The following is a 288,358-nucleotide window of genomic DNA, read 5'->3' on the forward strand; positions in this document are numbered from 1 at the left end:
AAATCTGTAAAAAGTGAATGTTATATCCGAGATGTCCTCTGTTTGCATATGAAAGCCTGTGATTTTTAGAATAGTTGTGATATCTATTTCAGATTTTTCTTGTCAGTCATCTGTTTGGTCACATTTGATTGTTCTGTCGATTTAGGAACGAAGAGTTATATTTTTATCTGTGTTTCTGTCAATCAAATGCCAAAGTCATGTACATAAAAGTTGTCCACGTATGTGTCATGAGTAGCTTTGTTAAATATCAGAAATTTCCATGGCTGTTTTTTATTTGTTTAGCATTTTATATTAAATTAAGTCGATTTTTCCTTCATCAAGACCAAATCCCTGTTACCGAACTCACCATGGCTCAAATTCCAAGGCTGTAAAAACCAAAAATGTTCCATTTCGGGTCCTTTAGCAGTCTGCAAAATATCAGAAGTTTTTATGGTGTAAATCTTGCATTATCATATTAAGCTTTGGATTTGGTTCGGGTCCATAGGCAAAATCCACCCTTTTAAGGACTTTCTTTAAATTTTAGCATTTAAATCATATTATTTCATGATTTTTAGCATTTTAGTATGTTTATCAAAGTAGGTAGATGCTTCATACCGAATTTGGTGTAATTTGGAATTCACATGAGGTTCGGTTTAGCCATATCATCAAAACAGGGCCCCGCGGGACCCGGATCCAAGCGAAAAACAAGCGAAATTCGTTACTTTGGATAAATTGCAAAATGTCAAATTCCTATTTTACAGTCCTAAGGTGTTAAGCAGCATGTCATCATGCCTCATCATGAATTTCATCATCATTTGATTCAATTTGAATTTCAAAATCTCAATTTTACCAAGTTTTCCTTCAAACAAACCCTAATTTTAAAGGTGTAACTTTATAATTAGGGGTATTTTGGTCATTTTGTCCATAATTTCGAATTTCAAACTATTTTCTACTAAGTTTCCTGCATTTACATCATTTCAATTATCAAGTAAGCATGAGAATAGGGTTTATATCCAATTAAATCCAATAATTTCATAATAATATTGGAAAATCTTGGAAAAACCCACATATTTGAGCTAACCTCATTTCAAGCTTGGCAGAGACATTCAAAAGACGGAGCTGAAGTCTGCAATTTCTATTTATTTCATTTATTTAGTGATGTAATAATGTAAATTTTGGAATAAGAGATTTAATTTTCTGCTTAGACTAGGATGCATATCATATAGTTTGAATTTATGCAATATCCTGTTTATGTGATTCATGCACATTATTTCAAAAGCACTATGGATGTACACGAATGGCACGTGCACCAACTCTTAGGGAGTTGATGAACTCGGTGGAGTCCATATTTACGGCCCTAGTCGGAATATGGACGAGACCCAGATCCATCATCTTTCTACTAGTCACATTGAACCTACACTCTTAGGCTATCTTAAAATGCACATCATATTTCCAATTTTGCAAAGTATTGTGCATTAAATCAATTAAGTTTTGAACATATTTATGGCCACAGTCAGAATATGTGAAGGATTTATTTTGACTTAATGCACATTTTTCCAACAAATTTCTTAGAAAATCTTTCAAAGCGCATTCATTCACTCATATCATTTGCATCATGAAATCGTTGGTTTTTTCGTGATTTTCTTAAGAAAGTTTCATTCTCAAGAAATCAATTTCTCAAGAAACTCTGAGGATTTTCCAAAATCGGTTTTCCCAAGTCAAGTTTTCACAGTCTTCCATGGAAACGAGTCTCTCAAGAAACTTCTAAGTTGGATTTCCAAAATCAAAGTTTCCCTCGATTTTCCCTCGAAAATATTATTTCCTTAAGATCTTCAAAAGGAGTTTTTCAATCTTTCTCAAGAATCAAAAATCAATTTTCAAGGGTTTTAAGGCTAAGACTCCAAGGATTTCAATTTCCCAAGTTCAGTTTTTCTTCTCCAAAGAGTTTTCCTATAAATTTTCCATCATTTTCCTAAGAAAATTCTCAAAGTCTGAGTTTTTCTGAGAAGTGTTTTCATTTTCAAATGTTCACCTTTTTCTCAAGAATCACTTCTATTTTCCCAAGATTTTCAACTATTTCTGATTTTCCCACATCTTTATGAACTTTCCCGTGATTTCAAAAACCCTTTTTCATCTGAGTTTCCTGAGAAATTGACCTTTTTCCTGAGAAATGTTTTCAACTCCAAAGTTTTCCAAGCAGACATCATAGTTTTCCAACTTATATTTTACCAAGTCTCATAGCACATGCCTGAATTCTCTGTGCATTTAGGATAGAACATGATTTTGATAATTTTACTAAGTCAAGCACAATTTTGGTCCTTGGTTCGATTACCCCTGTTAAAGGAGGCAGGAACGGTCGAACCTCGTACCGATAGGTCGAGCCCCATCCCATGGATTTTCCCACAATTTTCAAAACGGAGGCGAGTATTTCAAAACAATTTCCAAAATCCGGTTAAGTTTGAAGCGCGAAAGCATTTCCCTCTCTCTCTTCCGCAAGGAAGGGAAGACGGGGAAAAATTTCGCGACGATAACAGATGTGTAGACAAGCCATATTTCCTAGTAATCTCAATAAGCCTATCTGATCAGACCGGATGGTGATTTGCTTAAGTGCACATCTTAGGACCATTGCAAAGTTGTACTTCTGATGCAAATCTAAATTGATCTTTTATACTTATTGCCCAACATAAGCTCAGTATCATACCAGATCAATATTACAGTTGTGACAATGCATCTTCCAATAAGGTCGAAAAACAAAATTTCTACCTTCTTTCCTTAAAAAAAAACAAGCAAAATGGGTTTCTATCATTCAGAGTTTGGTCTAGTTAATATGGATTTGCATGGTAAGCCATATAAAAAAAACCCAACTGACTTTAAGGAAAACATAGAAAATAAAGCTCTTTAAATAAAATCAACTCTACGTAACAAAATGAAGAAAAGTCACTGACAACACAAAGTTTGCAAGTGCCCCCAACTTATCCAGTGTTGTAGCCATTTGTCCCATATAGTCCGCAACATTTGATGCACTTAGAGAAGTAGATACCAATGTCTCAGCCAGAGTTTGCTGCAGTTTTTCCATCCCTTGAGACAGAGCATCTTCAGCATGCTGAGATGATTGCTTTTAATATCTGCAACAAATGCTTTTCCTCACAACATTTCAGATTAGAAGTTAGAACATGAGCCAACATGATCCCTTTTCCTTGTCCATTAACAACGTAAAATTTGTCCCGACCCTCTCAGGCTCTTAACATTTCTTCCTTATATCATGCCCTGCCTGCAAAAAGCACTGATATGTAAAGATTTCCAATAACAGCTGCTGATGAGCGTAAAGTACGTTTCACTGGAGAATAATGACACCGATTATCCAATCTATTTATGGAAAAGCAATGAATATTGACGAAATTCAGTAATAATTGGATTACTACAAAATAATCACTGAAAAATTCTGCAACTGGAATGGTTCCAGCCTCTAATTAATGCTGGAATGTGATTATGCCTTTAATAGAAAGCTTTGAAGCGTTGCCGGATATCAGTTTATTGATCCCAATTATCAATTTCAATGTTAGTAACACTCAGTAATTGCTGAAATCTGCAGTGTCATTCAATAATTTCACCTGATTTCAATGATCAACAAACATTTAGCAGAAATGAATAAAGCTATTCAGATATCATGCACATTAGATTCTTAATTTAAAATTTCTCAAACATTCAGAAATTAAAAAACTAAGTTTACAGACATACCAAAATTCAGAGGTGATCATTGAAACCTTTAATCACTAGTCCTTCAGTAGTTCAACAAGTAAACTTTCAGGTACTCAGCAAGAATCCAACGTACTTTACAAATTTGGATTGGACTGGAAGGTCTAATCCCGATTTCTGGTTAGACTCATATGTTCATTCGATCTGACTTTTCTTTGTTTTGTTTCTTTTCTTTTTTAGACCGACATGTTGGGGTCGATCTCTTGAAATGCTATGGCTAGCAGAAGGCTTCTTCCCAGGGTACCCTTGCTTGCTGGCGCTAGACATAACATGTTTTCACTTGTTCATGGATGGGATCTGACGCTTCACGGTAAGGGACAAAGAAACATTACCCAGTAACACAGTAGTATAGGCCAAAACACTGGAATATCAAATACTAAAAAAAATGTCACAGCAAAAGCAATGCAGAGGGCCTTTGTAATGGAATATGGAAACTTGAACTCAGGGATCAATACAGGGCATCTCCATTACGTAGTATACTGAGGAACAACAACTACTGATATTGATCCCAACCTTATACGATAGACCAGAGTCTCATCCCATTTCCTAAGATTTGGCACCTCAGATGTAACACTCTCAGATTAATTCTGAGATAGGAGATGTGGGCATGTATCGTCATAAGCATCAATCGCTACAACTCCAAAAGTAACATATGCCGAAGCTAGAGCGATTTGCACGATAGTCATTTGCAATAGCAAAGACTGAATCAGAGAAAGATCGTAACCATTTTTACCATCTGACCTTGGATCATCAAATATTTTTTTCTTCCTGTGAAGAATATCAACTTATGTCGCCTTCATACTCTTTCGATAATGATGGACAAAACCCAATCGTGCCCGATGTGTCTCAGATTCAAAGAACGATTGCATAGTACTGTAACAGAATATCAGAAACGGAATGCAAAACTGGAAAAAAAAAAGAAAGAGAAAAGAAAAAATTTCTAAAGGGAACGACACGATTGTTGGAGCCAGAGCTTCCATTGCTGTAGCAATAGATGGGTCAATCCTGCTATAGGCAGGCCGATCCCATCCTCAATGCCACTTGACGAAATGAAAATGAGAAAAATCGAAATCGAAATGATAAGGTAAGATTTCTACAGAAAATACAAAAAAAAGGGGAAAAAGAGTTTATGGGAAATCAGAGAAAGATGCGATGAAGCAGTGAAAAAAAAGATAAACAAAATGAGAGATAAGAGGAGAAAACGATGGTTACTTACTGTGAATTTCACAGGAATTCTGAAGGAAGGGGAAGACTTACCATGTTTTGAAGAAATTCTGAAAGGGAGGGGAGAGCCTTCCTTTTCAGAAGCTTCATGAGGGGTTTTACTACTATAGTTCTACTAATGTTCGACCGATCTTCAGCCGATTGAAGAGGAAATATCAGAGAGGAGGAGAAGGATCGTGGAAGAGGAAACGTGAAGAAAGGTGGTGTGGTGACACGTGATTTCATGAAAGAGAAGAAGATGTAATGCAGAGGTGAAGAAGCAATAGATCAGGTCTTCCCTTTTGTGCCCCTTTTAAAGAGGGAAAATAAGGATCAGGAAATGGGGAGGCCGTTAGGCATCAAGGGTTGAAGATGAACGGGAGAGGAAGAAGGCATGTGCGATGGTTGGAGATCTGTGGATGAGGTAGAGAGGAATACTGACGGTTGGCGATGGAGGCTTCTAGAGGGAGGGCGAGAGAGAGAGAGAGAGAGAGAGAGAGAGAGAGAGAGAGATGAACGAGCTCGTGAAGGAGGTGAGCGACTGTTGCCGGTTTTCCAACTCTTAAAAAACAGGGTTCTAAAAAAAAGTTTTTATTGAAAAGGGTTTTAAAACCATTTTTTATTTTCAATTAGATTTTTTTGTTATTTTTCTTCATATTTTTTGCATTTTTTTGTATTTTTGAAATAAAACTCTAAAATCTAGGCCAAAATAAGGGTTTTAAAACTATTTTTATATTTTTGAGAAATATTTACAAAAGCGGAATTTTTTGAGGATTCAGGTTTTAACTTTTGAAATTTCCTCAGAAAATGGGTTTGGATCTAGAATTCGAGGAGATATTTGAGTTTTGGACTTCTAAATTGAGATATACAGAGCAGTGGATCCAAACAGATATCGGATCACTTGTCTGAGCCTTTCAAAAATTATTTTTGGTATTTTTGTGAATTTAATTTTGAAAATTGGATAACGAGGCTCATATTTGGGTTTTGACACTGGATCCGGATCCAAAATTGAGTCAGATATATAAAATGGATTTGATTCTAGTAAAATTCGAGAAATAACTGAAATTTAGATTGAAGATGACTCAATTTACTCAGAAAATGGGGGTCAGGGGCAAAAAGGGAATATTTACAAAATTTTAAAAAAATTAGGGTGTTCACAATGACTCGCACAGATATTGCTATCGCTATAAGTTTATGCACGAGGAGTGGATATGACCGTATAAGGTCCAAGACTGCCAATATTATGGCGAAGATGGGCATTCCGCCAACGAATGCCAAAGGAGGCATACCACCGATATGGGTCGGCAGGCATCGAAGGGTCTTAAGGATGAGACTTTGCGTGTCAGTGGACCGCATCACTTAAGTATTGGGAGTAACAATACCCTAACAACTTCTGATGGATCACCAAGATTGAGAGACTTTGATTTGAACTTTCTTGGAGAAGTCAATCGCTCACCAAGCTACCACCCGGCTTCACACACGCCGAGCTTGAATAATCCGAATGAAAGAGGGGATTCCTTTTATTCGCCAATCATAATTTCAGACTCCCCGAGTCTTGATACTGCTATTTGGGAGAGTGGACCGGCATCCCTCATCTATCCCAAGGATTCGCTTGAGAGTGCGAAAGTGCTGCCCAAGCCAACTCTAGTTGTGCCTAAACCAAGGCGATGTGGCAACCAATGGACTTTTATGAGCTCACACACATCGAGGAAATCTAGTTCTTAAAGAACTGGTTGTATTTTGGAGTCAATAGACTCATGTATATAGTTTCTTGTCGCCTACGTCTGCCAGTGTGGCATGACGCTTATATATAAAGCGATGTTTGTGTAATGAAATATATATAAGTAAATAAAGTTTTACTTCCCTATATACATCAAGAAACTAAAAACAAGTGCTTGTGTGTGAATAGATAAATGACAACAACGACGAGGAGAACCATGCCGAGCGAGGAGTCCCATACATAAGGATTCCTACTGGAAACGCTCAACAACTTGATTATAGCCATCCGTGAGATGAAGCCAGAACCAGTCATACCTCGTAACGAGAACCTGGGAGGAATAATGTATGAAAAATTCCTTAAACTTGACCCACCAGTTTTTGTCAGTAGAATCGATCCAGAGCTTGCAGAAAGCTGGATCGAGGAGACAAAACGTGCCTTCCTGGTATTGGGAGTACCATAAGAAAAAAAGACAAACTTTGGCACGTATAGACTGAAGGACAATACACGAAAGTGGTGGGATACCACTAAGTTGATCCAGTTCTCACAACTCAAAGTCGTTTATTGAGAGAACTTTCAGATTTTTTTTTTGGATAACTACTTTCCATTGCATTTAAGAAGCAAGAAAAAGATGAAGTTTCTGGAGTTAGAGCAGGGTGGTATGAGTATGATCGACTATACCACCAAATTCAAAAATCTAGAGCGATATTGCTCCCAGTTGTTTAAGACAGACCAGGAGAGAGCCGAAAAGTATATCAACGGTCTATGTGAAGGGTTGCGGTCTCGAGTTATAACAAGTATGCCCTCAACCTTTCAAGCTGCAATGGCGGCAACTTTAAAAATTCACGTGGATTGGGAGCGATCCAAAGGGGTCATAGCAAAAAGGCCTGTAATCAATGCTGGGAACCATAAGAGAACGTTCCCAAGTGGCCAAGGTTCATGACAACCCTTTCAAAAGAGGAAGTTCCAAGGTGGGAACGTTGCTCAGCAAGTCGTGAAGCCCAGATAGAATGTGGCTCCCAACAGTCAGCAGTCCAACTTCAACTACCCGAAGTGCCATGTGAACCACCCTGGGAGACCGTGTCCTCGTGACACGGGTGGTTGCTTCTATTGTGGCAAAATGGGCCACATTGCGAGACAGTGTGGTAAAAAGCTTGCGGATGAGAAAAGAAGGAATACCGGATCTGTCGGACCCCCTCGACAAGTGCCACAACGCCCTGTGATCATCGCAAATTTTTTTCTCTTGTGGGTTTTCTCTCTCTTCCTTCTATTTTTCCTTTTTGACCTCTATTTCTCCTTTTTGAGGGGAGAAATGAAAAGACAGAAAAGAAGAGAGAAGAGAAAAGAAAAGAAGAGAAAAGAGGAACTCTTTTGCGGGGTCTCACTTGACCTTGATTTAAAAATATTTAGAAAATTACTCGCCTCCGTTTTGAAAATATTTTGCGAGAAAATGAAGTGAGGGGATTCGCTCGTCGGTACGAGGTTCGACCGTTCCTGGCACCTTTACCAGGGGTAATCGAACCAAGGATCGAATTTATGCCTTTTGCTTTGCCTAAATATTATCTAAGAATTTATCCTAAGTCTAAATGCACAAAGAATCATGCTTGTGCAATGCAAGAATGTATGCTCTCTTTAAAAAATGATTTTGGAAATTTCCAAGCTTTTTTTAGATGAACTTGATAATAGAATGAAGAAATGGTTGAGTCTAACTTAGAACTTGAGATAGATCAAAAAGGAAATTTGAAGTTCTAAGTCTTTGAAATAATCAGAGTTGGGAAAATAAGTCTTGATTTGAAAAAGAATGATTTTGAAGTTGAGAGAAAGAGAAAGAAAAAGAAAGGAAATTTCAAAGTCAGAAATGGACTTTGAATTTGAATTTCAAGCTTGGATTTAGGAGAGAAGATGAAATTTGAAGTGGAATGGAATTTCAGATTAGGGTGAGATTTGAGAAATCCAAATTGAGTTTGAATAGAATTGGATTTAAGAAATCTAAATGGGATGTGAAAAATGGAATTGATTTTTGGAACTTGGGACTCAAGATAAACTTTGGATTTTGAAATTTGAAATGGAATTTGGATCTGAGGTCTGGGATCCAAAGTGAAGTTGAATTCTGGATCCTAAATGGGATTGAATCTGAAGTCTAAGATCCAAAAAATGAAGTTGATTTCTAGGAATCCTAAATGGAATTGGATCTGAAGTTTGAGATCCAAAATGAGGTTGAATTCTGGATCCTAAAATGGGTTTTGGATCTGAAGTCTGAGATCCAAAGTGGAATTGGATTCTGGATCCTAAAATAGAATTGGATCTGAAGTCTGAGATTCAAAGTGGAATTGGTTTCTGGATCCTAAATAGAGTTGGATTCTAATTTTAGAATTGGATTTCTGAAGTTTTTAAATTTAGAAGATCAAAGTTTAAATTGAACTTTGAAATTGAATTTGAGATATTGAGTTGAATTTTGAATTTGAATCTTGAAAATGAATTTAGAATTCCAAAGTTGAATGGAACTTTGACATTTGATTTGAAATTTATAAATTGAATTTTGAATATACAAATGAATTTCAAAGTCAATTTGGACTTCGAATTTGAATTTTGAATCAGAAAATGGATCAAAAATCTCAAAAGTTTAAATTTGAAATTTGAAATTGGACTTTAATTTGGAAATGGAATTTTGAATATAAAAATTGAATTTGAAATTTCAAAGTCAAATTGGACTTTGAAATTGAAATTGTAAATCTTTGAAATAAGATAGAAGAATGAATTGAAATAGAGATTGAAGAAAGATATTTGAGATCACTTGGAGTTTTGGAAAAGGAATTCTGAAAATATGATGCAATTCTATCCTAAATGATGAAATGAATTTAAAGAATTTGAAATTGACTTTGAAAATCATATTTCATTCTTTAAGTGAATTAAAATAAGATTGAAAATATAATACATCCCTGACTATGGTCATTGAATGTATTAAATGATAATCACATTTAAATTCAGGTGAAGAATAAAATATATTTTGGTGTTTTTATAGATTTTAAAATGAAATTAACTCTCAATATATCCTGACTATGGCCATTGATATATGTAATGAGTTAATTTTAAGTTAAATCCTAATAAAAGAAGAAAATGTTTGAAAAATATGATGATTTTTGAAGAGGATCCAGTGTGGATCCAATGTTATTCCATAGAAGATGAAAATCCTAAGTTTTGTTCACATCCTGACTATGGCCATTGATACAAATCATCAACTTAGGATTAATCACCTCCTATTAGAATGGTGCACGTGCCATTCGTGTTTCACCATTTGTGAAATTTTGAGAATTAAAGGCGGAATGAGATAATACAAATAATTTATGAAATTTGCATGCTCATACATTCTAATCTAGTGCTAGAAATGTAGAATTCTCATTATAGCCTAGCTATTACATCATGGAATTGATATTAAAATTTTCAAACCAAGAAAATAACATTTTCCATACACTTCCTGCAAAATCCAAATTAGCTCAAAATGAAAGGTATGTGTACAGAAAGACATCATGTTGTATGCCCATGATGGAGTGGATATCCAATGTGTCCATGTGATATGTTATGCTAATGTGAAAACAAAATTCAAAGTGTTCATGAGATGATGGAACACTCATATATCTAAATGAAGAATGTATGTGAAATGCATAGGACTAAGTATATGCCTATAAGGACATATCTACCTATGTATAAGCCTAAGTACACATGGAAATGCAATCCTAATATGCATATGTGATATTTATATACAATAGGTATGCACAACAATCTGATCATCGCAAAATTTTTCCTCTCTTGTAGTTTCTCTCTCTTCCACCTCTCTTCCTTTCTAACCTCTATTTCCTCCTTTTTGAAGGGAGAAGATAAAAGACATAAAAGAAGAGAGAAGAGAAAAGAAAAGAAAAGAAGAGAAAGAGGAACTCTTTTGCGGGGTCTCATTTGACCTTAAATTTGAAAATATTAAAAATAACTCGCCTCTGTTTTGAAATATTTGCGGGAAAATTGGGAGACGGGATTCGCTCGTCGGTACGAGGTTCGACCGTTCCTGGCGCCTTTAGCAGGGGTAATCGAACCAAGGGTCGAATTCATGCCTTTTGCTTTGCCTTAATATTACCCAAGAATTTATCCTAAGTCTAAATGCATAAAGAATCATTCTTGTGCAATGCAAGGATGTATGATCTTTTTGAAAATGTTTTGAAAATTCCCAAGTGTTTCTGAGATGAATCTGATAATAGAATGAAGAAATGGTTTTTAACTTAGAACTTTAAGATTTAAAGTTCTAAGTTTTTGGAATAATCAGAGCTTGGGAAAATAAATTTGGACTTTGAGAAGGAATGTCTGAGATAAAAGGAGAAGAAAGGAAATTTCAAAGCCATAAATGGACTTTGAATCTTAGAATTTTGAACCTGGTGTGAACACCCCAATTTTTTCAAAATTTTATAAAAATGACCCTTTTACCCCTAACCCCGTTTTCTGAGAAAATCAAAGCAATTTCAAAGCTAAATTTCAGTCATTCTTCAGATTTTCTGAATTAAATTCCATATTGATATATTCAAAATTAATTCCGGATCCGAATCGAGTACTTTAAATCCGTATTTCCTCAAAATCCGGATCCAAACCCATTTCTGAAAAGTTCTAAAGAGATAGATTTAAATGAAAAAAAGCATACACTTGCATACATTGTTTGCATTCAATCCCTAAAATTGAGGAGAGTTGTATTTCAAACCTAAATCTAATGTGAACATGGAATAATCTCCCCAATATGGTCCTACCAAACCATACTTAGATCCTATATGCAATGATGTCAGCTTAGGACAGAGTCTAGGCTCCTAAGGTTTGCATGGAAATGAAGCTGGCATTTGTAGAATAAAGACTTAGATAATATCAAAGCAAAGCAAAAGGGCATAATTCGACCAGATGAAGACGTGGTACCATCTCAGTCGCCAAAACTGTGATCATCGAAAAAAAATTTCCTCGCTTGTGGTTTTTTTCTCTCTCTTCCTTCTCTTTTTCCTTTCTAACCTCTATTTTCCTCCTTTTTGAAGGGAGAAAAATAAAAGACAGAAAAAGAAAGAGAGAAAAGAAAAGAAAAGAAGAGAAAAGAGAGAGGAATTCTTTTGCGGGGTCTCACTTGACCTTTATTTGAAAAATATTTAAGAAAATTACTCGCCTCCGTTTTGAAATATATTGCGAGAAAATGGAGAGACGGGATTTGCTCATCGGTACGAGGTTTGACCGTTCCTGTCGCCTTTACTAGGGGTAATTGAACCAAGGATTGAATCTATGCCTTTTTGCTTTGCCTAAATATTATCTAAGGATTTATCCTAACTCTAAATGCACAAAGAATCATGCTTGTGTAATGCAAGGGTGTATGCTCTTTTAAAAGATGTTTTTTTGAAAATTCTCAAGGGTTTTGAGATGAACTTGATAATGGAGTGAAGAGATGGTTTTTAAATGGTAGAATTTAACTTTAGAACTTGAGATAGATCAGAGAAGTTCTAAGTCTTTGAAGTGATCAGAGTTGAAATCTTGATTTCTGAGAGAGAATGATTTGAAACTGAGATAAAAGGAAAAAGGAAGGAAATCTCAAAGTCAGAAGATGGGCTTTGAACTTAAATCTATGAGAAGAGATAAAAAATGGAATTGAATTTTAAAATTTGGGATCCAGATGGATTTGAGAAATCCAAATGGCATTTAAAAATAGAAATGGATTTGGATGAGATCTGAAAATGGAATTGGATTTGAAATCTTGAATTGGGAATGAAATTGGATTTTGGATCCTAAAACAGAATTTGGATCTGAGATCCAAAGTGAAGTTGGATTCTGGATCCTAAAAGGGATTTGGATCTGAAGTCTGAGATCCAAGGTGAAGTTGAATTCTGGATCCTAAATGGATTATGGATCTGAAGCCTAAGATCCAAAGTGGAATTGGATTCTGGATCCCAAAAATGGATTTGGATCTGAAGTCTGAGATCCAAAGTAGAATTGGGTTCTGGATCCTAAAATGAATTTGGATCTGAAATCTGAGATCCAAGATGGAATTGAATTCTAGATCCTAAATGGAATTTGGATCTGAAGTTTGAGATCCAAAGGGGAGATTGCATTTGAAAATCTGGATCCAAGTTGGGATTGGGATCTAACTTTGGATTTGGATTTTGAAAGCCCAAATGGGACTTTTGAAGATGGATCTGGGTTTTGAAAACCCAGATTGAATTTAAAATTTAAGAAGAGTCAAAAATCAATCTCAAACTGTGATTTTTGAATTTAAAGATAAGAAGATAAACTTGATTTTGAGAATGAATCAGAAACTTCAAAGTTAAATTGAACTTTGAGATTGAATTGGAATTTTGGAATTTGAATATAGAATGATTTTGAAATTCCAATGTTAAATTGGGCTTTGAAATTGAGATAGAATTGAAATTTGAAATAGAATTTGAATCTTGAAAATGAGATAGAATTGAATTTGAATCCATAAATAAGATTTGATCTGAGAAATGAAGAAAAGAATCACTTTAGAATTTTGAAAATATGGTGCAATTTTATCCTAAATGATGAATGAATTTAAATAATTTTGAAATTGGATTTGAAAATCATATCTCATTCTTTAAATGAATCTAAAATAAGATTGAAAATATAATACATCCTTGACTATGATCATTGAATGTATTATATAATAATCATATCTAAATTCAAATGAAGAATAAAATACATTATGGTGCTTTTATAGAGTTTAAAATGAAATTAATTCTCAAGATATCCTGACTATGGTCATTTGATATATGCATTGAATCAATTTTGAGCTAAACTCTAATAAAAGAGGAAAATATTTAAAGAAAATATGATGAATTTTGAAAAGGATCCAGTGTTATTTCGTAATAGATAAAAATCCTAAGTTTTGTTTACATCCTGACTATGGCCATTGATGCAAATCATCGACTTAGGATTAATTACCTCTTATGAAATGATGCACGTGCCATTCGTATTTCACCATTCGTGAAATTTTGAAACATAAAGGAGAAAATATGAGAACAGGTAATTCATGATATTTACGATGCTCATTCATTCTATCTAAAATAGGAAATGTAAATTCTCATTAAGATCTAACTATTACAATACATGAATTTTTTACAACTCCAGGTAATGATATCTTCCACATATTCCCTGCAAAACACTTGATTAATATGGAAAATAGAAAGAAATTGCATATATCACATGGAGATCAATGGTGAAATGCTCACATGTCAAGATATATATGATGAAAAAGATGGAGAATTGACATACATACCTATATATATACGTATATATATACATGAGAGTCTATACATGTACTTACATGTATATGAGTACGTACGTATACATATATACATATATATGTATATATTCATATATATGTATATATGCATATATATATATATATATATATATATATATATATATATATATATATATATATATATAGCACTTAGTGTAGATAGATGAGAATGAAAGCTAATGAAGGGATTATTATGCATGTGTGTGCTGAAGCAAAATAAAACAAATAATGAATGAGTGAAAGTGAAGGAAATGGCCAAAGGTCATGGCAGAACTACCTACAGACAAACCTGGGCCAACCTTTACTCAGAATTTTGACAGACCTGGTGGTATGCATAAGGGCTGGCGCAGCGAGGTACGGCTGTATGATTTGCAATCATGGTTGTGATGGGATGATGACAAGATTGTGTAGAGTAGATATAGCCACTACATGCTGTGGATACTGAGGTGACAGGTGCAACAATACTTTACATGCCTGTTTGTTGTAAGAAGGAGCCCCAGTTTTAGTATTTTGCATAGCTGTTAGTTGAAGTGGGAATACAACAATGACTAACATAAGTGATTGTGGATGTAAAGTGTAGTTGTATTGATAGTGGGCTGCTTATGACAATGAGGTTTGTGCTGATGATATTGCTGCAAGATAGTAAAGAGGGTGTGGTAGGTGATTGGGCGAATGCACACATGTTAGAGCTATATACAGTTGGTGTACAAACATTATTAGTGATTAGGATCTATCACAAAAAAATAAGTCATACAAATTAAGCTAGCTTGCCTCAAATAATTTCCTGCTAAACACAGGTACAACATGGGTATAGCAAAGGTGAAGTGCCACAAACAGTGCATATAATAGGCAGCTGGACAGTATGCTGGACAATATGCAGGATATATGAAACATGGCATATGCTTGGAAATGATATAAGTCAAGTATGTAAATGGCACGCCTGGACTGAAGCTTTGGTAACAGATGCATAACTTTATGGCATAAAAAAAACAAATGCATAATTTATGGCATGGAAACAAAAGCATGACTTCTGGCATAGAACAAATGCATAACTTCTGGCATAGAACAAATGCATAACTCAAGACACTCCAATGTGCAGTGGGTAATGTTACTGCACAGATGAAGATGAGTGGTGAACGACTAAGAGTGAAGGCAAGAGAGGGGGATGTGCTAGAGAACATGGTGACGACAGGTAGTGGGATTGGCGCAGGTAGCAAGTTGGTGATATATACACGCTATGCTGTGCATAACATATGAAGGGATGGTGGTATGTGCATCGCTCTAGCCAAATAAGTGTGGAATTGAAATTTACGGTGAGTAGCATCATTGCAGGTAGCACGATAAGTAGAATGTATTGTGATAGGATGTAATGTAACAATATCATTGTTAAGATGGTAAAATAATAATAATAATAAAAAAATGCAGAATACCTGATTTCTTTAAAATGCTTCTAGTTGACAATGAACATAGTACTAAAACCCACATCATTCATTCTGCTGTAGACAACACTGTCAATAGTTATGAGCTTTAAATAAATAATTATATTGGCTAGATCCACCACCATATCTTTCAAGATATGTATACCACATTGAGCAAGAGATTGACCATCATAATGCTCTCTAATCCTGATTGAGCCAAACCATAGAAAACACAACAAATGCACATATAAAACTCCATATAATGGAATCACTATCTTCTTTCTCAAATGCTTTTGCCAGAATAACCTTGTAATGCATTATCTTCCTTAAGGACATCTCCCTTTTCAGCCTCCCCATGTGTATGGGTGGAATTGAGGCCTTCATAGTTCCTAGTATGGCTACTAACCAGTCTTCCTTGTTTTGAGAAGGCTATTGCTGCGGCACCCTCTTGGTATGGCGGCTAGAGCATACCTGTTAACAATGACAAAAGAAAAACAATGCATGGTCTGGGACTACTAGAATTGATATTGTGAAAGACCAGAAGATTAGGAATGTGTTGATTTTTACAAAATTATTGAGTTTGAATATACAACTTCCCCATATCAATGTTAGACTGGAAATATCATTTTTTTTTAGTTTGCTGCTAGGGCAAGCCGAAGCAGGGGGATAAAACTCGATGGAGAGAAGGGTGCCAGGGGGGTGTAACAGTAATAAATATGTTGCATAATCATTCCAGATGGCCAAAGTCTCCATATTGCATTCATTTCGATGAATGTTCATGCTAATCAGGTATTGTTTATGCTATTGGGATAACTAACGTCAGGGCTTCTGCTGTAAGAACAAAGAGTCTGCTGCAAAAAGCGAAAGAAACGTGGGTCCTGCTGAAACATTCAATATATCTGCCATTTCAGGTGTGCAGCAGAGTCACCGTAGGTTAGGCCTTGCATTCCGACCAACCTAACAAACCCACAACAAACCAATGTGCTGGGACGTAAACTCAAGAAGATCTATGTGAAATGGTTCATGGTAGATGATGAGAGGGGAATGAAAATGCTTCTGTAATTGCACAAGAGTAAGGGAAAGTAATTGAGCATTAAAGATGTTGAGGTTCACCCCTCTCAATAGAAAGTCCATCTGTATCCGATATTTACACAGAAATTCTAAGAAAAGAAAGAAAAAAAAAAACATAAATAACAAGTCAGGTGATGCTATACAAAAGGAAACAGTGAAATGTGAATCGTAAGAGAGGATGCATATGGGGAAATCAGAAAGGCAAATATACAATAGATGATTGAAAAAGCAAACAGGAGATCAAAGGTAAGCATATATTCAAAGACCTACAAAATTCTTCTAGCCATGAGAGTATAATAAAGAATGAAATAAAAAGAAAATGCAGAAGACTTAAACAGATTGAAGAAGATGAAAAATGGCAACTAAGGGAAGATGGTGTTGGAATCTGAGGATTCCCTTGATATTACACGCAGGTAATCTTTGTTTTCTCACAAACTTTAGGATTTTATTCTAAAAATACAAAAAAATTAAAAAACAAACACAAAAACCAAAAAAATTGGAAAAATTTCGAGAAAAATGAATGAGTTTAAACTTTCAAAAATCAATTTTTTGCTAAAAACCTCGGGAGCCCTTTTTTGTAAAAACTTGAAAATCAAAAGGGGGTCTTTTGCAAAATTCTCTTTTAGGGTTTTAAAAAAACCTTTTGTAAAGCAAAAAAGGGGAAAGGGAACTGCCCCCTCCATTCTCTTTGGACTCTCTCTCTCTCCCGATTCTCTCCATGGGAAACCCTCCATCCCCACGGCCATCGGCCTCCACCCTCAATCCTCTCCATTCTCATCGCCCAGCCACCTTCGAAACCATCCATCTCCAAACACCTTTCCATGGCCCTTCATCTTCAACTGTCTTCCCTTTCACAAACCTTCTTCATCCTCTTTAAAAGGGCACTCAGGAGAACCCTAAAGGGATCCGTTATCACCCTTCCCCATCGCATCTCTGATCTGATCCTCATCCCTCTTTCTCTGATTCTCATCTACCTTAACTGAAGGAGTTCAATCGGCTTCAGCCTTCCTGAGTTGAATCCCAACAATAAAGGTGTGATCCGATCCCCATTGGCTTCCTCTCTCGTCAAGCTTTGAAGTTCCACAACAACAAGCAAGATCTATTGAGGAAAGCCTACCCCATCAGAACTGTGGTAAGTGCCTTTCCCCTTTCTCCTCTCATTTTCTCTAATTTATTTTTGATTTTTCTGATTTCAGTCCCCATTAACGCATCCTTGAGGGAGCGGGATTGCTTATAGCAATACCGATCCCTCTCCTGTGCAATAATAAACGGAATGATATCGTTCCCACACCTTATATTCTTTTTCTTTTTTTTTTTACTTTTGAATTCTTTTCATCCTTTCAATTTTCGGCTTGTACCAAAGTTCTGTTTATATGATTTATTATCTTCATGCTACAACACCAATTGATATCTGCAACATTGCTACTTTTTTTTTCTTCTCTTTTATTCTCTGATTTAACCCTATGTTATTTTATCGGATTTGCTGGATTTCTTTTGTTTGTTATAGCCTCAATAGGCTGGTAAAGATTTGTCATCAAAAGCATGTCTATCATTTGATTTGATATTTTTGTCAATTTCATCTTTGTTAACCCCTTTTACTAATCGACATGCAATAGAGTTGCCATTTTTATTAGATATGGTTGTTGATAAGAAGCATTCAGAATCGAGTCGATTGTTTCCCTCTATATTCTGGTTCCTGTGATTCCACTTACTCTCACAACCGTTGCCAAAGCAACAGTTTGATGTAACATAACAACTTGCTTCAGCCGAACATACCCTTTTGGAGGAGTGAATACAGAGTTCTCAGGTTTGTTTGTTGGTCATGAGCTAGATCATTCTAAAAAAAAAATCTCTAATGCTCAAAGTAGGACATCTATTTGAACTTCAGCTTCAACAAATGGGAACTGTAACAACCACAACATTGATGTCCACTTGCTACCACTTCATTCACTGTAGTTGCAGCATCATTTTCCCAACCTGTTAAGATCGACCACCTTGTTTGCATAATCGGGTTTACATATTCTATGTTCATTGTTTCTGAGCACAGCAGGATCTCTAGAAGGCCAGATAAAATGAAGGGTTAGTACTGTGGCGACATCCATATTCCAGTTTGCAGAGAACTTTTATATTTTCCAAACACCAGGTATTTTATACACGGTGGTTGTTCACTTATTTGTCATTTAGTTTATTTGACTGATTATTCCATAGACCGATTTACATTATTAGTTGTAATTCAGTCAATGTAGACTAATGTTTTTCACAGTTTGTGGGCCAAGTGTTTGATCCTCTTAGCTCATCAACACCTCTGTTGATCACCTACTAGATACATCAGGCACCCCTTTCGTTATTCTGAAATCAAAATACAATTACAAATTCCCTGTTATTTGGAAAGCAAGGATATGTGGCATATAAATCATCTCAACGCAGATGCATGCTTCATCTTAAACTCTGAACATCAGCTAGTCATTGTGATAAAGCCTTCCAGTCGTGGGATTGGGTAAGTACCCCTCTTATTAAAAGCCAACGGATGGCTCTGTGATTTTGAAATACAACAAGTTGAACAATTCTAATATTACAGCTACTTTGGAGCATTAGCTACATTTCTGATGTGATGAATATATGTGTTATCTCTAGTATCTTGCTGTTCCACCATTACCTTTTGTATCTTCTTGCATATACTGTCCTATTGATTGTTTTGTCATTCTCAAATATATATATATATATATATATATATATATATATATATATATATATATGCACGTGGATATGTCCTGTTGAACCTCGATGATGCATGTTAAATCAACATGCTGATCCCTGTTCATAGTTTGAATATATATCAGATTCCTGTGTAAGAGTTATCTGTGGGATTTAAAAGAGTAAATTGCTATCACAGGTGGTTAGCAATGCAATTGGTTTTGCTAAGCAATGTGAACCCCTTGGAGGAGCATATTATCCATCCATCTTGTTAAACACCCACTGCACTTCCCTTTCAGCATGGGCAAATCACTGCACACATATTCACTATTGTACATTTGTAACAGCAGAATTCCATAGGTGAAACAGTACACATATTAGAACATTTCAGTAGGTTTTCTGTTTTACATCAGAGTCTCCGATGTTAGCCATCCCACTTGCCTCAACAACATTTGATTAGTATAAGTTTTCACTTGGTGGATGCCGCAGAAAGGTTTAGTCCTTTGGGACTGTTGTGCATTATTGGAAGTTTATCCACATCTATTAGAATCACTTTGAAACATTAGCTGAAATACTGATTTTCTCATGATCTACTGAACATCAGGGTTTGATCTGCTGCATTTTGAATTTTGGTCATAAGCAAGCAGTGTGAAAACATTGCTTGTATATTGATTTGTTCCATCCATATTCAACATATTTCACTTATATACTTGTCCACTTCATCAACATCACTCTCATCTACCTATGTTGCTTGTATATCATATGTAATGTATATATGTGTATATATATATATATATATATATATATATATATATATATATATATATATATATATATATATATATATATATATATATATATATATATATATGTATATTCATACACATATATACATATATATATATATATATACATATATATATATATATATATATATATATATATATATATATATATATATATATATATATGTATATATAGGTATGCATGCATATATATATGTATGTAAGTATGTATATATCATTTCTCACATCTCGAATCATAAAAATCATGGCATATGAGCATCTTATTTTGCATCTTTGAAATCAAGGTGATATTCTCTTCTACTTTCATACTAATCAAGTGTTTTTATAAGAATCTCTAGAAAATGTTGATTTCTCTCTTAGATTAGGATTTTGTCATGTCAATTCTCATTGTAATAAGCTAGCTATTAATGAGAATTCTCTATATTTCTAGTTCTAGATAGAATGAATGAGCATTGTAAATATCATAACTTGCTTATTTTTCATGCATCTTTTGTCTTTATTTCTCAAATTCTTACAAATGGCAACACGAATGGCACATGAACCATTTCGTAAGAGGTAATTAATTCTAAGTTGATGATTTACATCAATGTCCATAGTCAGGATGTAAACAAAACTTAGAATTTTTATCTTTTATAAAATAATACTAGATCCACACTGGATCCCTTTTCAAAATCATCATATTTTCTTTAAATATTTTTTTCTTTTATCAAAATTTAATTTAAAATTAATTAAATATATATACTAATGGCCATAGTCAGGGTATATTGAGAGTTAATTTCATTTCGAATTCTATAAAAGCACCAAAAATATATTTTATTCTTCACTTGAATTTAAATGTGGTTATTATATAATATATTCAATGACCATAGTCAGGGATATACTATATCTTCAACCTTATTTTTTAATTCATTTAAAGAATAGAATAGCTTTTCAAAATTCAATTTCAGATCTTTTAAATTCATTCATCATTTAGGATAGAGTGGCATCATATTTTCGAATTTCTTTTTTTTTTTAAATCCAAGTGATTGTGAATATCTCTTCTTCAATTTCTATTTCAAATTCCAAATCTATCTCAATTTCAAAGTCCAATTTGACTTTGGAATCTCAAAAAGAAAATCATCTTACATTCAAATTCAAAATTCAAATTTCATTCAATTCCATTTTTCAAAAGTTCAATTTAACTTTGAAACTTCTGAGTTATCTTCTGATTTCACATTCGAAATCAAGTTCATCTTAAAAAAAAATCAAAATCAAAAGTTGAGATTGATTTTGAATCTCAAGAATTTTAAATTCAATCTGGGGTTTCAAAACCCAGATCCATCTTCAATAGCCCCATTTGGATTTTCAGAATCTAAATCCAAAAGTCAGATCTTAATCCCAACTTGGATCCAGATTTCAAGGTGCAAATCTCCACTTGTTAGATCTCATATTTCAAATCTGAAATCCATCTTAGGATCCAGAATCCAACTTCACTTTGGATCTCAAAATTCAGATCCAATTCCACTTTAGGATCTAGAATCCAACTTCACTTTGGATCTCAGACTTCAGATCCAAAATCCATCTTAGGGTCCAGAGTCCAACTCTATTTTTAGATCTCAGACTTCAGATCCAAATTTCATCTTGGATTCTAAATCTTGGATCTGATTCCATTCCAAATTTTGAATCCGATTCCATTCAAAATTCAAAAATCCAATTTCCTCTTGGATCTTAGATTTCAGATCCAATTCCCATTTCGGATTCTAAACCCATAATTCAATTTTAAATCTCAACTCTAGAATTCAGACTTTGGATTCAAATTCCATCTTGAAATCCAACTTTCAAATCAATTCCATTTCTCAATTCTATTTAGACTTCCCAAAAGTTTCCTTCTAAATTCAAACTTCAAAGCCAGAGTTCAAACTCCATTTCAAACATTCATTCTGATTTAAAATTCTAAATTCAAAGTCCACTTATGACTTTTAAATTTCCCTTCTTCTCCTCAAAATCATTTCTCTCAAAGATCCAGATTTATTTTTTTCCAAGCTCTGATTATTCCAAAAACTTAGAACTTTAAATGTTAAGTTCTAAGTTAGAAACCATTTCTTCACTCCCTTATCAGATTCATCTCAGAAACACTTGGGAAATTTCAAAACATTTTCAAAAGAGAGCATACATCTTTGCATTGCACAAGCATGATTCTTTGTGCATTTAGACTTAGGATAAATTCTTAGATAATTTCTTAGCAAAGCAAAAGGCATGAATTTGACCCTTGGTTCGATTACCCCTGGTAAAGGCGCCAGGAACGGTCGAACCTCATACCGACGAGCAAATCCCGTCTCCCAGTTTTGCCGCAAATATTTCAAAACGGAGGCGAGTTATTTTCTTAAATATTTTCAAAATTAAGGTCAAGTGAGACCTCGCAAAAGAGTTCCTCTCTCTCTTCTTTTCTCTTCTCTCTTTCTTTCTGTCTTTTATTTTTCTCCCTTCAAAAAGGAGGAAATAGAGGAAAGAAAGGAAAAGAGAAGGAAGAGAGAGAATATTACGAAAGGAAAATTTTTGCGATGATCACAGTTTTGGCGACAGTGATGTGTCTTTGTCTTCGTTCGGTCGAATTTAATGCCTTTTTCTTTTGCTTTGATATTATCTAAGTCTTTATTCTTCAAATGTCAACTTCATTTCCATGCAAACCTTAGGAGCCTAGACTCTGTTCTAAGCTAACATCATTTCATATAGGATCTAAGTATGGTTTGGTAGGACCATATTGAGGAGATTATTTCATGTTCACATTAGACTTAGGTCTGAAATACAACTCTCCTTAATTTTAGGGATTGCATGAAAACAATGTATGCAAGTGTGTGCTTCTCTTCATTTTAATCTATCTCTTTAGGATTTGCATTAGAGCCATCTGATTTCTTGCATGTTGAGCATATTTTTGAAAACCTCCCTACCTATATTGTCCCGGTTTTCACGTTGCTGGGCTGTCTCACTGAACCATAGTTCGGGAGAGAGCCTCACAACTGGACCACTTATTTGGGTTTGCGCCCCCTACCACATACCTAAGGTCCATAGTCCGAGGTATATCGGTAGGTGCTCAAGGATGTTGGGAAACCATTACCTTAGAACCAAAGGAATATTTCTATGCCACGTACTTCGAGCTTCGGCTTATGTATATCGGTGTATCTTGATTAAAATCAGATGATCTGAACCTTAGAGTTAGGTTTAAGGTCCTACGAGTCATTTCAAATTATTGCATTTTAGAGTCAGCTTTTAGGGAGTGCTATTTTGTGCACCATTGCTTGTATAAATTGATTCTTTTGTAGATATTATCTTAAAAATTTCTTATTTTTCAAAACCCTGGATATGTATTTCATAAAAATTCTTTTATTTTCTCAAGCCCGGGATTACATATTTCTCATTTCTTTATTCTTTCATTTCTTAAAAACCTGGACATGTCTTTTCAGTCTTCCTATCTTTCAAAAAGTCAAGGCGTATTTCTTTCTTTTTCTTCTGCTTTATTTAAATCTTTTGATCCTGTCTGCAATTTTTCAAAATAGTCAAGGTCTTGTCATTCATCTTCAAAATACTCTTCTTCGTACATTCTATCTTCCCCATATAAAATCCTTGTCATCGAGAGATCTTTTAAAAATTCTCTTTCACTATCCCTCTTCCTTTCAAAAAAAATTCTTTGTCCTGAACCCTTCATTTATTTCTTCAGAAAACGTCAAACATTTTATCATGGTTCAAACAAAAGCGGGAAGAAGGGCAGTTCAGCGGCACAATGACAACAACGTGGAAGAAATAAACTCTTCCAGATTGTCCCAAAAGCATAATTCAGAGAAAGATGATGTTAACCCGACAATGTATAAGATCTTTCAAAAGATGATGGCAAAAATGATGTCCGAGCAAGCTGGGGCAAGTTCAAAGAGGACATCCTCTAAAAGCAAGACCAAAAGAAAGCCAGTAAAGAAGCATGTCAGGATCAACAAAAAGAGGGTCCAGCAGGACAACACATCTGAGGGCACAGAATCAACAGAAGAGGATTCCGACGAAGAACAGTTTGTGTTCATCCCAAAACATCTGCGACAGCCCAAGAAAGTGGCAGAAGAACCTGAATCAGTCAACAAACCTAAAGATGGAGTCCCGTCAGAAGATTCAGTTCAAGTATTGACTAAGATGGTCAAAGATCTGCAGATTTGAGATAAGGGAAAGAGGATATATACCAGACAGGACTTCTACCTTGGTTTAGATGGGGACAATAGCCTGGAAGATCTACCCCGAAAGTTTATTAAATTCGATGGGTCCGGCAATCCAAAGGCCCATCTCGCGATGTTCTTCGCCAAATGTGCCAGATTTAGTGAAGACAATCGGGCCCTCTTCTTGTGCTTTCCTCGTAGTTTAGAGGGCATAGCAGCTAAGTGGTATGCGAAGCACATCAACCCTGTCGAGCTGCGTGATTTTGATAAAGTTGTCAACCTGTTTGTAGAGAGATTTATGTTCAATACTGAGGCACCGCAAACCCTCAATCACTTATGCAATTTGAGGCAGGATGACAAGGAAAAGGCCATAGATTTCATCTGTAGGTGGAGAGATACCTGCAATAAGATGAGAACCCCCATCTCAGAGGAACATGCCCTTCAACTCATTCTCAATAACTTCTCTCAACCCTTGAAAAGCCTCATTTTCCCATACCCTTCTAAGTCATTTATTGAGTTGACTGAGCGAGCTGAATGGCTTGAGATGGGAATAGATAATGGAGTCTATGACGGTACCACCCTGGCAAGGGGCAATCAAGATGCAAAAAAGAAAGCCCATTTCACTCTTTCTGCTAGTCCCTCATCCGACAACAAGGGTAATAAGGATGATCGTGTCAGCAATTCAGAAGGATTCAGAGGTAAAAAAGGAAGGTCTTCCAACAACAATAAGCCTTCCCAACCTAATTCTCAACAGCGGGAAAAGAATCAGGAAAAACCAAAGCGCAAAGATTGGAGTCCTGACAGCGAATTCACCCCTTTGAAACAGACACTCGATGAGGTTCTGGAATATATGCTCACAAAGAATATGATTCGTCTGCCAAAAGCTACCGATCCTTCAGTATTCTTGGGCAACTTCAAGAAACAATTCTGCAAGCATCACTGAGCAGTGGGGCACAACACAGAGCACTGCTTCGTACTGAAAAATATCGTCCAGGACTGCATCGATAAACACCTTCTGATAGAAGAGAAAACTGAAGAGCAGCCCGCCGTCCTGACATAGCCTTTTTCAGATCGTTTAAAAAGCTGATGACACTAGAGTCTTTTTCTGTTATCCTCTATTTTCTTTACCAAACCATCCTGTAAGGGCAAGTCAGCCCGAGTCTTTTTACGACCTTCTGGTCAAAGATGCTTGTAAATATTTCAGTCTTTTCTATCAGTTTTGCTTATAAATGAAATGTCAATTTCCTTCCTATCTTTGAGGTTCAATTCTTATTTCTTTTCGCAATATTGGGGCATATTTTATTGTTTAAATTTTCATTTACACTCCAAAATACTCTTTTGCCATCAGATTCCTATTCTTTTAAAAAATGCGGGACAATTCTGACATCATTCATAAGAGAAATGATATTACCTATGAGGGTCTTTCAAAAATCATGAAAATTTTTCATATTTTAGTCCAACCTTTTTCAAAGATCAACCCTCGTGTTGATCAGCTTTTCCAAAAATTGGTTTTCAACCATTATATTCAAAGATCAACCCTTGTGTTGATCATATTTTCCAAAATTGGTTTTTCAAGCCATCACATTCAAAAGATCAACCCTCGTGTTGATCATATTTTCTAAAAATTGATTTCGAATCATTGCATTCAAAGATCAACCCTTGTTTTTATCATATTTTCTAAAAAAAATTGATTTCGAATCATTGCATTGAAAGATCAAACCTCATGTTGATCGTCTTTTCTAAAAGAATGGATTTCAAACCATTGCATTCAAAAATCAACCGTTGTGTTGACATATTTTCTAAAAATTAATTTTGAATCATTGTATTCAAAGATCAACCCTCGTGTTGACCATATTTTCTAAAAATTGGTTTTTAAATCATTGCTTCAAAAAACAAAAATTTAACCCTCATGATGATCTCTCGTGAATGATCCTTTTTCAGAGATCAGTTCTCGCAGTTAATCTTTCTTTCCAAAAATGATTTTCTCATATTCTTCTCTCATTTTAAAGATCCCACATGCAAGCAGGATCAAACTCTTTTTTTAACTTTTATCAACTTTTTGTTTATCAATCTTTATCAGTTTTATCAATTTTTATTCATTTTTATTGATTGTTCATCCATTTTATTAATTCTTCTTGATTCTTATTTCAAAAATACCCTTTCAGGTTAAGGGATAAACCTGATGCCTCTTTCCCATGAGGTATTTCTTTTTCCTTCTTCTTCCCCCCCCCCTTTCAGGTTAAGGGATAAACCTGAAACCTCATCCTACGAGGTCCTTCTTTCTTCAGGATAAGGTATAGTCCTAAATGTCTTTTTCTTTTAATACTTCATTAATCTCTGCCAAATCTTTTTCTTTATCCAAATTTTATCAATTTTCTCTCCTTCCCATTCAGGATAAGGGATAATCCTGAAACCCCTCATAGGAGCGACAATGCTACCTGTGAGAATTCTTTTACAAAGATGATTTCCATAAAATCTTCTTGATTCTTCTCTTTCGTCAAATCTCCCATCAATTTCTATCTCTTCTCATTAGTTCTTCTCAAATTTTATTTTCTCCCCATTCAGGATAAGGGGTTAATCCTGAAAATCAGGCCACATACAGCTTAACTCTGATGGTCTATTTTAATCCACAAGTTGAATCCTTTTTTCTTAAATTGAGATCTTTTAGGTTGAATTCCTATAGAATCAAAAGCCCGTAGGTTGAACCCCTATCAAACCAATTTGACTCATAGGTTAAATCCCTTCTTAAACCAAAATTCCTTCTTAACCCGATCGATCTTTAGGCTGAACTCCTACTGATCAGCGAACTTTAGGTTGAAATCCTACTGATTCTCAGCCCTGAGGTTGAAATCCTTTAGGACCCTTTCTTCCATCGATCTTTAGGTTGAACTCCTACTGATCAGCGAACTTTAGGTTGAAATCTTACTGATTCGCAGCCCTGAGGTTGAAATCCTTTAGGACCCTTTCTTCCATCGATCTTTAGGCTGAACTCCTACTGATGAGCGAAGCTTTAGGTTGAAATCCTACTGATTCGCAACCCTGAGGTTGAAATCCTTTAGGACCCTTTCTTCCATCGATCTTTAGGCTGAACTCCTACTGATTAGCGAAGCTTTAGGTTGAAATCCTACTGATTCGCAGCCCTGAGGTTGAAATCCTTTAGAACAATTTCTTCCATCGATCATTAGGCTGAACTCCTACTGATTAGCGAACTTTAGGTTAAAATCCTACTGATTCGCAGTCCTTAGGTTGAAATCCTTTAGGAAAATTCCTTCCATCGATCTTTAGGCTGAACTCCTACTGATCAAAGAACTTTAGGTTGAAATCCTACTGATTCACAGTCCTTAGGTTGAAATCCTTTAGGACAATTTCTTTCATCGATCTTTAGGCTAAACTCCTACTGATCAGCGAGCCTTAGGTTGAAATCCTACTGATTTGCAGTCCTTAGGTTGAAATCCTTTAGGACCATTCCTTCTTTCGATCTTTAGGTTGAAATCCTACTGATCAACGAACTTTAGGTTGAAATCCTACTGATTCGCAGTCCTTAGGTTGAAATCCTTAGGACCATTCCTTCCATCGATCTTTAGGTTGAAATCCTACTGATCAACGAGCCTTAGGCTGAACTCCTATTGATTCACAGTCCTTAGGTTGAAATCCTTTAGAACCTTGTCTTCCCTCGATCTTTAGGCTAAACTCCTACTGATCAGCGAGCTTTAGGTTGAAGTCCTACTGATTCGCAGTCCTTAGGTTGAAATCCTTTAAGACCATTTCAGTCGATCTTTAGGTTGAACTCCTACTGATCAACAAACTTTAGGTTGAAATCCTACTGATTCGCAGTCCTTAGGTTGAAATCCTTTAGGACCATTCCTTACATCGATCTTTAGGTTGAACTTCTACTGATCAAAGAACTTTAGGTTGAAATCTTACTGATTCACAGTCCTTAGGTTGAAATCCATTAGGACCCTTTCTTCCATCGATCTTTAGGCTGAACTCCTACTGATCAACAAAGCTTTAGGTTGAAATCCTACTAATTCGCAGCCCTCCTGTTGAAATCCTTTAGGACCCTTTCTTTCATCGATCTTTAGGTTGAACTCCTACTGATCAGCGAACTTTAGGTTGAAATCCTACTAAGTCACAGTCCTTAGGTTGAAATCCTTTAGGACCATTCCTTCCATCGATCTTTAGGCTGAACTCCTACTGATCAAAGAACTTTAGGTTGAAATCTTACGGATTCGCAGTTCTTAGGTTGAAATTCTTTAGAACCATTTCTTCCATCGATCTTTAGGCTAAACTCCTACTGATCAGCGAGCCTTAGGTTGAAATCCTACTGATTCGCAGTCCTTAGGTTGAAATCCTTTAGGACCATTCCTTCTTTCGATCTTTAGGTTGAAATCCTACTGATCAACGAACTTTAGGTTGAAATCCTACTGATTTGCAGTCCTTAGGTTGAAATCCTTAGAACCATTCCTTCAATCGATCTTTAGGTTGAAATCCTACTGATCAGCGAACTTTAGGTTGAAATCCTACTGATTCGCAGTCCTTAGGTTGAAATCCTTTAGGACCATTCATTCCCTCGATCTTTAGGTTGAACTCCTACTGATCAAAGAACCTTAGGTTGAAATCCTACTGATTCGCAGTCCTTAGGTTGAAATCCTTTAGGACCATTCCTTCCATCGATCTTTAGGCTGAACTCCTACTGATCAAAGAACTTTAGGTTGAAATCCTACTGATTCGCAGTCCTTAGGTTGAAATCCTTTAGGACCATTCCTTCCATCGATCTTTAGGCTGAACTCCTACTGATCAAAGAACTTTAGGTTGAAATCCTACTTATTCGCAGTCCTTAGGTTGAAATGCTTTAGGACCATTTCTTCCATCGATCTTTAGGCTAAACTCCTATTGATCAGCGAGCCTTAGGTTGAAATCCTACTGATTCGCAGTCCTTAGTTTGAAATCCTTTAGGACTATTTTTTCCATCGATCTTTAGGCTGAACTCCTACTGACCAACGAGCTTTAGGTTGAAATCCTATTGATTCGTAGTCCTTAGGTTGAAATCCTTTAGGACCTTTTCTTTCGATCTTTTAGTTGAACTCCTATTGATCAGTGAGCCTTAGGTTGAAATCCTATTGATTCGCAGTCCTTAAGTTGAAATCCTTTAGGACCATTTCTTTCGTCGATTTTTAGGCTGAACTCCTACTGATCAACGAGCTTTATGTTGAAATCCTACTAATTCAGAGTCCTTAGGTTGAAATCTTTTTAGGACCCTTTCCTTCAGTTGATCTTTAGGTTGAACTCCTACTAATTCGCAATTCTCATTTTTGAATCCCCTTCAGACCATTCATAAGTCAATCTATAGGTTGAATTCCTACTAATCTATATTCTTCTACGGTTCTTAGGTTGAATTCCTATCGAACCGAATTCATCTTTCAAAAAGTAAATATGTAGGTTGAAATCCTACTGATCTATATTCTGTTTACGGTTCTTAGGTCGAATTCCTACTAAACCAAAATTCATTTCTTTCCAAAATTTCAGTCTGTAGGTTGAATTCCTACCGATCTATATTCTTTTGCGGTTCTTAGATTGAACCCCTATTAAACCAAAATTCATTTTTTTTCAAATTTTAATCTGTAGGTTGAATTCCTACTAATCCATATTCTTTTATGGTTCTTAGGTTGGATTCCTATCGAACCACATTCATTTTTCAAAAAGTAAATCTGTAGTTTGAATTCCTACTAATGTGTATTCTTTGGCGGTTCTTAGGTTGAATTGCTATTGAATCAAAATTCAAAAGAATCAATCTGAAGAATGAAGTCCTACTGACCTATATTCCTTTGCAATTCTTAGGTTGAATTCCTATCAAACAAAATTCATTTTTTGTAGGCTAAGTTCCTACTGATCTATATTGTTTTGTTGAATTCCTATTAAACCAAAATTCATTTTTCAAAAATCCAATTGGTAGGTTGAATTCCTAACTGATCCATATTTCTTTTTGCTGTTCTTGGGTTGAAATCCTATTGAACCAAATTCATTCTTCTAAAATTCAGTCTAAATAAATTCTTACTAGTCAAAAATTCTTTTACGAATTCCTAGGTTGAATTCCTATTAAATTAACTTCATTTTTTCAAAAATTCAATCTGTAGAATGAATCCCTATGGATCCAATATTCTTTACGACTCTTAGATTAAGTCCCTATTGAGCCAATGTTGTGTGATAAAACCCAATATCTTCATGTTATTTCTTCCAAAATTTCAACCAAAGGATGTATCAAAATCTATATTGAGTGATTATTTCACAAAAGAAATCTGGAACATTATGCCAATTTGCTAAAAACAGTTATTAACCCCAATATTCTTACTACACGAAAGAATTACCTCAGATTACCTCTAGTATTTCTTTCCAAAAGGGTGAAATTCTTTGCAGAAAAGAGGTAAAATTCAAATCTTTTCCTGTTGATCAACCAAAAGGATATAAGAAATGTCCTCGATATGATCAATGAAAGAAATCTTCAATGATGTTGAAAAGCCAGAAGCGAATCGATATTGATCATGGCTATGGCGCATGCTTAAAAACGGCTATCTGGCAATCAGGCAGTGGAAATATCTCGAGCTATAAAAGAATCCACTCAACCCATATCTTCTCATTCGTTTAAAGTAGCAATCAAATATCTACAAAAGGGATATCTCAACTATCGTCAAGATGAAGACAAATATGTGAGCTAGACCCCCGGGGCCAAAGAAGATTTGGATCATCTTCGAGATGAAGGAGTTTGTGAAGGATCCTTCCAGGGAAAGTTCAGATCACCGTCCAGATGATGGCGAGTGTGATGAACCTACCGACAAACCCTAAAAGATATTTGATTTCTACTATCATCTAAAGACCTTTTGAGCCAATGTCATCAATAGAATCCCTGAGATAAAAGAAGGATCGGAACATCTCCAAGATGAAGGAGTTTGTGATGTACCCTTCCCTGAAAAAGAGAGAAAAGTCAAGACACATCCAAATGATAGATGATGTGAAAACCCGAGAAAGTTCCATGACTGAAAAAGAGTGCAAAAAGATCATCATGGGAAAATACCCGGATATCAAACTGCCAAAGTTGCTAGGAGTCATTTTTCCTCATGCGAAATTCCTTTATCAATATCTTTTCACTACTTGCTTTTATGAAATTAAGAATATTTCTTTTCTTCTCATATCAAGGAAATGGATAGCTTCCTTGAAGAAAATCATCAGCGCTAAAATTTTGAATTTGACTCTTAGAACTAAGGAGTTAACCTCATTGGAGGAAATACTCTAGGTAAAAGAGGGAATATCTTTGCACATACGTGCACATTTCCAAGCGTTTGAATCAGCTATAATTTTATCTTATTGGCAAAATTTTCTAGCTATTCCAAGAATGAAATAAACATTCAATATCCATTTTGATGAAACCTAGTGTTGTTTATATCTTCCAGAAGAGTTGCCTCATTTAGTTGAAGTATCTCTTCCCATCCCATCACGATTTTTCTCATTGAGAAATCCGTATGGTAGATTCCCCCACTCAGGTTAACGGTCAAACCTGAACCCCCTGCGAGAGGTCATAGATTTCAAAAGCTATTTCATCCTCAGCAATGAGACGCCCAATTTCTTCCCCTTTTCAAAGATTTAGGGAACCCTATATTTCCCCTTTCGCAAAAACCCCTTTCGGATTTGTTCATCCAAATTCTGAAGGTCCCATCGTGTTTTCTCCACTTGAGAAATCCGTATGGTAGATTTCCCACTCAGGTTAGGATCAAACCTGAACCTTCTGCGAAAGATCATTTGATTTCAAAAGCTATCAGTCTCAGCAATGAGACGCCCAATTTCTTCTCCTTTTCAAAGCTTTAGGGAACCCTATATTTCTCCTTTCGCAAAAACCCCTTTCGGATTTGTTCGTCCAAATTCCGAAGGTCCCATTATGGTTTCTCCATTTGAGAAATCCGTATGGTAGATTTTCCCCACTCAGGTTAAAGGTCAAACCTGAACCCCCTGCGAGAGGTCATAGATTTCAAAAGCTATTTCAGTCTCAGCAATGAGACGCCCAATTTCTTTCCCTTTTCAAAGCTTTAGGGAACCCTATATTTTCCTCCTTTCGCAAAACCCCTTTCGGATTTTTTCGTACATATTCCGAAGGTCCCATCATGGTTTCTCCATTTGAGAAATCCATATGGTAGATTTCCTATTCAGATTAAGAGTTAATCCAGAACCTCGCTTCGCGAGGTATCTTCCTTTTAGGTTTGGGTTAAACCTGAGTCTTGTTCCAACGAGACTCCTTGTTCTAACGAGATGTTTCCTTCCAATCCCATCATATTTTTTCCCATCAAGGAACCCATGCTTTGTATATCCATCCAGGATAGGATCCTACTTGAGCTTCATCTCACGAGACATTTTCCAAAAATGTCCCATCAAGGTCCTCATGTATTTCTTTCCTCATTCAATACATTTTTGATATATCTTCGTCCCATCCAGGTTAAGGGCTAAACCTGAATCATTCCAAAAAGAGTATCTTGTCTCACCCATGAGACTTGATCAAAATTTTTATTTCCACCATTTCGGGATTTTCACCCAAAGTCCCATCACGATTTCCTCATTTTCTACTCAATCATATCATTTTCGAGGATTTTGTCTCCCCGAAACCATTCAGGATAAGGTTTTAAGCCTGAGAAGCCATGTTTCTAAAATAATTCTTCCACACCGAGTTCGGATCTGCTGATTGGGGCATTTTTAAAATTTGGAGTGTTATCTTTGCCACTAAGCTCGACTTTCAACCGGCTTAGTAGCAAAGAGGGGCATCTATGAACACCCCAAATTTTTCAAAATTTTGTAAAAATGACCCATTTACCCCTAACCCCATTTTCTGAGAAAATCAAAGCAATTTCAAAGCTAAATTTCAGTCATTCTTTAGATTTTCTGAATTAAATCCCATATTGATATATTGAAAATTAAGTCCGGATCCGAATCCAGTACTTTAAATCCGTATTTCCTCAAAATCAGGATCCAAACCCATTTCTGAAGAAATTTTCTCAAAATAGCTTTTAAATTCTCAGAAAAATTCCGTTTTGTAAATATTTTTGCAAAAACAAAAAAAAAGTTAGTTTTAATCTTTGTTTTCTCACAAACTTTAGGATTTTGTTCTAAAAATACAAAAAAATTGAAAAATAAACACAAAAACCAAAAAATTTAGAAAAATTTTGAGAAAAATGAATGAGTTTAAACTTTCAAAAATCAAATTTTTGCTAAAAACCTCAGGAGCCCTTTTTTGTAAAAACTTGAAAATCGAAGGGGGGTCTTTTGCAAAATTCTCTTTTAGGGTTTTAAAAAAACCTTTCGTAAAGCAAAAAAGGGGAAATGGAACCGACCCCTCCATTCTCTGTAGACTCTCTCTCTCTCTCCCGATTCTCTCCATGGGAAACCCTCCATCCCCACGGCCATCGGCCTCCACCCTCAATCCTCTCCATTCTCATCGCCCAGCCACCTTCGAAACCATCCATCTCCAAACCCCCTTCAATCGCCCTTCATCTTCAACCGTCTTCCCTTTCATGAACTTTCTTCATCCTCCTTAAAAGGGCACTCAAGAGAACCCTAAAGGGATCCGTTATCACCCTTCCCCATCGCATCTCTGATCTGATCCTCATCCCTCTTTCTCTGATTCTCATCTACCTTAACTGAAGGAGTTCAATCGGCTTCAACCTTCTTGAGTTGAATCCCAGCAATAAAGGTGTGATCTGATCCCCATTGGCTTCCTCTCTCGTCAAGCTTTGAAGTTCCACAACAACAAGCAAGATCTATTGAGGAAAGCCTACCCCATCAGAACTGTGGTAAGTGCCTTTCCCCTTTCTCTTCTCATTTTCTCTAATTTATTTTTGATTTTTTTGATTTCAGTCCCCATTAACGCATCCTTGAGGGAGCGAGATTGCTTATAGCAATACCGATCTCTCCTGTGCAATAATAAATGGAATGATATCGTTCCCACACCTTATATTCTTTTTTTTTTTTTACTTTTGAATTCTTTTCATCCTTTCAATTTTCGACTTGTACCAAAGTTCTGTTTATATGATTTATTATCTTCATGCTACAACACCAATTGATATCTGCAACATTGCTACTCTTTTTTTTTTTCTCTTTTATTCTTTGATTTAACCCTATGTTATTTTATCGGATTTGCTAGCTTCCTTCTGTTTGTTATAGCCTGAATCGGTTGGTAAAGATTTGTCATCAAAAGCATGTCTATCATTGGTTCGATATTTGTGTCAATTTCATCTCTGTTAACCCCTTTTACTAATCGACATGCAGTAGAGTTGCCATTTTTATTAGATATGGTTGTTGATAAGAAGCATTCAGAATCGAGTCGATTGTTGCCCTCTATATTCTGGTCCCTGTGATTCCACTTACTTTCACAACCGTTGCCGAAGCAACATTTTGATGTAACATAACAACTTGCTTCAGCCGAACATACCCTTTTGGAGGAGTGAATACAGAGTTCTCAGGTTCGTTTGTTGGTCATGAGCTAGATCATTCTAAAAAAAAAATCTCTAATGCTTAAAGTAGGACATCTATTTGAACTTCAGCTTCAACAAATGGGAACTCTAACAACCACAGCATTGATGTCCACTTGCTACCACTTCATTCATTGTAGTTGCAACGTCATTTGCCCAACCTGTTAAGATCGACCACCTTGTTTGCATAATCGGGTTTACATATTCTATGTTCATTGTTTCTTAGCACAACAGGGTCTCCAAAAGGCCAGATAAAATGAAGGGTTAGTACTGTGGCGGCATCCATATTCTAGTTTGCAGAGAACTTTTATATTTTCCAAACACCAGGTATTTTATACACGGTGGTTGTCCACTTATTTGTCATTTAGTTTATTTGACTGTTTATTCCATAGACCAATTTACATTATTAGTTGTAATTCAGTCAATGTAGACTAATGTTTTTCACAGTTTGTGGGCCAAGTGTTTGATCCTCTCAGCTCATCAGCACCTTTGTTGATCACCTACTAGATATATCAGGCATCCCTTTCGTTATCCTGAAATCAAAATACAATTACAGATTCCCTGTTATTTGGAAAGCAAGGATCTGTGGCATATAAATCATCTCAACGCAGATGCATGCTTCATCTTAAACTCTGAACATCAGCTAGTCGTTGTGATAAAGCCTTCCAGTCGTGGGATTGGGTAAGTACCCCTCTTATTAAAAGCCAATGGATGGCTGTGTGATTTTAAAATACAACAAGTTGAACAATTCTAATATTACAACTACTTTAGAGCATTAGTTACATTTCTAATGTGATGAATATATGTGTTATCTCTAGTATCTTGTTGTTCCACCATTGCCTTTTGTATCTTCTTGCATATACTGTCCTATTGATTGTTTTGTCATTCTCAATATATATATATATATATATATATATATATATATATATATATATATATATATATGCACGTGGATATGTCCTGTTGAACCTCGATGATGCATGTTAAATCAACATATTGATCCCTGTTCATAGTTTGAATATATATCAGATTCCTCTGTAAGAGTCATCTGTGGGATTTAAAAGAGTAAATTGCTATCACAGGTGGTTAGCAATGCAATTGGTTTTGCTAAGCAATGCGAACCCCTTGGAGGAGCATATTATCCATTCATCTTGTTAAACACCCACTGCACTTCCCTTTCAGCATGCGCACATCACTGCACACATATTCACTATTGTACATTTGTAACAGAAGAATTCCATAGGTGAAACAGTACACATATTAGAACATTTCAGTAGGTTTTCTGTTTTACATCAGAGTCTCCGATGTTAGCCATCCCACTTGCCTCAACAACATTTGATTAGTATAAGTTTTCACTTGGTGGATGCCGCTGAAAGGTTTAGTCCTTTGAGACTGTTCTTCATTATTGGAAGTTTATCCACATCCATTAGAATCACTTTGAAACATTAGCTGAAATACCGATTTTCTCATGATCTACTGAACATCAGGGTTTGATCTGCTGCATTTTGAATTTTGGTCATAAGCAAGCAGTGTGAAAACATTGCTTGTATATTGATTTGTTCCATCCATATTCAACATATTTCACTTATATACTTGTCCACTTCATCAACATCACTCTCATCTACCTATGTTGCTTGTATATCATATGTAATGTACATATGTGTGTATATATATATATATATATATATATATATATATATATATGTATGTAAGTATGTATATATCATTTCTCACATCTCGAATCATAAAAATTATGGCATATGAGCATCTTCTTTTGCGTCTTTGAAATCAAGGTGATATTCTCTTCTACTTTCATACTAATCAAGTGTTTTTGTAGGAATCTCTGGAAAAATATTGATTTCTCTCTTAGATTAGGATTCTTTTATGTCAATTCTCATTGTAATAAGCTAGCTATTAATGAGAATTCTTTACATTTTCAGTTCTAGATAGAATGAATGAGCATTGTAAATATCATAACTTGCTTATTTTTCATGCATCTTTTGTCTTTATTTCTCAAATTCTCACAAATGGCAACACGAATGGCACATGCATCATTTCGTAAGAGGTAATTAATTCTAAGTTGATGATTTACATCAATGGCCATAGTCAGGATGTAAACAAAACTTAGAATTTTTATCTTTTATAAAATAATATTGGATCCACACTAGATCCCTTTTCAAAATCATCATATTTTCTTTAAATATTTTTTTCTTTTATCAGAATTTAATTTAAAATTAATTCAATATATATACCAATGGCCATAGTCAGGGTATATTGAGAGTTAATTTCATTTCGAATTCTATAAAAGCACCAAAAATATATTTTATTCTTCACTTGAATTTAAATGTAGTTATTATATAATATATTCAATGACCATAGTCAGGGATATATTATATCTTCAACCTCATTTTTTAATTCATTTAAAGAATGGAATAGCTTTTCAAAATCCAATTTCAGATCTTTTAAATTCATTCATCATTTAGGATAGAGTGGCATCATATTTTCGAATTTCTTTCTTTTTTTAAATCCAAGTGATTGTGAATATCTCTTCTTCAATTTCTATTTCAAATTCCAATTCTATCTCAATTTCAAAGTCCAATTTCACTTTGGAATCTCAAAAAGAAAATCATCTTACATTCAAATTCAAAATTCAAATTTCATTCATATCCATTTTTCAAAAGTTCAATTTAACTTTGAAACTTCTGAGTTATCTTCTGATTTCACATTCAAAATCAAGTTCATCTTAAAAAAAATCAAAATCAAAAGTTGAGATTGATTTTGAATCTCAAGAATTTAAAATTCAATCTGGGATTTCGAAACCCAGATCCATCTTCAATAGCCCCATTTGGATTTTCAGAATCTAAATCCAAAAGTCAGATCTTAATCCCAACTTGGATCCAGATTTCAAAGTGCAAATCTCCATTTATTAGATCTCAGATTTCAAATCCGAAATCCATCTTAGGATCCAGAATCCAACTTCACTTTGGATCTCAGACTTCAGATCCAATTCCACTTTAGGATCCAGAATCCAACTTCACTTTGGATCTCAGACTTCAGATCCAAAATCCATCTTAGGGTCCAGAGTCCAACTCTATTTTTAGATCTCAGACTTCAGATCCAAATTCCATCTTGGATTCTAAATCTTGGATCTGATTCCATTTAAAATTTCAGATCCGAATTCCATTCCAAATTTCGGATCCGATTCCATTTAAAATTCAAAAATCCAATTTCCTCTTGGATCTTAGATTTCAGATCCAATTCCCATTTCGGATTCTAAATCCATAATTCAATTTTAAATCTCAACTCTAGAATTCAGACTTTGGATTCAAATTCCTTCTTGAAATCCAACTTTCAAATCAATTCCATTTCTCAATTCTATTTAGACTTCCCAAAATCTCTTTCTAAATTCAAACTTCAAAGCCAGAGTTCAAACTTCATTTCAAACATTCATTCAGATTCAAAATTCTAAATTCAAAGTCCACTTATGACTTTTAAATTTCCCTTCTTCTCCTCAAAATCATTTCTCTCAAAGATCCAGATTTATTTTTTTCCAAGCTCTGATTATTCCAAAAACTTAGAACTTTAAATCTTAAGTTCTAAGTTAGAAACCATTTCTTCACTCCCTTATCAGATTCATTTCAGAAACACTTGAGAAATTTCAAAACATTTTCAAAAGAGAGTATACATCTTTGCATTGCACAAGCATGATTCTTTGTGCATTTAGACTTAGGATAAATTCTTAGATAATTTCTTAGCAAAGCAAAAGGCATGAATTCAACCCTTGGTTCGATTACCCCTGGTAAAGGCGCCTGGAATGGTCGAACCTCGTACCGACGAGCGAATCCCGTCTCCCAGTTTTGCCGCAAATATTTCAAAACGAAGGCGAGTTATTTTCTTAAATAATTTCAAAATTAAGGTCAAGTGAGACCCCGCAAAAGAGTTCCTCTCTCTCTTCTTTTCTCTTCTCTCTTTCTTTCTGTCTTTTATTTTTCTTCCTTCAAAAAGGAAGAAATAGAGGAAAGAAAGGAAAAGAGAAGGAAGAGAGAGAATATTACGAAAGGAAAATTTTTGCGATGATCACACCTGGATGAGTGTTTGAACTGGAATTGAATTCTAATTTTGAAGTTTGAAATCAGAATGAGTTCTAAGAGATCCTAAATAAAATTGAGAAATGGAATTGGTTTTTGGAATTTTGGGAATCAAGATAAACTTGGATTTTGAAATCTAAAATGAAATGGAATTGAATTTGAAAAATTGGAATTGGGAATAGAAGTTGATTTGAAATCTGGAATTCAAGATGGAATTTGAATCCAAAGTTTGGATCCTAAATAGAGTTAAAATCCAAGATGAAATTGAATTCTGGATTTAGAATCCTAAATGGGAGTTGAATATGAAATCTGAGATCCAATGATGAAGTTGAATTCTGAATTTTAAATGGAATTATATCCAAGATTTGGAATCCAAGATGAAATTTGGATCTGAAGTCTAAGATCCAAGGTGGAATTGGATCCAAAATTTGGAATGGAATTTGGATCCAAAATCTGAAATCCAAGATGGAAGATTCTGGATCCTAGAATGAATTTTGGATCTGAAGTTTGAGATCCAAGATGGAATTGGATTCTGGATCCTAGAATGGATTTTGGATCTAAAGTCTGAGATCCAAGATGAAATTGGATTCTGGATCCTAAATTGATTTTAAATCTGAAGTCTGAGATCCAAGGTGAAATTGGATTATGGATCCTAAATGGATTTTGGATCTGAGGTCTGAGATCCAAAATGAAGTTGGATTCTGGATCCTAAAAATGGATTTTGGATCTGAAGTCTGAGATCAAAGGTGAAGTTGGATTCTGGATCCTAAAGGGAATTTGGATCTGGAATCTGAAATCCAAAAGTGATGGTACTTGGAAATCTGGATCCAAGTTGAGATTAGGGTCTAACTTTGAATTTGAGTTTTGAAAGTCCAAGTGAGACTTTTGAAGATGGATCTGGGTTTTGAAAACCCAGATTGAATTTAAAATTCAAGAAGGGTAAAGTTTTGAGATTTAGAATCGATCTCAAACCTTGATTTTGAGCTTTAAGATAAGAAGAAAAAAAAATAAACTTGATTTTGAATCAGAAGATGAATCAGAAACTTCAAAGTTGAAATTGAACTTTGAAGTTTGAATTTTGAATTAAATTGGGAGTTTGAAATTTGAATATAAAATGATTTTGAATTTTCAAATTCAAATTGGACTTTGAAATTGAATTTTTGAATCTTGAAATGAGGTAGAATTGAATTTGGATCCATAAATAAGATTTGATTTGAGAAATGAAGAAAAAGAATCACTTGGAATTTTGAAAAGGGAGTTTTGAAAATATGATGCAATTCTATCCTAAATGATGAATGAATTTAAGTATTTTTGAAATTGGAGTTGAAAATCATATTTCATTCTTTAAATGAATGTAAATAAGATTAATGATATAATACACTCCTAACTATGGTCATTGAATGTATTATATAATAATCATATCTAAATTCAACTGAAGAATAAAATACATTTTTGGTGCTTTTATAGAGTTTAAAATGAAATTAATTCTCAGTATATTCTGACTATGGCCATTGATATATGTATTGAATCAATTTTAGACTAAACTCTGATAAAAGAGGAAAATATTTAAAGAAAATATGATGAATTTTGAAAAGGATCCAGTGTGGATCCAATGTTATTTTGTAAAAGATAAAAATACTAAGTTTTGTTTACATCCTGACTATGGCCATTGATGTAAATCATCAACTTAGGATTAATTACCTCTTACGAAATGGTGCATGTGCCATTCGTATTTTACCATTGTGAGATTTTGGAAAATAAAAGTAAAAAGCAAGAAAACAAGCAATTTATGGCATTTACAATGCTCATTCATTCTAATCTAGAACAGGAAATGTAAATTCTCATTAAGATCTAACTATTACAACACATAAAATTGAATTTACAACTCCAAGTAATGACCCTTTCCACATATTCCCTGCAAAACACTTGGTGAGTATGAAAAATAGAAGAGATTTGCACCTGTCAAATGGAAAAATTGCTCATATGTCAAGGTATATATGATGATAAGATGAAAAAGGATATATATACCTATATACATATATATACATGCATATATGTATATTCATATATATATAAGTATATATGTATATATATATAGGGTATATATAACTTGTGAGATGAGAGATGTGGTAAGGGATTGTAGCAAATGTGCTGAAATGTGGGTGGTTTGTATTGACACCTAATATTAACATAAAAAAAAAATTGACATTAAGATACACAGGGTGTAAGTATGGTGCAGAGGAGAATAGCAAGTAATGCCTAACAGGGAAGGTGCTGGTACTGATCAGAGGAAAACAGGGTTTGTAGGAAGGAAAAATTGATTGGTTCAAAGTTGGATTGGCTGACCTTTGCTTAGGATAACCAACTCAAAAGATACAGGGTGATGATGGGCTGTAACAGTGGTTGAGGCAGATAGGTGCCAAACACATTGGCAGGACAACCAAATCGATGTTGTGAAAGGATATGTGCACAACTGAAAACAGCAAGGACACTGCTGCTTGGTAAGGGCTGAACACATATTTTGGATGTAAATGGAAAGGCTATTATAGTAACCACAATAAGTGAATGTGCACGATAGGTTAACGTGTCGTGTAGTAGTGAAGGTATGACTATGGCAGCAATAGATGGAAATGTAGTGTTTGACAACAATGGAGATATGCAATGTTGATGGACATGCACTGGATGATGGTGAAGCATGATGGGATTTGTGCATGTGCTGAAAAAGTGGTGACAGGGTGAAGGCCATTTGAGAGATTGTGTGGAAGGTAAAGTGTAGCAAGACTGCCACTGTATAGCAGATATATGATGGCTGTGAAGTGAAGTGCAGCATAGTGTTAGTAAGGAAGGTTGTGCTATGAAGAGGTGGGGAGCAAGTGATGCTGCAAAAGGTGAGCATAGGTATAGTAGGGGTACAACGTGTCCCCTTTCCAACCAAAAGGAAGTGGATTTTCAAAGAATTTCTGAGACACATTGGCTTCAAAACTTGATGAAGCCATTTCGGGTGAAGTACCATTAACCTTTTTACCGAAATCTATAATTACCTGTTTCCTTGGATAAAAATATCAGGAGACGTCTTCCTCTAATTCCAACATATAAAGAAGCCTGTAGAGAGAAAAAAAAAAGACTATGTTGGCATACAGTGAACTTACTGTATAGCCCACATTTCCAAAACTCAAACCACGACATTGTGACCATTTATTTGTTTTATAACAGTCCAGCATTATGACTGGTTATTATGAAACAAAAATTTTGAAAATTTCTGCTGTAATAATACACTTAGTAAACTCAGGCAACTGAAAGATGGGTCCTAAATGAGAAGAAGCCATAATGGTGGGACTTACTGATATGGATAACACACGGATTACCCAAATATATTAAATCTTGAGGGTTCTGATGCATCAGCGTGAATCCCCCCAGAGGAACGAGAAGAGGTGTTTGACCATCCATACTTGCTTTTACCGAATATAGCTTACAAGTCTTCAAGATTTTCCATTGAAACTCTCACTTTAACAGGTCATTCACATTTCCATAATAAAGCATCTTTCAGATGGGATAATCATATATATAACCAACAAACTGAGCTTATGCAAACATGAATATATTCAAAACAGACTATGTTACTTCAATATGCACGTCAAATTATCCAACCTTCATATTAGAAGAGCAACTCAAATAACAAAATTGACTTAAGCTAATACAGTGGATAAAAAAAAACATATCTAAACAGTAATGTTAAAAAAAAAATGACAGGAAGCAAGGCAATCAGGTGGATTTGGTGGAGATGCTAAACTTTAAAACAAAACAAATAAGCTGTAAATGCTGGACTCGGGCCTGATTTGATTATTTCTCTGAGCATCGAGAAATGAAGGAGGTATTAAGACCATTTATCAACCCAAGAAATTGAGTGGGGATGGTGATTTCTGCAGATCGATCCTCCATGGCAAATAAGACCCATAGAGCTGAGATGTTACGCTACAGAGCATTTTATAATGATATCTCCCTATTGGTATGCACTGTAGACATTACCTGTGCCATTTCCAGCAGAATCACTAACTTCTAGGGCCATAACATGATGGTTCAAAGTGATAGGATAGCAGAGCTGAGATGTTACGATGGTTCAAAGTGTTGGTATGGATAGGATCAGATGATCACATGGTTCAGGCAACAAACAGAATAAAATGGAACCAGCGAATGAATCAAATTTTAAACAAACAATCAATGACTAAATGCGAACAAATGGATCTGGGTTATGTATGCAATCAATGAACCGAGAATGAAAGATAATGAAAAGGAACAGAAAAAGTTAAGTAATGCGATGGGCAAGCCAAGTGAATCAACTACCAGCAAACAGGAATGAGCCGATGGAAACAACATAACTTTAAATTAATTTCATGCAATAGACAACCAAATCTACCTTTCTAATGGTTATTTTTTTAATAGATTAAGGCTATCAAGGTAACTAATGCTGTGATCTGGACTTTTTGTAACAGATATTACGCTGAAACCTGTTATGCTTGCTGTTGTTTGAAGCCGTAGATTCATAAACCTCTGTGTGCGTGATGGATATTTGGGGAAAAACCCAGAGGAAAATACATGATTATAGAAATAAAATGTCAGAATCTGGAAGGATTTCATTCATTATCGCACGTTATATGGTCTGATCTTGTTGTAAGCAACATCAGGGTCACAAGAGTGCTTTGTTTAAGGAAGATAATAAAGAAAGGGCCAAGGCAAATGAGGAGCTCGAAATTACAAAGGGGAATGAAAGGAGTTCTTACCAAATTATTGGAAACTCTTGCAGCGAGATATACTCTCTTCCGTCGGTTGGGGAAAAGACCAGGGAAGAGATCAATACGCACATGACAAGGAGTGTACTCCTTCAGAAGCCGATTGTTGCAGGGGTTTAATAGACCTCCTTCGGTGTGAGTGTGGCTTTTGCTTGATGATCGCAGGGATGAAGGATGATCAAGATGATGGGTTCTTCCAAGAAAAAACCGATAATGGGTGATAGATTGTAATCGACTCTAGAGAGGAAAAGATGGATGCTAGAGGAGAGAAATGGATGAAAGTTGATGGTAAAATGGATCAGAAGGAGAGAAACTCGATGCCTTGAAGAAGATGGGGTGGCTCTTCTTAAAGAGAGCCTGGATGATTCGAGAATGGATTTGTTGAGGATGAAAGGTGAAAAAGGGAGAGGTTTGTTTGAGATCAACGATGGTGAGGAGAGAAGGGAGGCGCAGGAAGGAGTCCGTTATACCTTTACAATATTTCCCAAAGGAGGATTTTTTTTAAAGAAGCTTTTTTGTAAAACGTTTTTCAAGTGAGGTTTTTAGCAAAAATAGCTTTAAAAAGCTTAAAACCGTTTGTTTTTCTTGTAGTTTTTTTTCCAATTTTTTTAGTTTTTGTGTTATTTTTCCATTTTTTTGTATTTTTGGAATAAAAATCTAAGAACATAGGTAATTCAACACAGCTAGAGACAACACAGCTGGTTTACAACACAGCCGGTGCACAGAACATAGTATCATCATATGCAGTGTGAAACTGGTAATTCAAATGTGATATTTCTAAAAAACTTCACTAAGTTCAGTGTGAGCTAAAACAGGATTCACAATATAAACAGGGTATCGTTCATGCTGTAAAGGGAAAATGTTAGAGGGAATCATTGCACTTGCCCAACTGGTTTCAATAAGCTAAAAAAAATAATATCCAGGATAATCAATGATGAATAGAGCAAAGCAACAGGGGGTTTTAGTTTAAACTTAGCTCTAGCATGAAGAAATTTCAGCGAAATATCAATTGATACTAACTTCTTGACAAGAGAAAATATATCCAAAAAAGAAAAAAAGAAGAAGAGATGAGATAAAACTTAACTCGTGAAGGAAGGTCCTAGGTATGCAATCCTATGAACAGATTCCAGCAGTCAGATATACATGGTAATTCATAAGTAATGAAGAGAAAGAAGAGAAAAAGGAAAAGGAAAAAGAAAAAAAGAAAAAAAATGTACACAATGCAAGGTGGACATAGCCAGGGAATGGCATAATATCCTGATTAGATATAGAGCCAGCAGGGTTAATCTAATAATAAATGTAAACATAATTTGAACATGGCTAAAGCCGGGACAGTGGGCATTGGTTATCTTGAAAAAAAAAAAATCTGAGCACAATAAACAACACATCCTATATAAAAATGCCCCAATGAATTCAACGTGGATGGGCAGAAACGATTTTGCCAGAGACAGAATGTTTGTTCGTTGAGTTCTGCTCTCAATACCTGGATCTGTCATCAGTCCTGCGCATATTCTGGATTGACCTTTGAGCAAAAAAAAAAAAAGGATAAAACTGATTCATGGCCTAGAGTAAAAAAAAAAAATGTACCCATGTATACACCTCAGATTAGCCATATCTACTTTCTTACGGGTATATGATCATCCTCAGCAGCCACAGAAATATTAGAGCAACTTCAGCTCTTCATAAGACCTTCTTAATATGTCATTACCCACATGGCAAGAGGTTTCACCATAACTAAGGCCAAATTCTTTGAGGTTCACTTACAGGAGACCCCCATCCTGGGCTAAGATTTTTTTCCAAGACAAATCTACTAGCATGAAAGAAAGAGAAAAGAAGTGGTAAATGAAACTCTGCCAATGGCCATATTCACAGAGACGTCAGTAGAGGGAATCATTCGGTGGAAACAACAATTGATGAAGTGTGGCAATAGTAAACAAAGTTTGAACATACTTAAACAATGTTGTATCCTAGATGGGTGGTATGAGTGATGAAATGCGCAACACCTTGATTAACATGAGAAGCAAAGAGATAAACCTGCGGAACTGAAAGACCTAAAGCGTAACACAATAAGCAAAAATGGGTAATACAATTAATACAAAACCTTATAAATACAGTAAGCCATGACTGTAAATAAATGACAGATGTAATAAGATGGATGATGTACTGAATTTAAAGATATGAAACAAGTTAACAGGTGCTACATAAAGTCACCGATGATGCAGGGGCATGTAGATCTTGCGAAGTGCAACAAGTGCGTATGAAAGGTTTACAGAAAAAGTGCGCAGGTGATGGGATGAGAATGACATGTATGATCAACAGGATCGAGCTGGTTCTGCGTTGCTCCTTAGGCTCTGAAAATGACTGAAGGCTTTTCTTTTTGCAGAAAATGTAATTTGATGACGCCTGTGCTTAATTCTTTCCAGCAGATACAAATGGAGTGTTCTAAAATCAAATATCTCCTGAAGCAAGGATGGATCCATCTATCGCAGACCAGCAAGGAGAGTTGTGATCATCGCAAAATTTTTCCTCTCTTGTGGTTTCTCTCTCTTCATTCTCTTTCCCTTTTCTAACCTCTATTTTCCTCCTTTTTGAAGGGAGAGAAATAAAAGAAAGAAAAGAAAGAGAGAAGAGAAAAGAAAGAAAGAAAGAGAGAAGATGAACTATTTTGCGCGGTCTCACTTGACCTTGATTTGAAAATATTTAGAAATTTAACTCGCCTCCGTTTTGAAAATATTTGCGGGAAAATGGAGAGACGGGATTCGCTCGTCGGTACGAGGTTCGACCGTTCCTGGCGCCTTTACCAGGGGTAATCGAACCAAGGATCGAATCTATGCCTTTTGCTTTGCCTAAATATAATCTAAGAATTTATTCTAACTCTAAATGCACAAAGAATCATGCTTGTGCAATGCAAAGATGTATGCTATTTTGAAAAACATGTTTTGAAGATCTCCAAGTATCCTGAGATGAACTTGATAAGGAAGTGAAGAAATGATTGAATCTAACTTTAGAACTTGAGATAGATCAGAGAAGTTCTAAGTTTTTGAAGTAAATCAAAGTTGGAAAAATAAATTTTGATTTTGAGAAAGAATGATTTGAAGCTTTGAAATAAAAGGAAATGAAGTTTCAAAGTCAGAAATGGATTTTGAATTTAATCATGGATATAGGAGAAGAAGAAGATGAAATTTCTTTGAAGTGATATTGGATTTGAATCTTAGAATGAACCTGGGAAAATCAAATGGTATTTAAGAATAGAAATGGATTTAGGGAGTTCAGATGAGATGTGAAAATGGAATTGGATTTGAAATCTAGAATTGGGAATGGAATTTGGATCTCAAAAATGGATTTAAGATCCGATGTAGAATTTGGGTTTTGGGATTCTAAGATGGATTTGGATCAGAAGTCTGAGATCCAAGGTGAAATTGGATTCTGGATCCTATAAGGAAATTGGATCTGAAGTCAGAGATCCAAAAGTAGAATTGGGTTATGGATCCTAGAGTGGATTTTGGATCTGTAATCTGAGATCCAAGGTAGAATTGGGTTCTGGATCCTAGGATGGATTTTGGATCTGTATTCTGAGATCCAATGTAGAGTTGGACTCTGGATCCTAAGATGGATTTGGATCTGAAGTCTGAGATCCAAGGTGAAATTGGATCCCGAATCCTAAAATAGATTTGGATCTGAAGTCTGGAATCCATGATGCAATTTGGATCTGAAGTCTAAGACCCAAAAGTAGAATTTGTATTTAGAAAACTGGATCCAAGTTGATCTAACTTTGGATTTGGGTCTTCAAAGTCCAAATGGGACTTTTGAAGATGGATCTGGGATTTGAAAAACCCAGATTGAATTTAAAATTTAAGAAGAGTCAAAATCAACCTCAAACTTGTGATTTTTGAATTTGAAGATAAGCTTGATTTTTGAATTTGAAGATGAATCAGAAACTTCAAAGTTAAATTGAACTTTGAAATTGAATTTTGAATATAAAATGATTTTGGAATTTCAAAGTCAAATTGGACTTTGAAATTGAATTTTTGAATCTTGAAATGAGATAGAATTAGATAAGATTTGATCTGAGAAATGAAGAAGAAGAATCACTTGGAATTTTGAAAATGAAATTTTGAAAATATAATGCAATTCTATCCTATATGATGAATGAATTTAAATAAGTTGAAATTGGATTTGAAAACTATATTTCATTCTTCAAATGAATTTACATAAGACTAATGATATAATACACTCCTGACTATGGTCATTGAATGTATTATATAATAGTCATATCTAAATTCAAATAAAGAATAAAATACCTTTTTGGTACTTTTATAGAATTTAAAATGAAATTAACCCTCAATATACCCTGACTATGGCTATTGGTATATATTTTGGGTTAATTTTAAGTTAAATTCTGATAAAAGAAGAAAATATTTTAGGAAAATATGATGAATTTTGAAAATGGATCCAGTGTGGATCCAGTGTTATTTTGTAGAAGATAAAAATGCTAAGTTTTGTCCACACCCTGACTATGGCCATTGATGTGGATCATCAACTTAGTATTTATTATCTCTTACGAAATGGTGCATGTGTCATTCTTGTTTCACCATTGTGAGAATTTTGAGAAATAAAGGCAAAAATGCATGAAAACAAGCAATTCATGATATTTACAATGCTCATTCATTCTACCTAAGACAGGAAATGTAAATTCTTATTCAAATCTAGCTATTACAACTTGAATCTGATTAAAAATTGAAAGAATCTCCAAGAAGATAGCTATTTTCATGTATTTCCTGCAAAATACTTGGTTAGCATAAACAAACAGAGGAGAATTTGCATATATCATGTTGATTTCAAAGATACGAATTATGAAACATTTATATACTTACCTTGTGTTTAATACTCCAACAAAATAATGTAAGTGTTTCAAGGCATGGAAGGGTAGCCAAATGTATTTACATATACATATATATATATAGATAACATGGAGGTAGAGGAATGTTTGATGTAAACAAGGTGTAGTGATATATACAAAATGCAGGGGATATACTAAGTGGGGTGCCGTGAAGGCACACAGGTGTTATGCAACTCGGGAGGTGATGAAAAGGATAGTTAGCAGGTGTAAAGTAGCTATAGATGTGACTGTAAGTACAGGAAAGTGCTGATGCACAGATGATAGGAGGATCGCGGCATGCTGTGAGAAGATGGAGTTGAAGATGTTTTTGTCCATGGTGAAGATGGAATGAATGATGTATATGCAGGAGGCAAACTGAAGGTGCTGGGCAACAGATGTCGCAAAAGTGTAATATGGAAGCAATGTGCTGTGAAGACATAGTGGCTGGAAGCGAAAGTGCACTGTAACTTGTGATGATGATGCTGTTAAATCGCAGAAATGATTGATGCACTAATACTGCATGTAAGTGAATACTGAAAAGTATGCGTCCGACACATTCAAGTATATGGGTGCATTATGTAGTAATGGTGCTGAGTGATGTAGGGAGATGATATGTTGGATATACAGATGTAATAATATTATGGTGTGAATGGCTATTGGTGATTGCAGGAAATACACATGGTGGGGATGATGAGTGTATTTACTAATATCAAATGACAGGAAAACATAAGTGTGAAGTGTTGTGCAGCATAACAATGGAAAGAGAGGGTTACAGGTGGATATATGATGCCGGCAGCAAGTATGACAGATGAGATGCTAATGGTGCACTTTGTAGGAGATGCAAAGTGGGTATTGGGATGTTTGTAGATAACCATGAGGCAATACAAGAATCACGTCTCTTCCTGCAGGTGAGAGATGGGTCCTAGATTCTCTCTTACTAGCATAAACTTTAATGTATGCCAAGACCAAATGTATGAGGTCAAATCTGGTTTGACATTCGTGAAAAGGGTCTCTGATGCTCAACACTCTTGGAGAAGAAAAATATTTTATACATGCATATACAGGAATAATAGCAAGATTACTTTATTTAATCTACAGATTCTAGCCCAAGCAGATTTTGTAAGAAGAAATGAAACATTCCAAAATTAATTAATATCTGCAAAAGGAATTTTACAGGAACAGAAGATGTTTTGCAGGAAAGTAAAGAAACGTTGTACCTTTTCCTAAGATAGAAAAGGCTATCATAAACCTGATGCTACATCATGGAATGACTAAAGATAAAATCAGAGAGATATTGCAATTGGGAAGCTAACAACTTGCACTTACCGCCACCCAAGTGAAACTCACCAAATCAAAGCCCGTTGATCGAATCTAACATGAATCATCGCAATGGAAACCAGGTAATACAAGAGTTTATTTTGAACTAAACAGTAGATGGTGATTCATAACTGAACCAGATTCTAAAGGAAAGCTCAGATGAAGACATGTTAATTTAAAAGTATGGATAAAACGATAAGATCAGAAATACTGAAAAACAGTTGTAAAAAAAAAACTAAGGGTGTAAATTAATAAAAAAAAATGTTGAATGAAGAAAGAATGATGATACTGTAAAAAAAAAATATCCAGATACAAGCATTCAGCAGATCTGGGAAAAGAGTCTGATGCTGATTAAATACCAACAGTATAATGAACATGAAACAGGTAATGAAAGATAAATCAGAAATTGAGATAAACATAGGAAATCGATAAGGCCAAATGGGAATTTACAAGCGACAAGTAATTAGGCTAAAAACGGGTAATATTAAAGAGAACAACAGAGAATAAGATGGATTATCAAAATAGTACAGATGATTGACTATAAGCAAGAAATCAGAATAAAAAAAATGAAAAAAAGAAAGAGGAAAAAAAAAAGTGAATGAACGAAATGATGAAAAATAGATGGTGTCGTGAGACATAGCAGAACTACTAGCTAATATGCAAGGGAGTAACAAACAATCTAACAGAATGATGCAAGACACCTATATACAATGAGCCTTCCTTTAAAATCGGGTTTGAACCCCCTTACAGGGTAGCAGGTAGATACAGGAGCTATGAACCCATTCTTGAATACCCCGATGTTCAGAAATAAAAGGAAATGGAAGCTGAACCAGTAAAAGAACAAGGCCAAAACAATGATAATAACATGAACGAGAGTAGATTAAACAGAATTTAGAAATGAACTATAAAAGGAAAAGCAGAATTGTTGGAATATATATATTCCATTGATGTAGCAAGGGGTGGGTCGATCCTGCTACTGGCAGGTCGATCTCGACCATTATGCCTTGAAGAAGAATAAAATTTAAAATAAATCAAGAAACGCGATAACACAAAATTTCTATAACAAATCCAATGAAGAAAAAAAAAGGAAATTTATGAGGGGGAAGGCAGTCTGATGGGGAAGGGAGTGAGACACTTACCTCCGTGGTTTTGCAGGGATTCCAAGAGAAGGAGAGGTGGATGATCAGATCGTCAAGGATTGAAAAGGAAAGGATCGATAATCGATCTCTTCAGTAGAGCTGTAGAAATTTTGAAGGAGGAAATTCTCCTGGATATTGCTTATTCCTGTCTTCACTTATGTCTCTCCTGAGTGATGATTTGCTCTTTCGTCGTTGGTGGGGAAGACCGGGAAATAAGGAGCTGAAGAAGAAGTAAAGAAAGACGAATCAAGAAGAATGTTGTGGAGGGGTGGAACGCGGTGCCCTGCTCCCCCTGCGTGATCTTCTTTTTAAGAGTGAAGAAGAGCCTTCGAGAGAGGGTTTGTTGGAGATGGAGGGAGGCAGCTGAGGTGAAGGCGATGGAGGGCACACGGGAGGATGGTCGTTGGCCATTTTCCCAAATTTACAAAGAGGGGGCTCCTTTTCTAAAGGTTTTTTGTAAAATGGTTCAAGGTGAGTTTTTCGGCAAAATCTTTAAAAACCACTTATTTTTCTCGTAGTTTTTCCTAATTTTTTTGGTTTTTTTTGCATGATTTTTCATTTTTTTTGTATTTTTGGAACAAAAACTAAGTTTTTACACAAAATCAAAGATTAAACAATAATAATTTTTTTGTATTTTTCTGAGAAATATTTACAAAAGTATTTCTCTGAGAATTTCAGACCATTTCGGGAAATTTCTTCAGAAGACAGGGTTTGGACCCGAGTTTTTAGAAAATGTTTGAGTTTTTGAAGCTCGAATCGAGAAATACACGTGATGGATCCAAACAGATGTCGGATGGATTGTCCGAGCTATTTAAAAACTATTTTTGGTATTTTCTGTAATTTTAATTTAAGATTTGGATAATGAGATTTGGATTTGGACAATGGATCCAGATCCGAAATCAATTTAAACATATGAAATGAATTTAATTTAAAAAAAACTAGAGAAATGAACTAGAATTTAGATTTGAAATGACCCATTTGCTCAGAAAATGAATTTAGGGGCAGAAAGGGAATATTTAAAAGATTTTGAAAAATTTGGGGTGTTCACAGATGCCCCTCTTTGCTACTAAGCCGGTTGAAAGCCGAGCTTAGTGGCAAAGAAAAACGCTCCAAATTTTGAAAAATGCCCCAGTCAGCAGATCTGAACTGGGTGTGGAAGAATTTATTTGAAAGACATGGTTTTTCAGGTTTAAAACTTTATCCTTGAATGGCTTGGGGAAGACAAAATCCTTGGAAATGGTATGACTGAATAATAGAGATGAGGAAATCGTGATGGGACTTTGGGTGAAGATCCCAAAATGATAAAAGATAAGCATTTTGATCAAGTCTCGTGGGCGAGGCGAGATCAGCCTTTCAGAATGACTCAGGTTTAGCCCTTAAGCTGGATGGGACAGAGATATAGCAAGATAATCTGAATGGGGAAAGGGATATGTGAGGACCTTGATGGGACATTTTGGCAAATGTTTCACGAGATGAAGCTCGAGTAAGATCCTGTCCTGGATGAATATACAAAGCACGGATTCCTCGATGGGAAGAACCATGATGGGACTGGAGGAAAACACCTCGTCGAAAACAAGGGAAACTCGTTGGAATGAGATTCAGGTTTAATCCAAACCTGAAAAAGGAAGATACCTCGATGCACGAGGTTCAGGCTTAACCCTTAACCTGAAAGGGACAACCAAATGGAATCCTCGAACGAAGAAACCATGATGGGACCTTCAGAGTTTGGACGAACAAATTCGAGAGGGGTTTGCGAAAGGAGGAAGGAAATGGGGTTCCCTAAAGCTTTGAAAAGGGAAGGATCTTGGGCGTCTTATTGCTGAGACTAAAAATAGCTTTTGAATTTAAGGACTTCTCGCAGAGAAATACAGGTTTTGACCCTTAACCTGAGTGGGAACAACCATGCGGATTTCTCAAAACCGTGATGGGACAGGAGAGATACTTCAGCTGAATGAGGCAACTCTTCTGGAATGTGAGAAATGAAAAAAAAATGAGGAGATGTGAGACAAAATGAATGATGAATTAAGGTAACAGGAGGTGAATCTTTTGATGGAGTGAAAGATGAATAAGGCGAACCCTTTATCAAGGAGACGAATCTCTTGACAAGGCGAAAGATGGAAGAGGGCAAATCCTTTGGACAGTTGAAGGTGAAAGCGAAATATGAAGATGGCAATGAAGACGGCAATCCTTTTAGCAAGGAGAAGGCGAAATGTGGAATATGAAGAAGGCAATCTTTTTGGTAAGGAGAGGGCAAGATGTAAAAATATGAAGAAGGCAATCCTTTTAATAAGGAGAAGGCAATATGTAAGATATGAAGAAGATGATCCTTTTAACAAGGAGAAGGCAAGTCTCTTGACAAAGCGAAAGACGAGGAGGGCAATCATTTAATCAAGGAGAAAGGCCAAATCTTTTGACAACGCAAAAGGCGGGGAAGGCAATCCTTTTATCAAGGAGAAGGTGAGTCTTTCAACAAAGCGAAAGACGGAAAAGGCAATCCTTTCATCAAGGAGAAGGCGAGTCTTTCGACAGAGTGAAAGACGAAGAAGGCAATTCTTTTATTAAGGAGAAGGCGAGTCTCTCGACAGAGCGAAAGACGGAGAAGACAATCCTTTAATTAAGGAGAAGGCGAGTCTCTCGATCAAAGCGAAAGACGAAGAAGGCAATCCTTTTATCAAGGAGAAGGCGAGTCTCTCGATCAAAGCGAAAGACAAAGAAGGCAATCCTTTTATCAAGGAGAAGGCGAGTCTCTTGACAAAGCGAAAGACGAGGAAGGCAATCCTTTTATCAAGGAGAAGGCGAGTCTCTCGACAAAGCGAAAGACAAGGAAGGCAATCCTTTTATCAAGGAGAAGGCGAGTCTTTCGACAAAGCGAAAGATGAGGAGGGCAATCCTTTTATCAAGGAGAAGGTGAGTCTCTCGACAAAGCGAAAGACGAGGAAGGCAATCCTTTTATCAAAGAGAAGGCGAGTCTTTCGACAAAGCGAAAGACGAGGAAGGCAACTCTTATGAAAGAAGGAAAGGCAACTCTTTTGACTATGCGAAAGAAGGAAAAGGCAATACCAAGATGTATCAAAACAGATGTTAAGTTATTTATTTTTTATCAGGAAAGCTGGAAAAATATTGCCAAAGTGATAAAATTGCAGTTATTTCAAGGTAATCGTAGGTAAGCACTTTCGAAAGATGTTCCTTCTTCCACCTAGAATATTACCCCCAACTAGGTTAACTCTACAGAATTCAGAATCAAAGCCAAATTTTTGTTGTTGGTTTTTCTTCAAGGATGCTATCAATTTCCTTTATATGAAAGGAGAGGAGATATTCTTAGCTTCATAAAAGCAATTAAATGAGCAGATATTGATAGAAGAATTTCACATAGATAAAGAAGATTCTTTGTAGTTTGGGCAGTTCGATATCCTGGGCATTTTCCCAGGATGATCTTTTTGCACTCTTTTGAGTCATAGGGCTTTCTTGGGCTTTTTCACATCATCCTTCATTCCGAAGATGTCCTGACTTTTCTCTCTTTTTTGGGGAAGGGTACGTCACAAACTCCTTCATCTTGGAGATGTTCCGATCCTTCATTTATCTCAAGGATTCTATTGATGATATTGGCTCAAAAGGTCTTTAGGTGATAGCTGGAATCAAATATCTTTTAGGGTTTGTCGGTAGGTCCATCACATCCGCCTTCATCTTGAAGGTGATCCGAACTTTCCCTGGAAGGATCCGTCACAAACTCCGTCATCTTGGAGATGTTTCAAATCTTCTTTGGCCCCGGGGGTCTACTCGCTTAATTCGCCTTTATCTTAACGACAATTGAGAGATCCCTTTTGCGGATATTTGATTTACAGCTTAGCTAACTTAAGGAGACATGAATTGGGTAGGTTCTTTTTCAGACTGCCCAGGATATCTCCACTGTCTTACTGCCAAAGAATAATCTTTAAGAATGTGCCATAGCTATGATCAATATCAGCTCATTTATGACTCTTCAGCATCATTGAATATTTCCTTTACTGGTCATGTCGAAGATTTTTCTTCATCCTCTTGGTTGACCAAAAGAAAATTTGGAGTTTGAGCCTTTCTTCACAGAAGCTTCACCCTTTTGGAAGGAATACTAAGGAGATTTGAGGAAATTCTTTATGTAATAAAAGTTTGAGATCAACAACTATTTTATGGCAAGTTGGCAATATATTCCTGAAATCCTTGATGACAAAACCTTTGCTTAACATCAAATTTTGACATATCAGTGGGATTCTGGGGAAGAATCCAACATGAGGCTGAATTCTGAAGGTAAATGTGAATTTAAAGTTCTGAAGGTAAGCTTGACATAAAACTGGATTTTGAAGGTAAGCCTAACTCGGAAGTTGGTTTTGAAAAACCAACCGAATTAGGACTCAGGTTTTTTTACAAGGAAAATAGGAAAATTCGAGTCGAAACTCGAGTCTTCAAATGGGAAACTGGAAGGTTCGAGTCGGGGCTCGAATCTCAAAGGAAAACTTGAAAATTCATTTATTGAAGGAAAGAAAACTCGAGATAAAACTCAAATCTTCGAAGGCAAGCAGGAAAGTTCAAGTCAGGGCTCAAATCAAAACTTTGAGGGTTCATTTATTGAAGGCAAGAAAACTTGAGATAAAACCCAAATTTTTGAAGGAAAGTAGGAAAAATTTGAGTCAGGGCTCGAATTTGGAAGGAAAACTTGACAGTTCATTTATTGAAGGCAAGAGACAAAACTCAAATTTTTGAAGGAAAGTAGAAAAAATTCGAGTCAGGGCTCGAATTTGGAAGGAAAACTTGGAAGTTTAGTTTTTTGAAGGAAAGAATACTTGAGTTAAGACCCAAATCTTCAAGGAAAGCTGGAAAATTTGAGTCAAAGCTTGAATCTTAGGGAAAGAGTTGGAAGTTTGAGTCGAAACTCGAATCTCAAAGGAGAATTGATGAGAAGGGGTAGGAGAAGATTGGCAGAATTTAAGAAAAATTGAGGAAAGATTGTGACCTGAGGGCTAACTGATCGGTCAGCCAGACACTAGCACGAGTGCTAGGTTTACCTGTATGAGTACTGGATTTTTCAAAAAAAATGCCCCAGTGTGGGTACTGGGTTTTCTGGTGGATATTTAAAGAAAAGGGGGACACCGACATTCTTTAAGATACTTGAGATTTGAGCAAGAATGATTGTCGGCGTTTTCAAGATTTTCCCTTATCCTGAAGGGGAAATGGAATAGACATTTGATGAGAATTTGGAAAGGAATGATTCAGGTTTACCCCTTAACCTGAAAGGGGAAAAAAAAGAAAATTTATAAAAATGGAGAAGAAGAAAAGAAATTTGTTTAAGAATTTATTTTGGAAAAGAATTCTCACAAGTAGCATTGTTGCTCCTATGAGGGGTTCCAGGATTATCCCTTATCCTGAATGAAAAAAAGGATAGAATTTAAGAAAATTTAATAAAGGGAAATTGATATAAATCTAGAAAATCAATGAAGATTGACAAAACTTGTATTTACAAAAGAATCCTCATAGGTAGCGTTATTGCTCCTACGAGGGGTCTCAGGATTATCCCTTATCCTGAATGGGAACACCTCGGACAACGAGGGTCAGGTTTATCCCTTAACCTGAGCGGGAAAATAAGAATAAAGGAAATACCTCATGGGAAAGAGGTATCAGGTTTATCCCTTAACATGAAAGGGTAGAAAGATTGATAAAATTTAATGGAATTGAGGAAATATTGATAAACTTGATAAAATTGATATAAACTTGAATAAAATGAATGAAACTGATAAAAATATCAAACTTAACTGAAAATTTATAAGATTTAAGAGAAAAAGGAGTTTTTTTCTGATCCTGTCTGCATATGGGATCTTGAAAGGAAAATGTTTATTTAAAAGATAGGTGAAAAATCATTTTTGGGAAGAAAATCTACCGTAAGAAGAATGATCAGTGCGAGAATTGATCCTTCAAATCAAACATGAGAGATCATCATGAGGGTCAAATTTTGAAGGCAATGGTTTGAAAATCTAATTTTTGGAAAAGAAAATCAACAACAGAATTGATTTCTAAAAATAACAGTTTGAAACTGATAACAAGATCAATACAAGGGTTGTTCTTTGAAGATAATGTTTAAAAATCAACCTTGGAAGATAAGATCAATCACGGGGTTGATTTTTGAATATAATGATTTATAACCCATTTTGGGAAGATAAGATCAATGCAAGGATTGATCCTTGAATATGACGGTTTGAAAAACCAAACTTGGAAGACAAGACCAATACAGGGGTTGATCTTTGACTATAATGATTTAAAATCAATTTTTGGAAGATAAGACCAATGCCAGGATTGATCTCTGAATATAATGTTTTGAAAAACCACTTTTGGAAAATATGATCAACACAAGATTTGAGACCTATTTTGGAAGATAAGACCAACACAAGGGTTGATCCTTCAATGCAATGGTTCAAAAAACCTATTTTGGAAAACATGATCAACACGAGGGTTGATTTTTGAACGAAGCTTGGACCGAAGAATATTTGAACTCTTTGGTCATAACGAAGACTTTTTGAAATTTCATGATTTTTGAAAAAGGCCCTCATAGGTAATATCATTTCTCTCATGAATGATGTCAGGATTAGTCCCGCATTCTGAAAAGAACAGGAATTTAAATGCGGTTTTAAATAGAAGGCGATGAAGAGATTTTTGAAATATAGATTTTCAAAAGCAAATGCCCCTATGTGGCAGAGGAAGAAAGTATTGTGATATTAGAGATATAAAGGAAAATTGACATTTTATTGACGAGCAAAACTGATAACAAAGAACTGAAATATTTACAAGTATTTTGACCAAATGGTCACAAAAGGATTGGGCTGACTAGCCTCTATTAGGCGACTGGCAAAAGGGAAAAAAAAAGTGGGAGAATTCTGGCATCTTCAGTCTTCGGAGTAGCCGGGGAGAGACTTGGTCATGACGGCTAGGTCATCTTCCTCTTCGTCTTCAACAAAGAGACTCTTGTCGACGCAGTCTTGAACAATATTTTTGAAGACGAAGCAGTGATCGGTGTCATGCCCCACTGCTTGATGTAACTTGTAGAATTGATTTGTGAATCTTCCCATGACTGTGGGAGGATCTGCGACTTTTGGGAGTTTAACCAATCCCTTGGCCAGCATGAATTCAAGGGCTTCTTCGAGCGTTTGCTTCAGATGAGTGAACTCACGATCATTACTCCAACCTTCGCGCTTTATCTTTTCCTTTTGCGGAAAGTTAGACTGAGACGGCTTGTTGTTCTGCTTGGAAGACTTCTCCCTTTGAGCTGCGTCGTGGTTCTGACCATTCTTGCTGTCATTTCTGTTTCTTCTGCTGTTATCAAGATTATTGCTAGTGGTATCAGCTGCATGAGTGAACTGCGCTTTCTTTTTCTGATCTTGGATATTTTTGGTCAGAGGCATGCCCTCGTAAAGCCCACTTTTTATTCCTGCCTCGAGTCATTCGGCTCGTTCAATCAACTTGATAAAGGATTTTGCCGGAGCAGTGGCAATGAGGCTTCTCAGGGGTTGAGAGAAATTGTTGAGGATTATTTGTAATGCATGCTCATCTGAAATGGGTACTTTCATCCTATTACAGGTGCTTCTCCACCTGTGGATGAATTCTCCTGCTCTTTCAGTCTCATTTTGTTTTAGGTTGTAAAGGTGATTGAACGTAGTGGAAACCTCAGTATTGAATAGGAAGCGCTCAATAAACAGATTTACCACTTTATCGAACTCTCGTAGTTCGATAGGATTGATGTGGTCGGCATACCACCTGGCTGCTATACCCTCCAGACTGCGGGGAAAGCAAATAAACAACGCTCGGTTGTCTTTTCTGAAATGGCTGCACTCTGCATAAAAGGTGGCTAAGTGGGCTTTAGGGTTGCCAGTTCCGTCAAATTTGAGAAACTTGCGAGGAAGATTCTCCATGTTATCATCCCCATCTAGACCATCGTAAAAATCTTCGCTGGTGTAAGTCTGCTTGCCCTTACCCTTGGCTTGAATGTCCTTGATTGCTCGACTCATCTCCTTCATCTGCTTGCTCATCAGGTCCTCTGCTGGAGCCCCAGACTTGGGCTTGTTGACGGATTCGGGTTCTTTTGCGGCTATTTTTATGGACTGTCTCGGAGGATTCTGTTTGTAGACAATCTGCTGTTCTTCTTCCAATTCTTCCTCGACTGACTCTGATTCCTCAGAAGTAGTGTCTGGTTGTACCTTCTTCCTGATGATTCGGATTTGCTTTTTCACAGGCTTCTTTCTCAGCTTGCTTTTAGGAACTGCCTCTTTCAGCTTGGCCTCGGCTTGTTCCGACATCATCCTCGCCATCATCTTTTGGAACATATCATACATAGCGGGGTCGATGTCATCTTTCTTGTTCTGACCCTGTCCCCTGACTGATTTAGGAGAGCTCATCCCTTCTGCCTCACTGTCGCTGAGTTGAGGAACTGTTTCTTTTCCCCCTCTTGTCGCGACCATTTTTGAAATATCAGTGCTCCCTCTGTGGAGGAAAAGTGGAGGTTTTTAGACCAAAGAAACTTTTTTGGAGAAGTTTTGAAAAGAGGAAGGATTTAGTTTAAAATCTAAAAATTGTATCCCATTACTAGGGATCGAGTCATCACAAAATTTATGACAATTGCGTTGTTTACTCTACGAGGGACAGTAACCAACTAAAAATATGAAGAAGAAAATATTATTTTGAAAAGGATATCTCTTGACAGAAAGAGATTTTTATGAAAATATAAACAAGAATATAAAATCAGAAGAAAATAAGAGGAAAAATGGAATTTGAGGATAAATGGTAAAGATTTAAATTTTAAAGAACTTGCAGGCAGGATCAGAAGAATTTTTGAAGAATTTTTAGAAGAAGAAGAAAAGGATAAAGAAAAATACACCTGGGTTTTAAAAATAAAGAGGACATTTTGAAACATATACCCAGGGTTTTGGAAAATATAAGGAAGATATAAAATATCACACAATCACAGATATACAAGCAAGGATACACAAACAACATTTCCTAAAGCTGACTCTATATGCAATATTTGAAATGGCTGATAGGACCTTAATCCTAACTCTAAGATTTATATCATCTGATTCCAATCAAGGTACGCCGATATACTCAAGCCGAAGCTCAAAGTACGTGGCATATAAAATATCTCTTCGGTTCTAAGGTAATGGCTTCCCAACATCCTTGAGCTCCTACCGATATACCTCGGACTATGGCCCTTAGGTACGTGGTAGGGGGGCGCGAACCCAAATAAGTGGTCTAGTTGTGAGGCTCTCTCCCGAACTATGGTTCAGTGAGACAGCCCAACAACGTGAAGACCGGGACAATATAGGTAGGGATGTTTTCAAAAACATGATCAACATGCAAATAAAACCAGAAGGCTCTAATGCAAGTCCTAAAGAGATAGATTTAAATGAAAAGAAGCATACACTTGCATACATTTTTTACATTCAATCCCTAGAATTGAGGAGAGTTGTATTTAAGACCTAAGTCTAATGTGAACATGGAATAATCTCCTCAATATGGTCCTACCAAACCATACTTAGATCCTATATGCAATGATGTCAGCTTAGGACAGAGTCTGGGCTCTGTTATTGTCGCGAAATTTTTCCCCCGTCTTCCCTTCCTTGCGGAAGAGAGAGAGGGGAAACGCTTTCGCGCTTCAAACTTTGACCGGATTTTGGAAATTGTTTTGAAATACTCGCCTCCGTTTTTGAAAATTGCGGGAAAATCCATGGGATGGGGCTCGACCTGTCGGTACGAAGTTCGACCGTTCCTGCCGCCTTTAACAGGGGTAATCGAACCAAGGACCAAAACTATGCTTGACTTAGCGAAATTATCAAAGTTATGTTCTATCCTAAATGCACAGAGAATTCAGGCATGTGCTATGAGATTTTGGAAAATGCCAGTTGGAAAACATGATGTATGCTTAGAAAAACATTTGGAGTTGGAAAGAATCTCTCAGGAAAAAGGTCAATTTCTCAGGAAACTCAGATAAAAAGGGTTTTGAAAACATGAGAAAGCTTATAAAGATGTGAGAAAATCAGGAATAGTTGAAAATCCTGGATAAATGGAAGTGATTCTTGAGAAAAGATGAACCTTTTGAAAAGGGAAACACTTCTTAGGAAAACTTGGACTTTGAGAGTTTTCTTAGGAAAATGATGGAAATTCATAGGAAAGCTCATTGGAGAAGGAAATTCAAAACCTGGGAAGTTGAAATCCTGGGAATTTTACCCTTTTGAAATACTTGGAAATCGATTTTGGATCTTGGAGAAAGATTGGAAAACTCTTTTGAATCTCTTAAGAAAATATCATTTTCCTGGGAAAACTGTGGAAAAACTTGTCTTTGGAAAACCGATTTTGAAAAATCCTTAGAATTTCTTGAGAAATCGATTTCTTGAGAATGAAGTTTTCTTGAGAAAATCTTGAGAAAATCAATGATTTTATGATGCAAATGACATAAGTGAATGAATGCACTTTGAAAAGATTTTCTAAGAGATTTGTTGGAAAAATATGCATTAAGTCAAGATAAATCCTTCACATATCCTGACTGTGGCCATGAATATGTTCAGAATTTAGTTGATTTGATGCACATGATTTTGAAAACTTTGGAAATATGATGTGCATTTTAAGATAGCCTAAGAGTGTAGGCTCAATGTGACTAGTAGAAAGATGATGGATCTGGGTCTCGTCCATATTCCGACTAGGGCCGTAAATATGGATCCCACCGAGTCCATCAACTCCCTAAGAGTTGGTGCACGTGCCATTCGTAAACATCCATAGTGCTTTTGAAATAAAATGCATGAATCATATAAGCAGGATATTGCATAAATTCAAACTATATGATATGCATCCTAGTCTAAGCAGGAAATTAACTCTCTTATTCCAAAATTTACATTATTACATCACTAAATAAAGGAAATAAAAGAAATTTGCAGACTTCAGCTCCTTCTTTTGAATGTCCCTGCCAAACTTGAAATAAGGTTAGCTCAAATATGTGGGTTTCTCCAAAATTTTCCAATAATATTATGAAATTATTGGATTTAATTGGATATAAACCCTATGATCATGCTTCCTTGATGTTTTGAAATGATGTAAATGCGGGGAATTCAGTGGAAAACAGTTTGAAATTCGGAATTGGTGGTCAAAATGACCAAAATACCCCTAATTATAAAGTTATACCTTTAAAATCAGGGTTTTTTGAAGGAAAACTTGGTAAAATTGAGATTTTGAAGTTCAAATTGAATCAAATGATGATGAAATGCAGTAAGAGATATGATGACATGCTGCTAGACACATTAAGACTGTAAAATCAGAATTTGGTATTTTGCAATTTATCAAAAATAACGATTTTCGCTTGTTTTTCGCTTGGATCCGGGTCCTGCGGGACCCTGTTTTGGTATTATGGATGATCCGAACTTCAAATGGATTCCAAATTGCACCAAATTCGGTATGAAGCATCTAAACACTCTGATAAACAACCTAGAATGCTAAAAATCACGAAATGATATGATTTAAATGCTAAAATTCAAGGAAAGTCCTAAAAATGATGGATTTTGCCCATGGATCCGAACCAAATGCAATGCCTAATATGATAATGCAAGATTTACACCATGGAAACTTCTGATATTTTGCAGACTGCTAAAAGACCTGAAATGGAACATTTTTGGTTTTTATAGCCTCGGGATTTGAGCCATGGTGAGTTCAATAACAGAGATTTAGTACTGACAGAGGTAAAAATCACACTAATCTGATGATAAATGTTAAAGAAATACAAAACGGCCATGGAAATTTATGAAATTAATCAGAGTTATGCATGACACCTACATGAACAACTTTCATGTTTATGACTTTGGCATTTGATCAACGTAAACACAGATAAAAATATAACGATTTCTGCCTAAACTAACAGAACAGACAAATGTAGCAAAACAGGGGGCTGACAAGAAAAATCTGAAGCAGGGGTCAACACTGTTCTAAAAATTACAGGCTTTCAGATTAAAACATAGGACATCTCGGGCACCACTTTCACTTTTTACAGTTTCGGATTTGGAGCAACACACAAAGAGAAACCATAGCCCTAAGTCGATCCAAGATCTCAGAGGCCCAAATTAGGCTCTTACACGTGTCCCGAACTCTCGGATTTTTGTCAGACATAAAAAAAATCAGAAAAATATGAAAAAATAATATTAAAACTAGACATTCTCCTGAGTTCATAACATCTTTCGGATCGAAAATCGTATCTTCCATGAGGGATATCTCGATTTTACAAGTCGGCAAATGATTTTCAAAACGTATCCCGGGTAACAAAACCCGACTTGCCATTTTGAATGTTTACCACAGTAAACAAATTCAAATGGCTTCGAATTTTTGGCAAAATTTTAGGGACACCTAAGGGCGCATTCCGTGATTTTTTTGGGATTTTTAATAAAAAACAAATGCATGAAATGACGTGTGGACTGACTGACAAAAACAGAGACCTACTGAAAATAAGCAGAATTGAAATAAAGGCTAAATTAATCCTAATTAATTCATGAAATATGCTAAATGAATGAAATAAAATGCAAATTAAACCTAGCTAACTATATGAATGTTAAAAATCATCAAGAAAGCATAACAAAACATTTTTATATATGTCGTTTTATGAGAATAGCTCAATCCATCCCTCGGATGAGCTCTTTCTTCAAACGACTCCCGATTCGGATTATAGAATCACATCAAGGGGAAAAGAAGTGCACCTTGCTTCGTTACGTAGCGTAGGAGCTCTTGAAAGGGGCAGCTATCACGAGCTTCCTTCGTCCTTCGCTTCGAGCTTCGGATGGTCCACCAAAATCGAGCTCTGTTGGAATCGGATTGGCCACAGCACGAGCTCTACTCCACCTTCTTCAATGCGCCAAAGGGGGCACGATTTCCACAGTTCAAAATCTGATTTTAGGAAGGCTAGGTCGGATTTTCCAAGTTCACAAGAGCTAAAAAAAAAAATGATCTCTTTAGGCTGGGCGTGAACCCTTGTTTTTATAACTTTTCTGAAAAATTTTGAAATTCAAACAGGCTGGATCTGAGCCCTCCATGTGGCGCCATCTCAGGGGGTGTCATCTGAGGGGTTTGAAATTTGAATTTGTCTTTTGCAGGGAATCCTCAGGTGCCGCCACCTCAAAAGGTGTTTTGATTTTAAGAAAAATAAAAGAAAATGGAAATTTTGTGGGTGAGACACCTCAGCAGGGGGATTTGGAATTTTTTAAAAGTTTGTTTGATTCTCTCTGCAGGGAACTCCCAGAAGGCGCCACCTCAGAGGGTGCTCTCTTGGAGTTTGAATTTCAAATTCACTTTTTGTAGGGAGTCCTCAGGTGGCGCCACCTCATGGTGGGCTACCTTTATTAAAAATAAAATAAAAAATAAAAAAAATGGAGCCAAGTGGACTCCTGGAATGGTGCCACCTCAAAAGGTGTTTGACACATGTCAGAAGGACAGAGCAGTGGGCTCAGAAGGCGCCACCTCAGAGGAATTTGAATTTTGCTTTTTCTGGTGAAAGGAGATGTGGACATGTGGCAGTCCAGGACGGTTCCAAGTGTTAGCCTGCTGGAGAGGTTCTTCAGATGGCGCCACCTCAGAGGAGAATTCGAATTTCAAATGGAGGTTGGCCCTCGAGGAATGGGGGATGGACATGTGGCGCCACCTCAAGGTGGCTTCTACAATGCCATGTGGCAAGAGGGAGGAAAAGGAGGGAAAGGACATGTGGCGCCGTCTCAGGCCATCTGGAAAAATCAGAGCTCAGGATTTTCGCCACCTAGTGCCTTGTTTGAATTTTGAATGGTTTGCTTTTTCTGAAGAAAGCCAGGAGTGACATGTGTCTCCTACTTTTCTGAAAGAAGTAGGGAGAAGACATGTGTCCTCTACTTTTTCTGAAAGAAGCAGAGAATGACACGTGGCAGAGGGAAGAGAAGGTGGGCCAGGCCATGTGGCGCCATCTCAGACAACCTGGAAAAGGTAGAAGTTCAGGATTTTCGCCACCTATGAGGAGTTTTGAACTTTTGAATTCTAGTTTTTCTGAAGAAAGCAGAAAACGACATGTGGCATCTACTTTTTCTGAGAAACTGAGAGATTGCCATGTGTCCTCTGCAGGAGACACTCCAGATGGCGCCACCTCAGAGGAGACAAGCCTACCTTTTCTGTAGGAATTTAGGATTGACACATGTCTCCTACTTTTTTGAGAAAAGTAGGGAGAGACATGTGTCAGGCTACTTTTTCTGAAGGAGGGAGAGGTTGACACGTGTCCTCTGCAGGAGACACACTTCAAGTGGCGCCACCTCAGAGGAGACAAACTCCACTTTTTCTAGACAGGACAACCTATGACACTTGGCATCTCCTGGTAGTCTTTGAAATGACACATGGCGCAGGATGGATAGGGTAACATATGGCAGATAATTGGGATGACATGTGGCGACTTCTGAAGGTAGCCCCACACTGACACATGGCAGAAGAGGGAAGGTGACATGTGGCACCAACTCTAGGTGAACCCTATGCTGACACATGGCATGTAAATGGGAGGAGAGAGAAAGGACAAGTGGCACCAATCCAGGGGACAAGGCTCCTATATTTTTGGGTTTTTCAAAATTCAAATTTTCAAAAGAAAAGCTTGTGTGACACTACCTCAGTGTGGGTCCCACATTGCTTCTTTATTAAAATAAGGATAAAACAACAACTTTTTTTTGGAATTTTCATAAAATCTGGACTAATGGGCAAAACAGAAATTTTGGAAAGAGTTGGCTCTTGTAGGGCGATTTTGTAAAAGAAAGATATTTGAAATTGTCAAAAAGGGCAAAATCTGAGGTGAAGTGACTGAAATCCATATTAAAAACTATCCAGATCGTTTTTCTGAGAAAATATTTTGACATTCAGAGTCCTGGGGGTAAAATGGGAAGAATTGATAATTTTGAAGACCCAGGGTTTTGAAATCAATTTTGAAAAGGATTGAAATTCTAATCTGGATTGAAATTTTTGAAATCAAGAGTTCTGGACCTCGAAATGACATGCTGTGCAGTGCAGTGATTCGAAATGCTCTTGCAATGATATGTAATGTCATTTCTTATGCAATAGAATCTTGAACCAAGACTTGAGGATTCCTGTCTTCTGTCAGGAGTAAGATTTTGACTATCTGAGACAAAATAGAGAAATTTTGAGAGTTGCAGATGAAAATTATACTTTTGCAAGGTCCGAGCTCAGAAAATGACCATTTTGCCCTTCGGCAATTTCAAAAAGGCTGGATGATGATGCTTGGTGAAAATGTCGGGGAGGTGAGTGAAAATTTGGGGTGTTTACAGATGCCCCTCTTTGCTACTAAGCCGGCTCGTGGCCGAGCTTAGTGGCAAAGAAAAACACACCAAATTTGGGCTATATAAAAAAAATGCCCCAGTTAGAAGGATCTGACTGGGTGTGAAGGAATTAGCCCGAGGAAGATGGTAGATATGAAGCGAAGAATGAAGAGGAAAGATTTGCTCTATGAGAGCGAAGTTCAAGTTTATGCCCTTGACCTGGATGGGACAAAAATACCTCTCATGGAACGAAGCTCAGGTTTGAACCCTTGACCTGATTGGGGAATGGAATATCTCATCGAAATGAGACTCAGGTTTGTACCCTTAACCTGATTGGGCGGAAGATGAAATACCTCTTTGAATGAGGCTCAGGTTTATACCCTTATCCTGATTGGGCGGACAATGGAATACCTCTTTGATTGAGGCTCAGGTTTATACCCTTATCCTGATCGGGTGGAAAATGAAGTACCTCTTTGAATGAGGCTCAGGTTTATACCCTTATCCTGATCGGGCGGACAATGGAATACCTTTTTAAATGAGGCTCAGGTTTATACCCTTATCCTGATCGGGTGGACAATGGAATGGAATCCTCGAAGGAAGAGACCATGATGGAACCTTCAGATTTTGCACAGTAAATCCGACAGGGGTTTTGCAAAAGGAAGGAAAATGGGGTCCCTAAAGCTTGAAAAGGGATTGGTTTTGGGCGTCTCATTGCTGAGACTAAAATCAGCTTTTGAAATTGCCTTTTGCGAGAAAATGATTGGTGGTTCGACCTCGAACCGAAATGGGACTGTCTATGGTGGGAGAGTGGGGACACAGGGAAGTGTGCAATCTGAGAGTTCATGCTCTCAAAGAAGGGAAGGAATCAAGTCCTTAGGAGGGATTTAAAATTGGTGTCAGGATGCATCGAAGACGGATATAGAGCTCTCACTTCACGTCAGGATAGCTAGAAAATATTATCAAAATATTGAGAATTTTGTTGTTGATTCCAAGTTTTTGAAAATGTTGCACATTGTTGCAAAGATATTCCTTCTTTTCTACCTAAAGCATTACCTCCACACGAGGTTCACTTCGTAGAATCAAGACTTGAAATCCAAATTGCTTGCAATTGACCATCTTCAAGGAAGTTATCAATTTCTTTGATATGAGCAAGAAAGAAAATTTGATATTATGAAAGCAGTTGATGAAAGAGTATTGATAATAGAATTTCACAAGATTAAAGAGGATTCTTGATAGATCTGGCAGTTTGATATCCTGAGAGCTTCTCTCATGATAGTCTTTCTGCACTCTTTTGGCTCTCTGTGAGTTTTTTGGCTATATTCTCCTTCATTTTGGAGATGCTCTTACTTTTTCTCTCTTTCTTTTTCCTCTCTTTATCTCTTTTGGGAAAAGGGTACGTCACAAACTCCTTCAACTTGGAGATGTTTCGATCCTTCTTGGATGATGGGTTTGGAGATCTTTGGGCGATAGCTGAAATTAAATATCTTTTAGGGATTGTCGAGAGGTTCATCGCATCTGCCTTCATCTCGACAGTGCTTTGGACTTTCCCTGGAAGGACCCGTCACAAACTCCGTCATCTTGGAGATGTTTCGAATCTTCTTTGGCCCCGGGGGTCTACTCGCCTAATTCGCCTTCATCTTGACGACAGGTGAGAGATCCCTTTTGCGGATACTTAATTGCAGCTTAGGTGATTCTGAGGAAACGGGGCTTGGGTAAACGCTCTCTTTTCTAGCGCTCAGGATATTTCCACTGCCTCATTTTACAAGAATAGCCTTTAAAAATGTGCCATTGACTGCGATCACTATCAATCATCTATGGCTTTGCAAAACATTGAATTTTCTTTGTTGACCATATCGAGGATTTATCCTTCATCCTTTTGGTTGGCCAAATAGAAAGAATTTGAAGATTGAATCTCTTTTCGCAAAAGCTTCACTCTTTTGGAAGTAATGCTGAAGGTAAACTGATTAGTGCAATAAAGATTCTGAAATCAACAAATAATTTGACAAATTGAGTAAATTTTCTTGAAATCCTTGGTGAAAATGAGTATTTGAATTCCGGCTCAACACATCCACGACGAAAATTCTCCTCTCTTTTTCCCCAAAAAGAGAGACTCAGGCTTAGCCCTTACCTGAATGGGAATTGGGAAATACTCCTCTCTTCCCTGAAGAGGAGGTGTTTGCAAAACGAACTTTCGAAGAGAAATTGAGCTTTCGTCAAAGCTCCCTAATATTAGGCTTCTCTTATGGAAAGGGGGCCGATAATAGTGAGGTCTGAAAATTGGGTCATGAAAGGAACGAGTCCATCACACTCTCCCTGCAAAGAGGGTCCTTCATTACGAAAATGGCCTAGTATGAAATTGGGGGGTCACAAGAAAAGCGAGTCTCCGTCGAGCCTCTCCCTTAAAAAGGGTTTCTTGTGTGAAATTGGAAATTGTTTTGCAAACGGTTCACAAAGACGCGAGTCCCTTCAAACTCTCCCTGAAAAGGGGCTAAGTGAACGAATTGGATAGCATGCGAAAAGAACGAGCTCCCTCGAACTCTCCCTAAAAGGGTCTCTCGCAAGAGAAAATGATTGAAATTGGATATTGAGATTGATTGATCCAAAGGTCGAAATGGGAAATTGGAAAATTGGTTGTTGAGAATTGAATGACCCGAAGGTCGAAATTGGATGACCTGACGGTCGAAATTGAGAATTGATTTGACCAAAAAGGTCAAAATTGAGAATTGGTTGACCTAAAGGTCGAAATTGTGTGACCCGAAGGTCGAATTTGAGAATTGAGTGACCTAAAGGTCGAAATTGGGAAATTGATTGACCCGAAGGTCGAAATTGGAAATTGGAAATTGGAAATTGGAATTGAGAATTGGAATTGAGAATTGGAAATTGATTGACCCGAAGGTCGAGAATTGAAAATTGATTGACCCGAAGGTCGAAAATTTGGCAATTGATCGAAAATTGGAAATTGAAATTGAGAATTGGAAAATGGGTGACCCGAAGGTCGAAATTGGAGAATTGCCTGATTTGAAGATTTAAATTGAAATTTGGAGAGCAAAATATCAAATTTGAGCAATTGACAGACCCTGAGGATCGAAATGGCTTGAAACAATCAAAGGAGAATGGTGAGTTCGAGTCAGAGCTCGAAAAAAAAAAAAAACAGAGATCATGAGTCGGAACCCGGATCAACAAAAGAAAACGAAGAGCTCGTATCTGAGCTCCAATGAATAGAGAGATCACGAGTCGGAACCCGAATCAACAAAAGAGAATGAAGAGCTCGCATCTGAGCTCAAATAAATAGAGAGATCTCGAGTCGGAACCCGAATCAACAAAAGACAATGGAGAGCTCGCATCTGAGCTCAAAGTAAAGAGATCCCGAGTCGGAACCAAGATCAACAAAAGACAATGGAGAGCTTGAGTCTGAGCTCGAGTAAGGTAGAGAGATCACGAGTCGGAACCCGGATCAACAAAGGAAAATGAAGAGTTCGAGTCAAAGCTCGAGTAAAGTAGAGAGATCACGAGTCGAAACCCGGATCAACAAAGGAAAATGAAGAGTTTGAGTCAAGGCTCGAATAAAGTAGAGAGATCACGAGTCGGAACCCGGATCAACAAAGGAAAATGAAGCGCTTGCATCTGAGCTCGAAATGAGATCACGAGTCGGAACTCGGATCTACAGAGAAAAAAAATGAAGAGCTCAAATCAGAGCTCAAGTGAATAGAGAGATCACGAGTCGGAACCCGGATCAACAAATGAGAATGAAGATCTCGCATCTGAGCTCAAATAAATAGAGAGATCTCGAGTCGGAACCCGGATCAACAAATGAAAAATGAAGAGCTCGAGTCAGGGCTCGAGTAAGGTAATGAGATCACGAGTCGGAACCCGGATCAACAAAAGAACATGATTTGAATCAAAAACCCGAGTCGGAACTCGGTTTTCTGAAAATTGGGATTCTGAAAATGTGCCAGTTTGAGTACTGGATTTTGAAATAATACCAGTCCGAGCGCTGGGTTTTGGTTCAGTATGGATGATGACCTTTCAATTTTAAATCTTTAGGAATTGTGATGGGACTGTTTGTTGAAATCCCAATACTGACCAGGTTGCAATTGAATGCAAATAAATATGAATTGATGCATTATGAATGCACATGTGCATGAAATGAGGAATTTGTTTATCCTGCCTGCATATAGAACAAAATTTTTAAATGCCTCAGTGTAACTGGGAAAGAAAGTTGGATCATTATTTGAAAGAAACAGGAAGGATTACAAGAGAAGGATAAATGTTTCAAGTATAAAACTTTTTCAAGTGTCGCGCATTAATAGGATCTGGTAATTCTACCCCATCGGCATTGATGAGCCGATATGAGTTGCAGGGTAATGCTTCTTTGACGACGTAGGGACCTTCCCAATTTGGCAACCATTTGCCGCCGGGACGATGCTTGAGATAGGTTGTGGATCGAAGTACTAAATCATTGACTTTGAATCTTCTTTCGATGATAGATTTCGCATATTGCCTGGCTACTCTCTGGCGATAGGATTGAGCATGCTCTGCTGCTTTTAGCCTTCTCTCGTCAAGTAAGTCTAGCTGCACTAGTCGCTGCTGCTAGTATTCATCAAGAGGTAATTGCAGAAGTGAAGCAAATTTCAAAGCGGGCTTCTGAACATGTAGCGGCAATACTACTTCTGTTCCATAGACCAGTTCTGATGGGGTAACATTCGTTGGTGTACGAATAGTGGTCCGATAGGCCCACAATGCATCGTGGATCTTCTCATGCCAGTCACGGCCGGTTTCCACAGTTCGCTCCAAGATACGAATTAAAATCTTGTTGGTGGCCTCTGCCTGACCATTCCCTTGAGGATAATATGGAGCGGAAAAATGGTGATAGATCTTGAATTTTGAGCAAAATGTCTTCATCCTTTCATTCTTGAAATGACTGTCGTTGTCTGACACAATGTCATGCGGGATGCCGAAACGGCAAAGGATGTTCTTGCGAATAAAAGAGACCACATGTCGGCCTTCTACTGTGCGAAGAGTGATGACTTCTACCCACTTGGTGAAATATTCTATTGCGGCAAGGAAGTATTTGTGGCCATTTGAAGCTGAAGGAGTGATGGGACCTACGACATCGAAGGCCCACATGGAGAACGGCCATGGAGACACAACAGACTGTAAATAAGTTGCCGGTGCATGGATAGAAGGTGCGTGTATCTGACATTGCACACACTTCTTCACATAATGATAACAGTCTTGTTGCATAGTCTTCCAGTAGTAACCTGCTCTTATGATTTGCTTGACAAGGGTTTGGTAGCCAACGTGACCACCACAGATGCCTTCGTGTGCTTCTCGCACGACTTCTTTGGCTTCGTCTTCATCTAAACATCTGGAATACTCGGAACTGAATCCACGACGATAGAGGACATTGGCCAAAATGAAGTATCGAGTAGACATACGCTGGATTGCTCGTTGCTCTTTCTTCGAGAGTTCTGGAGAAAACTCGCCAGTTTCTATGAAAGTTTTGATGTTGTAATACCAAGGCTTCTTCTTTTGTTTAGCCTGGTTTACCTGTTCCGCTGGAATGAAGGCAGGTTGGTCAAGTCTGCCAATTTCAAAAGGGCGACAAGATTCTCCATTCTTGAATGCCATAATGGAGCCTAAACTGACTAGGCTATCGGCCATTTGATTAAAATCTCTCTTGATATGGAAGAGCTGGAATTCTTCAAACTTGCTGATAAGAGCTGAAACAATTTTCTGATAGGGAAATAACTTCTGATCTTTGACCTGCCATTCGGCTCGAACTTGATTAACAATGAGTAATGAGTCACCGTAGGCATGTACTCTCTTGACATTGAAGTCTAGCAGAATCTTTAGACCTTGAATCAGGGCTTCATATTCAGCCATATTGTGAGTGCATTAAAAGTCTAGCTTGAGAGAAAATGGAATCATCTCCTTCTCAGGAGTGATTAATAAAATTTCGATGCCTATTCCGGCCATGTTCTTAGAACCATCGAAAAATAAATTCCAGACTGGAGATTGCAGGATATTGCAAATTTGCTCATCAGGGAAGTCATCTTCGGCTTTCACTTCTTCGGCCAGGGGAAAATCCGCCAATTGATCTGCAATTGCTTGGCCTTTGATTGATTGCTGCGAGACATATTCTAAGTCATACTGCATCAGCAAGACTTGCCATTTTGCGACTCGTCCGCTTAGGAAAGGTTGCTCTAAAATGTATTTGAGGGGATTGAGTTTAGACAGGATTTTGACTTCTGATGCTAGCAGGTAGTGTCTTAGCTTCTGACACATCCACACCAGAGCTAGGCAGGTCTTTTCTATTTGAGAGTATCTCTTTTCATAATCTATGAAAGTCTTACTCACGTAATAAATGGCGTGCTCTATCAAGCTGCCTTCTTTGTATTGTGCCAAGAATCCACCGCATGCGACTTGATTAACTGAGATGTATAATAAAAGAGGTTTTCCCAATTCTGGCGGCTTCAGGATGGGAGGATTAAGAAGATACTTCTTGATTCGATCGAACGATTGCTGGCATTCTGGCCCCCATTTGAACTTCACTCCTTTTCTGAGTAAGTGGTTGAAGGGCTCACATCTCATCGCCAAATTGGAAATGAATCGCCGGATTGACTGCATACGTCCTTGAAGGCTACGTAATTCTTTGAGATTCTTCGGGGGAGGCATATCAATGATAGCCTTTGCTTTGGCTGGGTCAACTTCAATTCCCTTTTTGCTTACCATAAAACCCAACAGTTTGCCTGATTCGACTCCAAAGACACACTTTTGCGGGTTAAGCCTTAACTTGTAAAGAATAAGTCTTTTAAAGACTTGATCAAGTGCTTCGAGGTGATCTTCTTCCTCTTTAGATTTCACGAGAATATCATCAACATACGCATCCATGATTTTGCGCATTTGATCGTGAAAGATAACAGCCATTGCTCTTTGATATGTTGCTCCAGCATTCTTGAGCCCAAAAGGCATAACCGTATAGCAGAAAGTGCCCCAAGGCGTAGTGAAGGAAGTTTTTGATTGATCGCGGGCAGCCAACTTAATCTGATTGTAGCCGGAATATCCGTCCATGAAAGAGAACATGGCATGTCCTGCCGTGCTATCGACTAGAAGATCGATGCTTGGAAGTGGATAGTCATCCTTCGGAGTTGCCTTATTGAGGTTTCTGAAGTCTATGCAAATCCTTACTTTACTGCTTTTCTTTGGGACAACGACGATATTGGCTAACCAATCCGGGTAGTCAATAGCTCGGATAAATCCTGCTTTGAGCAAATCTTCAAGTCCTTCTTTGACTTGTTGTTCTATTCTGGGATCCATTTTTCTCAGCTTCTGCTTGACTGGCTTAGCATCCGGCTTTAAGACAAGACGGTGTTCGACTAATTTGGGGTCTAAGCCCGGCATGTCTTCATATGTCCATGCGAACACTTCTTCATGCCGCTTGAGAAAATCTATAAGCCTTTTCTTTTCTTCTGAACTCAGACTGGTTCCGATCTGGAGAATTTTTGGATCTTCCTCTGAACCGATATTGACACCTTCAGTTGGATTTTGTACTAGAGGAGATGGTTCGTCCTGCTTCTGAACTGCGGCGAACTCTGGTAATTCCTGAAGAGACTGATCATATTCTGCACAATCATCCGACTGCTTTGCACTCTTGTCATTTCCGGTGCTTGCTTTGATTCTGTGAATTGCTGTCGACTTCTGAAAGGCCTTGGGATTGAGAACGAGCTTCTTGATTGTCCGAGAAGTCATTCTGAAATTTTGGAGAAGAAATCTGGTTCAGATAAATCGACCTATAGTAAGACAAGCAATCATTTGAAGAGAATCATGCATAAAATGGCATTGGATTATAAAATGATGAGATAGACAGAAAGGGAGTAGATGGCATCCGGATAGACAAAGAAACTTGGAATTTTATTGATTGAATTGATCAATGACATTGGCAAAATGAGACATTTATTTGAAAAGGAATAGAAAGAAAATAACAAATGGTCTTCATTGTGCCCCTTTGACAAAAACAATCTTCCTTGATGAGCTTCCTCCGGAGAACCCTAGTCCTGCCCTGTGGGGACGATGTTTCTGGATCATTGGCTCGATGCGGCCATCTTCATTCTTGCCGAGTCCCTTGAAGGGTTGATAGCCATGCTTCAGGAGTAAATCAAATCCCTTTCTTGACTTCATGAATTGAGGAAACAAGGGATGATCCTTAATGGTGCTGTAGTCGATTCGACCTCCAACCTTGAAGAATTGAGGACCTTTCCATCGTGTCGTGGCTACTGTGTGCAGAGATGGCTCTGATGGTGCCTGAAGTATTTCTCGATTCTCTCCGAGATTGATCTCTTCGCTTTCCCTGATGCTGGAAATATCTGCATTGAATGATGGCCGGGGAATCATGGGCTGCGGGAGCCTTTCTTCTGGGTCTTCTCCCAGTATTGTGGTAATCATTCCACCTTTTGACCACTTCACACATTGATGGAGGGTAGAAGGCACTGTATTAGCGTTGTGAATCCATGTCCTTCCGAGCAGCAAGTTGTAGGTTGGTGGTACGTTAACCACATGGAAAAGCACTGAATGCACTGAATAATCAATGAACACCTCCAGGAATATCTTGCCCTTGGCCGTTTGACCATGATTGTCAAACCCATAGATGGTGATGGGATCCGAAATATATTCTTCATCCTTGATCCCTAATGCCTTTGCGGTCATTTCGGGACATATGTTGAGGCTACTACCTCCATCGACCAGCACATGGGGAACCGTCATTCCTCTGACTCGAACGACAATGTAAAGAGCATTATTGTGAAAGGAATGAGGCTTTGGAAGGTCCTCATCTGAAAAGGTGATTGGTGCATTGGTCATGGCAGAGTTCACAATCTGTGCCAAGTCTTTAGGAGTGGTACTGGGCTTAACTTTGATTTTCCTGAGTAAATCATCCAGTACTTGCTGGTGCTTGCTAGAATTCTTGGCCAAGTCAAGGATGGAGACATTGGATAAAGCAGTCAGAGGCTTCTGACTTGAATTCTCTGGCCTTGGTCTAACGATTTGCTTGAAGAAGTCAGGAGTTCCTTTTGACTTGGGAACTGACTTTACAGGTGCTTCCGCAACTTTCATTTTACCGAATGCTGAAATTAAGTCCATTTTCTTAGAATCTGGAGCTGCTTGTCGTAGCACCGTCACCTGATGCTGAACTTGGAGATCTTGCGCAGAACACGGCTTGATATGTTCATGCGGTAGAAAGGGTTGTGCAGACACTACTGCTGTGGTGTGTGAAGGGAAGGGGTGGTTGAGAATGTCCATTTTCTCTTCTTCTTCTCCTTCTACCAATAGATTCTTTTCAATGAGATCTTGCACGATATTTTTGAGAACAAAGCAGTTCTCGGTGTTGTGTCCCACTGTCCTGTGGAACTTGCAGAACTGATCTTTTCATTTCCCCATGGGCACAGGGGGATCGGCCAATCTGGGCAACTTAACCATTTCTTTTGATAGCATGTACTCGAGCACATCTTCGAGTGATTGGTCAAGAGGAGTAAACTTTCTGTCGTAACTCCATCCTTCATGTTTGGTCTTCTCACGCAGTTTTGGCCCTTGATCCTGCTGAGGAGGCTTGCTGTACTGAGGAGCAGGTTTTGCTTTTTGGTCCTTGTTGTTTGAACTGCCTGTGCCGTAGCAGTAATCTTTCTTCTGCCCTTTATGCTGATTTCGGCCTTTGCTGTTGTTGCTGGCAGAATAAGTGAAGTGAGCTTTCTTTTTCTGCTCACCATGGGAGTTGTTCTTGGAGAATGTGAAGCCTTCATAGACTCCATTTTCCACACTTAGCTCGAGCCATTCGGCTCATTCAGTCAACTCAATGAAGGTCCTGGATGGTGCTGTGGAGATCAATCCTCTTAACGGCTGCGAAAAATTGTTGAGGATCAAGGACAATGCATGCCTTTCCGAGATAGGATCTCTCATCTTGTTACAGGATGATCTCCATCTGTGAATGAAGTCCTGTGCTTTTTCATTCTCGTTCTGTCTCAAATTGCAGAGATGACTCAGTGTAGGTAGCGCTTCTGTGTTGAACAAGAAGCGTTCAATAAAGAGATTCACAACTTTGTCGAACTCCTTGAGCTCGATGGGGTTGATATGCTCAGCATACCACTTGGCTGCAACTCCTTCCAAGCTGCGGGGGAAACATAGAAACAATGCTCGGTTATCCCTTCTGAACCTCGAGCATTCTGCGAAGAATGTGGCGAGATGAGCTTTTGGGTCGCCAGAACCATCGAACTTGATGAATTTACGAGGGAGATTCTCCAGATCGTCATCCCCTTCTAAGCCGTCATAGAAGTCCTCACTGGTGAAGACTTTCTTGCCCTTGTCGCGGGCTTGGAGATCCTTGACAACTCGGGCCATTTCTTTAAACTGCGCTTGCAAAGGCTCTTCTTTATCTCTGCTTTTTGATCTGCGGCTTTTACTTTGGCCACGCTTCTGAAATGCCGGAGGCACCTCATATTCTTCATCTGTGTTTTCAGTGGAATCTTATTCATCTGAAATCTCTTATGGTTGGATCTGTTTCTTGGGAGCCTTCTTACCCCTGCGACCATGGAACCTTTCTTTGAATGGATTTCTTTCTGAGCTGGTCCCGGACTGCTCATTCATCATTTTGTTCATCATTTTTGTGAACATGGCATACATTTGAGGGTCTATGCCATCGTCTTCTTGCTGCTGCTCTCGACTCTTCTCAGATCGAGGGGAACCCATCTCTTCTTCCGAGGCTGACGAGTACTGGGATGCCGTGGTTCTTTTGCCTGATCTTGTCTCAACCATCAAATGGTATGGATGCTCTCTGCAGGGCAAAGACCTGATTAGATTATGAAGGAATTAGCTTTTGGAAGAAATATTTGCTGAAAATATGGTAGACAATTTGGAAAAGATGTCCCATTACTAGGGACTGAGTCATCGTGGGAATCACGACAATTGTGTTGTCATTCCTTCTGCAAAAGAAATAAACAATGAAAATATGCCTTGTTACCTAGGCGAGGTCGTCAAACCACAATGGAAAGAGAAAGAAAATTTTATTGAAATGGGGAAAACATGACTTTATTGATCTTGACAAAGAGGTGGGGGACAAACAATTTGCCACCATTCACGATAGTCGGCAGACACTCTAGGACCTAGAAAGATTTTGAGAGAGACAAAGGAATCCCAGCCGTAGCGGGCAGAATGATATGCCCCGGACCATTGTGCGGAAGTGAGATCAAACTCTGCCATAACTCCTGATAACAGTCGGACTTCGACATACTGCTGCCTCTGGGAGAACTGCCGAACACATCTCTCTAGTTGGTAGTAAGTGCAGAAGAATGGTCCCAGCAACTTGAACCGCTTGCCATAAGCGTACGTATATCTGGGAGGAGATATTTGTCGATCAAAATAGTCCCAAACAACGTCATCCTCTTGAATGTTGTCGATCATAGACCGGTACTGCGCCACTGGAAGGAGTTCTTGACCATTGTATCTGAAAGAGCTTGCTCGGGCTGGAACGTGTTGGAAAAACCAGGACTGAAGTGCATAGATGCATCCTTCAACTAAAATGGACTCTCCAAGTGAGAATCGAGTCAGACCTCGATATAGGAAGGCGAGCGCTGCCATGGCTATGGAGAGGCGATTGGTTTGCCGACTTCCCCATCTTTTCATAAGTTGGATTATCCTGATGTCCATGTAGTTCTGTCCATCTGGGAAAAGGGACAGTCCTACAGTGCATAGAACCATTGCATTCTGAATCTTTTCTTTGGTTGTTCTTGAAAGCGAGCTGACTTCGACGAAGGTCCCGTACTGGCGGTACAACTCAAGTAGGTCAACATATTCATTTCCTTCCAACTGGATCAGGGGCCAAGATCGGCGGCCTGTCATACGAGCTAAGGAGTCTCGGGGGTCCAAACCCTTGACATTGATAAGGAATTGATGCTCTAAGGGGTCTCCTGGTTGACCGGCTGGTTCTGGCAACCCCATGATTTCTGAAAATTCATCCATTAAAACGGTCATCTCTCCCCACGGGAACCAGAAGGTACACGTTCGAGGATTTCATCGCTCCGCCATTGCATGGATCAGGTTGCCATTGATGGTCTGCTTTCCGACTGCCGACGCTAGTTCTAATCCGCACTCGCTCAAATGGTCCAGGAACATTCGGGAAAAGCTCTTTAGCCAAGAATAGTACCACCGGGGAATGAAAGTTCCAGTGCTAAGGGCTCGATGTTCAGGACGACCTTGTCGCACCTCGTAGGAGATGTGACCTTCAGGAAAGATAGGATGGACTTGACTGGATGCCATCGAACTGAAAACAGAGAAAGACTCAGAATGAGACTTAGGAAAATGTGAGAAATTTTGAAAAATTTTGCAGGCAGGATAAAAATGCAGCTAGAAATTCGAGATCCAGTAGAAAGGTAGAATGTAAAATCGCCTGGAGTTTTGGGAGAAATGGGATTTTTGAAAAAAATCATCCAGGGTTTGAGAAAAAGATCTTGTGGAAAATAAGGATATTTTGAAAAAGACCTAACGAGTTAAAAAAAAAAAACATTGGGAAATATAAAGAATGGAGAAAATCGTACATACAATTACATCCTGCACAAACATTTATGCATATTCAGCACTCCCTAAAAGGCTGACTCTAGATGCATCAATTTGAAAACAGCTGTAGGACCTTAATCCTAACTCTAAGTTCAGATCATCTTTGTCCAATCCAGTTATGCCGATATACCCGAATCGAAATCCGAGGTACGTGGCATAGAATTTCAACTCCGGTTCTAAGGTAAGTTTTTCCAACATCCTTGAGCGCCTACCGATATACTTCGGACTGTGGCCCACGGTACGTGGTAGGGGGGTGTTAACCCAAATAGTTGGCCCAGTTGTGAGGCTCTGTCCCGAACTATGGTTCTGGAAGAGAGCCCAGCAACGTGAAGACCGGGTAATGATAGGTAATGGAGATTTGAAAAAATGATCACATGCAAGAAATAGAGGGCTCTAAGTCCTAGAGAGATAGATTTTGAAAATTTTGAAGAAGCATACATTGTTTGCATTCAGATCCTAAATCGAGGAGGATTGCATTTAGACCTAAGTCTATGTGAGCATGAAAATATCTCCTCAATATGGTCCTACCAAACCATGCCTAAGCTATATGCATTCAATGTCAGCTGGGTCAGAATCTAGGCTCCTAGGCTCACATGATATTGAAAAAAAGCTGACATTTTATGAACATAATTTTGATAATTGAACTAAGTCAAGCATAATTTAGGTCAGACAAGGACAAGTCCCATCTCGGTCGCCAAACCTGTTATTGTCGCAAAATTTTTCCCCCGTCTTCCCTTCCTTGCGGAAGAGAGAGAGGGGAAACGCTTTCGTGCTTCAAACTTTGACCGGATTTTGGAAATTGTTTTGAAATACTCGCCTCCGTTTTTGAAAATTGCAGGAAAATCCATGGGATGGGGCTCGACCTGTCGGTACGAGGTTTGACCGTTCCTGTCGCCTTTAATAGGGGTAATCGAACCAAGGACCAAAACTATGCTTGACTTAGCGAAATTATCAAAGTTATGTTCTATCCTAAATGCACAGAGAATTCAGGCATGTGCTATGAGATTTTGGAAAATGCCAGTTGGAAAACATGATGTATGCTTAGAAAAACATTTGGAGTTGGAAAGAATCTCTCATGAAAAAGGTCAATTTCTCAGAAAACTCAGATAAAAAGGGTTTTGAAAACATGAGAAAGCTTATAAAGATGTGAGAAAATCAGGAATAGTTGAAAATCCTGGGAAAATGGAAGTGATTCTTGAGAAAAGATGAACCTTTTGAAAAGGGAAACACTTCTTAGGAAAACTTGGACTTTGAGAGTTTTCTTAGGAAAATGATGGAAATTCATAGGAAAGCTCATTGGAGAAGGAAATTCAAAACCTGGGAAGTTGAAATCCTGGGAATTTTACCCTTTTGAAATACTTGGAAATCGATTTTGGATCTTGGAGAAAGATTGGAAAACTCTTTTGAATCTCTTAAGAAAATATCATTTTCTTGGGAAAACTGTGGAAAACTTGTCTTTGGAAAACCGATTTTGAAAAATCCTTAGAATTTCTTGAGAAATCGATTTCTTGAGAATGAAGTTTTCTTGAGAAAATCTTGAGAAAATCAATGATTTTATGATGCAAATGACATAAGTGAATGAATGCACTTTGAAAAGATTTTCTAAGAGATTTGTTGGAAAAATATGCATTAAGTCAAGATAAATCCTTCACATATCCTGACTGTGGCCATGAATATGTTCAGAATTTAGTTGATTTGATGCACATGATTTTGAAAACTTTGGAAATATGATGTGCATTTTAAGATAGCCTAAGAGTGTAGGCTCAATGTGACTAGTAGAAAGATGATGGATCTGGGTCTCGTCCATATTCCGACTAGGGCCGTAAATATGGATCCCACCGAGTCCATCAACTCCCTAAGAGTTGGTGCACGTGCCATTCGTGAACATCCATAGTGCTTTTGAAATAAAATGCATGAATCATATAAGCAGGATATTGCATAAATTCAAACTATATGATATGCATCCTAGTCTAAGCAGGAAATTAACTCTCTTATTCCAAAATTTACATTATTACATCACTAAATAAAGGAAATAAAAGAAATTTTCAGACTTCAGCTCCTTTTGAATGTCCCTGCCAAACTTGAAATAAGGTTAGCTCAAATATGTGGGTTTCTCCAAAATTTTCCAATAATATTATGAAATTATTGGATTTAATTGGATATAAACCCTATGATCATGCTTCCTTGATGTTTTGAAATGATGTAAATGCGGGTAATTCAGTGGAAAACAGTTTGAAATTCGGAATTGGTGGTCAAAATGACCAAAATACCCCTAATTATAAAGTTATACCTTTAAAATCAGGGTTTTTTGAAGGAAAACTTGTAAAATTGAGATTTTGAAGTTCAAATTGAATCAAATGATGATGAAATGCAGTAAGAGATATGATGACATGCTGCTAGACACATTAAGACTGTAAAATCAGAATTTGGTATTTTGCAATTTATCAAAAATAACGATTTTCGCTTGTTTTTCGCTTGGATCCGGGTCCTGCGGGACCCTGTTTTGGTATTATGGATGATCCGAACTTCAAATGGATTCCAAATTGCACCAAATTCGGTATGAAGCATCTAAACACTCTGATAAACAACCTAGAATGCTAAAAATCGCGAAATGATATGATTTAAATGCTAAAATTCAATGAAAGTCCTAAAAATGATGGATTTTGCCCATGGATCCGAACCAAATGCAATGCCTAATATGATAATGCAAGATTTACACCATGGAAACTTCTGATATTTTCATACTGCTAAAAGACCTGAAATGGAACATTTTTGGTTTTTATAGCCTCGGGATTTGAGCCATGGTGAGTTCAATAACAGAGATTTAATTCTGACAGAGGTAAAAATCACACTAATCTGATGATAAATGCTAAAGAAATAAAAACGGCCATGGAAATTTATGAAATTAATCAGAGTTATGCACGACACCTACATGAACAACTTTCATGTTTATGACTTCGGCATTTGATCAACGTAAACACAGATAAAAATATAACGATTTCTGCCTAAACTAACAGAACAGACAAATGTAGCAAAACAGGGGGCTGACAAGAAAAATCCGAAGCAGGGGTTAACACTGTTCTAAAAATTACAGGCTTTCAGATTAAAATATAGGACATCTCTGACACCACTTTCACTTTTTACAGTTTCAGATTTGGAGCAACACACAAAGAGAAACCATAGCCCTAAGTCATTCCAAGATCTCAGAGGCCCAAATTAGGCTCTGACACGTGTCCTAAACTCTCGGATTTTTTTCAGCCATAAAAAAAATCATAAAAATATGAAAAAATCACATTAAAAACTATACATTCTCCCGAGTTCAGAACATCTTTCGGATCGAAAATTGGATCTTTCATGAGGGATATCTCGATTTTACAAGTCGGCAAATGATTTTCAAAACGTATCCCGGGTAACAAAACCCGACTTGCCATTTTGAATGTTTACCATTATAAACAAATTCAAATGGCTCCGAATTTTTGGCAAAATTTTACGGACACCTGCGGGCGCATTCCGTGATTTTTTTGAGATTTTTAATAAAAAACAAAATGCATAAAATGACGTGTTGACTGACTGACAAAAACAGAGACCTACTGAAAATAAGCAGAATTGAAATAAAGGCTAAATTAATCCTAATTAATTCATGAAATATGCTAAATGAATGAAATAAAATGCAAATTAAACCTAGCTAACTATATTAATGTTAAAAATCATCATGGAAGCATAACAAAACATTTTTATATATGTCGTTTTATGAGAATAGCTCAATCCATCCCTCGGATGAGCTCTTTCTTCAAACGACTCCCGATTCGGATTATAGAATCACATCAAGGGGAAAAGAAGTGCACCTTGCTTCGTTACGCAGCGTAGGAGCTCTTGAAAGGGGCAGCTATCACGAGCTTCCTTCGTCCTTCGCTCCGAGCTTCGGATGGTCCACCAAAATCGAGCTCTGTTGGAATCGGATTGGCCACAGCACGAGTTCTACTCCACCTTCTTCAATGCGCCAAAGGGGGCACGATTTCCACAGTTCAAAATCTGATTTTAGGAAGGCTAGGTCGGATTTTTCAAGTTCACAAGAGCTAAAAAAAAAATGATCTCTTTAGGCTGGGCGTGAACCCTTGTTTTTATAACTTTTCTGAAAAATTTTGAAATTCAAACAGGCTGGATCTGAGCCCTCCATGTGGCGCCATCTCAGGGGGTGTCATCTAAGGGGTTTGAAATTCGAATTTGTCTTTTGCAGGGAATCCTCATATGGTGCCACCTCAAAAGGTGTTTTGATTTTGAGAAAAATAAAAGAAAATGGAAATTTTGTGGGTGAGACACCTTAGCAGGGGGATTTGGAATTTTTTAAAAGTTTGTTTGATTCTCTCTGCAGGGAACTCCCAGAAGGCGCCACCTCAGAGGGTGCTCTCTTGGAGTTTGAATTTCAAATTCACTTTTTGTAGGGAGTCCTCAGGTGGCGCCACCTCATGGTGGGCTACCTTTATTAAAAATAAAATAAAAAATAAAAAAAATGGAGCCAAGTGGAGTCCTGGAATGGTGCCACCTCAAAAGGTGTTTGACACATGTCAGAAGGACAAAACAGTGGGCTCAGAAGGCGCCACCTCAGAGGAATTTGAATTTTGCTTTTTCTGGTGAAAGGAGATCTGGACATGTGGCAGTCCAGGACGGTTCCAAGTGTCAGCCTGCTGGAGAGGTTCTTCAGATGGCGCCACCTCAGAGGAGAATTCGAATTTCAAATGGAGGTTGGCTCTAGAGGAATGGGGGATGGACATGTGGCGCCACCTCAGGGTGGCTCCTACAATGCCATGTGGCAAGAGGGAGGGAAAGGATATGTGGCGCCGTCTCAGGCCATCTGGAAAAATCAAAGCTCAGGATTTTCGCCACCTAGTGCCTTGTTTGAATTTTGAATGGTTTGCTTTTTCTGAAGAAAGCCAGGAGTGACATGTGTCTCCTACTTTTCTGAAAGAAGTAGGGAGAAGACATGTGTCCTCTACTTTTTCTGAAAGAAGCAGAGAATGACACGCGGCAGAGGGAAGAGAAGGTGGGCCAGGCCATGTGGCGCCATCTCAGACAACCTGGAAAAGGTAGAAGTTCAGGATTTTCGCCACCTATGAAGAGTTTTGAACTTTTGAATTCTAGTTTTTCTGAAGAAAGCAGAAAACGACACGTGGCGTCTACTTTTTCTGAGAAACTGAGAGATTGCCATGTGTCCTCTGCAGGAGACACTCCAGATGGCGCCACCTCAGAGGAGACAAGCCTACCTTTTCTATAGGAATTTAGGAGTGACACATGTCTCCTACTTTTTTGAGAAAAGTAGGGAGAGACATGTGTCAGGCTACTTTTTCTGAAGGAGGGAGAGGTTGACACGTGTCCTCTGCAGGAGACACACTTCAAGTGGTGCCACCTCAGAGGAGACAAACTCCACTTTTTCTAGACAGGACAACCTATGACACTTGGCATCTCCTGGTAGTCTTTGAAATGACACATGGCGCAGGATGGATAGGGTGACATATGGCAGATAATTGGGATGACATGTGGTGGCTTCTGAAGGTAGCCCCACACTGACACGTGGCAGAAGAGGGAAGGTGACATGTGGCACCAACTCTAAGTGAACCCTATGCTGACACATGGCATGTAAATGGGAGGAGAGAGAAAGGACAGGTGGCACCAATCCAGGGGACAAGGCTCCTATATTTTTGGGTTTTTCAAAATTCAAATTTTCAAAAGAAAAGCTTGTGTGACACCACCTCAGTGTGGGTCCCACATTGCTTCTTTATTGAAATAAGGATAAAACAACTTCTTTTTGGAATTTTCATAAAATCTGGACTAATGGGCAAAACAGGAATTTTGGAAAGAGTTGGCTCTTCTAGGGCGATTTTGTAAAAGAAAGATATTTGAAATTGTCAAAAAGGGCAAAATCTGAGGTGAAGTGACTGAAATCCATATTAAAAACTATCCAGATCGTTTTCCTGAGAAAATATTTTGACATTCAGAGTCCTGGGGGTAAAATGGGAAGAATTGATAATTTTGAAGACCCAGGGTTTTGAAATCAATTTTGAAAAGGATTGAAATTCTAATCTGGATTGAAAATTTTGAAATCAAGAGTTTTGGACCTCGAAATGACATGCTGTGCAGTGCAGTGATTCGAAATGCTCATGCAATGATATGTAATGTCATTTCTTATGCAATAGAATCTTGAACCAAGACTTGAGGATTCCTATCTTCTGTCAGGAGTAAGATTTTGACTATCTGAGACAAAATAGAGAAATTTTGAGAGTTGCAGATGAAAATTATACTTTTGCAAGGTCCGAGCTCAGAAAATGACCATTTTGCCCTTCGGCGATTTCAAAAAGGCTGGATGATGATGCTTGGTGAAAATGCCGGGGAGGTGAGTGAAAATTTGGGGTGTTTACAGGCTCCTAAGGTTTGCATGAAAATATAGCTGACATATGTTAGAATAAAGACTTAGATCATATAAAAGTAAAGCAAAGGCACAAATTTGACCGGACGAAGACGGGTCCCATCACGATCGCCAAAATTGTGATCATCGCAAAATTTTTCCTCTCTTGTGGTTTCTCTCTCTTCATTCTCTTTCCCTTTTCTAACCTCTATTTTCCTCCTTTTTGAAGGGAGAGAAATAAAAGAAAGAAAAGAAAGAGAGAAGAGAAAAGAAAGAAAGAAAGAGAGAAGAGGAACTATTTTGCGCGGTCTCACTTGACCTTGATTTGAAAATATTTAGAAATTTAACTCGCCTCCGTTTTGAAAATATTTGCGGGAAAATGGAGAGACGAGATTCGCTCGTCGGTACGAGGTTCGACCGTTCCTGACGCCTTTACCAGGGGTAATCGAACCAAGGATTGAATCTATGCCTTTTGCTTTGCCTAAATATAATCTAAGAATTTATTCTAACTCTAAATGCACAAAGAATCATGCTTGTGCAATGCAAAGATGTATGCTATTTTGAAAAACATGTTTTGAAGATCTCCAAGTATCCTGAGATGAACTTGATAAGGGAGTGAAGAAATGATTGAATCTAACTTTAGAACTTGAGATAGATCAGAGAAGTTCTAAGTTTTTGAAGTAAATCAAAGTTGGAAAAATAAATTTTGATTTTGAGAAAGAATGATTTGAAGCTTTGAAATAAAAGAAAATGAAGTTTCAAAGTCAGAAATGGATTTTGAATTTAATCATGGATATAGGAGAAGAAGAAGATGAAATTTCTTTGAAGTGATATTGGATTTGAATCTTAGAATGAACCTGGGAAAATCAAATGGTATTTAAGAATAGAAATGGATTTAGGGAGTTCAGATGAGATGTGAAAATGGAATTGGATTTGAAATCTAGAATTGGGAATGGAATTTGGATCTCAAAAATGGATTTAAGATCCGATGTAGAATTTGGGTTTTGGGATTCTAAGATGGATTTGGATCAGAAGTCTGAGATCCAAGGTGAAATTGGATTCTGGATCCTATAAGGAAATTGGATCTGAAGTCAGAGATCCAAAAGTAGAATTGAGTTATGGATCCTAGAGTGGATTTTGGATCTGTAATCTGAGATCCAAGGTAGAATTGGGTTCTGGATCCTAGGATGGATTTTGGATCTGTATTCTGAGATCCAATGTAGAGTTGGACTCTGGATCCTAAGATGGATTTGGATCTGAAGTCTGAGATCCAAGGTGAAATTGGATCCCGGATCCTAAAATAGATTTGGATCTGAAGTCTGGAATCCATGATGCAATTTGGATCTGAAGTCTAAGACCCAAAAGTAGAATTTGTATTTAGAAAACTGGATCCAAGTTGATCTAACTTTGGATTTGGGTCTTGAAAGTCCAAATGGGACTTTTGAAGATGGATCTGGGATTTGAAAAACCCAGATTGAATTTAAAATTTAAGAAGAGTCAAAATCAACCTCAAACTTGTGATTTTTGAATTTGAAGATAAGCTTGATTTTTGAATTTGAAGATGAATCAGAAACTTCAAAGTTAAATTGAACTTTGAAATTGAATTTTGAATATAAAATGATTTTGGAATTTCAAAGTCAAATTGAACTTTGAAATTGAATTTTTGAATTTTGAAATGAGATAGAATTAGATAAGATTTGATCTGAGAAATGAAGAAGAAGAATCACTTGGAATTTTGAAAAGGAAATTTTGAAAATATAATGCAATTCTATCCTATATGATGAATGAATTTAAATAAGTTGAAATTGGATTTGAAAACTATATTTCATTCTTCAAATGAATTTATATAAGACTAATGATATAATACACTCCTGACTATGGTCATTGAATGTATTATATAATAGTCATATCTAAATTCAAATGAAGGATAAAATACATTTTTGGTGCTTTTATAGAATTTAAAATGAAATTAACCCTCAATATACCCTGACTATGGCCATTGGTATATATTTTGGGTTAATTTTAAGTTAAATTCTGATAAAAGAAGAAAATATTTTATGAAAATATGATGAATTTTGAAAATGGATCCAGTGTTATTTTGTAGAAGATAAAAATGCTAAGTTTTGTCCACACCCTGACTATGGCCATTGATGTGGATCATCAACTTAGTATTTATTATCTCTTACGAAATGGTGCATGTGTCATTCGTGTTTCACCATTGTGAGAATTTTGAAAAATAAAGGCAAAAATGCATGAAAACAAGCAATTCATGATATTTACAATGCTCATTCATTCTACCTAAGACAGGAAATGTAAATTCTTATTCAAATCTAGCTATTACAACTTGAATCTGATTAAAAATTGAAAGAATCTCCAAGAAGATAGCTATTTTCATGTATTTCCTGCAAAATACTTGGTTAGCATAAACAAACAGAGGAGAATTTGCATATATCATGTTGATTTCAAAGATACGAATTATGAAACATTTATATACTTACCTTGTGTTTAATACTCCAACAAAATAATGTAAGTGTTTCAAGGCATGGAAGGGTAGCTATATATATATATATATATATATATATATATATATATATATATATATATATATATATATATATATATATATATATATATATATATATATATATATATATATATATAACATGGAGGTAGAGGAATGTTTGATGTAAACAAGTTGTAGTGATATATACAAAATGCAGGGGATATACTAAGTGGGGTGCCGTGAAGGCACACAGGTGTTATGCAACTCGGGAGGTGCTGAAAAGGATAGTTAGCAGGTGTAAAGTAGCTATAGATGTGACTGTAAGTACAGGAAAGTGCTGATGCACAGATGATAGGAGGATCGCGGCATGCTGTGAGAAGATGGAGTTGAAGATGTTTTTGTCCATGGTGAAGATGGAATGAATGATGTATATGCAAGAGGCAAACTGAAGGTGCTGGGCAACATATGTCGCAAAGGTGAAATATGGAAGCAATGTGTTGTGAAGACATAGTGACTGGAAGCGAAAGTGCACTGTAACTTGTGATGATGATGTTGTTAAATCGCAGAAATGATTGATGCACTAATACTGCAGGTAAGTGAATACTGAAAAGTATGCGTCAGACACATTCAAGTATATGGGTGCATTATGTAGTAATGGTGCTGAGTGATGTAGGGAGATGATATGTTGGATATACAGATGTAATAATATTATGGTGTGAATGGCTATTGGTGATTGCAGGAAATACACATGGTGGGGATTATGAGTGTATTTACTAATATCAAATGACAGGTAAACATAAGTGTGAAGTGTTGTGCAGCATAACAATGGAAAGAGAGGGTTACAGGTGGATATATGATGTCGGCAGCAAGTATGACAGATGAGATGCTAATGGTGCACTTTGTAGGAGATGCAAAGTGGGTATTGGGATGTTTGTAGATAACCATGAGGCAATACAAGAATCACGTCTCTTCCTGCAGGTGAGAGATGGGTCCTAGATTCTCTCTTACTAGCATAAACTTTAATGTATGCCAAGACCAAATGTATGAGGTCAAATCTGGTTTGACATTCGTGAAAAGGGTCTCTGATGCTCAACACTCTTGGAGAAGAAAAGTATTTTATACATGCATATACAGGAATAATAGCAAGATTACTTTATTTAATCTACAGATTCTAGCCCAAGCAGATTTTGTAAGAAGAAATGAAACATTCCAAAATTAATTAATATCTGCAAAAGGAATTTTACAGGAACAGAAGATGTTCTGCAGGAAAGTAAAGAAACGTTGTACCTTTTCCTAAGATAGAAAAGGCTATCATAAACCTGATGCTACATCATGGAATGACTAAAGATAAAATTAGAGAGATATTGCAATTGGGAAGCTAACAACTTGCACTTACCGCCACCCAAGTGAAACTCACCAAATCAAAGCCCGTTGATCGAATCTAACATGAATAATCGCAATGGAAACCAGGTAATACAAGAGTTTATTTCGAACTAAACAGTAGATGGTGATTCATAACTGAACCAGATTCTAAAGGAAAGCTCAGATGAAGACATGTTAATTTAAAAGTATGGATAAAACGATGAGATCAGAAATACTGAAAAACAGTTGTAAAAAAAAAAAACTAAGGGTGTAAATTAATAAAAAAAAATGTTGAATGAAGAGAGAATGATGATACTGTAAAAAAAAAAATATCCAGATACTAGCATTCAGCAGATCTGGGAAAAGAGTCTGATGCTGATTAAATACCAACAGTATAATGAACATGAAACAGGTAATGAAAGATAAATCAAAAATTGAGATAAACATAGGAAAACGATAAGGCCAAATGGGAATTTACAAGCGATAAGTAATTAGGCTAAAAATGGGTAATATTAAAGAGAACAACAGAGAATAAGATGGATTATCAAAATAGTACAAATGATTGACTATAAGCAAGAAATCAGAATAAAAAAAAATGAAAAAAAGAAAGAGGAAAAAAAAAAGTGAATGAATGAAATGATGAAAAATAGATGGTGTTGTGAGACATAGCAGAACTACTAGCTAATATGCACGGGAGTAACAAACAATCTAACAGAATAATGCAAGACACCTATATACAATGAGCCTTCCATTAAAATCGGGTTTGAACCCTTTACAAGGTAGCAGGTAGATACAGGGGCTATGAACCCATCCTTGAATACCCCGATGTTCAGAAAGAAAAGGAAATGGAAGCTGAACCAGTAAAAGAACAAGGCCAAAACAATGATAATAACATGAACGAGAATAGATTAAACAGAATTTAGAAATGAACTATAAAAGGAAAAGCAGAATTGTTGGAATATAGATATTCCATTGATGTAGCAAGGGGTGGGTCGATCCTGCTACTGGCAGATCGATCTCATCCATTATGCCTTAAAGAAGAATAAAATTTAAAATAAATCAAGAAACGCGATAACACAAAATTTCTATAACAAATCCAATGAAGAAAAAAAAAGGAAATTTATGAGGGGGAAGGCAGTCTGATGGGGAAGGGAGTGAGACACTTACCTCCATGGTTTTGCAGGGATTCCAAAAGAAGGAGAGGTGGATGATCAGATCGTCAAGGATTGAAAAGGAAAGGATCGATAATCGATTTCTTCAGTAGAGCTGTAGAAATTTTGAAGGAGGAAATTCTCCTGGATATTGCTTATTCCTGTCTTCACTTATGTCTCTCCTGAGTGATGATTTGCTATTTCGTCATTGGTGGGGAAGACCGGGAAATAAGGAGCTGAAGAAGAAGTAAAGAAAGACGAATCGAGAAGAATGTTGTGGAGGGGTGGAACGCAGTGCCCTGCTCCCCCTGCGTGATCTTCTTTTTAAGAGTGAAGAAGAGCCTTCGAGAGAGGGTTTGTTGGAGATGGAGGGAGGCGGCTGAGGTGAAGGCGATGGAGGGCACACGGGAGGATGGTCGTTGGCCATTTTCCCAAATTTACAAAGAGGGGGCTCCTTTTCTAATGGTTTTTTGTAAAATGGTTCAAGGTGAGTTTTTCGGCAAAATCTTCAAAAACCACTTATTTTTCTCGTAGTTTTTCCTAATTTTTTTGGTTTTTTTTGCATGATTTTTCATTTTTTTTGTATTTTTGGAACAAAAACTAAGTTTTTACACGAAATCAAAGATTAAACAATAATATTTTTTTTGTATTTTTCTGAGAAATATTTACAAAATATTTCTCTGAGAATTTCAGACCATTTCGGGAAATTTCTTCAGAAGACTGGGTTTGGACCCGAGTTTTTAGAAAATGTTTGAGTTTTTGAAGCTCGAATCGAGAAATACACGTGATGGATCCAAACGGATGTCGGATGGATTGTCCAAGCTATTTAAAAACTATTTTTGGTTTTTTCTGTAATTTTAATTTAAGATTTGGACAATGAGATTTGGATTTGGATCTGGACAATGGATCCAGATCCGAAATCAATTTAAACATATGAAATGAATTTAATTTTAATAAAACTAGAGAAATGAACTGGAATTTAGATTTGAAATGACCCATTTGCTCAGAAAATGAATTTAGGGGCAGAAAGGGAATATTTAAAAGATTTTGAAAAAATTGGGGTGTTCACAAGAGCATATCACTTTCCCCTCTTGACCCTTGATTCTTTTCAGCAGGCACAGCCAAAGTGATGCCGTTTGGTGATAAAGAATGTATATAGGAAGAATATGCTGATAAATGATGTGTAGGAGTAAAGTGCAAAACAAAAGATCAAACTTACCAAACCAGATTACAGGAAATGCTAACATATAACAGGAAGTCACAGGAATAAAGATGAGGACCACTTGACGATTTAGAGTTCTATCAGAATTTGTTTAGCAATTCAAATTTTGAACACCTGATCTCCCGTGGAAAGACATTCAGAAACATGTACGACAACAACAAACTTGTCTTTATAGCCAGAGGTAGTTATCGTTGATCCATCAACATCAGAGCACATGTCTCCTCAATGACTTGGCCCACATTGACTCTTTTGGCTTAATTCTCGGGTGATTGATATTCCATCTGGAGCGTGCCTTTGCCATAATACATGCCCACAAATGGCTTTCTTACCTGAATCAGCAACACACCATTACACCTGGGCAAACCTTGAGAAATAATATGCCGATTGTATCATTTCCTCTCCCAGTTGGGCATTCAAGTCAATGGTCCATTAGCAAATCTGATGTTTTATCAAGTCTGCCATAATATACCCATACAGAAAAATTGTTTTAACATTCTTACATCACTTTGCTATGCCATACACCTCTTTCTTCAACCGATGGTCTCTCTTTCAATGGAGATACAGGGCATATGACGTTTTGAGGAAAAATATAACAGGCATCGATGTAAATGAATACAAAGGTGAATCCTCGCTATTACCAAACGAGGCTAGAGGGTTAGAATCAAAACACCATGTTATTGAAAAACAGGGGGGGGGAATCAAATAATGCATGTTAGATAGAAGAGAAAATCACAACGCCAAAGACAAATGTAACAGAAAACAGACAACGATATGAAATAGAATCAATGCATCAGAACAAAGAATAAACCATGTAACACATTGTAGAGATTAGGGGGGGTACACATTAATACAAATAAGCAAAAACATGTCAATAGATGAACAAGTGAATTAATTAATGTACTAAAATGCATGATGCAGGTTGTCATATGACGAATCTAATCATGAAATACCATGGGATGCAACAAATAAAATTAGAGATGCGGATCGAGGAGCATCAGGGTATGAAATCAGATAGTATAAAAAGAAAAATCGAGCATAACAGATAATTGTAGCCAAAAAGAAAAATAAAGGATCAAAAAACATATCAAAAAGATGGGTCCAGAAACCTGATACCAACTAGAAAATGACAAGAGAAAGTCAAACTAACGCCAGCTACAGATTATCATGGCACATAAGCTTGAAATTATAACGGTGCTGCTAATGACGGATGTATCAACTTGGTTTGAACATAAACCAGAAAGACTCGACTACAACATAAAAAGAGAAGATGTTGGAGTAGCCACTCCATTGATGTTGCAACGTGCAGGTTGGTGATGCCATAGGTAGACCAACACCAACACATGTGCGTTAATGGGGAAAAAATGGAAAATTCCAAAGCAAGGAAGAAGAAAAAGAAAAAGAAAAAGAAAAAGAAAAAATAATAAAATAAAATAAAATAAAATAGAAGGGAGAGGGAATTTTTACCTCGTTATTGTTGGGGATCAGATCTTCTTTGGAGTGACTGTAAAGAAATCACCTCAGGAGACCGCTCTTCAGCTTTTTTTTGCAAAGGGGAGCTTTAGAGAGAAAATGACACAAATGGATGGGTTTCATCGATGATCCTGCTCCCTTTCGCTTGCCTTGTTTATATAGAAAGGGAGGAAGAATCGAGAAACAAGCGGTTGGGGAATGGAAGGTTGAGATGAGGGCAAATGATCGATGGGTCTCCCGCCCTCCAATCCCCTGCGAGGATTTTCTGGGGAGGAGGCCGTTGGGGAGAAGTTTCTAGGGGGTTCGGTGGGCTGAAGGGAGCGATTCAGAGAGGGAGAGGGGCGTCGTCCTGGGCCTCCGACCCCTTCTTGCGAAGGGTTTCTCAAAACCTTAAGAAAACTTTCAACGGACCCCCCCCCCCTTTTGATAAAAATATTTTATAAAGAGGGGGCTCGTTTTGAGAGTTTTTTAAAAAAACATAATTCTTCACAAACGGTTTTTCAAAAAGAAAGGGTTTTTAGAAAAGGACATTTTTCAAAAAAAGGGTTTTCAAAAACTATTTTTTTCTTTTTCTATTTTTTTTGTTCTTTTCTTCATTTTCTATATATTTTTTTTGATATTTTTGGAATAAAATCTTAAAATTTACGAGAAAACAAAGATTTAAAACTAATTTTTTGTATTTTTGAGAAATATTTACAAAAGATGGTTTTTCTGAGAATTTGGGGCTATTTTGGGGAAATTTCTTCAAAAAAATTAAGTTTTGGACCCAAGTTTTGAGAAAATATTCGAGTTTTAAACCTCGAATCGAGGAATATAACGCGATGGATCCAAACGGATATCGGACAAACTGTCTGAGCCTTTCAAAAGGTTATTTTGGTAATTTTGGAATTTGGTTTATAAATCGGCTGACAAAGCTCAGATTTGGATTTTGACAATGGATCCGGATCCGAAATTGAGTCAGATGTATAAAAATGAATTTAATTTCAATAAAATCTAAGAAATAACTGGAATTTAGATTGAAAACTGACTCGATTGCTCAAAAATGGGGTCAGAGGCAAAAAGAGAATATTTACAACATTTTAAAAAATTTGGGGTGTTCACAGATGCCCCTCTTTACTACTAAGCCGGTTGAAAGCCGAGCTTAGTGGCAAAGAAACACTCCAAATTTTGAAAAATGCCCCAGTAAGCAGATCTGAGTTGGGCGTGGAAGAATGACTTTTCAGGCTTAAAAACCTTATCCTGAATGGTTTTGGGGAGACAAAATCCCCGACAATGGTATGATTGAATAATATAAATGAGGAAATCATGGTGGGACTTTGGATGAAGATCCCTAAATGGTGGAAAAATCAGAATTTTGATCAAGTCTCATGGGTGAGACAAAATCAACTTTTGAAATGACTCAGGTTTAGCCCTTATCCTGGATGGGACGAAGATAAATCAAGATGATTTGGATGGGGAAAGGGGTATAAGCGGACCTCGATGGGACATTTTGAGAGGAATGCCTCGTGAGACGAACTTAAGTATGATTCTTTCCTGAATGGATATACATACAACATACAACATGGATTCCTTTGTGGAAAGAAACCATGATGGAACTGGGAGGATGTGAACACCCCAATTTTTTCAAAGTTTTGTAAAAATGACCCTTTTGCCCCCGGTCCCGTTTTCTGAGAAGACCGAGGCTAAATTTCAATTATTCTTCAGATTTTCTGGATTAAATTTCACACTGATATATTCAAAATAAATTTCGGATCCGAATCCAGCACTTTAAATCCATATTTCCTCAAAATCTGGATCAAAACCCATTTTCTGAAGAAATTTTCTCAAAATAGCTTTTAATTCTCAGAAGGTTTCTCTTTTGTAAATATTTTTTTGCAAAAACACAAAAAATTGGTTTTAATCTTTGTTTTCTCACAAATCTTAGGATTTTTACTTAAAAATACAAAAAAAATGAAAAATGACACAAAAACCAAAAAAAGATTGGAAAAACCACGAGAAAAACAAATGATTTCAAGCCTTTTGAAAATAATTTCGCTAAAAACCTCGAGAGCCCCCTCTTTGTAAAAACTCGAAAATCAAAGGGGCTCCTCCGCAAATTTTTTTTTCTTCTTTTAGGGTTTTACAAACCTTCGTAAGGGATGAAGAGGGCGAAAATGGCCCCCCTCATCGCCCAACCGCCTTCTCCTTCTCTCGGCTCAGCCTTCACAACCAACCTCCATCTCCACCTTCCATTTCCACCGATCGCCCCCCTTTCCTCCCGTCGATCTCTAACCGAATCTCTCCCGAACGTTCGTCCCCCTCCTTAAGAGGGGCACGATGAGGAAACCCTATGGCACCGCTTCTCCACCCCTCCATACGCATCTCCTTCTCTTCCTCTGTTTCCCTTCTCTTTCTCTCTCCTTTTCCTTTTTCTTTGCTCCTTCCCCTTTTCTCTTTTGAAAAGAATTTGATCGGGCCAGCAAGAACACGAAGAGAAGGAATTCCTTCCTCTCGATCTTTGTCAATCCAGTCGATCATCACTCAAGAGAGCCACGGAGGTGACCAACCTCATATGCCAACAACCTACAGGAGGTGTTGCTCCATCATAAATCGAAGCCCAGTCCCAGCCCCTTTGTTATTCAGAATTAACTAGAGAAAGGGGGGTTATCAACAACAGTAGGGCTTCGGGCCATAAAATTGGATCCCCTCCCTCAAGCGAACTACGGTGAGTGTTCTTCTCTATTTCGTTTTCTGATTTTCCCCTTTTTGTTTGCTTGCCATAAGCCCCATCGACGCACCCTCTGCAACTTTGATTTGTATATAGCAAATCGAGCTGCAGACAGGCAACATCAAAGGAACAATCATCTTCCTACATTTCTTTCGTTTCTTTGTTTTATCTATTTATCTTTTTTTTTTTTTTACGAATTCCACTTTTGTTCTGCCCCTCTGATATAGTTCATCTGAATCCCAAATTTGATTTTTTTGTTGATTCTCGACTTTATTTTGTCTTGATCCTTCTATGAATTTTTCAATTTTCTGTTTGTAATCTTTATGCTGGGTAGTTGATTTTTTTTTTTTTTTTTATATGGTCATTGCGTTTGGATTCTGTTAACACAGTAATTGCTCCTTGAATCCTCATTATCATACGTGACCGTGTCTTGTCATAATATGAATATGTGTGTTAAATTTTTTTTTTTGCATTATTAAGTGGATGGTCATTTCTACTAGCTCTTTTGGTTTATTACTGATCTTGATGACTTTTTTTTTCCTTTCTCTTCCTTTCTCTCTGCATAAATTTTTCCTGGATTTGCTTATTTGCCTAATAGCAATATTGTGTACAGGAATATCAATAGAGCAGGTATATTAGTTAATTCTGATAGAGAAGCTAAACTGGTATATCTTGGCATAACGAGACATATCAGTTGTTGTTGTTTTTTTTAAAAAAAAGAAATCCATACAGGAGGGATCCAGGAGTTGTAATGGCTAAGTGTTAAATTATTGGGCAAATTTGCAAATATTTGCTGGAAAATACCTGTCTCTGTTTAGTCATTAAAGGTTTGTTGGTGCTAATGTTGCCGGTGTTTTCGACAGATTTATGTTAACTAACTTTGTGTTCATGTTAGCAGCCTGTTAGACGTGTTGAGCACCAAGCACATAGTGCTCCGAAGAAGGCCATTGAAAAAGGTACATACGTCATAGAAACTGATATTCGTTTTTGAGACTTAAACATAATTGATATTCTTACCACCAAGGATGGTGCTCTCATATGTCTCCATGATGTCTATCTTGACGATACCACTGACATTGCAGAACACAAAGAGTTCACCAATCTCAAAAGAACCTATGAAGTACAGGGGTCTAACATTACTGGGCTCTTTACAGATAGCAAATATTTGCTGCTTGTAGTGGAGTAATTGAAGTTTGGTTCACTCGTATCTGAGCCCTCTGGGTTTAAATACAGAGGTTCATACCTTTTTTGTTTGCCATACTAATGTGTTCAATTCCATATCTATACTAGAATGTTTGTTCTTTATCATTGTTACATGCAACTATTTGGTAAAGTAATTAGGATCGGAAACCATTTATTCTATGTTTGTCAAGATTCATCAGGTGGCTCATAGCTCATCCTTGTCCTGTAATTGTAATATTGGCGCCTTTAAAATAGAAAGCTTCTCAGTTTCAAGGGATCAAAAAAAAAATTAAACCCCATATGAACTAAGTATCAATGTTTCAAGAAATGATATCCCCTCCAATATTGTCATCCATGAAAAGATTACTTTGTAATATCAAGTTAAATAGATCAGCCATACCTAATTAGGTCCATAACAGAGCTTTCTCTTTTAAATCACTATCTTGATAAGTATTTTGTTTTGCTCTTTGTATCATAAAATTTCAATTGGCTATACAATCAGTAGTCTGTTGGTGACTTTTATTTGTTCAAAATTTCCTTTCATTTAAATTCTTATATTCCTTCCTGAGTTTATGGCATACTTGGTTGACAAGGATAGGGGTGGTCACACTTTCTCCGTACTACCCTCTGTCTGGCCCTCTCTCCCATGTATTTACGCTTTAACTTATCCTCTGTCCGTCTATTTTTTTTAATTTGATGCAGCACTATATACCTGTTCACTTTACATATGTTGATTGAATCTCAGGGAAGAACTTGGTCGGTTCGGGGTTTTGTGGTCTATAACTTCAGAATCTGTTCTTTTTATTTGGGGATCTGGTTTCAGAGATTAAAAGGGATGTCTACTGCTGGCATTGATTAATATATATATATAATAATAATAATAATAAGAATTTTTGTTTTAGTGATTTTTGCTTCAGCGTTACTGTTTATTTGAAGCACAGCTATAATGTCATGGTGGTCTCACAAGTTTTGGTAGACACTAGTGATGGAGATGGTGGAAAATCAAAATTCCAAATGATAGTATACTTGATGTTAGTTTTCTGTTGGCAGAGATGCACGTGCAGGCTGGCTCAATCCACAATATACATCTTGTCGGGCCTTTTATTCCCAGTCTTGATCATTTAAAGAAGTGTCCAGCAGCTATACTCCTGACTCCCTCACCCCTATAGCGTTAGTATGCTTGTCTTCAACACTTCTATATATTATCAACTGCATCACAAACATAATCAGCTTGCAGCTGTTATCGTATTTGTTCCCCTGTGTACATACTCCTCGTTTCTCTATTACTTGTATATCTCCTGCACCATTCACTAACTGCCATCCACCTACCTGTGGCAACACACCCCATTCAGCACTTTCAATATGTCTCCACTAGTGAATATTCATATTGTTATTCAAATGCATTTTGCTGAGTATTTCTCAGTTTTGTATATTAGCAATGTATTTAAATTTGTTGGCTGTGAAATTTATTAGTGGGTTAGCAATATGTTTACATTCATTAAACTGCTGAAATTCTCCAATCTAGCAGTGCATCTTGCTAGTCATTAATTAATCTTAGTTGTATTTTGGTCATCCCCTTTTTGTTAAATCATTGTACCCATCGTGTTTTGGGCATGATAATAATACATGGCCACTATATTCTTTCTTTTCTATGGTGGCCCATCAAAGAACCACCATAGTTGCTACATGTTTCATGGTGGACCACCATGGTCCCCTTTCATTTCATAACAAAAAAAAAAAAATACTATAATAGTTATCTTTTGCAATGGTTCACCAAGAACCTCTGTAATCTTTCTTAACTATAATAGTTCATTAAGAACTACTATAGTAGTTTTTTTTTTTTCTTTCGCATTGGTTCACAATGGACCACTAGATCCCTTCTTTCCTATGGTGGATCATCATAAACTACCATATTTCATCTTAGATCATCCTAGTTCTTGACTTCACCCATTTGTATATGCCTTTCTCATTCAGCATAAACATAGCATCTGGTATTAGAATCAATACATTCATATACAATTTTGCTCTCAACAAAGTGTTTTCTCTTGCATTACGCTAACTCGTTTCTTTGCAGGGAAGTCATGGGAAATCATCTCGGATTAGAGAAGTTGTTTCAAAATTCAGTTTCAAAAATTGTAATAGTTAGATATAGTGAGAAATTCTTTACATTTTCTGTTTTTAGGTAGAATGAATGAGCATTGCGAATATCATGAATTGTTTGTTTTCATACATTTTTCTTTATTTCTCAAAATGCTCACAATGGTGAAACACGAATGGCACGTGCACCATTTCGTAAGAGGTAAATTAATTCTAAGTTGATAATTTACATCAACGGCCATAGTCGGGGTGTAAACAAAACTTAGCATTTTTATCTTTTACAAAATAACATTAGATCCACACTGGATCCATTTTCAAAATTCATCATATTTTTCTCAAATATTTTCTTATTTTATCAGAATTTAACTTAAAATTAACCCAAAATATATACCAATGGCCATAGTCAGGGTATATTGAGGGTTAAATTTCATTTTAAATTCTATAAAAGCACCAAAAATATATTTTATCCTTCATTTGAATTTAGATATGACTATTATATAATACATTCAATAACCATAGTCAGGAGTGTATTATATCATTAATCTTATTTAAATTCATTTGAAGAATGAAATATAATTTTCAAATCCAATTTTAACTTATTCAAATTCATTCATCATATAGGATAGAATTGCATCACGTTTTCAAAATTCCTTTTTCAAAAACTCCAAGTGATGTAAATATCTTTCTCAATCTATCTTCAATTCTTATTCATCCTTTTTTATTTTCAAATTCAATTTCATTTTCAATCTCAAAGTTCAATTTAACTTTGAGATTTCAAAGTCAATTTTTTTCAAATTTAAATCAGATTTCAAAGTTCAAATTGACTTTGAAATTCCAAATTCATTTTATTTTCAAAAACTCCAATCAAAATCAAAATTCAATCCAACTTTGAGATTCTTGATTCATCTTCTGAATTTGACTCCAAATCCATTTTAGGATCCAGGATTCAACACTCATATTGGATCTCAGACTTCAGATCCAATTCCTCTTTAGGACCCAGACTCCAATTTCACCTTGGATCTCAGACTTCAGATCCAAATCCATCTTAGGATCCAGAGTCCAACTTTACATTGGATCTCAGACTTCAGATCCAAAATCCATTCTAGGATCCAAAATCCAGTTCTATTTTGGATCTCAGACTTTAGGTCCCAATCCATTCTAGGATCCAGAATCCAATTCTACTTTGGATCTCAGACTTCAGATCCAACTCCATCTTTCAACCCTATCTTGGATCTCAGATTTTAGATCTAAATACCTTCTCGGATTCCAAATCTTGAATCCAATTCCATTCAAAATTCCAAATCCAAATTCCACTTTAATTCCAATTCTTAAAACCAATTCCATTTCATTCCAGATTTCAAATCAAGTTTCCATTTCAGATCCTAAAATCAAAATTCAACTTTGAACTCTATTCAGAATCCAGATATTGGATTCAGATTTCATCTTAAAAATCCAACTTTTAAATCAACTCCATTTCTCAATTTTATTCAAAATTCTCAATTCTATCTTTCCTTCTTATTCAATTTCATTTTTCATTCCTATTCTAATTCAAAGTTCATTTATGACTTTGAAAATTCCTTTTATCTCAAAACTTCAAAATCATTTTCAAAATCCAGATTTATTTTTCCAAGCTCTTGATTATTCTAAAAACTTAGAACTCTAATCTTTAGTTCTAAGTTAGAAATCATTTCTTCACTTTTTCAGATTCACTTGGAAATTCTTCAAAACATTTTTTTTAAAAAGAGCATACATCTTTGCATTTGCACAAGCATGATTCTTTGTGCATTTAGATTTAGAATAAATTCTTAGATAATTTCTTAGCAAAGCAAAAGGCATAAATTCGACCCTTGGTTCGATTACCCCTGGCAAAGGCACCAGGAACGATCGAACCTCGTACCGACAAGCGGATCCCGTCTCCCAGTTTTCCCGCAAAATATTTCAAAAACGGAGGTGAGTTATTTTCAAACTTAAGGTCAAGTGAGACCTCGCAAAAGGATTCCTCTTCTCTCTTCTTTTCTTTTCTCTTCTCTTCTCTCTTTCTGTCTTTTATTTTCTCCCTTCAAAAAGGAGGACATAGAGGTTGAAAAGGAAAAGAGAAGGAAGAGAGAGAATATTATGAGAGGAAAAATTTTGCGATGATCACAGATTTGGCGACCGTGATGGGACTCGTCTCTGTCCGGTCGAATTTTTGCCTTTTTGCTTTGCTTTGATATTATCTAAGTCTTTATTCTAAACATATGTCAGCTTCATTTCCATGCAAACCTTAGGAAGCCCAGATTTTGTCCTAAGCTGACATCATTGCATATAGGATTTAAGTATGGTTTGGTAGGACCATATTGAGGAGATTATTCCATGCTCACATTAGATCTAGGTCTGAAATACAACTCTTCTCAATTCTAGGGATTGAATGCAAAACAATGTATGCAAGTGTATGCTTCTCTTCATTTTAACCTATCTCTTTAGGACTTGCATTAGAGCCATCTGATTTCTTGCATGTTGAGCATATTTTGAAAACCTCCTTACCTATATTGTCCCGGTCTTCACGTTGCTGGGCTGTCTCACTGAACCATAGTTCGGGAGAGAGCCTCACAACTGGACCACTTATTTGGGTTCGCGCCCCCCTACCACGTACCTAAGGGCCATAGTTCGAGGTATATCGGTAGGTGCTCAAGGATGTTGAGAAAACCATTACTTTAGAACCGGAGGAATATTTCTATGCTACGTACTTCAAGCTTCGGCTTGAGTATATCAGCGTATCTTGATTGGAATCAGATGATCTGAACCCTAGAATTAGGATTAAGGTCCTACAAGCCATTTCAAAATATTGCATTTAGAGTCAGCCTTTAGGGATTGCTGTTTGTGCATCCTTGTTTGTATATCTATGATTGTATGATATGTTATATTCCCTATATTTCCCAAAACCCTGGGTATATATTATTCAAAATTTCCTCCTTGTTTTAAAACCCAGGTGTATTTTCCTTTTCTTCTCTTAATTTCTTCTAATTTTTTTTCCTGCCTGCAATTCTTCAAAATTTTTCTTTTCTATATTCTATTCCTTACCCTCATTTACAATAAAACATCTTTTGTCAGGATATGTCCCTTTCAAAATTTATCTTTATTCACATTTTACTTATCTATCCTTTTTCAAAAAAACTGTGTGGTTGTCGCAAATTTTGGTGACAACCCGATCCCTCGTAATGGGATGTTTTCATTTTCAGATTATGATTTCCTCCTTTATTAAAATTTCTTCCTAGATCTTTTCTAAAAAAGCCCATTTATGCTCTGCAGAGAGCATCGGCGCTATGAGTCGAGTCAGGCAAAGCTCAGAGATTGCACTACTCTAACGTCCCAGTTATAAGCAGAGAGAGTAAAGAATGGATTCTCAAAAGTTTGTCAAAGAGGGAGTTCAGGACAACAAAAGTGAGATCGATCCCGCAATATACCAATTATTCAAAAAGATGATGGTTGAGATCTTGTCTGAACAAGCTGAAGCCAATTGCGGAAAAGCTCCCACAGAAGGAAAGGCACCTGTCACCTTCCCCATGACTGAACACAACCACATTAGTGCAGGAAACTCTAAAGCCAATAGGGGCAGCAATCAAGGCAACCAGGGCAGCAACTTGAGAGAGCATAAAAGCCAGATTGGGAAATATTGTGAAAACCATGATAGACCTCTTCAATACAGTCCTCAGGAAAAAGGCAAGAAGCAAGAAGAACCAAAGCGCAAGGATTGGAGCAGGGATCGAGATTTCACTCCTTTGGATGAACTGCTCGACAAAATCCTCGAATACATGATGTCTAACGGATTACTCAGGCTCCCAAAAGCCGCCAACCCTTCCACAGTCATGGGAAAATATATAGACCAGTTCTGCAGATACCATCAAGTAACAGGGCATGACACTGAGCATTGCTTCATCTTCAAGAATATAGTTCAAGACTGCCTTGATAAGAATCTCTTTGTCAAAAACGAAGAAGAAAAGCATCCGGATCTCCTAAACATGCAAGCTCAGTCCAGCTACCAGGCAAGGGTCAGTGCTCAGCAGAAGCCAAACAAGCCGAAGAAAGCAAAGCATGAAGGTTGGGGTTATGATCGTCAGCTTACCCCTCTAGGTCAGCCGATCAAAGAAGTTCTCCAATACCTGCTCGAGAAAGAAATGATCAAACTCCCAAAACAGGATGATCCCTCTGTCACCAAAGGAAAATGGAAGAATCACTTTTGCAAGTTTCATCGAGCAAGGGGGCATGACACGAAGCGCTGCTTCATCCTCAAAAACATTGTGCAGGATTACATTGATAAAGAGCTTCTGGTACCAGAGGAAGGAGGAGAGCAGCCTGCAGTTTCAGCTGGACCTTTTTCAAACCAATCAGAGAATTGAGAATGCCAAGAGTTTTTCGCTTTCATCCCTTTCTGTTAGTCGTTTTGTAGGGGCAAGTCAGCCCAGTTTTTGTGACTCTTTTTAGTTAAAATACTTGTAAATATTCAGCTTTGCTATCAACTTTTGCTTATCAGTGAAATGTCGATCCTCTTTATATCTTTGATATTCAATACTTTCTTCTTCTTCTTTTGCTATATTGGGGCATTAAAATTTCTTTTTCGAAATTTGGGACAAATCCTGACATCATTCATGAGAGAAATGATATTACCTATGAGGGTCTTTCAAAAACCATGAAAATTTTAGTTTAAATATTTTATTACAACCTGTTTCAAAGATCAACCCTTGTGTTGATCATATTTTTCTACAAATTGATTTTGAATCATTGCATTTCAAAGATCAACCCTTGTGTTGATCATATTGATTTCGAATTATTGCATTTCAAAGATCGACCCTTGTGTTGATCATATTTTTCTACAAATTGATTTTGAATCATTGCATTTCAAAGATCAACCCTTGTGTTGATCATATTGATTTCGAATTATTGCATTTCAAAGATCGACCTTTGTGTTGATCATATTTTCTAAAAAAAAATTGGTTTTCAAAACATTACATTTCAAAAGATCAATCCTTATGTTGATCATACTGATTCTGAACCATTGCATTCAAAAGATCAATCCCTTGTGTTGATCTCATTTTTCAAAAATTTGATTTCATTACATTCAAACATCAACCCTTGTGTTGATCATATTTTCTAAAAAATTGATTTCAAATCATTGCATTCAAAGATCAATCCTGGTGTTGATTATGTTTTCTAAAAATTGATTTCAAATCATTGAATTCAAAGATCAACCCTTGTGTTGATCATATTTTCTAAAAAAATTGATTTTGAATAATTGCATTCAAATATCAACCCTCGTGTTGATCATATTTTCTACAAATTGATTTTCAAATCATTGCTTCAAAAAATTAACCCTCATGATGATCTCTCATGAATGATCCACTTTCAAAGATTAGCTCTCGTGGTTCATCCTCCTTTCCAAAAATGATTTTCTCATCTTCTTCTCTCATTTTAAAGATCCCACATGCAGGCAGGATCAAACTCTTTTTCTCAACTTTTGTCAACCTTTTGTTTATCCATCTTTATCAGTTTTATCAATTTTATTCATTTTCATTATTCATCTATTTTTTTAATTCTTCTTAATTCTTATTAATTCTTATTTCAAAATTACCCTTTCAGGTTAAGGGATAAACCTGATGCCTCTTTTCCCATGAGGTATTTCTTTTTCTTTCTTTCTTTATCCCCCTTTCAGGTTAAGGGATAAACCTGAAACCTCATCCTACGAGGTCCTTCTTTCTTCAGGATAAGGGATAGTCCTGAATGTCTTTCTCTTTTCAAGCTTCATTAATCTCTGCTAAATCTTTTTCTTCATTCAATTTTATCAATTTTATTTCTTAATTAAATTTTAATTCTTCCAATTCTTTATCAAAGCTTTTTTTTTTTAGCTTTTGCTTAAATTTTATTCTTTTCCCATTCAGGATAAGGGATAATCCTGAAACCCCTCATAGGAGCAACAATGATACCTATGAGAATTCTTTTACAAAGATAATTTTCATAAAATTTCCTTGATTCTTCTCTTTCGTCAAATTTCCCATCAATTTCTATCTCTTCTTGTCAGTTCCTTCTCAGATTTTTCCTCCCTAGTCAAGACAAGGGGGCAATCAGATCACATGCAAATAAATTTAGTCCTCTAAATGGTCATTATCAATCCCAGGTTCGGTCCTCGCGTTGGCAAATTTTCAAAATTCAATCTTTTTTTTGCTTAAAAACTTTCTGTCAAAAATCCGAGTTCTCACTTGGGCTTCTCCCCTCTATTCTTTCATTCGAAGTTCTGAGTTCCGACCAGGACTTCCTTTTGAATCCAATCCTCGCATTGGAAATCCTTCATCTCTTTGGAGATCCGAGTTCCAGCTCGGGTTTTTCTTCTATTATTTTCAGTCGAAGTTCTGAGTTCCGACCAGGACTTCCTTTTGAATACAATCCTCGCATTGGAAATCATTCATCTCTTTGGAAATCCGAGTTCCAGCTCGGGTTTTTCTTCTATTATTTTCAGTCGAAGTTCTGAGTTCCGACCAGGACTTCCTTTTGAATCCAATCCTTGCATTGGAAATCCTTCATCTCTTTGGAAATCTGAGTTCCAGCTCGGGTTTTTCTTCTATTATTTTCAGTCGAAGTCCTGAGTTCCGACCAGGACTTTCCTTTGAATCCAATCCTCGCATTGGAAATCCTTCATCTCTTTGGAAATCTGAGTTCCAGCTCGGGTTTTTCTTCTATTATTTTCAGTCGAAGTCCTGAGTTCCGACCAGGACTTCCTTTTGAATCTAATCCTCGCATTGGAAATCCTTCATTCCTTTGGAAATCCGAGTTCCAGCTCGGGTTTTTCTTCTATTATTTTCAGTCGAAGTTCTGAGTTCTGACCAGGACTTCCTTTTGAATCCAATCTTCGCATTGGAAATCCTTCATTCCTTTGAAAATCCGAGTTCCAGCTCGGGTTTTTCTTCTATTATTTTCAGTCGAAGTTCTGAGTTCCGACCAGGACTTCCTTTTGAATCCAATCCTCGCATTATAAATCCTTCATTCCTTTGAAAATCCGAGTTCCAGCTCAGGTTTTTCTTCTATTATTTTCAGTCGAAGTCCTGAGTTCCGACCAGGACTTCCTTTTGAATCCAATCCTCGCATTGGAAATCCTTCATTCCTTTGAAAATCCGAGTTCCAGCTCGGGTTTTTCTTCTATTATTTTTAGTCGAAGTTCTGAGTTCCGACCAGGACTTCCTTTTGAATCCAATCCTCACATTAGAAATCCTTCATTCCTTTGAAAATCCGAGTTCCAGCTCGGGTTTTTCTTCTATTATTTTTAGTCGAAGTTCTGAGTTCCGACCAGGACTTCCTTTTGAATCCAATCCTCGCATTGGAAATCCTTCATTCCTTTGGAAATCCGAGTTCCAACTCGGGTTTTTCTTCTATTATTTTCAGTCGAAGTTCTGAGTTCCGACCAGGACTTCCTTTTGAATCCAATCCTCGCATTGGAAATCCTTCATTCCTTTGAAAATCCGAGTTTCAGCTCAGGTTTTTCTTCTATTATTTTCATTCGAAGTTCTGAGTTCCGACCAGGACTTCCTTTTGAATCCAATCCTCGCATTAGAAATCCTTCATCTCTTTGGAAATCCGAGTTCCAGCTCGGGTTTTCCTTTTATTATTTTCAGTCGAAGCTCTGAGTTCCGACCAGGACTTCCTTTTGAATCCAATCCTCGCATTGGAAATCCATCATTTCTTCTTTCCCCTTCAGATTAAGGGATAAACCTGATGCCTCCTGATAACGAGGTATTTCTGTCCTTCCTTCCTAGTTCATGATAAGGAGATAAATCCTGAAAACAGACCGCCACGCAGTTAGGATGTGATGGTCCATTGAATTCAGAATTTCTCATATTTTACTTTCCAAATTTAGCTCATCTTTACAACCTAGTCCTCGCACTAAGGTATTTCCCAAAATCTTCAATCATATATTGAGCTCATTTGGAGGATCCGATCCTCGAGCCAATAACTTTCTACATTCAATCTTTTGATCAAAATCCTTTCTTCTACAAAATTCAAGTTCTGATTTAAAATCTCCCAAAAGCTGATGTATTTCAAAATGTCTCAGTTTTACTTGTCAGGTATTTCAAACGTCTCAGTTTTTACTGGTCAGGTATTTCAAACGTCCTAGTTTTTACTGGTCAGGTATTTCCGAAAAGATACAACACTCATTGCTCATATATTTCATACGTTCCAGCTTCTCGCTGGTCAGGTATTTCAAACGTCCCAGCTGTTGCTGGTCAGGTATTTCAAAAGATCCAACACTCGTTGGGCATGTATTTCAAACGTTCCAGCTTCTTGCTGGTCAGGTATTTCAAACGTTCCAGCTTTTGCTGGTCAGGTATTTCCAAAGGATCCAACACTCGTTGGTCATGTATTTCAAACGTGCCAGCTTCTCGCTAGTCAGGTATTTCAAACGTCCCAGCTTCTGCTGGTCAGGTATTTCAAAAGATCCAACATTCGTTGGGCATGTGTTTCAAACGTTCCAGCTTCTTGCTGGTCACGTATTTCAAACGTTCCAGCTTTTTGCTGGTCAGATCCAACACCCGTTGGTTATGTATTTCAAATGTTCCAGCTTCTCGCTGGTCAAGTATTTCAAACGTCCCAGCTTTTGCTGGTCAGGTATTTCAAAAGATCCAACACTCGTTGGGCATGTATTCCAAACGTTCCAGTATTTCGCTGGTCATGTATTTCAAACGTTCCAGCTTTTGCTGGTCAGGTATTTTAAAAAAAGATCCAACACTCATTGGTCATGTATTTCAAACGTTCCAACTTTTTCGCTGGTCAGATATTTCAAACGTTCCAGCTTTTCGCTGGTCACGCATTTCAAACATCCCAGCTTTGCTGGTCGTGCATTCTAAAAAGGGACTCAGCTTTTGGTCGTGTATTTCCAAAAGACCCAGCTCTCGCTGGTCATGTATTTCAAAAGGTCCCAGCTCACAATTGTCGAGCTCCCAAAATCAACCTATTCCATAAATCAAACTTTCAGGTTGTGATTTCTCCATTCTCTCAGTACCAAACCTACAGGTTTCAATCTCTCAAAATCTATCATTTCCAAAAACCTTCATATCTCTAAATCTCTCAATTCTCCAACCTCAGGGCACAATATTTTCAAAATTTCACCATTTTCTCAACCCTCGGGTTATAATCTCCCAATTTCGATTATCCTCAAAACCTTCAGGCCTTTTTTATTAAAACCCAGTTTTTCATAACCATTCGTGTATTTCCCAAAAGACCCAACACTCGCTGGTCATGTATTTCCAAAATGTTCCAACATTATTGCTGGTCATGTATCTTAAACGTTCCAGTTTTACTGGTCAAGTATTTCAAAAGGTTCCAGCTCCTCGCTGGTCACGTATTTCAAAGGTTCCAGCTTTCGCTGGATAGGTATTTCAAAAAGATCTCAACATCTATTTGTCATGCATTCCAAAAGGTTCCAGCTTTCGCTGGTCATGTATCTCGAAAAGGTTCCAGCTTCCATTGGTCACGTATTTCAAAGGTTCCAGCTTTCGCTGGTCATGTATTTCAAAAGTCCTAGCTTTTTGCTGGTCATGTATTTCCAAAATCGAAGATACAACTCAAGTTCTCATCAAAATCTATATTGAGTGATTATTTTACAAAGAGTTCGTGAAAACTTTGCCAATTTGCTAAAAACATTTGTTGATTCTAAATATTCTTACTCTACAAAGAGAATTTCCTCAGACTACCTCTAGTATTTCTTTCCAAAAAGGTAAAACTTTCTACGAAAAGAGGTAAAATTCAAATCTTTTTCTGATTGATCAACCAAAAGGATGTAAGAAACGCCCTTGATATGATCAATAAAAGAAATCTTCAATGATGTTGAAAAGCCAGAAGCAAATTGATATTGATCGTGGCTATGGCACATGTTTTAAAATGACTTTCTGGCAATCAGGCAGTGGAAATATCTTGAGCTACAAAAAGAACCCACTTAATTCATATCTTCTCATTCTAAAGTTGCGATCAAATATCCGCAAAAGGAATCTCTCAATTGTCGTCAAGATGAAGGCGAATTAAGCGAGTAGACCCCCGGGGCCAAAGAAGATTTGAAACATCTCCAAGATGATAGAGTTTGTGACGGATCCTTCCAGGGAAAGTTTAGATCACCGTCGAGATGAAGGCGAGTGTGATGAACCTACCGACAAACCCTAAAAGATATTTAATTTCTGCTATCTAAAACCCCTTTTGAGCCAATACCATCAATAGAATCCCTGAGATAAAAGAAGGATCAGAGCATCTACAAGATGAATGAGTTTGTGACGTACCCTTCCCTGAAAAAGAGAGAAAAGTCAGGACTCATCCAAATGAAGGATGATGTAAAAGCCCGAGAAAGCCCAATGACTCAAAAAGAGTGCAAAAAGATCATCATGGGAAAACACCCAGATATCAAACTGCCAAAGTTGCCAGAAGTCATCTTTTTGCTCATGCAAAATTCTTTTATCAATATCTCTTCATTTTTTGCTTTTATGAAATTAAGAACATTTCTTCTATTCTCATATCAGGGAAATGGATAGCTTCCTTGAAGAAAATCATCAGCGCTAAAATTTTGAATTTGACTCTTAGAACTGAGGAGTTAACCTCATTGGAGGAAATACTCTAGGTAAAAGAGGGAATATCTTTGCACATACGCGCACATTTAAAAGTGTTTGAATCTACTACGATTTTATCTTATTGGCGAAATTTTCTAGCTATTCCAAGAATAAAATAAACATTCAATATCCATTTTGATGCAACCTAGCGTTGTTTATATCTTCCAGAAGAGTTGCCTCATCCAGTTGAAGTATCTCTTCCTGTCCCATCGCGGTTTCTTCAGTCAAGGATTTCGTATGGTGTTCCCACTCAGATTAAGGGTCAAAACCTGAATTTTCTGCGAGAGGTCATTGATTTCAAAAAGCTATTTCAGTCTCAACAAATGAGACGCCCAAAATCATTCCTTTTTCCAAGCTTTAGGGAACCCTATATTTTTTTCCTTTCGCAAACCCCTGTCGGATTTGTTCGTCCAAATTTCGAAGGTCCCATTATGGTTTCTCCATTTGAGAAATCCGTATGGTAGATTTCCTATCCAGGTTAAGAGTTAACCCGGAACCTCGCTTCGCGAGGTATCTTCCTTGCAGGTTTGGGTAAAACCTGAGTCTTGTTCCTACAAAATTCCTCGTTTTAACGAGATGATTTCTCCCAGTCCCATCATAGCTCTTCCCATTGAGGAATCCATGCTTTGTATATCCATCCAAAGAAAGGATCATACTTGAGCTTCATTTCACGAGGCATTCTCCAAAAATGTCCCATCAAGGTCCTCATGTATCCCTTTCCTCATTCAAATGCACTTTTGGTATATCTTCGTCCCATCCAGGTTAAGGGCTAAACCTGAATCATTCCAAAAAAAAAAGTATCTCGTCTCACCCATGAGACTTGATCAAAATTCTCATTTCCCACCATTTAATAATTTTCACCCAAAGTCCCATCATGATTTTCTCGTTCTCTACTCAATCATATCTTTTTCGAGGATTTCGTCCCTCCAAAACCATTCAGGGTAAGGTTTTAAGCCTGAGAAGCCATATTTTCAAAATAATTCTTTCACACCCAGTTCAGATCTACTGATTGAGACATTTTCAAAATTTGGAGTGTTGTCTTTGCCACTGAGCTCGACTTTCAACCGGCTTAGTAGCAAAGAGGGGCATCTGTGAACACCCCAAATTTTTCAAAGTTTAATAAAAATGACCCTTTTGCCCCCGGTCCGGTTTTCTGAGAAGACCGAGGCTAAATTTCAATTATTCTTCAGATTTTCTGGATTAAATTTCACAATGATATATTCAAAATAAATTCTGGATCCGAATCCAGCACTTTAAATCCATATTTCCTCAAAATCTGGATCAAAACCCATTTTCTGAAGAAATTTTCTCAAAATAGCTTTTAATTCTCAAAAGGTTTCTCTTTTGTAAATATTTTTTTGCAAAAACACAAAAAATTGGTTTTAATCTTTGTTTTCTCACAAATCTTAGGATTTTTACTTAAAAATACAAAAAATTGAAAAATGACACAAAAACCAAAAAAAGATTGGAAAAACCACGAGAAAAACAAATGATTTCAAGCCTTTCGAAAATAATTTCGCTAAAAACCTCGAGAGCCCCCTCTTTGTAAAAACTCGAAAATCAAAGGGGCTCCTCCGCAAATTTTTTTTTTCTTCTTTTAGGGTTTTACAAACCTTCGTAAGGGATGAAGAGGGCGAAAATGGCCCCCCTCATCGCCCAGTCGCCTTCTCCTTCTCTCGGCTCAGCCTTCACAACCAACCTCCATCTCCACCTTCCATTTCCACCGATCGCCCCCCTTTCCTCCCGTCGATCTCTAACCGAATCTCTCCCGAACCTTCGTCCCCCTCCTTAAGAGGGGCACGATGAGGAAACCCTAAGGCACCACTTCTCCACCCCTCCATACGCATCTCCTTCTCTTCCTTTGTTTCCCTTCTCTTTCTCTCTCCTTTTCCTTTTTCTTTGCTCCTTCCCCTTTTCTCTTTTGAAAAGAATTTGATCGCGCCAGCAAGAACACTAAGAGAAGGAATTCCTTCCTCTCGATCTTTGTCAATCCAGTCGATCATCACTCAAGAGAGCCACAGAGGTGACCAACCTCATACGCCAACAACCTACAGGAGGTGTTGCTCCATCATAAATCGAAGCCCAGTCCCAGCCCCTTTGTTATTCAGAATTAACTAGAGAAAGGGGGATTATCAACAACAGTAGGGCTTCGGGCCATAAAATTGGATCTCCTCCCTCAAGCGAACTACGGTGAGTGTTCTTCTCTGTTTCGTTTTCTGATTTTCCCCTTTTTGTTTGCTTGCCATAAGCCCCATCGACGCACCCTCTGCAACTTTGATTTGCATATAGCAAATCGAGCTGCAGACAGGCAACATCAAAGGAACAATCATCTTCCTACATTTCTTTCGTTTCTTTGTTTTATCTATTTATCTTTTTTTTTTTTTTTTACGAATTCTACTTTTGTTCTGCCCCTCTGATATAGTTTATCTGAATCCCAAATTTGATTTTTTTGTTGATTCTCGACTTTATTTTGTCTTGATCCTTCTATGATTTTTTCAATTTTCTGTTTGTAATCTTTATGCTGGGTAGTTGATTTTTTTTTTTATATGGTCATTGCGTTTGGATTCTGTTAACACAGTAATTGCTCCTTGAATCCTCATTATCATACGTGACCGTGTCTTGTCATAATATGAATATGTGTGTTTAATTTTTTTTTTTTTTTGCATTATTAAGTGGATGGTCATTTCTACAAGCTCTTTTGGTTTATTACTGATCTTGATGACTTTTTTTTTTCCTTTCTCTTCCTTTCTCTCTGCATAAATTTTTCCTGGATTTGCTTATTTGCCTAATAGCAATATTGTGTACAGGAATATCAATAGAGCAGGTATATTAGTTAATTCTGATAGAGAAGCTAAACTGGTATATCTTGGCATAACGAGACATATCAGTTGCTTTTTTTTTTTTTAAAAAGAAATCCATACAGGAGGGATCCAGGAGTCGTAATGGCTAAGTGTTAAATTATTGGGCAAATTCGCAAATATTTGCTGGAAAATACCAGTCTCTGTTTAGTCATTAAAGGTTTGTTGGTGCTAATGTTGCCGGTGTTTTCGACAGATTTATGTTAACTAACTTTGTGTTCATGTTAGCAGCCTGTTAGACGTGTTGAGCACCAAGCACATAGTGCTCCGAAGAAGGCCATTGAAAAAGGTACATACATCATAGAAACTGATATTCGTTTTTGAGACTTAACATAATTGATATTCTTACCACCAAGGATGGTGCTCTCATATGTCTCCATGATGTCTATCTTGACGATACCACTGACGTTGCAGAACATAAAGAGTTCACCAATCTCAAAAGAACCTATGAAGTACAGGGGTCTAACATTACTGGGCTCTTTACAGATAGCAAATATTTGCTGCTTGTAGTGGAGTAATTGAAGTTTGGTTCACTCGTATCTGAGCCCTCTGGGTTTAAATACAAAGGTTCATACCTTTTTTGTTTGCCATACTGATGTGTTCAATTCCATATCTATACTAGAATGTTTGTTCTTTATCATTGTTACATGCAACTATTTGGTAAAGTAATTAGGATCGGAAACCATTTATTCTATGTTTGTCAAGATTCATCAGGTGGCTCATAGCTCATCCTTGTCCTGTAATTGTAATATTGGCGCCTTTAAAATAGAAAGCTTCTCAGTTTCAAGGGATCAAAAAAAAAATTAAACCCCATATGAACTAAGTATCAATGTATTCAAGAAATGATATCCCCTCCAATATTGTCATCCATGAAAAGATTACTTTGTAATATCAAGTTAAATAGATCAGCCATACCTAATTAGGTCCATAACAGAGCTTTCTCTTTTAAATCACTATCTTGATAAGTATTTTGTTTTGCTCTTTGTATCATAAAATTTCAATTGGCTATACAATCAGTAGTCTGTTGGTGACTTTTATTTGTTCAAAATTTCCTTTCATTTAAATTCTTATATTCCTTCCTGAGTTTATGGCATACTTGGTTGACAAGGATAGGGGTGGTCACACTTTCTCCGTACTACCCTCTGTCTGGCCCTCTCTCCCATGTATTTACGCTTTAACTTATCCTCTGTCTGTCTATTTTTTTTAATTTGATGCAGCACTATATACCTGTTCACTTTACATATGTTGATTGAATCTCAGGGAAGAGCTTGGTCGGTTCGGGGTTTTGTGGTCTATAACTTTAGAATCTGTTCTTTTTATTTGGGGATCTAGTTTCAGAGATTAAAAGGGATGTCTATTGTTGGCATTGATTAAAATATATATAATAATAATAATAATAATAAGAATTTTTGTTTTAGTGATTTTTGCTTCAGCGTTACTGTTTATTTGAAGCACAGGTATAATGTCATGGTGGTCTCACAAGTTTTGGTAGACACTAGTGATGTAGATGGTGGAAAATCAAAATTCCAAATGATAGTATACTTGATGTTAGTTTTCTGTTGGCAGAGATGCACGTGCAGGCTGGCTCAATCCACAATATACATCTTGTTGGGCCTTTCATTCCCAGTCTTGATCATTTAAAGAAGAGTCCAACAGCTATACTCCTGACTCCCTCACCCCTATAGCGTTAGTATGCTTGTCTTCAACACTTCTATATATTATCAACTGCATCACAAACATAATCAGCTTGCAGTTGTTATCATATTTGTTCCCCTGTGTACATACTCCTCGTTTCTCTATTACTTGTATATCTCCTGCACCATTCACTAACTGCCATCCACCTACCTGTGGCAACACACCCCATTCAGCACTTTCAATATGTCTCCACTAGTGAATATTCATATTGTTATTCAAATGCATTTTGCTGAGTATTTCTCAGTTTTGTATATTAGCAATGTATTTAAATTTGTTAGCTGTGAAATTTATTAGTGGGTTAGCAATATGTTTACATTTATTAAACTGCTGAAATTCTCCAAACTAGCAGTGCATCTTGCTAGTCATTAATTAATCTTAGTTGTATTTTGGTCATCCCTTTTTTGTTAAATCATTGTACCCATCGTGTTTTGGGCATGATAATAATACATGGCCACTATATTCTTTGTTTTCTATGGTGGCCCATCAAAGAACCACCATAGTTGCTACATGTTTCATGGTGGACCACCATGGTCCCCTTTCATTTCATAACAAAAAAAAAATTTACTATAATAGTTATCTTTTGCAATGGTTCACAAAGAACCTCTGTAATCTTTCTTAACTATAATAGTTCATTAAGAACTACTATAGTAGTTTTTTTTTTTTCTTTCGCATTGGTTCACAATGGACCACTAGATCCCGTCTTTCCTATGGTGGATCATCATAAACTACCATATTTCATCTTAGATCATCCTAGTTCTTGACTTCACCCATTTGTATATGCCTTTCTCATTCAGCATAAACATAGCATCTGGTATTAGAATCAATACATTCATATACAATTTTGCTCTCAACAAAGTGTTTTCTCTTGCATTACGCTAACTCGTTTCTTTGCAGGGAAGTCATGGGAAATCATCTCGGATTAGAGAAGTTGTTTCAAAATTCAGTTTCAAAAATTGTAATAGTTAGATATAGTGAGAAATTCTTTACATTTTCTGTTTTTAGGTAGAATGAATGAGCATTGCGAATATCATGAATTGTTTGTTTTCATACATTTTTCTTTATTTCTCAAAATGCTCACAATGGTGAAACACGAATGGCACGTGCACCATTTCGTAAGAGGTAAATTAATTCTAAGTTGATAATTTACATCAACGGCCATAGTCGAGGTGTAAACAAAACTTAGCATTTTTATCTTTTACAAAATAACATTAGATCCACACTGGATCCATTTTCAAAATTCATCATATTTTTCTCAAATATTTTCTTATTTTATCAGAATTTAACTTAAAATTAACCCAAAATATATACCAATGGCCATAGTCAGGGTATATTGAGGGTTAAATTTCATTTTAAATTCTATAAAAGCACCAAAAATATATTTTATCCTTCATTTGAATTTAGATATGACTATTATATAATACATTCAATAACCATAGTCAGGAGTGTATTATATCATTAATCTTATTTAAATTCATTTGAAGAATGAAATATAATTTTCAAATCCAATTTTAACTTATTCAAATTCATTCATCATATAGGATAGAATTGCATCACGTTTTCAAAATTCCTTTTTCAAAAACTCCAAGTGATGTAAATATCTTTCTCAATCTATCTTCAATTCTTATTCATCCTTTTTTATTTTCAAATTCAATTTCATTTTCAATCTCAAAGTTCAATTTAACTTTGAGATTTCAAAGTCAATTTTTTTCAAATTTAAATCAGATTTCAAAGTTCAAATTGACTTTGAAATTCCAAATTCATTTTATTTTCAAAAACTCCAATCAAAATCAAAATTCAATCCAACTTTGAGATTCTTGATTCATCTTCTGAATTTGACTCCAAATCCATTTTAGGATCCAGGATTCAACACTCATATTGGATCTCAGACTTCAGATCCAATTCCTCTTTAGGACCCAGACTCCAATTTCACCTTGGATCTCAGACTTCAGATCCAAATCCATCTTAGGATCCAGAGTCCAACTTTACATTGGATCTCAGACTTCAGATCCAAAATCCATTCTAGGATCTAGAACCCAATTCACCTCGGATCTCAGATTCAGATCCAAAATCCATTCTAGGATCCAAAATCCAGTTCTATTTTGGATCTCAGACTTTAGGTCCAAATCCATTCTAGGATCCAGAATCCAATTCTACTTTGGATCTCAGACTTCAGATCCAACTCCATCTTCCAACCCTATCTTGGATCTCAGATTTTAGATCTAAATACCTTCTCGGATTCCAAATCTTGAATCCAATTTCATTCAAAATTCCAAATCCAAATTTCACTTTAATTCCAATTCTTAAAACCAATTCCATTTCATTCCAGATTTCAAATCAAGTTTCCATTTTAGATCCTAAAATCAAAATTCAACTTTGAACTCTATTCAGAATCCAGATATTGGATTCAGATTTCATCTTAAAAATCCAACTTTTAAATCAACTCCATTTCTCAATTTTATTCAAAATTCTCAATTCTATCTTTCGTTCTGATTCAATTCCATTTTTCATTCCTATTCTAATTCAAAGTCCATTTATGACTTTGAAAATTCCTTTTATCTCAAAACTTCAAAATCATTTTCAAAATCCAGATTTATTTTCCCAAGCTCTTGACTATTCTAAAAACTTAGAACTCTAATCTTTAGTTCTAAGTTAGAAATCATTTCTTCACTTTATCAGATTCACTTGGAAATTCTTCAAAACATTTTTTTTAAAAAGAGCATACATCTTTGCATTTGCACAAGCATGATTCTTTGTGCATTTAGATTTAGAATAAATTCTTAGATAATTTCTTAGCAAAGCAAAAGGCATAAATTCGACCCTTGGTTCGATTACCCCTGGTAAAGGCGCCAGGAACGGTCGAACCTCATACCGACGAGCAGATCCCGTCTCCCAGTTTTCCCACAAAATATTTCAAAAACGGAGGCGAGTTATTTTCAAACTTAAGGTCAAGTGAGACCTCGCAAAAGGATTCCTCTTCTCTCTTCTTTTCTTTTCTCTTCTCTCTTTCTGTCTTTTATTTTCTCTCTTCAAAAAGGAGGAGATAGAGGTTGGAAAGGAAAAGAGAAGGAAGAGAGAGAATATTACGAGAGGAAAAATTTTGCGATGATCACAGAGGAATACCTCGTCAAAACGAGGTTCAGGTTTAACCCAAACCTGAAAGGAAGATTCCTCGTGGAACAAGGTTCAAGCTGAACCCTTAACCTAAAGGGGACGACCATACAGAATCCTCGAACGAGGAAGCCGTGATGAGACTACAAAATGCATCGCCAAAGCGAGATTCAGGTTTAACCCTTGACCTGAGTGGGGGAATCACATGAATTCCTCAAATGAAGAAATCGTGGTGGGACTAGAAAGGATATCTAGTCGAACGGGATTTAGGTTTAACCCTAACCTGAACGGAAGATACCTCGCAGAGTGAGGTTCAGGCTTAACCCTTAACCTGAAAGGGATGACCATATGGAATCCTCGGATGAAGAAACCATGATGGGACCTTCGGAGTTTGGACAAACAAATCCGAAAGGGGTTTGCGAGAAGAGAAAAAAACTAGGGATTCCCTAAAGCTTAGAAAATGGATGATCTTGGGCGCCTCATTGCTGAGACTAAAATCAGCTTTCTAAAAACAGACGATCTCTCGTAGAAGGTTTTGGGTGATACCTCGAGGTACGAGGTAACATGTTTAGTCCTTAGCCTGAATGGATACAGAATTCTCGAGGAGCGAGGAAACTATGACGGGACCTCTAGACTTTGCACAACAAATCCAAGAGGGGTTTGCAAAAGGATGAAAAATGGGGATCCCTAAAGCTTGAAAAGGGGTTGATCTTGGGCGCCTTAATGCTGAGATTAGAATAGCTTTTGACAATAACAAACCTTTTGCAGAAAGTTTAGGTTTAACCCTTATCCTGAGCGGGAACTGTCTATGGCGGGACAGTGGGGAACGCCGGGAAGTGTGCAAATCTGAGAGCGCTCAGATCAGACGGAAGGAAAGGACTTTCCAGTTCTAGCGAGGGATGACGTCAGAACACGTCAAAACGAAGATCAAGTTCTTGCTTCATTTTGGGATAACGAGAAAATATTGCCAATAAGATGCCAAAAATTGTAGTTGATTCAGAATGATTGAATTGTGCTCATACGTGTGAAAATATCACCTCTTTCTACCTAGAGTATTAACTCCAATGGGGCTAACTCTATAGAATCAAGAATCAAACTCAGAATTTATTGTTGTTGAGTTTCTTTAAGGAAGATATCAATTTCCTTGATATGAAGAGAGAGGAAACATTCTTAGCTTCATAAAAGCAATTGAGTGAAAAGACATTGATAAAAGAATTTCACATAGATAAAGATGATTCCTGGTAGTCTCAGGCAGTTTGATATCCTGCGGCTTTTCCCTTGATGATCGTATTGCACTCTTTTGAACCATGGAGATTTCTTGGGCTTTTACATCATCCTTCATTTTAGAGATGTCCTGACTTTTCTCTTTTTTTCAGGGAAGGGTACGTCACAAACTCCTTTATCTTGGAGATGTTCAGATCCTTCTTTTCTTTCTCAGGAATTAGGCTTGATGATATTGGTTCATTGGTCAAAAATTTCTGGATGATAGCAGAAATCAAATATCTTTTAGGGTTTGTCGGGAGGCTCATCGCAGTCGCCTTCATCTTGACGGTGCTCTGAACGTACCCTGAAAGGATCCATCACAAACTCTTTCATCTCAGAGATGATCCAAATCTTTTTTGGCCCCGGGGGTCTAGCTCGCATATTCGTCTTTATCTTGACGACAATTGAGAGATCCCTTTTGCAGATATTTGATTGCAGCTTAGCTGACTGAGGAGATACAGATTGGGTAGGTTCTCTTTCACTGTCTAGGATATTTCCACTGTCTTACTGTCAAGAGAATGATCTTTAAGAATTTTCCATAGCTACGATCAATATCAGTTCACTTATGGCTTTTCAACGTCATTGAATTTTCCTTTGTCGGTCATATTGAAGATTTTTCTTTATCCTCTTGGTTGACCAATAGAAAAAGCTTGAATTTAGTTCTTATTTCGCAAAAGTCTTGCTCTTTTGAAAATAATACTAAAGGTAGCTTGAGGTATTTCTCTACGCGATGAAAGCTTTGAGATCAACAATGATTGCAAATTGACAAAGTATTCTAGAAATCCTTGATGAATGTAATTGTTTGACAACCGATTGACATGTCCATGACAAAATTCTCCTCTCTTTTTCCCCAAAAAGAGAGACTTAGGCTTAGCCCTTACCTGAATGGGATGTTGGAAATACTCCTCTCTTTTCCAAAGAGGAGGTGTTTGCAAAACTGAACTTTCGAAGAGAAATTAAGTTTTCGTCAAAACTCCCTATCTCTAGGCTTCTCTTATGGAAAGGCGGCCGAAAAACAATGTTGAGAAAGTATCACAGAGGAACGAGTCCATCACACTCTCCCTAGAAGAGGGTCTTCTATGAAGGGGTTGGCCAAAGATGAGAAAACGGGGGCCATAAAAAGAAACGAGCTTCCGTCGAAGCTCTCCTTGAAAAAAGGGTTTTTTTGTGTAAAGTTGGTTGTTGTTTTGCAAACTGTTCGCAAAGAAAACAAGTCGCTTCAAACTCTCCCTAGAAGAGGGTTCTTGCGAACGAAAAATTGTTGCATGCGAAAGGAAAGAGCTCCCTCGAACTCTCCCTGAAGAGGGTCCTTCTTAAGAGAAAAAGATTGATTTTTTGATAAAATGAAAACCCGAAGGTTGAATTTGAGAATTTAGAGCTTGAATTGTTGATGATTGGTTAGTACAAAGACTGAACCTGGAGGGCTAACTGATCAGTCAGCCAAACACTAGCACGAGCGCTAGATGTACCAGTACGAGCACTGGATTTGAAGATGTACCAGTACGACCACTGGATTTCAAAATGCCCCAGTACGAGCGTTGGGTTTCGAAAATACACACCAGTACGAGCACTGAATTTTCGAAATGTACACCAGCACTGGGTTTTTTGAAAAACGCACACCAGCATGAGTGCTGGGTTTTCGAAAGATGCACCAGTACAAGCACTGGTTTCTCAATGGAGAGTTTGAGGAAGAAACCGACATCCAAAAAAAACTTGAGGATTTAAGCGAGAATGGTTGTCGGTGTTTCAGGATTATCCCTTATCCTGAAGGGGAAGTTCAGGTTTTGTCCCTTAACTTGAAAGGGAAAAGGCAAGGAGAACTTTGGTCCAATACGAGCATCAGATCAATAGGAGAAATTTGAGTCGGAACTCGAGAATTTTCAAAATAAGAATATACAAAAGCAAAAACCCGAGTCGGAACCCGGTTTTTCAAAATAAAAAGAATGAATGAGAATCAAGTTTGAGAGCTCGAATTCTTGACGTAACGATTGGTTTCAACACGAGCATTGGATCCAAAAGGAAGTCCGAGTCGGAACCCGGAACTTCAGAAATAAGAATATATAAAAGGGAAAATCCGAGTCAGAACCCGGTTTTTCAAAAAATAAAAGAATGAATGAGAATCGAGTATGAGAACTCAAATTCTCAACATAACAATTGGTTTCAACATGAGCATTGGATCCAAAAGGAAGTCTGAGTCGGAACCCGAAACTTCAGAAATAAGAATATATAAAAGGGAAAATCCGTGTCGGAACCCGTTTTTTCAAAAAAAAATAAAAGAATGAATGAGAATCGAGTTTGAGAACTCGAATTCTCAACATAGCAATTGGTTCCAATACGAGCATTGAATCCAAAAGAAAGTCTGAGTCGGAACCCGGAACTTCAGAAATAAGAATATATAAAAGGGAAAGTCCGAGTTGGAACCCGGTTTTTTCAAAAATAAAAGAATGAATGAGAATCGAGTTTGAGAACTCGAATTCTCGACGTAGCAATTGGTCCAATGTGAACATCGGGACCAAAAGGAAGCCCAAGTCGGAACTCGAAGCTTCAGAAATAAGAATATACAAAAGGAAAAATTTGAGTCGGAACCCGGTTTTTCAAAATAAAAGAATGAATGAGAATCGAGTTTGAGAACTCGAATTCTCGATGTAGCAATTGGTTCCAACATGAGTATTGGATCCAAAGGGAAGTCTGAGTCGGAACCCGGAACTTCAAACGAAAGATAAAAAGGGAAAACCCGAGTCGGGACTCGGTTTTTCAAAATAAAAGAATGAATGAGAATCGAGTTTGAGAACTCGAATTCTCGATGTAGCAATTGGTTCCAACATGAGTATTGGATCCAAAGGGAAGTCCGAGTCGGAACCCGAAACTTCAAACGAAAGATAAAAAGGGAAAACCCGAGTCGGAACCCGAAACTTCAAACGAAAGATAAAAAGGGAAAACCCGAGTCGGGACTCGAATCTTCCAAAAATAAAAATAAAATGAAAACAAAACCTGAGTCGGAACTCAGACGGGAAGGAAATAATTCCTACCCAAAAGTTGGATTTCAGAAGGATTGACAAAAAGTGTGAATAGATTCCGACGATGAGGATGAAAAACTTATTCAAGATCCTCGAGCCAAGGCGGCCTAAGGTTTGAATTTTATTTAAGATGGTTTTCAGGATTTGTCCCCTATCCCAAAGAGAATTTGACAATATCATGGAAGTTTGATAGGGATCGACAAAGGATAAAGAATTAAGGAAAGAGAAGAATTAACGAATTTGACAATAAAAATTTGAAAAATGATTGGTAGAAGTAGGCAGAGTTTTGAGAAAAAAATGATGATAAAAGAATTTAGGATTATCCCTTGTCTTGAAAGAAAATAAAGGGCCTCGCGGGACAAGGTTTAGGTTTTATCCCTTAACTTGAAAGGGAAGAACAAGGAGTACCTTATTGAAAAGAGGCATCAGGTTTATCCCTTAGCCTGAAAGGGTTAAAAGAAAAGATTGATAAAATTTAATAAAATTGATAAAACTTGACAAAATTGATAAATTTGACAATAAATTGATGAAAATTTGATTAAATTGGAAAGTAAAATGAATGCAATTAATAAAGATAAGATTTACTAAAAATTGATAAGATTTTTAGAAAAGAGTTCGTCTGATCCTGCCTGCACGTGATGAAGGAAGACAAGTATAGATCAAAATAAAATGCCCCAGTATCATGGAGAAGAATGTGAGAATTTGATAAAAGATTATTGCTTTATTGCAAAAGACTTTTGAAGAGTACAAAAGGCTAGGATGAACAATTCAAGTGTAAAATCTCTTCAAATGCAGAGCATTGATAGGATCCGACAGTTCCACCCCATCTGCGTTGATCAGACGATAGGAGTTGCGAGGCAGCGCTTCCTTAACTACATAAGGGCCTTCCCAGTTGGGTGACCACTTGCCCTTCGGCCGATACTTGAGATGAGTTGTCGATCTGAGCACAAGATCATTGACTCGAAATCTTCTCTCAATAACTAATTTGGCATAGTGTCGAGCTATCCTCTGACGATAGGCTTGAGAGTGCTCTACTGCCTTGAGCCTTTTCTCATCTAACAAATCTAGTTGTACCAACCTCTGCTGCTGATACTGATCAAGCAGAAGTTCAACGAGCGACGCAAACTTGAGTGCGGGCTTTTGAACGTGAATAGGTAATACTACTTCCGTTCCATAAACAAACTTCGAAGGCGTAGCATTGGTTGGGGTCTGAATGGTGGTTCGATATGCCCAGAGTGTATCATGCATCTTCTTGTGCCAATCACGGGCTGTTTCCACAGTTCTTTTCAGAATGTGGATCAAAATCTTGTTGGTGGCCTCTGCCTGGCCATTTCCTTGAGGATAGTAAGGAGCTGAGAAGTGGTGATGAATCCTGAACTTCGAGCAGAAGGTCTTCATCCTCTCATTCTTGAAGTGACTGCCATTATCCGACACAATATCATGTGGGACGCCGAAGCGACAGAGAAGATTCTTGTGAATAAAAGAAACTACGTGCCGGCCTTCCACTGTTCGCAGAGTCACGACTTTGACCCATTTGGTGAAGTATTCTGTAGCTGTGAGGAAATATCGGTGGCCATTAGAAGCTAAAGGAGTGATTGGACCCACTACGTCGAAGGCCCACAATAAAAAAGGCTAAGGAGAAACCACAAACTGCAAATATGTGGCTGGTGCGTGAATGGAAGGTGCGTGCATCTGACATTTGACACACTTCCTTACAAAATGATGGCAATCCTGCTGCATGGTTTTCCAGTAATATCCTGCTCGGATAATCTGCTTGACGAGCATTTGGTAACCGACATGGCCACCACAAATTCCCTCGTGTGCCTCTTGGACAACTTCCATGGCTTCATCCTTGTCTAAGCATCTAGCGTATTTAGAACTGAATCCACGACGGTAAAGGGTATTGGCAAGGATGAAATAATAGGCTGACATGCGCTGAATCGCATGTTGCTCATTTCTTGGTATTTTCGATGGAAATTCACCAGTTTCAATAAAGTTTTTGATGTCTTGGTACCAAGGCTTCTCTTTCTGAGTGGCTTGGTTTACGTGCTCAACTGGAATGTAGGCAGGTTGATCAAGTCTGCCGATCTTGAAGGAACGATAGGATTCACCGTCTTTGAACGATAAAATGGAGCCCAGACAGACCAAACCATCGGCTATATGATTGTATTCCCTCTTGATATAATTGAGTTGAAATTCTTCAAAGTTGCCTATGAGAGCCAAGGCAATCTTCTGATAGGGGATCAACTTTGAATCCTTGACTTGCCACTCAGCATTAACCCGACTAACAATAAGCAATGAGTCGCCGAAGGCATGTACTCTCTTGACATTGAAGTCTTGCAAAATTTTGAGGCCTTGTATTAGAGCTTCATACTCGGTCATATTGTGAGTACATTAAAAGCTGAGTTTGAGAGAATAAGAGATCATCTCTTTTTCGGGAGTGATTAATAAGATCCCGATCCCTATGCCGGATATGTTTCTGGATCCATAAAAAAAAAGGGTCCAAACCGGGGACTCCTGAACATTGCAGATGCGATCATCGAAAAAATCATCTTCCGCTTTGATCTCTTTTGTCAACGGGAAATCTGCCAATTGATCTGCGATGGACTGACCCTTGACTGACTTCTGAGAAACATATTCCAAATCGTACTGCATCAGAAGGACTTGCCATTTTACAATCCGTCCAGTAAGAAAAGGCTGCTGAAGGATGTACTTGAGGGGATTGAGTCTTGATAAAATTTTGATTTTTGAGACCATTAGATAATGTCTCAGCTTCTGACACATCCAAACCAAGGCTAAACATGTCTTCTCTATCTGAGAATATCTCTTCTCATAATCGATGAAGGTCTTGCTAATGTAGTAGATGGCATGCTCTATCCGCCTGCCTTCCTCATACTGCGCAAGAAATCTGCCACAGAAATTTTGATTGACAGAAATATACAAGAGAAACGGCTTTCCAAGTTCTGGTGGCTTCAGAACAGGTGGATTGTGGAGATACTGCTTAATGTACTCGAACGAGAGCTGACATTCTGGTCCCCATTCAAATTTCACTTCTTTTCTCAATAAATGATTGAAGGGCTCGCATCTCATGGACAAATTAGAGATGAAGCGGAAAATCGACTGAATGCACCCTTGAAGGCTTCGTAGTTCTTTAAGATTGGTGGGAGGCGGCATATCAATGATCGCCTTTCCCTTGGCAGGATCCACTTCTATGCCCTTCTTGCTGATCATGTAGCCAAGTAATTTGCCTGACTCCACTCCAAAGACACATTTTTGCGGATTGAGTCTCAACTTGTAGAGAATAAGTCTTTCAAAGACTTGGCTGAGAGCATCGAGATGATCCTCTCCTTCTTTTGACTTGACCAAAATGTTATCCACATAGGCATCCATGTTCTTGTGCATCTGGTCATGAAAGATAACGGCCATTGCTCTCTGATAGGTTGCCTCAACATTCTTGAGTCCAAATGGCATAACTGTATAGCAAAATATACCCCAAGGCGTGGTAAAGGAAGTTTTTGACTGGTCATGAGCGACCAGTTTGATCTGATTGTAGCCTGAGTATCCATCCATAAAGGAAAACATGACATGGTCTGCCGTGCTATCGATCAGAAGATCAATATTGGGAAGTGGATAGTCATCCTTAGGGGTAGTCTTGTTCAGATCTCTGAAATCAATACAAATCCGGACTTTGCCATTCTTTTTGGGAACTGTCACGATGTTCGCCAACCAATCTGGGTACTCGATAGTCCGAATGAATCCTGCCTTTAACAAATCCTCAAGTCCTTTTTTAACTTGAGGTGCTACTCGGAGATCCATCTTTCTCAATTTCTGCTTGATTGGCTTGCAATCTGGCTTCAGCACGAGACGGTGCTCGACCAACTTGGGATCTAAGCCAGGCATATCCTCATAAGTCCAAGCAAAGACTTCTTGATGCTGTTTGAGAAAATAGATGAGCCTTTCCTTCTCATCTAAACTTAAGCTAGAACCAATTTTGAGGATTTTTGGATCATCTTCTAAACCAATATTGACATCCTCTGTCGGATCCTGAACCAATGGCGATGGTTCATCCTGCTTCTAAATACTGGCGAACTCTGACAACTCTTGAATTGTTGAGTCAAAATCTGCTAATTCTTCGATCTGCCCTACTACTTTGCTGACCTCTGCCCCTGCCTTTGCCTTGTAGATTCTGATCGGTTTGGGTTTACTTTGAGAAAAATTAGAATTGATAACGAGCCTTTTGAGCGATTTAGGAGCCATGATTCCGGCAACCCTGAAAGGCACAAAGAAGGTTTTTGAGGAAAAGGTAAGATGTTCGAAAATAGCCTTTTGTACAGAGACAGAGAACGAAATCATAGATATAGAGATATAAGCAAAGAATTTGCGTACGCCAAGATGTGGATAGGAAATCAAAATTTCATTGATTGAAATATCTTTGATATTTATATGACTGTTGAAGGAAAGAAAGAAACTGGGGTGGATTTTAGCCCCTACAAGATGACATTAAAGAAAAGAAAGTAGAAAACACTGACATTGTCTTCTTCATTCTGATCCCTTGACAAAGGTGGTTTTTCTCCTGGACGATTGACCTGTGAAACCCAAGCCTGCGCTGGTGGCATGCCGAGCGGGGATGATTGGCTCCAGAATGCCATCCTCATCTTTACCAAGACCCCTGAAGGGCTGGTAGCCATGCTTCATCAGAAGGTCGAATCCCTTCTTGGTTTTCGCGAAATGAGGGAATAAAGGATGATCTTTGAATGAAGTGAAATCGAGGTGCCCACCTAACTTGAAGAAGTGAGGTCCCTGCCACTGAACCACTGTGGTGACATTTTCTGACGGCTGGACTTCTTTCAACTTCAACATATCCAGGCTTTCACTTAAATTGATTTCATCGATTTACCGGATGCTCGGGATGTCGCCAGTGAAAGTAGGACAGGGAATCATCGGTTGTGGGAATCGCTCTTCTGGATTCTCTCCTAGGACCGTGGTAATCATGCCTCCCTTCGACCATTTGATGCACTGGTGAAGGGTTGAAGGAACAACATTAGTGTTGTGGATCCAAGTGCGGCCGAGCAAAAGGTTGTATGTGGGCGGCATATTGACCATATGGAAGAGCATGGTGTGCACCGAGTAATTGATGAAAATTTTAAGGAAGATTTTTCCCCTGGCTGTCTGCCCATGGTTGTCGAAACCGTAGATCGTTATGGGATCTGGGGTATATTCTTCTTCCTTCAGGCCCAAAGCCTTAGCCGTCATCTCCGGACAGATATTGAAGTTGCTGCCTCCATCCACCAACATGTGAGGGGCTGTCATGCCTCTAGTCTGCACCACTATGTAGAGAGCGTTGTTATGGAATGAATGAGGCTTTGGCAAATCCTCATCAGAAAATGTTATTGGTGTATTTGTCATGGTCTGGTTGACGATCTGAGCCATATCCTGCGGAGTCGTGCTAGGTTTGACCTTGATCTTTCTGAGCAGATCTTCTAGCACTTGTTGATGTTCAGGCGAAGCGTGGGTCAAATCCAGGATAGAGATGTTTGATAAAGCAGTAATTGGCTTCTGTAGTGACCCTGAAGTTTTTCCTTTCTTTGAAGTTGCTTTGATGAAGCGCTTCAGAATCTTGGGAACTGACTTGGCAATATCTGTCGTCACCCTCGCTGGCTTCTTAGTTGGTTTCTTATTGCTAGAAAATGCAGTAATATCCACCCTCTTGGCGGAAGACTACGCTTGACGAAAGACTAGGACCTGATGTTGATCCTGAATGTCCTGACTGGAACATGGCTGGATACTGTTTTTGAAAAGGACTGTCTGCTCTAAAATTACAAAAGCTGAATGCTTAGGGAATGGTTTGGACAAGATTTCCGACTGTTCTTCGTCCTTATCCTCGATTAACAAATTCTTGTCAATACAGTCCTGGATGATGTTTTTAAGGACAAAACAATGCTTAGTGTCATGTCCGATGGTCTGATGAAACTTGCAAAATTTATCAGTCCATTTACCCATAGCCACGGGCGGATCTACCACCTTGAGGAGTTTGATCATTCCTTTCAACATCATATATTCGAGGATGTCCTCGCGGGACTGCTCTAGAGCTGTAAACTCTTGATCATAACTCCATCCTTCATGTTTTGGTTTCTCTGGCTGTTTCGCTTCTTGCTACGGTGCTGATTGGACGGGCTGTGGCTTAAAAAACTTCCCTTTCTAGGCTACAGAGTTTGTTCTTTCGGCCCTGGAGTGTCCTGAATTCTTGTTGCAGTTTTTCTTGCTCTTCTTGCTACCAGAACTACTGCTGTTGCCGGAAAAATCCGTGGAGTAAGCCATGTGTGCCTTTTTCTTCTGCTCAGAATTCCCTCTGACAAAAGGGTACCCTTCATATAGGCCATTGTCCAATCCGGTCTCGAGCCACTCGGCTCTCTCAATCAGCTTGATGAATGACTTCGCAAGAGATGTAGAAATGAGATTCCTTAGAGGCTGAGCAAAGTTGTTCAAGATAATTTGCAGGGCATGCTCCTCTGGGATGGGAACCTTCATTCTGTTATAGGTGCTTCTCCACCTATGGATGAATTCGTCGGATCTCTCATTCTCGTTCTATTTCAAATTGTACAGATGGTTGAGAGTTGGTGAGGCCTCCATGTTGAACATGAAGCGCTCAATGAAGAGATTCATGACTTTATCGAACTCTCTTAGTTCGATAGGGTTGATGTGGTTTGCATACCACCTGGCCGTTGTTCCCTCTAGTCTGCGAGGAAAGCAGATGAATAATGCCTTGTTGTCCTTCCTGAAATGGCCACACTCAGCATAGAATGTGGCCAAATGAGCCTTCAGATTGTTTGTTCGGTCAAACTTGAGGAACTTGCGAGGGAGATTCTCCAGATTGTCGTCCCCGTCTAGGCCATTATAGAAATCTTCACCAGAGTAGATCTGCTTGCCCTTGCTTTTGACCTGGATGTCCTTAATTGCCCGATTCATTTCTCTCATCTGCTCATGCATCGGATCATCCACTGGAATAGGTTTGTTTATTGATTCGGGTTTTGCAGAGATATTGACAAACTACCGCGGAGGATTCTGATTATAAACAAACTGCTCTTCTTCCTCTGATTCTTCTTTGGCTGATTTCGATTCCTCAGAAGTGGTGTCAGGTTGGACCTTCTTCCTGACAATCCGAACTTGCTTTTTCACAGCTTTCTTTTTCAGTTTGCTTTTCGAAACAACCTTCTTCTGACTGGCCTCAGCTTGCTCTGACATCATTCTGGCCATCATCCTCTGAAACTGACTATATACATAGCAGGATCGATATCATCGCTTTTGCCCTGACCCTGCCCTCTGACTGACTTGGGAGAGTCCGTTGCTTCGATTTCGCTGTCGCTGTGCTGAGGAGCTGTCTCTTTTCCAGCTCTTGTCTAAACTATCTTGTCAATGCTAATGATTTCTGTGGAATAAATGAATGATTAGAGCTCGGAAGGACTTTTGAAAATACGACCTTTTGAGAAAAAGATAAGAATGAAGGAATTGATAGACAATTAAATAGATTATCCCATCACCAGAGATCGGGCCATCACAAAGCTTGTGATAATTGCGTCACCATTTTGTGGTAACGAAAAATGCACCTTGTCACCTAGGCGGGGTCGTCCATCATGATAAGAGATAATTGAAGAAAAAATATAAGAATGAGGTCGTCACGAGAATCGCGACTAAAAACAAAAAAAGAATAAAATTTTGGCCAAAAGAGATTTTTAACAGAACAAAAGTTTTTATTGATGACAATTTCAGATACAAAGAGGAAGTGGGCAGACAGTTTGCCACCATTCTTGATATTCAGAAGATACATTGGGTCCCGGAAATACAGACAAATGAATGAAGGAGTCCCAAGTGTATTTGGTTACATGGTATGCCCCAGACCACTGATCCGACTGCAGATCGAACTCTGGCATGTGTCCCGTTGGGAAGCGAGTGTTGACACGAATCTATCACTGTGAGAACTGTCTAAGACATCTCTCTAGCTGATAATCGACACAGAAGAAAGGACCAAGCAGTCTGTAACGCTTGCTACGAGCATAAGTGTAGCGAGGGACTGACTCTTGCCTGTCGAAGTAATCCCAAAGGATCTCTTCTTGATGCAGACTCTCAATCAAAGTTTGATACTGAATGACAGACTTCGGCTTCTTGTTGCTGAACCTGAAGGAACTGGCTTTTGACGGCACATGTCGCAGGAACCACAACTGCAAAGCATAGGTGCATCCTTCCACCATAATGGTCTCTCCAAGGGCAAAACGAGCTAAGCCTCTGTAGAGAAAGGCTAGAGCTGCCATGGATACTGAGAGCTGACGGGTCTGCTTGCTTCCCCATCTTCGAAAGAATTGAGCAACTATGACATCGATAAAATTCTGGTCTTCCTGAAAGAACGCTAATCCTACTGTGCATAGGATCATGGCATGCTGGATTCTTTCTTTCGTTGTTCGGGACAAGGTGTCAACTTCCTTATAGGCTCCATACTTGCGATAGAGTCCGAACAGATCAATGAACTGGCTTTCGTTGATCTCAGTGAGAGGCCAAGATCTGCTCCCTATCGCTCTGGCTAATGCTTCTCGAACATCTATCCCCTTGACATTGATCAGAAACTGCTGCTCGACCGGATCATCTGGCTGACCGGCTGGCTCTGGCAACCCCATGATGTCGCTGAATTCGTCCATTAGCAGAGTCATTTCTCCCCATGGGAACCAAAATGTGCAGGTACGCGGATTCCACCATTCTGTCATAGCTTGAATCAGACTACCGTTGATGGTTCGCTTGCCCGCTGCCGATGCCATCTCCAATCCATAATCATCCAAGTGGTCTGGGAACATACGTGAGAAGGTGGTGAACCAAGAATAATACCACCGAGGGAAGAAAGAATGAGACTGGATAACCCGATGATCTGGGGTTTCATCCCTCATTTGATAGAAGACATGATCTCTGGGAAAGACAACATCAAGGGAATTGGACGCCATTGGAATGATACTGAGGCAAAGAAGAAGAGAATTAGATAGAATGCATGACTTACAGATAGACTCTTGATGAAAGAAGAGAATAAATCCTGGAAAATTTGAAAGATCAAAGGAATTTAGAAAAAGGGATTTCCAGGGTTTTTAAAGAAAAGTTGATACAAAAAAAAAGAGTGTAGGAAAAAGAAAAAATATACACCTGAGGTTTTTGAAAATAAAGGGAAATTTTGAATAATACAACCAAGGTTTTGAAAATGTTTGATATATATAGGAGAATACAAGGAAATATTGCATAATCAGAGCTGTACAAACAAGGATGCTCACACAACACTCCCTAAAAGGCTGACTCTAAATGCAATATTTGAAATGGCTTGTAGGACCTTAATCTTAATTCTAGGGTTCAGATCATCTGATTCCGATAAAGGTATGCCAATATACTCGAGCCGAAGCTCGAAGTACAGGGCATAGAAATAATTCTCCGGTTCTAAGGTAATGGCTTCCCAACATCCTTGAGCGCCTACCGATATACCTCAGACTATGGCCCTTAGGTACGTGGTAGGGGGGCGCGAACCCAAATAAGTGGTCCAGTTGTGAGGCTCTCTCCCGAATGGTTCAGTGAGACAGCCCGGCAATGTGAAGACCGAGACAATATAGGTAGGGATGTTTTCAAAAACATGTTCAACATGCAATAAAACCAGAAAGCTCTAATGCAAGTCCTAAAGAGATAGATTTAAATGAAAAGAAGCATACACTTGCATACATTGTTTGCATTCAATCCCTAGAATTGAGGAGAGTTGTATTTCAGACCTAAGTCTAAGTGAACATGGAATAATCTCCTCAATATGGTCCTACCAAACCATACTTAGATCCTATATGCAATGATGTCAGCTTAGGACAGAGTCTAGGCTCCTAAGGTTTGCATGGAAATGAAGCTGACATTTGTAGAATAAAGACTTAGATAATATCAAAGCAAAGCAAAGGCATAGATTCAATCGGACAAAGACGGGTCCCATCACGGTCGCCGACGGGTCCCATCACGGTCGCCAAACCTGTGATCATTGCAAAATTTTTCCTCTTGTGGTTTTTCTCTCTCTTCCTTCTCTTTTTCCTTTTTGACTTCTATTTCTCCTTTTTGAGGGGAGAAATGAAAAGACAGAAAAGAAGAAAGAGGAGAAAAGAAAAGAAGAGAGAAGAGGAACTCTTTTGTGGGGTCTCACTTGACCTTGATTTGAAAATATTTAGAAAATTACTCACCTCCGTTTTGAAAATATTTTGTGGGAAAATGGAGAGACAAGATTCGCTCGTCGGTACGAGGTTCGACCGTTCCTGGCGCCTTTACCAGGGGTAATCAAACCAAGGATTGAATTTCTGCCTTTTGCTTTGCTTAAATATTATCTAAGAATTTATCCTAAGTCTAAATGCACAAAGAATCATGCTTGTGCAATGCAAGGATGTATGCTCTCTTTAAAAAAAGATTTTGGAAATTTCCAAGCTTTTCTGAGATGAACTTGATAATAGAATGAAGAAATGATTGAGTCTAACTTAGAACTTGAGATAGATCAAAAAGGATATTTGAAGTTCTAAGTCTTTGAAATAATCAGAGTTGGGAAAATAAGTCTTGATTTGAAAAAGAATGATTTTGAAGTTGAGAGAAAGAAAGAAAATTTCAAAGTCAGAAATGGACTTTGAATTTGAATTTCGAGCTTGGATTTAGGAGAGAAGATGAAATTTGAAGTGGAATGGAATTTCAGATTAGGATGGGATTTGAGAAATCCAAATTGAGTTTGAATAGAATTGGATTTAAGAAATCTAAATGGGATGTGAAAAATGGAATTGATTTTTGGAACTTGGGACTCAAGATAAACTTTGGATTTTGAAATCTGGAATGAAATTTGGATCTGAGGTCTGAGATCCAAAGTGAAGTTGAATTCTGGATCCTAAATGGGATCGGATCTGAAGTCTAAGATCCAAAAAATGAAGTTGATTTCTAGGAATCCTAAATGGAATTGGATTCGAAGTCTGAGATCCAAATTGAGGTTGAATTCTGGATCCTAAAATGGGTTTTGGATCTGAAGTCTAAGATCCAAAGTGGAATTGGATTCTGGATCCTAAAATGGAATTGGATCTGAAGTTTGAGATCCAAAGTGGAATTGGTTTCTGGATCCTAAATGGAATTGGATTCTAATTTTTGAATTGGATTTCTGAAGTTTTTCAATTTAGAAGATGAATCAAAGATTTCAAAGTTTAAATTGAACTTTGAAATTGAATTTGAGATATTGAGTTGAATTTTGAATTTTGAATTTTGAATTTTGAATTTTGAATTTTGAATTTTGAATTTTGAATTTTGAATTTTGAATTTTGAATTTTGAATTTTGAATTTTGAATTTTGAATTTTGAAAATGAATTTAGAATTCCAAAGTTGAATGGAACTTTGAAATTTGATTTGAAATTTATAAATTGAATTTTGAATATACAAATGAATTTCAAAGTCAATTTGGACTTCGAATTTGAATTTTGAATCAGAAGATGGATCAGAAATCTCAAAGTTTAAATTTGAACTTTGAAATTGGACTTGAATTTGGAAATAGAATTTTGAATATAAAAATTGAATTTGAAATTTCAAAGTCAAATTGGACTTTGAAATTGAAATTTTAAATCTTTGAAATAAGATAGAAGAATGAATTGAAATAGAGATTGAAGAAAGATATTTGAGATCACTTGGAGTTTTGGAAAAGGAATTCTGAAAATATGATGCAATTCTATCCTAAATGATGAAATGAATTTAAAGAATTTGAAATTGACTTTGAAAATCATATTTCATTCTTTAAGTGAATTAAAATAAGATTGAAAATATAATACATCCCTGACTATGGTCATTGAATGTATTATATGATAATCACATTTAAATTCAGGTGAAGAATAAAATATATTTTGGTGTTTTTATAGATTTTAAAATGAAATTAACTCTCAATATATCCTGACTATGGCCATTGATATATGTATTGAGTTAATTTTAAGTTAAACCCTAATAAAAGAAGAAAATGTTTGAAAAATATGATGATTTTTGAAGAGGATCCAGTGTGGATCCAATGTTATTCCATAGAAGATGAAAATCCTAAGTTTTGTTCACATCCTGACTATGGCCATTGATACAAATCATCAACTTGGGATTAATCACCTCCTATTAGAATGGTGCACGTGCCATTCATGTTTCGCCATTTGTGAAATTTTGAGAATTAAAGGCAGAATGAGATAATACAAATAATTTATGAAATTTGCATGCTCATACATTCTAATCTAGTGCTAGAAATGTAGAATTCTCATTATAGCCTAGCTATTACATCATGGAATTGATATTAAAATTTTCAAACCAAGAAAATAACATTTTCCATACACTTCCTGCAAAATCCAAATTAGCTCAAAATGAAAGGTATGTGTACAGAAAGACATCATGTTGTATGCTCATGATGGAGTGGATATCCAATGTGTCCATGTGATATGTTATGCTAATGTGAAAACAAAATTCAAAGTGTTCATGAGATGATGGAACACTCATATATCTAAATGAAGAATGTATGTGAAATGCATAGGACTAAGTATATGCCTATAAGGACATATCTACCTATGTATAAGCCTAAGTACACATGGAAATGCAATCCTAATATGCATATGTGATATTTATATACAATAGGTATGCACAACATTGTGATCATTGCAAAATTTTTCCTCTCTTGTGGTTTCTCTCTCTTCCTTCTCTTTTCCTTTTCCAGCCTCTATTTTCCTTTTTTTTGAAGAAGAGAAAAATAGAAGACAGAAAAAAAAGAGAGAAGAGAAAAGAAGAGAAGGGAAGAAGAGGAGAGAAACTCTTTTGCGGGGTCTCACTTGACCTTGATTTTAAAATATTTAGCAAATAAACTCGCCTCCGTTTTTGAAATATTTTGTGGGGAAAATGGAGAGACGAGATTCGCTCGTCGGTACGAGGTTCAACCGTTCATGGCGCCTTTACTAGGGGTAATCGAACCAAGGATCGAATTTATGCCTTTTTGCTTTGCCTAAATATTATCTAAAAATTTATTCCAAATCTAAATGCACAAAGAATCATGCTTGTGCAATGGAAGGATGTATGCTCTTTTTGAGAAAGTGTTCTGAAAGTTTCCAAGTTTCTTGAGATGGATTTGATAATGGAGTGAAGAAATGATTTCTGAATGATTGAATCTAACTTAGAATTCGAGATAGATCAGAGAAATTCTAAGTTTTTGAAATGACCAGAGTTGAGAAAATAAATCTTTGAATTGGGAAAGAATGGTTTGAAGATGAAAGAAAAAAAATGGAAAAGGAAGGAAATTCCAAAGTCAGAAAAATGGACTTTGAACTTAGATTTAGGAGAAGAGATGAAATTTGAAATGGAATTGAATTTAAAATTTAAAGTCAGGATGGAACTTGGACTTGAACGATCCAAATGGAATTTAAAAATAGAAATAGATTTAAGAAGTCCAGATGGGTTTTGAAAGTGGAATTGGATTTGAAATCTGAAATTTAAGATGGAATTGAATTCTGGATCCTAAATGGAATTTGGATCTGAAATCTGAGATCCAAGATAGAGTTGAAGTCTGGACCCTAAGATGGATTTTGGATCTGAAGTCTGAGATCCAAAAGTGGAATTGGGTTCTGGATCCTAAATAGAATCGGATCCAAGATCTGGAATCCAAGATGAATTGGATTCTGGATCCTAGAATGGATTTGGATCTGAAATTTGAGATCCAAAGTGGAATTTGTACTTGGAAATTGGGATTAGGATCTAACTTTGGATTTGGATTCTGAAAGTCCAAATGGGACTTTTGGAGATGAATCTGGGTTTTGAAAACCTGAATTATATTTGAAACTTAGAAAAAGACTTGAAATTGGAATCAATCTCAAAACTTGAAGATAAGAGAATAAACTTGATTTTGAACTTTAAATCAGAAGATGAATCAGAGGTTTCTAAGTTGAATTGAACTTCAAAAAAAAGAAATGGAATCTTGAGATATTGAATTGAATTTGAATTTGAATTTTGGATATACAAATGAATTTCAAAGTCAAATTGGACTTCGAATTTAAAGTTAGAATCTAAAAATGATATTTGAATTTACAAGGGTTGAAAATTGATTTGAGAAGTGAAGAAGATATCTGAAGGAAATCACTAGGATTTATGAAAAAGAATTTTGAAAATATGATGCAATTCTATCCTAAATGATGAATGAATTTAAAGAATTTGGATTTTGGATTTTGAATTTTGAAAAGCGATTTTATTCTTTAAATGAATTAAAATAAGATTGGAAATATAATACATCCTTGACTATGGTCATTGAATGTATTATATAATAATCTATATTTAAATTCAGGTGAAGAATAAAACATATTTTGGTACTTTTATAGGATTTAAAATGAAATTAATTCTCAATATACTCTGACTATGGCCATTGGTATATATATTGAATTAATTTTAAATTAAACTTTGATAAAAGAGGAAAATATTTAAAGAAAAATATGATGAGTTTTGAAAATGATCCAGTGTGGATCCAGTGTTATTTTATAAAAAATAAAAATCCTAAGTTTTGTTTACATCCTGACTATGGCCATTAATGTAAATCATTAACTTAGGATTAATTACCTTTTACGAAATGGTGCACGTGCCATTTGTGTTTCACCATTGTGAGATTTTGAGAAATAAAGGCAAAAATATGAAAACAAATAATTTATGATATTTAAATGCTCATTCATTCTATCTAAAAGCTGGAAATGTAAAGATTTTTCATTAACATATGGCTATTACAACTTTAAAATTGAGATGATAAAATCCTAATCTAAAGGGGGATTTCAATGAGTTTTATATATCTCCTGCAAGGGTCAAGTTAGCATAAGACAAAAGATGTGGCAAGAAGGAAGTTATACTGATATATACTCTATACAAATGATGATCATATTTGATAAGAAAATGCATATATATAAGGTGCTAGACTAATGAAGAAGTTTGATATATACAAGCAATATCCTAAGAAAAGAGAAAGTGAAGAAGAAGAAAAAAAAATGTAACAAACTGTTGGAATCACTCATAATAACCTACTGGAAATTACAGCCTTTGCAGGTTTGCAATAACTTAGAGACATTTATGCAGAAAAGACATTGTTTCAAAGTAATGTTATACTAAATACTGTAAAACCTCATAGGAGCTGCCAGCCGATGGACAATATACAGATAACAGGAGGGGTTGAATTTGCACAACTACGGCAAGATGAGATGCAATAAAAAATGTATGCAATGAAATGAAGACTGTTGTAAAAAAAATGTGAATCACTGCTGTAAACTGAGATTTGGATCAACAACTATATATGTAAGGAAATGTGGGTTATTGGTATACATTTAATAATGTGCAATGTTGCTGGGAATGCGAGTGCACCGGGACTGTGCGTAAGTGCTAGAGGCAATACAGAAATAAATTTAGCCCAACAACCAAAGAAAATGGTTGTTTTTGGCACTCAACAACTGACACATATGATGGCAAGGGAAAATCAGTTCCCACGCATGTGCTGGTCATGCCCTAACAAAGAAAAAAAAACAGACAGGCAGAAACCAACTACCTGTAACCCATGTGGGAGGTCTGTAAGATGCTGCATAACTAAGTTTTGCTAGGCTAATGTGAGGATTGTGCAGTGGATGCCATACATAAAACAAAAATAAAAAGAGAAAAGAATTGGCCATATATATATATATATATATATATATATATATATATATATATATATATATATATTGGTAAAATCCACATGAATGTGCTGAATGTGGCAAAGTAAAAAAAAAATTGGTTTAAAAGAAAAACCTCCAGACTTCTCCAACATCAAGCTGGTTGTCAATTAATATCGCTTTAGCGATACTTTCAACCAAATTTTCAAGAACCCTTGGTCCTTTTATTATAGGCTGGTATGCACTTTTTTTTTCAAACTTCACATGTTCTGTCATTTGTACCAGAAGCAACTTGGAACCATGTTGTAAATGCTGCTGAAGATCATGCTTAACTGCAGCTGGGAATTATTTTTTTACTGAAGCTAAATGTAAATCAGTCAACTCTCCTTGATCGAGGTTTTTATAGCTCTCAAAATAGATGTCATGTGATGAGAGGATCCAACACAGAGTCACCCAGAAACTCAAGATGCTGATAGCAACAACCTAAGTTGGCACCCTGCTTAGAAGCGTGAATAATGGCTTCCAATAACAGACCTATGTTCAAAAATTTGTATCCAAGTTTTGATTCCAAAGACTCAATATCTTCGTCTTGTATGGCGTAACTTAGTCTTGATGTGTTCCTAGTAGCTTCTGTAACCAAGGCTTGTTCATGTTCAGGGTCAATACCAACTCACGTCAATGCCTCCAGACCATCAGCAATGGTTTTGTAGCACCACCATCTATGTACCCGATCACAAATGGCACCAAATTTTATAGCATTATTTTCAATATCAGTAGGATGTGTGAGAGGAACTTCACAAATATCAACACCACATTTACAAGGAACAGGACGCAAGGTACATTGATCAGGAGCAAGCCAACGAAGAGGATCAAATGGAGCATCTCTAATATAATTCTGCAACTTGCGATCAGTTGCCAGTCTATGAAGGGTTGCATTACATACAACCCATAATCTACTTAGCAGGCAATTGTCCTTCCTGCTTCTCTGGATATTTCAGAAAAAGATTGCAGCTGACAACATATTTTAAAACAGAATTTCCAAGCAATTTCAAACACTCCAGGGAGAAATTTTCTGAACACCTTTTAGTTGTAAGAGCCTCAGAAATCAAACTAGCTGGAATCTAACAACCATTTGAATGACTGCAAACTTCCCTTCGGAGCTGAGTGGCTAACATCATTGATTCCAACCGATGGATCAAAGAAGGTAGCAAATACAATGACCTTAATATATCACTTGGCATATCAAGACTAATCAATAATTCAGGAGGCCTGTGAATGTGACCTTGGATGGGATTTGTAATGGGGGTTTAGTAACATTTGCAAGAATCAAGTGAATGTTGGGCTACCTAGATGTTATAGATGACAGACACCCCCATGGATGCCCGAGAGTGAAGTTACAGCAATGCCTAAGCACTGCTGTAAACACTGAAGGGGGGGAGGAATGGAAGTGTATGTTGTGCTACAAGAGAATGATGAGGCTGGATGTATTAAGTGGTGAGTGGGTTTCTGCAGGAAGAGTGGCAGGGTGTGTGTGCACCGGGTCAAAGGAGAGAGTATTAATGACGACGTAGCTATGATGATGGTGACAACAAACTGATAAATGAATCGGTTCTTCAAAAATGATCACACAACAGATCAAAGCTCCACGGTAGATCGAAACATTGTAATTTCAATCATCCCTTTTAGATATCTTTGGACGATTACTACTGTAAAATGAGAATCCAATATTTCTAATCTACCAGTAAAAAAAAAGAAAAAAAAAGTGCAAGATGATGCAGAACCAGTGGAAATAATATACTCCCTTGCTCAAACTGTGGAAACTTGACCCTGCAGTCACGGTAAAACTGATGATCAGTATTCATAAGATGCATGGGAATGAAAGGGAAAACACTTAATCTAAGTCATTTTAAAAATAAGAAACTATATGTTTTTAATTTCACCATTAGGGATACCTCTATCGATGAAATGAATATAGATTCAGCCAGAAGTTCCTTCCCTGTACAACCTCTCTGTATGAAACGCAGGCTTCACCGTAGGAATTGTGTAAAGAACTCTTGTAATGCCATCCTTGCTGGAAGCTAAGCAGCAGAGGGGATTGATCTGTCGTGTTTGCCATCAATAACAAGTCCAAGAGAGACAAACCAAATAGAGAAAGATGGTATCCCATCCAAGCAACCATAGCAAATCTCATGGCACAACCGAAGACATCACCTTGCCAACGAAGGGAAATACCACAATTACTGACATGGTCGTAGTTCACCTGCAGGATCATTGTGATCATCGCAAAATTTTTCCTCTCTTGGTATTTCTCTCTCTTCCTTTCTCTTTTCCTTTCCAACCTCTATTTCTTCCTTTTTGAAGGGAGAAGATAAAAGACAGAAAGAAAGAGAGAAGAGAAAAGAAAAGAAAGAAGAGAAGGGAGAGGAACTCTTTTGCAAAGTCTCACTTGACCTTAATTTTGAAAATATTTAGAAAATTACTCGCCTCTATTTTGAAATATTTGCGGGAAAATTGGGAGACGAGATTTGCTCGTCGGTATAAGGTTCGACCGTTCCTGGCGCCTTTACCAGAGGTAATCGAACCAAGGGTCAAATTTATGCCTTTTACTTTGCTAAAACATTATCTAAGAATTTATTCTGAGTCTAAATGCACAAAGAATCATGCTTGTGCAATGCAAGGATGTATGCTCCTTTTAAAAATGATTTGAAAAATTCTCAAGTGTTTCTGAGATGAATCTGATAATGGAGTGAAGAAATGATTTCTAACTTTAGAACTTTAGGATTTAAAGTTCTAAGTTTTTAGAGTAATCAGAGTTTGAGAATAAATCTTGGCTTTGAAAGGAATAATTCTGAAGTTGAGATAAAAAGGAGAAGAAAGGAAATTTCAAAGTCATAAATGGACTTTGAATCAGAATAGAGATGAAATGGAATTGAATTCTAACTTTGGAGTTTGAAATCAAAATGAAATGTGGAAAATCTAAATAGAATTTGAGAAATGGGATTGTTTGGAAAGTTGGAATTCAAGATGGAATTTGAATTTGAAGTCTGGATTCTAATTTAAGATTAAAATTGAATTCTGGATTTAAAATCCAAAATGAGAATTGGATTTAAAATTTGGGATGAAATGGAATTGAATTTAAGAATTGGAATTGAGAATAGAAGTTGATTTTGAAATCAGGAATTCAAAATGGGATTTGATTTCAAAGTCTGGATTCTAAATAGAATTGAGATTTAAAATTGAATTTTGGATTTAGAATCCAAAATGGGAGTTAAACCCAAAATTTGAGATCTGAGATAGAATTTGGATACTATATCCTAAATGGAATTGAATCTGAAGTCTAAGATCCAAAGTAGAATTGGGTTCTGGATCTAAAATGGATTTGGATCTGAAATCTGAGATCTAAAATAGAATTGGGTTCTGGATCCTAAATAGATTTTGGATCTGAAGTCTGAGATCCAAAGTAGAATTGGGTTCTGGATCCTAAATAGATTTTGGATCTGAAGTTTGAGATCCAAAGTAGAAGTTGAATTATGGATCCTAAATGGATTTTGGATCTAAAGTCTAAGAAAAAAAGGTGGAGATTTATACTTGGAAATCTGGATCCGAGATTAGGATCTAACTTTGGATTTGGATTCTGAAAATCCAAAGGGGACTATTAAAGATGGATCTGGGTTTTGAAAACTCAGATTGAATTTAAAATTTAAGAAGAGTCAAGTCTTTGAGATTCAAAAATCAATCTCAAATTTTGATTTTGAATTTTGAAGGTAAGAAGATAAACTTGATTTGGATTTTGAGAATGAATCAGAAACTTCAAAGTTAAATTGAACTTTGAAATTTTGAATTTTGAATTGAATTGGAATTTTGAATATAAAATGATTTTGAAATTCCTAAGTCAAATTTGGACTTTGAACATAAGATAGAATTGGAATTTGAAATAGAAATTTGAAGAAAAGATGTTCAAAATCACATGGGTTTTTGAAAAGAATTTTGAAAATATGATGCAATTCTATCCTAAATGATGAATGAATTTAAAGAATTTGGATTTGGATTTTGAAGAGATATTCCATTCTTTAAGTGAATTAAGAATGAGGTCGAAGATATAATATATCCCTGATTATGGTCATTGAATATATTATATAATAACAACATTTAAATTCAAGTGAAGAATAAAATACATTTTTGGTGCTTTTATAGAATTTAAAATGAAATTAACTCTCAATATACCTTGACTATGGCTATTGGTATATATATTGAATTAATTTTAACTTAAATTTTGATAAAAGAGGAAAATATTTAAAGAAAATATGATGATTTTTTAAAAAGGATCCAGTGTGGATCCAGTGTTATTTTATAAAAGATAAAAATCCTAAGCTTTGTTTACATCCTGACTATGGCCATTGATGTAAATCATCAACTTAGGATTAATTACCTCTTACGAAATGGTGCACGTGCCATTCGTGTTTCTCTATTGTAAGAATTTGAGAAATAAAGGCAAAAAGCATGAAAATAAACAATTTATGATATTTACGATACTCATTCATTCTATCTAAGGCAGAAAATATAAATTCTCATTCAGATCTAGCTATTACATCATTTAAGTTGAATTTTGAAAGTATCAAAGTCTCTATTCTAAGAAAAGAAATCCTGAAAAACAGAGTTAGCATATCACAAGAGATATCATATTTTGAAGTTTAAGATGGAAATGGTGGGATACTCTTGCCTATGTTTTAAGCTAATGAAATTATAATGTTCCATGAATGAGAAAGCATTAAAGTGTATTGAAATGATGGAACAAATACCCATAATTCCTATATGATACGTTATGGAAAATGCAAATATGAGGATAATGTACATATGATATGCAGGGGAAGATGCAAAAGAAGATGAGCTGGAGATGCAGCCAATGAGTGCTAAATGGTGAGGATATAGCTGGTAATGAAGATGAAAATATGATGGAGGGTACACCTTAACCCTATATGGGATGCCCAAGACTAATAAACACAAAATTATTATCAATAAAGTGGAAGAATATTCAGTAGATGCATCGGATGGTGAACTGCGATGCAAGAAAGAGGAGTTATGGTAGCAGCTGTTGGAGATGCAGCAGGTGATAAGGGCGGTGTGACCCTGGGATAATGCACCGTGTGTACACAACAATGCTGAACGTGCATCACTACAGCACACAGTAGGGTGTTGGAGGGCTAGTGGATGCTGGAATGTGAGGATTTAGCAGGTGGTTGTGAAAAAGGTGCAGCTGCAGGGTGCCGCAGGGGATATGGAGTGGTAAAGCATAGTGTAAATGAAACTACAGGAGACGAATAGATGGGTGTAAGTGCAAATCAAAGGGGGAAGTGATATTGAAGAACAACTTATCACATTTTCACTATGTTATATGCTTTGACTCAGGGGATATGGAGTGGTAAAGCATAGTGTAAATGAAGCTACAGGAGACAAATAGATGGGTGTAAGTGCAAATCAAAGGGGGAAGTTATATTGAAGAACAACTTACCACATTCTCACTATGTTATATGCTTTGACTAAGTAAACTAACAATAACTGGGAAAGGCAGAACGAACACTTGCTGATTATAGTGCAACGTATTTAAGAGCCTCATCTGACCATAAGTCATAACCTTCTGACAATACATAACAGCCATGTCACTTGCCTTTTACCTGTAGCTCAAGCAAGTTGCGATCGATCTCTGTCTCATGCCTTGCAACACATGATATTCAATTTCTGGTTTGTTCTCCTCTACAATTTTGAAGCATTTATGAGACACATGTAGCCAAGCATCATCACAAGGTCTCTGATGATGAATGAAACTATCATCTTTGCTATTTAGCACATGAACTCACAATAGGTCCCTTAAGCTTTGAGGCAAACAAAATTCCTACTTCAAGCATCTAGCAAACATAGGATGAATATAAATGCAAGATAATAGGATAAATGAGATGGGGCTATAGCAGTGAACATGCGGCATATGTGATCATGCAGCACGCGTACACACTATGGGAAATGGAAGCCATGCTTGCTGTGTAATGAATACACAGGTATTCCAGAAATAGGTATGCTAAATCCAATATATGCCTGATGTGGGTGCTGAGTGAGGAAGGGTATTTGTAGAGAATGAGGTTAGGTCAGTGAAGAGGCAATCTGAGATATAAAAGAAAAAGTATATTTAAAGAAAATTCAGATAAAATGAACACAGATGATGTTAAGATGTATAACCGGGATAGGGGAATATTGTGCTAGCTTGTGAGTGCAAGTGCAGGTGGTGACATGCAACATTACAGGAGATGTGCTTTCAAGAGATATGATAGCATGAGGCCTTAAAATCATTGATTGGTCTGAAGGAGCTGCATTAGACGACTTGATTCTTGTATATGACAACAACTCCACCCGATCATGATCCGTTAATCCAATAGATCTTTGCAAGTGCTCTAGCACTGTGTAATCTGACATACTGGACCTACCACCGGTCGTGGTCATAACACCTGATTCCATCATCTTCTTAGTCACCACAACTATCATATCAGTAAAATGAACATTTCCTTTGCCACCATCGGCGAAGTTCGTCGAATAATTGAAATGAACACCACTTGACTTGGCCATGATTCCTAAGACTTAGATCCGATCACTGAGCAAGAGTGCTAGATAAACTCCTGTTGGAACCATACTCAACAGAATTTATGACGAGACTAGAAATCCAGACACCTGTTGCGTTGGAATCAAGAGAGCTCAGAGCATGTTCTTACAGCAAATGAAATGAGGCCTCATGATCATTTACACTAAGTTCTTACAACAAAGAGGTGAGCATTCATGGCAAAAAAAAATCACAGATTTGCAATAAACAGATGAATTGAATTCAGATATTAGACTTAGAGGTTGGAAAATAAATTCATCGGCCGATTGATTTTGGACATCAAGGTTAAACATCCAACTGATCAGTAAATCAAATTTTTAAAATTAATCAAACAATGAATCAAATAATTGATCACGTACAGGACATTGTCAATTCCTGATGGGTGCATAACTGCAGATCGACCCTTCACCTTTTACAAAGAATCCAAAATTCAATATATATATATACTTCAAAATCAAACGTACATGGAAATAAAAGTCATCGGATGATCTTTTCTTCTCTTTTTTTTTTCCAGGAAGCCTGAGATCTGATGTGCGTTTCAAAATCAATATGCATTGAGACAGTAGCATTGAATGATTTCCCCTCTCAACATAAATGACTGACGCCATTAAAGATCAAATGAATAGAATGCAACAGTGAATAGGAGTTTATACCGATCTCTTTTCCTTTTGCAGGAAATCCGAGATCTGATGCACATTTCAAAAGCCAATATACATTGACGCAGAACCATTGAATGGTTTCCTATCTTAGCATAGGTACAACAATTCCAGAACGATTGAAGCAATCTCCGATATTAGAAAATCAAACTGTAAAATCCAACTAAATAGGAAAAGGAAACCCGAAATAGGGTTGAGATTTAGGTAAACCACAGGGAATCATCAAATCCAATATCGTGAACCAGAGTAAATCACAAAATCAAAGAAATCAAACAGAAACTAAAAGAAATGTTGGAATTGAGAAATTACATTTTCTGTTTGCAAAGGGGTGAGCTGATCCTGCTATATGCAAGTCGGCTTTACCACCAACGCATTGTAAAAAAAAAACTAAAGAAAATTAGAATAAAATGGGAGGGGATATAATGCAGTGCGACAAAAGAAAATTTTAAGAGAAACCAGAGGATGAAGAAAGTGACCTACTACCTCTTAGCCGCAGGGAATTATCGACCTTCTCAAAAGGATTTAAAGCTTTTCATGGATATTTCTTCAATGTAATCGTTGGTCTTCTCTTTCTTACAAGAACCTTCAAAGGAGAGAGCGGAAGAAAAGAAACGACGCAAAAAGTTTGATGATGATGGTGTTATTTATCAGATCAATTGTTGATGCCTCTTCTGAAGTTTGAAAAAAAATGAAGTCCGCTTCTTTCAATCGATCAAAGAAAGATAAAAAAGAAGAAGAAGGAAACAGAGAGAAGAAGAAAAAGAAGTTGGAGGGCATCAATGGATGATCGGATTGGGTGAATAGGTGATGCTCGATGAGGGTGAAGACGGATGAAGGATGGATGGGGTAAGAGCGAATGCTTCGAGAGGGATCGCGAATTGTGGATGGAATGGATTTCAGAAGCTCATAGACCTCTTCTTAAAGGAGAAGTAGAGGCTTCCCGCGAAGGTTTGTTGTGGATGTGGGGTAAAAAGTCGTGATGGCTGTTGAAGATCGACGGTGGTGAGGGCCCTCCTGTAATGGAGGCTTCCAGAGGCAAAATATGCGGGAGAAGGGCGAGCCTGCGACCATTTGCGATTTTCCCTTTTTCAAAAGGGAGGTCCATTCAAAAGAAATTTTTTTGTAAAATAGTTCAAAATTGAGGTTTTCAGTAAAAAAGCCTTTTTAAAACCTTGAGAATCATTTGTTTTTCTTGCAGTTTTTCCATTTTTTTTTGTTTTTGCATTATTTTTCCATTTTTTAGAATAAAGTCCTAAAAGTTTCACGAGAAGACAAAGATTTAAAACTAATTTTTTTGTTTTTGTAAAGATATTTACAAAAGGGAATTTTTCTGAGAATTAAAAGCTATTTTGAGAAAATTTCTTCAGAAAATGGGTTCATATCCGGATTTTGAGAAAATATTTGAGGTTTAAAGCCTCGAATTGAGAAATACAGAGTTGGGGATCCAACAGAGCGCCGGATGAACTACCCGAGCCATTCAGAACCATATTTTGGTATTTTTATAATTTTACTTTGGAAATCGGACAACGAGGCTCAGATTTGGATTTGAAACACTGGGTTCGGGTCCGGAATTGACTTTGAATATATCAATATGGAATTCAATCCAGAAAATCTGAAGAACGATTGAAATTTAGCTTTGGTTTTCTCAGAAAATGGAACCAGAGGCAAAAAGGACATTTTTACAAAAACCTTAAAAAAATTTGGGGTGTTCACAAGCATCGATTTTCAACAGACCGACATCCTCAAACAACTGTTGTAACTGTATACTAAAAGAACGAACTATAAAACAAAGCCAATGTTTTATCCATATCCTGCTTATTATCCAGCACTGCATTTCTTTCTTCAGCAGGACACAATTTGCATATAGAGCATTTTCTTTTTAAGCATGAGGATATGCTTTTCGCAATATCTCCCTCCAATGATTCATTAGCAGATTCAAGAAATGGTTATCCCCAAACATCTGAATGGCAAGAATATCATAGATAACAATGTTGGAATTGGATGACCTCAACCCAGACCAATGGGCAGCCTTGTAGGTTTCTGGAATGGACACTCAGTTGTAGGTGCTTTCGAAAAAAAGAAACAATTGGGTAGCGATTTCTCTTTTTCTTTTTTTTTTTAGCCCTGCTCAATGAATAATACCTGTCTTTTACTGCAAATCAATATCAATTATATATCAAAATTTTAACAAAGTAACCAGGTTTTAATGTAACCTTTTGGGTAGATACGAAAAGGGCCTTTAGAGAACATGAATGCCGAAATCATGGAAATTCAAACAAATCAAACACACAGAAATGACTGAATGAAGCTACATAATGAACATATACATAGGATAAACAGAGGTTATGGAGGAATGCTCATAAAAAAAAAATAATAACCAACGCATGGTGAAACATATGCAGAATCATATTGATTCTGAGTGTTCTTGTGATAATCGATCAACTAGATGAGGCAATCAGCAAAATGAAATGAAATGATCGAATCCCATTTATAATGAACAAGGCAAATCAACAAAATCTGTCAATGAAGCAACTCCATATTGACAAAATTAAAAAAGGAAAAGCTAGATCATGTCAAAAGTGTTGGATGGGATGTAATGCTATCAAACGCATACATAAATGAGACGTAAAAAAAAAGAAATCACCGGATCTAATACATAAACAAATATTTAAGAAAATCATAAATAATTTATAAGGAACAGATAAAATAGGAAACCAATAACCTCAATAGAAATTTAATATCAAAATATACCGAAAATAGGAGAAACGCCAAATGAAGAAGAGGGGAAAATTGGAGGAAAGGAAAATCAAATATAGGAATCCGCAGATTCCGTCAATGTCGCAAGGTGTAGGTCGATATTGCTAGAGGCGAATCAATACTACAAATATTGCTTCTGTATGAATGAAAAAAAAAACATGGAAGAAACAGAAATATAATGGATATCAAATTGTGACAAAGGTGTAGTTGAAATTTTTTTCTTACAGAAGAGAGAGAAGGGGCGATGAACAGGAAATTCAAGGAAAATCACAAACAGAGAAAGAAAAGAATACTTGCGAGATTGCTGATGCTTTGGAAGATCGTTCCTTTGTTTTTGCAGAGCTTTTGCCAGAGGATTGAGAGAGCTTGCTTCGGTCGAGAGGGGAAGCACCAGCGGGAGGGGTTAATGGATGAGAAGAAACGCAGTGAAGAGGTGAAGAACGGATGGAAAGAGGAAGAATATGCAAATGGGGAGGTGAAATGCGATGGATTGAAGAGGCCCCTGCGAACCCTTCTTAAAGAAGAAGAAGCAGAATCCAGAGGGGTCGAGCCGTTAGGGATTAAGGGTTGATGGGGGTTCGGTTGGTGATGGGCGGCTGAAGGAGGAGAATGATGGAAGCTTCGAGAGAGGTGGAAAAGGAAAATGAGAGAGGTGAAAACGACGACCTAAACCCTCTTCTGCGACTTCCTTTAATAAAGGTTTGTTAAAAAAAAATTCCATACGGGTCCTTATTTTTCAAGATTTTTTTTACAAAGAGGGGGGGGGGGGGGGGGGGTTAACACATTTTTGCTAAAAAAACTCGATTTTAAAAAAGGTGTTTTCAAAAGGTTTTTTTGTGTTTTTTTTTTCTTTTTCTATTATTATTATTATTTTTTTTTGACATTTTCTATATTTTTTTGGCATTTTTAGAATAAAACCCTAAAATCAAAGATTTAAAACTTTTTTTTTGTATTTTTGAAAAATATTTACAAAAGTGTTTTTCTGAGAATTTCATACCATTTTGGAAAAATTTCTTCAGAAGAATGGGTTTGGGTCTAGGTTTTGAGAAAATGTTCGAGTTTTAAAACTCGAATCGAGAAATACAACGCGATGGTTTAAAACAGATGCCGGATGGAAAAAACTATTTTTGGTATTTTTTTATAATTTTAATTAAAAGTTGAACAACGAGACTCAGATTTGGATCTGGATCCGAAATCAAGTCAGACATATAAAATCAATTTAATTTCAGTAAAACTTGAGAAATGAACTGGCATTTTAGATTTAAAACTGACTCAATTACTCAGAAAATGAAATCAGGGGCAAAAAGGGGATATTTAAAAGATTTTGAAAAATTTGGGGTGTTCACACTCGTCGGTACGAGGCTCGGCCATTCCTGGCGCCTTTACCAGGGGTAATCAAACCAAGGGTCGAATTCATGCCTTTTGCTTTGCCTTAATATTACCCAAGAATTTATCCTAAGTCTAAATGCATAAAGAATCATGCTTGTGCAATGCAAGGATGTATGCTCTTTTTGAAAATATTTTGAAAATTCCCAAGTGTTTCTGAGATGAATCTGATAATAGAATGAAGAAATGGTTTTTAACTTAGAACTTTAAGATTTAAAGTTCTAAGTTTTTGGAATAATCAGAGCTTCGGAAAATAAATCTGGACTTTGAGAAGGAATGTTTGAGATAAAAGGAGAAGAAAGAAAATTTCAAAGTCATAAATGGACTTTGAATCTTAGAATTTTGAACCTGGATGAGTGTTTAAACTGGAATTGAATTCTAATTTTGAAGTTTGAAATCAGAATGAGTTATGAGAGATCCTAAATAAAATTGAGAAATCGAATTGGTTTTTAGAATTTTGGGAATCAAGATAAACTTGGATTTTGAAATCTGGAATGAAATGTAATTGGATTTGAAAAATTGGAATTGGGTAATAGAAGTTGATTTGAAATCTGGAATTTAAGATGAAATTTGAATCCAAAGTTTGGATCCTAAATAGAGTTAAAATCCAAGATGAAATTGAATTCTGGATTTAGAATCCTAAATGGGAGTTGAATCTGAAATTTGAGATCCAATGATGAAGTTGAATTCTGAATTTTAAATGGAATTGGATCCAAGATGGAATTTGGATCTGAAGTCTGAGATCCAAGGTGGAATTGGATCCAAAATTTGGAATGGAATTTGGATCCAAAATCTAAAATCCAAGATGGAATTGGATTCTGGATCCTAGAATGGATTTTGGATCTGAAGTCTGAGATCCAAGATGGAATTGGATTCTGGATCCTAGAATGGATTTTGGATCTGAAGTCTAAGATCCAAGATGAAATTGGATTTTGGAACCTAAATGGATTTTGGATCTGAAGTCTGAGATCCAAGGTGAAATTGGATTCTGGATCCTAAATGAATTTTGGATCTGAAGTCTGAGATCCAAGGTGAAGTTGGATTCTGGATCCTAAAAATGGATTTTGGATCTAAAGTCTGAGATCCAAGGTGAAGTTGGATTCTGGATCCTAAAGGGAATTTGGATCTGGAATCTAAAATCCAAAAGTGATGGTACTTGGAAATCTAGATCCAAGTTGAGATTAGGGTCTAACTTTGGATTTGGGTTTTGAAAGTCCAAGTGGGACTTTTGAAGATGGATCTGGGTTTTGAAAACCCAGATTGAATTTAAATTTCAGGAAGGGTCAAGTTTTGAGATTCAGAATCGATCTCAAACCTTGATTTTGAATTTGAAGATGAGAAAAAAAAATAAACTTGATTTTGAATCAGAAGATGAATCAGAAACTTCAAAGTTTAAATTGAACTTTGAAGTTTGATTTTTGAATTAAATTGGGAGTTTGAAATTTGAATATAAAATGATTTTGAATTTTCAAAGTCAAATTGGACTTTGAAATTGAATTTTTGAATCTTGAAATGAGGTAGAATTGAATTTGGATCTATAAATAAGATTTGATTTGAGAAATGAAGAAAAAGAATCACTTAGAATTTTGAAATGGGAGTTTTGAAAATATGATGCAATTCTATCCTAAATGATGAATGGATTTAAGTATTTTTGAAATTGGATTTGAAAATCATATTTCATTCTTTAAATGAATGTAAATATGATTAATGATATAATACACTCCTGAATATGGTCATTGAATGTATTATATAATAATCATATCTAAATTCAACTGAAGAATAAAATACATTTTTTGTGCTTTTATAGAGTTTAAAATGAAATTAATTCTCAATATATCCTGACTATGGCCATTGATATATGTATTGAATCAATTTTAGACTAAACTCTGATAAAAGAGGAAAATATTTAAAGAAAATATGATGAATTTTGAAAAGGATCCAGTGTGGCTCTAGTGTTATTTTGTAAAAGATAAAAATACTAAGTTTTGTTTACATTCTGACTATGGTCATTGATGTAAATCATCAACTTAGGATTAATTACCTCTTACGAAAAGGTGCACGTGCCATTCGTGTTTTACCATTGTGAGATTTTGGAAAATAAAAGTAAAAAGCAAGAAAACAAGCAATTTATGGCATTTACAATGCTCATTCATTCTAATCTAGAATAGGAAATGTTAATTCTCATTAAGATCTAACTATTACAATACATAAAATTGAATTTACAACTCCAAGTAATGACCCTTTCCACATATTCCCTGCAAAACACTTGGTGAGTATGAAAAATAGAAGAGATTTGCACCTATCAAATGGAAAAATTGCTCATATGTCAAGATATATATGATGATAGGATGAAAAATGACATATATACCTATATACATATATATACATGCATATCTGTATATTCATATATATATATATAAGTATATATGTATGTGTGTATATACATACATACATATATATATATAGGGTATATACAGTAACTTGTGAGATGGGAGATGTGGTAAGGGATTGTAGCAAATGTGCTGAAATGTGGGTGGTTTGTATTGACACCTAATATTAACATAAAAAAAAAATTGACATTAAGATACACAGGGTGTAAGTATGGTGCAGGGAAAAATAGCAAGTAATGCCTAATAGGGAAGGTGCTGGTACTGATCAGAGGAAAACAGGGTCTGTATGAAGGAAAAATCGATTGGTTCAAAGTTGGATTGGCTGACCTTTGATTAGGATAACCAACTCGAAAGATACAGGGTGATGATGGGCTGTAACAGTGGTTGAGGCAGATAGGTGCCAAACACATTGGCAGAACAGCCAAATCGATGCTGTGAAAGGATATGTGCAAAGCTGAAAACAGCAAGGACATTGCTGCTTGGTAAGGGCTGAACACATATTTTGGATGTAAATGGAAAGGCTATTATAGTAACCACAATAAGTGAATGTGCACGATAGGTTAACGTGCCGTGTAGTAGTGAAGGTATGACTATGGCAGCAATAGATGGAAATATAGTGTTTGACAACAATGGAGATATGCAATGCTGATGGACATGCACTGGATGACGGTGAAGCATGCTGGGATTTGTGCATGTGCTGAAAAAGTGGTGACAGGGTGAAGGTCATTTGAGAGATTGTGTGGAAGGTAAAGTGTAGCAAGACTGCCACTGTATAGCAGATATATGATGGCTGTGAAGTGAAGTGCAGCATAGTGTTAGTAAGGAAGGTTGTGCTGTGAAGAGGTGGGGAGCAAGTGATGCTGCAAAAGGTGAGCATAGGTACAGTAGAGGTACAGCGTGTCCCCTTTCCAACCAAAAGGAAGTGGATTTTCAAAGAATTTCTGAGACACATTGGCTTCAAAACTTGATGAAGCCATTTCGGGTGAAGTACCATTAACCTGCTTACCGAAATCTATAATTACCTGTTTCCTTGGATAAAAATATCAGGAGACGTCTTCCTCTAATTCCAACATATAAAGAAGCCTGTAGAGAGAAAAAAAAAGACTATGTTGGCATACAGTGAACTTACTGTATAGCCCATATTTCCAAAACTCAGATCACGACATTGTGACCATTTATTTGTTTTATAACAGTCCAGCATTATGACTGCTTATTATGAAACAGAAATTTTGAAAATTTCTGCTGTAATAATACACTTAATAAACTCAGGCAACTGAAAGATGGGTCCTAAATGAGAAGAAGCCATAATGGTGGGACTTACTGATATGGCTAACACACGGATTACCCAAATATATTAAATCTTGAGGGTTCTGATGCATCAGCGTGAATCTCCCCAAAGGAACGAGGAGAGGTGTTTGACCATCCATACTTGCTTTTGCCGAATATAGCTTACAAGTCTTCAGGATTTTCCATTGAAACTCTCACCTTAGCAGGTCATTCACATTTCCATAATAAAGCATCTTTTAGATGGGATAATCATATATATAACCAACGAACTGAGCTTATGCAAACATGAATATATTCAAAACAGACTATGTTACTTCAATATGCACGTCAAATTATCCAACCTTCATATTAGAAGAGCAACTAAAATAACAAAATTGACTTAAGCTAATACAGTGGATAAAAAAAAAAACATATCTAAACAGTAATGTTAAAAAAAAATGACAGGAAGCAAGGCAATCAGGTGGATTTGGTGGAGATGCTAAAATTTAAAACAAAACAAATAAGTTGTAAATGCTGGACTCGGGCCTGATTTGATTATTTCTCTGAGCATCGAGAAATGAAGAAGGAGGCATTAAGACCATTTATCAACCCAAGAAATTGAGTGGGGATGGTGATACCTGCAAATTGATCCTCCATGGCAAATAAGACCGATAGAGCTGAGATGTTACGCTACAGAGCATTTTATAATGATATCTCCCTGTTGGTATACACTATAGACATTACCTGTGCCATTTCTAGTAGAATCGCTAACTTCTAGGGCCATAACACGATGGTTCAAAGTGATGGTTCAAAGTGATAGGATAGCAGAGATGAGATGTTACGATGGTTCAAAGTGTTGGTATGGATAGGATCGGATGATCACATGGTTCAGGCAACAAACAGAATAAAATGGAACCAGCGAATGAATCAAATTTTAAAAAAACAATCAATGACTAAATGCGAACAAATGGATCTGGGTTATGTAAGCAATCAATGAACCGAGAATGAAAGATAATGAAAAGGAACAAAAAAAGTTAAGTAATGCGATGGGCAAGCCAAGTGAATCAACTACCAGCAAACAGGAATGAGTCGATGGAAACAACATAACTTTAAATTAATTTCATGCAATAGACAACCAAATCTACCTTTCTAATGATTATTTTTTTAATAGATTAAGGCTATCAAGGTAACTAATGCTGTGATCTGGACTTTCTGTAACAGATATTACGCTGAAACCTGTTATGCTTGCTGTTATTTGAAGCCGTAGATTCATAAACCTCTGTGTGCGTGATGGATATTTGGGGAAAAACCCAGAGGAAAATACATGATTATAGAAATAAAATGTCGGAATCTGGAAGGATTTCATTCATTATTGCACATTATATGGCCCGATCTTGTTGTAAGCAACATCAGGGTCACAGGAGTGCTTTGTTTAAGGAAGATAATAAAGAAAGGGCCAAGGCAAATGAGGAGCTCGAAATTACAAATGGGAATGAAAGGAGTTCTTACCAAATTATTGGAAACTCCTGCAGCGAGATATACTCTCTTCCGTCGGTTGGGGAAAAGACCAGGGAAGAGATCAATATGCACAGGACAAGGAGTGTACTCCTTCAGAAGCCGATTGTTGCAGGGGTTTAATAGACCTCCTTCGGTGTGAGCGTGGCTTTTGCTTGATGATCGCAGGGATGAAGGATGATCAAGATGATGGGTTCTTCCAAGGAAAAACTGATAATGGGTGATAGATTGTAATCGACTCCAGAGAGGAAAAGATGGATGCCAGAGGAGAGAAATGGATGAAAGTTGATGGAAAAATGGATCAGAAGGAGAGAAACTCGATGCCTTGAAGAAGATGGGGTGGCTCTTCTTAAAGAGAGCCTGGATGATTCAAGAATGGATTTGTTGAGGATGAAAGGTGAAAAAGGGAGAGGTTTGTTTGAGATCAACAATGGTGAAGAGAGAAGGGAGGCGCGGGAAGGAGTCTGTTATACCTATATGATATTTCCCAAAAGAGGATCCTCTTTAAAGAAGTTTTTTTGTAAAATGTTTTTCAAGTGAGGTTTTTAGCAAAAATAGCTTTAAAAAGCTTGAAACCGTTTGTTTTTCTTGTAGTTTTTTTTCTAATTTTTTTGGTTTTTGTGTTATTTTTCCATTTTTTTTGTATTTTTGGAATAAAAATCTAAGATTTTACGAGAAAACAAAGATTAAACACTATTTTTTTTATTTTTACAAAGTATTTACAAAAGAGTTTTTCTGAGAATTCAAAGCTATTTCTCTGAAAAATTCTTCAGAAAGCGAATTTGGACCTGGAATGTGAGGTGATATTTGAGGTTTGGACCTCAAATCGAGAAAATATGAAATAGTGGATCCAAATGGGTGTCTAATGAGCTGTTTGAACCATTCAAAAAATGTTTTTTGGCATTTTATAATTTTGATTTGTAAATTGAGTAACGAGGCTCAAATTTGGACCTTAAACACCGGGTTCGGATCCGAATTCGAGTTTGGATATATGAACCTGGAATTTCAATCCAGAAAATCTGAAGAATAACTGAAATTTAGTTTTGAAATTGCTTTGATTTTCTCAGAAAATGGGGTCAGGGGCAAAAAGGTCATTTTTATAAGACTTTGAAAAAATTGGGGTGTTCACAAACATGCATATGCAGTATGAGATACTCACGCCCATGTATATATGTGGCAAGTAATGGAGATGATGCTGGTAATGAGTAAGTGATCTAAACTATGATTGTACCCAAGTTATAATGAAACACAGACAAGGCTACCTATTATGAAATTTCAGCTTTTAATCTAACATAACCTGCTGCAACATGCATGTGCAGTGTTGTTTTACAGGATGTACATTACAAAGGATCTATAGTGATGCCATATGTATATGGGTGTAGGAAATGGATACATGCTATTTGAGATGAGTGCCATATATACAGGGATTGTATTGCAACTATACAATAGATCATAACAGTTGAAGAGGATAATCCATGACTGGGACTTATTGTAAAATGAGCGTGCAATATATAGGCAACATGCAAACAAAGATACATTGACAAACGACAAGTGATTCATCATGGGCTATCAGTAATGAGTTAATTTCTGCAGAATGGTTTCAATGACCACAATAGACACAGGAGGTTTGTGCTGGCATTTCAAGTATATGTCTTCCTTTTACAACCAATCCCAACGAACTGGGTCCTTTCCCATATGATTTTTGGATTCCAATTTGACAACAGCTAGAGACAACACAACTGGTTTACAACATAGCACCAGGAATCCTCTTAAATCTATTTCAGTTTTTTAACATAAACTTTTTCTAAAAGAACATAGGTAATTCAACACAGCTAGAGACAACACAGCTGGTTTACAACACAGCCGGTGCACAGAACATAGTATCATCATATGCAGTGTGAAACTGGTAATTCAAATGTGATATTTCTAAAAAACTTCACTAAGTTCAGTGTGAACTAAAACAGGATTCACAATATAAACAGGGTATCGTCCATGCTGTAAAGGGAAAATGTTAGAGGGAATCATTGCACTTGCCCAACTGATTTCAATAAGCTAAAAAAATAATATCTAGGATAATCAATGATGAATAGAGCAAAGCAACAAGGTGTGAACACCCCAAATTTTTCAAAATGTTGTAAAATATTTCCCTTCTTGCCGCTGACCCCATTTTCTAAGCGATCAAGTTAGTTTTAGATTTAAATTCTAGTCATTTCTCATATTTTATTGAAATTAAGTTCATTTTTATACATCTGACTCAGTTTCGGGACCGGATCTATTGTCAAAATTTAAGTCTGAGCCTCGTTGTCCAACTTTCAAATTAAAATTATAAAAATACCAAAAAATAGTTTTTTGGCTCAGACAGTCCATCCGGCATCCGTTTGGATTCATTGCTCTATATTTCTCAATTCGAGGTTCAAAACCCGAAAATCTTCTCAAATTTTGAATTCAAATTCATTCTCTGAAGAAATCAAAACCCAAACTTTTAGAAAACCCTTTATTTTGTAAATTCTTACCAATATATATATATATATATATATATATATATATATATATATATATATATATATATATATATACAAAAAAAATAGTTTTTGTCCCTCATATTTTCTTAGGTTTTTAATTCCAAAACAACAGAAAGGAAAAATCACAAAAAAAAAACCCTGAGAAAAGAACAAAAAAAGAAGATAAAGAAAATTGCAAAAATGTGGTTTTCTAAAAACCCGTTTTAGAAAAGTGTTTTCTTTAGGAAACCCCTTTTGGAAAATCTCGGAAAAGCCCCCCCCCCCCCCCCCGTAAACAATATCCCCTATCACATGCCATCTCATTCGGAAAAAAAAACTATCTCTCTCCATAGCGATCTCCCCTCTCATAGACCCTTCCTCTGGAAGGTTCCTGATCGCACACCTCCAAACCGCCATCTCCATCTCCTCCTCCCTAAACCTTTCATCGCCAACAGAACCCCAGTCCCCATCCTCGACCATTGATCTGTAACAACCATCCTCACCCGCCCTTCATCTCTAACGGAAGCTCTTATGGAGTTTTCCCCTTTTTCTTTAAAAGCAGAGCCATCCCTCACACTCGGCATCCATTATCGGTCGATCATCCACTCTCTGCCTCTCGCCCCTATTGCTTCATACCCGTCTTCAAGCATCACCCAACTGATCTTCAACCTCATCCCTTGGCGCCCCTTTCAACTTCTAGGTTTCTGCAAGGAAGCGCTACCTTCTTCCCTGTTGGAGCCGAAGCCGAGATCGATCCACTCTTCCCTTTGATCCCCTTTCTCTCAGGTTCATCCTTCGGGTTTCTCCTGAAGTAACAGAGGGAGGTTGATTCCTTCTTCCTAATCAACTTTCTGTTCCTGGAGGATCATCCGTGGTTGTTGGTATTGCATGAAACTCGGTTGTATAAATTTGTTCAAGGTATTCCTCAATATATGCATGGTTTGTCTTTTAAAATTTTGATTGGGGTCCGGACCATTCCCTCTAAATTACTTGCATATGATAGAGTTCTGTGGCAGATTTAATATCATTTGCCTGTTTCTTTGTGAATATCCACATATAACGATTATTGTCTTATTGATTCAACACATCTCACACAACACCCACCCACTGCACGTTCATATACAACATCTGTATATTCACTGTATATCATTTTGAAGTCTGATGCAGCTCCATCACCAGTCACCATGGAAATCTTGATAACTTGGCTTTACCGGATGTTATCTCATATGCGCACTATACTTATGTGTCCTTTCTCTATAGCCCAAGTTCTGTTTTACGTTACCATTCTAGCATCGCCTGTTTTCATCTGCAACCAGTCCCCCCCCCCCCCTAGTGACCATTTTCAGCAACCGGTTTGCAGGAATAGATTTGTCATGGACAAATCAGTTTATTATTGCCGGAGAATCATTCACTTATGAACTATGTAAATGATGCTTTGTGGAAATTATTCGATATGCTGTCTTGGGAGTGAATGGGCTAATTCTGCTGGAACCCATGAGCATAGGATTCACTCATGAATGTTGCTATGAGATAATTTGTTGTGGCTAAAGATGATCCATCAGATCATTGCAATGAGAGTGATCAATCTGAGAATTTAAGTCGTTGTGAGAGTTCACCTTGCTAGGATGGGCTGAATAAAGGATCGGTTTGCCACATACATATTCTCACTTACAGTACTGTTCACTGGGCAGGGTCTAACATCTGTTCATCTCTCTTTACTGTGGTATGTTCTCATAGTGCCTGCCACCACTCTATCTTGTGCATTTTACATTTCTTAGCACCCCATCGTATACTGTCACACACCCATACCTTCATTTATTTAATTAATTACCTTGTACTCAAGCTCCATGGCATCAATGGCCCAGTTTTCACTGCCTATGGTTTTGATCTTAATTTTTGCTACAGGAATTGTTGTCTTTTTTTTTCTCCTGTCAAGCCTAATTAAGTTCAAGATTTGGTTGAAGTGTAAATCTGGTTACTGTTGTGTTTTGAGAACAAAGCAAGAATGACATTTCTTCATTTAATTCATTGCACTTTGGATCTTTCTAGTTCTGTGGTAAACTAGAGAGCTAGGTGTTTTTAAGGGCGACAGGTCATGGCATGAAGAGAAATAGCACATTTTCTTTTCAATTTACCACAACATATGCTTCTGTGGCACCATGGAGATTATTCTGACCTCCCTGTAAAATTCCAATTTTTTTTTCACACACAGTCTCTCGGCTTATAATCTATAGGTTTTTGGATAGTTGCCAGTTTTTTTTTAGGAGGGTCGACTCTCTGCAAAGGGGCAGATTGCCAGTGCTTTAACATACATGTGTTGTCAACCTGCAACAGCTTGATATTCCATCTATTATTTATGTATTACATTGTTTATACCTACCATGACATATTAGTTCTCCATATCAACCTTCAATTCCATCATCTGTCATGATAACACATGTATATATATATATATATATATATATATTCATATGTATAGATACATGTACATATATAAGATATACATATATGTATATATATGCATGTATATATATGAATATAGGTATATATGCCCTTTTTCATCTTCTTATCATATATATCTTGACATATGTGCAACTTTCCTTATCTTTTCATATTAACAAAGTATTTTTGCAGGGGAATATGTGGAAAATGTCATTACTTGGGATTTGTAATTTTCAATTTTAAGTGTTGTAATAAGTTAGATCTTAATGAGAATTTACATTCCCTGCTCTAGATTAGAATGAATGAGCATATAAATACCATTTGTTGCATCCTTTTCCTTCATTTTAAAATCTCACAAATGGGAACACGAATGACACGTGCACCATTTCGTAAGAGGTAATTAATCCTAAGTTGATGATTTACATCAATGGCCATAGTCAGGATGTAAACAAAACTTAGGATTTTTATCTTTTATAAAATAACACTGGATCCACACTGGACCCTTTCCAAAAATCATCATATTTTCTTTAAATATTTTCCTCTTTTATCAGAGTTTTATTTAAAATTATTTCAATATATATACCAATGGCCATAGTCAGGGTATATTGAGAGTTAATTTCATTTTAAACTCTATAAAAGCACCAAAATATGTTTTATTCTTCACTTGAAGTTAAATGTGATTATTATATAATACATTCAGTGACCATAGTCAGGAGTGTATTATATCATTAATCTTATTTACATTCATTTAAAGAATAAAATATGATTTTTAAATCTAATTTCAAAAATCATTTAGATTCATTCATCATTTAGGATAGAATTGCATCATATTTTCAAAAATTCTTTTTCGAACACCCAAGTGATTTTGAATATCTTTTCTTCAAGCTTCTATTTCAAATTCAATTCTATCTCACTTCAAGATTCAAAAATTCAATTTCAAAGTCCAATTTGACTTTGAAATTTTAAAAATCATTTTGTGTTCAAACTTCAAACTTCCAATTCAAATTCAAAATTCAAAATTCAAAGTTCAATTTAACTTTGAAGTCATCTTCTGATTCAAAATCAAGTTTTATCTTCTTATCTTCAAAATCCAAAATCAAAATTTGAGATTGATTCTGAATCTCAAAACATAACCCTTCCTAAAATTTTAAATTCAATCTGGGTTTTAAAAACCCAGATCCGTCTTCAAAAAGTCTCATTTGGACTTTCAAAAGTCCAAATTCAAAGTTAGAACCCAATCCATTCTATGATCCAGAATCTAGTTCTACCTTGGATCTCAGACTTCAGATCCAATTCTATTTTAGGATTCAGAATCCAATTCCATCTTGGATCTCAGACTTCAGATCCAAAATCCATCTTAGGGTCCAGAACTCAACTTTCTCTTGGATTCCAGATCTTGAATCCAAATTCCCTTTAGGATCCAGAATTCAAATTCATCTTGGATCTCAGACTTCAGATCCAAATTCCATCATTAGATCTCATATTTCAGATCCAATTCCCATTTAGGATTCTAAATCCAGAATTCAATTTCATCTTTGATCTCAATTCTATTTAGGATTCAGATTTCAAATCAAATTTCATCTTAAATTCCAGATTTCAAATCAAATTCTATTCCAATTCCAGATTCCAAAATCCAAGTTTATATTGATTCCAAAAACCAATTCCATTTTTATCCCATCTAGATCTATTAAATCCAAATCTATTTTTTAAATTCAATTTGGACCTCTCAAATCTCATCCTGATTTCAAATTTCGAAATAGGAATTCAATTCCATTTCCAGTTTCATTTTATTTCCTAAATCTATGTTCAAAATTCAAATTCAAAGTCAATTTCTGACTTTGAAAACTTCCTTCCTTTTATCTTTATCTCAAGTCATCCTTTTCAAATCAAAGATTTATTTTTTCCAACTCTGATCATTTCAAAGACTTAAAACTTCAAAAATATCCTTCCTAAATCTATCTCAAGTTCTAAACCATTTCTTCACTTCATTATCAAATTCATCTGAGAAACACTTGGAGATTTCAAAATCATTTTCGAAAGAGCATACATCCTTGCATTTGCACAAGCATGATTCTCTGTTCATTTAGACTTAGAATAAATTCCTAGATAATATTTAGGCAAAACAAAAAGACATAAATTCGATCCTTGGTTCGATTACCCCTGGTAAAGGCACCAGGAACGGTCGAACCTCATACCGACGAGCGAGCCCCGTCTCTCTATTTTTTCCCGCAATATTTTCAAAACAGAGTGTTATCGTCGCAAAAATTTTCCGTCTTCCCTTCCCTTGCGGGAGAGAAAGAGGAAAACATGCTTTCCCGATCCAAACTTGACCGGATTTTGGAAATTGTTTTGAAATACTCTCCGTTTTTTAAAATAGCGGGAAAATCCATGGGATGGGGCTCGACCTGTCGGTACGAGGTTTGACTGTTCCTGCCGCCTTTAACAGAGGTAATCGAACCAAGGACCGAAATTGTACTTGAGTTAGTAAAATTATCGAAATTGTGTTATATTCTAAATGCACAGAGAATTCAGGCATGTGCTATGAAATTTTTGTAAAATGCAAATTGGAGATTATGATGTATGTTTGGAAAATGCCTTTGGGGTTGAAAAATACTTTTCAAGGAAAAAGATGGAAATCAATCTCTCGAGAAACTCTGATAAAAGGACTTAAAATCTCAAGAAAAATTATGAAGACTTGGGAAAATCATGAGTGGTGGAAAATCCTGGGAAAAATAGAAGTAATTTTTAGGAAAAGGGTAAACATTTGAAGGAAAATGCTTGTCAGGGAAAATCCCAACTTTTGAAAATTTTCTTTGGAAAATGATTGAAATTCATTGGAAAACCCTTTGGAGAAGGAAGATCGAAACTTGGGAAATTGAAATCCTGGGAATTTTAGCCTTGAAACACTTGAAAACTGATTTTGATTCTTGGGAAAGATTGAAAAACTCCTTTTGAAAATCTTAAGAAAATAACACTTTCCAGGGAAAATCACGAGAAAACTTGACTTGGGAAATCCAACTTAAAAAATTTTCAGAGTTTCTTAAGGAATCGATTTCCATGGAGTGAAATTTTCTTGAGAAAATCATGAGAAAAGTAGATGATGCCCTGATGCAAATGATATGAATGAATGTCATTTTGTAAATTTTTTTTTCCAGAAAATGTGCTATCTTAGGATTAAACTAAGTAGAATTGTCGCATATTCCGACTATGGTCGTGAATATGTTTATAATTTACTTAGTCCATTCTAAAATATTTTGTAGAATTGGAAATATGCAGTAGAATTTTGGAAGATAGCCTAAGAGTGTAGGCTCAGTGTGACTGGTAGAAAGATGATGGATCTGGGTCTCGTCAATATTCCGACTAGGGCCGTAAATATGGACTCCACTGAGTTCATCAACTCCCTAAGAGTTGGTGTACGTGTCATTCGTGTACATCCATAGTGATTTTGAAATAAAATGCATGAATAACATAAACAGGATATTGCAGAAATTCAAACTATATAATATGCATCCTAATCTAAGCAGAAAATAAAATTTCTTACTCCAAAATTTACATTATTACAGCACTAATTAAATGAAATAAAAGGAAATTGCAAACTTCAACTCCTTCCTTTGAATGTCCCTGCCAAGCTTGAAATGGGGTTAGCTCAAATATGTGGGTTTTTCTAAGATTTCCAATAATATTCTGAAATTATTGGACTTAATTGGATATAAACCCTATTATCATGCTTTCTTGATATTTGAAATGACATAAATGCAAAAAATTCAGTAAAAAATAGTTTTAAATTCAAAATTGTGGTCAAAATGATCAAAATACCCCTAATATTGAAGTTACATCTTTAAAATCATGGTTTTTGAAAGAAATTTTGGTAAAATTGAGATTTTTGAAATTCAAATTGAACCAAATGATGGTGAAATGCAGTTTGAGGCATGATGACATGCTACTAAACACATTAAAAGTATAAAATCAGAATTTGGACATGCTACTATTCATCAAAAATAATGAATCTCGCTTGTTTTTCGCTTGGATCAGGGTCCCGCGGGGCCCTGTTTTGATGATATGGCTAAACCGAGCCTCAAATGAATTCTAAATCACACCAAATTCGGTATGAAGCATCTATCTATTCTGATAAACATCCTAGAATGCTAAAACTCACAAAATGACATGGTTTGGATGCAAAAATTTACAGAAAATCCTAAAATGGGCGAATTTCACCTATGGACCCGAACCAAATGTAATACTTAATGCGATAATATGAGAATTACACCATAGAAACATCTAATATTTTGCATACTACTAAAGGACCTAAAATTGAACACTTTTGTACTTTACAGCCTCGGGATTTGAACTACGGTGAGTTCGGTAACAGGAATTTGGCTCTGACGGAGGTAAAATCGACCTGATCTAATATAAAAATGCTAAAACAAATAGCAACTGACCATGGAAATTTCTGATATTTAAATGAGAAACTACTGACAGATGCAGGAACAACTTTTTATTTTTATTAATTTGGCATTTGATCAACAGGAACAGAGATAAAAATGCGACATTACTTGCCTAAATCAATAGAGCAAATAAATATCACAAAATAAGAGGCTGACAAGAAAAATCCGAAACAGATATTAAAACTATTCTAAAAATCTTAAGCTTTCCTATGCAAACAGAGGACATCCCTAACATGACATTCACTTTTTATAGATTTGGATTTGGAGCAATACCCAAAGAGAACCCATCGACTGAAGTTGATCCAAAGTCTTAGAGGCCCAAATCAGGCTTAGACACGTGTCCCGAACTCTCGGATTTTTGTCAGACATCAAACAAATTCAGAAAAATATGAGAAAATCATATTCAAAACTAGACATCATTATGAGTTCATAACATCTTTCGAATTGAAAATCGGATCTCATATGAGAGAGATCTCGATTTTACAAGTCGAAGATAAATTTTCAAAACGTATCCCGGGTAACAAAATCTGACCTACCATTTTGAACTTTTACCACTATAAACAAATTCAAATCATTCCGAATTTTTGGCAGATTGTTAGAGACACCTAAGGGCGACTACTATGATTTTCTCAGCATTTTTAACGAAAAATAAATGCATGAAAGGATATGTGGACTGACTGACAAAAACAGAGAGTTACCTAAATGAAGCTGAATGCATGAAATATTAAATAAATTCATGGAACATGCTATTTAAATGAAATAAAACATAAATCTAACTTATTTTAATGCATAAACATGATGAAATGCGAAAATCTAATCAAGAAAGCATAAGAAGCATCCTTTGATATGTGTCATTTTACGAGAATAGCTCGATCCATCTCTCGGATGAGCTCTTTCTTCAAAACGACCATACAAATCGAGTAAGGATATTACTGTAATGAAATCAATAGGTATAGAAGTGTACCTTGTGTTTTCCTGCAGCTTTGGAACTCCCAAAATGAATGGATACCAACGGCTTCTTTCATCTTTCGATCCGGGCTTCCGAAGGTTCACGAAAATCGATCTGCGCGCCTAGATCGAGTTGGAATTGATGTGAGCAAGCTTGGTACTTCGATGCACCCTCTCCACTGAGCCAAAGGGGGCGTGAATTCAGAACTTCAAAATCGTGTAGTAACGGAAGTCTAAGTTGAAATGCCAAATCCAAAAGGAGCTTCCCTTCAGCTGGGCGTGGGACCTTGTATTTGTAGCATTTTTTGAAATTTTCGAATTTCAAACAGGCTCAATCTGAGCCCTCCATGTGGCACCATCTCAGGGCATGACACTTGGATTTTTTAAATAAATAAAATAAGAATTTTGTAGGTGAGACACCTCAACAGAGGAATTTGAAAATTTTCAAAAAACTTGCTTGATTTTCTCTGCAGGAGTCTCCCAAATGGCGCCACCTCAGAAGGTGCTATCTGGGGTTTGAAATTCAAAGTTTGCTTTTTACAGGGAGCCCTCATGTGGCGCCACCTCATGGTGGGCTACTTTTATTTTGAATAAAATAAAGCACAAAATGAATCCAAGTGGGAGCTCTGGAATGGCGCCACCTCAAAAGGTGTTTGAGATTCAAAGCTGGAAGGAGGGGAGAATGCCATGTGGCGCCACCTCTGAGGAGTTTAAATATTCAAATTTCTGCTTTTTCTGGAGGGAGCAGAGGCTGACACGTGGCGCCACATCAGGGTGGCTCCACACTGCCATGTGGCAGGAGGACAGGAACAGAGGAAGCAGAATGCACCACCTCAGAGGGGAGTTGTTCCTACTTTTTCTGATGCAGGGGGATTTGGACACATGGCGGTTCAGGATGGCTCTGCTTCTGACAAGTGTCAGCTAGCTGGAGGAGTCTTCTCAAATGGCGCCACCTCAGAGGCTGTATTTGAAATTTGAATGAGGCTGGCTCTGGAAGAATAAAGGGTGGCCATGTGGCGCCACCTCAGGGAGATCCTGCAGTGACACGTGGCGGAAGGGCAGAGAAGGAGAAGAACCATGTGACGCCACCTCAAAAAATGAAATAAAATAATTTTATGGATGAAAATCAGCATTTGCGCCACCTAGGCCCTTTTGAAATTTTTTGAATGGTTGCTTTTTCTGAAGAAGGCCAAGAGTGACACGTGTCCTCTACTTTTTCTGAAGGAAGCTAGGAGTGACATGTGTCACTTACTTTTCTGAGAAAAGTGAGGAGAGACATGTGTCATCCTGCTTTTTCTGAAGGAGGGAGAGATTGACACGTGTCCTCTGCAGGAGACACACTTCATCTGGCGCCACCTCAGAGGAGACAAGCTTTACTTTTTTTGAACAGGATAACACATGACACTTGGCGTCTCTTGGTGACTTGGGAATGACACCTGGCACAGGGTGAAGATGGTGGACATATGGCGCCATCTTAGATAGGCCCAACACTGACACTTGGCAAAGACATGAAAAGAGAGAGAAAATGACATATGGCGCCACCTCTAGGTGAACCCCACACTGACACATGGCAGGTAAATGGGAGGAGAGAGAAAAGACAAGTGGCGCCAATTCAGGGACAAGGCTCCTATATTTTTGGGTTTTTCAAAAGAAAAGCCTATGTAACACCACCTCAGTGTGGGTCCCACATTGCTTCTTTATTGAAATAAAGACAAGACAACAAAACCGCTTTTTGGAATTTTCATAAAAACCTGGACTAATTGGTAAAATAGAAATTTTGAAAAGATTTGGCCCCTGTGGGGTGATTTTACAAAAGAATGATATTGGAAATTGCTGATAAAGGGGAAAGATCTGAGATAAAGTGGCTGAAATCCATATTGAAAGCTATCCAGATTGTTTTCTTGAAAAACTATTTTGAAATTTAGAGTCCTGGGGGTAAAATGGGAAGAATTGATAATTTTGAAAACCCAGGGTTTTGAAATCAATTTTGAAAAGAGTTGAAATTCGAATCTGGATTGAAAATTTTGAAATCGAGAGTTCTGGACCTCGAAAGGACATGTTGTGCAGTGCGGTGATATGAAATGCTCATGCAATGCTATACAAAGACATGTTTCCTGAAATGTCGCTCTGAATTCAAAATTGGAAATTCTAGCTTCTTGTCAACAATAAGATTTTGAGATTTTGCAGTTTGAAGATATTTTTGAGTCTAAATAGAGAGATTTTGAGACTCAAGCATAGAATTTAGAACTTTCTGCAAGGTCCAATCTCAAAAAATAACCATTTTGCCCTTCGGCAATTTCGGAAGCTGGATGATGATGCTTGGTGAAAATGTCGGGGAGGTGAGTGAAAATTTGGGGTGTTTACACAGAGGCGAGTTTTTTTCCTAAATATTTTCAAATCAAGGTCAAGTGAAACCCCGCAAAAAAAGTTCCTCTCTCTTCTTTTCTTTTCTTTTCTTTTCTTTTCTTTTCTTTTCTCTTCTCTCTTCTTTTCTGTCTTTTCATTTCTCACCTCAAAAAGGAGAAATAGAGGTCAGAAAGGAAAAAGAGAAGGAGGAAAGTGAAAGATACAAGAGAGGAAAATTTTTATGATGATCACAGTTTTGGCGACCGAGATGGGACTGTCTTCGTTCGGTCGGATCTATGCCTTTGCTTTGCTTTGATATTATCTAAGTCTTTATTCTTCAAATGTCAGCTTCATTTTTCATGCAAACCTTAGGAGCCTAGACTCTGTCCTGAGCTGACATAGTGCATATAGGATCTAAGTATGGTTTGGTAGGACCATATTGAGGAGATTATTCCATGTTCACATTAGACTTAGGTGTGAAATACAACTCTCCTCGATTCTAGGGATTGAATGCAAACAATGTATGCAAGTGTATGCTTCTATTCATTTTAAATCTATCTCTTTAGGACTTGCATTAGAGCTTTCTGGTTTTATCTGCATGTTGAACATGTTTTTGAAAACATTTTTACCTATATTGTCCCGGTTTTCACATTGTTGGGCTGTCTCACTGAACCATAGTTCGGAAAAGAGCCTCACAACTGGGCCACTTATTTGGGTTCGCGCCCCCCTACCACGTACCTAAGGGCCATAGTCCGAGGTATATCGGTAGGCGCTCAAGGATGTTGGGAAGCCATTACCTTAGAACCGGAGAATTATTTCTATGCCACGTACTTCGAGCTTCGGCTTGAGTATATCGACATACCTCGATTGGAATCAGATGATCTGAACCATAGAGTCAGGAATAGGGTCCTACAAGCTATTTCAAATATTGCATTTAAAGTCAGCCTTTAGGGAGTGCTGCGTGCGCATCTTTGTTTGTGCAACTCTGATTGTGCAATGTTTCCTTGTATTCTCCTATATATATCAAACCTTCTCAAAAACCCTGGGTATATTATTCAAAATTTTCTCTTATTTTCAAAAACCCCAGGTGTATATTTTTCCTTTTCCTACATTCTTTTTTTCCTCTTTTGTCAAATTTTCCTTTAAAAACCCTAGAAATCCCTTTTCCTAAGTTTTCTCGATCTTTCAAAATTTCCAGGATTTATGTTTATCCTCTTCTTTCATCAAGGGTCTATCCGTAAGTCCTGCATTCTATCTGATTCTCTTCCTTCTTTGCCTCAGTATCACTCCAATGGCATCTGATTCCCTCAATAATGTCTTTCCCAGAGATCATGTCTTCTATCAAATGAGGGATGGAACCCCGGATCATCAAGTCATCCAGTCTCATTCCTTCTTCCCACGGTGGTATTATTCTTGGTTCGCCACCTTCTCACGTATGTTCCCAGACCACTTGGATGACTGTGGATTGGAGATGGCGTCAGCAATGGGCAAGCGAACCATCAACGGCAGTTTGATTCAGGCTATGGCAGAGCGATGGAATCCACGTACCTGCACATTTTGGTTTCCATGGGGAGAGATGACTCTGCTAATGGACGAGTTCAATGACATCATGGGATTGCTAGAGCCAGCTGGCCAACTAGATGATCCGGTCGAGCAGTAGTTCCTGATCAATGTCAAGGAAATAGACGTTCGAGAAGCATTAGCCAGAGCGACAGGGAGCAGATCTTGGCCTCTCACCGAGATCAACGGAAGTCAATTCATCGACCTATTCGGACTCTATCGCAAGTATGGAGCCTACGAGGAAGTTGACACCTTGTCCCGAGCAGCGAAAGAAAGAATCCAGCATGCCATGGTCCTATGCACAGTGGGATTGACATTCTTTCACGACGGTCAGAATTTTATCGATGTCAGAGTCGCCCAACTCTTTCGAAGATGGGGAAGTAAGAAGACCCGTCAGCTTTCAGTGTCTATGGCAGCTCTAGCCTTTCTCTACAAAGGCTTAGCTTGTTTCTGTCTTGGAGAGACTGTTTTGGTGGAAGGATGCACGTATGCTTTGCAGTCTTGGTTCCTGTGACATGTGCCGTCAAAAGCCATTTCCTTCAGATTCAGCAGCAAGAAGCCGAAGTCTGTTGTTCAGTATCAAACTTTGATTGAAAGTTTGCATCAAGAAGAGATCCTTTGGGATTACTTCAACAGGCAAGAGTTAGTTCCTCGCTACACTTATGCTCGTAGCAAGCGTTATAGATTGCTTGGCCCTTTCTTCTGTGTTGACTATCAGCCAGAGAGGTGTCTTAGACAGTTCTCGCAGTGGCAGGTTCGTGTCAACACTCGCTTTCCGACAGAACACATGCCAGAGTTTGATCTGCAGTCGGATCAGTGGTCTGGGGCATACTATGTAACCAAATACACTTGAGACTCCTTCATTCCTTTGTTTGTGTTTCCTGGTCCTAATGTATCTTCGGAATATCAAGAATGGTAGCAAACTGTCTACCCACCTTCTCTTTGTATTTAAATTTTTTAATCAATAAAAATGCAACTTTATGTTTTGTTAAAAAGCTCTTTATGGCCAAAATTTTATTCTTTTATTTTGTTTTATATGGTCACGATCCCTGTGACGACCTCATCCCTAGTTATGAGACTTTTTTCTTATATTCTTCTTCGATTATCTCTTATCATGATGGACAACCTCACCTAGGTCACAAGGCACATTTTTTGTTGCTGCAAAATGGTAACACAATTATCGCAAAATTTGTGATGACCTAATCCCTGGTGATGGGATAACTTGTCTAAATTGTCTATCAATTCCTCCTTTCTTGTCTTTTTCTCAAAAGGTCGTGTTTTCAAAAAATTCCTCCGAGCTCTAACCATTCCTTTATTTCCGCAGAAATCATTGGCATTGGCAAGATGGTTCAGACCAGAGCTGGAAAGGAGACTGCCCCTCAGCACAACGACAACGAAGCCGAGGCAACGAACTCTCCTAAGTCAGTCAGAGGGCAGAATCAGAACAAATGCGATGATATCGATCCTGCCATGTACAGTCTATTTCAGAGAATGATGGCCAGAATGATGTCAGAACAAGCTGAGGCCAATCAGAAGAAGGTTGTTCCAAAAAGCAAATCGAAGAAGAAAGTTGTGAAAAATCCAGTCAGGATCATCAGAAAGAAAGTCCAGCCTGACACCACTTCTGAGGAATCAGAATCAGTCAAAGAAGAATCAGAAGAAGAAGAACAGTTTGTCTACCCTCAGAATCCTCCACAACAATTCGTAAAGATTGTTGCAGAGCCTGAATCTGTGAATAAGCCTATTCCAGTTAATGATCTGATGCACGAGCAGATGAGGGAAATGACTCGAGCCATTAAGGATATTCAGGCCAAAAGCAAAGGCAAACATACTTACTCTGGTGAGGATTTTTACAATGGCCTAGATGGGGATGACAATCTGGAAAATCTCCCTCGCAAGTTCCTCAAGTTTGACGGAATAGGCAACCCTAAGGCTCATTTGGCCACTTTCTATGCTGAGTGTGGCAATTTCAGGAAAGACAATCGAGCGTTATTCATTTGCTTTCCTCGCAGCCTAGAGGGTGTAGCGGCCTGGTGGTATGCAAACCACGTCAATCCTATCGAACTACGAGAGTTTGATAAGGTTGTAAACTTGTTTATTAAGTGCTTCATGTTCAATGTTGAAGCCTCACCAACTCTTAACCATCTGTACAATCTGAAGCAGAACAAGAATGAGAGGGCTAGCGAACTCATCCACAGGTGGAGGAGCACCTGTAACAGAATGAAGGTTCCCGTCCCAGAAGAGTACGCCCTACATATTATTTTGAACAACTTTGCTCAGCCTCTGAGGAACCTCATTTCTACATCGCCCGCAAAATCATTCATCAAGTTGAATGAGAGAGCCGAGTGGCTCGAGACCGGATTGGACAATAGCCTATATGAAGGATATCCTTTCGTCAGAGGGAATCCTGATCAAAAGAAAAAGGCCCACATGGCTTACTCCACGGATTTTTCAGACAACAGCGGTAGTTCTGACAGCAAGAGAAGCAAGAAAAATCGTAACAAGAATGTCAGACACCCTAGGGTCGAAAGGACAAACTCTGCAGCCCAGAAGGGAAAGTTTGTAAAGCTGCAGCTCGTCCAGTCAGTGCCTCAGCCAGAAGCAAAGCAACAAGAAAAGCCAAAACACGAGGGATGGAGTTATGATCGAGAGTTTATAACTCTAGAACAGTCCCGTGATGACATCTTGGAATATATGATGTCGAAGGGAATGATAAAACTCCCTAAGGTGGCAGATCCTCCCGTTGCTATGGGAAAATGGACTGATAAGTTCTGCAAGTTCCACCAGACTGTTGGACATGACACCAAACACTGTTTTGTCCTGAAGAACATCATCCAAGATTGCATCGACAAGAACTTGTTAATCGAGGATGAGGAAGAACAACCAGAAATCTTGTCCAAACTATTTCCTAAGCATTCAGCTTCAGTCATCACAGAACAAACATTCTCTCTTCAAGGCAACATTCAACCATATTCCAATCATGACATTCAGGATCAACATCAGGTCCTCGTCCTCCATCAAGCGCAGTCTTCCGCCAAGAGGGTGAATATTACCGCATTTTCTAGTAACAAGAAAACAAACAAGGAACCAGCCAAAGTAATGGCGAAAATTGCCAAACTGACTCCCCGGATCCCGAAGCGCTTCGTCAAGGCAGCTTCGAAGAAGGATGAAACCTCAGGGTCATTTCAGAAGCCAATTATTGCATTATCAAACATTTCTATCCTGGATCTGATCCATGCTTCGCCTGAACATCAGCAAGTGTTAAAAGATCAGCTCAGAAAAATCAAGGTCAAACCTAGCACCACACCGCAGGATATGGCTCAAATCGTCAATCAGACTATGATGAACGCACCTATCACATTTTCTGATGAGGATTTGCCAAAGCCTCATTCTTTCCACAGCAACACTCTCTACATAGTAGTGCAGACCAGAGGCATGACAGTCTCTCATGTGCTAGTTGATGAAGGCAACAACCTCAATATCTGTCTGGAGATGACGGCCAAGGCTTTGGGTCTGAAAGAAGAAGAATACACCCCATATCCCATAACGATCTACGGTTTTGACAACCATGGGCAGACAGCCAAGGGGAAGATTTTTCTCAAAATTTTCATCAACTACTTGGTGCATATCGTGCTCTTCCATGTGGTCAATGTGCCGCCTACATACAACCTTCTTCTGGGACGCACTTGGATACACAATGCCAATGTTGTTCCTTCAACCTTGCACCAGTGTATCAAATGGTCGAAGGGAGGTATGATTACCATGGTCCTAGGAGAGGATCCGGAAGAGAGACTCCCGCAGCCAATGATTCCCCGTCCTACTTTCACTGCCGACATCCCAAGCATCAGGGAAGTCGATGAAATCAACCTGAGTGAAAGTCTGGACATGCTAAAGTTAAAAGAGGTCCACCCAACAGAAAGCGTGGCAACAGTAACCCAGTGGCAGGGGCCTCACTTCTTCAAGCTAGGAGGGCGCCTCGATTGCACTCCATTCAAATATCACCCTCTGTTTCGCCAATTTGCAAAAACCAAGAAGGGATTTGATCTTCTGATGAAACATGGCTACCAGCCCTTCAGGGGCCTTGGTAAGAATGAAGATGGCATTGTGATCATCGCAAAAATTTTCCTCTCTTGTGGTTTTCTCTCTCTTCCTTCTCTTTTCCTTTTCCAACCTCTATTTTCCTTCCTTTTGAAGGGAGAAGAATAAAAGAAAGAAAAGAGAAAGAGAAGAGAAAAAGAAAGAAAGAAAAAGAGAAGAGGAACTCTTTTGCGCGGTCTCACTTGACCTTGATTTGAAAATATTTAGAAAATAACTTACCTCCGTTTTTGAAAATATTGCGAGAAAGATGAAGAGACGGGATTCGCTCGTCGGTATGAGGTTTGATCGTTCCTGGCACCTTTACCAGGGGTAATCGAACCAAGGATTGAATCTATGCCTTTTGCTTTGCCTAAATATAATCTAAGAATTTATTCTAACTCTAAATGCACAAAGAATCATGCTTGTGCAATGCAAGAATGTATGCTCCTTTTGAAAGATGTTTTGAAAATTTCCAAGTATTCTGAGATGAACTTGATAATAGAGTGAAAAAATGGTTGAATCTAACTTTAGAACTTGAGATAGATCAGAGAAGTTCTAAGTTTTTGAAGTAAATCAGAGTTGGGAGAATAAATGAGAAAGAATGACTTGAAGCTTTGAAAATGAAAAAGAAAATGAAGTTTCAAAGTCAGAAATAGACTTTGAATTTGATTTTGAATTTAGAAAAGGAAATGAATACTCGAAATGGAATTGAATTTGGATTTTGAAGTTTGAAATTTGGAATGGATCTGAGAAATCCGGATGGTATTTAAGAATAGAAATGGATTTAGATTAGATCCGACAATGGAATTGAAATCTAGAATTTGGAATTGGATTCCGGATCCTAAACGGAATGGGATCCGAGATTTGGAATCCAAGATGGACTTGAGTTCTGGATCCTAGAATGGGTTTGGATCTGAAGTCTAAGATCCAAATGTAGAATTGGGTTCCTGATCCTAAGATGGATTTGGATCTGAAGTCTGAGATCCAAATGTAGAATGGGGTTCTGGATCCTAAGATGGATTTTGGATCTGAAGTCTGAGATCCAATGCAGAATTGGGTTCTGGATCCTAAAAGGGATCTGGACCTAAGGTCTGGAATACCAGATGTGGTATGGATCTGGAGTCTAAGATCCAAAAGTAGAATTGTATTTAGAAGACTGGATCCAAGTTGATCTGATTTTGGATTTGGAATTTCCAAAATTGATTTGAGAATTTGAATTTTGAATATGCAAACGAATTTCAAAGTCAAATTGGACTTTGAAGCTTGAATCTGGAATTTAGAAGATGAATCCATATTTCCAATTTTGATTTGAATTTGGAAAATGAAATTTAGGAATTGAATTTTGAATATATAAATGAATTTCGAAGTCAGGTTTAGACTTTGAATTTGAATTTGAAATTTAGAAGATGAAGAGAATCTCAAAGTTAAATTGAACTTTGGATTTGATTTGGAGTTTTTGAATATAAATGAATTTGAAATTTCAAAGTCAAATTGAACTTTGAAATCTGATATAAAATGAATTTGAAATCTCAAAGTTAGATTGAACTTTGAGATTTGAAAATGAAATAGAATTTTGAAAATTGAAAGAATGAATTGGATTTGATAAGGATTGAAGATAGATTTGAGAAAAAAAATTTACAGTACTTGGAGTTTTTGAAGAGAAAATTTCGGAAATATGGTGCAATTCTATCCTAAATGATGAATGAATTTAAATTTTCGAATTTGGATTTTGAAAAGCTATTTCATTCTTTAGATGAATTAAAACAAGATTGAAGATATAATACATCATCGACTATGGTCATTGAATGTATTATATAATAATCTATATTTAAATTCAAGAGAAGAATAAAATACATTTGGTGCTTTTATAGAATTTAAAATGAAATTAACTCTTAATATACCCTGACTATGGTCATTGGTATATATTTTGAATTAATTTTAAGTTAAATTCTGATAAAAGAAGAAAATATTTAAGGAAATATGATGAATTTTGAAAATGGATCCAGTGTTATTTCGTAAAAGATAAAAATCCTAAGTCTTGTTTACATCCTGACTATGGCCATTGATGTAAATCATCAACTTAGGATTAATTACCTCTTACGAAATGGTGCACGTGCCAATTGTGTTTCCATTTGTGAAATTTTTGAGAAATAAAGGCAAAAAGTATGAAAACAAGCAATTTATGATATTTACAATGCTCATTCACTCTATCTAAAACAGGAAATGTAAATTCTTATTCAAATCTAGCTATTACAACTTGAATCTGATTAAAAATTGAAATAATCTCCAAGAAGATAGATATTTTCATGTATTTCCTGCAAAAACACTTGGTTAGTATGATCATAGAGGAGATTTGTATACATCGCATGGATATTAATGGCAAAAGTCAAGATATAAATGGTGAAAAAGATGGAGAAATAACATTATATACCAATATATGTATATGCACACCTAGACATACGTATATATATCATACATGTGTGCATATATATATATATATATATATATATATATATACACTCAATGTAGGTGGATGAGGATGGGCTGTGTGGATGAGAATTGAAGGTAAATGATTGCTAAGCTGTACGTATAAGTATGATGATGTTGGATGTCAAGGGATAGTAAAGGTATTTCATAACGATCTACTGGCCGGTTGTAGGGAGCTACAACAATCTAGGGGATTGCTATATTTTATAGAAGATAACTATAAACACTAATGGTGATTACAACAATACCTAGCCCTACTGAAGATGATAAAGCTGCAATGATATTTTAGCACCTTTGTGGCTGCAAAAGAGGGGCTGAGATTGGACCCTACAATCAAGTGCAGTGTGTCTATGGGGTTATGAAAGTATAGGTATGCACAAAGACCACACAAAAATGAAATAAATGTGACAACAGAGGATGTGTATTATGTAAAAATGGTGGAAACATGTGCAGAAAATGTGCACAGGCGAATTGGGTGCAGCTATATGGGTTGGCATATGATAAGTGATGAAGTTTACCAGATACAATTAATATTCACAACTATAACTTAGAACACAATTTGGAATGTGTGAAGTGCAGATGGAGGTGCAAATGATATGACTAGTGCAGGTGGAGGTAGCTGTGTAGTGAAGTGGATAGCATGTTATGATGAACCACTGTAACAGGTTGTAGGTGCTGTGTATCTACAACGAAGAATAGTAACACAGAAAATGTAATGAAGGGTAGGCTGTGATAATGCTGGAGCCAATATGAGACTCGTGCAACAGGCAACAATGGTAAGGTGTAGGTGGAAATGTTGCTGGAATTACAGCAACCGTGGACATAACAGGGTAAGGATGCTGTAGGTTATGACATGGAGGTAGAGCGAAAAACGCAGCAAGGTGCTGCTGTAAGTAGTGGTCGAGGGGCATAGGTGCTGTGGAGGTAGATGAAATATACATAAAATCTTAGCAAGAAGAAAGGAGATGGAAACGTGCTGTATAAAGTGGCTGAAAGTAGGTACTAAAAAAAAAACAATATATGACACCAAATGATATATAGTGGGTGGTGAGCATGGCATGCATAGCAGTAGTGAAGGTATGTGACAGTTTGTGAAAGCACAAAACAAGCTAGAGAGGATGATGGTGAATTAGCTGCTGCAGAAATGCTGGAGATAACGAAGTTCGTCGTTCAACGTAGCACCGAAGGACTTCAAGCCAACTTCAGTAGCAAGTTTCTGCTTCTCGAAAGTCGATTATCACCATCTCCTGTTTTGCTTTGGTGATTGCATTCTATCCATATCCAGGATGTTTTTATGTTATTTCAATGATGTTGTTTACATTCTTTCAGCAAATGAACATGGAGGAGTCCACCATACTACCTTCAAAATAAGCTTAAATACATTAACTTCAATCAGATCTTCCCAGCATTTACTACCTATCAAAACACCTTCAGAACTTCTAACTTAACAACCCAGCTATTTTTTTTTTTAGTCAGCAATATAAGCATATGATTAAACTTCTCAGCTTAGAGGTTAACCATTAGTTGAAAGGATTTCATATCCTGAAAGTCACTTGCGGGGTGATCTGACCAAGTAGAGCCAGCGTCTACCCTGATTGTCATCAAAAGGAAAACCGATTCTCTGGAATGGTTCTAGAGGATCTGTGGATGCCAAAGATCAGGCACGAGACGCAGATCAGCATAGAGAGAGAGAGCTGATGATGCTAGGAGGAATTAAATGACAACAAAGTATATGATAAATGACATAATACAATTGCAATAAAGAAAATAGCTATAGTGCACGAGTAATTCTGCAAGGAGATTGCTAAGAAGAGATATAGAATGTACAGGTGCAAGGCACCAGAGGTAACATGCTGAGTAAAATCAAGCAAGGTTATACAGATGATGATGTAGAAAAGAAGAAGAAGAAGGAAACGCAGTAAGCAAAATGCATCGAGCTTGAGCACAGATAAAATGTGAAATCCTGTGAAGGATTGTTGTAGAGTGAATCCGATCTAATAATGGATTAGACTGGATGCCACAATGAAGGTCATCTCATACATGATACAGATATTAATTGAATAATCATGATGCAAAACAAGAAATTCAAATCAGAATAAGAATCATAGTTCAGAAAAAAAAAAGGGAATCACAAAGAGATAAAACAGGAAAATGAAATGACTGTCAAAAGATGAAAAATAAGAAGTTGAGTTTTCGGAAATGTTACTGAACCATCCATCAATGATCGCAAATGAACCCAGCTGCTAAAAAAAAATGGATCTCTGAACCTGCAGGCAAAGTCGAATCCTGATTTTCCTTGATTGCCATCAGCGCTGGTGACTGTTTGATAACCAGTGACGCAGAAAAATTATATTTGGATATTTCCTCAGCATTCTCACGCATGTAAGGCAGAGGAATGTATATATGGTGGGCAATGTGTGAGATGAGGCCTTGATGACAAAGACCCCTGCCGTAATGGGAATTATTGTGCAGACACAGGTGAAAGAACTTCTAGCAACCGAACTCGTAGTGCAGAACATATCAGGATGAACACATGTAACAGGATGATTTCACAGAATTTGGAACCCATACTATGTAAACTCAAAACGATATATAGAAATAAAGGAACGATCTAAAAAAAAACGAGTAACACAATAGAACCTAATGGAACGCTATGAATGAACTAAACTGACATTTGATGCTGTTGAATGCAAAAGAGAGTGATGAAGTAAAAAAAAAAAGAGAATCGAATTTCAATACAGAAGTAACGACAGAAAAGGGGAAGTCTGAAGTTTACCAAAACTCAACAAGAAGGCAAAAATTTAGCAGGAAATCTGGACTGGGATTCGGGTGAACCCTGCTGGATTATGGAAATCGGCAGCCTGAGTCCGAAAATTCGCAGTAAAAAAAATGTTGGAGCATGATTACTCCGTTTGCTATTGCACAGAAGAGGAGCTTATGTTGCTAAGAGCAACCCAGCACCCTCGAAAGTGCATTTACGGGGTTAGAAATGAGAAGATTTAGGGGAAGTTAAAGCGAAAAAGAACCAGAATGAAGGTCGAATGATAACTTACCTGGATGTTATTAAAGTTCTAAAGAGTCTTCTCTCTGCTTTGCTTGGAAGATCCTCTGATGTTGCTGAAAAGGAGGGGATCGAGGGGAAGAAGGATGCGTTAATGGATGGCGGATGGAGAGGTAGGAGACGACCCCTTGCTCCCCCCTGCGTGATCTCCTCTTAAAGCTGAAGAAGAGCCTTCGAGAGGGGATTTTGGTTGAAGATGGAAGGTGAAGAAGGAAGAGGTTGTTTTGAAATCGACGATGGAGAATCGAGAGAGAGGATGCGCGGGAGATGGTTGTTGGAGATTTTCCAAATTTCCAAAAGAAGGCCCCCTTGAAAGAATTTTGTAAAAATGGTTCAAAAAGAGGTTTTTGGCAAAAATTCAATTTTTCAAGTTTTAAAACCATTTGCCTTCCTCAATTTTTTTTTTTATATATTGCTTTTTTTTTTTCATTTTTTTTGTATTTTTATAGTAGAAAACTAAGAATTTAAAAGAAAACTAAGTTTAAAACACTATTTTTTTTGTATTTGTCTGAGAAATATTTACAAAAGTATTTTTCTGAGAATTTTTGACCATTTCGGGGAAATTTCTTCAGAAGAATGGGTTTGGACCCGAGTTTTGAGAGAATGTTTGAGTTTTTGAAACTCGAATCGAGAAATACAACGTGATGGATCCAAACGAATGTCAGATGGACTGTCTGAGCTATTTAAAACTATTTTTGGTATTTTCTGTAATTTTAATTTAAAATTTTAGACAATGAGACTCAGATTTGGATCTGGACAATGGATCCAGATCCGAAATCAAGTCAGACATATAAAATGGATTTAATTTCAGTGAAACTTGAGAAATGAACTGGAATTTAGGTTAAAAAGTGACTCAATTACTCAGAAAATGATATCAGGGGCAAAAAGGGAATATTTGAAAGATTTTGAAAAATTTGGGGTGTTCACAGGCATCCTGGAGCCGATTGTCCCTGCTCAGCATGTCACTAACGCGGGTTTGGGTTTCGCAGGTTGATCGTCTGGTAGAAAGACCACCTTCGTCAAGGGAGCACAGTGAAGAAGGCAATGCCAGTGTTTTCTGCTTTCTCTTTTCTCTTTTAATGTCATCTTGTAAGGGGCAAAGATCCACCCCGGTTTCTTTCTTTCCTTCAACAATCATCTGTAAATATCGAAATTACTTAGTCAATGAAAATTGTGTTTCCTCTACTCATCTTGGTGTACACAAATTCTTTGCTTATATCCTTTTCTATGATTGTTCTTCTTTGTTTCTGTACAAAAGGCTATTTTCAAACCTTTTATCCTTTTCTCAAAAACCTTATTTGCGCTTACAAGATTGCCGACATCATGGCTCCTAAATCGCTCAAAAGGCTTGTTATCAATACCAACTTTTCTCAAAATAAATCCAAACCAGCCAGAATATGCAAGGCAAAGGCAGGGGCAGAGGTCAACAAGGTAACAGGGCAGATCGAAGAGTTAGCAGAGTTCAACTCAGCGATTCAAGAGTTGCCAGAGTTTGCCAGTATTCAGAAGCAGGACAAACCATCGCCGTTGGTTCAAGATCCGACAGAGGATGTCAACATCGGTTCAGATGATGATCCGAAAATCCTCAAAATTGGCTCCAGCTTAAGTTCAGATAAGAAGGAGAAACTCATCCATTTCCTCAAACAACACCAAGAAGTCTTTGCTTGGACTTATGAGGATATGCCAGGCTTAGATCCCAAGCTGGTCGAACATCATCTTGTGCTTAAACCGGATTGCAAGCCAATCAAGCAGAAACTGAGAAAGATGGATCCCCGTATAGCACCACAAGTTAAAGAAGGACTTGAGGAGTTGTTAAGAGGAGGATTCATCCGGACTATCGAATACCCAGACCACCCCAAAAGATGGCAAAGTCCGAATTTGTATTGATTTCAGAGATCTAAACAAGGCCACCCCAAAAGATGATTATCCACTCCCCAATATCGATCTTCTGATCGATAGCACAACAGGCGATGCCATGTTTTCCTTTATGGATGGATACTTAGGGTACAATCAGATCAAATTGGCCGCTCGTGACCAATCAAAAACTTCTTTTACCATGCCTTGGGGTACATTTTGCTATACAGTCATGCCGTTTGGGCTCAAGAATGCTGGGGCAACCTATCAGAGAGCAATGACAGTTATTTTTCATGACCAAATGCACAAGAACATGGATGCCTATGTGGATGACATCTTGGTCAAATCCAAAGAAGGAGAGGATCATCTTGATGCTCTCGACCAAGTCTTTGAAAGACTTATTCTCTATAAGTTGAGGCTCAATCCGCAGAAATATGTCTTTGGAGTAGAGTCAGGCAAACTGCTAGGCTATATGATCAGCAAGAAAGGCATAGAGGTGGATCCTGCCAAGGCAAAGGCGATCATTGATATGCCGCCTCCCACCAATCTCAAAGAACCGTGAAGCCTTCAAAGTCGCATTCAGTCAATTCAGCGCTTCATCTCAAATTTGGCCATGAGATGCGAGCCCTTCAATCACTTGTTAAGAAAAGAAGTAAAATTTGAGTGGGGACCAGAATGTCAGCTCTCATTTGAGCGCATCAAGCAGTATCTCCTCAATCCATCAGTTCTGAAGCCACCAGAACTTGGAAAGCTGCTTCTCTTATATGTTTCTGTCAATCCGAATGCTTGTGGCGGATTTCTTGCGCAGTATGAGGAAATAGAGCATGTCATCTACTACATCAGCAAGACCTTCATCGATTATGAGAAAAGATACTCTCAGGTGGAGAAGACATGTCTAGCCTTAGTGTGGATGTGTCAAAAGCTGAGACATTATCTTTTAGCTTCAGAAATTAAAATTTTGTCAAGACTCAATCCTCTCAAGTACATCCTTGAGCAGCCTTTTCTTACGGAACGGATTGCAAAATGGCAAGTCCTTCTGATACAATATGACTTAGAGTATGTTTCTCAGAAATCGGTCAAGGGCCAGTCCATCGCAGATCAGTTGGCAGATTTCCCGTTGACAAAAGAGATCAAGGTGGAAGATGATTTTCCCGACGATCGAATTTGCAATATTCAGGAGTCCCCAGTTTGGACCCTATTCTTCGAAGGAGCCAGAAATATGTCTGGCATAGGGATTGGGATCTTGTTAATCACTCCCGAAAAGGAGATGATCCCTTATTTCCTCAAACTTAGCTTTCAATGTACTCACAACATGGCCGAGTATGAAGCTTTGATACAAGGCCTCAAAATTTTGCAAGATTTCAATGTCAAAAGAGTACATGCCTTTGGTGATTCATTGCTTGTTGTCAGTCAAGTTAATGCTGAATGGAAAGTGAAAGATTCAAAATTGATTCCTTATTAGAAGATTGCCTTAGCTCTCATAGGCAACTTTGAAGAATTTCAGCTCAACCATGTCAAGAGGGAATACAATCACATAGCAGATGGCCTAGCCTGTTTAGGCTCTATTTTATCATTCAAAGACAGTGAATCCTGTCGTTCCTTCGAGATTGACAGACTTGATCAATCTGCCTACATCCTAGCTGAGCAAGTAAACCAAGCCACTCAGAAAGAGAAGCCCTGGTACCAGGACATCAAAATTTTTATTGAAACTGGTGAATTTCCATCAGGAATGCCAAGAAAGGAGCAACGTACAATCCAACGCATGTCGGCCCGTTATTTCATCCTTGCCAATACTCTTTACCGCCGTGGATTCAGTTCTGAGTACGCTAGATGCTTAGATAAGGATGAAGCCATGGAAGTTGTCCAAGAAGCACACAAGGGAATTTGTGGTGGTCATATCGGCTACCAAACACTCGTAAAACAAATTATCCGAGCAGGGTATTATTGGAAAACCATGCAGCAGGATTGTCATCATTTTGTAAAGAAGTGCATCAAGTGCCAAATGCACGCGCCTTCCGTTCATGCGCCAGCCGCATACTTGCAATCCGTGGTTTCTCTCTGGCCTTTTTCGATGTGGGCCTTCAACGCAGTAGGTCCGATCACTCCTTCTGCTTCTAATGGACACAAATATTTTCTCGCAGCTACAGAGTACTTCACCAAATGGGTCGAAGTTGTAAATTTGCGGATAGTGGAAGGCCGACACGTGGTTTCTTTCATTCATAAGAATCTTCTCTGCCACTTCGGCATCCCACATGATATTGTGTCAGACAATGGCAGTCACTTCAAGAATGAGAGGATGAAGATCTTCTGCTTGAAGTTCAGGATTCATCACCACTTCTCGACTCCGTATTATCCCCAAAGGAATAGCCAGGCAGAGGCCACCAACAAGATTTTGATCCGCATTTTAGAAAGAACTGTGGAAACGGGCCGCGATTGGCACGAGAAGATGCACGATGCACTTTGGGCATACCGAACCACCATTTGGACCCCAACCAATGCTACTCCTTTAGAGCTTGTCAACGGGACCGAGGTAGTGTTACCTCTCCACGTTCAGAAGCCCGCACTCAAGTTCGCGTCGCTCATTGAACTCCCGCTTGATCAGTATCAGCAGCAGAGGTTGGTACAACTTGATCTGTTAGATGAGAAAAGACTCAATGCAGCAGAGCACGCTCAGGCCTATCGACAGAGGATGGCTCAACACTACGCCAAATCAGTTATTGAGAGAAGATTTCGAGTCAATGACCTTGTGCTCAGATCAACAACTCATCTCAAGCATCGGTCGAAGGGCAAGTGGTCACCCAATTGGGAAGGCCCTTATGTGGTTAAGGAAGCGCTGTCTCGCAATTCCTATCGCCTGATCAACGCAGATGGAGTGGAACTACCAGATCCTATTAATGCTTTACATTTGAAGAGATTTTACACTTAAAATTGTTCATTCTAAGCCTTTTGTACTCTTCAAAAAAATCTTTTTCAATAAAGAAATAATCTTCTATTAAATTCTCACATTCTTCTCCCAGATACTGGAGCATTTTATTTTGATCTATACTTGTCTTCCTTCATCATATGCAGGCAGAATCAGACAAATCTTTTTCTAAAAATCTTATCAACTTTTTCGGTCAATCTTGTTATCTTTATTAAATTGCATTCATTTTATTTTCCAAATTTAATCAATTTATTGTCAATTTTATCAATTTTTGTCAAGTTTTATTAAATTTTATCAATTTTTACTAAATTTTATCAAATCTTTATAAAACCCTTTCAGGATAAGGGATAAACCTGATGCCTCATTTCAATGAGGTATTTCCCTTTCAGGTTAAGGGATAAAACCTGAACCTCGTCCCGCGAGGACCTTTATTTCCTTTCAAGACAAGGAATAATCCTAAATTCTTCTATCATCAATTTTTCCTCAAATTTTTGTTAGTTGCTACTAAATCTTTATTGTCAATTTCATTAACTTATTTCCTTTTATCAATCCCTTTTGTCCTTTATCAATATCTGTCAATCTTTTCAATTTTTCCAAATTCTCTTCAGGACCAGGGATAATCCTGAAACCATCCTAAATAAAATTCAAACCTCAGACCATCTTGGGCCGAGGATCTTGAATAAGTTTTTGATCCTCATCGTTGAAATCTATTCATGCTTTTTGTCAATCCTTCTGAAACCCGACTTTTGGGGAAGGAGCTATTTTCCTCCCGTCTGAGTTCCGACTCAGGCTTTGTTCTCATCTTATTTTATTTTTGGAAGATACGAGCCCCGACTCAGATTTTCCCCTTTTTATCTTTCGTTTGAAAACCGGGTTCTGACTCTGATTTTCCCTTTTTTCTTATTTTTTGAAGTTCCGGGTTCCGACTCGGACTTCCTTTTGGATCCAATGCTCGTATTGGAACCAATTTGTTATATCGAGAATTCGAGTTCTCAAACTCAATTCTCATTCATTCCTTTTATCTTTATTTTTGAAAACCGGGTTCCGACTCGGATCTTCCTTTCTTGTATATTCTTATTTTTGAAGTTCCGGGTTCCGACTCGGATTCTCCCTTTTTGTATATTCTTATTTTTGAAGTTTCGGGTTCCGACTCGGACTTCCTTTTGGTTTCGATGCTCGTATTGGAACCAATTTGTTACATCGAGAATTCGAGTTCTCAAACTCGATTCTCATTCATTTCTTCTATTTTTGAGAAACCGGGTTCCGAACCAGATTTTTCCTTTTGTATATTCTTATTTCTGAAGTTTTGGGTTCCGACTCGGACTTCCTTTTGGATCCAATGCTCGTGTTGGATCAATCACTGCATTGAGAGTTCGAGTTCTCAAACTCGATACTTATTCATTCTTTATTTTTGAAAAAACCAGGTTCCGACTCAGATTTTCTCTTTTGTATATTCTTATTTCGGAAGCTTCGAGTTCCGACTCAGACTTCCTTTTGGATCCGATGCTCGTATTGGAACCAATCATTGCATCGAGAATTCGAGTTCTCAAGCTCGATTCTCACTCTTTCTTTTATTTTGAAAAACCGGGTTCCGACTCGGATTTTCGCTTTTGTATACTCTTATTTTCTCGAGTTCCGACTCAAAATTCCTCTATTGATCCAATGCTCATATTGGATCAAAAGTTCTCCTTGCCTATTTTTCTTTCAGGTTAAGGGACAAAACTTGAACTTCCCCTTCAGGATAAGGGATAATCCTGAAATGCCGACAATCATTCTCACTTAGTTCTCAAGTATCTTTGAATGTCAGTCTCTTTCTCAAACTCTCCATGAGAAAGCCCAGTGCTCGTACTGGTGCATTTTTTAAAATCCAGTGCTCGTACTGGTGCAGCTTCGAAGACTCAGTGCTCGTGCTGATGCACCTCTTTGAAAACCCAGTACTCGTACTGGTGTGTATTTTCAAAACCCAGCGCTCATACTGGGGGCATTTTGAAAAACCAGTGTTTGTACTGATATGCACTTTCGAAAACCCAGTGTTCGTACTGGTGTGCATTTTTTGAAACCCAACGCTCGTACTGGGGCATTTTGAAATTCAGTGCTCATGTTGGTGTATTTTTCAAAACCCAGTGCTCATGCTGGTACATCTTCAAATCCAGTGCTTGTGCTGGTACATCTAGTGTTCGTGCTAGTGTCTGGCTAACTGATCAAGTTAGCTCTGCAGGTTCAGTCTTCGTACTAACCAATCATCATTCAAGCTCTAAATTCTCAAATTCAACCTTCGGGTTATCATTTTGTCAAAAAATCAACCTTTCTCTTGCGAAGGACCCTCTTCAGGGAGAGTTTGAGGGAGCTCATTCCTTTCGCATGCAACCATCTTTCGTTTGCAAGAACCCTCTTCCAGGGAGAGTTTGAAGGGACTCATTTTCTTTGAGAATAGTTTGCAAAACAACAACCAATTTTACACAAGAGAACCCTTTTTCCAGGGAGAGCTTTGACGGAAGTTCATTTCTTTTGTGGCCCCTGTTTTTCTCATCTTTGGCCAACCCCTTCACGAAGAACCCTCTTCTAGGGAGAGTGTGATGGACTCGTTCCTCTGTGATACTTTCTCAACTTTGTTTTCGGTCGCCTTTCCATAAGAGAAGCCTAGAGATAGGGAGTTTTGACGAAAATTTAATTTCTCTTCGAAAGTTCCGTTTTGCAAACATCTCCTCTTTGGGGAAGAGAGAAGTATTTTCAACTTCCCATTCAGGTAAGGGTTAAGCCTGAGTCTCTCTTTTGGGGAAAAGAGAGGAGAATTTTGTCATGGACGTGTCAATCGGCTGTCAAGTGATTACATTCATCAAGGATTTCAAGAATCTTTGCCAATTTGCTATCAAAGTCATTGTTGATCTCAAAGTTTTTATCATACAAAGAATTATCTCAAACTATCTTTAGTATTATTTCCAAAAGAGCAACGCTTTTGCAAAATAAGAGTTAGATTCAAGCTTTTCTGTTGGTTAACCAAGAGGATGAAGAAAAATCTTTGATATGACCGGCGAAGGAAACATTCAATGATGTCGAAAAGCCATAAGTGAATTGATATTGATCATAGCTATAGCACATTCTTAAAAATTGTTCTTTTGGCAGTAAGACAGTGGAAATATCCTCGGTAGTGAAAAAGAACCTACCCAATCCATATCTCCTTAGTCATTTGAGCTGCAATCAAATATCTGCAAAAGGGATCTCTCAATTGTCGTCAAGATGAAGACGAATATGCGAGCTAGACCCCCGGGGACCAAAGAAGATTTGGATCATCTTCGAGATAAAAGAGTTTGTGATGGATCCTTCCAGGGAACGTTCGGAGCACCATCAAGATGAAGACGACTGTGATGAGCCTCCCGACAAACCCTAAAAGATATTTGATTTCTGCTATCACCTAGAGAATTTTGACCCCTGAACCAATGTCATCAAGCCTGATTCCTAAGAAAGAAAGAAAAAGAAGGATCAGAACATCTCCAAGATGAATAAGTTTGTGACGTACCCTTCCCCAAAAAAGAGAGAAAAGTCAGGACATCTCCAAAATGAAGGATGATGTAAAAACCCAAGAGAATTCCATGACACAAAAGAGTGCAAAAAGATCATCATGGGAAATGCCTAGGATATCAAACTGCCCAAAACTGCTAGGAATCATCCTTATCTATGTGAAATTCTTTTATCAATATCTTCTCACCCAATTGCTTTTATGAAGCTAAGAATGTTTCCTCTCTTTTCATATCAAGGAAATTGATATCTTCCTTGAAGAAACTCAACAACAACAAATTTGAATTTGATTTCTGATTCAACGGAGTTAGCCCAATTGGAGTTAATACTCTAGGTAGAAAGTGGTGATATTTTCATGCACAATTCAATCATTCTGAATCAACTACAATTTTGGCATCTTATTGGCAATATTTTTTCATTATCCCAAAATGAAGTGTGAACTTGATGATCGTTTTAACGTATCCTGACGTCATCCCTCCTTAGGACTGAAAAGTCCTTTCCTTCCGTCTGATCTGAGCGCTCTCAGATTTGCACACTTCCCTGTGTTCCCCACTGTCCCGCTATAGACAGTTCCCGCTCAGGATAAGGGTTAAACCTGAACTTTCTGCAAAAGGTCTATTATTGTCAAAAGCTATTTTCAGTCTCAGCAATAAGGTGCCCAAGAACAACCCTTTTTAAGCTTTAGAGACCCCCATTTTCATCCTTTTGCAAACCCCTCTTGGACTTGTTGTGCGAAGTCTAGAGGTCCCATCACAGTTTTCCTCGTTCCTCGAGAATCCTGTATCCATTTAGGCTAAGGATTAAACATGTTACCTCGCTCCTCGAGGTATCACCCAAACCTTCTGCGAGAGGTCATCTGTTTTTAAAAGCTGATTTAGTCTCAGCAATGAGGCACCCAAGATCATCCATTTTCCAAGCTTTAGGGAATCTCTTGCTTTTCTCTTCTCGCAAAAAATATTTTTTAAAATGTTGTAAAATATTTCCCTTCTTGCCCCTGACCCTATTTTCTAAGCGATCCATTATCGGTCGATCATCCACTCTCTGCCTCTCGCCCCTATTGCTTCATACCCGTCTTCAAGCATCACCCAACAGATCTTCAACCTCATCCCTTGGCGCCCCTTTCAGCTTCTGGGTTTCTGCAAGGAAGCGCTACCTTCTTCCCTGTTGGAGCCGGAGCCGAGATCGATCCACTCTTCCCTCTGATCCCCTTTCTCTCAGGTTCATCCTTCGGGTTTCTCCTTAAGTAACAAAGGGAGGTTGATTCCTTCTTCCTAATATACTTTCTGTTTCTGGAGGATCATTCGTGGTTGTTGGTATCGCATGAAACTCGGTTGTATAAATTTGTTCAAGGTATTCCTCAATATATGCATGGTTTGTCTTTTAAAATTTCAATTGGGGTCCAGACCATTCCCTCTAAATTACTTGCATATGATAGAGTTCTGTGGCAGATATAATATCATTTGCCTGTTTCTTTGTGAATATCCATATATAACGATTATCGTCTTATTGATTCAACACATCTCACACAACACCCACCCACTGCACGTTCATATACAACATCTGTATATTCACTGTATATCATTTTGAAGTCTGATGCAGCTCCATCACCAGTCACCATGGAAATCTTGATAACTTGGTTTTATCGGATGTTATCTCATATGCGCACTATACTTATGTGTCCTTTCTCTACAGCCCATGTTCTGTTTTACGTTACCATTCTAGCATCGCCTATTTTCATCTGCAACCAGTCCCCCCCCCCCTCTAGTGACCATTTTCAGCAACCGGTTTGCAGGAATAGATTTGTCATGGACAAATCAGTTTATTATTGTCGGAGAATCATTCACTTATGAACTATGTAAATGATGCTTTGTGGAAATCATTCGATATGCTGTCTTGGGAGTGAATGGGCTAATTCTACTAGAACCCATGAGCATAGGATTCACTCATGAATGTTGCTATGTGATAATTTATTGTGGATAAAGATGATCCATCAGATCATTGCAATGAGAGGGGTCAATCTGAGAATTTAAGTCGCTGTGAGAGTTCACCTTGCTAGGGTGGGCTGAATAAACGATCGGTTTGCCACATACATATTCTCACTTACAGTATTGTTCACTGTACAGGGTCTAACATTTGTTCATCTCTCTTTACTGTGGTATGTTCTCATAGTGCCTGCCGCCACTCTATCTTGTGCATTTTACATTTCTTAGCACCCCATCGTATACTGTCACACACCCATACCTTCACTTATTTAATCAATTGCCTTGTACTCAAGCTCCATGGCATCAATGGCCCGGTTTTCACTGCCTATGGTTTTGATCTTAATTTTTGCTACAGGAATTGTTGTCTTTTTTTTTTCCTCCTGTCAAGCCTAATTAAGTTCAAGAATTGGTTGAAGTGTAAATCTGGTTACTGTTGTGTTTTGAGAACAAAGCAAGAATGACATTTCTTCATTTAATTCATTGCACTTTAAATCTTTCTAGTTCTGTGGTAAACTAGAGAGCTAGGTGTCTCTAAGGGCGACAGGTCATGGCATGAAGAGAAATAGCACATTTTCTTTTCAATTTACCACAACATATGCTTCTGTGGCACCATGGAGATCATTCTGACCTCCCTGTAAAATTCCATTTTTTTTTTCACACACAGTCTCTCGGCTTATAATCTATAGGTTTTTGGATAGTTGCCAGTTTTTTTTTTGTTTTTAGGAGGGTCGACTCTCTGCAAAGGGGCAGATTGCCAGTGCTTTAACATACATGTGTTGTCAACCTGCAGCACCTTGATATTCCATCTGTTATTTATGTATTACATTGTTTATACCTACCATGACATATTAGTTCTCCATATCAGCCTTCAATTCCATCATCTGTCATGATAACACATGTATATATATATATATATATATATATATATATATATATATATATATATATATATATATATATATATATATATATATATATATATAGTCATATGTATAGATACATGTACATATATAAGATATACATATATGTATGTATATGCATGTATATATATGAATATAGGTATATATGCCCTTTTTCATCTTCTCATCATATATATCTTGATATATGTGCAACTTTCCTTCTCTTTTCATATTAACCAAGTATTTTTGCAGGGGAATATGTGGAAAATGTCATTACTTGGGATTTGTATTTTTCAATTTTAAGTGTTGTAATAAGTTAGATCTTAATGAGAATTTATATTCCCTGCTCTAGATTAGAATGAATGATCATATAAATACCATTTGTTGCATCATTTTCCTTCATTTCAAAATCTCACAAATGGGAACACGAATGGCACACGCACCATTTCGTAAGAGGTAATTAATCCTAAGTTGATGATTTACATCAATGGCCATAGTCAGGATGTAAACAAAACTTAGGATTTTTATCTTTTATAAAATAACACTGGATCCACACTGGACCCTTTCCAAAAATCATCATATTTTCTTTAAATATTTTCCTCTTTTATCAGAGTTTTATTTAAAATTAATTCAATATATATACCAATGGCCATAGTCAGGGTATATTGAGAGTTAATTTCATTTTAAACTCTATAAAAGCACAAAAATGTGTTTTATTCTTCACTTGAAGTTAAATGTGATTATTATATAATACATTCAATGACCATAGTCAGGAGTGTATTATATCATTAATCATATTTACATTCATTTAAAGAATGAAGTACGATTTTCAAATCTAATTTCAAAAATCATTTAGATTCATTCATCATTTAGGATAGAATTGCATCATATTTTTAAAAATTCTTTTTCAAACACCCAAGTGATTTTGAATATCTTTTCCTCAAGCTTCTATTTCAAATTCAATTCTATCTCACTTCAAGATTCGAAATTTCAATTTCAAAGTCCAATTCGACTTTGAAATTTCAAAAATCATTTTGTGTTCAAACTTCAAACTTCCAATTCAAATTCAAAATTCAAAGTTCAATTTAACTTTGAAGTCGTCTTCTGATTCAAAATCAAGTTTTATCTTCTTATCTTCAAAATCCAAAATCAGAATTTGAGATTGATTCTGAATCTCAAAACTTAACCCTTCCTAAAATTTTAAATTCAATCTGGGTTTTAAAAACCCAGATCCATTTTCAAAAAGTCCCATTTGGACTTTCAAAAGTCCAAATCCAAAGTTAGAACCCAATCCATTCTATGATCCAGAATCCAGTTCTACCTTGGATCTCAGACTTCAGATCCAATTCTATTTTAGGATCCAGAATCCAATTCCACCTTGGATCTTAGACTTCATATCCAAAATCCATCTTAGGGTCCAGAACTCAACTTTCTCTTGGATTCCAGATCTTGAATCCAAATTCCCTTTAGGATCGAGAATTCAATTCCATCTTGGATCTCAGACTTTAGATCCAAATTCCATCATTGGATCTCATATTTCAGATCCAATTCCCATTTAGGATTCTCAATCCAGAATTCAATTTCATCTTGGATCTCAATTCTATTTAGGATTCAGATTTCAAATCAAATTCCAGATTTCAAATCAAATTCTATTCCCAATTCCAGATTCCAAAATCCAAGTTTATATTGATTCCAAAAACCAAATCCATTTTTATCCCATCTAGATCTATTAAATCCAAATCTATTTTTCAAATTCAATTTGGACCTCTCAAATCCCATCCTGATTTCAAATTTCGAAATAGGAATTCAATTCCATTTCCAGTTTCATTTTTATTCCTAAATCTATGTTCAAAATTCAAATTCAAAGTCAATTTCTGACTTTGAAAACATCCTTCCTTTTCCCTTTATCTGAAGTCATCCTTTTCAAATCAAAGATTTATTTTTTCCAACTCTGATCATTTCAAAGACTTAGAACTTCAAAAATATCCTTCCTAAATCTATCTCAAGTTCTAAACCATTTCTTCACTTCATTATCAGATTCATCTGAGAAACACTTCGAGATTTCAAAATCATTTTCGAAAGAGCATACATCCTTGCATTTGCACAAGCACGATTCTCTGTGCATTTAGACTTAGAATAAATTCCTAGATAATATTTAGGCAAAGCAAAAACGCATAAATTCGATCCTTGGTTTGATTACCCCTGGTAAAGGCGCCAGGAAGGGTCGAATCTTGTACCGACGAGCGAGCCCCGTCTCTCCATTTTTTTCCACAATATTTTCAAAATAGAGGCGAGTTATTTTCCTAAATATTTTCAAATCAAGGTCAAGTGAAACCCCGCAAAAAAAGTTTCTCTCTCTTCTCTTTTCTCTTCTTTTCTATCTTTTCATTTCCCCCTTCAAAAAGGAGAAATAGAGGTCAGAAAGGAAAAAGAGAAGGAAGAGAGAGAAAGATACAAGAGAGGAAAAATTTTGCGATGATCACACAGGGTTTTTTAGTTTAAACTTAGCTCTAGCATGAAGAAATTTCAGCGAAATATCAATTGATACTAACTTCTTGACAAGAGAAAGTATATCCAAAATTAAAAAAAAAGAAAAAAAAAGAGATGAGATGAAACTTAACTGGTGAAGGAAGGTCCTAGGCATGACATCTTGTGAACAGATTCTAGCAGTCAGATATACATGGTAATTCAGAAGTAATAAAGAGAAAGAAAAGAAAAAGAAAAAGGAAAAAGAAGAAAAGAAAAAAAATTTACACAATGCAAGGTGGACATAGCCAGGGAATGGCATAATATCCTGATTAGATATAGAGCCAGCAGGGTTAATCTAATAATAAATATAAACAGATTTTGAACATGGCCAAAGCCGGGACAGTGGCCATTGGTTATCTTGAAAAAAAAAATCTGAGCACAATGAGCAGCACATCCTACGTAAAAATGCCGCAATGAATTCAACGTCGATGGGCAGAAACGATTTTGCCAGAGACAGAATGTTTGTCCGATGAGTTCTGCTCTCAATACCTGGATCTGTCATCAGTTCTGCGCATATTCTGGATTGACCTTTGAGCAAAAAAAAAGAAGGATAAAACTGATTCATGGCCTAGAGTAAAAATATAAAAAAATGTACCCATGTATACACCTCAGATTAGCCATATCTACTTTTTTACGGGTATATGATCATCCTCAGCAGCCACAGAAATATTAGAGCAACTTCAGCTCTTCATAAGACCTTAATATGTCATTACTCACATGGCAAGAGGTTTCACTATAACTAAGGCCAAATTCTTTGAGGTTCACTTAGAGGAGACCCCCATCCTGGGCTGAGATTTTTTTCCAAGACAAATCTACTAGCATGAAAGAAAGAGAAAAGAAGTGGTAAATGAAACTCTGCCAATGGCCATATTCACAGAGACGGTAGTAGAGGGAATCATTCAGTGGAAACAACAATTGATGAAGTGTGGCAATAGTAAACAAAGTTTGAACATACTTAAACAATGTTGTATCCTAGATGGGTGGTATGAGTGATGAAATGCGCAACACCTTGATTAACATGAGAAGCAAAGAGATAAACCTGCAGAACTGAAAGACCTAAAGCGTAACACAATAAGCAAAAATGGGTAATGCAATTAAGACAAAACCTTATAAATACAGTAAGCCATGACTGTAAATAAATGACAGATGTAATAAGATGGATGATGTTGTACTGAATTTAAAGATATGAAACAAGTTAACAGGTGCTACATAAAGTCACCGATGATGCAGGGGCATGTAGATCTTGCGAAGTGCAGCAAGTGCGTGTGAAAGGTTTACAGAAAAAGTGCGCAGGTGATGGGATGAGAATGGCATGTATGATCAACAGGATCGAGCTGGTTTTGCGTTGCTCCTTAGGCTCTGAAAATGACTGGAGGCTTTTCTTTTTGCTGAAAATGTAATTTGATGACGCATGTGCTTAATTCTTTCCAGCAGATACAAATGGAGTGTTCTAAAATCAAATATCTCCTGAAGCAAGGATGGATCCATCTATCGCAGCCCAGCAAGGAGAGCATATCACTTTCCCCTCTTGACCCTTGATTCTTTTCAGCAGGCACAGCTGGAGTGAGGCCGTTTGGTGATAAAGAATGTATATGGGAAGAATATGCTGATAAATGATGTGTAGGAGGTAAAGTGCAAAACAAAAGATCAAACTTACCAAACCAGATTACAGGAAATGCTAACATATAACAGGAAGTCACAGGAATAAAGATGAGGACCACTTGACGATTTAGAGTTCTATTAGAATTTGTTTAGCAATTCAAATTTTTAACACATGATCTCCCATGGAAAGACATTTAGAAACATGTACGACAACAACAAACTTGTCTTTATAGCTAGAGGTAGTTATTGTTGATCCATCAACATCAAAGCACATGTCTCCTCAATGACTTGGCCCACATTGACTCTTTTGGCTTAACTCTCAGGTGAATGATATTCCATCTGGAGCGTGCCTTTGCCATAATACATGCCCACAAATGGCTTTCTTACCTGAATCAACAACACACCATTACACCTGGGAAAACCTTGAGAAATAATATGTCGATTCTATCATTTCCTCTCCCAGATGGGCATTCATGTCAATGGTCCATTAGCAAATCTGATGTTTTATCAAGTCTGCCATAATATACCCATACAGAAAAATTGTTTTAACATTCTTACATCACTTTGCTATGCCATACACCTCTTTCTTCAACCGATGGTCTCTCTTTCAATGGAGATACAGGGCATATGACATTTTGAGGAAAAATATAACAGGCATCGATGTAAATGAATACAGAGGTGAATCCTCGCTATTACCAAACGAGGCTAGAGGATCAAAATCAAAACACCATGTTATTGAAAAAAGGGGGGGAGGGGAATCAAATAATGCATGTTAGACAGAAGAGAAAATCACAACGCCAAAGACATATGTAACAGAAAACAGACAACGATATGAAATAGAATCAATGCATCAGAATAAAGAACAAACCATGTAACACGTTGTAGAGATTAGGGGGGGTACACATTAATACAAATAAGCAAAAACATGTCAATAGATGAACAAGTGAATTAATTAATATACTAAAATGCATGATGAAGGCTGTCATATGACGAATCTAATCACGAAATACCATGGGATGCAACAAATAAAATTAGAGATGCGGATCGAGGAGCGTCAGGGTATGAAATCAGGTAGTATAAAAAGAAAATTCGAGCATAACAGATAATTGTAGCCAAAAAGAAAAATAAAGGATAAAAAACATATCAAAAAGATGGGTCCAGAAACCCGATACCAACTAGAAAATGACAAGAGAAAGTTAAACTAACGCCAGCTACAAATTACCATGGCACATAAGCTTGAAATTATAACGGTGTTGCTAATGACGGATGTATCAACTTGGTTTGAACATAAACCAGAAAGACTCGACTACAACAGAAAAAGAGAAGATGTTGGAGTAGCCACTCCATTGATGTTGCAACGTGCAAGTTGGTGATGCCATAGGCTGACCAACACCAACACAAGTGCGTTAATGGGAGAAAAACGGAAAAATCTAAAGCAAGGAAGAAAAATAAAATAAAAAATAAAATAAAATAAAATAAAATAGAAGGGAGAGGGATTTTTTACCTCGTTATTGTAGGGGATCGGATCTTCTTTGAAGTGACTGTAGGAAAATCACCTCGGGAGACCGCTCTTCAGCTTTTTTTTGCAGAGGGGAGCTTTAGAGAGAAAATGGCACAAATGGATGGGTTTCATCGATGATCCTGCTCCCTTTCGGTTGCCTTGTTTATATAGAGAGGGAGGAAGAATCGAGAGGCAGGCGGTTGGGGAATGGAAGGTTGAGATGAGGGAAAATGATCAATGGGTCTCCCGCCCTCCGATCCCTTGCGAGGGTTTTCTGGGAAGAAGGCCGTTGGGGAGAAGTTTCTAGGGGGTTCGGTGGGCTGAAGGGAGCGATTCAGAGAGGGAGAGGGGCGCCATCCTGGGCCTCCGACCCCTTCTTGCGAAGGGTTTGTCAAAACCCTAAGAAAACTTTCAACGGACCCCCCCCCCCTTTTGATAAAAATATTTTAGAAAGAGGGGGCTCGTTTCGAGAGTTTTTCTACAAAAACATAATTCTTCACAAATAGTTTTTCAAAAAGAAAGGGTTTTTAGAAAAGGACATTTTTCAAAAAAAGGGTTTTCAAAAACTAATTTTTTTTCTATTTTTTTTTTGTTCTTTTCTTCATTTTCTATATATTTTTTTGATATTTTTGGAATAAAATCCTAAAATTTACGAGAAAAAAAGATTTAAAACTATTTTTTTGTATTTTTGAGAAATATTTAGAAAAGAGGGTTTTTCTGAGAATTTGTGGCTATTTCGGGGAAATTTCTTCAAAAAAATGGGTTTTGGACCCAAGCTTTGAGAAAATATTCGAGTTTTAAACCTCGAATCGAGGAATATAACGCGATGGATCCAAACGGATATCGGATGAACTGTCTGAGCCTTTCAAAAGGTTATTTTGGTAATTTTAAGAATTTGGTTTATAAATCGGCTGACAAAGCTCATATTTGGATTTTGACAATGGATCCGGATTCGAAATTGAGTCAGATGTATAAAAATGAATTTAATTTTAATAAAATCTGAGAAATAACTAGAATTTAGATTCAAAATTGACTCGATTGCTCAAAAATGGGGTCAGGGGCAAAAAGGGAATATTTACAACATTTTGAAAATTTTGGGGTGTTCACACGCCCCCAGTTCCAATGACCACCACCTAAAGTAGAACAAAGGCCTGCTGCAGGTCGTGTATACGCTGTAACGACTGAACAAGTCAAAAATGGTGACCTGATTGAAGGCATCGTACCTGTTAATGGACTTGGAACTTACGTCTTGTTTGATTATGGTGCTATTCATACCTTTATCTTCGATGATTTCATCGAATAACTCTACGCTTTGGTACAACCGGTTGATAAAATGATTGAGGTATATAACCCGTTGGGTTCACGCACCAAATGCATCCGGTGTGTGAAGAACTTGGATGTAGAAATAGCTGGGCAACACTTGCCTACTGATGCCATCTTGATCGATATGGTATAGTACGATGTCATTCTAGGAATGAATTGGTTAGCCCATAACAATGCCAGGATTTTATGCTGCGAGGGCAGGGTAATTCTATCTCGACCGGGATTGTCGAAGGTAGAATACCGGTTATCCAAACCTGTCCCGCACAAACGGCTCGTATCAGCTCTTAAGGCACAAAAATACCTTAGAAAGGGTTGCGCAGCCTTCCTATTGAGCCTCTCAGTGGAAAATTCAAATATCCAGTCCCTTGAGAGTTTGGAAGTGGTGCTGTGAACACCCCAAATTTTTCAAAGTTTGGTAAAAATGACCTTTTTGCCCCTGGTTCCATTTCCTGAGAAAACCAAAACTAAATTTCAAGGGTTCTTCAGATTTTCTGAATTAAATTCCATATTGGTATATTCAAAATTAATTCTGGGTCCGAATCCAATACTTTAAATCCATATTTCCTCAAAATCCGGATCCAAACCCATTTCTGAAGAAATTTTCTCAAAATAGCTTTTAAATTCTCAGAAAAATTTCCTTTTGTAAATATTTTTGCAAAAACACAAAAAAATTAGTTTTAATTTTTTTTTGTTGTTTTTTCTCGCAAATCTTAGGATTTTTACTTAAAAATACAAAAAAATGGAAAAATAACACCAAAAACCAAAAAATTGGAAAAATTTTGAGAAAAATGAATGAGTTTAAACTTTAAAAATCAATTTTTGCTAAAAACCCTGAGAGCCCCTTTTTTGTAAAAACTTGAAAATCGAAGGGGGGTCCTTTGCAAAACTCCTGTTTAGGGTTTTAAACCCTTCGTAAATAAGCCAACCCTTTTTTTTTCCGGCTTCCATTCACAAGCCATCACACGCCGCCCTCCTCGCCTCTCTCTCAGCCTCCATTACCTACCAAAACTCTCTCTTCCTCTAAGCCCTCCATCGCACAAACCTTTTCTTCCTCCACCCATCTCTAACCAACTCTTCTTCCCGAAACTTCCCCTTCTCATCTTTAAAAAGAGCCCGCAGGAAGCCCATTTTTTTTCATCGTCTTCCACCCCCGCACCTTCTCCTTCATCCTTCAGCAATCCCGTTTTTCACCCCATTCGCACCTTCCTCCCTCTCTCCTCCATCGCCTCCATCGTCTTCACCCCCGCATGTTCCCTTCTTCCTTCTCCTCAATCATCCATTTTCTTCACCTCTTCACCATATTTCTTCTCATCCACTATAACCCACCAACATAGGGTTTTTCCTCTCAGCAATGTATCCTCCTCCATTTTGGTCGTGAAGAGAGCCCTACAACAGACCGCATCTCTTCCCATCTCATTACCTCTCCAGGTCTTCTCTTTAAGCAGCTGAAGGTCGATCTTCCTACAATTTGTTCTGAAGCTTCATTTGATAGCAATAGCATTCAGCGGGAGTGCTCTCTTCCTCTCAATCAAAACAAGGCTACGACTCAATCTGCCATTGAAGGAAATACCCCTCTCAGAACCTCTACAATATGTCTAAAAAAAAAATTTAAGATAAGAATAGAAAGGAAAGCCCCTTCTGAATCGTTACTATAAGAGGCGGATCACCCCTGCAGCAGAAGAACGGTAAGCACCCCCTCTTCTCTCTGCTGTATTCCTCATTTTTCTTGTTTTAAGCCCCATTAGAGCACAACCTGTAAATCCGAGTTGCATATAGCAACATCGGTTTACGCAATGCTACATTACCAGAATGGTTGGATTCTGTAAACACCCCAAATTTTCACTCACCTCCCCGACATCTCCACCAAACATCATCATTCAACCTTTGAAATCGCCGGAGGGCAAAATGGTCATTTTCTGAGCCCAAACCTTGCAAAAGTCTAAATTTCATCTGCAACTCTCAAAATTTCTTTATTTTTATCTCAGATGTTCAAAATTTTACTCCTGACAGAAGACAGGAATCTCCAAGTCTTGGTTCAAGATTCTATTGCATAAGACATGACATTGCATATCATTGCATGAGCATTTCATATCACTGCACTGCACAGCATGTCATTTCGAGGTCCAGAACTCTTGATTTCAAAATTTTCAATCCAGATTCGAGTTTCAACTCTTTTCAAAATTGTTTTCAAAACCCTGGGTCTTCAAAATTATCAATTCTTCCCATTTTACCCCCAAGATTCTGAATTTCAAAATATTTCCTCAGGAAAATGATCTGGATAGTTTTCAATATGGATTTCAGCCACTTCAACTCAGATTTTGCCTTTTTGTTAGCTATTTTAAATATCTTCCTTTTACAAAATCGCCCTACAGGGGCTAACTCTTTCCAAAAATTCCTGTTTTACCAATTAGTCCAGATTTTATGAAAATTCCAAAAAGAAGTTGTTGTTTTATCCTTATTTCAATAAAGAAGCAATGTGGGACCCACACTGAGGTGGTGTCACACAAGCTTTTCTTTTGAAAATTTGAATTTTGAAAAACCCAAAAATATAGGAGCCTTGTCCCGTGGATTGGCGCCACTTGTCTTTTCTCTCTCCTCCCATTTCCATGCCAAGTGTCAGTGTGGGGCTACCTTAAGAAGCCGCCACATGTCATCCCATTTATCTACCATGTGTTAGTATCCACCATACCTATCATGTGCCATGTGTCATTTCAAAGAACACCAGGAGATGCCAAGTGTCATAGGTTGTCCTGTCTAGAAAAAGTGGAGGCTTGTCTCCTCTGAGGTGGCACCACTTAAAGTGTGTCTCCTGCAGAGGACACGTGTCAACCTCTCCCTCCTTCAGAAAAAGTAGCCTGACACATGTCTCTCCCTACCTTTCTCAGAAAAGTAGGAGACACGTGTCACTCCTAGCTTCCTCCAGAAAAGTAGGCTTGTCTCCTCTGAGGTGGCGCCATTTGGAGAGTGTCTCCTGCAGAGGACACATGTCATTCTCTGCTCTTCTCAGAAAAAGTAGATGCCATGTGTCATTTCCTGCTCTCTTCAGAAAAAGCTAGAATTCAAATATTCAAATCTCTCCATAGGTGGCGCAAATCCTGAACTTCACCTTTTCCATTTTGTCTGAGATGGCACCACATGGCTTGGGCCTCCTTTTCTTCCCTCTGCCACGTGTCATTCTCTGCTTCTTTCAAAAAAAGCAAGTGACACATGTCTCCTTTTACCTCCTTCAGAAAAAGTAGAGGACACATGTCACTCTTGGCTTCCATCAGAAAAGCAACCATTCAAAAATTTTAAGACAAGAGCTAGGTGGCGAAAATCCTGGAGTTCTACCTTTTTCTACTTGGCCAAGATGGCGCCACATGTTCCTTGCCTTTCCTAACTGCCACATGGCATCGTAGGAGCCATTCTGAGGAAATGCCACATGTCCATCCTTCATTCCTCCAGAGCCAACCTCCATTTGAAATTCAAGTTCACCTTCTGAGGTGGCGCCATTTGAGAAGACCTCACCAGACAGCTGACACTTGTCTGCCACATGTCCAGACCTCCCTGCATCAGAAAAAGTAGAAACCCCCCCTCTGAGGTGGTGCATTTTGCTTCCTCCATTCATGTTCTCCTGCCACATGGCATCGTAGGAGCCACTCTGAGGAAATGCCACATGTCAGCCTCTCCTTTCCTGCAGAAAAGTAGAATTTGAATTCCTCTAAGGTGGCACAGCCTGCTTCCTCCACTCCTGTCCTTCGGACACATGTCAAGAGCCTCCAGAGGTGGCGCCACATGGCATGCTCCTATTGTTTCCAGCTTTACACCTCAAATCACCTTTTGAGGTGGCACCAATCCAGAGTCCCACTTGGCTTCAAATTTTATTTTTATTTTATTTTTAATAAAAGTAGCACACCATGAGGTGGCGCCACCTGAGGGCTCCCTGCAAAAGCCAAATTCGAATTTCAAACCCCCAGATAGCACCCCCTGAGATGGCGCCACATGGAGGGCTCAGATTGAGCCTGTTTGAAATTCAAATTTTTTCAGAAAATCTATAAAAACAAGGCTCCACGCCCAGCATGAGGAGACCATCTTTGAGAATTTTTTTTTTGACTTGGAAATTCGACCTAGCCTTCTTGAGAATCCGATTTTTGCACTTTGGAATTCACGCCCCCTTTGGCTCAGTGAAGAAGGCACGGTGGGTCGATTTTGGCGAATCATCCGAAGCTCGGATCGAAGGACGAATGAAGCCCGTGATAGCCGCCTTTTTCAAGAGCTTCAACATTTCCTAACGAAGCAAGGTGCACCTCTTTTCCTCTTGATTTGATTTCATAATTCGATTCGAGAGTCGTTTGAAGAAAGAGCTCATCCGAGAGATGGATCGAGCTATTCTCATAAAATGACACATATAAAAATACATGATTATGATTCCTTGACGGTTTTTAGCATTCATGCATTTAGCTAGATTTAATTTGCATTTTATTTCGTTAATTTAGCATGTTTCATGAATTAATTAGGATTAATTTAGCATTTATTTCAATTCTGCTCATTTTCAGTAGTTCTCTGTTTTTGTCAGTCAGTCCACATGTCATTTCATGCATTTATTTTTTATTAAAAATCCCAAAAAAATCAAGGAATGCGACCTTAAGTGTCCCTAGAATTGTGATAAAAATTCGGAAGCATTTGAATTTGTTTACTGCGGTAAACATTCAAAATGACAAGTTGGGTTGTGTTACCCGGGATGCGTTTTAAAAAGTACTTTCCGACTTGTAAAATCGAGATCTCCCTCATGAGAGATCCGATTTTCAATCCCAAAGATGTTATGAACTCGGGCAAAGGTCTAGTTTTTAACCTGCTTTTATCAGATTTTTATGATTTTTATTTATGTCTGAAAAAAATCCGAGAGTTCGGGACACATGTCAGAGCCTGATTTGGGCCTCTGAGACTTTGGATCGACTTAGATCGATGGGTTCTCTTTGTGTGTTTCTCCAAATCCAAAACCGTAAAAAGTGAAAGTTATGTCTAAGGTGTCTTCTGTTTGCATCGGAAATCCTGTGATTTTTAGAACAGTTTTGATACCTGCTTCGGATTTTTCTTTTCAGTCCTTTGTTTTGTCACATTTGTCTGTTCTGTCAATTTAGGATTAAAAAGTTATATTTTTATCCATGTTTTTGTTGATAAAATGCCAAAGTCATGAACATGAAAGTTGTCCATGTAGGTGTCGTGAGTAGCTCTGATTAATATCATAAATTTCCATGGCTGTTTTCTATTTTTTTAGCATTTTACATCAGATTAGGATGATTATTACCTCTGTCAGAACTAAATCCCTGTTACTGAATTCACCATGGCTCAAATCCTGAGGCTGTAAAAACCAAAAATGTTCTATTTTGGGTCCTTTAGCAGTCTGAAAAATATCAAAAGTTTTCATGGAGTAAATCTTGCATTATCATATTAGGCATTGCATTTGGTTCGGATCCATAGGCAAAATCCACCATTTTAGGATTTCCTTTAAATTTTAGCATTTAAATCATATCATTTCATGATTTTTAGCATTCTGGGCTGTTTATCAGAGTAGGTAGATTCTTAATACCGAATTTGGTGCAATTTGGAATCCATTTGAGGTTCGGATTAGCCATAATACCAAAATAGGGTCCCGCGGGACCCGAATCCAAGTGAAAAACAAGCGAAATTCGTTATTTTGGATAAATTGCAAAATGTCAAATTCTGATTTTACAGTCCTAATGTGTTTAGCAATATGTCATCATATCTCATACTGCATTTCATCATCATTTGATTTAATTTGAATTTTAAAATCTCAATTTTACCAAGTTTTCCTTCAAAAACCCTTATTTTAAAGGTATAACTTTAATTTTAGGGGTATTTTGGTGATTTTGACCCCAATTCCGAATTTCAAACTATTTTCCACCGAATTTTCTGCATTTACATCATTTCAAATATCAAGGAAGCATGAGATTAGGGTTTATGTCCAATTAAATCCAATAATTTCAGAATATTATTCGAAAATCTTGGAAAAACCCACATATTTGAGCTAACCCCATTTCTAGGTTTGGTAGGGACATTCAAATGAAGGAGCTGAAGTCTGCAATTTCCATTTATTTCATTTATTTAGTGATGTAATAATATAAAATTTAGAATAAGAGATTTAATTTCCTGCTTAGACTAGGATGCATATCATATAGTTTGAATTTATGCAATATCCTGCTTCTATGATTCATGCATTTTATTTCAAAAGCACTATGGATGTTCACGAATGACACGTGCACCAACTCTTAGGGAGTTGATGAACTCGGTGGAATCCATATTTACGGCCCTAGTCGGAATATGGACGAGACCCAGATCCATCATCTTTCTACTAGTCACATTGAGCCTACACTCTTAGGCTATCTTAAAATGCACATCATATTTCCAATATTCTCAAAGCATTGTGCATTAAATCAATTAAACTCTGAACATATTCATGGCCACAGTCAGGATATGTGAAGGATTTATTTTGACTTAATGCACATTTGACAACAAATTTATTAGAAAACCTTTCAAAGTACATTCTTTCATTCATATCATTTGCATCATGAAATCATTGGTTTTCTTATGATTTTCTTAAGAAAATTTCATTCTCAAGAAATCAATTTCTCAAGAAACTCTGAGAATTTTTCAAAATCGGTTTTCTCAAGTCAAGTTTCCACAGTTTTCCATGGGAAAAGGTCATTTTCCCAAGATTTTCAAGAGAAGTCTCTCACCTTTCTCAAAGTCAAAATCGATTTCCAAGTATTTCAAGGTTAAGGTTCTCAGGTTTTCAACTTTCCAAGTTTCAATTTTCCTTTTCCACAAGGGCTTTCCAATGAATTTCCATCACTTTCCTAGGAAAACTCTCAAAGTCCAAGTTTTCCTAAGAAGTGTTTCCCTTTTCAAATGTTCACCCTTTTCTCAAGAATCACCTCCATTTTCCCCAGGATTTTCAACTATTCATGATTTTCCTACGTCTTTATAAACTTTCCCGTGATTTCAAAACCCTTTTCTTCTGAGTTTCCTGAGAAATTGACTTTCATCTTTTTCCTGAGAGATTCTTTTCAACTTCAAATATTTTCCAAGCATACATCATGTTTTCCCAAGTTGCATTTTCCAAAATCTCATAGCACATGCCTGAATTCTCTGTGCATATAGGATAGAACACGATTTTGATGATTTAACTAAGTCAAGCACAATTTTGGTCGTTGGTTCGATTACCCCTGTTAAAGGAGACAGGAACGGTCGAACCTCATGCCGACAGGTCGAGCCCCATCCCATGGATTTTCCCGCAATTTTCAAAACGGAGGCGAGTATTTCAAAACATTTTCCAAAATCCGGTCAAGTTTGAAGCGAGAAAGCGTTTCCCTCTCTCTCTTCCGCAAGGAAGGGAAGACAGGGAAAAATTTTGCGACGATGACAAGTTTGGCGACCGTGATGGGACCTGTCCTTGTCTGACCTAAATTATGCTTGACTTAGTTTAATCATCAAAATTATGTTCACAAAATGTCAGCTCTTTTACTTTTAATATCATGTGAGCCTAGGAGCCTAGATTCTGACCTAGTTGACATTGACTGCATATAGACTAGGCATGGTTTGGTAGGACCAGATTGAGGAGAAATTTTCATGTTCACATAGACTTAGGTCTAAATACAACTCTCCTTAATTTAGGATCTGAATGCAAACAATGTATGCTTCTTTAAAAGATTTTCAAAAGTCTATCTCTCTAGGACTTAGAGCCATCTATTTCTTGCATGTGATCATCTTTTTAAAATCCCAATTACCTATCATTACCCGGTCTTCACGTTGCTGGGCTCTCTTCCAGAACCCTAGTTCGGGACAGTGAACACCCCAAATTTTTCAAAATCTTTTAAATATTCCCTTTTTGCCCCTAATATCATTTTTTTGAAGCAATTGAGTCATTTCAAATCTAAATTCCAGTACATTTCTCTAGTTCTATTGAAATTAAATTCATTTCATATGTTTAAATTGATTTCGGATCTGGATCCATTGTCCAGATCCAAATCTGAGTCACATTGTCCAAATTTTAAATTAAAATCACAGAAAATACCAAAAATAGTTTTTAAATAGCTCGGACAGTCCCTCTGACATTTGTTTGGATCCATCATGTTGTATTTCTCGATTCAAGTATCAAAACTCGAACATTTTCTCAAAACCTGGGTCCAAACCCACTTTCTGAAGAAATTTCTCCAAAATGGTCTGAAATTCTCGGAGAAACACTCTTTGTAAATATTTCTCAGAAAAATACAAAAATTTAGTGTTTAAACTTTGTTTTGTTTAAAATTTTAGTTTTTATACTACAAAATACAAAAAAATGGGAAAGCAATACAAAAATCAAAAAAAATTGAGGAAAGCAAACGGTTTTAAAACTTGAAAAATGGAATTTTTGCCAAAAACCTCCTTTTAAACATTTTTTTTACAAAAGATTTTTTTTAAAGGGGCCTTCTTTTGGAAATTTGGAAAAGAGGCAACGACCTCTTTCCCGCACACGCTCCCTCTCACTTGCCGACCCTTCATCTCCAAACCAACTTCTTCTTCCTCAACCCCTCATCTTCAACCAACAGCCTCTCTCGAAGGCTCCTCTTCCCCTTTAAAAGGAAAGCACGCAGAGTGAAGAAGGGATCCGTCTCCTGCCTCTCCATGGTCATCCGTCTTCTACCTCCCCCCTTTCACGAATCCACCTTCTACCCCTCTTTGATCGTCTCTCGATCTTTTTCCTCCTTCCCTTTCTCCTCTTTCCTCTTTTACCTTCTTCCCTTTCATTTTGTTGTCTCATTTTGTTCAATTGGAGGAAGTTGGTTGTCTCTCAACAGGATCGCAGGGGTCTCCACACTAAGCGAAAGGAGAATTCATTCCTTCCTGCTCCTGCAATACCAGACCATCAAGTAAGTCGCCATCTATCTTCCCTCTGGCTATTATTTTTTTTATTATTTTTTTTTTTGGCAGTTCTGTTTAACATTATTGCTTATTTACATGGTCTTTCCTTTATATTCCTTTTTCTCTTTTCCTCCACCGTTTCCGATCTCTTTTACATTTTTCTCATTCTTACCTCCATTAGAGCATTCACGCAGCATCAATCTTGCATATAGCAAGTATTGATCTATGTAAAATGCAATATTAAAAGGAACTAATGGGTTCCAACATTTCTCTGCGTTTCCAATTTATTAAATTCGTGTTCTATTTATGCTATCGGATCCAATATTGTTATGTGATCCATTTGAATTTCAATTGTTTTCTCCTACTGATTCACGGCTTTGTGTATCGATTTATCTTTTTGAATCTGAATTTTTTTTTTCTCTGCATTGTCATGTTTCGTTCCAGTTATAATCCCATTATCCTTCGTCAGTCTGCTTTCTCTTTATCTAGCATCAGTATATTTGGTAATTCCTGTAAATATTGAATCAATCTGGAATCGGTCTACCAGGAAGTCGGTTGAAGCTATCTTGATCTTCAGCTTTATAGTGAGATTTTGATATCATCTTGAGATTTGGTGAATCAGAGGATCGATATTCCAAGTGAATTGACGACTCAGCCATAATATCGTGATATGTTCTGCTAAAAAGTGGTTTATGAGAATCGATTCATTGATGCAATTTTTTTTTTAAGGGGGGCATTTACGCTGGGTTATTAAAACCTACTGATCAAATACCTGGAAATTGTACACTCAGGGGTCGTCCAATGAGAAATTCCTTATGACCATTACGTTCTGCGTTCTGCCATGTATCTCAATCCTTTGATTGAACCTTAATTCTCTGGAGACCTCTGTGTGCCTTGTATACCTGACAAACCTGCGAGGGTTGCAGGATTAGTCAGTAGCCTGCTGTGGAGAAGACGAAAGAGCCGATCCTTATAAAACCTCTTATGCATTGGTTAATTGATAGTCACTAAACTTTACCATAGCTGATGCTGCTTCCCTGTGGTTTCTTCTGCAAACAAGAAGATTTTTTTTTTTTTTTTTTGACATGACTAATCAAACCTATGCTCTTTTCAACCATACAGAGGTTACATTGCTCGAGTGGACAGATGAGTTGGAGACATTTATATAGAAGGGTTATGGTAAATCGACTTAGAATATTCTTGCAGATTTCATCCCTTGTGTGATTGTCGGTTAGAAAATAAGTGTGCATCCAAGGGAAAACTATGTGTTACTGAAAGTATTGCAGGAGGATTTTGTTATTAATGCTATCTTGAATATACGATCTGCTTGATTTGTAGTAGTGATAATAGGCATATAATTTGCAGGTATAGTAACCCCGATTCCATCCATGGCATACCATTTATTCACACTCATTATATAGCATTCACCACTGCTATACATACCAATAGCAGTTACCATTTTAACCTGTTTTTTTTTTATTTCAGAACTTCTCTGTTGAGCACACACCTGCATTTTCCTCTCCCTCTCTTTTCAAGCAGGCACCATGTGTATACATACAAGTGATCAGGTGGTAATGATTAGCAAATTAGGACAAGTGGTTTGTGTACCTTCTTTTCCTCCAGATTTGGTACATCTTGTTTCAGCACTCCTACAGGGCACTGTGGCTTCATATGTATTCATTGAAAGTCAGATCATTAGTTGGCTGCTATCAAGAGAAACTCTCTGATTTGATAGGTAAGCACTTTTGAGATGTTATCATACTAGTCATAACAGTGGCTGTTTGCAGGGATTAGTTGGCAACCAACTGATTTACTGTGTGCAATCGATTCGTTACAAATCAACGGGCCACTATCGAAGATAATTCCTCCATCCATGATATAAAATCACTCTTTTGCACCCTCTGCTCTTCACATGTATTTTTTTTTATTTGTCCCAAGCACCTACCTCATCCACTATTTTCTATACCCTCATTACTATACACACTTGCACATTAGCATCTTCACCTACCTGTTATTGCAGCATTTACTACTGCACCTACTACAATATCCATACACCGCCGCGCACTTCCTCCACATTGCAGCCATATCCTCACCCCACTGACACTCATACATATACACATATTACAGTCACCAATTACCCTTCATTTCATTATCATCCAACAACCTACAGCCGATTCATCCTTCTCACTGTTGCATCCACCTTGCAGTTTCAAATTTGCCTTCCAATATATACAGACTCTCGGTATTTAATGCATGAGGCGACTACACATCTTGTAGAAGCCTACCTCTTTGGAAAGCTCGATCCCAATAGATGCATATAAGCATGGTTTTCAGAGATATGTGGCTGTCCCCTCAGGATGCCTCTGTAGATGAATAGGTTAAATCTGAAGTTCAGGCTGTGATTAAGAACACAACTATATCTTTCATTGTCTCAAGTCCCTATTGCATCTATTTCTGAAATGGTGTTCCATCAGCCCCTGCCATCCTTCATAATTTTTGTAGCCATCCATCACTTTACTGCTATTTTCACCCTTTTTCTGCAATAATCACTTTCTCCTAAATACTTAGCCACCTGTCACCATTGTGCATCACCATTGTCACGTTCTATTTCATCATGGCAATTCCTCTTTTCTCATTGTTAAATTCAGCTCCAGCAACTTCCCACCTTACCTGCTGTATTTCTCCCTACCTTCAGCCTGTTACATACCCACGTTCACTCTCATTGTCCAGCCTACCCTTTTAGCATCTTCTGTACCTGCTGTCAACACATTTCAGCTCCCCAACTCCTGTTTTCACTAACCTCCACTATCATTCCAGCATCACTTACGCACACTGCTGCATCAACATCGTGTGCAAACACTTCTTTCCACACTCATCAATACCCCTACCCGGCTGCATTCTCACATAGGAACAACATCTGGCATGTCCTTTGTCACCACTTTCACAGCACATACACAGCTCCCAGCAGCTGTGTGCTACCACTAATATCTACCAGCTACCCCACCCTTTCCATCACCTCTCACACTCTATATCCTCCAACACTCATGTATCTCAGCATTCATTGCCTTAGCCATATGAAGCATTTTGCCCTCATGTAGAGGTCTTTTCATTAGTTTAGGCATATTTATACATATACATATATATATATATATACATGTATATATAAATAATATATATATAGGTAGAATCTCTAAATATGATATTTTCATATTCTTCCATTCTTGCCTCATACTGACTTTGTTTTGCAGGAAAGTTTAGAGAATGTCAATCTCCTCCCTAAAGATAGGAATTTTATCATTTCAAATTCAAACCCAAGTTGTAAATAGTTAGATATCAATGAGAATTTACATTTCCTGCTTTAGATAGAATGAATGAGCATTGTAAATATCATGAATTACTTGTTCTTCATGCATTTTTCCCTTTATTTCTCAAAATCTCACAATGGTGAAACACGAATGACACGTGCACCATTTCGTAAAAGGTAAATTAATCCTAATTTGATGATCCACATCAATGGCCATAGTCAGGGTGTGGACAAAGCTTAGTATTTTTATCTTTTACGAAATAACACTGGATCCACACTGGATCCGTTTTCAAAATTCATCATATTTTCCTTAAATATTTTCTTCTTTTATCAGAATTTAGCTTAAAATTAACTCAAAATATATACCAATGGCCATGGTCAGGGTATATTGAGAGTTAATTTCATTTTAAATTCTATAAAAGCACCAAATCTATTTCATTCTTCACCTGAATTTAAATATAGATTATTATATAATACATCCAATGACCATAGTCAAGGATGTATTATATCTTCAATCTTATTTTAAATTCATTTAAAGAATGGAATAGCTTTTCAAAATCCAATTTCAAAAATTTAAATTCATTCATCATTTAGGATAGAACTGCATCATGTCTTCAAAAATTTCTTTTTCAAAACTCCAAGTAATGTAAATATCTTCTTCAATCTATCTTCAATTCTTATAAAAAACCAATTCATCCTCTTTTTTTTCAAATTCAATTTTGTTTTCAATCTCAAAAAGTTCAAATTTAACTTTGAGATTTCAAAATCCTTTTTATTCAAATTCAAATCAGATTTCAAAGTTCAAATTAACTCTGAAATTCCAAATCCATTTTCTATTCAAGACTCCAATCAAAATCAAAGTTCAATTTAACTTTGAGATTCTTGATTCATCTTCTGAATTTAACTCCAATTCCATCTTAGGATCCAGAACTCAAAATCTACTTTGGATTTCAGACTTCAGATCCAATTCCTCTTTAGGATCCAGAGTCCAATTCCACTTTTGGATCTCAGACTTCAGATCCAATTCTCCTTTAGGATCTAGACTCCAATTTCACTTTGGATCCCAGAACACAGATCCAAATCCATGTTAGGATCCATAATCCAACTCTATATTGGATCTCAGAAAACAGATCCAAATCCATGTTAGGATCCAGAATCCAACTCTATATTGGATCTCAGACTTCAGATCCAAATCCATCTTAGGATCCAGAACCCAATTCTACATTTGGATCTCAGACTTTAGATCCAAATCCATCTTAGGATCCGGAACCCAATTTTATCTCGGATCTCAGATCTCAGATCTTAAATCCATCTTTAGATCCAATTCCATTCCCAATCCTAGATTTCAAATCCAATTCCATTTTCAGATCTCATCTGAACTCCCTAAATCCATTTCTATTCTTAAATACCATTTGATTATCTCAGATCCATTCCGAATTTCAAACTTCAAAACCCAAATTCAACTCCATCTCAAGTATTCATTTCCTTTTCTAAATTCAAGTTCAAATTCAAAGCCCATTTTGACTTTGAAACTTCATTTCCTTTCATTTCAAAGCTTCAAGTCATTCTTTCTCATTTATTTTTCCAATCCTGATTTACTTCAAAAACTTAGAACTCCTCTGATCTATCTCAAGTTCTAAGTTAGATTAAATCATTTCTTCACTCCTTTACCAAGTTCATCTCAGAATACTTGGAAATTTCTAAATCAATTTTCAAAAGAGCATACATCCTTGCATTGCACAAGTATGATTCTTTGTGCATTTAGAGTTAGAATAAATTCTTAGATTATATTTAGGCAAAGCAAAAGGCACAGATTCGATCCTTGGTTCGATTACCCCTGATAAAGGCGCCAGGAACGATCGAACCTCGTACCGACGAGCGAATCCCGTCTCTCAATTTTCCCGCAAATATTTTCAAAACGGAGGCGAGTGATTTTCTAAATATTTTCAAATCAAGGTCAAGTGAGACCGCGCAAAAGATTTCCTCTTCTCTCTTTCTTTCTTTCTTTTCTCTTCTCTCTCTCTTTTTCTTTCTTTTATTTTTCTCCCTTCAAAAATGAGGAAAATAGAGGTTGGAAAAGGGAAAGAGAAGGAAGAGAGAGAAACCAACAAGAGAACAGGAAAAATTTTGCGATGATCACAGTTTTGGCGACCGTGATGGGACTCGTCCCCGTCTGGTCGAATTATGCCTTTGCTTTGCTTTTATATAATCTAAGTCTTTATTCTAACATATGTCAGCTACATTTTCCATGCAAACCTTAGGAGCCTAGACTCTGTCCTAAGCTGACATCATTGCATATAGGATCTAAGTATAGTTTGGTAGGACTATATTGAGGAGATTATTCCATGCTCACATTAGACTTAGGTCTTAAATACAACTCTCCTCAAATTTAGGGATTGAATGCAAAACAATGTATGCAAGTGTATGCTTCTTCTTATTTAAATCTATCTCTTTAGGACTTGCATTAGAGCCTTCTGATTTTATTGCATGTTGATCATATTTTGAAAACATCCCTACCTATATTGTCCCGGTCTTCACATTGCTGGGCTGTCTCACTGAACCATAGTTCGGGAGAGAGCCTCACAACTGGACCACTTATTTGGGTTCGCGCCCCCCTACCATGTACCTAAGGGCCATAGTCCGAGGTATATCGGTAGGTGCTCAAGGATGTTGGGAAGCCTTTACCTTAGAACCGGGGAGATATCTTATATGCCACGTACTTCGAGCTTCGGCTTGAGTATATTGGCGTACCTTGATTGGAATCAGATGATATAAATCTTAGAGTTAGGATTAAGGTCCTATCAACCATTTCAAATATTGCATATAGAGTCAGCTTTAGGGAGTGTTGTTTGTATATCCTTGCTTGTATATCTATGATTGTGTGATATTTTATATCCCTTATATTTTCCAAAACCCTGGGTATATGTTATTCAAATTTTCCTTTTAAAACCCAGGTGTATTTTTCTTTTCCTTTTCTATCTAAAAATCCTTCAAAATTCTTCTGATCCTGCCTGCAAGTTCTTCAAATTTTAAATCCTTACCATTTATTCTCAAAATTCCATTTTTTTCTTTTATTTTCTTCTTCTGTTTTTATATTCTTGTTTATATTTTCATAAAAATCTCTTTCCGTCAAAGAGATATCCTTTTCGAAATGGTATTTTCTTTCATATTTTAGTTGGTTACTCTCCCTCGTAGAGTAAACAACGCAATTGTCACAATACTCAATCCCTAGTAAAGGGATACATTTTTTTAGATTTCAACCTAAATCCTTTCTTTTGTCAAAATTTCTCCAAGTAGTTTCTTTGGTCTAAAAACCTCCTCTTTTCTCCGCAGAGGGAGCTCTGATATTTTAAAAATGGTTACGACAAGAGGGGGAAAGAAACAGTTCCTCAACTCAGCGATAGTGAAGCGGAAGAGATAAGCTCTCCTAAATCAGTCAGGGGACAGAGTCAAAACAAGAAGGATGACATCGACCCCGCTATGTATGACATGTTCCAAAAGATGATGGCAAGGATGATGTCAGAGCAAGCCGAGGCCAAGCTGAAAGAGGCAGTTCCTAAAAGCAAGCTGAAGAAGAAGCCTGTGAAAAAGCAAGTCAGAATCATCAGGAAAAAGGTACAGCCAGACACTACTTCCGAGGAATCGGAGTCAGTTGAGGAAGAGCAGATTGTTTACAAACAGAATCCTCCAAGGCAGTCCATAAAAATAGCTGCAGAAGAGCCTGAATCCGTCAACAAACCCAAGTCTGGGTCTCTAGCAGAGGACCTGATGAGCAAGCAAATGAAAGAGATGAATCGAGCTATTAAGGATATTCAAGCCAAGGGTAAGGGCAAGCAGACCTACACCGGCGAAGATTTCTATGATGGTCTAGATGGGGACGATAACTTGGAGAATCTTCCCCGTAAGTTTCTCAAATTTGACGGGACTGGCAACCATAAAGCCCACTTGGCCACATTTTATGCAGAGTGCAGCCATTTTAGGAAAGATAACAGGGCTCTGTTCATCTATTTTCCCCGCAGTCTGGAGGGTGTAGCAGCCAGATGGTATGCTGACCATGTAAATCCTATCGAACTACGAGAGTTCGATAAAGTAGTAAATTTGTTCATCGAGCGCTTCTTATTCAACACTGAAGCCTCACCTACATTAAATCATCTTTACAACCTGAAGCAAGGAGAGACTGAAAGAGCAGGTGATTTCATTCACAGGTGGAGAAGCACCTGTAATAAGATGAAGGTACCTATTCCTGAGGAACACGCATTGCAGGTGATCCTCAACAATTTCTCTCAGCCCATAAGGAGCCTCATCGCCACTTCCCCGGCGAAATCCTTCATCAAGTTAATTGAGCGAGCTAAATGGCTCGAAGCAGGAATAGAAAGCGGACTGTACGAGGGCACGCCTCTGGTCAAGAATGTCCAAGACCAAAAGAAGAAGGCGCAGTTTTCTCATTCAGTTGATGCCTCCTGCAATAATCTTGGCAGTAGCAGCAAAGGAAATAAGAATAACAATGACAGCGGTCCGAGAGTAGATCAGGGCAAGGGGCAGAAGGAGAGATCCTTTAAAAACAATGATAAACTACTTCCAATTGGCCTTCAGCAAAAGGGCGATCTTCAAGAGAAGCCCAAATACATCAAGTGGGAGAAAGATAGAGTCTTCACTCCGTTATCTGAGAGTTTAGAAGTGATTATGAATTACCTTTTGAAGCACGGGATGATCAAACTCCCTAAGATCGCAGATCCTCCCGTAATGTTGAGAAAATTCAAGGACCAATTCTGCAAGTACCACAGAGCAACGGGGCATTGACAGAAGTGAGCTGATAGAGGACAAGGAAGAAAGGCAGCCAGCAGTCCTGACAGAACCATTCCCGGACCATTCAAAGAATTGATAAATCCAAAGTTTTTTGTTTTGCTTTCATCTCTTTTTGTCAGTTGTCTTGTAGGGGCTAGTCAGCCCAGTTTTCTATGAGCCTTTTCCTTTTTAAGTTCTTGTAAATATTCAGTTGTTATCAAACCTTTGCTTATCAAATGAAATGTCAATTTCCTTTATATCTTTTATATCCAATGCTTCTTTTCTCTTTGCCATACTGAGGCATTTTAATTCCCGTTCTTTTTCAGAATGCGGGGCAATCCTGAAATCATTCATGAGAGAAATGATATTACATATGAGGGCTTTTTCAAAAATCATGAAATTTTAAAAATCTTCGTTATGACCAAGGAGTTCAAATATTCCTTGGTCTAACCTTTGACAAAAAATCAACCCTCGTGTTGATCATGTCTTCAAAAATAAGTTTTTCAAACCATTATATTGAAAGATCAACCCTTGTGTTGGTCTTATCTTCCAAAATGAATTTTAAACTTTTATATTCAAAGATCAATCCTTGTGTTGATCTTATCTTTCAAAATGGATTTTAAATCTTTATATTCAAAGATCAACCTTTGTGTTGGTCTTATCTTTCAAAATGGATTTCAAATCTTTATAGATCAACCCTTATCTTTCAAAGTGGATTTCAAAGCCTTTATATTCAAAGATCAATCCTTGTATTGATCTTATCTTCCAAAATGAATTTCAAATCTTTTTATTCAAAAGATCAACCCTTGCGTTGGTCTTATCCTCCAAAATTGATCTCAAAACTTTTCAAAGATCAACCCTGGCGTTGTTCTTATCTTTTAAAATGGGTTATAAATCATCATATTCAAAGATCAATCATTGCATTGGTCTTATCTTCCAAAAATGGGTTTTAAATCATTATATTCAAAGATCGACCCTGTGTTGGTCTTATCTTCCAAGATTGGTTTTTAAGCATTACCTTCAACGATCAACCCTTGTGTTGATCTTATTATCGATTTCGAACTGTTATTTTTAGAAATCAGATCTATTGTTGATCTTCTTCTTCAAAATTAGGTATTCAAAACCATTGCCTTCGAAAACTAACCCTCATGATGATCTCCCATGTTTGATTTAAAGGATCAGATCTCGCGCTGATCATTCTTCTTGTGGTGGATTTTCTTCCCCCAAAATGATTTCTCATTTATCTTTTAAATAAACATTTTCCTTCCAAGATCCCATATGCAGGCAGGATCGGAAAAACTCTTTTTTCTCAAATCTTATAAATTTTCAATTAATTTTTGGTATTTTTTATCTGTTTCATTTATTTTATTCATATTTTATCAAGTTTACATCAATTTTATCAAGTTTTTTTTTCCATTAAATTTTATCAAATCTTAGCCCCTTTCAGGTTAAGGGATAAACCTGACCCTCGTTGTTCGAGGTGTACCCTTTCAGGTTAAGGGATAAACCTGATGCCTCTTTTCAATGAGGTATTCTTTTATATCTGCCCTATCAGGTTAAGGGATAAACCTGACCCTCGTTGTCCGAGGTGTTACCCTTTCAGGTTAAGGGATAAACCTGACCCTCGTTGTCCAAGATGTTCCCCCCTCAGGTTAAGGGATAAACCTGACCCTCGTTGTCCGAGGTGTTCCCATTCAGGATAAGGGATAATCCTGAGACCCCTTGTAGGAGCAATGACGCTACCTATGAGGATTTTTTTGTAAATACAAGTTTTATCAATCTTTATTGAGTTTCTAGATTTATATTGATTTCCCTTCATTAAATTTTCTTAAATTCTATTCTTTTTCCCATTCAGGATAAGGGATAATCCTGAGACCCCTCATAGGAGCAATAACGCTACCGATGAGGATTCTTTTGTAAATGCAAGTTTTGTCAATCTTGGTTAATTTTCTAGATTTATATCAAATTTTCATCATTAAATTTTCTTAAATTCTATTCTTTTTTCCATTTCAGGATAAGGGAAAATCCTGAAACCCCTCGTAGGAGCAATAACGCTACCTATGAGGATTCTTTTGTAAATACAAGTTTTGCCGATCTTTGTTGATTTTTAGATTCATATAAATTTCCCTTCATTAAATTTTTCTTAAATCCTATTCTTTTCCCATTCAGAATAAAGGATAATCCTGAAACCCCTTGTAGGAGCAACAACGCTACCTATGAGGATTCTTTTGTAAATACAAGTTTTGTTAACCTTTGTTGATTTTCTAGATTTATATCAATTTCCCTTCATTAAATCTCTTTAAATTCTATTCTTTTTCCCATTCAGGATAAGGGAAAATCCTGAAACCCCTCGTGGGAGCAATAATGCCACCTACGAGGATTCTTTTGTAAATACAAGTTTTGTCAACCTTTATTGATTTTCTAAATTTATATTAATTTCTCTTCACCTTCTTAAATTCTATCCTTTTTCCCATTCAGGATAAGGGATAATCTTGAGACCCCTCAAGGGAGCAATAACGCAACCTATGGGGTTTCTTTTGTAAATACAAGTTTTCGTCAACCTTCATTGATTTTCTAAATTTATATCAATCTCTCTTTATTATAATTCCTTAAATTCTTTTCCCATTCAGGATAAGGGATAATCCTGAAGATCACTCATAGGGGCAACCATGCTACCTGTGAGAATTCTTTTTACAAAAATAAATCAATTTCCTCAAATGTTCTACATTTTTTTCAAAGTTCTATATCCTTTTGTCTTCTCCAAGTTTATTCTTTTTATATTCCCCATCACATACCCGGTCCATCTAAATCATAGATCATAAATTCTAAATCTTGTCATATCCCTTCTAAATTCAAGTCTCAGGTTATCTCTTCATAAAATCTTCTATTTCCCCTTTCAGGTTAAGGGATAAACCTGAATCATTCTTTTTCTAAATTCTCTTCAAAACATCTATTTTGTTTTCCCCTTCAGAAAAAGGGATAATCCTGAAACCCCGGCCATTCTTCTTGCTTCAATTTCTAAATATATTAAATAGGCCGATCTTCTTCCCGACTCTCAATTGGAAAACCTAGTGTTCGCATTAGTTATTTTGCTAAGTTTCTAAATCTAAAAATCAAGTTCATCAGTCCTCGTGCTGTTTGTCTCTCAAAAAGTCTCAATCTTAAATCAAGCCATTAAATGAAATGTCCCAGCTACTTCGCTGGTCGTTAAATGATTAAATAAAATGTCCCAGCTACTTCGCTGGTCGTTAAATGATTAAATAAAATGTCTCAGCTACTTCGCTGGTCGTTAAATGATTAAATAAAATGTCCCAGCTACTTCGCTGGTCGTTAAATGATTAAATAAAATGTCCCAGCTACTTCGCTGGTCGTTAAATGATTAAATAAAATGTCCCAGCTACTTCGCTGGTCGTTAAATGATTAAATAAAATGTCCCAGCTACTTCGCTGGTCGTTAAATGATTAAATAAAATGTCCCAGCTACTTCCCTGGTCGTTAAATGATTAAATAAAATGTCCCAGCTACTTCGCTGGTCGTTAAATGATTAAATAAAATGTCGCAGCTACTTCGCTGGTCATTAAATGATTAAATAAAATGTCCCAGCTACTTCGCTGGTCGTTAAATGATTAAATAAAATGTCCCAGCTACTTCGCTGGTTGTTAAATGATTAAATAAAATGTCGCAGCTACTTCGCTGGTCGTTAAATGATTAAATAAAACGTCCTAGCTACTTCGCTGGTCGTTAAATGATTAAATGAAATGTCCCAGCTACTTCGTTGGTCGTTAAATGATTAAATGAAATGTCCCAACTACTTCGCTGGTCGTTAAATGATCAAATGAAATGTCCCAGCTACTTCGCTGGTCGTTAAATGATTAAATGAAATGTTCCAACTCCTTCGTTGGTCGTTAAATGAAATGTCCCAGCTACTTCGCTGGTCGTTAAATGAAAGGTCCCAGTTTTTACTGGTCGTTAAATGAAAGGTTCCAGCTACCTCGCTGGTCGTTAAATGAAAGGTCCCAGTTTTACTGGTCGTTAAATAAAAGGTTCCAGTTTTTACTGGTCGTTAAATGAAATGTTCCAACTTCTTCGTTGGTCGTTAAATGAAATGTCCCAGCTACTTCGCTGGTCGTTAAATGAAAGGTCCCAGTTTTTACTGGTCGTTAAATGAAAGGTTCCAACTACCTCGCTGGTCGTTAAATGAAAGGTCCCAGTTTTACTGGTCGTTAAATAAAAGGTTCCAGCTCCTTCGCTGGTCGTTAAATGAAAGATCCGAGTTCACTAGTCAGAATATCCAAAATCATAAATTGCAACTAAGGGTCGCATCAAAATCTATATTGAGTAAATATTTCACATAGAAGTCATGAAAACCTTGCCAATCTGCTAAAAATATTTGTTGATTCCAAATAAATCTTACTGCACAAAAGAATTACCTCGGATTACCTCTAGTATTTTCTTCATAAAGGCGAAAGTCTTTGCGGAAAAGAGATAAAATTCAAATCTTTTCCCTGTTGATCAACCAAAAGGATGAGAGAAATATCCTCGGTATGATTAGCGAAAGAAATATTCAATGACGCTGAAAAGCCAGAAGCGAATCGATATTGATCATGGCTATGACGCATGTTTAAAGATGAGTTTCTGGCAATCAAACAGTGAAAATATCCTGAGCTACAAAAAAAGAATCCACTTAATCCTTATCTTCTCATTCTAAAGTTGCAATCAAATATCTGCAAAAGGGATCTCTCAATTGTCGTCAAGATGAAGGCAAATTAAGCGAGTAGACCCCCGGGGCCAAAGAAGATTTGGATCATCTACCGAGATGAAGGAGTTTGTGAAGGATCCTTCCAGGGAAAGTTCGAATCACCGTCGAGATGAAGGCGGATGTGATGGACCTACCGACAAACCCTAAATGATATTTGATTTCTACTATCATCAAAAGACCTTTGAACCAATACCATCATATATAATCCCTGAGAAAATGAAGGATCGGAACATCTCCAAGATGAAGAAGTTTGTGACGTACCCTTCCCTGAAAAAGAGAGAAAAGTCAGGACATCTCCAAAATGAAGGATGATGTAAAAAGACCGAAAAAGCCCAATGACTCAAAAAGAGTGCAAGAAGATCATCATGAGAAAACACTCAAATATCAAACTGCCTAAATTGCCAGAAATCGTCTTTTCTTATGTGAAATTCTTTTATCAATATCTCTTCACTACTTGCTTTTATGAAATTGAGAATATTTCTTCTCTTCTCATATCCAGGAAATAGATAACTTCCTTGAAGAAAATCATCAGCGCTAAAATTTTGAATTTGACTCTTAAAACCGAGAAGTTAACCTCGTTGGAGGAAATACTCTAGGTAAAAAAAGGGGAATATCTTTGCACACATGTACACATTTTCAAGCGTGGAAGTCAACTATAAATTTATCTTATTGGCAAAATTTTCTAGATATTCTAAGAATGAAATAAGTAGTCAATATCCATTTTGATGCAACCTAGCGTTGTTCATATCTTTCAGAAGAGTTACCCCATTCAGTTGAAGTATCTCTCCTGTCCCATCACGGTTTCAAGAAATCCGTATGGTTGTTCCCACTCAGGTTAAGGGTCAAAACATGTACTCCCTGCGAGAGGTCATTAAATTCAAAAGTTGATTTAGTCTCAACAATGAGACGTCCAAGTTCATCCCTTTTTCAAAGCTTTAGGGAACCCCATTTCCTTCCTCCTTTCGCAAACCCCTTTTCAGATTTGTTCGTCCAAACTCCGAAAGTCCCATCATGGTTTCTTCACTCAAGGATTCCGTATGGTCGTCCCCTTCAGGTTAAGGGTAAAGCCTGAACCTCGCCCCTCAAGGTATCTTCCTTTTCAGGTTTCGGTTAAACCTGAATCTCGTTCCAACGAGCTTTCCCTCGTTTTGACGAGGCATTTTCTTTCAGTCCCATCATGGCTCTTTCCCATCAAGGAATCCATGCTTTGTATATCCATCCGGAATAAAATCATACTTGAATTTCATCTCGCGAGGCCTTCTCTCATAAATGCCTCATCATGGTCCTCGCATATTCCTTTCCCCATTCAGGGTATCTTGATAAATCTTCGTCCCATCCAGGTTAAGGGCTAAACCTGAGTCATTCCAAAAGTTGATCTCGCCTCATTTGAAATCCTTTCATCATTTCGGGATCTTCACCCAAAGTCCCATCACGATTTCCTCATTCTTTACTCAATCATATCATTTTCGAGGATTTCGTTTTCCCAAAGCCATTCAGGATAAAGTATTAAGCCTGAAAAGCCATAATTCTTCTACACCCAGTTCAGATTTGCTGACTGGGGCATTTTCAAAATTTGGAGTATTATCCTTGCCGCTAAGCTCGGCTTTCAACCGGCTTAGTAGCAAAGAGGGGCATCTGTGAACACCCCAAATTTTTCAAAATCTTTTAAATATTCCCTTTTTGCCCCTAATATCATTTTTTTGTAGCAATTGAGTCATTTCAAATCTAAATTCCAGTTCATTTCTCTAGTTCTATTGAAATTAAATTCATTTCATATGTTTAAATTGATTTCGGATCTGGATCCATTGTCCAGATCCAAATCTGAGTCACATTGTCCAAATTTTAAATTAAAATCACAGAAAATACCAAAAATAATTTTTAAATAGCTCGGACAGTCCCTCCGACATTTGTTTGGATCCATCATGTTGTATTTCTCGATTCAAGTATCAAAACTTGAACATTTTCTCAAAACCTGGGTCCAAACCCACTTTCTGAAGAAATTTCTCCAAAATGGTCTGAAATTCTCGGAGAAACACTCTTTGTAAATATTTCTCAGAAAAATACAAAAATTTAGTGTTTAAACTTTGTTTTGTTTAAAATTTTAGTTTTTCTACTACAAAATACAAAAAAATGGGAAAGCAATAAAAAAAAAAAAAAAATTGAGGAAAGCAAACAGTTTTAAAACTTGAAAAATGGAATTTTTGCCAAAAACCTCCTTTTAAACATTTTTTTTACAAAAGATTTTTTTTAAAGGGGCCTTCTTTTGGAAATTTGGAAAAGAGGCAACAACCTCTTTCCCGCACATCCTCCCTCTCACTTGCCGACCCTTCATCTCCAAACCAACTTCTTCTCCCTCAACCCCTCATCTTCAACCAACAGCCTCTCTCGAAGGCTCCTCTTCCCCTTTAAAAGGAAAGCACACAGAGTGAAGAAGGGATCCGTCTCCTGCCTCTCCATGGTCATCCGTCTTCTACCTCCCCCCTTTCACGAATCCACCTTCTACCCCTCTTTGATCGTCTCTCGATCTTTTTCCTCCTTCCCTTTCTCCTCTTTCCTCTTTTACCTTCTTCCCTTTCATTTTGTTGTCTCATTTTGTTCAATTGGAGGAAGTTGGCTGTCTCTCAACAGGATCGCAGGGGATCTCCGCACTAAGCGAAAGGAGAATTCATTCCTTCCTGCTCCTGCAATACCAGACCATCAAGTAAGTCGCCATCTATCTTCCCTCTGGCTATTATTTTTTTTATTAATTTTTTTTTGGCAGTTCTGTTTAACATTATTGCTTATTTACATGGTCTTTCCTTTATATTCCTTTTTCTCTTTTCCTTCACCGTTTCCGATCTCTTTTACATTTTTCTCATTCTTACCTCCATTAGAGCATTCACGCAGCATCAATCTTGCATATAGCAAGTATTGATCTATGTAAAATGCAATATTAAAAGGAACTAATGGGTTTCAACATTTCTCTGCGTTTCCAATTTATTAAATTCGTGTTCTATTTATGCTATCGGATCCAATATTGTTATGTGATCCATTTGAATTTCAATTGTTTTCTCCTACTGATTCACGACTTTGTGTATCGATTTATCTTTTTGAATCTGATTTTTTTTTTCTGCATTGTCATGTTTCGTTCCAGTTATAATCCCATTATCCTTCGTCAGTCTGCTTTCTCTTTATCTAGCATCAGTATATTTGGTAATTCCTCTAAATATTGAATCAATCTGGAATCGGTCTACCAGGAAGTCGGTTGAAGCTATCTTGATCTTCAGCTTTATCGTGAGATTTTGATATCATCGTGAGATTTGGTGAATCAGAGGATCGATATTCCATGTGAATTGACGACTCAGCCATAATATCGTGATATGTTCTGCTAAAAAGTGGTTTATGAGAATCGATTCATTGATGCAAATTTTTTTTTTAAGGGGGGCATTTACGATGGGTTATTAAAACCTACTGATCAAATACTTGGAAATTGTACACTCAGGGGTCGTCCAATGAGAAATTCCTTATCACCTTTACGTTCTGCGTTCTGCCATGTATCTCAATCCTTTGATTGAACCTTAATTCTCTGGAGACCTTTGTGTGCCCTGTATACCTGACAAACCTGCGAGGGTTGTAGGATTAGTCAGTAGCCTGCTGTGGAGAAGACGAAAGAGTCGATCCTTATAAAACCTCTTCTGCATTGGTTAATTGATAGTCACTAAACCTTACCATAGCTGATGCTGCTTCCCTGTGGTTTCTTCTGCAAACAAGAAGATTTTTTTTTTTTTTTGACATGACTAATCAAGCCTATGCTCTTTTCAACCATACAGAGGTTACATTGCTCGAGTGGACAGATGAGTTGGAGACATTTATATTGAAGGGTTATGGTAAATCGACTGAGAATATTCTTGCAGATTTCATCCCTTGTGTGAATTGTCGGTTAGAAAATAAGTGTGCATCCAAGGGAAAACTATGCGTTACTGAAAGTAATGCAGGAGGATTTTGTTATTAATGCTATCTTGAATATACGATCTGCTTGATTTGTAGTAGTGATAATAGGCATATAATTTGCAGGTATAGTAACCCCGATTCCATCCATGGCATACCATTTATTCACACTCATTATATTGCATTCACCACTGCTATACATACCAACAATAGTTACCATTTTAACCTGTTTTTTTTTTATTTCAGAACTTCTCTGTTGAGCACACACCTGCATTTTCCTCTCCCTCTCTTTTCAAGCAGGCACCATGTGTATACATCCAAGTGATCAGGTGGTAATGATTAGCAAATTAGGACAAGCTGTTTGTGTACCTTCTTTACCTCCAGATTTGGTACATCTTGTTTCAGCACTCCTACAGGGCACTGTGGCTTCATATGTATTCATTGAAAGTCAGATCATTAGTTGGCTGCTATCAAGAGAAACACTCTGATTTGATAGGTAAGCACTTTTGAGGTGTTATCATACTAGTCATAACAGTGGCTGTTTGCAGGGATTAGTTGGCAACCAACTGATTTACTGTGTGCAATCGATTCGTTACAAATCAACGGGCTACTATCAAAGATAATTCCTCCATCCATGATATAAAATCACTCTTTTGCATCCTCTGCTCTTCACATGTATTTTTTTTTATTTGTCCCAAGCACCTACCTCATCCACTATTTTCTATACCCTCATTACTATACACACTTGCACATTAGCATCTTCACCTACCTGTTATTGCAACATTTACTACTGCACCTGCTGCAATATCCATACACTGCCGCGCACTTCCTCCACATTGCAGCCATATCCTCACCCCACTGACACTCATACATATACACATATTACAGTCACAAATTACCCTTCATTTCATTATCATCCAACAACCTACAGCTGATTCATCCTTCTCACTGTTGCATCCACCTTGCAGCTTCAAATTTGCCTTCCAATATATGCAGACTCTCGATATTTAATGCATGAGGCGACTACACATCTTGTAGAAGCCTACCTCTTTGGAAAGCTCGATCCCAATAGATGCATATAAGCATGGTTTTCAGAGATATGTGGCTGTCCCCTCAGGATGCCTCTGTAGATGAATAGGTTAAATCTGAAGTTCAGGCTGTGATTAAGAACACAACTATATCTTTCATTGTCTCAAGTCCCTATTGCATCTATTTTTGAAATGGTGTTCCATCAGCCCCTGCCATCCTTCATAATTTTTGTAGCCATCCATCACTTTACTGCTATTTTCACCCTTTTTCTGCAATAATCACTTTCTCCTAAATACTTAGCCACCTGTCACCATTGTGCATCACCATTGTCACCTTCTATTTCATCATGGCAATTCCTCTTTTCTCATTGTTAAATTCAGCTCCAGCAACTTCCCACCTTACCTGCTGTATTTCTCCCTACCTTCAGCCTGTTATATACCCACGTTCACTCTCATTGTCCAGCCTACCCTTTTAGCATCTTCTGTACCTGCTGTCAACACATTTCAGCTCCCCAACTCCTGTTTTCACTAACCTCCACTATCATTCCAGCATCACTTACGCACACTGTTGCATCAACATCGTGTGCAAACACTTCTTTCCACACTCATCAATACCCCTACCCGGCTGCATTCTCACATAGGAACAACATCTGGCATGTCCCCTGTCACCACTTTCACAGCACATACACAGCTCCCAGCAGCTGTGTGCTACCACTAATATCTACCAGCTACCCCACCCTTTCCATCACCTCTCACACTCTATATCCTCCAACACTCATGTATCTCAGCATTCATTGCCTTAGCCATATGAAGCATTTTGCCCTCATGTAGAGGTCTTTTCATTAGTTTAGGCATATTTATACATATATATATATATATATATATATATATATATATATATATATATATATATATATATATATATATATATATATATATATATATATATATATATATATATATATATATATATATATATATATATATATATAAATAATATATATATAGGTAGAATCTCTAAATATGATATTTTCATATTCTTCCATTCTTGCCTCATACTGACTTTGTTTTGCAGGAAAGTTTAGAGAATGTCAATCTCCTCCCTAAAGATAGGAATTTTATCATTTCAAATTCAAACCCAAGTTGTAAATAGTTAGATATCAATGAGAATTTACATTTCCTGCTTTAGATAGAATGAATAAGCATTGTAAATATCATGAATTACTTGTTCTTCATGCATTTTTCCCTTTATTTCTCAAAATCTCACAATGGTGAAACACGAATGACACGTGCACCATTTCGTAAAAGGTAAATTAATCCTAAGTTGATGATCCCCATCAATGGCCATAGTCAGGGTGTGGACAAAGCTTAGTATTTTTATCTTTTATGAAATAACACTGGATCCACACTGGATCCGTTTTCAAAATTCATCATATTTTCCTTAAATATTTTCTTCTTTTATCAGAATTTAGCTTAAAATTAACTCAAAATATATACCAATGGCCATGGTCAGGGTATATTGAGAGTTAATTTCATTTTAAATTCTATAAAAGCACCAAATCTATTTCATTCTTCACCTGAATTTAAATATAGATTATTATATAATACATCCAATGACCATAGTCAAGGATGTATTATATCTTCAATCTTATTTTAAATTCATTTAAAGAATGGAATAGCTTTTCAAAATCCAATTTCAAAAATTTAAATTCATTCATCATTTAGGATAGAACTGCATCATGTCTTCAAAAATTTCTTTTTCAAAACTCCAAGTAATGTAAATATCTTCTTCAATCTATCTTCAATTCTTATAAAAAACCAATTCATCCTCTTTTTTTTCAAATTCAATTTCGTTTTCAATCTCAAAAAGTTCAAATTTAACTTTGAGATTTCAAAATCCTTTTTATTCAAATTCAAATCAGATTTCAAAGTTCAAATTAACTCTGAAATTCCAAATCCATTTTCTATTCAAGACTCCAATCAAAATCAAAGTTCAATTTAACTTTGAGATTCTTGATTCATCTTCTGAATTCAACTCCAATTCCATCTTAGGATCCAGAACTCAAAATCTACTTTGGATTTCAGACTTCAGATCCAATTCCTCTTTAGGATCCAGAGTCCAATTCCACTTTTGGATCTCAGACTTCAGATCCAATTCTCCTTTAGGATCTAGACTCCAATTTCACTTTGGATCCCAGAACACAGATCCAAATCCATGTTAGGATCCATAATCCAACTCTATATTGGATCTCAGAAAACAGATCCAAATCCATGTTAGGATCCAGAATCCAACTCTATATTGGATCTCAGACTTTAGATCCAAATCCATCTTAGGATCCAGAACCCAATTCTACATTTGGATCTCAGACTTTAGATCCAAATCCATCTTAGGATCCGGAACCCAATTTTATCTCGGATCTCAGATCTCATCTGAACTCCCTAAATCCATTTCTATTCTTAAATACCATTTGATTATCTCAGATCCATTCCGAATTTTAAACTTCAAAACCCAAATTCAATTCCATCTCAAGTATTCATTTCCTTTTCTAAATTCAAGTTCAAATTCAAAGTCTATCTCTAACTTTGAAACTTCATTTCCTTTCATTTTCAAAGCTTCAAGTCATTCTTTTTCATTTATTCTCCCAGCTCTGTTATACTTCAAAAACTTAGAACTTTCTCTGATCCACCTCAAGCTCTAAGTTAGATTCAATCATTTCTTCATTCCTTTACCAAGTTCATCTCAGAATACTTGGAAATTTTCAAAACATTCTTTTCAAAAGGAGCATACATTCTTGCATTGCATAAGCATGATTCTCTGTGCATTTAGATCTTTAGGATAAATTCTTAGATTATATTTAGGCAAAGCAAAAGGCATAGATTCGATCCTTGGTTCAATTACCCCTGGTAAAGGCGCCAGGAACGGTCGAACCTCGTACCGACGAGCGAATCCCGTCTCTCCATTTTTCCCGCAATATTTTCAAAACGGAGGCGAGTTAAATTTTTAAATATTTTCAAATCAAGGTCAAGTGAGACCGCGCAAAAGAGTTCCTCTTCTCTCTCTCTTTCTTTCTTTTCTCTTTTCTCTTTCTTTTCTTTCTTTTATTTTTCTCCCTTCAAAAAGGAGGAAAATAGAGGTTAGAAAAGGGAAAGAGAAGGAAGAGAGAGAAACCACAAGAGAGGAAAAATTTTGCGATGATCACAGGGAGAGAGCCTCACAACTAGGCCAACTATTTGGGTTAACACCCCCTACCACGTACCGCGGGCCACAGTCCGAAGTATATCGGTAGGCGCTCAAGGATGTTGGAAAACCTTACCTTAGAACCGGAGTTGAAATTCTATGCCACATACCTCGGATTTCGGTTCGAGTATATCGGCATAACTGGATTGGACAAAGATGATCTGAACCTAGAGTTAGGATTAAGGTCCTACAGCTGTTTTCAAATTGATGCATCTAGAGTTAGCCTTTTAGGGAGTGCTGAATGTGCATAAATGTTTGTGTAGGATGTGATTGTATGTATGATTTTCTCAATTCTTTATATTTCCCAATGTTTTTTTCAACTCATTAGGTCTTTTTCTCAAACCCTGGATGATTTTTTCAAATATCCAATTTCTTTCAAAACTCCAGGCGATTTTTCATTCTACCATTCTACTGGATCTCAAATTTCCAGCTGCATTTTTATCCTGCCTGCAATTTTTTTTCAAAATTTCTCACATTTTCCTAAGTCTCATTCTGAGTCTTTCTCTGTTTTCAGTTCGATGGCATCCAATCAAGTCGATCCTATCTTTCCTGAAGGTCACATCTCCTACGAGGTGCGACAAGGTCGTCCTGAACATCGAGCCCTTAGCACCGGAACTTTCATTCCCCGGTGGTACTATTCCTGGCTAAAAAGCTTTTTCCGAATGTTCCCGGACCATTTGAGCGAGTGCGGATTAGAACTGGCGTCAGTAGTCGGAAAGCAGACCATCAATGGCAACCTGATCCATGCAATGGCAGAGCGATGGAATCCACGGACGTGCACCTTCTGGTTCCCATGGGGAGAGATGACCGTTTTAATGGATGAATTTTTAGAAATCATGGGGTTACCAGAACCAGCCGGTTAATCAGAAGACCCATTAGAGCATCAATTCCTTATCAATGTCAAGGGTTTGGACCCCCGAGACTCCTTAACTCGTATAACAGGCCGTCGATCTTGGCCTCTGATCCAGTTGGAAGGAAATGAATATGTTGACCTACTTGAGTTGTACCGCCAGTACGGGACCTTCGTCGAAGTCAGCTTGCTATCAAGAACAGCCAAAGAAAGGATTCAGAATGCAATGGTTCGATGCACTGTAGGATTATCCCTCTTCCCAAATGGACAAAACTACATGGACATCAGAATAATTCAGCTTATGAGAAAATGGGGAAGTCAGCAAACCAATCGCCTCTCCATAGCCATGGCAGCGCTCGCCTTCCTATATCGAGGACTGACTCGATTCTCACTTGGAGAATCCATTTTAGTTGAAGGTTGCATCTACGCACTTCAGTCCTGGTTTTTCCAACATGTTCCAGCCCGAGCAAGCTCTTTCAGATACAATGGTCAAGAACTCCTTCCAGTAGCGCAGTACCGAACCATCATCAACAACATTCAAGAAGATGACATTGTTTGGGACTATTTTGATCGGCAAATATCTCCTCCCAGATATACCTACGCTTATGGCAAGCAGTTCAAGTTGCTGGGACCTTTCTTCTGCACTTACTACCAACCAGAGAGATGTGTTCGGCAGTTCTCCCAGAGGCAGCAGTATGTCGAAGCCCGACTATTATCAGGAGCTATGGCAGAGTTCGACCTCACTTCCGCACAATGGTCCGGGGCATATCATTCTGCCTGCTACAGCTGGGATTCCTTTGTCTCTCTTAAAATCTTTCTAGGTCCTAGAGTGTCTGCCGACTATCATGAATGGTGGCAAATTGTTTGTCCCCCACCTCTTTGTCAAGATCAATAAAGTCATGTTTCCTCATTTCTATAAAATTGCCTCTCTTTCCATTGTGGTTTGATGACCTCGCCTAGGTAACAAGGCATATTTTCGTTGTTTATTTCTTTTGCAGAAGGAATGACAACACAATTGTCTTGATTCCCACGATGACTCAGTCCCTAGTAATGGGTATTTTTTTAAAATTGTCTACCATATTTTCAGCAAATATTTCTTCCAAAAAATCAATTCCTACAAAATCTAATAAGGTCTTTGCCCTGCAGAGAGCATCCACAACATTTGATGGTGCAAACAAGATCAGGCAAAAGGACAGCAACACCGCAGTACTCGTCAGCCTCGGAAGAAGAAATGGGTTCCCCCCAATCCGAGAAGAGTCAAGAGCAGCAACAAGAAGATGATGGCATAGACCCTCAAATGTATGCCATGTTTCGCAAGATGATGAACAAAATGATGAATGAGCAGCCCGGGACCAGCTCAGAAAGGAACCCATTCAGAGAAAAGTTCCATGGTCACAGGGGTAAGAAGGCTTCCAAGAAGCAAATCCAGCCAGAAGAGATTTTAGATGAATCAAACTTAACTGAAAATACTGATGAAGAATATGAGGTGTCTCCGGCATTTCAGAAACGTGGCCAAAGTAAAAGCCGCAGATCAAAGAGCAGAGAGGCAGAAGAGCCTTTGCAAGCGCAGTTCAAAGAAATGACCAGAGTTGTCAAGGATCTGCAAGCCCGCGACAAGGGCAAGAAAGTCTTCACCAGTGAGGACTTCTATGACGGCTTAGAAAGGGATGATGATCTGGAGAATCTCCCCCGTAAATTCATCAAGTTCGATGGTTCTAGCGACCCAAAAGCTCATCTCGCCACATTCTTCGCAGAATGCTCTCGGTTCAAAAGGGACAACAAAGCACTATTTCTATGCTTCCCCCGCAGCTTGGAAGGAGTTGCAGCCAAGTGGTATGCTGAGCATATCAACCCAATCGAGCTTAAGGAGTTCGACAAAGTTCTGAATCTGTTTATCGAACGCTTCTTGTTCAACACAGAAGCGCTGCCTACATTAAGCCATCTCTGCAATTTGAGGCAGAACGAGAATGAAAAGGCGCGGGACTTCATTCACAGATGGAGATCGGCCTGCAACAAAATGAGAGATCCTATCTCGGAAAGGCACGCCCTGTCCTTAATCCTCAACAACTTTTCGCAGCCGTTAAGAGGATTGATCTCCACAGCACCATCCAAGACCTTCATTGAGCTCACTGAACGAGCCGAATGGCTCGAACTAAGTGTGGAAAATGGAGTCTATGAAGGCTTCACCTTTTCCAAGAACAACTCCCATGGTGAGCAGAAGAAGAAAGCTCACTTCACTTATTCTGCCAACAACAACAACAAAGGCCGAAATCAGCACAAAGGGTAGAAGAAAGATTACTGCTACAACTCAGGCAGTTCGAACCACAAAGATCAGAAAGCAAAGCCTCCTCAGCAGGATCAAGGGCCGAAACTGCGTGAGAAGACTAGACATGAAGGATGGAGTTACGATAGAAAATTTATTCCTCTTGACCAATCACTCGAGGATGTGCTCGAGTACATGCTATCAAAGGAAATGGTTAAGTTGCCCAGATTGGCCGATCCCCCTGTGCCCATGGGGAAATGGAAAGATCAGTTCTGCAAGTTCCATAGGACAGTGGGACACAACACTGAGAACTGCTTTGTTCTCAAAAATATCGTGCAAGATCTCATTGAAAAGAATCTATTGGTAGAAGGAGAAGAAGAAGAGAAAATGGACATTCTCAATCACCCCTTCCCTTCGCACACCACAGCTGTAGTATCGGCACAGCCATTTCTGCCGCATGAGCACATCAAGCCGTGTTCTGCACAAGATCTACAAGTTCAGCATCAGGTGTCAGTGCTACGATAAGCAGCTCCTGGTTCTAAGAAGATGGACTTAATCTCAGCATTCGACAAAATGAAAGTTTCGGAAGCATCTATGAAGTCAGCCCCCAAGTCAAAGGGAACTCTTGACTTCTTCAAGCAAATTATCAAACCCAGGCTGGAGAATTCAAGTCAGAAGCCTCTGACCGCTTTATCCAATGTCTCCATCCTTGACTTGGCCAAGAATTCTAGCAAGCACCAGCAAGTACTGGATGATTTACTCAGGAAAATCAAGGTTAAGCCCAGTACAACTCCTGAAGACATGGCACAGATTGTGAACTCCGCCATGACCAATGCACCAATTACCTTCTCGGATGAGGACCTTCCAAAGCCTCATTCCTTTCACAATAATGCTCTTTACATCGTCGTTCGGGTAAGGGGAATGACAGTACCCCATGTGCTAGTAGATGGAGGCAACAGCCTCAATATATGTCCCGAGATGACTGCAAAAGCATTAGGGATCAAGGATGAAGAATATATTCCAGATCCCATCACAATCTATGGATTCGACAACCATGGTCAAACGGCAAAAGGGAAGATATTTCTGGAGGTATTCATCAACTATTCGGTGCACTCCGTCCTTTTCCATGTGGTTAACGTGCCACCCACCTACAACTTGCTGCTCGGAAGGACGTGGATTCACAATGCAAATGCAGTGCCTTCCACCCTCCATCAATGCGTGAAATGGTCAAAAGGTGGAATGATTACAACTATACTGGGAGAAGACCCAAAAGAAAGGCTCCCGCAGCCCATGATTCCTCGGCCATCATTCAACGCAGATATTCCCAGCATCAGGGAAAGTGAAGAGATCAATCTCGGAGAGAATCGAGAAATACTTCAGGCATCCTCAGAACTATCTCCGCACACGATAGCCATGACCCGATGGAGAGGTCCTTAATTCTTCAAGGTTGGAGGCCGAATCGACTACAGCACCATTAAGGATCACCCATTGTTTCCACAATTCATGAAGTCAAGAAAGGGATTTGAGTTACTCCTGAAGCATGGTTATCAACCCTTCAAGGGACTCAGCAAGAACGAGGACGGCCGCATCGAGCCAGTGATCCAAAAACATCGTCCCCACATAGCAGGACTAGGGTTCTCCGAAGGAAGCTCGTCAAAGAAGACTGTTTTTGTCAAAGGGGCACAATAAAGACCATTTGTTATTTCTTTCCATTCTTTCCAAAATAAATGTCTCATTTTATCAAATGTCATTGATCAATTCAATCAATAAAATTCCAAGTTTCTTTATCTATCCGGATGCCATCTACTCCCTTTCTGTCTATCTCTTCATTTTATAATTCAATGCCATTTTATGCATGGTTCTCTTCAAATGATTGCTTGTCTTACTATAGGCCGATTTATCTGAACCAGATTTCTTCTCCAAAATTTCAGAATGACTTCTCGGACAATCAAGAAGCTCGTTCTCAATCTCAAGGCTTTTCAGAAATCGACAGCAATTCACAGAATCAAAGCAAGCACCAGAAATGATAAGATTGCAAAGCAGTCAAATGATTGTGCAGAATACGATCAGTCTCTTCAGGAATTACCAGAGTTCGCCGCTGTTCAGAAGCAAGATGAACCATCTCCTCTAGTATAATATCCAACCGAAGATGTTAATATCGGTTCAGAGGAAGATCCCAAAATTCTCCAGATCGGAACCAGTTTGAGTCCAGAAGAAAAGAAAAGGCTTACAGATTTTCTCAAGCGGCATGAAGAAGTGTTCGCATGGACATATGAAGACATGCCGGGCTTAGACCCCAAATTGGTCGAACACCGTCTTGTCTTGAAACCAGATGCTAAGCCAGTTAAGCAAAAGTTGAGAAAAATGGATCCCAGAATAGAACAACAAGTCAAAGAAGGACTTGAAGATTTGCTCAAAGCAGGATTTATCCGAGCTATTGACTACCCGGATTGGTTGGCCAATATCGTCGTTGTCCCAAAGAAAAGCGGCAAAGTAAGGATCTGCATAGACTTCAGAGACCTCAATAAGGCAACTCCGAAGGATGACTATCCACTTCCAAGCATCGATCTTCTAGTCGATAGCACGACATGACATGCTATGTTCTCTTTTATGGATGGATATTCCGGCTACAATCAGATTAAGTTGGCCGCCCGCGACCAATCAAAAACTTCCTTCACTACGCCTTGGGGCACTTTCTGCTATACAGTTATGCCTTTTGGGCTCAAGAATGCTGGAGAAACATATCAACGAGCAATGGCCATTATCTTTCACGATCAGATGCGCAAAATCATGGATGCGTATGTTGACGATATCCTCGTGAAATCTAAAGAGGGAGAAGATCACCTCGAAGCGCTTGATCAAGTCTTTAAGCGACTCATCCTTTATAAGTTAAGGCTTAACCCACAAAAATGTGTCTTTGGAGTCGAATCAGGCAAATTGTTGGGTTTTCTGGTAAGCAAAAAGGGAATTGAAGTCGACCCTGCCAAAGCAAAGGCTATCATTGATATGCCACCCCCGAAGAATCTCAAAGAACTGCGTAGCCTTCAAGGACGTATGCAGTCAATCCGGCGATTTATTTCCAACTTGGCGATGAGATGTGAGCCCTTCAACCACTTACTCAGAAAAGGAGTGAAGTTCGAATGGGGGCCAGAATGTCAGCAATCGTTCGATCGAATCAAGAAGTATCTTCTCAATCCTTCCATCCTGAAGCCGCCAGAATTGGGAAAACCTCTTTTGCTATACATCTCAGTCAATCAAGTCGCATGCGGCGGATTCTTGGCGCAATACAAAGAAGGCAGCTTGATAGAGCACGCCATCTATTATGTGAGTAAGACTTTCATAGATTATGAAAAGAAATACTCTCACATAGAGAAGACCTGCCTAGCTCTGGTATGGATGTGTCAGAAGCTAAGACACTACCTGCTAGCATCTGAAGTCAAAATCTTGTCTAAACTCAATCCTCTCAGGTACATCTTGGAGCAACCTTTCCTAAGTGGACGGGTCACAAAAATGGCAAGTCTTACTGATGCAGTACGACTTAGAATATGTCTCGCAGCAATCAATCAAAGGCCAAGCAATTGCAGATCAATTGGCAAATTTTCCTCTGGCAGAAGAAGTGAAAGCCGAAGATGACTTCCCTGATGAGCAAATTTGCAATATCCAGCAATTTCCAGTCTGGAATTTATTTTTCGATGGTTCTAAGAACATGGTCGGAATAGGCATCAGAATCCTATTAATCACTCCCGAGAAGGAGATGATTCCATTTTCTCTCAAGTTAGATTTTCAATGTACCCACAATATGGCTGAATATGAAGCCCTGATTCAAGGTCTAAAGATTCTACTAGACTTCAATGTTAACAGAGTGCATGCCTACGGCGACTCATTACTTGTTGTCAATCAAGTTCGAGGCGAATGGCAAGTCAAAGATCAGAAGCTATTTCCCTATCAGAAAATTGTTTCAGCTCTTGTCAACAAGTTTGAAGAATTTCAGCTCTTCCATATCAAGAGAGATTTCAATCAAGTGGCCGATAGCCTAGCCAGTTTAGGCTCCATTATGGCATTCAAGAATGGAGAATCTTGTCGCTCTTTTGAAATTGGCAGACTTGACCAACCTGCTTTCCTTCCAACAGAACAAGTAAACCAAGCTGAGCAAAGGAAGAAACCTTGGTATTACAATATCAAAACTTTCATAGAAACTGGCGAATTTCCTCCAGAACTCTCAAAGAAAGAGCAGCAAGCAATCCAGCGTATGTCTACTCGATACTTCATTTTGGCCAATGTCCTCTATCGTCGAGGATTCAGTTCAGAGTATTCCAGATGTTTAGACGAAAACGAAGCCAAAGAACTCATGCGAGAAGCACACGAAGGCATTTGTGGTGGCCACGTCGGCTACCAAACCCTTGTCAAACAGATCGTCAGAGCAGGTTACTACTGGAAGACTATGCAACAAGAGTGTTATCATTATGTGAAGAAGTGTGTGGAATGCCAGATACACGCACCTTCTATTCATGCTCTGGCAACTTATTTGCAATCTGTTGTTTCTCCATGGTCGTTCTCCATGTGGGCCTTCGATGTCGTAGGTCCCATGATGTCTTCTTTTAAATCGTTGTAATTTTTGAAAAGATTTTTATATGAAAAACATGTGAAAACCAGACATCAAATAATAAAAACCGGTTCTCACTAGTGGATGAGACCGGGTCGAACTCAGGGAACTGGAATATGTTGTATTCAAACACACAAGTCTAAACTAATCTTTATTGCCGAATTATTGAAATGTAAAATGTTCAGAAAATTAAAAAAACAACTAACTATTACAACAAATGAATACCCTTCGCAGAGGGCGTAAAGTGCAATATTTACAAACCCAATTAAAATTCCTAATTCTAAACTAAAAAGTAAAAGTTCTTTTATTCTTGCACTTCATGTCACGTAATCGCTTCCGCTCCACTCCTGTGCTATCCTGCACAAATTCAATGAACACGAGCAGTACACGAAAGAAAAACAAAAATTAACTAACTAAATGTTAATACTGAAATGACAATTCATTAAGAAATTTTAAGACTAATAAAAAACTAACAATATTTTCTTAACTAAGTACTATTAACTGCTAATTAACTAAGTAATCTAATTACAACTAACAGCTAGCCTAATCATTATTATCAACACACTTCGTAAAAATCAGGGAGACACTTAGTAAAAACACACATAAATCTCAGTGAATCTTAATAACTGCAACACTCTATAGAAATCCAACTAACAATTAAAGATCAATATAATTCCAACAGTGAAGGTTAAAAGAGAACTGCCATGAATTTCAGCAAAGAAACAATTCAGTGAAAATCATTGATCATTTTTACTGAAATTTAACACATTATTGCAGTGAAGTTCAACAGAAAATTGTGTCAGGTCAATTCCATTTCAGTAAACACAAACATTAAATTTCAGCAAATCCACACATTCATTGGCAATAGTGAAGCTTGACTGAAAAACATTTACAGCCTGATAACTCTGGTGATTATCTCAGAGTAGTTAACCGAATCAATTATCAAGTAGAAATCAATAACCGAATCAATTAACTAACTCAGATTTGAATGTAAATCAGATCTTGGTTCTGCATTTCACTCACAAGATTTACATATAACTGTATAACAACACGATCAACAGTTTCTGTGGTGACCTTCCAGAATTTGCAAAAATTCTAATGAATTCAAACTCAACTTCAGTTATCACAACCTTCAGATTTTATAATAGTGATTCACAGCAGTATCCATTAGTTCTCACTTTCTTCCGATAACAATGACAGAGCACCCTTATTTGAAATCCAGTATTTAGATCATTCACCAGCACAACAGAAAATTTTATCAGAAATCGGAAGTCCTTTTTATCGATCCAGATGATCGACCAACACTCAGCCGTAATGTAACTGAAATAAAAAATCTGATTATCTCAAACATTGGATTAAACCAAAGAATAAGATGAATTCAATCAAAAACAGACTGATCTCAGTAATAATTGGAGATTAAGTGACTGATTTATGGAACTTAATCGATCGGTACATGTAATCTAACTTGAATCTAAAACAAGAAAATCAAAAAGAAAAAGATAAAAAACATGCGATCTGTATTTTTTTTCCTTTTCGTTTCACATAGAAATCAAAAACAGAATTCAATTAAAAAGGAAAAAAGAAACAAGAAAAATGAAGAATCAGAAGAAAAATAAGAGAAAAAAGTATAAGAAGAAGATGATGCAGATTAGGAGAAGAAGTAAAAGAAGAAGAGAAGAAGAAGTAGGAATCGGATGAAGAAGAAATAAAGAAGAAGAAGAAGAAGAAGAAGAAGAAGAAGAAGAATCGGAGGAAGAAGAAGAGAATCTGAAGATGAAAGAACACGAAGAAGCTGCAGAATAAGAAGAAGATGCAGAGGATGAATAAGAAGAACTAAAAAAAATCGGAAGAAGAATAATGGCGACAGAAATTGGAAGAAGATGAAATAAAAAAAAGAAAAAATATCGGCTGAAGAAAAAGAAGAAGAAGAAGGATAATACTCAGCACTCACCGTGAACCTGAGGGGTAGGGAAGAAGCTGGCCTCCACCGTCAACGCCGTCGCCGTTGAAGAAGCACCTCCACCGGAAACAGGGAAGAAGAAGAAATCAAGGGAGAAGGAGAAGAAGAAGGTAAGAAAACAAAGTGGAGGGAAAAGAGGGGTTAGAGGAGAGGGCTCTGGCGCAAAAGATGAAGACGCCTTATTTTTTCGTTGCTTTGGGTTTAAAAAACATTACAAACTGGTTCACCGGTTTGTAACAGTTTTTGTTTTGAAATGCAAACCGGTTGGAACCGGTTTGTGATATATTTTTTTTATTTTTTTCAAGAATTCAAACCGTGTAAAACGGTTTGTTATTTTATAATTTCTTTTTTTTCAGTTTTTTAAAATTCCAAAAATTACAAACCATGCAATGGTTTGTTTTTATTATTATATATATTTTTTTTCATTTTTATTTTCAAAAATCAAGAAAACCATATAAATCGGTTACTTATGAAAATTTTCAAAAACAAAACTATTTATAAAAGAAACTTTAAAAACTAATCTACTATGTTTTTTTTCTTTTCTAAAAAACACAAACACTTAAAATGAATATAAAACTATTTTTCTCCAATTTTTTTATTTTTTCTTTTAATAAAAACTAAAACCAACTACAAAAACTAAAATAGGCATAAGAATGTAAAATAAAACTATTTTTCATGTATTTTCTATTTTTAAATCATTTTAGCACATTTACTCGAGAACTAACATAAAATTGAGTTTTTGAAACATTTTCTCATGAAATCATGCATATTTTTATATGAAATATTCCTAAAATATATGCATGATCAAATACCCCCATGCTTATGTTTTGCTAGTCCTCGAGCAAACCAGAAAAATGCAAGAAATCAAACTATCACCTAACTCACTTTCGTAGGAATCACGGTTGCATTTAGCTCATGCAACAAGCCCTTTCAACCCCTGGGTTACCCCAGTGGACGAGTAAGGTCTCGTGAGGGTTTGCAGTGATGCTACCCACAAACATCTCTGTCATGTATGCATAATATTACACATCCTCACAATCAGTAGGTAATCAAAAGACTTTGTTTTCACAAATATTTCCTGTTATTTCAAAATCATAATATAATTAGAATCTTTTATGTACCACCACAGAAAAAGAATTTCTTTCACTTTTCTAAAAATCACAATTATTTATGTTTTATTCTTAGAAAATCCAATAAAAACATATTATTATTTACTTATCCTCACTCATATGTTTTCTGCACAGGTTTTCTCAATCACACTTCTAAGCATTGAACTTTTCTTTCTTTTTAAGCTCTTTTCTCTCTTTTTTGCTTTTCACGCTTTTTCTTTTTGCGCACTTATTTTTCTCTTATAGCTTGCGTGTGGTCTGCTTTTATGCCTTGTGCAATGTCAATATCTTCTATACTTTTTCAATATATATCAAAAGATATCAACTAAGACATAAAAGTGACTTCCTTCATTTACCCTTATAACATGAGAGTCAAACATTTCAACTTGTATCTGTTCTCAGTTACTTAGGATCACAAAGTTTTCCACTCTCCTTTTCGAAATGGAATTAAAAGTTTCAACTTACATCTAAGTTCCATCTACTAAGGATTGTGGAATTATCCAAACAACCTAACGCATGCTATTTTTTCTTTTGAGCTCATTTTTATGCTTTTGTTCATTTGCTTAGTTTTTCAAAAATAGAACTGTGCATATTCATATTTATGACTCAAAATAAACTCTAACATGTATCTATCATCATTTCCTCGAAATCCGCATAAACAACCATAATTTTTAGATTTATGTCAGAAAAATGTTTCGTGGGGCTTAAAAAATCCTCTAAAAACATCAGATTTGAAATAACATTTATATAAGTTCAAACTATTTCTTTAAAAATCTGCTTTTCATGAGAGATGTGTAAACATGTGCAAGAACGTAAACAGAAATATCAAGGTGTGCATTCTATACCCTCCCCCATGCTTGAATGACACTGTCCCAGTAGCACTCCCCCATGCTTATATGAAACTAAGTGAATGCACATGAGAGAAATAAATGAGGGAAAAGAGTAGAATGACCTATCATGAATTCAAAAAAATGCACGTTCTATGAATGTAATGAATGTAATGTATACATGACAAAACATGAAACTCATAGAAAAGATAGAAAATGAAAAATAAAACCAAATGAAATCTACAAATCCTAACAAATGTAAAACTGTACAGAATATGGGTTGCCTCCCATAAAGCGCTAAGTTTCACGTCCCCAGCCAGACGGATCCCTGGAAAAATCCTTCATCGTCCATGAGATCAATGGACATGAAGTCAGACTCAATCGGGCTCTCTATGAAAAATAATGTCATCAGTGACATTTCGCACTATGTTCCCGTCCTGTTTACCTCTAAATGGCTCAAAGTGCCCGATCCAACTTAACTCACCTATCTGATTTTCACGTAATTCTAGATGATCCTCATCTAATGATTCTTTATTCTCATTAGGTGAATTACTCAATAACCAAGCATATTCTGCTTCTACGAGGTCTTGAATGACATCAACCTCGAAAGAAGCTTCCTCAACAGCAGGCCCCATAGCAGCACGAAAAATGTTTAGCCGTATCTTCCTATTTTCGAATGACACATCCATCGCACCAGTGCGGCAATTGATGCACGCATTGGCGGTAGCTAGGAAGGGGCGACCGAGAATAATAGGAGTCTGCTGCGGGCTATCAACTCCCTCCATATCTAATATTACGAAGTCAACAGGGAAATAACAATCCTCCACCTTGACTAAAACATCTTCAAGTATCCCTCTTGGGACCTTGATAGATCTATCTGCGAGCTGAAGAGTCATAGGTGTAGGTTTCATCTCTTTCAATCCAAATTGGTCATAAAAGAAACCCGGCAAGATGTTAACACTTGCCCCAAGGTCGAGCAATGCATGCCCAACAGTGATGTTTCCTATGACACATGAGATGATAGGAGTCCCTGGGTCCTTGAGCTTAGGTGGGGTTTGATGTTGCAATACTGCGCTCACCTGCCCGGTTAAATAAATCTTTTTCTGCACATGGGACATCGACTTCCTTTTCTGCGTACAAAGTTCTTTGAGGAACTTTGCATATGCAGGGACCTGTTGAATAGCATCTAGTAAGGGGAGGTTTATCTGAACGTGCTTGAATATCTCAAGCATCTCTTGCATGTTCACTCCGGACTTACCTAATGCTCTTGGCCCTTCTAATGCCTCAGGAAAGGGGGCTTTGGGAATGTAGGATGGTGAAGGCTCAGATGGAAGAACCTTCTCGCTTTCCTGAGGTAAAATATTAGGGACAGACTGCTTCTCGCTTATTTTCTCTCTTTCTTCTGCAGCCTCCCTCGCTTGGTACTGCTTCCCACTCCTAAGGGTTACTACTTGAGCTTGCTCTTTATGTGCAACAGTTATATGCAAGCTACGCATGGGTTCCTTTCCCTTAGGGTTGACAATAGGCTGGCTAGGCAATGTTCCCTCACTTCGCCTGCTAAGTGCTTCAGCAAGCTGCCCCATTTGAGTCTCTAATTTTGCAATAGACTGGGTATGTGAGCTCAAAGCTTGCAAAATCTTATCCTCAAAAGATTGACTATGTAAAGGCTCATGAGACTGGGGTTGAGTATAAACAGGTTGGACTGGGGGATAACTGGATCTTTGAAATCCAGGTGCATAACCGCCTTGACTTGGTTGACTCTGGGAAGGGTTGGGTGGGTGGATCTGTGAGTTGCGCCATGAGAAATTGGGATGATTTCGCCAGCTCGGGTTATAAGTGTTGGAAAATGGATTAGGTACGGGCCTAGCGAAGTTTTGAGCCATCTGAGCTTGCTCTTGGACAAACTCAGGATATTGTGGCGCAACTGGGCACTCGAAGACATGGTGTGCAGGACTAGCACACAACGCGCACACCTGCATGGCAGGGGAGGGACCCAACAAAAACTGATCTAATTTCTGGGACAGTTGGTCTACCTTGTTGCTCAACTCAAGGTTCATCCCTAACTCGAAAATACATGCCTTCTTAATGCTATCTTGTGCAGGTGCAGCCCTATCGAACCGTGAGGCTGTCGCATGGTGCATCGAATTCTCACTCAATGTCTCAAAAAGCGACCATGCTTCATCCTCACTTTTGAGCATAAATGTGCCCCCACACGCGGCATCCACCATTTGACGGTTCTTTTCAGTAAGACCGTCATAGAAATATTGCACTAGTTGCCAGCGAGGCACCTGGTGGTGGGGACACTTGCGGAGTAGATCTTTCAATCTCTCCCATGACTCATGAAACTGTTCTCCTTCAATTTGGGAAAAACTGGTTATCGCTTTACGAAACTGGTTCGTTTTACCAATTGGGAAATATTTCTTTAAAAATTCTCTTTGCATATGTTCCCAAGTGGTAATTCGAATAGTATCTAATGATTTTAACCAACTCTTCGCTTTGTCCTTCAGAGAGAAGGGGAACAGGGTCAACCTCATCGCGTCATCTCCAAAGTTGTTGATTCGCACTGTCGAGAAAATCTCTAAAAATTCATCGAGGTGACGATATGGGTCTTCATTGCTAAGGCCATAAAACGAGGGTAACATTTGGATCACACTGGCCTTTATCTCGAAATGGTTTGCTCCTACATCAGGTCTTGTGATGCAGGAGGCGGGAGTGTAAGTGTTGGGCATGAAATACTCTCTCAGAGGACGAGTAATCTGCTGATTCTCAGCCATGGTTGCAGATCTCTGGGCTCTCCTAATAAGGGACTCGGGGTCCTCAATTGGCTCTACCAGCTCAGGGTCAAGTGAGCGTCGCCCTTGCATACACCTTGGAGTAGACCGGTGTAGCTCACGTCCTGACTTTGGGTTTTCTACCTAACTAACGCACTAAGCGGCCAAACCACGCAAACCACAAAGCGGGTAAACTAAAAACAACAAAAACTAAACAAACACCACGCAGTTACACATAACAGAGATTATGCAAAGAAATATAAAATCTATGTGTACGGTACCAATCGTACACAGTCACCTCTAAGGGAATCCTAATAGGTGGGCTGTGCAGAAAAGTAAGCTCTTCTCTAAGATATGCACATACGTGGTTCTAAACCTAAATGCAACACAAAAACTAGGCAATAAAGCGAATACTAAAATTACGCCGTTCCCCGGCAACGGCGCCAAAAATTTGATCTCTTCTTTTAAATCGTTGTAATTTTTGAAAAGATTTTTATATGAAAAACATGTGAAAACCAGACATCAAATAATAAAAACCGGTTCTCACTAGTGGATGAGACCGGGTCGAACTCAGGGAACGGGAATATGTTGTATTCAAACACACAAGTCAAAACTAATCTTTATTGCCGAATTATTGAAATGTAAAATGTTTAGAAAATTAAAAAAACAACTAACTATTACAACAAATGAATACCCTTCGCAGAGGGCGTAAAGTGCAATATTTACAAACCCAATTAAAATTCCTAATTCTAAACTAAAAAGTAAAAGTTCTTTTATTCTTGCACTTCATGTCACGTAATCGCTTCCGCTCCACTCCTGTGCTATCCTGCACAAATTCAATGAACACGAGCAGTACACGAAAGAAAAACAAAAATTAACTAACTAAATGTTAATACTGAAATGACAATTCATTAAGAAATTTTAAGACTAATAAAAAACTAACAATATTTTCTTAACTAAGTACTATTAACTGCTAATTAACTAAGTAATCTAATTACAACTAACAGCTAGCCTAATCATTATTATCAACAGACTTCATAAAAATCAGGGAGACACTTAGTAAAAACACACATAAATCTCAGTGAATCTTAATAACTGCAACACTCTATAGAAATCCAACTAACAATTAAAGATCAATATAATTCCAACAGTGAAGGTTAAAAGAGAACTGTCATGAATTTCAGCAAAGAAACAATTCAGTGAAAATCATTGATCATTTTTACTAAAATTTAACACATTATTGCAGTGAAGTTCAACAGAAAATTGTGTCAGGTCAATTCCATTTCAGTAAACACAAACATTAAATTTCAGCAAATCCACACATTCATTGGCAATAGTGAAGCTTGACTGAAAAACATTTACAGCCTGATAACTCTGGTGATTATCTCAGAGTAGTTAACCGAATCAATTATCAAGTAGAAATCAATAACCGAATCAATTAACTAACTCAGATTTGAATGTAAATCAGATCTTGGTTCTGCATTTCACTCACAAGATTTACATATAACTGTATAACAACACGATCAACAGTTTCTGTGGTGACCTTCCAGAATTTGCAAAAATTCTAATGAATTCAAACTCAACTTCAGTTATCATAACCTTCAGATTTTATAATAGTGATTCACAGCAGTATCCATTAGTTCTCACTTTCTTCCGATAACAATGACAGAGCACCCTTATTTGAAATCCAGTATTTAGATCATTCACCAGCACAACAGAAAATTTTATCAGAAATCGGAAGTCCTTTTTATCGATCCAGATGATCGACCAACACTCAGCTGTAATGTAACTGAAATAAAAAATATGATTATCTCAAACATTGGATTAAACCAAAGAATAAGATGAATTCAATCAAAAACAGACTGATCTCAGTAATAATTGGAGATTAAGTGACTGATTTATGGAACTTAATCGATCGGTACATGTAATCTAACTTGAATCTAAAACAAGAAAATCAAAAAGAAAAAGATAAAAAACATGCGATCTGTATTTTTTTTCCTTTTCGTTTCACATAGAAATCAAAAACAGAATTCAATTAAAAAGGAAAAAAAAAAAACAAGAAAAATGAAGAATCGGAAGAAAAATAAGAGAAAAAAGTATAAGAAGAAGATGATGCAGATTAGGAGAAGTAAAAGAAGAAGAGAAGAAGAAGTAGGAATCGGATGAAGAAGAAATAAAGAAGAAGAAGAAGAAGATGAAGAATTGGAGGAAGAAGAAGAGAATCTGAAGATGAAAGAACACGAAGAAGCTGCAGAATAAGAAGAAGATGCAGAGGATGAATAAGAAGAACTAAAAAAAATCGGAAGAAGAATAATGGCGACAGAAATTGAAAGAAGATGAAATAAAAAAAAGAAAAAATATCGGCTGAAGAAAAAGAAGAAGAAGAAGAGAAGAAGAAGAAGAAGAAGGATAATACTCAGCACTCACCGTGAACCTGAGGGGTAGGGAAGAAGCTGGCCTCCACTGTCAACGCCGTCGCCGTTGAAGAAGCACCTCCACCAGAAACAGGGAAGAAGAAGAAATCAAGGGAGAAGGAGAAGAAGAAGGTAAGAAAACAAAGTGGAGGGAAAAGAGGGGTTAGAGGAGAGGGCTCTGGCGCAAAAGATGAAGACGCCTTATTTTTTCGTTGCTTTGGGTTTTTAAAACATTACAAACCGGTTCACCGGTTTGTAACAGTTTTTATTTTGAAATGCAAACCGGTTGGAACCGGTTTGTGATATATTTTTTTTAATTTTTTTCAAGAATTCAAACCGTGTAAAACAATTTGTTATTTTATAATTTCTTTTTTTTCAGTTTTTTAAAATTCCAAAAATTACAAACCATGCAATGGTTTGTTTTTATTATTATATTTTTTTTTTCATTTTTATTTTCAAAAATCAAGAAAACCGTATAAATCGGTTACTTATGAAAATTTTCAAAAACAAAACTATTTATAAAAGAAAGTTCAAAAACTAATCTACTATGTTTTTTTTCTTTTCTAAAAAACACAAACACTTAAAATGAATATAAAACTATTTTTCTCCAATTTTTTTATTTTTTCTTTTAATAAAAACTAAAACCAACTACAAAAACTAAAATAGGCATAAGAATGTAAAATAAAACTATTTTTCATGTATTTTCTATTTTTAAATCATTTTAGCACATTTACTCGAGAACTAACATAAAATTGAGTTTTTGAAACATTTTCTCATGAAATCATGCATATTTTTATATGAAATATCCCTAAAATATATGCATGATCATCCCATCACTCCTTCAGCTTCAAATGGCCACAAATACTTCCTTGTCGCAACAAAATATTTCACCAAGTGGGTAGAAGCTATCACTCTTTGCACCGTAGAAGGACGACATGTGGTCTCTTTCATTCACAAGAACATCCTTTGTCGTTTCGGCATCCCACATGACATTGTGTCAGACAATGGCAGTCATTTCAAGAATGAAAAGATGAAGACATTCTGCTCAAAATTCAAGATCTATCACCATTTTTCCGCTCCATATTATCCTCAAGGGAATGGTCAGGCAGAGGCCACCAATAAGATTTTAATTCGTATCTTAGAGCGAACTGTGGAAACAGGTCGTGATTGGCATGAGAAGATCCACGATGCACTATGGGCCTACCGGACCACCATTCGCACTCCAACGAACGCTACTCCATCAGAGTTGGTCCATGGAATAGAAGTAGTATTGCCGCTACATGTTCAGAAGCCCGCTTTGAAATTTGCTTCACTTCTGCAATTACCTCTTGATCAATACCAGCAACAGCGACTAGTGCAGCTAGACTTACTCGACGAGAGAAGGCTAAAAGCAGCAGAGCATGCTCAATCCTATCGCCAGAGAGTAGCCAGGCAATATGCGAAGTCTATCATCGAAAGAAGATTCAAAGTCAATGATTTAGTATTTTGATCCACAGCTTATCTCAAACATCGTCCCGGCGGCAAATGGTCACCAAATTGGGAAGGTCCCTATGTTGTCAAAGAAGCATTACCCCGCAACTCATATCGGCTCATCAATGCCGACGGGGTAGAATTGCCAGATCGTATTAATGCTCGACACTTGAAAAAGTTTTATACTTGAAACATTTATTCTCCTCTTGTAATCCTTCCTATTTTCCTTCAAATAATGATCAAACTTTCTTTCCCAGTTACACTAGGGCATTTTTAAAATTTCATCCTGTATGCAGGCAGGATAAACAAATGTCTCATTTCACGCACTTGTGCATTCATATGCATCAATTTATATTCATTTGCATTCAACTGCATTAACAACAATCCGGTCAGTATTGGGATTTCAACAAACAGTCCCATCACAATTCCTAATGATTCAAAATTGAAAGGTCATCACCAATACTGAACCAAAACCCAACGCTCGAACTTGTATTATTTCAAAATCCAGTATTCAAACGGGCATATTTTCAAAATCCCAATTTTTCAGAAAACCGAGTTTCGACTCGGGCTTTTTATTCAAATCATTTTCTTTTGTTGATCCGGGTTCCGACTCGAGATCTCTTTATTCATTCGAGCTCAGATTCGAGCTCTTCATTTTCCTTTATTGATCCGGGTTCCGAGATCTCTTCATTCATTCGAGCTCTGATTCGAGCTCTTCATTTTCTTTTGTTGATCCGGGTTTCGACTCGAGATCTCTTCATTCATTCGAGCTCTGATTCGAGCTATTCATTTTCTTTTGTTGATCCGGGTTTCGACTCGAGATCTCTTTATCCTTTCGAGCTCAGATTCGAGCTCTTCATTATCTTTTGTTGATCCGGGTTCCGACTCGAGATCTCTCTATTCATTCGAGCCCAGATTCGAGCTCTTCATTTTTCTCTGTTGATTCGGGTTCCGACTCGTGATCTCGTTACATCATTCGAGCTCTGATTAGAGCTCTTCATTTTCTTTTGTTGATCCGGGTTCCGACTCGTGATCTCTATATTTTATTCGAGCTCTGACTCGAACTCATCATTCTCCTTTGTTGATCCAAGTCATTTTGAACCTCAGGGTCTGTCAATTGCTCAAATTTGATATTTTGCCCTCCAAATTCCAATTTAAATCTTCAAATCAGGCAATTCTCCAATTTCGACCTTCGGGTCACCCAATTCTCAATTTGAATTACCAATTTCCAATTTTTGACCTTCGGGTCAATCAATTGCCAAATTTTCGACCTTCGGGTCAATCAATTTCCAATTTTCGACCCTCGGGTCAATCAATCTCCAAATTTTCGACCTTCGGGTCACCCAATTTCCAAATTTCGACCTTCGGGTCACTCAATTCACAATTTCGACCTTTTGGTCAACCAATTCTCAAATTCGACCGTCAGGTCATCCAATTTCGACCTTCGGGTCATTCAATTTCCAGCAACCACTTTTCCAATTTTCAATTTCGACCTTTGGGTCAATCAATATCAATATCCAATTTCAATCATTTTCTCTTGCGAGAGACCCTTTTAGGGAGAGTTCGAGGGAGCTCGTTCTTTTCGCATGCTATCCAATTCGTTCACTTAGCCCCTTTTTAGGGAGAGTTTGAAGGGACTCTCGTCTTTGTGAACCGTTTGCAAAATAATTTCCAATTTCACACGAGGAACCCTTTTTAAGGGAGAGGCTCGACGGAGACTCGCTTTTCTTGTGACCCCCCAATTTCATACTAGGCCATTTTTCGTCATGAAAGACCCTCCTTGCAGGGAGAGTATGATGGACTCATTCTTTTCATGACCCGATTTTCAGACCTCACTATTATCGGCCCCTTTCCATAAGAGAAGCCTAATATTAGGGAGCTTTGACGAAAGCTTAACTTTTCTTCGAAAGTTAGTTTTGCAAACACCTCCTCTTCAGGGAAGAGAGGAGTATTTCCCATTTCCCATTCAGGTAAGGGCTAAGCCTGAGTCTCTCTTTTTGGGGAAAAAGAGAGGAGAATTTTCGTCATGGATGTGTTGGGCCAGATTTCAAATACTCTCTTTCACCCAGGATTTCAAGAAAATTTTGTCAATTTGTCAATCAAATTATTTGTTGATTTCGGAATCTTTATTGCACTAATCTCTATCTCAATTTACCTTCAGCATCGCTTCCAAAAGAGTGAAGCTTTTGCGAAAAGAGATTCAAAAATCAAATTCTTTCTATTGGCCAACCAAAAGGATGAAGGATAAATCCTCGATATGGCCAGAAAAGAAGATTCAATGTTAGTGAAAAGCCATGGATGATTGATATTGATCACAGTCAATGGCACATCTTTAAAGATTATTCTTGTAAAATGAGGCAGTGGAAATATCCTGAGCGCTAGAAAAATAGAGCATTCATCAAAACCTTGCCTCCTCAGAATCACCTAAGCTGCAATTAAATATCTGCAAAAGGGATCTCTCACCTGTCGTCAAGATGAAGGCAAATTAGGCGAATAGACCCCCAGGGCCAAAGAAGATTCGAAACATCTCCAAGATGACGGAGTTTGTGACGGATCCTTCCAGGGAAAGTCCAAAGCACTGTCGAGATGAAGGCAGATGCGATGAACCTCTCGACAATCCCTAAAAGATATTTGAATTCAGCTATCATCTAAAAATCCCCAAACCCATCTCCCAAGAAGGATCGAAACATCTCCAAGATGAAGGAGCTTGTGACGTACCCTCCCAAAAGAGAGCAAGAGAGGAAAAAGAAAGAGAAAAAAAGTCAGAACATCTCCAAAATGAAGGAGAATGTAGCCAAAACACTAGAGGGTCAAAAGAGTGCAGAAAGATTATCATGAGAGAAGCTCCCAGGATATCAAACTGCCAAATCTATCAAGAATCCTCTTTAAATTTGTGAAATTCTATTATCAATACTCTTTCATCAACGACTTTTATAATATCAAATTCTTTTTCCTGTTCATATCAAGGAAATTGATAGCTTCCTTGAAGAAGGTCAATTGCGAGCAATTTGGATTTCAAGTCTCGATTCTACGAAGTGAACCTTATTTGGAGGTAATACTTTGGGTAGAAGAGAAAGAATATCTTTGCAACAATATGCAAGATTTTCAAAAATTTTGAATCAACAGCAAAATTTCTAACATTTTGACAATATTTTCTAGCTATCCTGACGTGAAGTGAGAGCTTGATGTCCGTCTTTGATACATCCAGACACCAAGTTTAAATCCCTCTTAAGGACTTGATTCCTTCCCTTCTTTGAGAGCATGAACTCTCAGATTTGCACACTTCACTGTGTCCCCACTGTCCAACCATAGACAGTCCCATTTCGGTTCGAGGTCGAACCACCAATCATTTTCTCGCAAGAGGCAATTTCAAAAGCTGATTTTAGTCTCAGCAATGAGGCGCCCAAAATCAATCCCTTTTCAAGCTTTAGGGACCCCATTTTCCTTCCTTTTACAAAAACCCTATCGGATTTATTATGCAAAATCCGAAGGTTCCATCATGGTCTCTTCCTTCGAGGATTCCATCCATTTTCCGCCCGATCAGGATAAGGGTATAAACCTGAGCCTCATTCAAAGAGGTATTCCATTTTCCGCCCGATCAGGATAAGGGTACAAACCTGAGCCTCATTCAAAGAGGTATTTCATTTTCCGCCCGATCAGGATAAGGGTATAAACCTGAGCCTCAATCAAAGAGGTATTCCATTTTCCGCCCGATCAGGATAAGGGTATAAACCTGAGCCTCATCCAAAGAGGTATTTCATTTTCCGCACGATCAGAATAAGGGTATAAACCTGAGTCTCATTTCGATGAGATATTTCATTCCTCAATCAGGTTAAGGGTCAAACCTGAGCTTCGTTTCATACGAGGTATTTTGTCCCATCCAGGTCAAGGGCATAAACCTGAATTTCACTCTCACAGAGTGAGTCTTTTCTCTTCATTCTTCGCTTCATATCTACCATCTTCCTCGGGCTAATTTCTTCGCACCCAGTCAGATCCTTCTAACTGGGGCATTTTTTATGTATAGCCCAAATTTGGTGTGTTTTTCTTTGCCACTAAGCTCGGTCATGAGCCGGCTTAGCAGCAAAGAGGGGCATCTGTAAACACCCCAAATTTTCACTCACCTCTCCGACATCTCCACCAAACATCATCATTCAACCTTTGAAATCGCCGGAGGGCAAAATGGTCATTTTCTGAGCCCGAACCTTGCAAAAGTCTAAATTTCATCTGCAACTCTCAAAATTTCTTTATTTTTATCTCAGATGTTCAAAATTTTACTCCTGACAGGAGACAGGAATCTCCAAGTCTTGGTTCAAGATTCTATTGCATAAGACATGACATTGCATATCATTGCATGAGCATTTCATATCACTGCACTGCACAGCATGTCATTTCGAGGTCCAAAACTCTTGATTTCAAAATTTTGAATCCAGATTCGAGTTTCAACTCTTTTCAAAATTGTTTTCAAAACCCTGGGTCTTTAAAATTATCAATTCTTCCCATTTTACCCCCAGGATTCTGAATTTTAAAATATTTCCTCAGGAAAACGATCTGGATAGTTTTGAATATGGATTTCAGCCACTTCAACTCAGATTTTGCCTTTTTGTTAGCTATTTCAAATATCTTCCTTTTACAAAATTGCCCTACAGGGGCTAACTCTTTCCAAAAATTCCTGTTTTACCAATTAGTCCAGATTTTATGAAAATTCCAAAAAGAAGTTGTTGTTTTATCCTTATTTCAATAAAGAAGCAATGTGGGACCCACACTGAGGTGGTGTCACACAAGCTTTTCTTTTGAAAATTTGAATTTTGAAAAACCCAAAAATATAGGAGCCTTGTCCCCTGGATTGGCGCCACTTGTCTTTTCTCTCTCCTCCCATTTCCATGCCAAGTGTCAGTGTGGGGCTACCTTAAGAAGCCGCCACATGTCATCCCATTTATCTGCCATGTGTTAGTATCCACCATACCTATCATGCGCCATGTGTCATTTTAAAGAACACCAGGAGATGCCAAGTGTCATAGGTTGTCCTGTCTAGAAAAAGTGGAGGCTTGTCTCCTCTGAGGTGGCGCCACTTAAAGTGTGTCTCCTGCAGAGGACACATGTCAACCTCTCCCTCCTTCAGAAAAAGTAGCCTGACACATGTCTCTCCCTACCTTTCTCAGAAAAGTAGGAGACACGTGTCACTCCTAGCTTCCTCCAGAAAAGTAGGCTTGTCTCCTCTGAGGTGGCTCCATTTGGAGAGTGTCTCCTGCAGAGGACACATGTCATTCTCTGCTCTTCTCAGAAAAAGTAGATGCCATGTGTCATTTCCTGCTCTCTTCAGAAAAGCTAGAATTCAAATATTCAAATCTCTCCATAGGTGGCGCAAATCCTGAACTTCACCTTTTCCATTTTGTCTGAGATGGCGCCACATGGCTTGGGCCTCCTTTTCTTCCCTCTGCCACGTGTCATTCTCTGCTTCTTTAAGAAAAAGCAGGTGACACATGTCTCCTTCTACCTCCTTCAGAAAAAGTAGAGGACACATGTCACTCTTGGCTTCCATCAGAAAAGCAACCATTCAAAAATTTTAAGACAAGAGCTAGGTGGCGAAAATCCTGGAGTTCTACCTTTTTCTACTTGGCCAAGATGGCGCCACATGTTCCTTGCCTTTCCTAACTGCCACATGGCATCCTAGGAGCCATTCTGAGGAAATGCCACATGTCCATCCTTCATTCCTCCAGAGCCAACCTCCATTTGAAATTCAAGTTTACCTTCTGAGGTGGCGCCATTTGAGAAGACCTCACCAGACAGCAGACACTTGTCTGCCACATGTCCAGACCTCCCTGCATCAGAAAAAGTAGAAAAACCCCCCTTTGAGGTGGCGCATTTTGCTTCCTCCATTCATGTTCTTCTGCCACATGGCATCGTAGGAGCCACTCTGAGGAAATGCCACATGTCAGCCTCTCCTTTCCTGCAGAAAAGTAGAATTTGAATTCCTCTGAGGTGGCACAGCCTGCTTCCTCCACTCCTGTCCTTCGGACACATGTCAAGAGCCTCCAGAGGTGGCGCCACATGGCATGCTCCTATTGTTTCCAGCTTTACACCTCAAATCACCTTTTGAGGTGGCGCAAATCCAGAGTCCCACTTGGCTTCAAATTTTATTTTTATTTTATTTTTAATAAAAGTAGCACACCATGAGGTGGCGCCACCTGAGGGCTCCCTGCAAAAGCCAAATTCGAATTTCAAACCCTCAGATAGCACCCCCTGAGATGGCGCCACATGGAGGGCTCAGATTGAGCCTGTTTGAAATTCGAATTTTTTCAGAAAATCTATAAAAACAAGGCTCCACGCCCAGCATGAGGAGACCATCTTTGAGAAATTTTTTTTGGACTTGGAAATTCGACCTAGCCTTCTTGAGAATCTGATTTTTGCACTTTGGAATTCACGCCCCCTTTGGCTCAGTGAAGAAGGCACGGTGGGTCGATTTTGGTGAATCATCCGAAGCTCGGATCGAAGGAAGAACGAAGCCCGTGATAGCCGCCTTTTTCAAGAGCTTCAACGTTGCCTAACGAAGCAAGGTGCACCTCTTTTCCTCTTGATTTGATTTCATAATTCGATTCGAGAGTCGTTTGAAGAAAGAGCTCATCCGAGAGATGGATCGAGCTATTCTCATAAAACGACACATATAAAAATACATGATTATGATTCCTTGACAATTTTTAGCATTCATTCACTTAGCTAGATTTAATTTGCATTTTATTTCGTTAATTTAGCATGTTTCATGAATTAATTAGGGTTAATTTAGCATTTATTTCAATTCTGCTCATTTTCAGTAGTTCTCTGTTTTTATCAGTCAGTCCACACGTCATTTCATGCATTTATTTTTTATTAAAAACCCCAAAAAAATCACGGAATGTGACATTAAGTGTCCCTAGAATTGTTCCAAAAATTCGGAAGCATTTGAATTTGTTTACTGCGGTAAACATTCAAAATGACAAGTCGGGTTTTGTTACCCGAGATGCGTTTTAAAAAGTATATTCCGACTTGTAAAATCGAGATCTCCCTCATGCGAGATTCGATTGTCAATCCGAAAGATGTTATGAACTAGGGAGAATGTCTAGTTTTTAACCTGATTTTATAAGATTTTTATGATTTTTTTTATATCTGACAAAAATCCGAGAGTTCGGGACATGTGTCAGAGCCTGATTTGGGCCTCTGAGACTTTGGATCGACTTAGCTCAATGGGTTCTCTTTGTGTGTTGCTCCAAATCCAAAACTGTAAAAAGTGAAAGTTATGTCCGAGGTGCACTCTGTTTGCATCTGAAAGCCTGTGATTTTTAGAATAGTGTTGATACCTGCTTCGGATTTTTCTTCTCAGTCCTTTGTTTTGTCACATTTGTCTATTCTGTCAATTTAGGATTAAAAAGTTATATTTTTATCCATGTTTTTTTTATAAATGCCAAAGTCATGAACATGAAAGTTGTCCATGTAGGTGTAGTGAGTAGCTCTGATTAATATCATAAATTTCCATGGCTTTTTTCTATTTTTTAGGAATTTTACATCAGATTAGGATGATTATTACCTCTGTCAGAACTAAATCCCTGTTACTGAATTCACCATGGCTCAAATCCCGAGGCTGTAAAAACCAAAAATGTTCTATTTCGGGTCCTTTAGCAGTCTGCAAAATATCATAAGTTTTCATGGAGTAAATCTTGCATTATCATATTAGGCATTGCATTTGGTTCGGATCCATAGGCAAAATCCACCATTTTAGGATTTCCTTTAAATTTTAGCATTTAAATTATATCATTTCCTGTTTTTTAGCATTCTAGGCTGTTTATCAGAGTAGGTAGATGCTTTATATCGAATTTGGTGCAATTTGGAATCCATTGGAGGTTCGGATTAGCCATAATACCAAAATAGGGTCCCGCGGGACCCGAATCCAAGTGAAAAACAAGCGAAATTCGTTATTTTGGATAAATTGCAAAATGTCAAATTCTGATTTTACAGTCCTAATGTGTTTAGCAGCATGTCATCATATCTCATACTGCATTTCATCATCATTTGATTCAATTTGAATTTCAAAATCTCAATTTTACCAAGTTTTCCTTCAAAAACCTTGATTTTAAAGGTATAACTTTAATTTTAGGGGTATTTTGGTGATTTTGACCCCAATTCCGAATTTCAAACTATTTTCCACCAAATTTCCTGCATTTACATCATTTCAAATATCAAGGAAGCATGAGATTAGGGTTTATGTTCAATTAAATCCAATAATTTCAGAATATTATTGGAAAATCTTGGAAAAACCCACATATTTGAGCTAACCCCATTTCAAGGTTTGGCAGGGACATTCAAATGAAGGAGCTGAAGTCTGCAATTTTCATTTATTTCATTTATTTAGTGATGTAATAACGTAAATTTTGGAATAAGAGATTTAATTTCCTGCTTAGACTAGGATGCATATCATATAGTTTGAATTTATGCAATATCCTGCTTTTATGATTCATGCATTTTATTTCAAAAGCACTATGGATGTTCACGAATGACACGTGCACCAACTCTTAGGGAGTTGATAAACTCGGTGGAATCCATATTTACGGCCCTAGTCGGAATATGGACGAGACCCAGATCCATCATCTTTCTACTAGTCACATTGAGCCTACACTCTTAGGCTATCTTAAAATGCACATCATATTTCCAATATTCTCAAAGCATTGTGCATTAAATCAATTAAACTCTGAACATATTCATGGCCATAGTCAGGATATGTGAAGGATTTATTTTGACTTAATGCATATTCTCCAATAAATTTCTTAGAAAACCTTTCAAAGTACATTCTTTCATTCATATCATTTGCATCATGAAATCATTGGTTTTCTTATGATTTTCTTAAGAAAATTTCATTCTCAAGAAATCGATTTCTCAAGAAACTCTGAGAATTTTTCAAAATCGGTTTTCTCAAGTCAAGTTTCCACAGTTTTCCATGGGAAAAGGTCATTTTTCCAAGATTTTCAAGAGAAGTCTCTCACCTTTCTCAAAGTCAAAATCGATTTCCAAGTATTTCAAGGTTAAGGTTCTCAGGTTTTCAACTCCCCAAGTTTCATTTTTCCTTTTCCACAAGGGCTTTCCAATGAATTTCCATCACTTTCCTAAGAAAACTCTCAAAGTCCAAGTTTTCCTAAGAAGTGTTTCCCTTTTCAAATGTTCACCCTTTTCTCAAGAATCACCTCCATTTTCCCCAGGATTTTCAACTATTCATGATTTTCCTACGTCTTTATGAACTTTTCCGTGATTTCAAAACCCTTTTCTTCTGAGTTTCTTGAGAAATTGACTTTCATCTTTTTCTTGAGAGATTCTTTTCAACTTCAAATATTTTTCAAGCATACATCATGTTTTCCCAAGTTGCATTTTCCAAAATCTCATAGCACACGCCTGAATTCTCTGTGCATATAGGATAGAACACGATTTTGATGATTTAACTAAGTCAAGCACAATTTTGGTCCTTGGTTCGATTACCTCTGTTAAAGGCGGCAGGAACGGTCGAACCTCGTACCGACAGGTCGAGCCCCATCCCATGAATTTTCCCGCAATTTTCAAAACGGAGGCGAGTATTTCAAAACATTTTCCAAAATCCGGTCAAGTTTGAAGCGCGAAAGCGTTTCCCTCTCTCTCTTCCGCAAGGAAGTGAAGACGGGGAAAAATTTCGCGACGATGACAGGTTTGGCGACCGTGATGGGACCTGTCCTTGTCTGACCTAAATTATGCTTGACTTAGTTTAATCATCAAAATTATGTTCACAAAATGTCAGCTCTTTTACTTTCAATATCATGTGAGCCTAGGAGCCTAGATTCTGACCTAGCTGACATTGACTGCATATAGACTAGGCATGGTTTGGTAGGACCAGATTGAGGAAAAATTTTCATGTTCACATAGACTTTGGTCTAAATACAACTCTCCTTAATTTAGGATCTGAATGCAATCAATGTATGCTTCTTCAAAAGATTTTCAAAAGTCTATCTCTCTAGGACTTAGAGCCATCTATTTCTTGCATGTGATCATTTTTTTAAAATCCCAATTACCTATCATTACCCGGTCTTCACGTTGCTGGGCTCTCTTCCAGAACCCTAGTTTGGGACAGAGCCTCACAACTGGGCCAACTATTTGGGTTAACACCCCCCTACCACATACCGCGGGCCACAGTCCGAAGTATATCGGTAGGCGCTCAAGGATGTTGGAAAACCTTACCTTAGAACCGGAGTTGAAATTCTATGCCACGTACCTCGGATTTCGGTTCGAGTATATCAGCATAACTGGATTGGACAAAGATGATCTGAACCTAGAGTTAGGATTAAGGTCCTACAACTGTTTTCAAATTGATGCATCTAGAGTCAGCCTTTTAGGGAGTGCTGAATGTGCATAAATGTTTGTGCAGGATGTGATTGTATGTATGATTTTCTCAATTCTTTATATTTCCCAATGTTTTTTTCAACTCATTAGGTCTTTTTCTCAAACCCAGGATGATTTTCTCAAATATCCAATTTCTTTCAAAACTCCAGGCGATTTTTCATTCTACCATTCTACTGGATCTCAAATTTCCAGCTGCATTTTTATCCTGCCTGCAAAATTTTTTCAAAATTTCTCACATTTTTCTAAGTCTCATTTCGAGTCTTTCTCTGTTTTCAGTTCGATGGCATCCAATCAAGTCGATCCTATCTTTTCGGAAGGTCACATCTCCTACGAGATGCGACAAGGTCGTCCTGAACATCGAGCCCTTAGCACCGGAACTTTCATTCCCCGGTGGTACTATTCCTGGCTAAAAAGCTTTTCCCGAATGTTCCCAGACCATTTGAGCGAGTGCGGATTAGAACTGGCGTCAGCAGTCAGAAAGCAGACCATCAATGGCAACCTGATCCATGCAATGGCGGAGCGATGGAATCCACGGACGTGCACCTTCTGGTTCCCATGGGAAGAGATGACCGTTTTAATGGATGAATTTTCAGAAATCATGGGGTTACCAGAACCAGCCGGTCAACCAGGAGACCCATTAGAGCATCAATTCCTTATCAATGTCAAGGGTTTGGACCCCCGAGACTCCTTAGCTCGTATGACAGGCCGTCGATCTTGGCCTCTGATCCAGTTGGAAGGAAATGAATATATTGACCTACTTGAGTTGTACCGCCAGTACGGGACCTTCGTCGAAGTCAGCTCGCTATCAAGAACAGTCAAAGAAAGGATTCAGAATGCAATGGTTCTATGCACTGTAGGATTATCCCTCTTCCCAGATGGACAAAACTACATGGACATCAGAATAATTCAGCTTATGAGAAGATGGGGAAGTTGGCAAACCAATCACCTCTCCATAGCCATGGCAGCGCTCGCCTTCCTATATCGATGACTGACTCGATTCTCACTTGTAGAATCCATTTTAGTTGAAGGTTGCATCTACGCACTTCAGTTCTGGTTTTTCCAACATGTTCCATCCCGAGCAAGCTCTTTCAGATACAATGGTCAAGAACTCCTTCCAGTAGCGCAGTACCGAACCATGATGAACAGCATTCAAGAAGATGACGTTGTTTGGGAGTATTTTGATCGGCAAATATCTCCTCCCAGATATACCTACGCTTATGGCAAGCGGTTCAAGTTGCTGGGACCTTTCTTCTGCACTTACTACCAACCAGAGAGATGTGTTCGGCAGTTCTCCCAGAGGCAGCAGTATGTCGAAGCCCGACTATTATCAGGAGCTATGGTAGAGTTCGACCTTACTTCCGCACAATGGTCCGGGGCATATCATTCTGCCCGCTACAGCTGGGATTCCTTTGTCTCTCTTAAAATCTTTCCAGGTCCTAGAGTGTCTGCCGACTATCATGAATGGTGGCAAATTGTTTGTCCCCCACCTCTTTGTCAAGATCAATAAAGTCATGTTTCCTCATTTCTATAAAATTGTCTCTCTTTCCATTGTGGTTTGACGACCTCGCCTAGGTAACAAGGCATATTTTCGTTGTTTATTTCTTTTGCAGAAGGAATGACAACACAGTTGTCGTGATTCCCGCGACGACTCAGTCCCTAGTAATGGGATATCTTTTTTAAATTGTCTATCATATTTTCAGCAAATATTTCTTCCAAAAAATCAATTCCTACAAAATCTAATCAGGTCTTTGCCCTGCAGAGAGCATCCACAGCATTTGATGGTGCAAACAAGATCAGGCAAAAGGACAGCAACACCACAGTACTCGTCAGCCTCGGAAGAAGAAATGGGTTCCCCCCGATCCGAGAAGAGTCAAGAGCAGCAACAAGAAGATGATGGCATAGACCCTCAAATGTATGCCATGTTTCGCAAGATGATGAACAAAATGATGAATGAGCAACCAGGGACCAGCTCGGAAAGGAACCCATTCAGAGAAAAGTTCCATGGTCACAGGGGTAAGAAGGCTTCCAAGAAGCAAATCCAGCCAGAAGACATTTCAGATGAATCAGACTCAACTGAAAATACTGATGAAGAATATGAGGTGCCAACGACATTTCAGAAACGTGGCCAAAGTAAAAGCCGCAGATCAAAGAGCAGAGAGGCAGAAGAGCCTTTGCAAGCGCAGTTTAAGGAAATGGCCCGAGTTGTCAAGGATCTGCAAGCCCGCGACAAGGGCAAGAAAGTCTTCACCAGTGAGGACTTCTATGACGGCTTAGAAGGGGATGATGATCTGGAGAATCTCCCCCGTAAATTCATCAAGTTCGATGGTTCTGGTGACCCAAAAGCTTATCTCGCCACATTCTTCGCAGAATGCTCTCGGTTCAAAAGGGACAACATAACACTATTTCTATGCTTCCCCCGCAGCTTGGAAGGAGTTGCAGCCAAGTGGTATGCTGAGCATATCAACCCAATCGAGCTTAAGGAGTTCGACAAAGTTGTGAATCTGTTTATCGAACGCTTCTTGTCCAACACAGAAGCGCTGCCTACATTAAGCCATCTCTGCAATTTGAGGCAGAACGAGAATGAAAAGGTGCGGGACTTCATTCACAGATGGAGATCGGCCTGCAACAAAATGAGAGATCCTATCTCGGAAAGGCACGCCCTGTCCTTAATCCTCAACAACTTTTCGCAGCCGTTAAGAGGATTGATCTCCATAGCACCATCCAGGACCTTCATTGAGCTCACTGAACGAGCCGAATGGCTCGAACTAAGTGTGGAAAATGGAGTCTATAAAGGCTTCACCTTTTCCAAGAACAACTCCCATGGTGAGCAGAAGAAGAAAGCTCACTTCACTTATTCTGCCAACAACAACAACAAAAGCCGAAATCGGCACAAAGGGCAGAAGAAAGATTACTGCTACAGCTCAGGCAGTTCGAACCACAAAGATCAGAAAGCAAAGCCTGCCCCTCAATACAGCAAGCCTCCTCAGCAAGATCAAGGGCCGAAACTGCGTGAGAAGACTAGACATGAAGGATGGAGTTACGATAGAAAATTTACTCCTCTTGACCAATCACTCGAGGATGTGCTCGAGTACATGCTATCAAAGGAAATGGTTAAGTTGCTCAGATTGGCCGATCCCCCTGTGCCCATGGGGAAATGGAAAGATCAGTTCTGCAAGTTCTACAGGACAGTGGGACACAACACTGAGAACTGCTTTGTTCTCAAAAACATCGTGTAAGATCTCATTGAAAAGAATCTATTGGTAGAAGGAGAAGAAGAAGAGAAAATGGACATTCTCAATCACCCCTTCCCTTCGCACACCACAGCTGTAGTATAGGCACAACCATTTTTGCCGCATGAGCACATCAAGCCGTGTTGTGCACAAGATCTACAAGTTCAGCATCAGGTGTCAGTGCTACGACAAGCAGCTCCTGGTTCTAAGAAGATGGACTTAATCTCAGCATTCGACAAAATGAAAGTTTCGGAAGCATCTATGAAGTTAGCCACCAAGTCAAAGGGAACTCCTGACTTCTTCAAGCAAATTATCAAACCCAGGCTGGAGAATTCAAGTCAGAAGCCTCTGACCGCTTTATCCAATGTCTCCATCCTTGACTTGGCCAAGAATTCTAGCAAGCACCAGCAAGTACTGGATGATTTACTCAGGAAAATCAAGGTTAAGCCCAGTACCACTCCTGAAGACATGGCACAGATTGTGAACTCCGCCATGACCAATGCACCAATTACCTTCTCGGATGAGGACCTTCCAAAGCCTCATTCCTTTCACAATAATGCTCTTTACATCGTCGTTCGGGTAAGGGGAATGACAGTACCCCATGTGCTAGTAGATGGAGGCAGCAACCTCAATATATGTCCCGAGATGACCGCAAAAGCATTAGGGATCAAGGTTGAAGAATATATTCCAGATCCCATCACAATCTATGGATTCGACAACCATGGTCAAACGGCAAAAGGGAAGATATTTCTGGAGGTATTCATCAACTATTCGGTGCACTCCATCCTTTTCCATGTGGTTAACGTGCCACCCACCTACAACTTGCTGCTCAGAAGGACGTGGATTCACAATGTAAATGCAGTGCCTTCCACCCTCCATCAATGCGTGAAATGGTCAAAAGGTGAAATGATTACCACTATACTGGGAGAAGACCCAGAAGAAAGGCTCCCGCAGCCCATGATTCCTCGGCCATCATTCAACGCGGATATTCCCAGCATCAGGGAAAGTGAAGAGATCAATCTCGGAGAGAATCGAGAAATACTTCAGGCATCCTCAGAACTATCTCCGCACACGGTAGCCATGACCCGATGAAGAGGTCCTCAATTCTTCAAGGTTGGAGGCCGAATCGACTACAGCACCATTAAGAATCACCCATTGTTTCCACAATTCATGAAGTCAAGAAAGGTATTTGAGTTACTCCTGAAGCATGGTTATCAACCCTTCAAGGGACTCGGCAAAAACGAGGATGGCCGCATCGAGCCAGTGATCCAAAAAATCGTCCCCACATAGCAGGACTAGGGTTCTCCGGAGGAAGCTCGTCAAAGAAGACTGTTTTTGTCAAAGGAGCACAATAAAGACCATTTGTTATTTCTTTCCATTATTTCCAAAATAAATGTCTCATTTTATCAAATGTCATTGATCAATTCAATCAATAAAATTCCAAGTTTCTTTGTCTATCAGGATGCCATCTAATCCCTTTCTGTCTATCTCTTCATTTTATAATTCAATGTCATTTTATGCATGGTTCTCTTGAAATGATTGCTTGTCTTACTATAAGCCGATTTATCTGAACCAGATTTCTTCTCCAAAATTTTAGAATGACTTCTCGGACAATCAAGAAGCTCGTTCTCAATCCCAAGGCTTTTCAGAAATCGACAGCAATTCACAGAATCAAAGCAAGCACCAGAAATGATAAGATTGCAAAGCAGTCAGATGATTGTGCAGAATACGATCAGTCTCTTCAGGAATTACCAGAGTTCGCCGCTGTTCAGAAGCAAGATGAACCATCTCCTCTAGTACAAGATCCAACCAAAGATGTTAATATCGGTTCAGAGGAAGATCCCAAAATTCTCCAGATCGGAACCAGTCTGAGTCCAGAAGAAAAGAAAAGGCTTATAAATTTTCTCAATCGGCATGAAGAAGTGTTCGCATGGACATATGAAGACATGCCGGGCTTAGACCCCAAATTGGTCGAACACCGTCTTGTCTTGAAACCAGATGCTAAGCCAGTTAAGCAAAGGCTGAGAAAAATGGATCCCAGAATAGAACAACAAGTCAAAGAAGGACTTGAAGATTTGCTCAAAGCAGGATTTATCCGAGCTATTGACTACCCTGATTGGTTGGCCAATATCGTCATTGTCCCAAAGAAAAATGGCAAAGTAAGGATCTGCATAGACTTCAGAGACCTCAATAAGGCAACTCCGAAGGATGACTATCCACTTCCAAGCATCGATCTTCTAGTCGATAGCACGGCAGGACATGCTATGTTCTCTTTTATGAATGGATATTCCGGCTACAATCAGATTAAGTTGGCCGCCCGCGACCAATCAAAAACTTCCTTCACTACGCCTTGGGGCACTTTCTGCTATACAGTTATGCCTTTTGGGCTCAAGAATGCTGGAGCAACATATCAACGAGCAATGGCCGTTATCTTTCACGATCAGATGCGCAAAATCATGGATGCGTATGTTGACGATATCCTTGTGAAATCTAAAGAGTGAGAAGATCACCTCGAAGCGCTTGATCAAGTCTTTAAGCGACTCATCCTTTATAAGTTAAGGCTTAACCCACAAAAATGTGTCTTTGGAGTCGAATCAGGCAAATTGTTGGGTTTTCTGGTCAGCAAAAAGAGAATTGAAGTCGACCCAGCCAAAGCAAAGGCTATCATTGATATGCCACCCCCGAAGAATCTCAAAGAACCGCGTAGCCTTTAAGGACGTATGCAGTCAATCCGACGATTTATTTCCAACTTGGCGATGAGATGTGAGCCCTTCAACCACTTACTCAGAAAAGGAGTGAAGTTCGAATGGGGGCCAGAATGCCAGCAATCGTTCGATCGAATCAAGAAGTATCTTCTCAATCCTCCCATCCTGAAGCCGCCAGAATTGGGAAAACCTCTTTTGCTATACATCTCAGTCAATCAAGTCGCATGCGGCGAATTCTTGGCGCAATACAAAGAAGGCAGCTGGATAGAGTACGCCATCTATTATGTGAGTAAGACTTTCATAGATTATGAAAAGAAATACTCTCACATAGAGAAGACCTGCCTAGCTCTGGTATGGATGTGTCAGAAGCTAAGACACTACCTGCTAGCATGTGAAGTCAAAATCTTGTCTAAACTCAATCCTCTCAGGTACATCTTAGAGCAACCTTTCCTAAGCGGACGGGTCACAAAATGGTAAGTCTTACTGATGCAGTACGACTTAGAATATGTCTCGCAGCAATCAATCAAAGGCCAAGCAATTGCAGATCAATTGGCGGATTTTCCTCTGGCAGAAGAAGTGAAAGCCGAAGATGACTTCCCTGATGAGTAAATTTGCAATATCCAGCAATTTCCAGTCTGGAATTTATTTTTCGATGGTTCTAAGAACATGGCCGGAATAGGCATCGGAATCCTATTAATCACTCCCGAGAAGGAGATGATTCCATTTTCTCTCAAGTTAGATTTTCAATGTACCCACAATATGGTTGAATATGAAGCCCTGATTCAAGGTCTAAAGATTCTACTAGACTTCAATGTTAAGAGAGTGCTTGCCTACGGTGACTCATTACTTGTTGTCAATCAAGTTCGAGCCGAATGGCAAGTCAAAGATCAGAAGCTATTTCCCTATCAGAAAATTGTTTCAGCTCTTGTCAACAAGTTTGAAGAATTTCAGCTCTTCCATATCAAGAGAGATTTCAATCAAGTGGCCGATAGCCTAGCCAGTTTAGGCTCCATTATGGCATTCAAGAATGGAGAATCTTGTCGCTCTTTTGAAATTGGCAGACTTGACCAACCTGCTTTCCTTCCAACAGAACAAGTAAACCAAGCTGAGCAAAGGAAGAAACCTTGGTATTACAATATCAAAACTTTCATAGAAACTGGCGAATTTCCTCCAGAACTCTCAAAGAAAGAGCAGCGAGCAATCCAGCGTATGTCTACTTGATACTTCATTTTGGACAATGTTCTCTATCGTCGAGGATTCAGTTCAGAGTATTTCAGATGTTTAGACGAAGACAAAGCCAAAGAAGTCGTGCGAGAAGCACACGAAGGCATTTGTGGTGGCCACGTCGGCTACCAAACCCTTGTCAAACAGATCGTCAGAGAAGGTTACTACTGGAAAACTATGCAACAAGACTGTTATCATTATGTGAAGAAGTGTGTGCAATGCCAGATACACGCACCTTCTATTCATGCTCCAGCAACTTATTTGCAATCTGTTGTTTCTCCATGTCCGTTCTCCATGTGGGCCTTCGATGTCGTAGGTCCCATCACTCCTTCAGCTTCAAATGGCCACAAATACTTCCTTGCCGCAACATAATATTTCACCAAGTGGGTAGAAGCTATCACTCTTCGCATCGTAGAAGGACGACATGTGGTCTCTTTCATTCACAAGAACATCCTTTGCCATTTCGGCATCCCACATGACATTGTGTCAGACAATGGCAGTCATTTCAAGAATGAAAAGATGAAGACATTCTGCTCAAAATTCAAGATCTATCACCATTTTTCCGCTCCATATTATCCTCAAGGGAATGGTCAGGCAGAGGCCACCAATAAGATTTTAATTCGTATCTTAGAGTGAACTGTGGAAACAGGTTGTGATTGGCATGAGAAGATCCACGATGCACTATGTGATCATCGCAAAATTTTTTCTCTCTTGTGGTTTCTCTCTCTTCCTTCTCTTTTCCTTTTCTAACCTCTATTTTCCTCCTTTTTGAAGGGAGAAGAATAAAAGAAAGAAAAGAAAAAGAGAAGAGAAAAGAAAGAAAGAAAGAGAGAAGAGGAACTATTTTGCGCGATCTCACTTGACCTTAATTTGAAAACATTTAGAAATTTAACTCGCCTCCGTTTTGAAAATTTGCGGGAAAATGGAGAGACGGGATTCATTCGTCGGTACGAGGTTCGACCATTCCTGACGCCTTTACCAGGGGTAATCGAACCAAGGATCGAATCTATGCCTTTTGCTTTGCCTAAATATCATCTAAGGATTTATTCTAAATCTAAATGCACAAAGAATCATGCTTGTGCAATGCAAAAATGTATGCTCTTTTGAAAAACATGTTTTTAAGATTTCCAAGTATTCTGAGATGAATTTGATAAGGGAGTGAAGAAATGGTTGAATCTAACTTAGAACTTGAGATAGATCAGAGAAGTTCTAAGTCTTTTGAAGTAAATCAGAGTTGGAAGAATAAATCTTGATTTTGGAGAAAGAATGATTTAAAGCTTCAAAAATAAAGTTTCAAAGTCAAAATCCCCCTTGAATTTGATTTTGAATTTAGGAAAGGAAATGAATACTTGAGATGAAATTGAATTTGGATTTTTAAGTTTGGAATGGATCTGAGATAATCAAATGGTATTTAAGAATAGAAATGGATTTAGGGAATTCAGATGAGATTTGAAAATGGATTTGAACTTGAAATTTAGATTTGGAAATGGTATTGGATTTTAAAATGGATTTGAGGTCAGAGATCTAATATAGAATTGGGTTCTGGATCCTAAAATTGAATTGGATCGGAAATCTGAGATCCGATGTGGGATTGAATTCTGGATCCTAAGATGGGATTGGATCTGAAGTCTGAGATCCAAAGTGAAGTTGGACTCTGGACCCTAAGATGGATTTTGGATCTGAAGTCTGAGATCCAAAGTAAACTTGGGTTCTGGATCCTAAGATGGAATTGGATCTGAAGTTTTGAGATCCAAAGTGGAAGTGGATTCTGGATCCTAAAATGGATTTGGATCTGAAGTCTGAGATCCAAAAGTGGAATTGGGTTCTGGACCCTAAGATGGATTTTGGATCTGAAATCTGAGATGTGGAATTGGACTCTGGATCCTAAAGAGAAATTGGATCTGAAGTCTGAGATCCAATATGAGTGTTGAATCCTGGATCCTAAAACGGATTTGGAGTTAAAAAAAAAAAAAAGATGAATCAAGAACTTCGAAGTTTAAATTGAACTTGGAAAACGAATTTTAGAAATTGAATCATTGAATATACAAATGAATTTCAAAGTCAAATTAGACCTTGAATTTGAAGTTTAGAAGACGAATCAAGAATCTCAAAGTTAAATTGAACTTGGAGATTTAGAGTTTTGAATGAATTTGGAATTTCAGAGTCAAATTGAACTTTGAAATCTGATTTGGATTCGAATATAAAAATGACTTTGAAATCTCAAAGTTAAATTGAACTTTGAGACTGAAAATGAAGTTGAATTTGAAAAGGATGAATTGGATTTTATAAGAATTGAAGATAGATTGAGGAATATATTTACATCACTTGGAGTTTTGAAAAAGGAATTTTAAAAATATGATGCAATTCTATTCTAAATGATGAATGAATTAAAAGAATTTTGAGATTGGATTTTGAAAAGTTATTCTATTCTTTAAATGAATTAAAACAAGATTGAAGATATAATACATCCTTGACTATGGTCATTGAATGTATTATATGATAATCTATATTTAAATTCAGGTGAAGAATGAAACACATTTGGTGCTTTTATAGGATTTAAAATGAAATTAACTCTCAATATACCCTGACTATGGCCATTGGTATATATTTTGAATTAATTTTAAGTTAAATTCTGATAAAAGAAGAAAATATTTAAGGAAAATATGATGAATTTTGAAAATGGATCTAGTGTTATTTCGTAAAAGATAAAAATCCCAAGTTTTGTCCGCACCCTGACTATGGCCATTGATGTGGATCATCGACTTAGGATCAATTACCTCTTACGAAATGGTGCACGTGCCATTCGTGTTTCACCATTTGTGAGATTTTGAGAAATAAAGAAAAAAATGCATGAAGAACAAGTAATTCATGATATTTACAATGCTCATTCATTCTATCTAAAGCAAGAAATGTAAATTTTATTAAGATCTAGCTATTACATCTCTGAAAATAAATAAAAAAATCCAACTCCTAAGTTAAGAAGGAAATGATTTTTTTTTGTATATTTCCTGCAAAAGAGCAAAGTTAGCAAAGTATAAAATGAGATTTAAGAATGTACATAATGATGAGAAGGTATATCCTTGAATACATATGAGATATCCTAAATAAATGAGAACATTTGAGATGCATATACATGTATTCCTAGATATGATGCTTACATTTGAGGAAGGAACAGATATGTAACCTTGGGAAACTATGTTTAGATCAATGCTAATTATATGAAGGATATATCCTTTTGCAGAATATGGATGGTGCCTAAATGCAGGGTAGTGGAATACCAATGGCTGGGGCATTGCTTCCAGCGGTGCATAGGTGAGGTAAAAGAAAGATGAATATTTGTTGTGAAGAAAGGAAACAGAGGTGCTGGCATCATGAACTGGGAATGGCTTTGACGCATATGTATGCTGGGCGGATGTTGATGTTGTGCTGAAGATATAGCCAGTTGCGGCGATATTTAACACTATCGCAGGTGACCGAATGAAATCACAACAGTATTCATGCACTGTTGTGGGTACCAAAGATGCAATCATTGTAATGCCCAGACTTTGCTATAGGTGACAGCATGAATATACGTTGTTGTAGCAGGGGATGTGGATGAAGGGTAGACACTGGTGTATGCTAAAGGTGACTAGCACCTTGGTGGGTGCCTGAAGCAGAATCACAAGAGTGTTTGTGCACTATTATGGGGAAAGAAAAAAAAGTGAGACACAGTAGTGCATGGGCACTGCTGTGAGCACGTGAGCACTGCTGTAGGTGTGATGATAGCTATATAATAGACAGCAAGGGTAGGGATATATACTGCAGCAAAACACCACTGTGTATACATATATGATGCACATGCTGTGGCATGTAAATCGGTGATGTGCATAGTGAGGAAAGGCAATGTAGTAAGCATGTGTGAGTGTGAAAGTGTGGCTACAGGTGATGCTAATGAAGTGGTTATGGCAGTGAAAAAAAGAAAAAATGAAGCTGAGCAACGTGAAGACAAGAGGAAGATAAATAACAAAGGAAAAGAAAAGAAATAGACACGTGAATGCTGGAAATTTGATGCTATGCAAGGGTGAATAAAAATAGCTGCCATGTAAATAGGTTTGCAAATGAAATTAAGTAATACAAGCATATGAGGTCAATCAATAATGTAACTAATAGGCATAAATATGGTTTTACATGAAAGTTTGATCTGGAATATGCAGAGTGCAGGTGACGTGCAATGTTATGGAAATATGTCTTTTGAAATACAGAGAACAACAAATAGGCCATAACAATGGGTAAAGGTAACCAATAAAGTGGGTATAAGGTACATCGACAGTACAGAGATGTGTTATATCTGATTACAGAGCGAAAACTGGACAGTGAAGGTGATTTATATGTATATCTATATTGAGAGTTCTGGCTCTGTCTAGAACCTGAATTAGACTTACCTTGCCAAAGGAAGGCTGACGAATTACTCATCTGTAGCCTATTTGCTTATCACCAGGGCTTTGTGAGTGTAACTGGTTTGGTAAATAGTATATTCCTGCTGCAAAACATTGCTATTGACTTACCTGAAAGTTTCAGATCTCTACCTCTGTTGGTCATAGACGAAGATTCTTGCCCTGTATGGAAGTCTGGACATGTGGCCTCATCTGCCCTTCCTCTGGACCTCCCACATCAGCGTGCCTTGGGGGTAGATCAATTTTGATTTGTGAAGAGGTATAAGATGGGTATAGACACAATAGGACTGAAGAAGTTATGGGCAATGAGTGGTAGTGACTGTAAAATAATTTGATGGTGCAGAGGTATATACAAAGAATGAAACATTGTTGTGCAGACAGAAACATGTGATTAAGTGGAGTGCAATGGGGCGATAACAGAGGATTATGATATGATGTCTGGAGTGGGGAAGCATAGTGATGACAACAAGTAATATGAATATCCACAAAATGAAGCAATCATACAACAGCATACACAGATACAGAATTTGAGATTCCAGCTCTTTTTTTTTTTTAAATAATAATAAATTTATTTAAATCCTACAGGTTTTTCAAACCTGCATCTGTGATACATCTGAAGCCTAGATATTTTCATCACAACTAACGTCAGATGGTTGGCATTTTGTTTTTGGACATCTTGATAGATTTTGAAATTATTCCCCAATGTGTTTCAGTTATTGGACACCCTCTTTTTCTTCTTCTTTTTTTTAGAAGCTAAAAATAAAAAAAATAAAAATAAAGAAAATATGGAGATTACAAATGCTACATGGAGAGCATGAAGGCAGTATGAATCGGACAGGTGAATTACAGATGCAGATAGTGTTGTTGCTTATGAACTTGCAAGATGAGGGATACGCGTGGATATTGTGAACTCATCATTTTTTTTTTATGCAATGAGATGAAAACCAAACATCACTCTCGATTGTAAGCACAGATAAATGTATTCCATATGTACAGGAATGCACCGACTGATTCATATGTGAGGTACGATCCAGATGTAGCTTCAAGAATGCAGGGATTGCAAGAGAAAATTATAAAAGAAGGCTAAAAAAAAAATCGAAGATAACAGATGTGCTTTCCTGGCACGCTACAGGAATATAGTCCAATTTAGTTATGCCACCTAAATACAGGGGACACCGGTATAGCATCGTGTTGAATGAAGCTTTGTGCTACACTAAATCAACTGATATCCAGGTGAGAGAAGATGACATACAGATGCCATGTGCGATGCCTCAAGTCATAAATAAAAACAAAGGAATTCAGATCCGCGGATGATCAAAGACAAGCATGGCGTTAAAAAAAAATCACAAACACAAACTAATTATCAAAATGGAAACTAAAGATCGAATGTAACGTAGACACTGCAATAAGGCAAAGGGAATCAAAATCGGATATAATCTAGAATTACCATACCTAGAACTATTGAAACTCAATATGGAGAAGAAGGGAAAACAACGACAAAAAAAAATGATATAAAGAGAAAAAAAAAAAAAGATAAAAAAAAGAAAATGTCGGAGTCGAACCGCTCCATTGATATAGCCAAAGGGTAGGTCGGTTCTATTATATACAGATCGACCATGCCCTTTATGCATTATGACAAAAAATGAAGCAGGAAAAAGTTTTTTTGCAGGAAATCAAGAAAGGGGAAAAGATGATCACTTACTTGTGGCTTGAAGTTCTTATGGCAGAATGGACTTTCTTTGGCCGATGAGGAAAGAGGAACAGAGAAAAAAAAATGGGGAAGAAGAAGAGTAGAAGCGTGGAGGGATAGAAGATGGATGCGTGGAGGAGAAGAAGGTGGAGGGGTGAAAGGCGATGGCCTGAAGACTCCTACGTGATCTCCTTTTAAAGACGAAGAGGAGAATTCCAGAAATGAGTTGTTGGAGATGGAGGGTCATCCAACGGGAGAGAGGCGATGGAGGGTGCGAACGGGAGTGGCCGTTGTAAATTTTCTAAAATTCCCTACAGGGGTCTCCTTTTCAGTTTTTTCTAAAAAAAAATGGTTCAAGGTGAGTTTTTTAAAAAAAATCTTCAAAAACCAAGTAGTTTTTCCTAATTTCTTTGGGGTTTTTTTTGCATGATTTTCCATTTTTTTTATTTTTGTAGTAAAAAACTAAGATTTTAAAGAAAACAAAGTTTTAAAACACTAAATTTTTGTATTTTTCTGAGAAATATTTACAAAAGTATTTTCCTGAGAGTTTCAGACAATTTCGGAAAAAATTCTTCAGAAAGTGGGTTTAGACCCAAGTTTTGAGAAAATGTTTGAGTTTTAAAACTCGAATCGAGGAATACAACGTAATGGATCCAAACAGATGTCGGATGGACTGTACGAGCTATTTAAAACTATTTTTGGTATTTTCTATAATTTTAATTTAAAATTTGGACAATGAGACTCAGATTTGGATCTGGACAATGGATCCAGATCCAAAATCAATTTAAACATATGAAATGAATTTAATTTCAATAAAACTAGAGAAATGAACTAGAATTTAGATTTCAAATGACCGTTTGCTCAGAAAATGATATTAGGGGCAAAAGGAGAATATTAAAAAGATTTTGAAAAATTTGGGGTGTTCACAGATGCCCCTCTTTGCTACTAAGCCGGTTGAAAGCCGAGCTTAGTGGCAAAGAAAACACTCAAAATTTTGAAAAATGCCCCAGTCAGCAGATCCGAACTGGGTGTGGAAGAATTTATTTGAAAGACATGGCTTTTCAGGTTTGAAATTTTATCCTCGAATGGCTTTGGGAGAACGAAATCCTCTAAAATGATATGATTGAATGATAGAGATGAGGAAATCGTGGTGGGACTTTGGGCGAAGATCCCGAAATGATGAAAGATAAGAAGTTTGATCAAGTCCCATGAATGAGGCGAGATCAGCCTTTGAATGACTCAGGTTTAGCCCTTAACCTGGATGGGACGAAGATATATCAAAATAACCTGAATGGGGAAAGAAATATATGAGGGCCTTGATGGGACATTTTAGAAAACGCCTTGTGAGATGAAGCTCAAGTAGGATCAAAGCATGGATTCCTTGATGTGAAGAACCATGATGGGACTTGGAGGAAAACACCTCGTCGAAACGAGACTCAGGTTTAAACCCAAAAAGGGAAAATTCCTCGAGGCACGAGGTTCAGGCTTAACCCTTAACCTGAAAGGAAACAACCATACGGACTTCTCGAAACCGTGATGGGACAGGAGAGATACTTCAGCTGAATGAGGCAACTCTTCCGGAAAATGTGAGAAATGGAAAGTAAGGAGATGTGAGACAAAATGAAGGATGAACAGGAGGTGAATCTTTCGATGGGGTGAAGGATGAATAAGGCGAACCTTTTATCAAGGAGACGAATCTCTTGACAAGGCAAAAAGATGGAAGAGGGCAAATCCTTTGGACAGGAAAAGGTAAAAGCGAGATATGAAGACGGAAATGAAGATGGCAACCCTTTTAGCAAGGAGAAGGCAAAATATGAAGATATGAAGATGGCAATCCCTTTGGTAAGGAGAAGGAAAAATGTGAAATATGAAGAAGGCAATCCTTTTAACAGGGAGAAGGTAAAATGTAAGACATGAAGAAGGCAATCCTTTTGGTAAGGAGAAGGAAAAATGTGAAAATATGAAGATGATGATAAAGATGACAATCCTTTTAGCAAGGAGAAGGCAAAATGTAAAATATGAAGAAAGCAATCCTTTTAACAAGGAGAATGTAAGATGTGAAATATGAAGAAGGCAATCCTTATAACAAGGAGAATGTAAGATGTGAAATATGAAGAAGGCAATCCTTGTAACAAGGAGAAGGCAAAATGTAAGATATGAAGAAGGCAATCATTTTGGTAAGGAGAAGGAAAAATGTAGGATATGAAGAAGGCAATCTTTTTAACAAGGAGAAGGCAAGTCTCTCGTCAAAGCGAAAGACGAAGAAGGCAATCATTTAATCAAGGAGAAAGGCAAATCTTTTGACAACGCAAAAGACGGGAAAAGGCAATCCTTTTATCAAGGAGAAGGCGAGTCTCTCGACAAAGCGAAAAACGGAGAAGGCAATCCTTTTATCAAGGAGAAGGCGAGTCTTTCGACAAAGCGAAAGACGGAGAAGGCAATCTTTTTATCAAGGAGAAGCCGAGTCTCTCAACAGAGCCAAAGACGGAGAAGGCAATCATTTAATCAAGGAGAAGGCAAGTCCCTCGACAAAGCGAAAGATGGGGAAGGCGATCCTTTTATCAAGGAGAAGGCGAGTCTTTCGACAAAGCAAAAGACGGGGAAGGCAACTCTTATGAAAGAGGGGAAGGCAATTCTTTCGACTACGCGAAAAGAAGGAAAAGGCAACACCAAGGTATATCAATAACAGATGTCAAGTTCTTATTTCTCATCAGGAGAGCTGGAAAAATATTGCCAATGTGATAAAATTGTAGTTGTTTCAAGGTAATTGAAGGTAAGTACTTTCGAAAGATGTTCCCTTTTCCACCTAGAGTATTACCCCCAACTAGGTTAACTCTATAGAATCCAGGATCAAAGTCAAATTTAGTTGTTGGTCTTCTTCAAGGATGCTATCAATTTCCTTGATATGAAAAGAGAGGAAATATTCTTAGCTTCATAAAAGTAATTGAATGAAAAGATATTGATAGAAGAATTTCACATAGGTAAAGGAGATTCTTTGTAGTTTGGGCAGTTTGATATCCTGGGTATTTTCCCATGATGATCTTTTTGCACTCTTTTGAGTCATGGGGCTTTCTTGGGCTTTTACATCATCCTTCATTTTGGAGATGTCCTGACTTTTCTCTCTTTTTCAGGGAAGGGTACGTCACAAACTTCTTCATCTTGGAGATGTTCCGATCCTTCTTTTATCTCAGGGATTATATATGATGGTATTGACTCAAAGGTATTTAGATGATAGCTGGAATCAAATATCTTTTAGGGTTTGTCGGTAGGTCCATCACATCCGCCTTCATCTCGACGGTGATCCGAACTTTCCCTGGAAGGATCCGTCACAAACTCCGTCATCTTGGAGATGTTTCGAATCTTCTTTGGCCCGGGGGGTCTACTCGCTTAATTCGCCTTCATCTTGACGACAATTGAGAGATCCCCTTTGCGGATATTTGATTTGCAGCTTAGCTGACTTGAGGAGACATGAATTGGGTAGGTTCTTTTCAGACTGCCCAGGATATTTCCACTGTCTTACTGCCAAAAAATAATCTTTAAGAATGTGCCATAGCTATGATCAATATCAGCTCATTTTATGACTCTTCTGCATCATTGAATATTTCCTTTACCGGTCATGTCGAAGATTTTTCTTCATCCTCTTGGTTGACCAACAGAAAATTTGGCGTTTGAGCCTTTCTTCACAGAAGTTTCACCCTTTTGGAAGGAATACTAAGGAGATTTGAGGAGATTCTTTATGTAATAAAAGTTTGAGATCAACAACTATTTTATGGCAAGTTGGCAATATATTCTTGAAATCCTTGATGATGAAGCCTTTGCTTAACATCGAATTTTGACATATCAGTGGGATTCTAGGGGAAGAATCCAACATGAGGCTGAATTCTGAAGGTAAATGTGAATTTAAAGTTCTGAAGGTAAGCTTGACATAAAACTGGATTTTGAAGGTAAGCTTTTGAAAGAGTATCCGAATCAGGAATTTGATTCTACAAGGAAAGCAGAGAAATTCGAGTAAAAACTCGAATTTTCAAAGGAAAACTGGGAGGTTCGAGTCGGGGCTCGAATCTCAAGGGAAAACTTGAAAATTCATTTATTGAAGGCAAGAAAACTCGAGATAAAACTCAAATTTTCGAAGGACAGCAGGAAGTTCGAGTCAGGGCTCGAATCTCAAAGAAGACTTGAAAAGTTCATTTAGTGAAGGCAAGAAAACTTGAGACAAAACTCAAATTTTTGAAGGAAAACAAGAAAGTTTGAGTCAGAGCTCGAATCTTGAAGGAAAACTTGAAAATTCATTTATTGAAGGCAAGAAAACTTGAGACAAAACTTAAATTTTCGAAGGAAAGCAGGAAAGTTCGAGTCAGAGCTCGAATCTTGAAGGAAAATTGATGAGAAGGGATAGAAATAGATGGAAGATTGACAGACTTTGAGGAAAATTGAGGAAAGATTGTGACCTGAGGACTAACTGATCGGTCAGCCAGACACTAGCACGAGTGCTAAGTTTATCTGTATGAGTATTGAATTTTTCAAAAAAAATGCCCCAGTGTAAATACTGGGTTTTCTAATGGAGATTTTGAAGAAGAAAAAAAAGGGACACCGACATTCTTTAAGATACTTGAGATTTGAGCAAGAATGATTGTCGGCGTTTTCAGGATTTTCCCTTATCCTGAAAGAGAAATGGAATAGACATTTTGATAAGAATTTAGAAAGGAATGATTCAGGTTTATCCCTTAACCTGAAAGGGAAGAAGAATAAAATTTATAAAAATGGAGAAGAAGAAAGGAAAGAAATTTTGAAAATTTATTTTGGAAAAGAATTCTCACAGGTAGCATTGTTACTCCTATGAGGGGTTTCAGGATTATCCTTTTATCCTGAATTTAAGAAAATTAAATGAAGGAAAATTGATATAAATCTAGAGAATCAATAAAGATTGGCAAAACTTGTATTTACGAAAGAATCCTCAGAGGTAGCATTGTGGCTCCTACGAGGGGTTTCAGGATTGTCCCTTATCCTGAATGGGAACACCTCGGACAACGAGGGTCAGGTTTATCCCTTAACTTGAGCGGGAAAATAAGAATAAAGGAAATACCTCATGGGAAAGAGGCATCAGGTTTATCCCTTAACCTGAAAGGGTAGAAGAATTGATAAAATTTTAATGGAATTCGAGGAAAGATTTGATAAACTTGATAAAACTTGATAAAATTGATATAAACTTGACAAAAATATGAATAAAATGAATGAAGCTGATAAAAATATAAAATTTAACTGAAATTTTATAAGATTTAAGAGGAAAAGGAGTTTTTCTAATCCTGCCTGCATATGGGATCTTGAAAGGAAAATATTCATTTAAAGGTAAGTGAAAAATCATTTTGGGAAGAAAATCTACCATAAGAAGAATGATTAGTGCGAGAACTGATCCTTCAAATCAAACACGAGAGATCATCATGAGGGTCAAATTTTGAAGGCAATGGTTTTGAAAATCTAATTTTTGAAAAAGAAAATCAATAACAAAATTGATTTCTAAAAATAACAGTTTGAAACTGATAACAAGATCAATACAACGGTTGATCTTTGAAGATAATGTTTAAAAATCAACCTTGGAAGATAAGATCAATCACAGGGATGAAATTCCACTAGAGGGGGGGGTGAATAGTGAAATATGATAATGATCGATAAAATAAAATAATTAAGCAATAAGGCACAACACATAAAACACAGAAGTTATACTGGTTCGGTCAATATCCAGACCTACATCCAGTCCCCAAGCAAACCACTTGAGATTCCACTATAACATCCGAGTTACCGGATAAATAGTACAACACCCTCTTCCCAAGAGGTCTTCTTCTCTCAACAGAGAAGGGGCACACCCTCTTCCCAAGAGGTCTTCTTCTCTCAACAGAGAAGGGCAACACCCTCTTTCACAGAGGTCTACTTCTTTAAACAAAGAAGGAATACAGTGAATAACAGAGTTACAATACTTCCTATAGAACCTTCAGAATGATATGAATGCACGAATGAAGGATTCTAAGAATGTTCTGTTTGTCACTCAGAGGATACTCTTTGTCAAAGAGCTGGACTTGACTTTTTCTCTTTTCTTCCTTTTTCTTTTTCTCTTTCTTTTTCAAGGCTCTCTTTTCAAATCACGAATAGAACTTTTTCTCTTTGTAAGCTCACACGTCTATTCCATTCCTCTTGTTTAATAGTTTATTTGAGTGTGTTTATATGGCCTTTAAAAAGTAGTCGTTATATTTTAGAATTGTAACTTTTTGAAATGTGAAATGTTATGTCATTTCAAAAATATCTTTTAGAGAAGATCGAGAATGCCTTTTTCCATAAAGGTGAAATAGAGGGTACACTAGTCGTTGTATTGTTTTAGGTAATACATATTTTATGTAAAAAGTCTATTTCTTACAATAGTACATTTGAACGTTGGGTTGTAGTTTTGTCTTTATTCTAATTAATGATTTGAGGTATATTAGTACTTCTTTACTTTAAATGAGTGTAAGTACTATGAGTGCTTTGAGATATTTATTTGTACATAGTCATGTCAAGTGTATTCTTTATGTAGTGTATTTCAAAGTCTCCAGAGAGAATGAGGACCAAAAAGAAGGTCGACATTCTTTGGGAAGGATATTTAGAAAGGATTTGTTACAGAAGGCATTTAATGCTTTGTAGAGAGAATGATGACTTCAAGTAAGTCGACATTCTATGGTTATGAAAAAAGGTAACTAGAGAGAATGATGACTTCAAGTAAGTCGACATTCTATGGTTATGAAAAAAGGTAACTAGAGAGAATGATGACTTCAAGTAAGTCGACATTCTAAAGAAAAAGGTAACTAGAGTCCTTTTAAAACCATATTTTATTTGTTTTTCTTATGTGTAGCCGATTTATGTTTTTGTCTTTTTCTTGTATTAAGAAAACATTTCATTAGAGAAGATAACTAAGGTCTTTTCAAAAACATATTTTATTTGTTTTTCTTATGTAGTCGATTTTATGTTTTTGTCTTTTTCCTACATTCCTTTTTTCATGTTGTCTTGTATATAGTATAAGGTACAATGATTATATGACAAAAAGTCTTTTTCATAAAAGGTTGTAAGAAAGTATAATTATTATATGACAAAATATCTTTTTCATAAAAGGTTGTAAGAAGGTACACTTATTGGTTTTCAAAAAAGAAGCTTTTTGAAACTATCGTATACTTTTATGATATAGTATGTATGAATGAGTATGTAATATGCAATATGCAAGTTCCTGAAGGTTCTGTTACATATGACTCTAAAGAAGAAAAAAATCTTCATCTTGAGGTAGCCGATTTCTTCATTTGAACTTTAGGAAAGCATGGCTCATCAAGCTTTTTCTTCAAGGAGTATGATTGCACCATAGTTGTACTTGAACAGGAAGTCTCCATCCTTATTGGGTGAGATATCCTTGCATCAAATACTCGTTAGATTTAAGGCAAAACATATTCAGTCATAATATAACATTATTTCAAGAGAACATATTATCATATCATACAAAATCAAATAAGACAATGTATCATATTATGTGACATCAAAACCGAGTTTCTCAACATTCTCCCCCTTTTTGATGATGACAAAATATGCTCCCCTTGTCAAAAAGACATTATGCATAGAAATAATAATATGATAAAAAAGGTGAAATAATGTTTAAAGAGACAGGTTTTCTCCCCCTTTGTCATGGACAAAAAGGAGGGATCAGAGTAAGAAAAAAATTATTACAGACCGAAAGTATTTAAAAGTTATTACAGACTAAATATAAAAAATGAGTCTATCTCGAAGGTGGAGAAGGTGAAGGTGTCTGGTTGGCACGATTTCGCTTGCGAGTCTGCTGCAACAGGGCCTGATTACGAAGGATTCGATCTTGAGTTTGCACGATATCCATCATAGCAGAAAAGTAATTGAAGGAGGATAGTGGATCTGCTTCATCAGAGCCGGGTATGTGCAGGGACCTTAGATTGAAGGTGGTAGTATCGAGGACGTTAGAGGGACGGAGGATGACTTCGTTGTGAAGTGGTACTTGGAAGTAGTTGAGAATGGGAGTTATAAAACACCCAAAAAGAAGAGGCTCAAATTTTTGATAACAAATAAAGAGGTCGAAAATAATGGATGACCAATTTATCGGAAGAGAAGAAAGGATTGCGTAGATAAGAAGAGAAATTTTTCGAGGAACTAATCCCTGGCGGGGATGCTTGGGATAGAGGTTGTGGAGAAGAATCTGGGCAAGTAGCTGAGCATGAGGTTGGAGATTCCTCATGTGCCACGGAAGTTGGTAACAATTGGTGCAGAGAAGTATTTTTCGAAGTACCGATCGGTCGATTGGTACTATGGTGTTAAGGTTGGTACCGGTGGAAGGTAGGTTTAGAATTCTACCTAGGGCGGAAGCATCGAAAATCATCAGTTGTCCTCGGACTTTGCTGGTGATTGAGGTTTGTTCATGATCAGTAGAGAAGTTGGTATAGAACAGTCGGACTAGTTCGGGATAATATGCAGCTGGAGATGAAGATCCTATGAGAGGTTTGAGTTCAGGGAGATAGGTGTCTAAGTCGAAGAACAAGAAGTCGGCAAAGTTGATCAATTTTCCTTCATGAATGGGGCGAGAGCAGAGTTTGTTGTAGTTGTGAAACAAATCAGGATACCTTAGATTGGCGGAGGTGATCACATTGGTGGAGGAGGAAGCCATTATCGAATTTCTTGATTATAAAGCACTAGGAAAGAAAGGAGCTTGAACCGAGAGAAAGTTTGTATAAGGATATAAACGATCGAATGGAATGGTAAGAGATGAACCAATAGATTAAATAGAAAGAGAAAAATAATTGTTGATATGAAATGAATGACATTGGAAGAGAGTGATTTTTAGATTTTAGCAAAATAAGGAAATCCGTGAGTAGTAAGTTAAGAAGCTTGTGAGGGACAAATCAAATCAATGATGGAGAATAGTGTATTATATTAGATTGAGGAGGACATAGTATTGAAATATATAGATTTTACTATGGATGAGTTTATCGACTAGTGAGAGAACCCATTAATAGAGTATGGGGTGTCATGTTGAATAACAAAATGATTGATCTTTGAGAATAATGGCCTAACAAGACAAACAACTTGTTATTCTATGTGAAGGGATTCTAAATTCGTGAATGGAGAGTTAAAGACATAAAAAAGATGATGTGGATATCTAGAAAGGAGAGAAAGAAAATAAAGGACAACATTTACTTGATTTAGATATGACATAAAGTAAAGATAGAATAAATAAAGGTTCTCGATTTTAGAGAGATATACAATAAGAGAGAGACAAGGTCACGGATGGAAAGAAAGGTCATAGGGTGATCATGTGATGTTGTACTTTGAAAGATATGACATTTAAAAAAAAAATGTTTTATGATTAATATTTGTAATTTTTTAAGAGTATACGTGGATATGAGGACATATTTGGACTTAGACTAGTGGTGAGAGAGATGATGAGACAAAAAGGAGAAAGAGTTAAAAAATATATAAGAATTGAAATAAGAATAGACATGTAGGAGTCGGATTCAAAAATGTATAATAAAAAAACGTATTCGAGAGATGAAATGAGGAGACAAAGAAATATTTATGAATGAAGAGTAATAAATGTGAGTTGTCATAGAGAGAGGTGAGATGACATATATGGATTTTTGTGAAGGATAAAGAAGTAATAAAAAAAAGGTTGATGAAAGACATGAGGTTATGATTGATATGAATTATTATTTATATTCTTAAAGAAACTCGACAAGGTTAGGTTAAGACAAGAGTTGACAAGAATGGAGGCTTAATATGTATATGAAAGAGATGATAATAGATAGTTTGTAGGGCTATGATATAACATATGATATAGTAAAAAATAATTTACGTGAGAATATAGCAACTAGATCTTTTAAAGGAACTAAATAGTCATTCGATTTTAACTAATGAAGAGTAATAAGTTCTCATAAACTAAGTAGGACCATTTATCGTAAGAAAAGTTTTTATAAAAGGACAAAAATAACAAAGGAGTAGAGTGATGTGAACATTGTTATGATGGCTTTTAATATAATTAGTTCTTATGGATATGAGAGAAAGGAGATAGGACAAGGAGTTATAATGGATGTGTACTTGAAAGATGACAAGTTTGAATGACATAAAGAATGTGTCTTATAAGAATACGTGAATATGGAAACTTAGTTTGACTAACTAAAAACGATAATAAGGAAAGCAATTTAAAATACGATTTAAACAAGACTTATAAGAAGTATTATATTAAGTGTAATTAATTTATAAGTCACTTAGTTTGCATATTCCTAGTTCCCTTCTAATTCGTGTGAAGTCTTCATGTTTTAATGGTTTAGTGAATATGTCTGCTAACTGTAGATTAGTGGGTATGAATTCTAGTTTAATTATGTTGTTTAAGACTTGTTCTCTTAAGAAGTGGTGTCTTATTTGAATGTGCTTAGTTCGTGAGTGTAAAATAGGATTCTTAGATAGGTTTATAGCACTTGTATTATCACAAAAAATAGTTGTATTTTCAAAATTTAAACCAAAATCTTTTAATGTTTGTTTCATCCAGATAACTTGAGTACAAGCTAGGCTAGCAGCAATGTATTCGACTTCAGTAGTTGATAATGATACACAATTCTGTTTCTTACTGAACCATGATACCAGTGAGTGCCCTAGCATGTGACATGTTCCACTTGTGCTTTTTCTGTCAGATTTACTTCCAGCAAAGTCAGCATCACTGTATGAGATTAGATCAAATGTAGAGGATTTTGAATAGAATAATCAAAAATCAACTGTGTCTTTTAAATATCTCATTATTCTTTTTACAGCTTTAAAATGTGATTCTTTTGGATTTGACTGGAATCTAGCACACAAGCAAACACTAAACATTATATCTGGACGGCTAGCTGTTAAATAAAGAAGTGATCCTATCATACCTCGGTATACCTTTGTATCAACAGTCTTACCATCTTCATCTTTGTCCAACACAGTAGTAGTGCTCATAGGAGTGGATTTTGAAGCAGTTGAGTTCATGTTGAACCTCTTCAGAAGTTCATGAGCATACTTAGATTGGTTGATGAAAACTCCATCCTTGGTTTGCTTAATATGCAGTCCAAGAAAGTAGGTGAGTTCTCCCATCATACTCATTTCGAATTCCTTCTGCATGGACTTAGAAAAATCTTCACAGAGAGTGCTGTTAGAGGATCCAAAGATAATGTCGTCGACATAGATTTGAACAATTAGGGTATGATTATTCACTACTTTGACAAATAGTGTAGAATCTGCTTTGCCAACAGAAAAACCAATTTTTAATAAAAAGGTTTTAAGTCTTTCGTACCAAGCACGAGGTGCTTGTTTTAAACCATACAAAACACGTTTGAGTTTAAAAACATGATCTGGGTATTGTTCATTTTCAAATCCTGGAGGTTGTTTTACATAGACTTCTTCATTTATAAAACCATTTAAGAAAGCACTTTTAACATCCATTTGAAATAATTTGAAATCCATATAGCTTGCATATGCTAAGAGCATTCTAATAGATTCAAGTCTAGCAACAGGAGCAAATGTTTCATCAAAGTCAATACCTTCCTCCTGGTTGTATCCTTGAGCTACTAGTCTGGCCTTGTTTCTTATAACATTACCTGTTTCGTCTAGCTTGTTTCTGAAGATCCATCTTGTCCCAATGATTGGATGATCCTTTGGTCTCGGCACAAGATCCTAAACATCATTTCTTTGGAATTGATTCAGTTCTTCAGTCATGGCTAGCATCCAGAACTCATCAATGATGGCTTCATCAATCTTCTTTGGTTCAAGTTGAGAAATGAATGCCATGTTTGCAATCCGTTCTAGCTGAGCTCTAGTTTGAACCCCCTTTGTTAGTTCTCCCAAAATCTGCTTTTGAGGATGATCTTTGATATCGACAAAGGTTCTTTGGTGATCATCTTCATTAGACTTAGCTGTGTTATCTAAAAATAAATCTGTACTTTCAACATCATCATCATTAGTTTGTATATGAACAGATTGATCAATAGATTCACAAAAACTAACATGCATAGATTCTTCAATAGTATTATGACACTTATTGAAAACTCTGTATGCTTTACTATGACTTGAATATCCTAAGAATATGCCTTCAACAGATTTAGCATCAAACTTATCTAGGCTATCTTTTGTGTTTAGGATAAAGCATTTACATCCAAAGACTTTGAAGTAGTCTATTCTTGGAGTTCTGTCATAGAATAGTTCATAGGGAGTTTTATTTAATAAGGGTCTAATGAGAACTCTATTTGTTATGTAGCATGCAGTATTAACAGCTTCTGCCCAAAAAGATTTTGCAAGATTATTGTGTTGGAGCATAGTCCTGGCAGATTCCTGAAGGGTTCTATTCTTTCTTTCTACTACACCATTTTGAGGTGCAGCTCTAGGAAAGGCAAAGTTATGAGAAATACCATGCAAGTTACAAAAATTTTCAAAGAGTTCATTTTCAAATTCTCCTCCATGGTCACTACGGATTTTAACAATAGAACACGATTTTTCGTTTTGTAATTTTTTACATAAGATTTCAAACTGACAAAACGTGTCACTTTTGTTTTTCAAAAATATTACCCAAGTAAATCTTGAGTAATCATCTACAATGACAAAAGCATATCTATTTTGATTAAGGCTAGCTACCCTAGAAGGACCAAAGAGGTCCAGGTGGAGAAGCTCTAAAGGTCTTTTACTTGAAATGACATTTTTTGATTTGAAAGACGATTTTGACAATTTTCCTAATTGACATGCATCACAAAAATAATCCTTTTTAAAAGATATGTTGGGTAACCCACGTACTAACTTATCTTTAGCTAGTTTAGACATGTATTTAGAGTTGACATGGCCCATTCTCATGTGCCATAGATGTTGAGTGTCATTATTAGCTATCAGGCAATGTTCTGTGATGTTTTCTAGGTATAGTTCATATATATTATTCTTTCTTATACCTTTTAGGATGATGTTTTCATTTGTGTCAGCTATGAGGCATGCATCATGATTAAAGCTAACATTATAACCTGTGTCACACATTTGACTGATACTTAGTAGGTTATGTTTTAAGCCTTTAACAAGGAGAACGTCTTTGATAAGAGGTTTGTCTATGTTACCAATATTTCCAATACCAATTATCAAACCTTTATTGTTATCTCCAAAGGTGACGGTTCCTCCTTCTTTATGATGAAGAACAACAAAAAGGTCTGGATGTCCTGTCATGTGCTTTGAACATCCACTATCTAGTATCCATCTGTTCTTCTTCTTTGGAGCCTGCAAAACATTAAGTAAATCTTCTTTTTGGTACCCAATCGGGTCCTTTTTTGTTAGACTTTGGAACCCATATCCATTTGGATTTGGGTTTGTCTATCTCTTTAGAGGAGTTAAAAAGATTATCAATATAATACTCCTTATTTGGTTCAGATGAACTTTTCACAAACGTGGTCTTTTGATTTATACAAGAAGGTTTTTTGAAATGAGAATAGCCAATCACATTCTTGTAAAAGGAGACCTTCTGAGAGGATAAGAGTTTATCCAAGTTCTCTTTATCTTTAGTAAACTTGAAAACCGTTTTCATGAGGTTCTCAGTTTTACTTTTTAGCTCTGAAATTTCTACTTGCATATTTTTAGTTTTGGAGCTAGTAGAAGAAATTTCAGATATAAGTAAACGATTTTTCTTTTTTAACTCAGAATTTTCACTGCTGAGTTTTTCATTCTTTTGAGAAAGATTTAAATTTTCAGATTTTAAAACTTTATTTTTGAAACTCAATTTTCTAGATTCTTCAAATAGATCTTGAAAAGCATCTAGAAGTTCTTCAAAGGAAAAATCAGAGATTTCACTTACCGAACTTTCGTTTACCATGAAGCACATATTTGCAGTTTCGGCTTCATCATCACTTGACTCTTCACTAGTGGATGGTTCTGAATCATCCCATTGAGCATGCAGAGCCTTTTTCTTGAAGAACCTCTTCTTTGGTTACTCAGTCTTGGACTTTCTTTTCAGAAGTGGACAGTCACGTTTTAAGTGGCCTGGCTTATTACACTGAAAGCACATGGGATCTTCTTTAAGATCTTTTCTTTCCTTGTGCCTGTTTGGAAGCCGGTTCCTTCTCATGAAGCGCTGGAATTTTCTGGTAAGTAGCGCAATTTCTGATTCTTTATCTGAATCTTCATTCTCAGATAGAGCTGGGAAAGCTAGAGTTTTCTTTACTGGTTGCTCTTCTTCCCTTCTTTCTTTCATGTGGACTTCATAGGCCATAAGATTGCCTATTAAGTCGTCCAATGTAAGTTTAGATAAATCTTGAGCTTCTTTAATAGCAGTAGTCTTTTTCTCCCAATCAGTTGTGAGAGATCTCAAGATTTTCTTCACCTTTTCAGTCTGGGAGTATGTTACACCCAGAGATTTCAGATCATTAGTGATGTTGGTGAATCTGGTAAACATCTCTGTAATGGGTTCATCTTTGTTCATTTTGAACAACTCATATTTTCTAACAAGAGATGATATTTTGGCTTCTTTTACTTTGTTGGTTCCTTCATGAATAACCTCCAAAGAATGCCAAATGTCATATGCAGATTCACATATAGATATTCTGTTGAATTCATTCTGATCAATGGCACAATATAAGGCATTCATAGCCTTTGCATTTAGGTTTGCCATTTTCTTTTCTTCATCAGACCATAAGTTATAGTCTGCGGATGGAGATGTGTATGGATGCTCAACAATTTTCCATACAGCAAAGTCTATGGATTTGAGAAAGATAGCCATTCTGCACTTCCAATATCCATAGTTGGAGCCATTGAAGAAGGGAGGACGAGATGCGTGTTGACCTTCAATATCACAAGCATAAGAGGTAGATGCCATTTGTGCTGGAAGACTTGTTACGTCGAAACCAGCAAACCTGCTCAGATACCAAATGAAATTCCACTAGAGGGGGGGGTGAATAGTGAAATATGATAATGATCGATAAAATAAAATAATTAAGCAATAAGGCACAACACATAAAACACAGAAGTTATACTGGTTCGGTCAATATCCAGACCTACATCCAGTCCCCAAGCAAACCACTTGAGATTCCACTATAACATCCGAGTTACCGGATAAATAGTACAACACCCTCTTCCCAAGAGGTCTTCTTCTCTCAACAGAGAATGGGCACACCCTCTTCCCAAGAGGTCTTCTTCTCTCAACAGAGAAGGGCAACACCCTCTTTCACAGAGGTCTACTTCTTTAAACAAAGAAGGAATACAGTGAATAACAGAGTTACAATACTTCCTATAGAACCTTCAGAATGATATGAATGCACGAATGAAGGATTCTAAGAATGTTCTGTTTGTCACTCAGAGGATACTCTTTGTCAAAGAGCTGGACTTGACTTTTTCTCTTTTCTTCCTTTTTCTTTTTCTCTTTCTTTTTCAAGGCTCTCTTTTCAAATCACGAATAGAACTTTTTCTCTTTGTAAGCTCACACGTCTATTCCATTCCTCTTGTTTAATAGTTTATTTGAGTGTGTTTATATGGCCTTTAAAAAGTAGTCGTTATATTTTGGAATTGTAACTTTTTGAAATGTGAAATGTTATGTCATTTCAAAAATATCTTTTAGAGAAGATCGAGAATGCCTTTTTCCATAAAGGTGAAATAGAGGGTACACTAGTCGTTGTATTGTTTTAGGTAATACATATTTTATGTAAAAAGTCTATTTCTTACAATAGTACATTTGAACGTTGGGTTGTAGTTTTGTCTTTATTCTAATTAATGATTTGAGGTACATTAGTACTTCTTTACTTTAAATGAGTGTAAGTACTATTAGTGCTTTGAGATATTTATTTGTACATAGTCATGTCAAGTGTATTCTTTATGTAGTGTATTTCAAAGTCTCCAGAGAGAATGAGGACCAAAAAGAAGGTTGACATTCTTTGGAAAGGATATTTAGAAAGGATTTGTTACAAAAGGCATTTAATGCTTTGTAGAGAGAATGATGACTTCAAGTAAGTCGACATTCTATGGTTATGAAAAAAGGTAACTAGAGAGAATGATGACTTCAAGTAAGTCGACATTCTATGGTTATGAAAAAAGGTAACTAGAGAGAATGATGACTTCAAGTAAGTCGACATTCTATGGTTATGAAAAAAGGTAACTAGAGAGAATGATGACTTCAAGTAAGTCGACATTCTAAAGAAAAAGGTAACTAGAGTCCTTTTAAAACCATATTTTATTTGTTTTTCTTATGTGTAGCCGATTTATGTTTTTGTCTTTTTCTTGTATTAAGAAAACATTTCATTAGAGAAGATAACTAAGGTCTTTTCAAAAACATATTTTATTTCTTTTTCTTATGTAGTCGATTTTATGTTTTTGTCTTTTTCCTACATTCCTTTTTTCATGTTGTCTTGTATATAGTATAAGGTACAATGATTATATGACAAAAATTCTTTTTCATAAAAGGTTGTAAGAAAGTATAATTATTATATGACAAAATATCTTTTTCATAAAAGGTTGTAAGAAGGTACACTTATTGGTTTTCAAAAAAGAAGCTTTTTGAAACTATCGTATACTTTTATGATATAGTATGTATGAATGAGTATGTAATATGCAATATGCAAGTTCCTGAAGGTTCTGTTACATATGACTCTAAAGAAGAAAAAAATCTTCATCTTGAGGTAGCCGATTTCTTCATTTGAACTTTAGGAAAGCATGGCTCATCAAGCTTTTTCTTCAAGGAGTATGATTGCACCATAGTTGTACTTGAACAGGAAGTCTCCATCCTTATTGGGTGAGATATCCTTGCATCAAATACTCGTTAGATTTAAGGCAAAACATATTCAGTCATAATATAACATTATTTCAAGAGAACATATTATCATATCATACAAAATCAAATAAGACAGTGTATCATATTATGTGACATCAAAACCGAGTTTCTCAACAAGGGATTGATCTTTGAATATAATGATTTAAAACCCGTTTTTGGAAGATAAGATCAATGCAAGGATTGATCTTTGAATATGACGGTTCGAAAAACCAAACTTGGAAGACAAGACCAACACAGGGGTTGATCTTTGACTATAATGATTTAAAATCAATTTTTTTGGAAGATGAGACCAATACCAGGATTGATCTCTGAATATAACGTTTTGAAAAACCACTTTTGGAAAATATGATCGACATAAGATTTGAGACCTATTTTGGAAGATAAGACCAACACAAGGGTTGATCCTTCAATGCAATGGTTCAAAAACCTATTTCGGAAAGCATGATCAACACGACGGTTGATTTTTCAATGCGATGGTTCGAAAAACCTATTTTTGAAAACATGATCAACACGAGGGTTGATTTTTTGACAAAGCTTGGACCGAAGAATGTTTGAACTCTTTGGTCATAACGAAGAATTTTTTGAATTTTCATGATTTTTGTAAAAGGCCCTCATAGGTAATATCATTTCTCTCATGAATGATGTCAGGATTAGTTTCGCATTCTGAAAAGAACAGGAATTTAAATGTGGTTTTAATAGAAGCCGATGAAGAGATTTTTGAAATATAGATTTTCAAAAGCAAATGCCCCTATGTGGCAGAGGAAGAAAGTATTGTGATATTAGAGATATAAAGAAAAATTGATATTTCATTTGACGAGCAAAACTGATAACAAAGAACTGAAATATTTACAATTATTTTGACCAAAAGGTCACAAAAGGACTGGGCTGACTGGCCCCCTACAAGGTGACTGGCAAAAAAAGGGGAGAAAAGTAGGAGAATTCTGGCATCTTCAGTCTTCTGAGTAGCCGGGGAGAGATTTGGTCATGACAGCTAGGTCATCTTCCTCTTCGTCTTCAACAAAGAGACTCTTGTCAACGCAATCCTGAACAATATTTTTGAAGACGAAGCAGTGATCGGTGTCATGCCCCACTGCTCGATGGAACTTGCAAAACTGATTTGTGAACCTTCCCATGACCGTGGGAGGATCCGCGACTTTCGGGAGTTTAACCAATCCTTTGGCCAGCATGAATTCAAGGGATTCTTCGAGCGTTTGCTTCAGAGGAGTGAACTCACGATCATTACTCCAACCTTCGCGCTTTATCTTTTCCTTTTGTGGAAGGTTAGACTGAGACGGCTTGTCATTTTGTTTGGAAGACTTTTCCCTTTGAGTTGCGCCATGGTTCTGACCATTTTTGTTGTCATTTCTGTTTCTTCTGCTGTTATCATGATTATTACCAGAGGTATCAGCTGCATGAGTGAACTGCGCTTTCTTTTTCTGATCTTGGATATTTTTGGCAAGAGGCATGCCCTCGTAAAGCCCACTTTCTATTCCTGCCTCGAGCCATTCGGCTCGTTCAATCAACTTGATAAAGGATTTTGCCAGAGAAGTGGCAATGAGGCTTCTCAGGGGCTGAGAGAAATTGCTGAGGATTATTTGCAATGCATGCTCCTCTGGAATGGGAACTTTCATCTTGTTGCAGGTGCTTTTCCACCTGTGAATGAAATCACCTGCTCTTTCATTCTCTCCTTGCTTCAGGTTGTAAAGATGATTTAATGTAGGTGAGGCTTCAGTGTTGAAAAAGAAGCGCTCAATGAACAGATTTACTACCTTATCGAACTCTTGTAGTTTGATAGGATTCACATGGTCAGCATACCATCTGGCTGCTACACCCTTCAGACTGCGGGGAAAACAGATGAACAAAGCCCTGTTATCTTTCCTGAAACGGCTGCACTCTGCATAAAATGTGGCCAAGTGGGCTTTAGGGTTGCCAGTTCCATCAAATTTGAGAAACTTGCGAGGAAGATTCTCCAGGTTATCATCCCCATTTAGACCATCGTAAAAATCTTTGCCAGTGTAGGTCTGCTTGCCCTTACCCTTGGCTTGAATGTCTTTAATTGCTCGATTCATCTCTTTCATTTGTTGGCTCATCAGGTCCTCTGCTAGAGCCCCAGACTTGGGTTTGTTGACGGATTCAGGCTCTTCTGCATTTATTTTTACGAACTGCCTCGGAGGATTCCGTTTGTAGATAATCTGCTCTTCTTCTTCTGACTCTTCCTCGACTGACTCTGATTCCTCAGAAGTAGTGTCTGGCTGCACCTTCTTTCTGATGATTCTGACTTGCTTCTTTACAGGCTTCTTCCTCAGCTTGCCTTTAGGAACTGCCTCTTTCAGCTTGGTCTCGGCTTGCTCCGACATCATCCTTGCCATCATCTTTTGGAACATGTCATACATAGCGGGGTCGATGTCATCTTTCTTGTTCTGACCTTGTCCCCTGACTAATTTAGGAGAGCTTATCTCCTCCGCCTCACTGTCGCTGAGTTGAGGAACTGTTTCTTTTCCCCCTCTTGTCGTGACCATTTTTGAAATACCAGAATTCTCTGCGGAGGAAAAGTGGAGGTTTTTAGACCAAAGAAACTTCTTGGAGAAGTTTTGACAAGAGGAAGGATTTAGGTTGAAATCTAAAAAAAATGTATCCCTTTACTAGGGATTGAGTTTTGTGACAATTGCGTTGTTTACTCTACGAGGGAGAGTAACCAACTAAAATATGAAAGAAAATACCATTTCAAAAAGGATATCTCTTTGACGGAAAGAGATTTTTATGAAAATATAAACAAGAATATAAAAACAGAAGAAGAAAATAAAAGAAAAAAATGGAATTTGAGAATAAATGGTAAGGATTTAAAATTTGAAGAACTTGCAGACAGGATCAGAAGAATTTTTGAAGAAATGTAGAAGAAGAAGAAAAATACACCTGGGTTTTAGAAATAAAAGAGAAAATTTTGAAGTATATACATAGGGTTTTGGAAAATATAAGGAAGATATATATATAAAATATCATACAATCACAGATATATAAGCAAGGATGCACAAAATAGCATTTCCTAAAGCTGACTCTATATGCAATATTTGAAATGGCTGATAGGACCTTAATCCTAACTCTAAGATTTATATCATCTGATTTCAATCAAGGTATGCCGATATACTCAAGCCGAAGCTCGAAGTACGTGGCATAAAATATCTCTCCGGTTCTAAAGTAAAGGCTTCCCAACATCCTTGAGCACCAACCAATATACCTCGGACTATGGCCCTTAGGTACGTGGTAGGAGGGCGCGAACCCAAATAAGTGGTCCAGTTGTGAGGCTCTCTCCCGAACTATGGTTCAGTGAGACAGCCCAGCAACATGAAGACCGGGACAATATAGGTAGGGATGTTTTCAAAATATGACCAACATGCAATAAAATCAGAAGGCTCTAATGCAAGTCTTAAAGAGATAGATTTAAATAAAGAGAAGCATACATTTGCATACATTGTTTTGCATTCAATCCCTAAAATTGAGGAGAGTTGTATTTAAAACCTAAGTCTAATGTGAACATGGATGTAATCTCCTCAATATGGTCCTACCAAACCATACTTAGATCCTATATGCAATGATGTCAGCTTTAGGACAGAGTCTAGGCTCCTAAGGTTTGCATGGAAATGTAGCTGACATTGAAGAATAAAGACTTAGAGAATATTAGAGCAAAGCAAAAGGCATAGATTCAACCAGACGAAGACGAGTCCCATCACGGTCGCCAAAACTGTGATCATCGCAAAATTTTTCCTCTCTTGTGGTTTCTCTCTCTTCCTTCTCTTTTCCTTTTCTAACCTCTATTTTCCTCCTTTTTGAAAGGAGAAGAATAAAAGAAAGAAAAGAGAAAGAGAAGAGAAAAGAAAGAAAGAAAGAGAGAAGAGGAACTATTTTGCGCGGTCTCACTTGACCTTAATTTGA

Source organism: Nuphar pumila, chromosome 9, assembly GCF_984573655.1.
Source record: "Nuphar pumila chromosome 9, dmNupPumi1.hap1.1, whole genome shotgun sequence".
Classification (NCBI taxonomy): Eukaryota; Viridiplantae; Streptophyta; class Magnoliopsida; order Nymphaeales; family Nymphaeaceae; genus Nuphar; species Nuphar pumila.